At 30.4% G+C, this 253920-nt stretch overlaps 4 protein-coding genes across 6 annotated transcripts; 2 read left to right on the top strand and 2 right to left on the bottom strand.

Annotated features, from left to right (window-relative positions):
- Nucleotides 1–15161: 15161 nt before the first annotated feature.
- On the top strand, nt 15162–33144 carry LOC147812729 (uncharacterized). Of its 2 annotated transcripts, none has more exons than XM_087158687.1 (6): nt 15162–15300; nt 18045–18223; nt 21135–21201; nt 24864–24930; nt 28833–28888; nt 33037–33144. In XM_087158687.1, coding segments are annotated over exons 2-6 (363 nt in total). In that variant the 5' UTR covers nt 15162–15300; nt 18045–18052; the 3' UTR covers nt 33039–33144. The 2 variants fall into 2 exon arrangements, with proteins under 2 accessions (XP_087014813.1, XP_087014812.1); XM_087158686.1 differs by lacking the exon at nt 15162–15300 and adding an exon at nt 15609–15633.
- A 7319-nt stretch (nt 33145–40463) lies between these two features.
- LOC107443890 (glutamine amidotransferase-like class 1 domain-containing protein 1) lies at nt 40464–50749 on the bottom strand. Its single transcript, XM_016057897.5, has 7 exons — nt 50375–50749; nt 50206–50282; nt 47811–47916; nt 46129–46236; nt 45304–45395; nt 43684–43777; nt 40464–41884 (listed from the first exon to the last, which is right to left on the bottom strand). The coding sequence occupies exons 1-7, from the start codon at nt 50424–50426 to the stop codon at nt 41742–41744; spliced, it is 672 nt and encodes a 223-aa protein (XP_015913383.1). The 5' UTR covers nt 50427–50749; the 3' UTR covers nt 40464–41741.
- Nucleotides 50750–50872: 123 nt separating this feature from the next.
- LOC107443891 (uncharacterized) lies at nt 50873–91346 on the top strand. Of its 2 annotated transcripts, none has more exons than XM_043053426.3 (6): nt 50873–51129; nt 54090–54188; nt 55220–55366; nt 66440–66615; nt 67878–67959; nt 70839–71002. In XM_043053426.3, the coding sequence occupies exons 1-6, from the start codon at nt 51028–51030 to the stop codon at nt 70914–70916; spliced, it is 684 nt and encodes a 227-aa protein (XP_042909360.1). In that variant the 5' UTR covers nt 50873–51027; the 3' UTR covers nt 70917–71002. The 2 variants fall into 2 exon arrangements, 1 of the variants encoding a protein (XP_042909360.1); XR_015432384.1 differs by lacking the exon at nt 70839–71002 and adding an exon at nt 90941–91346 and having other exon boundaries at nt 50960–51129; nt 67878–68387.
- On the bottom strand, nt 78088–246888 carry LOC107457389 (uncharacterized). Its single transcript, XM_087158681.1, has 21 exons — nt 246360–246888; nt 214398–214533; nt 136233–136313; nt 130919–130984; nt 127834–127985; nt 119821–119929; nt 117617–117824; nt 112631–112682; nt 109945–110267; nt 108636–108823; nt 106009–106098; nt 101614–101820; nt 99230–99733; nt 95656–98361; nt 93225–93302; nt 91729–91845; nt 88826–88973; nt 86114–86225; nt 84435–84567; nt 81955–82067; nt 78088–80909 (listed from the first exon to the last, which is right to left on the bottom strand). The coding sequence occupies exons 2-20, from the start codon at nt 214515–214517 to the stop codon at nt 81981–81983; spliced, it is 5481 nt and encodes a 1826-aa protein (XP_087014807.1). The 5' UTR covers nt 214518–214533; nt 246360–246888; the 3' UTR covers nt 78088–80909; nt 81955–81980.
- Between the last annotated feature and the right edge of the window lie 7032 nt (nt 246889–253920).

The raw sequence follows: 253920 nt of genomic DNA, 5'->3' as shown, positions 1-253920 counted from the left end.
TTTTAATTTTTTTTCTAGCTACTTTATTTTATTTTTTAAAATTTATTTTTTGATATTTCAACGTGAATAAAGTGTTATTTATATAAAAATAATTATTTTTCTTTGGGAAAGAGGGAATAATAGCTGAAAAACGGATAAATTTCGACTCCGGAGTTACGCACACGACTCACTACGTAACTCCCTTTAATATTAACTTATAATTTTCAAACTCTGCCGGAAATTAGAGTTTTATATACCAAACAATCGTACCAAAGGGAATATTTATACATTAATTAGGGGCCACATAAAGAGCCAAAATAGATTTTGTTAATTAACCGGAAGAAAGCTCTTTTAGCTATATATTAGGGGAAGCAACGTGCGAGTCGTGGTGTGGTTGTTAACGGTAAGAGTAAAGAAGTTTGTAGACTGGGTGGTCAGGGGTTCGGTCCTGGTCACGGATTAATTTTTAATTTTTTTTTCTAGCTACTTTATTTTATTTTTTAAAATTTATTTTTTGATATTTCAACGTGAATAAAGAGTTATATATATAAAAATAATTATTTTTCTTTGGGAAAGAGGGAATAATAGCTGAAAAACGGATAAATTTCGACTCCGGAGTTACGCACACGACTCACTACGTAACTCCCTTTAATATTAACTTATAATTTTCAAACTCTGCCGGAAATTAGAGTTTTATATACCAAACAATCGTACCAAAGGGAATATTTATACACTAATTAGGGGCCACATAAAGAGCCAAAATAGATTTTGTTAATTAACCGGAAGGAAGCTCTTTTAGCTATATATTAGGGGAACCAACGTGCGAGTCGTGGTGTGATTGTTAACGCTAAGAGTAAAGATGTTTGTAGACTGGGTGGTCAGGGGTTCGGTCCTGGTCACGGATTAATTTTTAATTTTTTTTCTAGCTACTTTATTTTATTTTTTAAAATTTATTTTTTGATATTTCAACGTGAATAAAGTGTTATATATATAAAAATAATTATTTTTCTTTGGGAAAGAAGGAATAATAGCTGAAAAACAGATAAATTTCGACTCCGGAGTTACGCACACGATTTAGTACGTAACTCCCTTTAATATTAACTTATAATTTTCAAACTGTGCCGAAAATTAGAGTTTTATATACCAAACAATCGTACCAAAGGGAATATTTATACACTAATTAGGGGAAACATAAAGAGCCAAAATAGATTTTGTTAATTAACCGGAAGGAAGCTCTTTTAGCTATATATTAGGGGAAGCTACGTGCGAGTCGTGGTGTGGTTGTTAACGCTAAGAGTAAAGATGTTTGTAGACTGGGTGGTCAGGGGTTCGGTGCTGGTCACGGATTAATTTTTAATTTTTTTTTCTAGCTACTTTATTTTATTTTTCAAAATTTATTTTTTGATATTTCAACGTGAATAAAGTGTTATATATATAAAAATAATTATTTTTCTTTGGGAAAGAGGGAATAATAGCTGAAAAACGGAAAAATTTCGACTCCGGAGTTACGCACACGACTTAGTACGTAACTCCCTTTAATATTAACTTATAATTTTCAAACTCTGCCAGTAATTAGAGTTTTATATACCAAACAATCGTACCAAAGATAATTTTTATAGACTAATTAGGGAACACATAATGGACCAAAATAGATTTTGTTAATTAACCGGGAGGAAGTACTTTAAGCTATATATTCGAGGAAGCAACGTGTGAGTCGTGGAATGGTTGTTAGCGCCATGATAAAGAAGTTTGTAGACTCGGTGGAGAGGGGTTCGGTCCTGGTCACGGATTAATTTTTAATTTTTTTTTCTAGCTACTTTATTTTATTTTTTAAAATTTATTTTTTGATATTTCAACGTGAATAAAGTGTTATATATATAAAAATAATTATTTTTCTTTGGGAAAGAGGGAATAATAGCTGAAAAACGGATAAATTTTGACTCCGGAGCTACGCACACGACTCACTCCTTAACTCCCTTTAATATTATCTTATAATTTTCAAACTCTGCCGGAAATTAGAGTTTTATATACCAAACAATCGTACCAAAGGGAACATTTATACACTAATTAGGGCCCACATAAAGAGCCAAAATAGATTTTGTTAATTAACCGGAAGGAAGCTCTTTTAACTATATATTAGGGGAAGCAACGTGCGAGTCGTGGTTTGGTTGTTAACGCTAAGAGTAAAGAAGTTTGTAGACTGGGTGGTCAGGGGTTCGGTCCTTGTCACGGATTAATTTTTAATTTTTTTTTCTAGCTACTTTATTTTATTTTTTAAAATTTATTTTTTGATATTTCAACGTGAATAAAGAGTTATATATATAAAAATAATTATTTTTCTTTGGGAAAGAGGGAATAATAGCTGAAAAACGGATAAATTTCGACTCCGGAGTTACGCACACGACTCACTACGTAACTCCCTTTAATATTAATTTATAATTTTCAAACTCTGCCGGAAATTAGAGTTTTATATACCAAACAATCGTACCAAAGGGAATATTTATACACTAATTAGGGGCCACATAAAGAGCCAAAATAGATTTTGTTAATTAACCGGAAGGAAGCTCTTTTAGCTATATATTAGGGGAACCAACGTGCGAGTCGTGGTGTGATTGTTAACGCTAAGAGTAAAGATGTTTGTAGACTGGGTGGTCAGGGGTTCGGTCCTGGTCACGGATTAATTTTTAATTTTTTTTCTAGCTACTTTATTTTATTTTTTAAAATTTATTTTTTGATATTTCAACGTGAATAAAGTGTTATATATATAAAAATAATTATTTTTCTTTGGGAAAGAAGGAATAATAGCTGAAAAACAGATAAATTTCGACTCCGGAGTTACGCACACGATTTAGTACGTAACTCCCTTTAATATTAACTTATAATTTTCAAACTGTGCCGAAAATTAGAGTTTTATATACCAAACAATCGTACCAAAGGGAATATTTATACACTAATTAGGGGAAACATAAAGAGCCAAAATAGATTTTGTTAATTAACCGGAAGGAAGCTCTTTTAGCTATATATTAGGGGAAGCTACGTGCGAGTCGTGGTGTGGTTGGTAACGCTAAGAGTAAAGATGTTTGTAGACTGGGTGGTCAGGGGTTCGGTCCTGGTCACGGATTAATTTTTAATTTTTTTTTCTAGCTACTTTATTTTATTTTTCAAAATTTATTTTTTAAAATTTATTTTTTGATATTTCAACGTGAATAAAGTGTTATATATATAAAAATAATTATTTTTCTTTGGGAAAGAGGGAATAATAGCTGAAAAACTGAAAAATTTCGACTCCGGAGTTACGCACACGACTTAGTACGTAACTCCCTTTAATATTAACTTATAATTTTCAAACTCTGCCAGTAATTAGAGTTTTATATACCAAACAATCGTACCAAAGATAATTTTTATAGACTAATTAGGGAACACATAATGGACCAAAATAGATTTTGTTAATTAACCGGGAGGAAGTACTTTAAGCTATATATTCGAGGAAGCAACGTGTGAGTCGTGGAATGGTTGTTAGCGCCATGATAAAGAAGTTTGTAGACTCGGTGGAGAGGGGTTCGGTCCTGGTCACGGATTAATTTTTAATTTTTTTTTCTAGCTACTTTATTTTATTTTTTAAAATTTATTTTTTGATATTTCAACGTGAATAAAGTGTTATATATATAAAAATAATTATTTTTCTTTGGGAAAGAGGGAATAATAGCTGAAAAACGGATAAATTTTGACTCCGGAGCTACGCACACGACTCACTCCTTAACTCCCTTTAATATTATCTTATAATTTTCAAACTCTGCCGGAAATTAGAGTTTTATATACCAAACAATCGTACCAAAGGGAACATTTATACACTAACTAGGGGCCACATAAAGAGCCAAAATAGATTTTGTTAATTAACCGGAAGGAAGCTCTTTTAGCTATATATTAGGGGAAGCAACGTGCGAGTCGTGAAGTGGTTGTTAACGCTAAGAGTAAAGAAGTTTGTAGACTGGGTGGTCAGGGGTTCGGTCCTGGTCACGGAGTAATTTTTAATTTTTTTTTCTACGTACTTTATTTTATTTTTTAAAATTTATTTTTTGATATTTCAACGTGAATAAAGTGTTATATATATAAAAATAATTATTTTTCTTTGGGAAAGAGGGAATAATAGCTGAAAAACGGATAAATTTCGACTCCGGAGTTACGCACACGACTCACTACGCAACTCCCTTTAATATTAACTTATAATTTTCAAACTCTGCCAGTAATTAGAGTTTTATATACCAAACAATCGTGCCAAAGATAATTTTTATAGACTAATTAGGGAACACGTAATGGACCAAAATAGATTTTGTTAATTATCCGGGAGGAAGTACTTTAAGCTATATATTCGAGGAAGCAACGTGTGAGTCGTGGAATGGTTGTTAGCGCCATGATAAAGAAGTTTGTAGACTCAGTGGAGAGGGATTCGGTACAGGTCACGTATTAATTTTTAAATTTTTTTTCTAGCTACTTTATTTTATTTTTTAAAATTTATTTTTTGATATTTCAACGTGAATAAATTGTTATATATATAAAAATAATTATTTTTCTTTGGGAAAGAGGGAATAATAGCTGAAAAACGGATAAATTTCGACTCCGGAGTTACGCACACGACTCACTGCGTAACTCCCTTTAATATTAACTTATAATTTTCAAACTCTGATGGAAATTAGAGTTTTATATACCAAACAATCGTACCAAAGGGAATATTTATACACTAATTAGGGGCCACATAAAGAGCCAAAATAGATTTTGTTAATTAACCAGAAGGAAGCTCTTTTAGCTATATATTAGGGGAAGCAACGTGCGAGTCGTGGTGTGGTTGTTAACGCTAAGAGTAAAGATGTTTGTAGACTGGGTGCTCAGGGGTTCGGTCCTGGTCACGGAATAATTTTTAATTTTTTTTTCTAGCTACTTTATTTTATTTTTTAACATTTATTTTTTGATATTTCAACGTGAATAAAGTGTTATATATATAAAAATAATTATTTTTCTTTGGGAAAGAGGGAATAATAGCTGAAAAACGGATAAATTTCGACTCCGGAGTTACGCACACGACTCACTACGCAACTCCCTTTAATATTAACTTATAATTTTCAAACTCTGCCAGTAATTAGAGTTTTATATACCAAACAATCGTGCCAAAAATAATTTTTATAGACTAATTAGGGAACACGTAATGGACCAAAATAGATTTTGTTAATTATCCGGGAGGAAGTACTTTAAGCTATATATTCGAGGAAGCAACGTGTGAGTCGTGGAATGGTTGTTAGCGCCATGATAAAGAAGTTTGTAGACTCAGTGGAGAGGGGTTCGGTACAGGTCACGTATTGATTTTTAAATTTTTTTTCTAGCTACTTTATTTTATTTTTTAAAATTTATTTTTTGATATTTCAACGTGAATAAAGTGTTATATATATAAAAATAATTATTTTTCTTTGGGAAAGAGGGAATAATAGCTGAAAAACGGATAAATTTCGACTCCGGAGTTACGCACACGACTCACTACGTAACTCCCTTTAATATTAACTTATAATTTTCAAACTCTGCCGGAAATTAGAGTTTTATATACCAAACAATCGTACCAAAGGGAATGGTAAATATTATAGGGAGTAACGGGGTGCGATGTGTACGTTCCTCCTCATACGATTTTTTTTTTCAGCCATTAATCGCTCTTTAACAAGGAAAAATAATTCTTTTCATATATAAGACTTTTATTCATTTAAAAATATTGAGAAAGAAATTAAAAAAGTGACATTAAATAAAATAAATTTAAAAAAAAATAATCCAAATTTATCTGTTTATTAGCTATTAATCGCTATTTCATAAAGGAAAAATAGTTATTTCTATATACAGAACACTTCATTCACGCTTAATTATCGAAAAATATATTAAAAAACATAATATAAAATAAATAAATAAATTTAAAGTCGACATGTATCGAACCCAGGACTCCCGGGACTACATATCATTCTTGCCCACAGTGCTACCAACTGCACCACGCTTCACATAACTGCTCCGCGGATATTTAGCTTAAAGCACCTCCTCCCGGGTAATCAGCAAAACATATTTTGGAACATTGTGGGCCCACTAATTAGTCTATAAAAAATTCCTTTAGAAAAATTGTTTGTTACATTAGGCTCTAAATCCAGGCCGAGTTTGAAATTTATAGGTAAATATTATAGGGTGTAAAGGGGTGCGTTGTGTACGTGCCTGCTGATACAATTTTTGTCTGTTTTTCAGCCATTAATCGCTCTTTAACAAAGAAAAATATTTCTTTTCATATATAAGACTTTTATTCACTTAAAAATATTGAGAAAGAAATTAAAAAAATGACATTAAATAAAATAAATAAAAAAATAAAAAATAATCAAAATTTATCTGTTTATTAGCTATTAATCGCTATTTCATAAAGGAAAAATAGTTATTTCTATATACAGAACACTTCATTCACGCTAAATTGTCGAAAAATATATTAAAAAACATAATATTAAATAAATAAATAAATTTAAAGTCGACGGGTATCGAACCCAGGACTCCCGGGACTACATATCATTCTTGCCCACAGTGCTACCAACTGCACCACGCTTCACATTCCTGCTCCGCGTATATTTAGCTTAAAGCACCTCCTCCCGGGTAGTCAACAAAACATATTTTGGAACATTGTGGGCCCTCTAATTAGTCTATAAAAAATTCCCTTAGATAAATTGTTTGTTACATTAGGCTCTAATTCCAGGTCGAGTTTGAAATTTATAGATTAATATTATAGGGAGTAACGGGGTGCGATGTGTACGTGCCTCTTCATACGATTTTTGTCTTTTTTTCAGCCATTAATCGCTCTTTAACAAGGAAAAATAATTCTTTTCATAATTATGACTTTTATTCACTTAAAAACATTGAGAAAGAAATTAAAAAAATGACATTAAATAAAATAAATAAAAAAATAAAAAATAATCAAAATTTATCTGTTTATTAGCTATTAATCGCTATTTCATAAAGGAAAAATAGTTATTTCTATATACAGAACACTTCATTCACGCTAAATTGTCGAAAAATATATTAAAAAACATAATATAAAATAAATAAATAAATTTAAAGTCGACCGGTATCGAACCCAGGACTCCCGGGACTACATATCATTCTTGCCCACAGTGCTACCAACTGCACCACGCTTCACATACCTGCTCCGCGTATATTTAGCTTAAAGCACCTCCTCCCGGGTAGTCAGCAAAACATATTTTGGAACATTGTGGGCCCACTAATTAGTCTAAAAAAATTCCTTTAGATAAATTGTTTGTTACATTTGGCTCTAATTCCAGGCCGAGTTTGAAATTTATAGGTTAATATTATAGGGAGTAACGGGGTGCGATGTGTACGTGCCTCTTCATACGATTTTTGTCTTTTTTTCAGCCATTAATCGCTCTTTAACAAGGAAAAATAATTCTTTTCATATATGAAACACTTTATTCATTTAAAAATATTGATAAGTAGAAAAAAGAAATAATATAAATAAAAATAAATAAATAAATAAAAATGATCCGAAATTTGTCCGTTTATTAGCTATTATTCGCTATTTCCCGAAGAAAAAATAGTTTTTTTTATATACCGAACACTTGATTCACGTTAAAATATCGAAAAATATATATGAAAAAATAATATATAAAAAAAAAAAAATTTGAATGACGACCCTCGCAGGGTGTCGAACCCAGGGCCTCCGGGACAGCAAATCTAACTTGCCACACAGCTTTGCCAACTGCGCCACGCTTCACAAGCCAAACCTGCGACTATTTGCCTTAAAACAACTCCTCCCGGTTAATAATTTTGGCCCATTGTGGGCCCACTAATTGTTCGATAAAAAAATTCATCGGTACAATTGTTTGATATATTAAACTCTAATATTGGGCGGAGTTTGAAATTTATAGGTTAATATTATAAGGAGTTACAGGGTGCAATGTGTGTGTGCCTCCTGATATGTCTTCTGTCCCTTTTTCCGCCATTTTTCGGTCTTTAATATGTTTTTCAATTTTCTGGAGGGTCCTGCATGTAAGAAATAATTATTTTTTATTGGGAAAATGGGTAAAAACTGGAAAATCTAGGAAAATCGGTTTATTTGCTCTTTTTCGACTTATATTGTAACATTTTGGATATTCTAGTGTTCGGGTGTTTTCTGAGTGTGAAGTCCAGCAAAGAAAGCGTAATGGAATGATAAAAAAAAAGAATGAAAAAATAAAATGGCTCGAGAAAGGTTCAAATTTAAAGACCCACTAGCTCCCCTTAATATCAAGGTATAATTTTCAAACTCGGACCCAAAGTAGGGGTCTATGGTCCAAACAAGGCTGCTGAAGATAATTTTTATAGGCCAATTAGGGGGGTCACAGAGGGCCCCATAAAGTATATTGCGAAGATGAGAGGAGACAGCTTTTGAAGCGAAACTGTGATAGGCTTCGCGTAGCACCGTGGACTGGAAGGTAGGCCTCCAGACAAGCAAGTTCGCTGCAGGAGGGAAGGGTCCTGGGTCCTGGGAATCCCTGGGACGGTCAAATTTACAAAAAATGTTTTTTTTTTTTGTTCTTATTTTAAATTATATTACTTTTCTATGTGTTTTTCGATATTTTGGAGGTTCCTGCATGTAGGAAAAAAAACTTTATTGGGAAACTGGGACAAAAACTGGAAAAACCATTAAAATCAGTTTACTTGCTCTTTTTCGACTTCTATTGTAACATTTTGGATATTCTAGCATGCATGGGGTGTTTTCTGTGTGTGAAGTCCAGCGAAGAAAGCGTAATGGAATAATAAAAAAAAAGAATGAAAAAATAAATGGCTCGAGAAAGGTTAAATCTTCAAGACCCCCTAGATCCCTTTAATATCAAGGTATAATTTTCCAACTCGGACCCAAAGTAGGGGTCTATGGTCCAAACAAGGTTGCTGAAGATAATTTTTAAAGGCCATTTAGTGAGGTCACAGTGGGCCCCTAAAGGTATATTGCGATGATGAGAGGAGAGAGCTTTTGAAGCGAAATTGTGGTAGGCTTCGCGTATCACCGTGGACTGGAAGGTAGGCCACCAGACAAGCAAGTTCGCTGCAGCAGGGAGGGGACCTGGGTTCAAATCCCAGGGACGATCAAATTTTTAAAAAAATTTCTTTTTTTTTGTTTATTTTAAATTATATTATTTCTTTATGTGTTTTTCGATATTCTGGAGGTTCCTGCATGTAGGAAAATTTTTTCTTTATTGGGAAAATGAGAAAAAACTGGAAAATTCCAGGAAAATCAGTTTATTTGCTCTTTTACGATTTCTATTCTAACATTTTGGATATTCTAGCATGCATGGGGTGTTTTCTGTGTGTGAAGTCCAGCAATGAAAGCGTAATGGAATGATGAAAAAAAGAATAAAAAAATAAAATGGCTCGAGAAAGGTTCAAATTTCAAGACCCCCTAGCTCCCTTTAATGTCAAGGTATAATTTCCAAACTCGGACCCAAAGTAGGGGTCCATGGTCCAAACAGAGCTGCTGAAGATAATTTTTATAGGCCAATTAGGGGGGTCACAGTGGGCCCCTAAATGTAAGATGAGAGGAGAGAGCTTTTGAAGCGAAACTGTGGAAGGCTTCACGTATCACCATGGACAGGAAAGTAGGCCACCAGCCAAGCAAGTTCGCTGCATGAGGGAAGGGTCCTGGGTTCGAATCCCAGGAACTGTCAAATTTTCAAAAAAATTTCTTTTTTTTGTTTATTTTAAATTATATTATTTCTTTATGTGTTTTTCGACATTCAGGAGGTTCCTGCATGTAGGAAAATTTTTTCTTTATTGGGAAAATGAGAAAAAACTGGAAAATTCCAGGAAAATCAGTTTATTTGCTCTTTTACGATTTCTATTGTATCATTTTGGATATTCTAGCATGCATGGGGTGTTTTCTGTGTGTGAAGTCCAGCGAAGAAAGCATAATGGAATAATAAAAAAAAGAATGAAAAAATAAAATGGCTCGAGTTTGGTTCAAATTTCAAGACCCCCTAGCTCCCTTTAATATCAAGATATAATTTTCCAACTCGGACCCAAAGTAGGGGTCCGTGGTTCAAACACGGCTGCTGAAGATAATTTTTAAAGACCATTTAGTGGGGTCACAGTGGGCCCCTAAAGGTATATTGCGATGATGAGAGGCGAGAGCTTTTGAAGCGAAATTGAGGTAGGCTTCGCGTATCACCGTGGACTGGAAGGTAGTCCGCCAGACAAGCAAGTTCGCTGTAGCAGGGAGGGGTTCTGGGTTCGAATCCCAGGGACAATAAAATTTTCAAACAATATTCTTTTTTTTTGTTTATTTTAAATTGTATTTTTTTAAAGTGTTTTTCGATATTCTGGAGGTTCCTGCATGTAGGAATTTTTTTTATTAGGAAAAAGAGGAAAAATCCAGGAAAATCAGTTTATTTGCTCTTTTTCGACTTCTATTATAACATTTTGGATATTCCAGTATGCATGGGGTGTTTTCTGTGTGTGAAGTCCAGCAAAGAAAGCGTAATGGAATGATAAAAAAAAAAGAATAAAAAAATAAAATGGCTCGAGAGAGGTTCAAATTTCAAGACCCCCTAGCTCCCTTTAATGTCAAGGTATAAATTTCAAACTCGGTCCCAAAGTAGGGGTCTATGGTCCAAACAAAGCTGCTGAAGATAATTTTTATAGGCCAATTAGGGGGGTCACAGTGGGCCCCTGAAGGTATATTGCGAAGATGAGAGGTGAGAGCTTTTGAAGCGAAACTGTGGTAGGCTTCACGTAGCACCGTGGACTGGAAGGTAGGCCTCCAGACAAGCAAGTTCGCTGCAGGAGGGAGGGTCCTGGGTTCGAATCCCAGGGACAACCAAATTTTCAAAAAAAATTTTTTTTCTGTTTATTCTAAATTATATTATTTTTTTATGTGTTTTTCGATATTCTGGAGGTTCCTGCATGTAGGAAAATTTTTTTCTTTACTTGGAAAATGAGAAAAAACTGGAAAAATCCAGGAAAATCAGTTTATTTGCTCTTTTTCGACTTCTATTGTAACATTTTGGATATTCTAGCATGCATGGGGTGTTTTCTGTGTGTGAAGTCCAGCGAAGAAAGCGTAATGGAATAATAAAAAAAAGAATGAAAAAATAAAATGGCTCGAGATTGGTTCAAATTTCAAGACCCCCTAGCTTCCTTTAATATCAAGATATAATTTTCCAACTCGGACCCAAAGTAGGGGTCCGTGGTCCAAACAAGGCCGCTGAAGATAATTTTTAAAGGCCAATTAGGGGGGTCACAGTGGGCCCCTAAAAGTATATTGCGATGATGAGAGGAGAGAGCTTTTGAAGCGAAACTTTGGTAGGCTTCGCGTAACGCCGTGGACAGGAAGGTAGGCCACCAGACAAGCACGTTCGCTGCAGGAGGGAAGGGTCCTGGGTTCGAATCCCGGGGACGGTCAAATTTTCAAAAAATTTTCTTTTTTTTTGTTTATTTTAAATTATATTATTTTTTTAATCTGTTTTTTGATATTCTGCAGGTTCCTGCATGCAGGAAGAAAAAAAGTTTTTATTGGGAAAATGGGAAAAACTGGAAAAATCCAGGAAAATCAGTTTATTTGCTCTTTTTCGACTTCTATTGTAACATTTTGGATATCCTAGCATGCATGGGTTGTTTTCTGTGTGTGAAGTCCAGCAAAGAAAGCCTAATGGAATAATAAAAAAAAAAGAATGAAAAAATAAAATGGCTCGAGAAAGGTTCAAATTTCAAGACCCCCTAGCTCCCTTTAATATCAAGGTATAATTTTCCAACTCAGACCCAAAGTAGGGGTCTATGGTCCAAACAAGGCTGCTGAAGATAATTTTTTCAGGCCAATTAGGGGGGTCACAGTGGGCCCCTAAAGGTATATTGCGATGATGAGAGGAGAGAGCTTTTGAAGCGAAACTTTGGTAGGTTTCGCGTATCACCGTGGACAGGAAGGTAGGCCACCATACAAGCAAGTTCGCTGCAGGAGGGAGGGGTCCTGGGTTCGAATCCCGGGGACGGTCAAATTTTAAAAAAAATTTCTTTTTTTTTGTTTATTTTAAATTATATTACTTTTTTTTATCTGTTTTTTGATATTCTGCAGGTTCCTGCATGCAAGAAGAAAAAAAATTTTTATTGGGAAAATGGGAAAAACTGGAAAAATCCAGGAAAATCAGTTTATTTGCTCTTTTTCGACTTCTATTGTAACATTTTGGATATCCTAGCATGCATGGGTTGTTTTCTGTGTGTGAAGTCCAGCAAAGAAAGCTTAATGGAATAATAAAAAAAAAGAATGAAAAAATAAAATGGCTCGAGAAAGGTTCAAATTTCAAGACCCCCTAGCTCCCTTTAATATCAAGGTATAATTTTCCAACTCGGACCCAAAGTAGGGGTCTATGGTCCAAACAAGGCTGCTGAAGATAATTTTTAAAGGCCATTTAGTGGGGTCACAGTGGGCCCCTAAAGGTATATTGCGATGATGAGAGGAGAGAGCTTTTGAAGCGAAATTGTGGTAGGCTTCGCGTATCACCGTGGATTGGAAGGTAGGCCGCCAGACAAGCAAGTTCGCTGCAGCAGGGAGGGGACCTGGGTTCGAATCCCAGGGACGATCAAATTTTCAAACAGTTTTCTTTTTTTTTGTTTATTTTAAATTGTATTATTTTTTTATGTGTTTTTCGATGTTCTGGAGGTTCCTGAATGTAGGAAAATTTTTTTCTTTATTGGGAAAATGAGAAAAAACTGGAAAATTCCAGGAAAATCAGTTTATTTGCTCTTTTTCGACTTCTATAGTAACATTTTGGGTATTTTAGCTTGCATGGGGTGTTTTCTGCGTGTGAAGTCCAGCGAAGAAAGCGTAATGGAATAATAAAAAAAAAAGAATAAAAAAATAAAATGGCTCGAGATAGGTTCAAATTTCAAGACCCCCTAGCTCCCTTTAATGTCAAGGTATAATTTTCAAACTCGGACCCAAAGTAGGGGTCTATGGTCCAAACAAAGCTGCTGAAGATAATTTTTATAGGCCAATTAGGGGGGTCACAGTGGGCCCCTGAAGGTATATTGCGAAGATGAGAGGAGAGAGCTTTTGAAGCGAAACTGTGGTAGGCTTCGCGTAGCTCCGTCGACTGGAAGGTAGGCCTCCAGACAAGCACGTTCGCTGCAGGAGGGAAGGGTCCTGGGTTCGACTCCCAGGGACGGTCAAATTTTCAAAAAATTTTCTTTCTTTTTGTTTATTTTAAATTATATTATTTTTTTATGTGTTTTTCGATATTCTGGACCTTCCAGTCCACGGTGATACGTGAAGCCTGCTATACAAGTCGAAAAAGAGCAAATTTTCTGATTTTCCTGGATTTTTCCAGTTTTTTCCCATTTTCTCAATGAAAAAAAATTTTTTCCTACATGCAGGAACCTCCAGAATATCGAAAAACACATAAAAAAATAATATAATTTAAAATAAACAAAAATAATAATATTTTTCGAAAATCTGTCCGTCCCTGCGTGCGTTCATTCTACGTACAGAGGATTGCATGCAATCATAATTGCATGCAATCATTTATTTTGATTGCTCAATCATAATCACTCGTAATCGTTTCCTATTTTTATTACAAGTAATCACAATTTAGTCTTATTCGTGTATTTTTGTACTCATTTATCGTGCACTTTTGTATGTAATTCCAGGTTTAAAAGTTTTTAAGTAATAAACTAATCAATGCATTTACCTATATAATTTATGTATTGTTTTAAGAGTATTCTATTACCTATAATCCCTATTACATTATAAATAAACTCAATTGAAATTATGTTTACATCTACTCGTGTTCTAATCATATATATCACAATTACTAGAATTTAAGAATACCTGTAATTGTTAGATTATGATAACTTGTAGTTATGATTTCTTGTAATTTTATTTTATGATTACAAATAGTGGCTCTCAATCCAAGCTCTCAATCCAAAGCTCTCAATCTTATTATTTCTAATTCTATATTCCTGATAATCTGTAATCACTTTTTGTTGTGATTATAAATAATCATAACTGCTTGTTATGAGAAATAATTATTATTTGTTACTGTGATTACTTGTAATCATGATCATTGTACGTAGTTAATTTATCTATAATGATCAATTACAATTATCGATTAAAAATGTAATTCGAATTACATTTTTAATCGATAATTGTAATTGACGCGCAACTTGCAATTAAAATGACTCACTGCTTGCATTTTTCGCTGGGTATTCAAAATTTTATTCAGAAAAATTAGTCATGACTAATGAATTTATTCGTCAATCCTTATTCAAAAATTTGCATATTGAATGAGGAATAATGACTAAATTTGCTTATGAATAATCATTCAGAATAAATTTACTCTGAATAAATTTAGTCATGAATGAAATTTCCGTGAAAGATGCCCATCACTGATGGCATCATTCACGGCGATCGAAATGGCCTGCAGGTGGCGTAGAGCAGAACTGTCTACCCATGGCAACACTTTACATGCTTTCCCCATTAGCGCGTGGAAAGTCATAGAGGAAGGAAGTACGTTAGTTTCTCTCTTGAATTTCATATAGATTAAAATCTTTTAAGATGGAAAACTATATGGAACTGAAAACTACAATAAACATAGTTCTAAAGAAAAGTATCGCGGAAATTTTAAAAAATATTTTATTAAATAAAAAGGAAAAATATTAAGAAAAGGGAAGATATCGTAGTACATTCCTAAACAACTGAAAGGAGGAGGAGAGGGAAGGGAGAAGGGCTAAAGGCATGAAACCGGTCTCTCCCCAGATGACGTATTCCAGTGTTGCGATCGCCAATACACACAGGTCTTATTAGACAAAGCTACTGATTTAAATCTTTCTTACTAGGCGTTTACCTGAAGTATAAGTGCACAGATAGGGGAAAAGATAATTGTTTTATCTATTTTAAAATTATTTTGTTCTTAGTAATATATCCTTTTAATAGCATTATTATCCATTTAATAGTATTTTTTCTTTCTAATATTATTTAGACTTCCAAATTACAGCGCTTTGAAATATGAAGTACTATATGAAGTATAACGCTTTGAAATATGAAGTACTTTGTAGTATTTTTCCAAATAAAGTTTTCAAAGTCTGGCAACCCCGTTTTAACAAGCGAGTCATAAGCGCATATATACTAGCAAAAAGAAACTGTTTCATCATTGCGGCAATTCTTAAAATTCTTAGTATTATTTTTATTCTATTCTCTGCATTTGTGCTTTTCAAATTGAAAAATATTTTTAGATAATCATTGAACTTCATCTTTAAACATTCACTAACTTTTATTATTCAGTAATGTTCTTTTGGTTATACTTTTTTTTAGATTTGCTAATTTATTTTTCTTTAATTCAGTCAATTTCTTTTATTTTGTTCCATCAATTGAATTGTTTAAAAGTCTGAACTGTGAATAATAAACTCTATAATTTTATAAATTGATGTAGCATAAATTCGTGATAAATTGAATTACTTTTATGTTTCATATTTTATGTTCACACATTGAAGGAAAATTAATCGCGATTTTGAAATTTTTAATTTCTTGCTCATGTTCTAATAGCTTGCGTTTCTTTGTTTATTAATGAATCTATTATTCAGGGTATCCGCATTCCTAGAAAGTCATGGATTTTGGTATTGAACAAAATTTGTCTTGATTTGTAACTATTTTTTAAAAAAAATAATGGAAAGTCACTGGAAAATCTAATTTTTAATATGGAATTTACCCCCTACTCTCCCTATATCATAATGTTCTAAATATCTAAATTTGTTGCTAAATCCCCACTCACATTCATATTCTGTTAAAATTTAAAATGTTTTTTATCTTGTTCTTTAAAAATTTTGGTGTTCTCTCAAAAAAGGAAATATAGAACATCATTTCTAGAGTCAATTACCTTTAAAACTTCTGCAATTTTTATTTTATCAGTTTAAAATTCTAATTTAGGCTTTTTGTATTACACTAACTTTAAAGATGAAATAATACAGCTTAAAATAACTACATATATATCTGACAGCATTTAGTTTTGTATTTTTTTCAGCTATTTTATTGCTTCAATTCTTTCTTTACTCTTTTTTTTTAAGTTTGAAATCAATAAATATGAAAATGCAGAGTATAACAGTTTTGATTATACCTGTCATTTCTATCAGGGTTCATGATTTTTTTTTAAAAAATCAGATTTATTTTTATTTAAATACACTGTAAGAACTTTGATTTATGATTCAAAAAACTTTATAAATGAACTTATTATTCATGTTTAATCAAAATTAAATTACTATTGAAACTGTATTATAACAATACATTAGAAGCACTAACTACCTAAAACAATTTTCCATTATAATACATAGTTTTGAACACATAGCAACCATTTTGAAGCAAATGCATGATTGAAATTTAAAGACTAGATTAAATAGAGAATTTAAAGAATTCTTTAACTATTAAAACAAAAATTCAGTTAGCAAACCATAATTTTAATTTAAAATTGTGATTTCTTTTTTTTTCTCTTTATTTTTAAAATGACAAAATAAATGCAACAGATTGCGTTTATAAATGTAGTCATTCATCAAAAAATAAATAAATATTTAATCGGTACATTTTTATATTAAAGTATTCATTTTTAATAATATATCAAAATAGATAAGTTAAGCTAAAAAAAAATTTCTTTTGTTAAATCTATTTACTCATTGGAATTTTTTTCACGAAATTTCTTTATAGAAAATCTGATAATGTCAAAGATACTGTAAACATATTATGAGAAGAAAAAAACTTATTGATAAGCACAATTCTAATTCTGGGTTATTTATTTTAATAACAGACATTTTTATTCTGTGATTTGAAATTAATGTATGCATAGCTCATTCTAGGCAGGGTAAACAGGGCGCAGCACCCTGTTGCCCTTTTAGTCAAAAGAATCTACCCTGTTGCCCCTGAAGTAAATTAATGCCCTGATGTAATAGATTTCATACCCTTTTTGCCCTTTCTTTCCTCAACCCTTCTCTACTTGCAACTCTTTTTATTTAGTTTGTCATTACTGTCATTACATAAATTTATATGGGAAAGGAAAAATAGCCATCACACCCCCTTGTTGCACTTGTCTTTGAAAGTTTGCAGTTACTTCACTATCATTAAATCATAATTATTATTAATCATTTTAATTATTAAATCATAACTACGGACACTTAAGAACATACATTTATTATTTTATTAATATATGCATGCATTTTATTTTAAATAAATTACTAGGCTAATTGGCTCATTAACTTGATATATATCTATATGTTACTTTATTAATAAAAATTAGTAATTAATTTGCTTTGGTACTTTTAGTAAAGTAAAAAAAAAAAAAATTGACAATGTTTTTTAATAGAATGTGTAAAGCCCATAGAAAGAAATTATTGCCTTTTTAGAATAATAATGCCCTTTTTTTAAAACCTTTTGCACCCTGCCCTTTTTTTTTGCCTAGAATGAGCTCTGATGTATGCAATATTAAAGATAACATAAATACAATAGTTTGTTATTTGCCACTAAGTTGTTTAAAAAGAAACACAAGTTTTCCAGCTTTCTCATTTCCTGCGCGATTGGGCGGTTTAGAGTGTACTAAACCGACACAGCGTTAAATGTTTACTTTAATGTGTACTTTCAATCTCAAGAATCAAAAGATTTTTAAAAATGTAATTTCAAATGTGTTGGAATTTAACACACACCAAGAAAGTAAGTTTGTTAACCAAAATTAGTTAATGCAACAATTAATTTAAAATAATGTCAAAACTAAAAGTATCAATAATTTAAAGCACTGTTTTTTTACTTTTTAAATAAATATATATATATATATAAAAAATCAGTTGATTTAAATCAACAAACCCTGATTTCAATTATTGTTGTTATAATGCTTTTTTTAAATTTTTTGTTGTGTTTTTGTCTGTGAAAATAGTAACTTCGGTAAGTCCTGAAAAATTCTTGGAATTATTCATGGAAAATGGTGGATTTGAAAATCCAAAATGTAGCAGAATACCCTGCACATATTTATGCTTCTTATTCTATTGAAAAGGTGGAGAAATGGGACGATTGTCTAAGGTAGAAAAGAAGAAGAGAGGATGGAAGCAAGATTTAGAAACTCAAAAAACAAGGCATCGATTTGCAGATACTAAATACAGATCGAAGGTGCAATTTTTATTCGAAAAAGTAGAAGAATTAGTGAATAATAATAAATCGGTGAAAACTAAAAAGGTAAGAAGTTGAGTAATTAAATTTGTGTATCTAATCAAATTTTTAATTAATAAACTGTCTATATTAGTAAATTGCTGATCATTATTTGATTTGTATTATTTGTATTATTACAGTTTTTTCGCTAAAATGAATCATTGTTTGATTCACTTCAGCAGTGAATAAAGTGAATCAATCATAAGTGAAACTATGTCTGCTTAGAAGAAATTTAGGTCCGTTAACGAAATATCTTTTGATAAAAATGGAAGCTTCACAAAATAATTTGTCTTTTAATCGGACCCTTCGCAAATTTGTTTATCTTCATTATTGTTTTGTTAATTGAGTAAACCCTTCCCTTGGGCTTACCTTGTTCGAGACAAACTAAGTTTCCCTCGGTTTAAATTCCAAATGTGGTATTCTAAGAAAATATTTCTATTTTTACAAACATCGTGTGCGCATTTTTATTAATATTGAATCATATATTTTTTGTTTGTGAATAAATAATTGATCAATTTATATTTATTCATAAAATTAATTAATAGAATATAATGTAAATAAAAATTAATTTCTGGCAATTTTTTAAATAAAATATTATAAATTTAAGAATTTTTCAGTTTACTTAATGCGTAACACATTAAAAGTGATACATAACTAAGTTGTGTTATTTAAAATACGTCAATTGAAATTATTAAAAATGTGATTCACAATTTTACAAAAACAGGACCTTTCACAAAATCTCTGGACAGACCCCTGCATTTTGACTGTTGATTATCATTTGAGTTTTTTAATACTGTTTTTTTGTTGTTGCTGAAATTGATTATTTTGACTCTTGATAGTTGACTTCATATGCAAACTTGAATAATACTAACTAACATAAATTTAACAATTAAATATTTAAAAAAAATGTATTTAATGGTCAGATGGATTATTATTACTTTAATTAGTAAAATGTAATTTTTTTAGTTATCTAGTGAAGATAATTTTATGTTACTGATTAGTATTTTGTGTGTAAAATATATTGGTGCCTGTTTGAAAACATTTTTTTTTAATATCAACCTGATTCATAGATTATTTATTTTAGTTTTATAATTGTAAAAATATTAGAGTAGCACTTTAAATTTTCAAAAGAATTTTTTTTCTTCACAATATGTGTTTTCAAAAGTTTCCACTGCTTAATTCAATTCAATTGCTTAAAAATAAAATTTTAGAAATTCACATGAAAATTTTCTTTAACCACAAACAGGATGTCCATATTTTAGTCTTCAGATAATGAATTTGAACTAATTAATTAATAAAAAATCTGTGTAACAATTTTTCCCTTTCTCACCTTTTTGTATTTAAGTACATATAACTGCGAAAATTTTGTTTTTAGTATAGTATTTTTGCATAATTAATAAATTTAAATATAAATTGTTATCCAAAATATCTAATTTTTTTTTTTTTTTTCAATTCTGAAATATGGTTAAGTTTAGTGCTGTTATTTCTAATGCCACTTGCCAAAACCAGCAAGCCTGCTTGGTAAAACAAAACAAATTTAAGGCAGAGGGTGTGTTTCTTGTTTCCAGTAGGGCCATCTATGTCCAAGAATAGGACTTCAACCACACACACCTCACAGTCCGTTTTTAGGGCAGACCCATTCATTCATCCACAGATCATAGTTTTGACCTGAACCAGAGAGTGATTAATCCAGAGATGCCAACTGCTCCGGACACGCCAAAATAATTATAAAAACGGTAAATAACTGCAAAGTAAATTTTGCAAATATTTGACTACTTTTGCTTGCTTTTTAAAAGGTCCCCATGACTTAAGTATTATAAAGGGGTGAATTATATAAGCCTACAAATTATTCAGAAATAGTGGTGGATTAAACTCTACTAAATTGAATTTATTAAATCTCGAATCACAATTGATAAACTACCACTTCAAAATATATATTTGCTGTCCGGAGCAAGTTGGCATCTCTGTTAATCTCCAATTCAGGACCCCAAGAGGTATGATTTGTTATAGGAACACGGATGACTTTCGGACCCGATAGTTTTAACATGCACCAATCACCATTTACTACAGGGGGAGTAATGGCCTGGCAAAGATCGAATTCACAACCCCTACCAACTAGGCTATCCCAGTTACTGGTTAAGTTTTTTCCCTCTAAATGTGTTAATCGAGCCTAGTTGGTAGGGCACTGGACCCACGTCCAAGAGTTCGTGGGTTCGATCCCAGGCCAGCGGAAGACTCCCCATGTAGTAAATGGTGACTGATGCACGTTAAATCTGTCAAGTCGCAAAGTCCTCCGTGTTCCCATAACAATTCGATGCCTCTGGGCGTACTGATCCAGAAGTTTCCTTGTCTTCTGGATTGGTTCAAAATTACAAGGCTACGGAGTTGAACCTTAGTCAGGGTTGCCACTCCACCGGGGGAACAGGGAAAACCTGGAAAATACAGGGAATTAAAAAATCAACTAAAATAACAGGGAAAATTCAGGGAATTTTTAATATTTTCTTATAAACTGAAAAAATACCAGGAATATTTATTTCTTATTTTCTTCTTTTACAAAATGTTGATCTCTCAAAGTACAATCTATAGGATATTTATATATAGTTCAGCTATACTATACTATTTCATTGGCTGTATTATTCTCTTATGTATGTTGAACTGCTCCTTATTTCTCTAAATTTTTATAGCAATTAAAACTAGTATTAGTTATCCTAATAATAGCTCAGACATTTGCACAGTGATTGTGTGTTTCCTTCTAATATATTGTGTATAATATATATAGGGAAAACGCAATGAATTTTTTTTCCAGATTTGTGTGGCAACCCTGTTAATTGTCGTAAACCCAAAATTGGGTCGGCTGTTCAACAACGGGTATAAAATATAAATGTGTCAATCAACCTAAATCCTAATTTCTCCCTAAATCAATAAATTGCTTTTTCAGGACAAATTGCTACTCAATTCAATAGAATGCATTGTATCTTTGGAAAAGGACATAGTGGCAATTGCAGGTATATTTAGAATTTGAATAAAGCAAATATTTTTTTATAATTACCTGATGTTGATGTATTTTTCTGTATTTATATGCTCAAACAGGTTTTCATATACCTCAGGGAGATATTAAACCAATTATTATTTTTCTCATGTTTTCTTAACTGATGTACTTATTTGATTGTTGCATGCATTATTTTTTAGAATTATTGCTCCTTATAATCGGGGGATTTTTTTGCAGAACCAAAGTATGAGCCTTGTTGCATTTTAATCTAACCCATTAAATTAACAATAATGTTAAAACTTTATTAATTTTATTTATATCCATGTAAATTTTTATAGGAAACAGAATTTTTCAAGAAAATATAAACCCTTCGTAAGCTTTAAAATTGACAGACAGAGCCAGGGGTCTGTCCAGGATAAATTTACTGCCGTTTAGCGGTACCTTCACAAATTCAACTTTAGGAAAAATGGTAGTTTCACAAAATATTTTAAAAGAGCAAGTTCTCTTGCAAACCCCATTCTCGTTGCTATCTATGAAAAAGAGGAGCTTTTCTGCCAGCTGTCTTTTACAAAAAGATAGCACATGTTTGCTCATAATGCAATGTGGTAAACTTAGCCATATCAAAGCAAGTTTTTCTTTTCCCGCTGAGTTTAAAAAATGAAACAACGGGACTCTCCCTCTATAAACTTTACAAGAAGTCGATATTCAAACATTTTCTTAAACTCTGTTGTAAATTTATTCTAATAAACCTTTATTTTTTTATGAAACATTTTTTTTTCCACTGTAAAACTTTTTTCTGTATGACTCAGTCGAAAATAATCTCCCTATGAGGATAACTTTTGTGCTAGTACTGTTAAATGTCTGTTTTTATTAAATTCAAGTTGAAATTTAACTATGGACGATAATTTTTATGAATTTTAAAATTTGGATAAAATTTTTAGCCTAAAATTTTACAGTTTAAAATTAGAGTCAAAATTTTATAGTTTTTGAATACAAGGGGGGAAATATATAGAAATTTACATGTCATAAATGATTTTTATTTGCAGTGACAAATTTTAAAAATATTTTCTTACTTAATTATTTTTTTGTGTTGATTTTTGAATATAATTTTTAATTTTCGCAAATTATGTTTCAAATTTTCAATAAATAGATACTTCTTAAAAAAGCCTAGACAGATTCCTGAGAACTTAAAATAATGTGTTTTACTGTATCATAATAAATGCTCATTTTTTAAAAGACCATAAATTACAAAACTGATTATTCTGAAAATTGCGTAGGAAATTAAATGAATCAATTAAATCAAACTCAATAGTATGAAATTCAATAATTTTCTGATTGTTGATCATCCTGGAATAATATGCAGTCTGTGATATCATTGCTCATTCTAAAGCTCTTGTGTTTTATTAGAAAAATAAAACAATGGAATATTTTTTCGTAATATATTCTTGTGAATAGTCAGGGGTCTTCTTCTTCATAAGCGCAACAGCCTTTCACAGGCGAAGGCTGACTCGCAGATTTTCCTCTATCTGGCCCTGTCCGGTGCGACGGCCCACCATCGGTTGATTCCCAATAGCTTGAGGTCCTTTTCAGCGGCGTCTATCCATCTTATAGGTAATCGTCCCCTATGTCTCGTCCCTTCAATGGTAGAAAAAGTCACCTTTTTGGCAGGGACGGCATCAGAATTTCTGAAGAGGTGGCCCAGCCACCTAATGTGTGATGCTTTAATAGTTCTCACAATGTCTGTTCCACCGAATTTGTCATATTTTTTGTAAATTTCGTGGTTGTGAAGAATTCTCCTTACGTTATTCTCTTGAAGAGATCCAAAGATTTTCCTCAAAATTTTTCTTTCAAAAATTAGCAGTTTTTCCTCCTCTGTTTTGTTTAGGGTCCAGCACTCACTTCCATACATAACTATAGGCCTGATCAAAGTTTTGTAGAGTTTTAACTTTGTCTTCACACTGATGAACTTGGATTTGAAGTCAAAGGGGTTGTCCAGGCCAAATTTACTACTGTTCAGCGGTACCTTCACAAATTCAACTTTAGGAAAAACGGTAGTTTCACAAAATACTTTTTCTTAAAATTTTATATTTGTATCCTGTAAAAAACGCTAAATCCATATTTTTGTGTTGATTTTTTAATATAATTTTTAATTTTTCACAAATTATGTCTAAATTGTTTTACAAAATAGGTACCTCTCAGAAAAACCTAAACAGACCCCTGATAGCAGGAAGGTCTTACTCATAGATGCATAAAATATTTTATAGCTGGGAATAGTAAAACAAATCTTCTAAGAGTGACTTCACTTGAAAAGTTTAAGGAACTTCTCATTGTAATGAGGCTTATATTGAACTTCTATTTTTATTAGTGATATTATGATCGATTTATTCTAATATTTCCAATATCCAAGTTTCAATCATATTAATGTAGAAACAGTCATAGATAAGTTTCACTGTCTAAAAAAACATACCTGCCAAGTCTCCTGTTTTTTAACAACTGTGTTTTTTGATTATCTTCTGTTTACCCGTATATTCTCAAATATCTCCGTATTAGTTGAAGAAATTTGTTTAAAAGAACTCGGTGATAAAATATCTGCTGATGGCAAAAATATTTCTCTTATTCCTCAACAGATAGTTACTACAGATAGTACTGCAGATAGTACTGCAGTATGTTGAGTGTTAATAGTTTAAGTAAAAATATCCTAAGTGGTAGACAGGTCATGGGTTAAAGTCCCCTTGCCGTCAGGCTAACCGTGGAAGTTTTTCGTGGTTTTCCTCCCTGTGTAACAGAAATGCGGGTTAGTTCTATCAATAAGTCCTCCATGAGGATAAATTTCTCTCAATACTTGATCCAGGAGTTCCCTTGTCTTCTGGATTGGGTTCAAAGTTACAAGGTTACGGAGTTTAACATAAGTAGTCGTAAACCCCCCCAAAAAAATTGAGTCGGCTGTTCAGCACCGATTATGGAATAAAATAGTTTAAATAATTATAAATAATGATTTTAAAAAATCTTTTTTAGATTAAGATTTATATACATATTTTTTTACCTTGCTTAATGTAAGAGCTTTCATTATTTCCTATTTTGAATTTCTCTTTTTGACTTGCATGATGTAAAACTTAACTAGTAGCCTAAGAAATGTCACTAGTAAAATCTCCGTTTTTTTTTATTTTTGCAACATGTGAAATTTTTGACTTTTCTGTAAATCATATCTGTTGAAAAATTACACCTTACCTTTATTATCATTAACAGCTATTAATAAAAAATTTGAAACTAGTGGTTATCTAAAAAAATTATTATTTAATTATAGTTTTCAAAGAAAATATGTAGGTAATTATATAAGTTATAGTATATGCTAGTTAATCATGAACAATTTACTAATGCTATTTATTTTGATTTAGGTATTGATTTGAACATTCTACAAACATATACTAAGGTTAACAAACAGCAGTTAATTAAATTAAAAGAAAAAAAGAATTTCAGAAGTATTAAACTTTTAAGTGTTGAATTAAAGTTTGTTAATAGATTGTAATTGTGTCAAAAAAATGTTTTTCATTACATGTGTTAATACATTGTAATTATGTTAAAAATGTTTTTTTTTTACATTTATCAATCATAATTGTTGCAAATGAAAAATCTAAAATAATAATAATAAAAAGTATTCTTTATATTTTTCTTTGATAGGGGAACAAACTATGAGAAAATGGAAGCAAGAGTTTTTGGAATTTCTTATCCATGAACAAGCTTTTTGGTAAATATTTTGGTTCATTAAAATGAAGTATTGGTTTCTCTCACTTTTAAGATATATGATGTTTTAAATATGAAATTTCAAATTATTGTACAATAATATGTTTTATAATTCAATAATTATTATATAATATAAATAAGTATTAATATATTTTATAATCCAATCTAAGCAAATTAATTACATACCTATTTATGATCTTATTTGGCAAAATATTATAGCTTCCTCCCAAAAATATAATTTTGCTGTATCCTTGCCCATGTGCTGCTACAGACTGTCTCTAGAGATAAAATCAATGTTAACAGAAAGGTCCTCCTTAAGATTATATTTGGAGAGGCCAATTACCATCATGTGGCATAACGTGGTTTGGAGACTAATATCAATGATAAATTCATTCTTGGACTAGATTTCTTACAAGGAAATAACTTTAGGTTGAACTTCAAAAGCAACAACCGCTCGAGAGGAAGAACAGAAAATACAGGGAATTTAAAAATAACAGGAATGAAGCAGGGAATTTTGAGTCTTTCCTTACAAACTGGGAATTCTATTTCTTATTTTCTTCTTTTAGAAGTTGTGACAACTCAAAGCACTATCTATGGGATATTTAAAGATGATATTTCAGCTATACTAAATTATTTTATTTACTTTAGCATTATTTGTTTTTAGTATGCTAAGCTCTTCCTTATTTCTTTAAGTTTTTCCAGCAATTAAAACTAGTATAGCTAGACTAATATAGCTGACACAAAAGCACAGTAATTGTTGTTTCTTCTTAATATATTGTGTATAATATGAACAGGGAAAACTGAGGAAATTTTTTTTCTCCAGATTTGAGTGACAACCCTTTGCACTCCCTTTGCACTGAGGCACCAGACACAGTCACCACTTTAAAATTAAGAAATTTTATACCTTAATAATTAGTGACCACAATATTATAAGAATTTTAAAATTGTATAATAATACTATACAGGGTGTCCCAAAAGGTCGTTTACAAACTTAACATGCTGATCTGTCATATCATGATGAACAAGATTTACATAGGAACTTGTGTCCGAAAATTAAAACTGAGACCGCTAGAGGGCGATAAGTGCAGGTTTGGATGAGGAGAGAAAAAATGACATCGATAGCAGTGTTAATATGATTCTTATTATAAAACATCATTACATCACAGCAAATGCTCAAAATTCCTTCCATTCGCCACAATGCACGTTTCACAGCATTGGCGCATGGATTCACGAACCCGTTCAAATTGGCCAGGAGTGTCACGGACACGTGCTGCCGCTTCAGCGATCCTGGCGATAAGATCCATGTCCGATGTTACAGGTGTCTCATACACTATGGACTTCATGTGTCCTCACAGGTAGAAATCCAGTGGAGTCTGGTCGGGGGATCGCGGCGGCCATGGTACTGGTCCGTCTCTACCGATACAGCGATTAGGATAAATCCTATCGAGGTATCCTCGAACAGCGTAGCTAAAGTGGGCAGGCGCTCCATCATGCTGAAACCAGATGTTTCGGCGTGTAGCGGCTGGAACGTCACCCATCAGATCCGGCAAAACTCTTTCTAAAAAAATGTGATAGGTATTTCCGTCGAGGCGTTCATGTAGAAGGTAAGGGCCAATCAACATGTCACCGATAATACCAGCCCAAACGTTTACGCTGAAACGTTGTTTATGTGCATGGGCACATGTACATCTTGGATTTTCATGCTCCCATACGTGCATGTTGTGCAGGTTCACGACACCATCCCGTGTAAAGCAGGATTCATCAGAAAACAAAATCCATGATGGAAAATCTGGTTGTGCGACCCGCTGTTGCAAATACCAGCGTGAGAATGCAATGCGTTTGGGACAGGGTTTCCGCTACGGTAGCTTTTTTCGTAAAATGCGAAAAGACCCCTCAAAAATGCTAAAATTCAACAAAGCATTTTCGCATTTTTGCTAAAGGATTTTACTAAATTCCATTAAAAAAAAAGCTTCCGCGAAAAACCATGACGCTAACATCCATGAAAAAAACTTGATCAAACAAGAAGGATTGATCAGACAAGATTTTATATACCAATGATGTGTTTGAACAGTACCCATTAATAACTTCTGTTATAGAGTATTGTGCAACAATACCAATGCACACTGTTGACTGTGAAAGGGGCTTTAGCTGCCTTAATTTGATTAAAACTAATATTCGAAACAGGTTGTTAATCAACCATGTAAACAATTTGTTATTGATTAATATTGAGGGCCCTGAAAGTGCATTTAACTTTCAAGAAGCATTTGTAAAATGGGCAAACATGAAAGAAAGGAAGATTGTTAATTATAAACCAAAATGTTTTGATAAATAATAAATGTGTTTTTTTTTTTGTTATAGGTATTCTTTTTGATATTCTTGTACATTAAGCTATTCTTTGTCAGATAACTTACAGTACTTGTTTGATATAAAGTAATTTTATAAGCCTAATGGCATTTTAGCATTTTGCTAAAACTTTTTTTCAGATTTTAGCTTTTTTGCTAATGAATTTTTAGACTCAGCTTAAACCCTGGTTTGGGATAATCGTCAGCGCACAATGCCTGTACTTTTTGGAAGTGGTAAGGGTGTTGTATGTCATCATGCAGTATGTGCATTATGGTGGAACGAGCTACACCCAAGACACGCTCGCTGGTTGATGGCATACTCCTGTAGCACGGTTTCCTCTATGACAGGTGTGCGTGTAGCACGTTCTCGACCGATGTGGCTACGTGTTACGAAAGCACCTGAGTCACATAATCAGCGGTACAATCGTCCTAACAAAACATGACTTGGCTGACGTCTGCTTGGGAAGCGCTCAAGGTACGTCCGTGCCGCAGCTCGTCCAGTTCCATCAGCGACGCCGTATATGTAATGCATGTCTTCCATTTCTGCATTACTAAACTCATTCATCCTTCTCCTTCAACGTCCACGCCTGAAACGATTGTTTTTCCCACTCTCCCGTTTTCGTGCAATTATCGCCCTCTAGCGGTCGCAGTTTTAATTTTCGGACACAAGTCCCTATGTAAATCTTGTTCATCATGATATGACAGATCAGCATGTTAAGTTTGTAAACGACCTTTTGGGACACCCTGTATTGTGTATTTCAAATACTATAGTGCTGATATTAGATCAAACAGCATTTAAAAGTACTTGTGAGTGCAAAGGGTTATAAGTGTATGATTTTGTAACTAACCCGAAATATCCTAATATGTGTTCATAATTGTTGAATGCACTAAAGCATGGTCTGTACAAATTAAATAATATATTTAAGGTTAGGCCTCCGAACAATTAAGATCAAAAGGTATTTTGTGCACTGTATCTTTCATTTTAGTATAGTTTTCAGAGGTAAACTAAACAATCTTTGTGTACAGGCCATGTAAGTTTCTTTTTCTTTGTTCCTTCCTTTTTTTTATACCATACACCATACCGTGGAAGAAAATTTCATTGCAAATTCTCTTTCTTCTTCATTACTAATTTAAATTTTAAAGTGGAGAAAAAGTAAGTTCAGGCAAACCTAGAGCAAGTCATGAAATTTCAATTGCGGAAAAAAAATTAAAAAATGCAAGCAAATTATTAGAAGTGAACTTCTCCATTGCGTAATCCTAATTTATCATAGCATGATTTATTTTAGTTTGAATATTTTTACATTTTCTTTTCAGTATTTGAAATTTCATAGCTTACTCTAGGCTTGTTTGAACTCACTTTTTCTGCACTTTAAATTAATAATCAAGGAGAAAGAGAATGCGAGACGAAAGCTTTTCTTTCGCCATAAGGCATCCTCTTAAGTAGCTTAAAAAAAATGGGTGGTGAGCTTGCTTTAGATGTAACTCTACTCTTAATTATATTTAAGTATCATTAACTAATGATCTTATTTTAGAAATATCATTTATAATAGTATTTTTTTTGCAGGAAGAAAGAAAAGGATCTATCCAAATGGTGGTCAAGAATCCAGATTATATTTTCATGTGAGTATTTTATTTCTGTTTATGACTTAAGTTTGTAATATTGATCTAATGATTTATATCTCATTTAATTTTCACTTTAATCATAATCATAATGAATTTACTTCAATCACTTTAATCATTCTACCTAAAATTTCCCAATCCTTCAATAATGCTTAAATCACTTTAACTTGAATAAAAGCTCTAATATTATGGATGAATCAAGATTGTACAGGTTCAAACTAACGAAGTGCTTCAACCAGGTATAAATTTACTTGTTAAAAAAGTCATTAACCTATTAAAAGAAGATAAGCTTAAAAAAAGTCTAAAACTAGTGACAAAAGAAAAGGGAGGAAACTAGAAAAAAGGGGAAATGATCTTGATTTGCTGATTAGTGAAAGCAATGGAAAGATTAATGAGTTAAAAAGAATTGAGAACTAGGCCTGATTAAAATAGGGAACAGAAAGTTTGAGAAAATGTTCAGTTACTCTAAATATTGTGAAAATAACTGTTGCATATAATTTAATTTCTAAAGGAAATTATTAAAAACAAAACTTCAGAAGAAAAAAATGAAGAGGCATGGAATACTGAGTATGGTAAAATTAGATCATTCCATAAAATTTTAGTCATGTTTTTGATAAATATTAGTTCTTATTTAGGCAACTATTTTTATGCTCTAGGCTACTAAAAGCAACTATTTTGTTCCATTTTTTTTCTGTGGTTACCCTGAAATTAATGTGTGTTAGTAGGTAGCAGACAGGGGGAAGAAAGCATGTCCTTTCATTAATTTATTGGTTCTTTCATTAATATATTCTGTCCTTTCCGTAGAATGATACTCTATGAGGAGAGTGAAGCATTCTTAAAGAAAAGAATAGTGTGGACAAAAGGGATACTGCACATGGAATAGATAGTGCTTTTTTTGTGGGGGGGAGGGGGCAGTTTTATGGTACCTAAGTACAAGATCCTCACTAGCCTTCAAAATTTACAGAATTCAAGAAATTTACTTCTACTGGTAACGCATCTGCTTATAGGAATTAAGTAAAACGCTAAGAAAAGAAGTATTAGAAAGAAAATTTCAGCTAGAATCCAAAACGAAAGCTATTTCCTAAAATCTTGAAGAATTTAATAAATGTGTATAATATTTCAATGTGTAATAACAGGATGGCCACCCACCTGGAAAACCTGGAATTATCAGGGAATTTTTTTATACTGGAAAAAACCTGGAAATATCAGGGAAATTTGGATAAAAACCTGGAAAGATCAGGGAATTTTAAAGAAAAGCTGGAAATTTTTTCTTTGATAATTTTTTTTAATTTCACTAATTTAAATTATTTACTAATTTTCTTAATTTAAATTATTTTATCCATTATACCCACTTTTTTAGACGGAAATGTATCGCTAAACAGTTGAAATATCATTAACTTAACAATACTTTGTCTGCATCAAAATTTGCTCCATTACAGCTCTGTCAAACTAGAATACCACATAAAATACTCCCACGGTTTGCTAAACGAATGCAGAAATCTTTGACCGCTATGGGACTGTGCAATTTAGTAAAGATTCTGGTGGAGATGGAAAAGGGGATTAGGATATTAGCTTCTGTTTTTAAATTCTGTCCTTGGGCTGAATCCATTTATGGCTAGAGTTTGTTCCGATACTTTGGTGGTAATTTTTTTCTTTTCTATTTTGACAAAATGCTTTTGTATTTTTAACTTTATAAAATTCTCCAAAAATTGTTGGTTATAATTTAATAATAATAGATTTTATATTGCACTCTTTTTCTGAAAGCTTTTCTACTCCCATTCAAAGAAATCTGTAAATTATTTTTTCTCAGCCCAATCACACATTTTTTTACAATCGCTAACAGTAATGTTTGTCGATAAATCGTTACAATTGCATTAAGCTAATTTTTTTCTATTTCATTTTAACCTTTTATAACATATTTTAAAAAAATGTATTTTTTTATAGAACCAACTATATATTAATATTTAATTTTACTCTTTTGTTGGTCAATATATGATTTTTGATTCAAAATTTTCCACCAAAACATTTGAAAAATAAATAAAAAATCTTGCCAAATTGCCAAAATAAATTATTTTTCTCAAGATGATATGTTAAAAAAATAACATTTTGAATAAAATATTTTATAATATAGACACTTTTCTTGTACACATCCTACACTTTATAAGAAAAAAGAAACAAAAACCTGGAAATTTTAAGATTTTTATCTGGAAAACCTGGAAAAATCAGGGAAATTTGAAATCTGATTTGAGTGGCCACCCTGAATAAGTAACTTTAAATTTATAGAAAGCATAATTTGTTTTAGAATTCATGATTGTACTAAAAATTAAACTGATTTGTAAGAAACAGGGTTAGAAAAATCTCAGCCAACCTAGGTTTTTTCATCAAAAACCGGGGATTTATTAAGTTCTTGATGAAAACCAAGTTTGTTTGTTTTTTTTTTTTCAAAAATACTTACTTTTTTTCCCCCTGAGTACTAAGTAAGAAAGTTAAAATATTTGGTAACTATTTGGTATTTTGTAGAAAAATAACATTTTGCTGATAAAATATCTGATGTCAAAAATACTTCTCTTATTCCTCAACAAATAGTGCTATTGCTAGTACTGCAGTATGTTGACTGTTAATAGTTTAAGTAGGAGTCATGATGACTCAGGGGATAGAGCATTCGCCTTCGAATGAGATGCCCCGGGTTCAAATCCCCGTGATAGCTTTGCGATATAAATTCCTCACCACAGTGCTGACATGAAATATCCTCAGTGGTAGGTGGAACATGGGTTAGAGTCCCCTTGCCATCAGGCTACTATGGGAGGTTTTCATAGTTTTTATCTCCATGTAACACAAATGTGGGTTAGTTCCATCAAAAAATCTTCCACAAAGGCAAATTTATTCCAATATTTAATCCAGGGGTTCCCCTGTCTTCTGAATTAGGTTCAAAATTACAAGGTTATGAAGTTGAACATTAGTAGTCATAAACCCAAAAATTAGGCGGGCTGTTCAACGATGGTTGTGAAATATAAAAAAGTTTAAGTAATTATAAATCATATATATACCGGGTATCTGGAAAAGTCATGAATTTTGGTATTGAACAAAGTTTGTCATGATTTTAACTATTTTTTTTAAAAAAATCATGGAAAGTCATAGATTTAGATCACCAAAAAATCTCATTTTAAAAATGGAATCCCCCCCCCCCCAATTTCATGGTGTACCAAATATCTGAATTTCTAACAAAATCCCTACTAACAGTCATACTTTATTAAAATCTAAAATGTTTTTATCATGTTCTTTAAAAATTATGATGTTCTTTCAAAAAATGAAAGTAAAAACAATCATTTCTGGAACGAATTATCTTTTAAATCTCTATGATTTTAAAATTTTTATTTTATCAATTTAAAATTCTAGCTGAAGTAAGCCGTTCATTGGTGAAATTTTTTTTAATTCCAATATGAGAACTGAAAAATCAGGAGTATTTCTTTCCTTTCCGATGAACAATAAAAATGTCTTTGGAATGTAATTCTGCAGGAAAAAAAATATTATTTGCTTTTGTATTTTTTTCAGCTATTTAATTGCTTCAACTCTTTCTTTCCTCTGTTTTTCAAATTTAAAATGTATAAATATGAAGAGGCAGAGTATAACAGTTTTGGTTATACCTATCATTACAATTAATGTTATTATAATGCTTTTTTAAATTTATTGTTGTGTTTTTGTTGGAGAAAATAAGTCTTCGTTAAGTTGTTATTCATGGATTTGAAAATCTAAAATGTAGCAGATACCCTGATCATCGTTTAAAAATCTTTAGTTTAAGATTTATATGCATATTTTTTACTTCGCTAAATGTAAGTGCTTATATTATTTCCAATTTTGAATTTCTCTTTTTGACTTACATAATTATGTATGATGTATCAAAACTTGACTCGTAGCCTAAAAAAAATGTTGCTAGTAAAATCTCCGTTATTTTATTTCTCCAATGTCGTCAGGTATGCTTTTGTAAAAATTAGTACCATATTTATATATTAGGATAATACTCTATACTGACAATATACGGAAGTGTTTGTATAATAAGGTTCAGCATGACTGTATTATGCTGCCACTAACTGAACTTAAGAAGAAAATTATAAAGCACTAATTTATATAATAATATTCAATATTTGCAGGAGTACACAGCACATTCATGAATCAAAGGTACTGGACTTAGTTTGCACATTTGTATGTAATAACTGATGTAATATTGATTTTTATTAAACTTCAATGCTTTTATGTCACTTTACTCGTGTACATGTTTATACTTGAAATGTTGTAAAAAGTACACTACCCAGACGCTGGTACGTTCGTGCTTCCGTTTTTATCTCATTCTTTTTTTATTGCCTCAACTTGGTTGCTTTAAAAATATGTCGAGGCAATAAAAAGGATTGGACTTTGTCAATCATTCAGTGAGTTTATGGCTATCCTATATTACTCAACCTTGTACAGAGATATTTTTGGCATTTTTTAGAGCTCACGCCATACACATCTTGTCCCCTGATTTAAGACCCAATTTTTTCACAATTTTGTGTTGTATATGTTGATATATATGCTGAGAAAGCAAATAACCTTGTGTCGGAATTTTCTTTTTATTGTTACGAAAATTTTGTACAAAAAACTTTTCAAATAAGCAAAAATATTGCAGTTTCAAACCTATCATCCTAAAAAGAAAAAAATTATTTTTTTTAAAGCTTTTTTAAAAAGTATCGTCTGTTTGGTAAAATGGTCGCTTAGGTCCATAATGACGTTTTAGTCGCACTAGCAATAGGATCAAATTGCTTTGTCCATTAAAATATCATGAGAAGGTGGATTTTAGCTGAGCATACACGAGCGATTAATACTCACTTGGGCCGGCTCACACTATTGGTCTAAAATTACATCACTGTTTGGGGGAAGGGAAATGGTGGCTATTGGCTGTTGTTTGTATAATTTTGGCAACAAATTTCGTATTCACATGTGCTTCGGGATTTATTTCTTCTTTGTAAATGTTTACGTAATATTATGTCGTTGTTAGGGTGGGGGATATAGATGAATGTCCTCTTCCGTATTTCAGACAATATTTTTGTTTAAATAGATTGAAATTCATGAAAGCTAAAAACAAGATAAATACAGATAATGAATGTTTTTTGCAAGTATAAGATGATATGCAATATTACAAATAAGGTTTTTTTTTTTTTTTGCTTTTCCTTGAGAATTATCTTTTAGCTGTGTTATAAAGTAACAAAGTTGAAAAAATATAAGCTCAAATTTACTGATACATCGTTATTTAGTTGTGTTATGAATAATTTTAAAAAACTTCATAATCAAACATGTAAATTTAGTTTAAGGTAATGAGCAAAATTCTGTGCCTAGGCCTCCCCCCCCCCCCGACCGTATTTCTATTAGATCAGTCCCAGTTGCCCATGACGTAAAAGCAATATAGTTTAATATCACTTACTTAGATTCTAAAACAAATTACAACAAAACTGTGCAAAATGTGAATATTGTCTTTATTACTTTTTGATAAGAAATATTCCCACTAAACTGTACAAAATGAGAATACTGTCTTAATTATTTTTCACAATTTTAATTATTCAAAGTAATATTTCACCTCATTCATAATAACAAGAAACATTAATATATAAAAACAAGAAAACATTAATACATAAAAACAAGAAACATTAATACCACGTGTTAACAGAGCGCGTTTGAAAACTAGATTTAAAATCTGTCACATAAATGAAGATCTGTCGCCAATTCAGTATGCAATGCACAGCATGTCCCTTCCCCCAAACAGTGATGTCATCTTCGACCAATAGCGTGATCCGGCCGAAGTGAGGATTAATCACTCGTGACAATACAAGAGGTTGCGAAAAGAAAACTTACAATTGCCTAGATTTTCACGTTGAGACTAGCTTTAGTAAAGGATTTTTTCACGCTTAAAAACACTAAGTCAACCATGCTTTAAGGTTTTTATATGAAAGGTTGTTTTTGAGGCAATATGCGTAGAATAGAGCAGATTGTCGCAGATATCGTAGGTTAGAGGGTTGAATCGTAAACTGTATAACAAACCTTTTTAGGTTTACATTAAAAGAAACATCAATCTAGGATGTTTATTTAGAGATATTACATTTTTCTTTATAACTTATGTTTGTAACTTAATTAAGCACTAATTAATTAACAACCATATATATATTTCACTGTACATTATAGTCCAACAAAGTAATAAGCTTTATATATACATAGTTTGTCTACGGTAAGAACTCCCCCGCCATAAAGTCTGACGCCGTCTGCTGCTATGGAAACAAGAATAGCGCATTTAGGGGAGGGTACTTTCTCTTCCCTTCACGACTAACGAAACAGAATGAAGAAAAATATTCCCTTTTTTGCAGACCCTACACCCCTACTTGAAATAGTTATACCTCGATACCAGAGTCACCACCAGATGAATGGGTAGGGGAGTTCTCACTTCAGACAAACTATAACCCTTGATTAAAGAGAATAAAATGGTATTAAAGTAAAACAACTAAATATTATAGATATATTAGGAAAAAGGAAATTTTTCTTTTATTATTTTCTCTCCGAAAAATTTAATTGTAATTTTTAATATTTGTGTAGAAGTATTCTAATAAAAAAAAGTCAGAAAAATTTCATGCCTGATATCAAAAAATTATTTGTGTTTCCGGTTATATTTTTGATATCTGTGTTTGATGTCAAAACACAGTAGAACAGCATTGAGTACACAGGTATCAAAGAGAAAACATGTGACTTATGTAACCATCTTTGCGTATAAAGAGACTAAATAAAAACAAATTCAACAGCAATAAATTTTATTTGTTTTTGACAAAACAAAAATGAAAAAAGAAAATCTACTTTTCAATTGTAATAAAAATTAGTATCTGTACATACAAATAAAATTATTCAAAAAAAATCATACAAGTAAAAATATGAAATAAAGTTTTAGATACACTAAAGTGTAGCAAATACTTAGCTTTACAATAATTGAATTAAATTAAAAAAAGCACACTCACACATCATTTTTCAAGTGTAAAGTACATATGGAAGCCCATTTTCTTCCAGTTGTAAAGACAAAAAATTTAAATAAAATACAAAATCATACTAAGTAGTTATCTTGCAATATTTACAAACAGTTTAAAATTATTACATTAGTTTTGATATGTCCTCCCCCCCCCCCACACACATATTTAAAATAACAGCTGCGAAAAAAACGATATTTTAACCTGCTGAATATCAAGCATTCCACGACGAAAGGAGTTACAGTTTTACTCATTTTTTTACAGAAAATAAATAAAATTTTTGTGTATTCAAGTTTGGTGTTCAGATATTTCAAGTTTAGAAAAGCATTAAAAAAATATATACTTTAATGCCATGGACCACACGTGAAAAAAAACCCACTCATTTACATGGAATGAATACCGCCTTTTCATTGGTATTTGTCACACTAGAGCTATGGTCTGGGAAACATCCCTTAGGATGATCCAGACATGCCATCCTCTGAAGCTCCCTTGCTTTGGTGTGAATGAAGTCGAGCACTTCACGGTAGAACAGACTTTCACTGGTTTACATCGCGGGACTTTCATTGAATTATATGAGTAAAAAATAGCCTTTTTCAACCAAGGATATGTTTCCCATTTTTTTTTTACAAACATTGAGAGCAGAAATCTTGGTAGCAGGCGCTACAGATAATTTTCTTCTTTTAAAAAAGCAAACGAACAAATTACTGAGACTCTTTAACTAAACTTTCTAATTAAAAACTAAATTGAGAGAGCACCTCAAACACTCTTACTTGATTGCAGGCTTAACTGTATTGGAATTTCATTTCACTTTTTAGTATTGTTGCATAAAATTCAGTTGGAATTAAAACAATATAAAGATTTTCAGTGTTAATTTTTAAGAAAATTTTGTTCTTTACGTATGTTAAACTAAGCTGAATTCTTACAACAGTAATCTTTGTTTGACTGTGTTGAGACACTTTTGGATTTATGCAGTGGATTCAGTCTTTAAAATTCCACTGCCAGGACTAGAATGCAACAATGACCAGTGGTATAGTTTTGGGGATAAAACTCCCTCCAAAATTATACATTATTTGATCAATGAGCTATTGTACGGTAATAGGATGTAGTTTTAAAAAAAAACTTCATTATTAATTTTTTGTAAGTTTGGAAAAAAAATATTTATATATATTGTCTCTATCGCTGTTGTAAAGAAATGTGTCCTAAAGAGAAACTTTCAATTTATCTTTTAAACTTTTCCATTTTTTTTCTTCATTTTTCTAATTATATTATGTCTCTATGTGTCTATATACAGGGGTCTGTCCAGACATTTTGTGAAAGGTCCGTTTTTCGTGAAATTGTGAAAAAATTACTCACATTCTTTCAACCAGGGTCCGCTTTTATGAATTTGTGCAAATAGGGTCCGTTATTGCAAAAAAAAACTTTTTCAAGGAGTTTTTAAATTGTAAAGACATACAAGATTATGCTCAACACTAAAATTATAATTAAAAAAATTAAATTTTAAAAAATAAACAACAATTGCTGCTTCTAAATTAGAGATGCAACATACAAATATTTGGTATTTAGCCTTTACTGCTGAACACAGTATATATTAATTTCGGATGAATAATGGAAGAAGCGTCTGCCGAAGACAAAACTTAATTCATTTACATCCATCTTTCTTGTTTTCTGCCCTGGAAAGGGTTCATTCGATTAATACAATAATAATGAAGATAAACAAATTTGTGAAGGGTCCGATTAAAAGAAAAATCATTTTGTGAAGGGTCCGTTTTTAAGTTAAAATATTTTGTGAAGGGTCCGTTAACGGACCCAAATTTCTTCTAAACAGACCCCTGATATATATATATAATCTCAGAGAGGTGAACTCCTTCCAAATATAAAATACAACTACACCACTGATAATGACAAATACTCTTATTCAAAAAGTTTGATGGAGAAGCTGAATTTGAAAGAAAGAGATTTTATGGTAGTGAAATTCAAAAGGTAAAAAACTTAAAAATATTTGTGGAAAAAACATTTGTTATATTTTGAAAGCATTTTTATTTTTAATCGTTTTTTGTTCAAAAAATTAATGTTCATTTTCTGCACACTAATGTGAACACAGAATGTTGCTCTTTGTTTCTTCTCCTTCTGCAAATGTTGGCAGTAGAAATTGTTCCGTTACACTGTCTTCATCGATATCACTTTGCACTTCTTCAGTTTTTTCCACCCTTAGGTAAACTTACAACACCTCAAGTCTCAACAACTTGCTACAAATTATAAGAATGGTCATCAGAGAAACATAATTCTCTATTTTTGAAGTGAAATGTTCAACGGAAGTATTGATGCATTTGTTTGTTTTCTTTTAAATTTTATTATCTTTTTCAATTTCTGCTATTTGTTCACACTCTCCCTATATATCTTGTTCAAATTTTCAATCGTTCATAAAATACTTTTACTTCATCCACTCAAGTTCAAATACATTTTTTTAAATTTATAGTGGATCACACTTGATGTTAATACAGTTTTTTCAAATATTAATTCATTAATTTAATTAATTTCAGCTTTATATAGAAGAACAAATAGTAATTATTTAATAAAAATAATTTAAAAAATTTTTTTCTTTGTGGACCAAAGTGGGAATTGAATTTAAAAATTTTTTTTTTTATATACATTACTTGTTCATTGGCATTTTATTTAAATAATTTCGTAAAAATATTGGAAAAATTAAACAGATTATTGTTTATTGGTTAGATATAAGCATATTTATAGGTTTTAAAAATTATTGCTGGTAAAAAAAAAAATAATAATTCCAGACTTACAGAGCTACAGCTTCCACTTCTTTGGGAGCCCATGATATAAGGCACACAAATTGAGGATTTCTCTTATTTTTTATGCAAAAAAGCTTTGAAGAGCAGCTTTAACTACAGTAAGCGAAAAGCAACAAAGAGAGACACACAATTTTCTCAGGATCTCAATTCTTGATAAGCACTCACTGAAGAAAAGAAATTCAAGTTTTATTTTTTTGATTAAAATTCAGTTGCATTTTGGGACCAGAAATTATGTATGTGTGCCTTACTTAATCCGAATTATCTCGGTTAAGCTATTATCTCTCTTGTTTAAAATTCACTCAATATCCCTATGCATTAAAATTCATCTAAGATTGCTTGTAAGCCACAATATATCTTATTAGATAAAAAAATTTTTTAAAAAAACTAAAAATAATTTAAATCATAAATTCAGGTGAGACACAGTTTGACTGCTTTTTCATAACAGACAAGTATTTTAAAAAAAAGTTAATGGCTGATATCAGAGTTGCCACAAAAAAAAATGAGCAAAATAGTTGCCTAAATAAGTGCAAAATTTTTCTATAATATGACTAAAATTTTGTTAAATGACTTGTTAAATACTATGATCCATTTAGTCTAGTTAATGGCAAATATAATAATTTTTATACATACGTTTGTGTTCTAGCACTAAATAGTTATATTAAAAAAATTTGTTGCAAAAAATTAAATACTTTTAATTACTAGAATTCATTAAAAAAAAACTTTTTCTAAAAATGTTTCCCCTTTATCGATAATTGATTAAAGCAAATTAATATCGTATTAAAAAAAATTTATTCATGCAGAATTTTGTAACAAACTTTGAAAAGGTGAAACAATATAGACTTATAATGGAATCTGTGCAGTGATGACTCAATTTTGCAATTCATAATCTTTTTAAGATAAAAATTCATCCGGTCACAGCAGGTTGACAACCAAATTTATGCTTAAAAAACATTGCTAGTAGTACAGAAAAGTCTCGCAATAGTCTTCTTTTCCGGAAAATAGTTGCTTTCTTTGGCCTTTTCATGCAAAAAAAAAATAAAAATTTGCAATAGTCGCCTCAAGCCGAAAATAGTTGCATTTTAGTTACCTTTGGCAACCCTGGATTAATGAAGTTTTATCAAAGTCATCTTACACAGAATCAATCGCTTTTTGCACAAACAAGGGAGGTACAAAGTAACGTGCCTCACCCGATTAAAATATAAGGTGTGGTAATTAACGTACAGAACTCATCTAATAAACCTAAAATTTACCAATTCATTTTCAATGTTTTGAACTGTTATGCATTCAGTACTAGTCACCAAAAATTTCAGAAAAAACTTTACAAAATTTTCTTTGGGAATTCTCTTTAATTCTGACTATGAGATTTTCTTGATATCTATCATAGCAGCCAACACAGATAGGAAAAAATCCAGTAGATTTTATGAAATAATATAAATTTCATGATAATCGTTGCAAAATATGCTAAATATTTCACACACAGGGAACTTTTGGGGATTTTTATAGTCAACAAAATAGAAAAACTGCAATATTTTCCAACTATGATTTCACATTAAATGACCTTGAAATGTTTACTCATTTTGAATAATAGGCATTTAATTCATCAAAGATAGTTAACTGAATTTTATAAATGAAGCTCGCTTTATTATGCATTACTGACACTTATTTAAATATTCAAGCAAGCAATATTCTTCAGAAAAATTCTACTTCAATAAGGGATTTTTTTAATTGCTGAAGGGAAATTGCTGAAAAAGTACAAAAACCAGGAGAATTTTTATGAAACCAGTAGACTACTGGAAAATCCTGTACAGTTGGCAGCTATGTATCTATGACATCCTCAAATCTTGTTCCTTTTGAAAATTTTAGAGATAACAAAAATGAATTATCCACCATACTTTCTAGATTCAGCAATTTTTTAATGAGATAGGGTTTGAGGATGGTATAAAACTTTGAAGTCAGTATTAAAAAGCACTTCTAAACAAGAAAGTATTTTTGAAACTTTTACAGCTGAGTATAGAAGTGCATTATTTTAAGTTGGAGTTACTTCAAAGCACGTGTATGTAATTCACATAATATTCTTAGGAATCATTAGCAGAGCTGCACAAAATTCTCAGAGTCTAATATTTCCACAAAACAGTTTTTTCACCTTTAAATTATAGCATTTTTTTTTTTTTTAATTACAATAACTTTTTCAAAATATTTTTAGCAAGTAAAGTTTATACATTTAAAAATTTTTTGACAATAAATATTTCTTTAACAATTGAATCAACCATCTTTGAGTTAAAAATTATGAAAATAATAATTTACAAAACTAAATTTTAGGTCACACTTATAAACTTAATTCAGTCTAATAAGTAAACAAATTGACATACAAAGTTACAATTATTTTTATAAGGAAAAGTTTGTTAAAGTGGCCAATTTTTTTCAAATAAGACTAAAAATTTCCAATAAGAAAAAAATTTAAAGATGGAAAAATAATAATAACAGTAGTTTTAGTTTTGTAATAATTTACAAAACTAAATTTTAGACATCATTTATAAACTTAACTCAGTCTAATAAATTGGCAAATAAAGTTACTACTATTTTTTTCAGTGAAAAGTTTTTTTAAGTGGGCAATTTTTTTTTCAATAAAAATGTTTTTGTGCAAGTAATTTTTTTCAAATAAAACTATTAATAAGAAAAACATTTTAACGATGGAAAAAAATTTGCCCTCTTGGGTATTAGATCAATTCTGTAAATTAATAATTACACATTTAAAAAATATAAATTGCTAAAATCTTAGTTTTGAATTAGTTTCTACAAAGCTCACATAAACATCAAGATAATAAATGGAATGCTTTTGAAAGGAAAAATGTAACAAATCAGTACAAGCAATAAATATATTACATCAATAATCTTATAGCTACAAATGTATTTGGCGCATTCATATATAAACAGTATAAAAAAGACTAGAGAACTATTTTAAAGAAATTAAACAAGTTTACTTAAAAAATAGACGTTTTTGAATACAACATAATTTCAATGTGGAGATTTTTCTTTTTTAGTGTATTTCTGGTTGTGAAGAAGTATTAAGTTCTGGACAGCCGTGATTGTTGACTGTTCGTTTTGACCGGTAATTACATGCCTGTCGATAACGACGTGCATTTCATCAGGTTCACTACCTAAAAACATGAATAAATAAATAAAGCTTGTAAAAAAGTTTAGTACACTAAAAAAATGCTATAGTAAGTCACATATTTTACAATAAAACAGAATGGTATTGCGCTTTAACATATACCTTCATTTAGGTATAGTTGCTGTATTAAGTTAAGAGTATCAAAACTTGATTTTTAAGAATTCAAACAACAGACGAACCTCTACTTAACATAGTCATTAAGTTCCGATAAAAATTGGTGCATTATATGGAAAATTCGTTAAATAGAAAATCACCATTTGAATTACTTAAACACAAAACAGGTTTTAAATTCATAAACACTGGACAAAATTAAAATAGCAATTGTTGCACCTTTATCTTGCAAACTAGTATCTACTTGTTTCAAAAGATTTTATCAAATGAAGGTTTGATGATTTCTTCATCTTCCTCACAATTTAGTTCTGTATTGTTTTTATTTGTCACACTGTCCAAAATATACGATTCAGTTAATGTTTCTGTGGTTGCAGTTTCAGAATCAATAAAAAGAAAATCATTAATTGTCTTCAATTTCGAGGTTCTGTCTTACAAGGGAAACTAGGTAAGTGTGAGTCGCCAATTTTGAAATAAACTAGTGGGGTGTATGCCTTATGAAGAATAATTTTATGGGGCAACATTCGTTTCGGCCCATAGAAGGTCCTGTGAGAGATAAAAAATAATTCAATATATAGAAAAATCGGTATTTTATTACTTAAATGCAGACTATTAGTTATTGTGATTGTCTCATACTCCAATTAAATTGTAATTAATTGGTTTATTAATTAATTTGCTAATTAATAAATTAATTAGCAAATTAAGTAATTAATTATTAATTAATAAATTGATTTGCAATTGCATACTCCAATTAATTTGAAGAAAAAAAATTTGATGTCAATTTTTTTTTTTAAAAATTAACCTAACAGGTTTTTCTTTAAAACTGCAGATGTATAAAATTTTCGAAATCAATTTTGACAATAAATATGTATTATATAGTACGTGAAAGTACCACAAAATTAATTGGAGTATGAGATAATTACAATAACTCTGCATTGAAGTAATAAAATACCGATTTTCCTATATATTGAATTATTTTTTATCTCTCACACGACCTTCTATGGGCCGAAACAAATGTTGCCCCCTAAAATTATTCCTCATAAAGCATACATCCCACTAGTTTATTTCAAAATTGGCGAGTCACACTTCCCTAGTTTCCCTTGTTAGCTGAACCTACATTTTTTTTAGATTGTCTGAAGGAATTTCATCTTCGACCTCCGCACATTCCAAATTCTCTAAGAATCCGGCTCTAGCAAAACGGTTATGAATAATAAGAGCTGTAACATAATAGTTTCATGCTTTAAAAATTTCTGTTATATTTTGGCATGGATTCCTGTATGAAATGCAAACAAAAAGGAAAAGGGATTTTACCGCTTTCTCTATTAATGAAATTTGAAATTGTCTATTATTGCAGGTAAACACAAGTAGATCTTATTATCGAGATTTTGCACAAATAACAAAATTAAAATTTTAGATCAACTTGTTGGAAATTTAAAGTACTGAAAATGAATTACTGATTTGTGGATTTTTGAGAATCAATGCTCTTGAAATTCACAGAATTCCGCAAATTAGATGAAAAATCACATGCCTGTACTCATATATATGAATTTTAATACATATATACACACAATACATACATACATATATAAAATCTGTTATATATTTTGAGGAGTTAAAGAGCGAATAGCTAAAAAAGGCTAGGAAATAGAAATTTTTTTTTATTAAATTGCTACTTACAACTATATGTACCAAGCCTATCTTTTATCACATCTTCTGGAATGACAGATATGCTGTCAAAATCTACATTTTTAGCAAGCTCAAATACAGATAACTGAAAAACAAAAAAATATGTTAAAATTATTTATTGAGTAATATGAAACTTTTATGCCTTGGAGCCAGTAGTTGAACTCCAGATATTTTTAAGAATTGTTATTTGGAAAAAACTAAAAATATTAATATGTTTATAATTTTTTTATTACATATTTCTATTTTTGTTAACAATTATATACTAATTTTTGAATGGTTGAACAGATTTTTCTCCCGTAAAGTGCTTTGGTAGTATCTCAAAAAAATCTTTTAATCTATGTATAATGGTTAACAGTATGGCAGAATTAGCTTACTTTGGCCAAAAAACTAAATTTTTCTGAAGAACTTTTTTCGTCAAATTTGGATTTATCACCTCCAAAATAGAGGAAGAAAACAGAGTTTTGGAAATACGGCTTTTATAGATTAACACCTGTAACGGTTAAAAAATTTGTCACTTTAACCTTATTTTAATGTGTCATGCTTCTCTTAATATGTTTTGAATGATTGCATACACTACAATAATTCTTTAACAAAAACTTACAAATTCTCAGCCTGAAAACGAGTACGTAATGGGTAAATTTTGATGAATTAAATATTTTTTATTAATTTATATTATATTATTCGTCAATGATGAAAAAAATATTGAATTGTAATGCATACATTTTTTTTATACATTTAGAATTTTCAGATATTTTTAAACCTTAATTTAGAATTTCATGCCAATTAATCAATAAAAATTTGGCAAAATTACAATACTTCATGTTATACATCTTAAGAGTTAACTGTGAAAGAATAAACCTTTAATCATTTATGAAATTAAGAAACGCCCATATTTTTAAGAATTTTGTATATATAAAACTGGCAGATAGTCATGTTTTTTATTTTGATATTTTCCCTTTTCCTCGAATTATGTTTATTAGTTTTAGAATTTATTTCCAACTGTCTGCATAAGTAACCACTACTACTCTTAAATTTTATAGTATTCTATTTTAAAAACAAAGACGAGGTAAAACTGTTGAAGGTCAGAGCAATTGTAATTTAATTTTTATTATAAATTTAGCTTGAGCCAGGGTGGCTGGCCAGGTAAAGCATTCACTGTTTGATGAGGTGAACCAGGTTTGAATCCTAGCGATGGCTCGCAAAGACAATAAAAACCCGACTACCCATTATTTTATTTTATAACTGTCATTAAACAGCTGACTTAATTCTGAATTTATGACTATCAATGTTTAACTCCATAACTTTTAATTTTTTTGAACCTAATCCAAAATACAAAGGATCAAGTGATTGGGTGAAATTTTACTTTAGTGGAGGACTATTTGATGGAACTATCTTTCTATCAGGAAGATCTATTAAATATAACATTCAAAAAATATTTAAAACAATGTCAGCAATTAATTTTGAATTTTTCAAAACAATTATACAGAAATAAAAATCTCGAAATATAAATACAATTTAATTAAATGCTTACACTTGTTTCAGAAAATACAATAAACTGCAAAGGAATGAAACAAAATAAGTAAGAAGGAATTTTAAAAAAAATGAACATACAGAAGTTAGACTGTACTTTGAAAATAACCAGAATTCTTCCTCAATTGCAGGGAATAGTGCTGCAACACCCATTCCAATGGCACAAATTGGCTCTATAGAAAAAAGAATCATAATTTTATGTACTGATGATCTGGAATTATTAATAAACTATCCGGAATTACCAATAATTGGTAACATGCTATCCAGCCCCTTTTTTGTTGGGTAATAATAATAAGCTTAATAGAAAATTTTTAAAGGTGATTTTTTACTTGTTAATGTATGACATAAAAAGTGGCGACAGTATATTTTCAAAGGTAATTTTTTTTATTTAGTAGCCACATAAATGGCTACAATAAATTCTTAAATGTGATTTTTTTTTATTTAGTAGCCAGATAATAATTGGCTACAGTAAATTTTTACGGATGATCCAGTAGCAAAATTCAGTAGAGTTAGCAGCTATGTCTATATAATACAATTTAATAACCTGCCATTCTCCATAAACTGCCTTAACTTTCCAATCTTTAAAGCATTTGCTAATGTTTAGCTCGAATGCTCCTGATTTAGTTCTAATGCATTAATTTTTTTCTTTAAATAATAAATATTGAAGTGCATATTTTTGTGTTTTAAACTATATGTGTTTAAAATTAATTTTTAATCATTAATACTCACATATCATTAATCACAAAACATTATATAATGCAAAGCCTATTGTTCCAATTATAAAGATATTCTAATCTGCAATATATTTTTAAGTCATGCAAGTGCTACAATTATATGTTTTACAAATCACACTTTCAATAAATAACATTAAACTAAATAGAGGACAATAATCAAATCTTAACATACTTTTTTCTTGAATAAAGTTTTTTAGAATTTGAGCAAGATCCTCATCGTTACACAGATCAAAAGCTGCACCCGGAGAATGCGGTATTAATAAACAAGAATATCTGTGAGCTAAAAGAAACAAAAAGTAATGAAACTATCTTATTCAAATTGTGTGCATTCAATGCATAAATTTTTGATGACTTCATTTCTTTTACACAGATAAAGAAACAAATTTTTAAAAAAATTTAAATATAAAGCTAATTAGCCATATCAAGTAAATATAACAACTAGTCTTTGAACTAAGAAATAACCAATGTTCTAAGCAGCTTTTAAAATTATAAATTAAAAAGTATGCTATTTAAATTTATCCTTACTATATAATTACTATAAATAAGCAATTTAAACTACTATAAATACTTACTATAAATAAGCAATTTCCATAAAATTAAACATTATATTTAAAGAGTAATCTGAAAAACTAAATGAAAATATTAGTCAACAAGCATTTTTTGTGTATTTCTTTAGCATTTTTTTTTATTTAGTTCCATTATTTCTAGACAATTTATTAAATTATATCTAAATTTACTTTTATCCTAAGACAAAATGAATCAGTTATATTAAGTTAGATTCATTAATATTTTAGTAAGCAGTAAAAACAATTGTAAGTGTTATTACTTCTTTGTATACACAGAAAAAAAAACAACTTTCATTAGATTTTGCATTAGACTATTCTCTTTCGGCTGTAAACCTATTGGGCTATAGATTATCTCTCTAATGTTAAATTGAATCTGATTTTTTCCCTTTTACATTCTTAAATGTGAATAACTTAATTTTTTAAATTGGTAACATTTCAGCAGAACTCTAAATGTCATTTATGTTTAATCTGCATTATTAAAAAGCACATCTTATAAATAAATTTTAATTTGTATTTTTATGAATAAATAGCATGATTTATGAATCAAACTCAACTCAAAAATCCTGAAAATTTCTGGAGTAAAATCATTAGTGAGGCATTTCTAAAAATATAGCCTTAAAAATTTTAATTATTGATATTTTCTAAACATGAAATTCCAAATAAATTATATTCAGCATAATTTAAATGAATAATTAAGCATAAGTTTACTTAATCTCTAATCACATTTATTATTCTATCAGAAAAAAAGGTTTAGCTTTAATCAATAATTCTGACTTTTAATGCCGGAAACTCAGGTTTAAGCTGTAAAGCCTTGGTAATCAGTAATTTAATCTGTTAATCCAATTTTTTTGGTAGTGGAAGTGATAAAAAAAAAAGTTATATTAATCACTATTCTAATACAATTTTACATCGCATAAAATTATTTTTACAATGGCCTTTATTAAATTTGATATTCAGGATATACAACAAGCTTTTCTCTTGTTCCTGGATACGTAGGATTCTAGAAAAGCTTTTTTTTTAAATATTATTTCATAACGTTCAACAAAAAAGCTTATGTATATATAATTAGTTGCAGCATTGTAAGTTAAATATAAGAGACAAACAAGATATAAAACTCATTTATATGTACCGCATAATTGTAATACATTCAAATATTTCATTCAGTATTGAATGCAGTAATTAATGAAATACATTTTAAAAACTAAATTATAAATTCAACTTTTCAATGTATGATAATAGTAAAATTACAAGTAATTATGAATGCCTAGTATATTTCTATAAAACTCACGATCAATAGTTTGTAAACTGAGAGGTATTGCTAAAGATTTCATTCTAAATTCATTTAGCCATCTTCTACTTTGGTCATCGTGTTTAGAAAATTCTAAGGGTTTTCCCTAAAAGAAAATTATTAATGTATTAAGCGAACAAGTACACATAAAATATAATAACATGATGGAACAAAAACGTTTACTAAGTATAAGCAATTGGTTATTCAATAAAATAACAACATTTTATATTTTGAATGTGTAATATTTAAATGCATAGAATAATCATAAGATGTCATTTCTAATTATTAGAATCAGTATTATATGTTTGTTAAATTCATATAATTTTTAAAGTCAACAAAACATCACCATTTTTTATGTCTGTTTTGTATATCTATTTTAAAGAGACTATTTTTTTTCAGTGTTGTTTTTCTATAATTTCTTTTAACGATGATAATTCTGTCCAGGGTGCGTAGCCAGCCAAATCTTTCAACAAAAAATAAGCACCTTTTAAGTATTCAAAAATATTTTTAAGCACCATGTACATTAACAAAATAATTTTTAAAGACTTCACACGATCATGGTAAAAATAATCAGCTTCTGACAAAGAACTCTTTTCTTGACGATATTAGCCACCATAAAAAGATTTTTTCAGTTCGATTTCAGAGGGTAGAAAATGAAGGCTAAAGCTGAGAATATCTTGCAAAATGTAGCACATGAGAGTGCAAGAATCTCATCAAACCCAGCGCTGTATAGGCAGGCACATGTGAACCCGTAAGGGTCTCATCAAACATGTAAAATTATTGGTGCTTTAATACGCTTAGGACTCATGGTACGGTAAAATGCATTGAGTCTAAATTAATCATAAAAACGGTGAATACAGCAATGTAAAAATGGCAAAAAATGGACATAATTCAGAAAAAAATCTAGTTTTTAAAAAAGAAAAATTAAGCTCTTCTTAAAAATAACTTTAAAAAACGAATTCAAAAATAAATACTTGTAAAAATAAATACTTGATGTTGTCTTCTAAAAATAGTATTTTACAAAATGATACTAACAGTGAATCAATAGAGACAAATCAGCTTTAGCTAAAAAGTTGTAGTTAAAATAAAAAAGTTGTAAATAGTTGTGCTTCTTGTGGAATCGGGTGGGATAGTTTCCAAATTTAGGAAGATGTGTATCTTTGAATGTTTTTATTGATTTAGAATTATTATTTTGCTAACTTGAATTGCTAATTAGAACTATTATTTTGCTAACTTATTTTTTTTACTGATCATATAGAGCTGAAAACTAAATGTGTAAAATAATTCAAACATATTGGACATTTAAATAAAATACTTCATATTTAATTTAAATGAAATATTGTTTTACTTGCATTGCAATTTTGAAAAACTTATTTAGGTAATACTAGATAGGTAAAAGTGCCAAATATTTTTTTAAAAAAAGGTATTTAATTAAAAATGAGCTAAGTCACAATTAAACAACACAACATTTGTAAAACAGAAGAGATTTTTGTATCGTGATCTTTGGCTGAATAATCGAATTAAAGTAATAAATCCGGTTATTATTAATACCAACCTGTCTAAATAAATAATTACCGCTTCTTTCGATCAAAGTGAGAAATTTCACAAATTATTAACTTATTATTAATAATAACCAATCAAGATTGGTCAATGTTATGCAACGATTTATATAGCAATGGGACATGGGTGTTCCTCTTTGTATATGTGTTATATCCGGTTATGTGATAAATTCGGTTATTATTAATACCAACCTGTCTAAATAAATAATTACCGCTTCTTTCGATCAAAGTAAGAAATTTCACAAATTATTCACTTATTATTAATAATAACCAAACAAGATTGGTCAATGTTATGAAACGATTTATATAGCAATGGGACATGGGTGTTCCTCTTTGTATATGTGTTATATCCGGTTATTATTAATACCAACCTGTCTAAATAAATAATTACCGCTTCTTTCGATCAAAGTGAGAAATTTCACAAATTATTCACTTATTAATAATAACCAATCAAGATTGGTCAATGTTATGAAACGATTTATATAGCAATGGGACATGGGTGTTCCTCTTTGTATATATGTTACAGGTAAATAAACATTAGAAGTCTTATGTCTTTAGTCTCTAATTTATCACATAACCGTTATGTGATAAATTCGGTTATTATTAATACCATCCTGTCTAAATAAATAATAACCGCTTCTTTTGGTGAAAGTGAGAAATAAAAAGAGAAAATTTAGGAATGGCGAGGTCTATATAAATCGTAGCCACCCCCGGGCCAAGATCTACATGTTTTTTTTTTAAATTTTCAAGTTTAAAATGTGTTGGGCGATTGCAGTTGTCTCGCCAGATCACGATATGGAAAAATCCCTGTAAAACATAATTATAAGCTAACTTACACCTGGTGTTGCTATCTGTACAGTGAAATTAGTGTGGACCAAAGTAAACGACTGTATAAAAGATTGGGCAGAGTTACCTAAAATATAAAGAGACAGTTTTAATATGAATAAAAATGGTTTAAAAAAGATTATACATAGACAACTATCTTTGTTAAATTTTGACATATACCTTCTTTGCAACCACTTAAGACAATCAAACAGTTGTGGCGAGCACTAGCCATGATCAAGTAATAAATTTATAGAACAATAAATCATGAATACATTAGTTGTAACTGTTAAGACGAGGGTATCAAAAAATATACAAGTTAAGGTACGCCCCTCTATCACCGCATGATCACCCTGAATTATTCACAAAAAAAAAAGAGAAAAAAATTAAATATTAGTTTAAAACTGCGAATTTAGAATAAAACAAGCATGTAGCAAATCAACTATTCATATACGATTTTGACATTCTCAACTTTCATCAAAAACTACACTTAAAAGCGACAACAACCAGCCTCAGCTGCCGAAACCAATGAAAACAAAACAAATCATCACCGTAATTGCCAGATTCATAATGTTAAAACTTCTATTTACAAAAATTCCACAAAGCTCCTAGGTACTGTTTTTGCTGCGCAATTCCAACCAAAATTGGTCATCGAAATAGCGGATAATCGAACAGCAGCCTGTCTCATTTTCTCTTGATGGTCATCGGATGTGCCTGAATTATAAGCAGTGAAAATAGCCCATTACTCAGGTTGAAAACTTCTCAACTTCAATCGGATGTGGATGATAAACAAATTTGAAAATTTGTTTTTATTTGGATTTTGATGACAAATAACAATGTCCGAATTGGAGCTCTGCCGGTTTGCTTTCGAAGGTAAATTTGAAAAACTTAAAGAAAGAATTGAAAAGGATAAGTCTTGTTTACTTACTAAAGATGGGGTAAAAATATCATTTATATCTTTATTGTTAATTTGTAGCGTTATGTAACAAGCTCTGTATGTTATTTCTTGTGTCCGAATTATTAGATAATTCTAACTAAGGTTAGAGTGTAGAATAGAGAGTTTCTTGGATTAAGCTCTGTTAATTGAAGCTTTTTCAGGGTAAAAGTTTCCCATTTTGTGTCTCTCTAATTTTGGCGATGTTCTTTCAGATAATAAGAAATTGAGATCAAAATGATGGGTAAATATTAAATTTTCCCGTTTTTCCTTGGAAATGGAAAGGATATGTTAAAAGCTCCATAGTGCAATGGGGGAGATTTCCTTATCCTGCTCTATGACAGAATAATCGCCAAGTCTTGGCAACTTCTGTCCAGTAGCTCACAAGAAACTAAAAATTAAAGAAAAAAAAAAACGTCGCGGAAAAGGGCCAACTCCTCAAACTGTATAATTTGCAGCCCCAGCAAACATCTACTTGTTTTTTTTTTTTTTTTAATTGCAAGATGAAGCTCTATTTGGCGCAACATAGCATGATACAAAAAGTAGGGGGTATTACCATATTGTGATCTGTCTCGCCAATTACAATTGTCAAGGTGCCAAATAGATCCTAAACTTGCAATTTAAAAAAAACAAAAACAAGTGGATGTTCGCCCGGGGGTGGGTACGAGTTTTACCTTTCGAGTTGGTCCCTTTCTGTGATGTTTTTCTTTAGTTTCTCGCGGGCCACTGCCCAGAAGTTTCCAAGACTTGGCAATTATTCTGCCACTGATCAGGATACGGAAATCTCCCCTGAAAATATCCCTGTATAGTGTCTAATTGGGGAGATTACCTTATTGTGATCTGACGCACAGGGAGATTTCCGTATAGTGATCTGTGGCAAAATAATCACCAATTCTTAGCTACTTCCTGGCAACGCCCCGTGAGAAACATCACAGAATGGGACCAACTCGAAAGGTATAACTCTTAGCTAACCCAAGGCAAATATCTATATGTTTTTTTTTTTTTTTAAATTGCAAGTTAAGGATCCATTTGGCACCTAGACGATTTTATTTTATAACCGTTGTTGAACAGCCGACCCAATCTCATGGGTTTACGACTACTTATGTTCAACTCCGTAGCCTTGTAATTTTGAACCAATCCAGAAGACAAGGAAACTCCTGGATCAGTACCCCCAGAGGTATTGATTTATTGTGGGAACATGGAGGACTTTGAGACTCGACAGATTTAACGTGCATCAGTCACCATTTACTACACGGGGAGTCTTCGGCCGGCGAGGATCGAACCCACGACCTCTTGGATATGGGCCCAGCGCCATAGACGATTGTAGTTGGTGCAACTAGGGACCTTTTCGTATTGTGATAAGTCATGCCAACAACAATCACATAAGTGCCAAATGCAATTTAAATTTGCAATTTTTTTTTTTTTTTTGAAAATCCTGTAGATGTCTGCCCGGGGGGTGGTTATGAGAATATTGCCATCACCTTGACCCTGGAAGTCCCTCAATGGGTTATGAACTCTATTGCAAAGGTTTAGATTCTAGAGGAATTTTCAACTAATGAAACATTGAAATGGTGATCATCTCACATCAGTCGACTCAAAATGGTGTAACGGGGGACCTGGATCTGAACCATCATGCCACTGACATATTTTCACAAGCACGTCAGTAGCATGATTTTGTTTGAAGCAGTATCAACGATTTGATTGTTTTGTTGATACTGCATTTTAGTGTAAAACAATTATTTTTGATTTTTTTTTAATTATATAATTAAAAATATATGGCTCTTTTTAAGCAAGTATTTCTTTGTTGTATTTTCTTCATTATTGTATTCATTTTGATTATAACAAATAGACGGCTATTACCTGTTGGGAGAAAAGTATTGAGAAAACCAGGATTGTGGTTTTAGATGCCCTAATCTGGCTTTAGACCGGACGCATGGGTTTTACTGTCTTTAAGTGTACCAAACCCTGAACATTGGTAAAAGATAAAAATTATATATGTATAACAATTGTACACATAATTACATATATTAATAAATATTTGATATTTTTTATGCAATTTGCTTTAACTTATTAAAAGAAAATAATATAATAAGAAAAGATCTGTAACTTTTGAAGCTCTGCAATTCATTGAACAGCGAAAGTGAATACTTTTAATTATGAATAAATATGCTTTTAATACTGATAAATTATGTTTTTGAATAAGGATGAATAATGCAATATTAAAAATAATCAGGCTTGGGGTTTTTGGATGTCCAAACAGGACATGTAGGTTTTACTGTCTTAAAGTGCCTAAAACCTTAACATTGGTAAAAGGTAAAAACTTTATATCTGTAACCATTGTATGCATAATAATTACATATATTAATAAATATTTTATACAATTTAATGTAAAATATTAAAGGAAAATAATAAAATAGGAAAAGATTAATAACTTTTGAAGTGGCACAATTCATTGAATAACAAATGTTAATATATTGTCCATTAAATGCTGATAAATTAGGTTTTATGCATAAGGATAAATAATGCAATATCAAATATACTAATAAACTTTTTTAATAGTAATACAAAAACTTGTCTTCATTTTGTTTCTTGTTCAAAAATTAATCTTTTATTCTTCACCTTATTTTTTTTTAAAATTGTGATGTAATTTGAACAAAATAGTTTTGGATAGTTTAAGACTGTTTTGGACTGGACAGTTTAAACCGTGGATTAATCCATTCTGTTCTAAACCTTGCCAACTCTGGAGTTGACACACACATTGATTGTATTTATTTTTTTAAAAAAACCTAACAGATTTAATGCATAAGAGAATTGCTTAAAAATGTTTCGTCTTATAATTCTGCATGCCTCTTTTGTTCCTATACTCGAAATAACTGGATTATCTCAAGGGAGTGGTTGATATTTTATTTTGCTCAATATTTATAAGGCTGAGACTCTATGTTCTAAACAATTTTTTTTTTCCAGTCTGGAAGGATACCTCTACATTGGGCTGCATCTGGAAGTCAAAAGGATATTGTGGACTATCTTTTGAAATTAGGATCTCCAGTCGATGAACTTGATGATGTATGAAATATATTTCTTACTTTCTACTGAAAATTTATATTAATTTATTTCCCATTCAGTAAATACAATATAGCTGCAAGGAATAGTGATTTAGCTGATACTTGGCCATCATTTTAGTAAAATGTTGACCATCAAGCTGAATTCATAATTTGACCGTCAAAATTAACTTGTTTTTATAAAATATAAAATGAACTCATGGAAATGCACTTTAAAATGTTCAAGAATTTTTTCATGGTTTTAAAATTATGTAAGCTTTAAAGACGTTTATTTTAAAATTCTTATTTAATTATTCTTGATTTGAAATGAAAGTTCTGAAGCCCAGGTAATAAAGTATTTTTTGTCATAAAGTATCTGCAAATAAAATCTGTTTTGAAAATACCTTTAGTCTTCTATCTAAGAATTGTTTTGAGTATTCAGCTTTTGGTAATGAAAATTAGTATACTTTTCTTGGTTGTGAATGTGATGTATGTTTTGTAATAATAGACAATATGTAACTTAATTACAATATTTTAAATGTTCTTTACATATGAAGGTAGACCTGAGAAATTAAGTTTTGATTTCGTTTATGAAAACAAGGCTAAAATAGTTTTTTTTTTTTAAGTTATATTGTATGGTTTGTCTGTATCATGCAATATATTTTATTAGTTTAATAATTATCTGACATGGATGAAAAAAGCAATTTGATTATTTCTCTGTTTAGACTGTATATTAAACTGGAAAAGGAGTGGCACTTAAGATCAATGATATGAAGCTTGAGAGAGTCTTTAAATTTAAATACCTGGGATTTATTATGTTTATTTCATTAAAACTGAATATTCTCAATTTCAGGCTTCACTTTCTACCCTCTGATATCAAACAGAAAAATCTCTCGAGCATTTAATAATGGCTAATAGAATAAAGAAAAGAGTTCCTTGTCAGAAACTAGTTATTTTCTCATGATAGTGAAATGCCTTGGAAAATTATTTTGCAATTTTTTTAATGTATATAGTGCTTGAAAATATTCTTTGAGTGTCAGATTATTTATTTTGTAGTCTAATTGGACTCCTTTGATGATTGCGTCTTCTGTTGGCTCTGCAGAGATTGTAGCAGTACTTATAGGCAAGGGAGCTGATGTTAATTCTCCAAATCAGACAGGGCAGACGGCCTTACACTATGCCGCTTCAAAAAATAGGGAAAATGTAAGTATTCATCTCAAATTTAATATGACTGACATTTGCAAAATGAAATGAATTTAATTTTTTAATGTAAATAGATCAAAAGTATTTTCTATTAATGTTCAGCAATATTTTTATTCAATTTCTACTGTTAGTTCACACTCTCCTTATATCTTGTTCAAATTTTCAATCGTTCATAAAATACTTTTCATTCGTCCACTTAATTTCAAATACAATTTTTTAAATTTATAGTGGATCACACTTGATGTTAACAAAGTTTTTTTTTTTTTTTCAAACATTAATTCATTCATTAAATAGGGATTAAAGAAAAACAAAGTGGAATTTTCTGTTGGGTTAAGTGTTAGTAATTGTTTTAAATTTTACTATAAGTGATTAGTTTTCACATATTTTAACGATAAAATCAGTGATAATTACTAACTTATAACTCTATTTGAACCGAAAAATAGTTTACTGCGCATATTTAAATATTTTTTTATTTTATATTTGCTGTGTCAGATAAATTCAATAAAGAACATTATGTGGTAGTACATGTGGTCCACATCACCAAATTTATACTTTTATAGTTGTCTGATGCCACACGTCTTTTTTTTCTTTTTTTTTTTTTCTTTTTTTTTTAATTTTTATGATTAGTTCACATTCTCCCTATATATATTTATATCAAATTTAAAGTAACTTGCAAAACAAACTTGTTCAAATTTAAAGTAACTAAAATTTTTCTTTGTTAACCTAAGTGGGAATTGACTTTAAAAATACTTTTTTTAATGTTACTTGTTTATGAATAGATTTCTTATCTGTAGTTGATTTTTTAAACATATTCTGTTCAGATACAAGTATCTGATTCAAGATTTGTTGCAATTTTATATTTTGTTCCTAACACACATTTTTTCTGTATCAATGTTTCCTAATTAAATAATAAGAATTTTTTATATTTCATAATAGTACACACATTTTACGTGTCTACGACTTAAGTGTCTAGTTCAAGTGCCATTAATAAGAAATTTATTCAAGATTAAGCACATAAAAAGTGACGTTTATTGAGCTATGTGAAGAAAATTTAATAATTTTTGCAACCATTAGCTATAATATTCCGTTAAAACTTGATGGTTGATTGTAAAGCCTGTGAGTTATTATTATTTCATTATTTTTGAATATGTATAGTTTTGTTAATTTTTTACAAAAATCTCAAAATACAGCAATTTTGAGCATTTATCAAAAGAATCCATGTTTCAAGCTTCCACCTATATTTCATAGAATCCACTTTAGAACTTTATTTTTTATTTGTCATAGTCATTAATGAAGAACATGTTGAATGTATCATAAACTACTTTCAAACATTTGTAGTTATTTTTAAAACTTGCGTAACATTTTTTTAGCTCTGTAATTCTCACCATGCAATTATTCACAGTATTGTTATGTATGTATATTTATGAGTACTATTACCTTAGTTTCTGTAACTTCATGTGTAAACATGTATTGTACTTTGCAGCTGAATTTGTTGTTCTATAAGAGCGCTTGATTTAAATCAGTTGATTATTTTAATGAAAAACCATTGATTTAAATCGAAAGATTTTTTTGTTTTAAGAAATCAATGATTTAAAAATTTTCAAAGTGTTTTAGTCTTAGGTAATTTCAATTTCTTACTGATTTTCATAGTTTTAAAATTTATAGTAATTATATTGCTGTGTTAATATGTTTTCAATTAGCAAAATGGCCTTAGTAAATGACATTTTAAAAATCTCATAATGCCATAGCTGCCAACTCTACTGGATTTTCCAGTCGACTTATGGATTATGCCCGTTTTTCCTTTTGTACTAGTTTAATATAAAATTCCCCTGGTTTTTGTGCATTTTAAAAAATTCCTTAGTTTCTGAAAAAATCCCTATCGAAATAGAATTTTTGCACAGATTATTACTTGCTTGGATATTTAAATTAGTATTACTATGAAGCAAGCATCATTCATAGAAATCAGTTTGAACCTTTTTTTTTTTTGTTATAAGATGTTAAGTTTATTTTTATTCAGAACTCCCTTTCTAAATTGATTAAAAATTCTCAATTATTTTTATAAATGAAATGTCTATTACTATTCAAAATTAAGAGTTAAACATAATACATAATATTTCAAGCATATTTAATGTCATTCATAACTGCAACTTCTCTATTTTGATGACGATAAAAAAACCCTAAAATTCTTTATTTCTAAGATTTTTAGTACATTATTCAACAATTATCATGAAATTTATATTTCGTAAAATCTACTGGATTTTTTTCCTATGTATGTTGACAGCTATGTAATCCTATTGTATCTAGATTTTTTAAGTTTAACAAAAAAATAATGTTTTTCTTTTAGTTGTTAATAATGATTTAGTATTTAATAATGTTTAATGATACATTAATAGTCTGTATTTTAGTAGCAATAATGATATACTTTTATTAAATTTAAATCATACATATGTGTGTATAGAACGATTTTCAATACAAAACTGTAGTTTGAAATATGTTGTCAAGATTTATTTTTAAACAAGGAGGCTCCTCCCCCTGCTCGCTCGCCAACCCCCGGAACTGCTTTCGCAGTTCATTTCGGATTGCTTCGCAATCCGATGCTCGCTCATTGGATACGTTCTTAATGTCTAGCTTTTGTATACTTTTTTGAACACTGAAGTTCCGAAAACTTTTCACTGTAGAAAATTCTAAACCTGTGCATTTCAATATTAATTTGAAATTGCAAACAGTTCACATATTTTTCTTAATCACACTATTCTAAATTTCAGCTGTTGAGAAAAGTAACTGTTGTAAGTTTTGTTTTAAAGTCTTTCCCACCAGAGGGCTAAAACCATGTGTTGTGAAACAATATGAAATAGTACTGAACGCCGTATGTAAAGCATCGGCTTCGATGAAGATAATTTTGAGAATTTTTTTGATAATTCGGTGAGAAATCACCCGATTAGCCATATGATGCTCACTACGTGCCGAAGCCTATCAATTAAAAATGAAAACTGTTGCCAACTCGAGAAAAGAAATATCATCGGTTTTATTGATACATAGGTATTAGCGTTTTATATAATATAGATAGTAGGAGGCTTCTGGCTCCCTTCTCCAACCTTCATTCTTCTTTTTTCTCTTAAAAGTAGTTATTTTTCAAAAAAGATTTTATTTTTAAAATACATAATTATTAAGATTTTATGTAAGAACATTTTGTTAATCATTATAAAATTAATGATTATGATGATTAGCTAATGATAATGATGAAAACAATCAACTCTTTTCGAAGGAAAATATTTCAAATTAGGAATACAGAAACGTGTGACTCGATAAGAAATTATAAATAATTGCACTTTTTAACAATATGTAACGATAACTTTATATTATATAATGTTTCAAATTGGAAACAGTTTATTTCTCTTGAATCTTTTATGTTTTTAAAAATTTTGATACAGGTTTAGATTTATTTCTGGCAACATCTGGTCTGTTTTTTTCCAACTCTAATTAGACTAAATTAGGTAAACTAATAGTAGTATTAGTTCACACTTTCACATATTTAAAAATGAGATCAGTGATAATTACTAATTATTTAAACAAAAAAATATAGTTTATAGGGCACAGTTAATTATTTTATTTTCACTGTTTCAGATAAATTCAATAAAGAACATTACGTGATAGCACGTGTGGTACATGCCATCAAATTTATACTTTTATAGTTGTCTGATACCACACGCCTTTTTTTTTTTCTTCAATGTCTACTATTAGTTCACACTCTCCATATATATCTTGTCAAATTTTCAATTATTGATAAAATACTCTTTGTTCTTTCATTCAAGTTCAAATACATTTTTTAGGGGTGTTAATACACTTGATGTTAATACAGTTTTTTCAAATATTCATTCATTAATCTAATTTAATTAATTTTATTTTTATATGTGCGAAAAAACATAGTAATTAATTAATAAAAAGTAACTAAAATAAAAAATTTCTTTGTTGATCTAAGTAGGAATTGATTTAATTTATATATATATATATATATGTAGCGTATCTACCACTACAAAATTACAACTACAATTCACTAGTATATAAGACATGTTAACTCGACTCTATGTCGGGGTACCTTTTCATAGATGACGGTTGACATGGTCTGTAACTACTTTCCCCACATTGGTGAACTTCGGACGTGATGTGAACACGCTTACCTTGGCAGTAACGCCCACTTCGATATGAACACGCCTATCTTGACAGTAACACCCACTTCGATGGATAGTCCACATTGAATAGTTGACTTGCTACTTGTGACTGCGACTTTATCCATCTCTTCGCACTGTTGCTATTCAGTCTTTTCTCAAACACCCACAACGCCGGCTTGCATACACTCGATTGCTAAAGGCAACACAAGATGTTAGGAGCGACTACGACCGTGAAGTTAATACACCTCTCACATTCAGCACTCATAAAGTACGGTCATCTTAATACAGCTCTCCCGGTTTCGCATAAAAACAGCAATGATTCAACTAGTGGTATCCATTCATCGAATTCTATCACAGATATAATTCTGGTGGGGGAGTACTGTAGCGTATCTACCACTACAAAATTACAACTACAATTCACTAGTATATAAGACATGTTAACTTAACACTATGTCGGGGTACCTTTTCATAGATGACGGTTGACATTGTCTGTAACTATTTTCCCCACATATATATATCTATATCTATCTATATATATATATTAAGAATGCGTACTTAAGCCTGAGTTTGAGAAATCAAGATGTCGAGGGGGATAAATTTCTTACAATAATAAAATAGATGTTATTTAAAGCAAAATGAAAAACAATTGTAAAAAAACTGAAATTGCAATAACTTTCAAACTTATTGGAATTTTTTAAAAAAAAAGAGAAAAAAAATTCTTGAACAAATAAAACGTGAGTTTCAATTGTTAATTAAATGATAATTAAAATCAAGATGCATAACATTGCTTACTGCATACATTTTAACCTTTCAAATAATATAGAATATGTTAAGTTAGCTAAAGTTTAAAATTTTTCTATTTTGGTTTACTTTTCAAGGAACTGTCCCTATATATTGTGAGTGCACTTGAAAATTCATCAGATTTTATTAGTCACTCAAGTATCTTAAAAATTAGTTGTAATATTCTAAAATGTGGTTATCCCAAATTTTTAAATTAATACATTTTCTTTTATTTAAGTTTCTTATGTTTCATACATTCCTGATTAAAACTCAAATGATAAAACTTTAAAATGGCTGATTTACAAAAAAACATGAAACTGAAAATTGTTTGTGGTGTTTAATTTGTCACTAACATTGATGAAAGGATCAGAAAATATTTTTTAAAAATATAGATTAATTTTGGCAAAATGTGGCTCATCAGCATTTTGAGGATGCTTTGTAATGTATGGTGGAGTATTAAATTAAGAAATGTGTTGAGTGTTTATTAAAGGTAGGGTAGCAAGTTAAAATTTGCCACAATCTAATTTTATTTAAAATATTTAACCAACTACAGCCTATCCCAAATTACCATCGACACATTCAGCAGAATTGTGAATATAAAGTTTGTCGAAAAATAAGAAAGAAAAGAAGTTAATGTATTTTATCTAATTTTAATATTGATTCATTATCTATTATTATTAAACACTTTCACTATTGTTTGTCTGAAGTAAGAACTCCCCTAGCCATTCGCCTATGGTAATGAGGTAAAACTATTTCAACTAAGGGTGTGGGGGTCACTGTTTAGGACAGGTTTTGACTGGGGTCAGCGAGAGAAAGGGAATCTTTTTGTGGTGGGTGGGGGAGTTCTTACCATAGACAAACTATAGCTGAATGTTACCATGCAGTCAAACATTAATATCAAGTAAATAACGTAATACAAATAATAAATTCTAGAGTGATCACTGAAGGTTACAATTATAGACATTTAGCTGCATGCGTTACCTTAAAGAATATAAATATAAATCTTATCTACATTTTTGATTTCTTTCAGTCTCCTTCTCTGTCTTCTCATTGGCTAAATCTCTTAACTCAAAATAGACAGACAAGAACTTCTTACTTTTTCAGTAAAGAAGCCATCTTAAGCAGATAGCCAAGACAGGCTGAGAATCATAAAAACTGAAATTACACAAATTGGTTTTGATACTGCGGTGCAACCTGGTAAAATAAATCTAAAAATAATAGTAAAATGGCAATACAAGAACAGGCAGTAACAAGCAAGTTGTTGTAACTCTACAGCTACTAATATTTTACATGATAGTTATGCAAAAGCATCTTCAGTAAGGCCAAAATAAAATTTTAACCCATTTTTTTTTGTGCTCTTAATTCTGTAGTTATATTTACAGTAGTGCCAAACTATTATGATTTTTTGTAATTATTATGATTTGGTTAAAAAATATTGTTATACAGTTGAATAATAAAAGTGATATTTTTCACAATAATCTGTTAAAAATAAGTTTTATTTCCTAAACTACCAAGAGTAAAAAATTTTTGTCATTAGTAGTGACTATTAAGATAAAAATTACTCTCAAGTGGTTAATTTTTTATTTAATAGTAAATTCATGCATGCACATATCTATGTAGAATCAAATAATAAAAACACCTTGACATTGCTCTAATTTAAATTTTGTATGTGTTATTGTTCTTCTGATTATAGATAGCTTAAGTTTTTGTATTATTGTACTTTTCATTATAAATAGCTAAAGTTAGGAAAATTGACGCTTCTGTATTTAGTACATCAATATTATCCTATTTCGTTATTTTAAACTGTAACAAAAATGAATTGAGTTTACGCTAATTTTATATTATTAGCTAAATAACAAGTTCCATATCATGAAATTTAGTAATCTACCTTACTATTTTATTGAAGATTGGTTATCTCCACTTTGTTATTATTTTTTTCTGTGCCTACATTAGTGTCTGCCAGAGAGGTCGTAAAATTTCTCAAATTTTTGGCATGAGCCTAAAAAATTAAAAAGCTCCAATTGAAATTATGTAATTAATTCAACTTGTATTACATATTATGTTACATTTATTTTCACATATTTTGAGAGTGTTGAAAAAAACTTCCAGCTCAATACTTTATGTATAATTCCCTCAATGTAATAGTTTTTTAATTACATTGTAGATATATTTGCTTGGGATAGTTCCTGCTTTATACATTTGTTTATGAATTGTTGTAATCAATGTTCTCACTGGCTTTCTTCAGGGATGAGATTCTTCCTCTTCTAAACGAATTTTCGCTTTTGTCTTTCAAATTTCATCCTTTTTTTTTATCAAAAACTCCAATTTTTCTCTAAACGTTTCACTTTTTTTTAAATAAATAATCCGCTTTTTCTGAAATTTAAGCCATTGAAATGATGATCACATTTTTTTTCTGATTTTCAAAGATAAACAGAAAATTCAAACTACTTTAACACACATTATGTATAGTTAGCATTTATGAAATTCAAATTAGCACAATTTCAAGATGTATGGCATGAATGGCCGAAATCGACATCGAACGTCTACTTTCACCGCCGAATGTCAACAATCACATAGTCACTTTGGTGAATGTTTGAAATATTTGTTATAGCCTATTTGATATCAATGTATTTGTTGATATTATTATATTTATTTGATATTTTAATATCTGCTGACGGTAGATTAGGAGGAACATCAGTGTTTGGTGTACCGGTTAAATGCATACTGTGCGGTAGCACTTGACCTTAAATAAACGTTCATGTAGGCCTACCCGGCAGTGGCACTGTACCTTAAAAAAGCATCACTTTAGGGTATATCGGGCAGTGGCACTTAACTAGACCTGGTACGGTAAGACCCCGCTTAATGCTGTTTCGTTTAGCTCTGTTTCAGTTTAGCGCTCTTTTATTTCAACCTGTGGGTTCAACTCGCAAGGCAGAGTAGGCTGAAAATGATGAAAGCACAAGTAAACTGGAATACAACATTTATTAATACTTTAAATGTTTAACTTAAATCTAAAATTCGTAATGTTGAACAAATATATAAAGAATCATCATCATGATCTACAATCTTAATCCTATGACGGATATCAGGCCATCGGCCAAAGACTCAAAAGAAGGGCGGACTGTTCATCCATTCATGAAAAAAAAGAATTGTTCGTTCTTTTATTATAGAACACGATGTCTTATGTCACATTGATTAACTGATTATTTCTTGACTTCTCTCCACTTTCACCCTGGAGACGAATCTGCAAAAGACTAAAACACTAAAGTTTATAACTTGAAATTACTTATTTCCACACAACCCGGGGATTCCCCGAAATTGTGCTCGTAGACTCCATCAAATATGTACATAACATATCTGAAACAGTGTAGTTGTGTTTCTTGTTTGGTGTGGTGCTATACGGATGCATTTTTATCATTTGAAACATTTGTTGACATTATTCAGGGTTGCCACTCCACAGGGAAAACCTGGAAAATACAGGGAATTTAAAAATCACCTAAAATAACAGGGAAAATGCAGGGAATTTTGATTTTTTCTTTACAAACTGGGATAATACAGGGAATTTTGATTTTTTATTATTTTATGATTATTATTATTTTATGATTTATTATTATTTTATGATGCCATATGACTTAATATTTTCGTCAAAGTTTAGGACATACAATGATAATTCTACCTATGTTCAAGAATTGATTCCTAGATTGCAACAGGCATTTGCCATTGTAAAAGAAAATTTAGAGAAAGCTGCTGATAACCAGGTTGCTTCTACTGCCACAACTAGACATATCAAAGATATAAAATTAGGGGATTTGGTTTATCTTCATACACCTGAAATTAAAGTTCACACCTCGAAAAAACTCTCAAAATAAAACCATGTGTCCTCTCCTTTTCTCTCACCTCCTCTAACCAAGCCCCCAAAGCATACTCAACTCTTATTGGCTGTTACCACCATCACAAAATAAGTAGGGCTATACTTGCTATTTCTTTTTTTTATTTTATTTTTGGCTAAATCACTTAAGGGCAGAAAAGGGCAGGTGAAAACTTATGAAAGAGAAACTAAAACCTTAAAGTAATTATAGCAGTGCAGCAAAGATAAAAGTAACAAAACATCATAAAAGCAATACCACATATATATAAAAGTAACAAAACATCATAAAAGCAATACCACAGGACAATTCTTAAGAATAAAGAAAAAATACTGTCATCGGCAACTGCAACTACATCTAGCTCTGCAACTAGAATTACCCAATCTAGAAATAACATTATAGAGGAAATGGAAAAATGACTGTTTACATGGATTGATCACGAAATTGAACGCAATATGCCATTAAGCCAATCTATCATATTGGAAAAAGCTAGAAATTTTTTTAATTACATTAAGATTGAGGCGAGCAGCAAATGGTGATACGAAAACGGCGGCTGAATTCCCAGCGACATTAAAAACAATAATAGAACAAGGAACCTCCTGAATTGGTTTTTAATGTTGATGAAACAGGCCTGTTTTGGAAAAGAATGCCAAAATGAACATTTCTATCCCATGAAGAGAACCGAGCGACAGGATTTAAAGCCGCAAAAGATCGCTTAACACTTCTACTGGGTGGTAACGCAAGTGGAGATTTCAAATTAAAACCACTGCTAGTTTACCATTCCAAAAACCCAAGAGCGATGAAAGGCATATTTAAATCAACTTTACCAGTAATTTGGGAGTCTAATAAAAAATCATGGATAACTATTAAAATTTTCCAGAATTGGTTCACCGAACATTTCTGCCCGTCTGTTAAACTTTATTGCGAAATTAAAAAACTTGAACAAAGAGCACTACTATTAATTGATAATGCTCCAAGCCACCCAACAAATTTACAACATGCATTCCAGTCGAAGTGAGGTTTTTTTGCGGCCTAACACAACTGCCTTAATCCAACCAATGGACCAAGGCGTTATATCCAATTTTAAGGCTTATTACTTGCGGCGAACATTAAAGCAGATGCTTGACAAAATAGACGGAGAAGAGAAGTAATCAATAAGAGAATTTTGGAAAAACTACAATATCATGAATGCTGTAGAAAACATAAACCTTTCTTGGAATGAGATAACAGAAAGATCTTTGAAAGGAGTATGGAAGAACATTTGGCCAGATTTAAGTAAGAGCGAAGACATTAGACACTCTGTCGATATGGATGAAATAGTGGAATTAGCAAAACAAACCGGTTTAGATGAGGTAAATGTGGAAGACGTCGAAGAAATAGTACAAGAAACAGCAGCTAGTATTTCTAATGATGACCTCAAGGAATTAACTGAGCAAAAAGAAAACAAAAATATTGATAGTAGTGATTTTGAAGAAGAGCAAAAAGAACTTTCGATGGCGTTTGTAAAAAGGAGTTTGACCACTATAACCAAAATTATGGACCAATTTGTTGAAAATGATCGAAATTTTGACAGGAGTTCAAAAGCATGGCGGAGTGTTATAGATGTTTTATCCACTTATCAACAACAAATTCTAACAGAACGCAAAAGGAAAACACAAACTACATTAGATGCCTTCTTGACAAAAAGGCAGAAAATTGGAAACACAAAATAGACTGAATGATCTGACTGACTTAGAATTTTATTTGTTTTTATAAGTACGTATATTCTTTTATATTGCTTTTATTTTTGTAAGAAATAAATGTTTGGTTTCATTTTTATTAAAAAAAAAACATAATTATTAAATTTAATACCTAATTAATTTTCTATCCATCTTCCTCTAATCCCATTATTTACATGTTAAGATAACCTCGTTTAGCGCTGTTTCGCATTACGCTCTACTTTGATGGAGCGTATCCCACACGTTAAGCAGGGTCTTACTGTATATATTTTGGACATTTACCAAAGTGACTCTGTGATCGGTGACTTAGAGATATAAAGATTGGTTATTGATTTAATTGGTTCATTGGGATTTAATATTGATTGATTGGGATTGATATAAAGAAACACTTAAAGGTATAAAGATTGGATCTTAGTAGGTGAAAATCCAACCACTAAATCGAAAATCATTGGTTTTTTTTTTATTTTATTTTGTGTACAACACAATTTCAGTGAAAAGATTGTGTTCTCCTACATTGTATTTCAATTTTTATTTATCTAGATTGTGAGGATTCTATTGGATAATGACGCAAACATAAATGCTGCCGATCACATGGGAAGTACACCCCTGCACCGAGCAGCGTCAAAGGGCAATCTCAAAATAATTAAACTTTTCCTAGACGAGTACCGAAATAGACTAGATGTCAATGCTAGAGATCGTGTTTGGAATACACCTCTGTGAGTACGATTTTTATTTTTTTGTGCACAGACTTTTTATTTCTTCATAATTTATTTTAAGTTTTTTCTTTTTAATAAAACTATGAGTTAATTTTCATTTGTGATGTAACTACCACTACAAATATTAAATACCAATTCACTAGTAGACAAGACATGTTAACTTGATTCTATCTTGACGTACCTTTTGATAGATGAAGATTGACACAAATTTATAATTCCCCCATATTAAATAGGTAACAATTATTATTAATAAATAGTAAACTATTACTATTAATAAATAGTACATATTACAGTCAAACTCGTTTATAATGATCCCAGATTTAACGAGAACTCGGATTTACTGAGGGCAACGAGAATATTTGGTTGGATCAATGTTAAGTCTATGGAACAGAAGTCGCTTTTAACGAGCAAGACCCGGTTTTAGCGAGCAATATTTTTCTGTCTAGCAATCTTTTTTCTCATCTTTCTAGTCTTTCTGTCTTATCTTTTTTTCAAATTGATAAGAAATGTCCGCGAAATAAAAAAAAAAACGCGATTAAATTAATTAATGTAATTAAAGTAAGTAAGTATTAATTAAATTTTAAGTAAATTCAATCATTTGACCTCCCATGACCCCCCCCCCCTCTTCTGGTTGCACGCCTGTCTTAAGTACCCGTTTATTACGAGCACTCGGATTTAACGAGTACATGTTACGGTCCCTTTGAGCTCGTTATAAACGAGTTCGACTGTACTATTAATAAATAGTAAAAAATAATAAATATTTACTAAAATTTAATTTCAGTATAGAATTATCTTAGGATAAATGAATCTTATAATTATGTGGAAAAATATTCTATTCACTTAAAAAGTTTTTGAAATATGGCAAAATACGCAAAAACTGACATTAAGGTGTCCGGGTCGCTCTCCTGACCAAACTACAAGGGCCCAGATTGTCTGACTGCACCCTATATTTTGGAGGTCAGAAATTCTAATCCGTCGAATAAAAGACACGTTTATTCATATAGTTCTCGTGTTTGATTTCGTAACTTATTAATTAGAGCATATTTGAAGTTACCCTCTCAAACCTATAAGGTTGAATCCGAGAACATGAAAATCCGATCATTGGATCAAAAGTTATTCAGGGTGATCGGTTTTTATTTTTGCGCACAGTCACAGCATATTTTATAGTTAAAATTAAGTTCATGAGATTGATTTACTGTATGTAATTCAGTCTTGTATTGAAGTTAAAAAAATATTTTAATACTGTAAATAACCTTTTGCAGGCATTTAGCGTGTGAAGAAGAACGAATGGAAGTAGCAAAATTATTAATGGAGGCTGGGGCTGATCCAGATACGCTAAATAAGGTATTGTATGCAAGTTATTGCATTTTATGAAAGTTTGATTTTGGAAAATCTCAACAATAGTAGATGGGACAGTGGTGACTCAGGGGATAGGGTGTTCGTCTTCCAATTAGGTGAACTGGTTTCGAACCCCCGCAATGACTGATTTATACGAATTCAGCATCCGGCTTGCACCAATCACAGTGCTGACACAGAAATATCCTCCTTGGTAGACGGATACGACCAAGAATTCCACTTCTGTCACTCCCGTTAATAGGGCAGACCAATTTGTGCATCTATTCATCCATCCACAGATCGTAATTTTGACCTGAACCAGAGAACGATCATTCTCCAATTCAGTACCATCAAAGGTATAATTTGTTATGGGAACATGGAGGACTTAGTGACCTGACAGATTTAACATGCACCAGTCACCCTTTACTACACAGGGAGTCTTTGGACGGCTGCATTCGAACTCGTTCTCACGAACCAGGCTATCCTGGCCCCAAAATACTCAAATGTTAAAGGGTTCTGCAATGAGTACCAAATATAGGTATAAAGTATTATATAGATACAGGTATAGGACAAAATAATTGGAACACCTGTGCAAAAATGAAAATATTTTATTAATAAGGAGTTGGGCCACTTTTGGCCTGAATGACAGCTTGCATTTGACGTGGGATTGACAAATATAAGTCTTGAACAAAGTTCATTGGAATTTGCAGCCATTCCTCTTGCAGGGCAGTCTCGAGTTCAGAGAGTGTGCGTGGAGGAGGAAACCGAGCACGGACTTTTTTCTCCAAAAAACCCCACAAAGGCTCCATGATATTGAGATCAGGGGACTGAGGACACCACGTTAGATGGTCCACTTCGTCATTATGCTCATTTAACCATGTTTGAACACAGTGAGACGCGTGAACAGGACTGTTGTCATCTTGGAACACAGGACGTTCTCCCGGAAAGAGAGTATGAAGCATAGGGTGAAGATGATCTGCAAGAATGCTTCGGTAATGGTCCCCTTTGACCACCCCCCTCAAGACAACGAGAGGCCCCAATCCACGGGCAGATATAGCGCCCCACACCATCACAGAACCACCTCCATGTTTCACGGTAGGAACCAGGCAGTTAACATGAAATGCTTCTGCCGGCGTTCACCACACGAACACACGTCCAGTGGTCTGGAATAGTGTAAAAGAGGATTCATCAGACCAGATGACTTGTTCCCATTGCAGTTGTGTCCATTTCAGGTGGTCTTGTCACCACTGTAGTCTCTTCAAAGCATTCCGCACTGAAACTAACGGTTTTGGAATAGCTACTCTGCCATGAATGTTAGCAGCATGCAACTCCCGTTGAATAGTTTTCATGGATACAGGGTTCTGAAGGTGGGTCTTCATCTCGGATGTTATCACCGGCAGTGTAGTCTTGCGTTTTCGAGCGACTATCCTCTTCAACACCCGTCTATCACGGTCTGACAACTTCGACTTCCTGCCGCTGTTGTGCCTCGCCGAAGACACCTTACCCAACTTTGTGTATGCCGACAGAGTACTTGATACAGTGTTCCTTGAAACACCTATAAGGTTCGCTGTTCTGGACACGGACGCTCCAGCCAGGCGAGCTCCGATTAGCATGCCTCTTTTAAGGTCAGAGAGGTCGGACATAATCTCGTTTTGCTAGAAACAGATTTTTCTCATGCAATCTCACACTGCCAAATTGTAGACAGATACCTTGCCTTTCATCACCGCTAGGTGGCACTTTCTTGCGACAGGTGCCCGCCGCTTATTGGACGGTCGAGAACGACTCCATTCTTTCACAGGTGTTCCTATTATTTTGTCCTATACCTGTATATTTGGTGATTATTAAAACTGCTTCAGTACTAAGCAGGTTAAGTACCAATATTGTGGGAATGAGTGTCTTACATCCCCTTGAAAGTGATATGTAGCTGAGAGAATTACTTTACAGGGGTAAATTTTGACTATAGTGAGTTGTCCGTGATTCCCTATTCAGATGGGGTCAGGATGCATAACGTTTTTAAAAAGTGCTTAAAGGTCCTTATTTTTAATTTACATTTTTTATAGCCCTTAAAGGTGCTTTTTTTATTCAGGGTTTGTAAAAAGTGCTTAATTTTCTATCTTTTAAAATGAGATTTTTTCTTTTCTGTATCGAATGTCATTCTAAATTACAAAAAATGGCATGATTTTCACATCAATATTTATCCGAAACTAGTTATTTCATTATGATTATGTACAGTTTTTGAAAATGTTTCTGAATTTTATTGATTTCATGTTTATAAATTAAGAACTTCAAGCGATGGCAAAAAAAAATAATTCCTTTTACTTCACAGATCTTAGGATCTGTAAAGTAATAAGAATTATTTAATAATCATTAGTGATTTTTTTTTTTTTGAGAAGTGATTATAAATATTTTTTGGGTTTTAAAGAGTAATTAAAAGTTGTTTATTTTTTGTTGAAAAATCTGGCTACGCACCCTGTGGGATAAACTTCAAAACAATGCTTAATGTAGATTAATCTAGTCAGGGTTGTGGTTTTGGACATGACACGTGGGTTTTACTATCTTAAAGTGTCCAAAACCTTGATTAATTATATTTTTGCATAAATATAAATCAATGCAATATTAAAAATAATAATGAACTTTTTTAATTAAAAAAAAACCTGTCCAAAGATTAACCTTTTATTTTTCACAATATTTTTTTAACTTGTGACATAATTTGAATAAAAGGGTTTTGGACAGGGCGTTTTAAACCGTTAATGAATCCATTCTTTTCTAAACCTTGCCAACTCTGAATATAGTTTATAATTTATTTTTTGTACATGTTTGAGTGTAACTTTTATTTGTGAAACCTATGTGGTTTGTTAGAAATCATTGTTTTTTTTTTCTATTTAAAGGAGAAGAAGGATTGTATACAGATGGCCCCTCCACAAATGCACTCGACTCTTAGGCGAATGAGAGACTCTGTATCATAATGTGTTCTTGAATCACTTCTTTGCAGTTTATTGTAATTTTGTAAATCGTTTCATACAAATTAAATGTATATATATTTGGTCTGTAACTTTACTTAAATGTTTTTTTTTTTTTAATGTTCTTGAATGGTGGTGAACAGTATTTGTTAGAAATGCTTTTAGTGAGTGGAAGGTGCCAAACAATTACTTGCAGAAAGATTTTTCCTTTGAGAAGTAAAAAATTTTGGTTTTCTTTCTTGCAGCAATTTTCTTTCTATTTTTTTTATGTAGTTATTATTGATATCCACATAGTTTTTAAAATCTTATATTTTTAATACAATATTGTTTGTTATAACAACTGAATCTTGAAATGAAAACACACATTTGGTAACACTTTCTCGAAAATCCCGACAAGCATGATTTCACCGTTGATTTTTTTCCGCCGGTAGTTACTGCTGCGGTACGGACTTCATTATTTTTTTATTAATGTGATGACTATTTATGAAATCAAAAAAGGAAATAATAAGTGTATTACAAAATGCGAGAATATCGGCTGTAATATTAGAATAAAAAAAATATTACATATTCCAATAAAAAATTTATTTTATTTTAACCTAAAAGTTTTTATTTTTTTGAAATTGACGCTTCTGTTACTTTAAATGCAGGAAAATATTAATATTAGAGAGGCATGTCGCAGAAAGATATTAAATTGATTAAAAACTGCATGGAACAAAAGCAATTTACGTTTTCTGGATCATTGGATCGCGGAACATAAAACGGATTGAAAGCGAGGGAGAAAAATGGTTTATATCTATGAAAGCTGATTCTGAGAAGGAAAAAAAAAACAAATTTGATGTTTGGAGATTGTTCAGCAATTACAATTAAAATCATAAAATTAAAAATATACATTCGTAGCTACCAAGTCTACCAGATTTTGCAGGTTTCTCCTGGTCTACTTGTTTAATTAAAATTCTCCTGGTTTTTGTACATTTTAGGAAATTCCCTGAAATTGAGTAAGTTTCCTAAAAAAATCCCTATTAAAATAAAATTTTTGTAGACATTATTGCTTGAATATTCAAATAAAAACTAATTACTAATACTCAGTGAAACGAACCTCATTTATAGAAATTAGTTTAGTTCTTTTTGTTCTGAAACATTCAGTTTATTCAGAACTCTCTTTTTAAATTAATTAACAAAAATCATTTAACTATCTTTGATGAATTAAATGCCTATTAATATTCGAAATTACGAGGGAACATAATACATAACATTTCAAATATGTTTAGTCAAATATAGAAAAACTGCACTATTTTCCTGTTATGATTGACATTAAACATACTTGAAATGTTATGTATTATGTTTACTCATAATTTCGAATAGTAATAGGCATTTAATTCATCAAAGATAGTTAAAAGATTTTTGTTAATTAATTTAAAACTTCTGAATAAAAATAATTTGAACATTTTAGAATAAAAAATTTTGAACTGATTTCTGTAAATGAGGTTCGCTTCATTATGTATTAGTAAAATTTATTTAAATATTCAAGCAAGCAATAATCTGTACAAAAAATTCTATTTCAATCGGGACTTTTGTAGGAAATTCTAGATAATTTCTAAAATGTACAAAAACTAGGAAAATTTTAATTAAACCAGTAAAAACTGGCAAAATCCAGTTGTTTACAGGGAAATTCAGTAGAGTTGGCAGCTATGACTTGGTCTACAATTTATTGTTAATACTAAATATATAATTAAATCTAAAGTCAGATTTATCCGATTCAAAATCTGTAATAAGTATTTGTACTCCATGGTGCGTAGCGTTTTTAAAAAGTGCTTAAAGGTGCTTATTTTCGATATTTAAAAGCCCTTAAAGGTGCTTTTTTCATTGGGTGTTTTTACAAAGGGCTTAATTTTTCCCTTTTCGAAAATGAGATTTTTCCCCCCTTACCATGTCGATTTTCGTCACGTATATGCAAAAGCGCGCTTTTCATATTACTTTTCGCTTTGTTCTATTCGACGTTTTTGCGATTCATTCAACCACAAATTTCGGAGTATCGTTAGTCCATAGCGTATGAAAGCGTCAATCATTTTACAGATTTCGTGAAATACTTGCGAGTCCGCATGTGCGTCTATTGAGATGGGTTCGGTGAGATTCTAGCACTCTCACTTGCAACTCTGCTGCATTTTACAAGATATTCTCAATTTCAAGCTTCATTTTCCACCCTCTGATATCAAATCAAAAAATGAGTTCTTTGTCAGAAACTAGATATTTTGTCATGCTCAAGTAAAGTCTTTGAAAATTATTTTGCATTTTGTTAATCTATATAGTGCTTAAAAATATTTTTGAGAGATTTGACTACCTACACTGTGCTAGAACTTAATATATTATTGTAGACTTTGCCTCAAACAACAATAGATAGTATGCCTTTCCCTTAAAGTCATTTAATATTTAGACGATTTAAGTGTTTAATTCTTATTTAGGTATTCTTTGTCGAGTGGAGATATTTTAATAAAATTACGTTACGCGCATACCAGGAGCTGTCAAGTTTCGCGTAAGAAATGCGTTATTGAAACTCAGATAAGGTAAAAGTAATTTTAATTTGGCATGATTTTGTATAAATACTTGATAGAGGAAAGCTGTGGTGTTTTAGGTTGTTGCATACCTGCCACGTCTCCTGTTTTTTAATGAAAACTCCTGTATTACCCGTATATTTTCAAATTTCTCCGTATTTGTTGAAGTATTTTTAAAAAAAATTTTGATAACATGTCTGCAAATGGCAAAAATACTCAACAGATGGTACTATTGCCAGTATGTTGAGTGTTTATAATTTAAGTAATTATAAGTAATGGTTTAAAAATCTTCTTTTGATTACCATACATATTTCTTAATTCGCTGAATGTATGTGCTTTCATTATTTACAATTTTGACTTACATGATTACGCATGATGAATCAAAACTAGTAAAATTTGAACTAGTGATGAATCAAAACTAGTAAAATCTCCATTGTTGGCAGGTATGTTGTTGAAGCTATTGTTTAAAAATTTACTTATTCTCTTTTAAAGTTCAATTCAGTTGGTTAACAATAACTTGGAACTGATGGTTTACTATTGTTACGTGTGTTTCAAACTTTTTAGTTCAAATAATAACAATTGTCTTTTTGGCAGTGATTCCTTAAAATCATGCAGACTTTTTCTTTATATTGTCAAAATAACTTTATGGAGGATTCTTGCTTTTGTGAATGGATTTCCTATTCACATTGTGATTAATTAAGATAAATTTTATCTTTCTGGAGTTTTAATTTAATTGTAGAGAGCATTGATTACCTAGCTCTCTTCTGTGTAGCAATGAATTTTTAATACATTTGAGAAGTTGAATTAGTATGTATTCAACTTAATTTAATATTTTCTGTTTCAACTATCGTATATCCGTCAGAATGTCACCTCACCTTTGTAGCTTTTACAGCACGATAAGTATCTTATTACCCAAGTCAAATTTCTTGATGGTCCCATCAAAAAATTTTGATGGTTTAGGCCAACAAATATGCCAACAAACTTCCATCATTCCATGATGGAAAATGCTACTTTAACACTATGATGGTTAACCATCAAGAGAAGTTTGACTCTCAAGAACCAACAATCCATGATGGTTCCAGCTATACATATCAATGATAGTTTAATAGGAATTCTTATTGGTTCTCAGGAATATACCATCAAAACAATTTGGGTTTTTTTATGTTGGACCATCATAAATCAGTCCGAATTCCTACATTGAGATGATGGTTGTTCATGATTGTTCCAACATTTGACTTCTAAGATATTATGATGGAAATTCGTGATGGTCCAAGAATGCATTTATATGATGGCTTAATGTTGTTTCAACAGGAATATACCATCAAAACAATTCCGGTTCGTCCCCTTTTTATGTTAGTCTATCATAAATCAGTCTAAATTCCTACTTTGAGTTGATGGTTATTCATGATCAATCCAACATTTGATTTCTAAGAAACTATGATGGAAATTTCTGATGGTTCCACATGAACAAACCATCGAAACAAGTTGCTATTCTTATGTTGGACCATCATAAATCAGTTCCAATTCCTAAATTGGGATGATGGTTGCTTATGTTGATTACCATCAAAAAATATAATGGTTCATGATGGAATTATTGATGATTATCATTAAGATTATGTTGGTCCCTCGATGGAAAACTATAAAAAATTTTGACTTTGGTAAGCCAGGAAAGTTTGAACCTGAGAAGACAGTTCCACGAAAAAAAATCCTACATAAGTGAATCCTCGTCTTATGTTGAAGGATCAGCCTAACCATTTTACAATGATTCTTGAACAAAAAATTTTGGTATATGTGTTTCACTAAAATCCATTAAAATGTGTAATTTTTCTCAAATCTAACAGTCGAAAAATGGCCTGCATAGGAAAATAATGCCTGGAAATTTTTTTCTAGCTTGGCAGCAAGCGAAGATTTTGTGCAGGTATTTTACTTCTCTGTAAAATCTTTTTAAGAAGCGATACAGTAAAATATGACATTCTTTTTAGGTTCCTTAACCGTTTTGAGTCCCAGGGGGTATTGAAAATTTATTTTATGTCTCGAAATTCCAAGTGGCGAGATAGCACTTTGTTTATTTTACATCAATGAATTCCAAACGGAGCAATAGCACTTCTTGTATTTGTTAGGTAACGCGTCTTTTTCTCATCACTCTGTCACATTTATTTAGTTTTTATATCCGTCGTTGAACAGCCAACCCAATTTGTGGGTTTACATCTACTAATGTTCAACTCCGTAGCCTTGTCATTTTGAACCCAATCCAGAAGACAAGGAAACTCCTGGATCAGTACCCCCAGAGGTATTGATTTGTTCTGGGAACATGGAGGATTTTGAGACTCGACAGATTTAGCGTGCACCAGTCACCATTTACTACACGGGGAGTCTTCGGTCGGCTGGGATGTTGCAACGCGATCTGATGTATTCTTGCGTGTTTCTCATTGTTAATAATTGGGTGTTTCAAAATAATTCGACGAAGCAATGCAAAAAGTAAGTAAAAAATTAATCTAGATTTACTGTTTAACTTTTTTTAAATTTGGAGCATCCCCAAAAAGGTAGAATGAATCGAAAAGAAAAATCTATGAGCATAATCACACATCCACGTGATCACTACATTGTTCCTGTAAATTGCATAAGACACTTATTTTGAGTCTTTCAGAAGATAACAATGAAATAAAAAGTTTTGTAATGCATTATAGTATTATTTTACCTATTGTAAAATGTACCATTTACATTAAATGGAGCCGTGTGAAATGTATTTGTTTCAGTAAATCTGAGCGGTGTGACTTCAACAATCGGTAACGCACTGTCAGTTGTCCACATTGTACTGGGTTTTCTTGACATTAAGTCCCAATAATAATGACCAGATTTTTAAATGCGGTTAATGACCAGATTTTTAAAGATGATTTAGTCTACCTACCGACTAAATATTCATATTTTAGTAACTTTTAAAGTGTCATTTTCCCTACAGTCAAATCTGTTTTAGCGAAAATTTCTATGTATAAACCAAAAATTTCCTAACCTCCATAGGAACAGTGAATTAAAAATACCGATTATTACGAAATTCGTAATCCGATTTGTCGAAGGTGAAAATAAGCAACAGTTCTCTTGATCAAAGCATTTTTCCATTCTTCAAATGTACACATCCATCTCAGAATTCAAATATTTTTGTATCTTAAAAATAAAAAGAAGTTTCAGATAAGAAAAGGACATTTTAAGAAAGACGAATCACTCGGAAGGGACCACCTTGAAAAGACAAAACATCAATCCATTTATGTTTGAAGAAGTAAACATTCATGTGGATTTCCAAAATGAGTGGTTTCGAAAAAAAATTCCCGATTACATCATTTCTGATAGGTAAGTGATAATAAATCCATTGTTCCTTTTAATTTAACTGTTTTTGTGAGCTTTTAAAACATTGATTTGATATTTTCTAAATGTAGAGTACAAATGGATGGCAATTGTTATTAAATGTAATATTTGTTATTTTTTTTATGTGAAATATTCCAATGCAACAAAATAATTTTGTTAATGTTGAAATTCGTAATATCGGTGCAATGAATTTTCATTATTATGTAGTACTTCAATCCCTAGGAATTTGCTAAAACGAGATTCTAGTGTAATTATTTAAGTAGAATCGTTTTTTTAAGGAGATTGCAGTTTTGCATCATTAGGTCAAAAGTTATTAATTTCACTAAATTTTAAAGTTGGTTATGGTCCCCAATAAAAAAAATTTTTTTATCTTTGTATGATCAAAACCTTACATTTTCTGCTATGCAGATTTTAAAAATCAGGGTTGCCACGGGCACCTATTTTCAGGAAAAGTTGCAAATAGGTGCCCGTGATTATTGGGAGACTTTTCCGTACTCCTAGCAATGTTTTTTAGCATAAGTTGGGTTGACAACCTGCAGCCCCCGACACAATGATTTTTTTTTTATAAAAATAAAAAATTTTGAATTGCAAATTTGAGTCATAACTTTTTAATTTGTTCCATTTGCACAGATTCCGTTGTAAGTCTATTTTGTTTCTCGATCACATTTTATTGCTACGAAGTTGTGCACGATTTTAAAAAAAACAAATTTTTAATAAGATATTATGATGTGTAAACTTCGAATTTCAGTAATCACTTTTCACAATATATATTTGCTAAATCAATTATTGATACAAGGGAAAAACTTTTGGATAAAGTATGTTTTTTTTAATGAATTCTAGTCATTAAAAGTATTTAATTTTCTGCAAATATACTAATTTTTTTAATATAAAAATGTAGTGCTAAAACAATAACGTTTATATAAAAACTATCATATTTGCTAGCCACTTGACTAAATGGATCATTGTATATAACAATTACGTCATTTAATAATATTTTAGTCATATTATTGAAAACATTTTGTTCTTTTTCCGTGATAACCCTGAAAATTGAAAAACTTCGATCCAATACCTTTTTGTTTGGTTAATTACGATAGTAAGAATTTCAAAATTTTATAGTTCCTTACACACGAGTCATTCTATGAATACAATTATTGATTTGATTTTGTCATCTGATTTTTAAAATTTATCGCTTTCATCATCCTTTCCCCCATGCATGAGAATGAGTCAGTCCAGGCGAAATTGAATAACTTTAAAAAACCGGTGTTAACTTAGATTGAATAAAGTCTTTTATTATAGCTTTGTACTTAACATCTATATACAACCAACAAAACATTTTGTAACAACTGCTACACTTAAAAATAAACTTTCATTATTGCTAGAGTAAAAATTTGAACTGTACATATTTTACAAATATTCTACAGTTTAAAAAATATAATAAAAAATGCATACTGACTTTACAAACAGAATAAGTTTGCAACACTATTTGGTTACTATAGATACAACTAACAAAATTATGACAAACAATAGAATCTATAATTAATACATTTATAAATGAATTTCCAGGCATAAAAATAATGAAAGTATGTAATTACTAAATTTGAGCATACATGTCAATTTGGCATTTGTTTTTTGTTATGCAACTCCGCAAAAGAATACATATTATCCGTTGAATTAAAGTGTAAACAAACTATATCTACTAAGATTTCAGGTTTAAATTCTAAATAAATAAAAAAAAAATTTGAAAAATCATTTAATAAAACAGTAGACAGGCAGTCATCTTACTTTTGGTTGTGAATTCAAGTCCCGAATTAGTATCCAAGAATTAGCTCGATTGGAAGTTTTTTTATTAAAAAAATGTTTTGTTTTAAATAAAATTGCAGAACATTATTTAATTTTTGATTTAACGTGCGTATGTTAAATATATTAAGTTCATTTAATCGACACATTAATTTCCATATTTCAGTTTACAATTTTTCCAAGAATTTTCGGTGCGGTTAAGAATACGGTACAGTGTGCAAAAACATAATTGTACCACCCTTAATAACGTTTTATCTAATGATCACATTGTAGGACTCAATCTTAATGTCGCGAGGAGGTGACTTCAAATATGCAGGAAATATTTGAATTTAAGAAATCAGACACAAAAATATACTTTCATTGTATAAACATACCTTTTTTTCTAACGAATTAGGATTTCCGACCCACGAAATATGGTACCAATAGTTAGATCAGGAGAGGGGTCCAAAGTGTGAATCTCTTGGTTTTTACTTTTGCGCATTTCCCCAAATCTTGAGAACTTTTTAGAGAATTTTGCATACAATAATAAAATTAGTTTATTCAAAAAAAAAAAAAATAATAACTGTTAGTAAATATGTATTTTTTATTATATCATTTAATAATAATCCAAAATTTAGAATTGTAAGGTATAAAAATTTTTACATTTATAAAAAAAATTTGAAATTTTAGCAAAAAGGATCAAATACTAGCCTGAGAAATTGAATTTTTTTTTTTTTAAATTCTATATGTCTGGAACTATTCAACGGATTTTGCTCCTTGCATTCTTTAAAATGATGTAAAAGTTCACCTGCCTTACAATTCCCAAAATAAAAGACAAATTAATATTTACTAAAAGTTATATTTTTTATGAAATTATCTTCGGATTAACAAATGTTACAACTACATGCAAGCATTTTTCAATACGCTTAAAGTTCTCGAAATATGGTGAAATTAAGGGGTTCTAAATTTTGAACTCTTCTGTCTTAACTATTGGGACTATATTTCCCACATTGTAGCTACTCTATATTTTGAGAATCAGAAATTATAATCCATCAAGGAAAGAAAAAGTGTCTGATTACGTAACTTAAAATATTGTCTGTACTAATTAATTAGCATATTTTACGTCACCCCCCTCGAATCATTAAAATTAAGTCCTTTAATGTGAAGAGAGATCAAAAGTTATTTAGTGTGGGCCCTTTATATTTTTTGCGCACCCTACAATTCTGAGTAACACAACAAATTTAGGGAACTAATTATTAAGTCCAGCAGCTAAGCAAGGCATGCATATATTTATACAGTCTTAGTATAAAAATTTAGTTTCTATAGGTTAAGGGGAGAGGCAGACAAAAAAAAGGTTGAGATAAATAGATGGAAAGTTTAAAACCAGCAACTGGCTGTAGTGCTGGTAAAAGGAGAAGTATAATGATTATGCCTAATTGTATTATTTCCCTTCAGTCATTTGAAAATATTAAAAAAAAATTTAGAGTTTGCTTCAAATTTATAAGGGAGAAAAAAAAAACATTTTAATGTTTATTAAGAAATAGAATTTTGATGTTGCATGGAAGACTAGGGTAATAGTAAAAATTTTAAAACTTTTACTGTGATTACTATTTCATGAAAGCCTTAACCAAATACATTGTAGGAAAATTCATATAAATATTGAGAACATAAAATAATTGCATTCATGTTTTTAAATTTTTACACAACTTGCAAATTATTGCTAAAGAATATTTTATTTGAGCAAATAGCAAAATATATACTCTAATTTTTTTGAAAATTGCATCTGTTTTATTTCTTCTTGAAATGTTTTAATAAAATAAGACATCAATGAGAGATATGAACTACAGAGATATTTTACAATAGTATGCAAGCTGTGAAAAATAAAAGATAATACATATTTTCTTATACTTTAAATATTTGGAAACTTAAACTTGCATTTCATTAAAACAAATGATAAAAATAATGAAAACAAATAAGTAGCTTTTTAGAGAGAGAAAAAAATGTTAATAGCTTGATAAAAAATGAGAATTTTTTTTCTTTTTTCATAGACAGAAGAAGTGAAAATTATGGAAAACCCTGAGATAAACAAGCTTAAAAGCTGACAAATCCTCTGTCTTTTATCGTAATTATCCTAATTAATCACAAACAATCTTAAAATTCTAAATTAAAAATAAGTGAGAAATTAAGTCACTAGGGAAAATGAATAAAGTACAATGAGATAAAATTTGTTGTGACAATTTTCTGTTTTTAGAGATATAACACACCAAGCCAGGCACTTGGTGGACTATCTGCAAAAATCTTGGCATTGTAGGTCCTGTAAAAAATGATACATTTCATAATATGTCAATATTATTTCATAATATATCAATATTAAACAGAAATTTTGAAGAAAAAAAAAGATTTAATACTACTAAGTACTCATTTTATCAACCTCCATACCAGCCAAGTCTCCTGTTTACTTCTTTATTCCCAAATTTCTCCGTATTTGTTGCAGAAATTTAAATTAAAAAAAAGATAATGAATTTTGGCGATAAAATATCTGCTAATGGCAAAAATACTTCTCTTATTCCTCAACAGATGGTGCTATTGCCAGTACAACAGCATGTTGAGTGTTTATATTTTAAGTAATTATAAATAATGATTTAGAAAAGTTTTCTTTAGTTTCTCCAATGTTGGCAGGTGAAAGCCGAGATGGCCAGTGGATACGAATTCCGCACCCCGCTTGCACCGACCATAGTGCTGACGTTAAATATCCTCAATGGTAGACTGATCACAGGCTAATCGTGGGCGGTTCTCGTGGTCTTCCTCTCAATGTAACGCAAATGCGTGTTAGTCCCATCAAAAAGTCCACAAAGAAGGCTACTTGATCGAGGAATTCTCTTGTCTTCTGTTTTGGATTCAAAATGACAAGGCTGAACATTAGCAGTCATAAACCCAAAAATTGGATCAACTGTTAAACGACGGTTGTAAAATAAAATGTTGGCAGGTATGAGTTTGGTTTTGAGAGAACTCCTCCGGGCTGAAACCATATTCAAATGATGGTGTAATGCTTGGTTTACTCACGCTGACCTTATTCACCCCACACTCCTATTCAAAGTGACTTTTCCTCATAGATACTGATGCCTGGAGGAGTTCTCCTGAAAGCCGCACTATACTTACACTAATGATTCATAAAACTTATAAACATTCTTTTTCATTTAATAGTATACATGATAATTGAAGAGATTAATGAAAGTGTATGAAAATTTGTAAAATATGACTCATTTTGTTGATAGAAAAATATATTCTGAAGTAAATTTGTCTGTAAAATGTTTTTTTCATTAAATTCTTCAATTATGTAAAACAGAAGAAGTAATTACCTTAATTTATAAGATGGGCAATTTAATTATAATATAGCCTCCTCTTGTTTCTGATAACCAACAGAAGTCAAGCGAGCTTGTAATTCTTGATTTTTAGCTAATAATTCAACAACCTAAAATAATACATTTGAGTAATCAAAATTTAGCCAATCATAATCCATCTATACAGTCACACCTCTATTTAGCAAAGTCACTAAACCTCGATAATAAGTTCGTAATATGGAAAATTCTTTAAATAGAAAATCATCTTTTGAAATACATAAAGAACACAAAACTGGTTTTAAATTTATAAACACTAGACATAATTAAAATTGCAATGGATACACTTTTATCTTGTAAACTAGCATCTACTATTTATTTTATAAATCTTAACCATAAAAAAAATCTGAATGGAAACTAAGAATAGAGCAAAATTTTATATAACACTTTATATTATTATTTATTTACAGTAATTTTTATATAAACAATATTATTTTAGATACTAAATTCTTTTTATAAGACAGATTAGTTACATATTTGCAATTAAATGCATATTAAAAATCATTAAAGAGTACCAAACTGATACCTTTTTTAAAAAAACAAATCATTTTTTCTTCAAATAAAAAAGTAAATTTCTCAACAAAAAAAAGATGGGGGGAAATGTTTTATTTTTTTTATCACACCACGTGGTACAAAAGTTCATTTAAATGAACCATAATGCTTATAGAATAAAAAGTAAAATAAATATTTTATTGAGCAATGCAAAACTACTTATTTTAATTTAAAAAAATTTATGAATTAAAATTTTTTGGTCTAAAATGAAACAAACATTCAATAGCTCAAAATAAGTTGTAGTAAATTAATACCTTGAGGAAAAATAAATTTAAGACGTTTTATATTTTGAGATATATAGAGATTTTATAAATATTAAATCTTAAATGTTTTTTTTTTAAAATTACAAAGAATTAGAAATGAAGTTTTAAAAAAATGATTGAAGAATACATTGGTAATGAAATTGTAATATACTATTGCTTAAAAATAAAGGTATTTTTACAACCCTGTAGAAAAATTTAGCAATACAAAAAAAAAAATTGCATGTTAAGCGTAGTTGTAAAGCAATATAAAAGCATATTTAACAAACAAACGTGAATAGTTTTAAATCCCAGAATGGAAACATTATGAATTATAGCCGAAATGAATAGTTATATACTACAAAATACTTTGTGATAGTTTAGTTAATTTGACATATTTTTTTTAGAAAACCACAATAATAAATAAATAATAAAATTAAGAAAAAAGTTTTTTTCAACTTTACGCTAACTGCAAACACAATTCAAATGTAAAATTATCAGGAAATATTAGAATAGAAAAACAGACACATTTTAAACAACAAACTGATACATTAAAAAATAAAATTTTGTAAATATTAAAAGAAAATAATGATTTAGTAATGTATTGAATATTGTCTTAATTTGTCAACTGCATATTAAGTGATGAACTCATTGGTTAATGAAATCAGTTACTTAGTTTCAAGCCAAGAATTTTAAATTGAAATAAAAGACATGTCGATTCAAAAAAATTTTTTAATTTCTCAAACAAAAAAGAAATTTTTTTTTTATCATGGGTTGCATGATGTATTAAAAGTTGTGAAAAATACTCCAAAATGTTGATTATTTGCAGGTTAGATTAAAATCTCTAGTGTGAAGAATATTATGGTAAAAACAAATTTTTAACCCTATTCTATTTGGTCATCACAAACTGCTATTCTGCAATCTTTCCTTGATTGCTAACATACACTTTTTCCAATGACAAAGTCCCCCCCCCACCAGAGAAAGCAGTTTCTAGTTATTATGTAGTGCTACCTATATAAAACTTATCTCGTCCTCTCAGAAAAGGCTATATGAAATTCCCATAGGCAATTAAAAAATATACAACTATAAAAAATATTTTTAGATTTAGTGTTATACATATTTTTATGCTCTATTCATTCTGCTTCTACAAAATATTTACATTGAAAACTGAAAGGGTCTAAAGTAGCATTTTAACAGGGTTGCCACTCCACAGGGAGAATAGAGAAAACCTGGAAAAATACAGGGAATTTAAAAATCACCTAAAATAACAGGAATGATGCAGGAAATTTTGAGTTTTTCCTTACAAACTGGGAATTCTATTTTTTATACTCATTTTTTAAAAGTGGTGAACACTCAAAGCACTATCTATGGGATATTTACAGATGATATTTCAGCTATACTAAACTATTTCATTTACTATAGCATTATTTGTTTTTAGTATGTTAAGCTCTTTCTTATTTCTTTAAGTTTTTTCAGAAAAGTAAAGAACTTACTCTCCAGAGAGAAAAAGTAAAACTAGTATAGCTAGACTAATATAGCTGACACAACAGCAATTAAAACTAGTACAGCTAGAGCAAAGTGTGTATCCTCTTAATATAGTGTGTATAATATATGAACAGAGGCAAGCCCTGTTTAAGAGGTTTGACTCACTTGAGTTGTAGTAGATTTTAAATGGTGATTCATTATTTCAAGTTTTTCGTGCAATGTTGCATTTTCCAGACACTTCACAGAGTATTTCTCAGTCATTGACAGAATTTCATGCTTAACACTCGACAGGTCAGACCTTAAAAAACACACATGAAAAACTCTTATTATTATTTTGAAAAGCGCAGCCAGGCTTTTCAACAACAAAAATAACCACCTTTTAATCACTCAAAAAATATTTTTAATTATTTTCCAAAATAAAAAAATTCATAATTAGGATCTGTGCAGTAATAAAATAAAAAAAAATTCTAAGTTCAAAAAGTAAGTAAAAATTTTTAAAGTTCTTAGTTTATAAACATAAAATTCAAAAACATTTTCATTCAAAAACTTTACATAATCATGATAAAATAACTAGTTTCTGATAAATATTGCAGAGAAAATAGTGAAAATCATGCATTTTTTTATATTTTAGAAACAACAATTGACACAGCAAAGAAAAAATATTTTTTTAAAGGCTAGAAAATTAACGCTACGCACCTTGGAGTAATTATGAATGAATATAACCAAACAAGGTAAAATAATTAATCTGATATAATTAATTAGAAGTGCTAGTATGTTGATACAAAAAATTGTTAGACAAGATAGGTTGCATGTGAATTATGAGCATTTAAAATGCATCAATCATAAAATTTAAAAAGTAGAATTGTAAAATTTAAACACATTCATAATACAACAAATTTAAACATATAACATTTGAGTGAATCTTGGACATTTATTCTATATACAGTATACTTCGAAAAATACAGTATTCTTCTTGCTACGTATACGGTATTCTTCTTGCTACGTCAAAAAAAATTATCCCCTTAGCATTAACATAGCTGCCAACATAGATAGGACTAAATACACTAGATTTATGAAATAATATAAATGCTATGCTAACTGGTGAATAATATACTTAATATTTTACATGTAGGGAATTTAAACTATTTTTATAGTCATCAGAGAACTTTATCACTCTTAATAACAATATAAATGGTCTGCAATGCTTTTCATTTATTCCTTAAATGAATTAGAAATGTTTTTGTTATCATGTTAGCTTATTTTTAATAGTAATAAACAAGTAATTGAAAAAAAAGTTAGCTAAATTTTTTTAATTAATTTTTAAAAATAAAGAGTTCTAAATAAAAATGAACAGAAAATTTTACATAAAAAAAAAGCTTCACACTTATTACTATCAATCAGGCTCGGTTCATTAAGTCTTAGCAATACTTATTTAAATATTCAAGTAAGCCATAATTTTTTTTTAACAGGGATTTTTTTTTCTTAGGTAACTTACTCAATTTAGGGATTTTTCAAAACCAGCAAAATCCAGTAGTCTACTGGTAAATCCAGTGGAGTTGGCAGCTGTGAAATAATTTATGTGTAGTGGCAGACAAAATTCTTTTAAATCTAATTTATTAATATGCTTTGCAACCATGAGAAAAAAATATTTTCTGAAACAATGAAAATTCCATAGCTGTTGGAGCGTATGCATATAACCCAATAATAAATTTTCTTTTATACTTTAGAAAAAATAGCATTTCTGATTTGCATTCAACATATGTAATCTGGTGGTTAAATGCTGGGTATATTTCAAATAAATACTTAACAAACATATTGGAAATAAAATATAAACTAATGCTTACTCATAGCATTTTTTGACAGCTTCTGTTTCAAACCTTTTGTTCATTTTTATCACAAATTCTTCTTTGAAGGATTGTAATTCATCTGAATGAGCTTTTCTAACAGCTTCCAAAGCTAGCAAAATAAATGTGAGAAAAATAAAATACAAATAAAGAGCATCACAAAATTTAGTTATGCTATTTCAAAGTTAAGGTTTCAAAACTAGCTTTAAATCAGATGTTCTTAATAATGTTCAGATAAAATTAATTGTATTTTAGAAAAGTTAAGTTGTTTTGTTATTTTCAGTCAGTGGAACAAAAGCACTATAACATGGATTTTACGAATTTTAAAGTGTAATAAAATGATTCACGGAAGTACATTGTTCAGAGTATTGAAATAATTCGACAAGCAGCCTTTTTTAATTCAGGATACTTCAATTCTTGTACAAATTTCTAATATTCAGGAATCGACGTTGACTTCTATTTTAATTGTAGAGCTTGATGTTCTTGCATCTCTATTACTTGGATGGAAATGAAATTTGTTACAATGTTGCACTTACTTTCATATTTGTTGTCAGAAATTTAAAAAACATTTTGAAACACATACAGAACGATAATAATTTTCAAAAATAGTAGGACAAAAATGAAAAGGGAACTCTGGTACATCTATCCAGAGCCACTGATAATCCTTCAAAGAGACGCAGGTTGGCTCCCACCTGCACTACAAGTAATGAAGTAGTAGTAACTACTTTGCTTCATAGTTTGTAGTACTATTTTTTGAAAAGAGGAGTGAAATTCCTTGTAACCTCTGTGGCATTTCTCTCTTATACTAATAATATCTTTCTGTAAGATACTTTTAATAATAACAAACATATATGTTACAAATTTAAAATAACAAAAGAGCTTTTACAAAAAAAAAAAAAAAAAAACTGCTTTTTTTTCCCAATTGAACATGTAATAGTTTTTTATTCTAATATTATGGGTGATATTCTCGCATTTTCTTGGGGCAGGAGGGGGGGGGACACGAATTATTTCTTTCTTCGCATTTTTTAAATAATCATTACAATAAAAAAACATAATTTAAAATCATGAAATCCGTAGTAGTAATTGTTAGAAAATGTAAACAAATAGATGGGCAGTGTTTTCCTCCTTGCTGTGTCTCAGCTAGAAGGAAGTGGGTGTTTTTGTATTTAGTTAGTTAGGTTTTACTTTGTATAGAGCATGTTCTTCTCTTGAAGAACTTTAGTTTTGTTGAGTGTAGTTTTCTTTCTTTATATTTAAAGTTATTCTTTGAGGTGAATTCTTTATTTATAATAGATGTCTGCCATATCTGAAACTTAAAAAGCTGGCTCCTATTTTCAACAGTAATTGCCGGAAAAAAAAGATTGACAATGAAATCACGCGAATCGGGCTCCTCAAATGCGCGCTTTGTTTCAAGATTAGGTTGTTGCAATAAATAATATTGCATAAAGAATATAGGATTTAAAAACTATGAAGAAATCAATATCAATAACTGCCAAAAAGTTGATAGAATTATTGCCTTAAAAAGTAAATACTCAAATGCACGATTCCAATTTTCCATATTGTTTCAAATATATTGGGATATTTAAAAACCACATGAATATAAACAATTGCTAAAAATACAATCAAAAGATTACATTATAACCAAAGGTCTGTCAAAACATTTTGTGAAAGGTCCTGTTTTGTATTAAACTATTCATAAATTGTGAATATAAAATAAGCATTATGTCACATTCTTTCAACCCGAGCCCTGCTTTTGTGAATTTGTGCAAATAGGGTCCTGTTATTACAAAAATTGCTAAAAATCTTTTCAAGAAGTTTTTAAATTGTGAATAGATACAAGATTCTACTCAACAATTGATACTATTAAATTAGAGATGCAATATAACAATATTTGGTATTTAGCCTATACTGCTCAACACAGAATATTAATTTCAGACGAATAATGGAAACAAAATCACTCACATTTTTAATAATTTTAATTGACACATTTTAAATAACACAACTTAGTAACATATCACTTTTAATGTATTATGCATTAAGTAAACTTAAACAATTCGTAAATTTATAGTATTTTATTTAAAAAATTGCCAGAAATAAATTTTTATTTACATAATATTCTATTAATTAACTTTATTATTTATTTACAAAAAAATTTATGATTTAACATTACTAAGAATGTGCAGACGATGTTTGTAAAAGTAGAAATATTTTCTTAGAATACTACATTTGCAATTTAAACTTACAGAAACTTAGTTTGTCTAGAACTGTCTTAACCCCCTCTCCCAGGGATGGTTTATTCAATTAACAAAACAATAATGAAGATAAACAAATATCAGAAGGGTCCAATTAAAAAATAAATTTTTCTGTGAATTGTCTGTTTTTATGAAAATATATTATGCGAAGGGTCCCTTAACGGACCCCGGATAACATTACTATCGACGCAAATTGAACGCATGAAAAGTGATTATCTAAATGCATGATTCAAATATTATGTAAATTTTACATTGAAAATTTCTGTAGAAATTTTTTTTTTAGTTTTCAAAAGAAAAATCATTCTGCATTAACTCTGTAATGTTCTGCGACAATGTCGCCAGGATTCTGCCCCACGGGGTTTATACCTCGGTACCATAGTCACCGCCACGGATGAATGGTTAGGGGAGTTCTTACTTAAGACAAACTACAGAGTCGACACAATAAACAGAAGAGACTGACCGACTGCCGTAGCTTGTGCTTCTTGGGCCAAAGCTTTCTCTCTGTCAGCCATCAATTCATCCAATTCCCTCTCATGCCTTTCTTCCAGTTCAGCAATTATTTTCTTATGAGAGACATCCATTGCACTAAGACCTTTCTCACACAGCATCTACAAATTAGTTTTTTGAAACAATCACTAAACTTTGAAGAAAGATCAGGACATATTCATGACTATACTTTAAAAACAAGTAGTAATATATATATAAAAAAATATTTTTAAAGTCAATTTCTACCTAGATCAACAAAGAAAATTTTTATTTAAGTTACTTTTTATTGAATAATTTAAATTTTTTTCTTCCATATAAAGCTAAAATTAATTAAATTTAATGAATAAATTAATATTTGAAAAAACTGCATTAACACTGTCCAGGGTTGGCAAGATTTTGCCGCAGGTAGAAAAAACCATGGTAAAAACCGTCCTGGAAAAAACAGGTTTTTGCCAAGCAAAGTGGCAAAAACCTATATTGTCCAAGATGAGAGGACAAAAACACATTTTTGATACAAAATTATTCCTAAAATTGAAATATATACTATGAATATAAATAATTACAAAAAAATTAACAAAACTATTATTCCATAATTAAATGATAATGTAATAATATATCATTTTAGTAGTTTAAAACATTATTGATAGGAAAATTTGTGATTATTCTCCTTTTTCCAGTGAAATGAACTTATTTTAAATTAATACAAATATAATTTAAGGCATAAAATATCTATCAACATGTGTAATTAATTATTGTACAAATAATAATTTTTTATAATAAATAATAGTATTATACAAATAATAATATTTATTTGTAAAAAAACATTTATTTTAGGGATTCTAAAATGAAAAGAGATCAAAAACTTTCAATCTTTTAAAAATTATTACCCTTAGGTACATTAATTATTAATATGTTAAAAATAATTTTTTCATGTAATGTATCAAAATTATTATTCCTTATGATTGATTTAAATTTGTTTCAAGTATTTTGTAATAATATTTAATCAGCAATTTAGATAATTTGGTTTTTGCCACTGTCCTGGCAAAAAACCCTTTTTGCCGGCAAAAACTCCAACCCTGACACTGTCACTACAAGTTTAAAACACTACAAGTTAAAAGTATAAATTTGGTGACGTGGACCGCATGTGCTACCACGCAAAGTTCTTTAATGAATTTATCGGAAACAGTGAATATAAAATAATTAAATACTTAAATGTGCGCAATATACTATTATTTTGTGCAAATAGAGCTATAAGTTAGAAATGATCACTGATGTTATCTTTAAAATGAGTGAAAAACTGAATAATTAATAGTAAAATTTAAAATAATGACTAACTCTTAACCCATCAGAAAATTCCATTTCGTTTTTCACTCATCCCTATATAATGAATGAATTAATATTTGAAAAAACTGCATTAACATCATCCACTACAAGTTGTAAAAAAATGATTTGAAGTTGAGTGGATGAATAAAAAGTATTTTATTGAACAAGATGTATAAGGAGAGTGTGAACTAATAGTAGGAATTGAAAAAAGACCAAAGACAAGCTAATTTGCCTTTATAAGTATAATAAAGGCAAATTTTATCGCAAATAGTAAAATTTACAATTTTTTACTTTCAGGATTGCTTTGTTTAGAACAGATAGTTTTAACAGTACATTTTATTTAATGGAGAATAATTTATAATAATTTGAAATTAATATTGAAATAGAAAATATTTACAGTACAGTAGGGAACCGATTATCCGGAACGATCGGGACCATCACTATTCCGGATAACTGATTTTTCCGGTTTTCTGAATCGCTACAAAAAGCCGTTTTTTCATTGTTAAACCCAACTTAAAAAAGAATTTTTTGGAGAAATAATCTTAAAAAGAAGAAAAAACGATGAAGTAATACACTAATGATTATTTCCAAAATGATGGTAAGGTGAACATCTTTCAAAAAAGAAAGAAAAATCCTAAAATCTTATGAGGAAAAAAAATTTTTGTTTAAAAAATGGCGGGAAAATTTATCGAAGTTCGTTCCTGTTTCTTTGTTTTCCGATTTCCGGATAACGGGTTCTGTACTGTATTAATATTGAAATGTACAGTGTTTTCACTACAGCGCGAGAACGCGAGAATCTCGCATATTTTTTTCTTTTCTCGCATTAAAAAATTATTACTGCGAGAAATTCGCGCACTCTATAAATCAATTTCAAAATTCGCGAATTTCTCGCAATTTGGAAGAAGCTTCGAATTACGCTATTTAGAATAAAATCCGTTTCACTTTTCTTCCTGGATCTTCATTATTTTCAACATTTGCTCCGTTATCTAGCTTCCCTATTTACCAGTATTGTTCAAAACCTTTTCGAACAACCGAACCACGGAACCCCTTTCAGAACACATTTCTCTGCAACCACGTGTTTACCGTAGGTAAGGTTTTTTCATGTAAGACGTTCAAAATTTTTATGCACTAATGTAAGATGGACAAATACCTAGTAAAGGCAAAATCTTCTATGATGATGCAGCAAGAATATTCAATGCTTTAAAAAATAGAAGACGTTAAAGGATGAAAAATTTTAATTGAATATTTGCTTAAATAATTTTAAAGAAGGATTTCAATAAACAATGAATATGCTGCTTAACTTTTTTTGTAGAAAAGTAACTTAGATCCTAAAATAAAAAATATCTATGATATTATTGAAGTAATCAAATCCTCCGCAAAATTCATCTTCTAAAAAATACTTAAGCAGTGACTGCATTTCAAAAGTGCTAAGTAATTGCTACATTTAAAACAACAAAAAAAAAGTAAATAAGTTATAAAGTAGTTGTAGTTAAAGTACAACAAAGATACTACCCTGAAATTAACATTCAACAAAGAAAAACTTATTCAATTCACCTTTAGTTGTTCTATTTCTTCACTATATCTAAGACGTATTGTTTCATCTCTTACTATTTCATTCTTCTGCTGCTCATACATGTTATGAAGATTGTGAATTTCCCCACTATAATGATTCTGAAGAATAAGAGAGAAATATATCTTAGTGTTCAGCAAAGCAACATTAAATTAAAATAACACATTTTAGAGCATTTAAAAAAAAGTTTGTAACAGAATCATTAACCATTGGAGTCCCAGGGGGGGGGGGCGCATTGAAAAAAAGACTATCGAAGAATCCGAAACAGCGCAACCACGCTTTCTCTTAATGAGTACAAAAAGACCCAAGCTGGAGCTTGTTTTATTTTACTTCAATGAATCCCAATCGGAGCAATAGAACTTCTTGTATTTGTTAGGTAACACGCCTTTTTTCTCATTGCTATGTCACATTTATTGCAGTTTGCAAAGCGATCGAACGTATTCTTGCGTAAGTGTGTCTCATTGTTAATAAATGTGTGTTTTAAAATGATTAGATGAACCAATGCAAAAAATTAATCTATATTTACTGTTTTAAATTTGGTGTATCCCCAAAAAGGTAGAATGAATCGAAAATGAAAATTTATGAGCAAAATCACAAATCTATGTGATCATATTATTGACGACTACATTGCTCTTGTAAAGTGCAAAAGCCAATCCATTTTTGAGTACCTTCGGAGGATAGTCATAACAGTGAAATAAAAAAAAAATTATTCTGTAAATGTATTATAGTATTATTTTATCTTTTGTAAAATGCACTATTTACATTAAAAGGAGCTGTGTGATATAGTTGTTTATTATATATGCATTTACTTATAAAAGCAGCTGTGTGACGTATTTTGAACCATATCCAGAAGACTTAAGAACTCTTGGATCAAAAATTGGGAGAAATTTATCTTCTTGGAGAACATTTTGATGGAACTAACCAGCATGAGTTACATAGAGAGAAAAACCACAAAAAACTCCCATGGTTAGCCTGACAGCAAAGGGGACTCTAACTCATGATCCGTCTACTATTGAGGATGTTTTTACTTATACTATTAACACTCAACATACTGCAGTACAGGGAATAGTGCAATCTGTTGAGGAATAAGAGAAATATTTTTGCCATTATCGGATATTTCATTGGCGAAAAAATAAATTTTTTAAAAAATTTCTTCAGCAAATATGGAGTAATTTAAGAATGCATTGATAAACAGGAGATAGTCATAAAATACAGGAGTCTTCCTTAAAAAACAGGAGACTTGGCAGGTATGATATTTTCTCTTTTAAATCCTTAATGTAAAAGACGATGCACATTGTTTTCAGTACGACTCTCACTCTCTATGAATACTAAATGAAGCTTTTCACCAGCCTATGCCTAATTCAATTACTAGCTTCGGCCAGACTGAATATATAATATATAATTACTTGAAATGATTCATTGATGAAATTTTAAACAAATATATATATATTTTTACAGGATAAAATTTTTTGTTAATTACCTCCATTTTCTTTAGATTTTGTTGAACAATTTGCAAGTCTGCTTCTAATTTTTGTTTTTCTTCACTGTATTGCTTTTCCTACAGACAAAAAGAAAGATTATTCGAAAAGAAAAAAGGCATATACAACAACAATCTTAGATGCGGAGATGACAACCTGCTACAATGCCTTTTCATAATCATAGACACATTTTCTTTATTCAAAGGTAAAATCAAATGCAGTAAAACCTCGCTACAACAATATTTTGCGGACCTTTGCATTATATAGGTATTAACTATAAATCTATTTATATATTATCTAAAAATTTAGTTTGCAGAGTGGTAATTATGGTTAAATATGAAATCAGATAGGAATGTTACATTTGTGACATAAACGCAATCAAACATTATGAAATTAATAAATGTATGGAGCTTAAAAAGCTGAAAACTTTCATGCCTGGATAAGGGAGGCAATTCTGACAATAGAAGGTCTTGGGGTGGTCTATGTACAGTCCGCAAAAAAAAAAAAAATATATATATATATCACCCTGAATAACTTTCGTTCTAATGGTCGGATTTTCACGAACTAAAAGTCAATTTTAATGGTTCCTGGGGGTGACCACAAATGTGCTAATTAATTAGTGCTAACTATTAATTATGTTACGAAATCAGACACAAAAACGTACTTTCTCTGATAAAACATATATTTTTTTTACATAGTTGGAATCTAGACACTTGAATTAGGGGGGGGGGGAGGTAGACAAACTTTAAAAAAAATTGGGCAGCAATAAAGGATATATATATGGCAATAGTCCAGAAAACCGCCAAAAAAAGTTGCCAGCGCAAATTAATATTTTAAAATAACCCATTGACTAATTCAAAAGCTTAATGCTTAATTTTACTAGGTTGCTAGGCAACCTAGTAAAAGAACTCTGAATGCAAAAAGAAATGAAATAATGTTCTGTGATTGCTGGGAGAGGTTTAATTAATTGTTAATAGAAATTATCTCGATGTTTCTAGGCAATAGACAATTTTTAAGCTGATTTCTGTCCAAAAAGCAAAATAAAAATTTTTTTTCATCTCCTTTGAAAAGAAAATTTGAATTGATTTATAAATTATATATGATTTTCTATGTTTTTAGAATTTAAATACATGAACTTTTTATCTAATATTTATAAATGAGGCTCGCTTCATTATGTATTAGTAACACTTATTTAAATATTCAAGCAAGCAATAATCTGCACAAAATTTCTATTTCAACATGGATTTTTTAAGAAAATTTACCCAATTTTAGGGAATTTTCTAAAATATAGAAAAACCAGGAAAAATTTCATGAAATCAGTAGACCAAGAGAAACAGGCAAAATCCAGTAGTCTACTGGAAAAACCAGTTGAGCTGGCAGCTATGGCAACACATTTCTCATTACCATTTAAATAATCTTTACAAGTTAAGATAGACTGATTTGGTCTTCAATAAAAGAAAAATATGAATGAACGTGGAATACTGTAAGGATAGATTTTATTATAGTAGATGGAAAGAATTTCAAGTTAAAACCAATAACAATAATGAGGTTATCCTTCGACTGATGAATACCACTAACAAGGTATGCAGTGCCAATAAAGCCCAGAAAAAATATGTAATTTAAGAGATGGAAAGGATGTTCTATTCAAATATTTATTGCATTCTGTTAAAGAATGTTCAGTGCACAAAAGTATTTACAAAAACATTTCTTTTTATAATCAGGAGAAAACAGTTGGCAAGGTTTAGATTAATCTACAGTTTAAACTGTCCTGTTCAAAACCCTTTAATTCAAATTATGTCACAATTTTAAAAGAATATTGTGAAAAATAAAAGGTTAACTTTTGAACAAGAAACAAAATGAATACAAGTTTTTGTTTTAATAAAAAAGTTTATCATTATTTTTAATATTGGATTATTTATCCTTATGCAAAAACATAATATATCAGTATTAAAATTATTTATTCATATTTAAATTAAATGTATTCACTTTCGTTGTTCAATGAATTGAGGCACTTCAAAAGTTATAAATATTTTGGTATTATATTATATTTCTTTAATAAGTTAAAGCTAATTGTATAAAAGTATCAAATATTTATTAATATATGTAATTATTATGTGTACAATTGTTGCCCATATAGAATTTTTATCTTTTACCAATGTTTAAAGGTTTTGGACACTTTAAGACAGTAAAACCCACGTGTCCTGTCCGAAACCAGTTTAGGGCATCCAAACGCCCAACCTTGGAGGAGGATAAGACTGAAATAATTTTATCAAAATGTTTAAAACATAAAAAATAAATATGATAAAGCAACTCTAAGCATTTTCATACATACCTGACAAATGTACCAGCAAGGGATTAATAAAAAGCAATAATTAAAGTTGAAAATATTTAAATTAAAACCTTAAAATTTTTAATATTTAGTAACATGATTACCTTTTCTCGCAATATTTCTTCCAAATGGGTTTTCCAAACCATTTCATTTTCTTCCAGTTTCTCTAAAGCAGTAAGGTCTTTTTCATGCTGCTCCATCAGATGTTGAATTTCAACCCTTAGATTTCTACACTTTTCGCACAGGCTACCCGTCCGAGCCAAAACACGACTCTCGTCCAACTCCGCCTGCAAATAGCTTACTTCCTGTCGCAGCTCTATACACGATTTACACCCCTCCTCCAGACGCTTTTTCTGCTCCTCCTGCAGAGCGCCCAACTTTGCCGTCAGTAAATCCAGCTGAGAACGATATTCCTGTCTGTCGGCATCGACACTCGCTTTCCATTTCCTTTTGAAACATAAGAGACTAGATACACTACGATGAGCGACGTTGAGTTCGTTTGGATTACAAAGATTGAAAAACGAGTTCGGGAACCTGTACAGGGGTAGATTAGACATCGTATTCATCGCCCTAACTTGTAGGTTTTCATGGAATGTTGTCAGCGCTTGCTTGTCCGCACTGCTGAGCGCATTGTTTTGGGTAGATTGTTTCGACCTATCACAGTCACTGTATATCGCATCTTTAATCAATATGACAGTACCATCTACGACGGTTATTATAGACACGATCTGAGCGAGTTCGGAGATCGAGCAATGCATATACTCTACGAGGACGCCACATTTGCTGCTGCTGAAAAAATTGTTTTCTAAGTGTTTCACACATATGCTTTTTATTTCGGACGATAAGAGACTCAACTCCTGTTGCAGTAGTTTACAAATATAGTCCGTCCACCTTTCACAGTTTTGAATACTAGAACACAGGAAGTAAACTTCATTTAATGATTTTGATATGTGAGCGATAAAAGAATGAGACACTTGGGAAATAATATGACTAATGTGGGAGAGAAATTGCTTTTGTCCCAGGGGCTTTTGGTCGGGGGATTTTTGATTGCTAGCCTTGTCGCAGACGGAATCCTCCGACAACTCAAGAACTGTAGTGCAAAACCGCTCTATGAACTTCTCTTTGAATTCCGCTAAAATACCGCACACTTTCCTACGCTGCTGATCTACGTCGTCGAAAAAGTCTCTCACGTCGGTCACCGCGTCGATTTCCTCTGAATTACTTTGATAAAACAACAGGCAAGCCACAATATTGCATAGGCTTACCTTCTGTAAACTAGGTTGAATCAAACTGGATTTTTGGTGAATGTATGTTTCAATACCTATAATAGCTTGTTTCACTCTAATTAAATGCTGAACTAGTATGGAGGTCTTGTATTTTTCAAAGTCACTCATTTTAAATACAACGTTCGTTACTTCTTGAAGCAAAATTATATTGTACAGTAGTTTCTTGACGACCAGATTCACGTCCTGCGGTGGAGGCTCGTCGAGTTTGTTGGTCACATGATCCAAAGTTCTCACCAACTTACTCAACTCTTCACTCTCCTCGCTGCTGATGAAATTTACTTTCGAAGGTTGAAACGGATTTATGTGTCCTTGAGCATAGAGCAACTGCAACGAGGTCTTCAGCCATAAAACGAGTGACGAAACTTTATGACCCAAACTTTCCAAACATCCGGCGAACGATAACGACAACTCTTCGTCGGCAGCACTCTCGGCACTGGTCAAATCCGTCATGCTTGCCGACAAGGACAGGGAATTCCAATTTTCGTTCATATCCGGGCAAGGTGTATTCTCATTCATATTCACCTGCAGGCAAATCTTAGGCTTGGGCATATCTTCTTGCTTCACCTCTTCGGCGGTGGAAACGGTTTCCGTGACGTCCTTCACTTTCTTATCGAGATTGTGCAGTCGCATGAGCAAGCTTTGGGTGTCCTTACTAGATTCCTCCTTGCCGTTCTCACCATTGGAAGTTTTAAGTACACCTTCAACAGCTCCGATTTTTTGTTCAAGCTCAGTCAGCTTAGCCTCGTACTCCTTGGACAAACTAAGGCCCTCCTTACCTTTCAGGGAACTCCTCCTCCTTTCCTGCCTCTGTTCCAGTTTCATGACGCGTTGCCTGAGCTGTCGCACGTTCTTCTCTGAATTCAGCAATTTGTCCGTCAAATCATCTACTCTAGCTATCATGAGTTCCATATGAGCTTTGTGCAATTTCTCAGCTTGCTCACACGCTTGCTTTAGAGATATACACCTAAGCTCAAAGTCATCGGAAGATGTTTGCGCGATCTTGACTTCAGATTTCAATCTCCGATTTTCCTCCCTCACTTTATTGAGCTGTTGAGCTAGCAAAACATTTTGCGACGATATCCCACTCAACCTGGTAACTTCCTGTTTTAAGGAATGGCAGCCAAAGCCTTTGCTCGAGCTCAGACTAATGTCACCGTCCTTAGTGTTCAAAAGAAGATTCACTTTAGCTTTTTCCAATTCCGACTGCACTCTATGCAATCGGTCTTCGACCCGGCCGAGACTAGATACGAGAACACCGATTTCCTTCTTTTGGTCACCAGATAAGTGTGGTCCATTCTTTGGAGTCTTCACCTCGATGTCGTCAAGCTTGGATTCGACTTCCTTGCAGAATTTGGATATGTCTAACCAAATAGTCCAAGATGAATCTTCTAACTTATCTTTGATGTCAGTTACTTTCTTCCTGCCTTCTGGGAAAGTGAGAGAGTCTAAACTGGACAATTTGAAGCTTCTCCGCCTCTCTGGTCGATTCGTTTTCTCTTCGGGCGATTTTATGGAACTTTCCACCTGAAAATATAAATTTTATTAATGAGCATACAGAAAAAAGTATGCAAAGTGAAAAGAAATTTTTTTAGCTTCCCCTTAACTTTGAAGTATCGAGAGTATACTGTACTAATCTATAAGCTATGGTAGAATATACAACCTGAATGTTTAGTCCTTTATTCTTATCTCCTCTACGCTCAATCATTGTTTTGTCTTAATGCAAATAGATGCAAAAGAATACATCAAGTAAATATATCATGTAAAAAACAGAAAATAAAATGTAAAGAAAAACAGAACAAATCACAAAATCAAATCTGTAAAGCAAGCAGCAAATTCAAATGAACTTACATGTACGGAAAACTTAAGAATGATTCAAAATATTTTCGTAATAAATTATTTTTTTAATATTTTATTTAAAACATTTTTTTTCTTCTTCGCTTTTCATTAACCTTTAATTTTCTTAGATGTTTTTAATTTATTTTATGATTCAGCTTACAAGCAGTAAATAAAACTTAATGTTCTCAATTTTCTTTGTTTTTTTTTCTTTTTGTCTCTCTCTCTCTCTATATATATATATCACAATAAAGACTATAAAAAATATATATATATATTCTTTATTTAAAAATTATTCTTATGTTTAAAAACAACCAATGAAAAAAACACCTTTAAGAGCTTTTAAAAAACGAAAACAAGCACCTTTAAGCACTTTTTAAAAACGCTATGCACCATGTCTGGATTTTTTTAGTGTCCCTTCAACTTCAAGAGTATAATATACTAATGTATAATCCATGATATAATATACAACCTGAATGTTTAGTCCTACATTCTTATCTTTACTACACTCAATTATTGTTTTGTCTTAATACAAATAGATTCATAACAAAAAACATACCTTTGATTGCTTCTTCTCTTTATGTGACACCGGTGTAGATGTTGGCGGCAAACTAGAACTCGAATGATCAGTTGTACCATCATCACTGTCTCCCAAATAATGTGGATCCGATTCATGAACATCCGAACGTATTTTGGAGCACCTCGTTCTCGAATTAGAGCGGGTTCTCGCTTTCTCCTTGACCCTAGATATGACAGTTCGAGCCAGCGGAGGTGAGGGAGGTAGTGGAAGCGACTGATGTTTCTCTGGGTCTTCTTCCTCTACGACTAATTTTGAGGCGGACGTTGGGGAGCCTTTCTCTGATTCGATGCTCGATGAACAGATGTCAGGGCAAGGAGTAGATGATTTAGATCTATTTGAGACAGTTTTTAAATCATCATTATGCTTGGTGAATTTTTCTTCAGAGTGCAATTTTAAATTTGCAGCTTGAAATATAGCCTGAATCCAGTTATTGCGAATTTTAGCAGTGACAGCAGATAAATACAAATTAGAAAAGTCTTTCATCTGAAAAAAAAAAGTTTGATTATTTCTACATACATAAACATTGGAGAAATACAATTCTTTATAATTACTTAAACTATAAGTCCTCAACATACTGCGGTACTGTCAATAGCACCATCTCTGGAGGAATCAGATAAGTATTCTTGACATTAACTTATATTTTATAGCCAAAAATATTTTTTTTTATTCTTTCAAAAATATGGAGAAATTTGAGAATATACAGCATAACAGGAGATGGTCGTTAAATACAAGAGTCTTTGTCAAAAAACAGGAGAATTGGCAGGTATGTTTCTTATGTTTGGTATGATTTTGAGATAAAAACAAATACACACAAGATTAAAATTAATGGTATCTGCACAAATCATGAAATTTAAGAGGACACCATACTGAGGAAGAAAATTTTCCTTGCAAATTCTTTCTCCTTCATTACTAATGAGAAGATAATTTAGGATTCCGCAGTGGAGATGTTCTCTTTTAATAATTTGTTTTCATTTTAATATTTTGAAGTATTTTTTTCAGCAACTTGAACTTCATGACTTACTATAGGTTTGCCTGAACTTACTTTTTCTTTCTTTTAAATTAGTAATGAAGGAAAAAGAGAATTTGCGACATTTCCCCCCCTTTTTTTTGTGGTAAAGCGTCTTCTTAAGGAAAATGGGAGGCAATAAAAAAAATAAATTTTTTTTTTAAAGATTTCATACAAATTTCAGAATTTTCTAAATGACTAAAATATGTTGTTAAATATTATGTGGATGATAATTTTGAGTAGGTTACATTTAAAATTACATTTATTATAGTTTAAAATCTTGAAAACAGAACTTGGAGAATGATTTCGTTTTAAAAATTATCTTAACATAATTTACACACAAAGATCATTAGTAAAAATCTAAAAACATATATTATGATACTAAATTAACTTTTTTTAAAAAAAATAATAATAAATAAATGCTTAGTGCAAAATTTTATTTGCATAATTTTGTCAGAAAAAATCCATTAAAATTCCAAAATAACGCCTGGTATTCATTCATCATTTTACTTTAGTTACTACCTAGCACATTACATATTTTGCAAGATACTGTTAGTAGTAGAGTAAATTAAAGTATAAATTTATTTATAAAAATTTAATGCGAAAAGATTGAAGCACATTTGGAATTTTCTATTTTGTTTATCTCACTCATTGATTTTGGTAGAGAAAAAAACCTCTTCAGGAATAAAAAATATTAAATGGCTATCACAGAACAGAAAAATATAAAATGAGTTAAATAATTTACCATTAAAAAAAAAAAAAAATCGCAAATTTCTAAAAGAGTTAAAAATTATCAACTACTGTAGTGTATCTACAAATACAAAAATACAATTCCAATTTACTAGTATATAAGGCATGTTAACTCGATTCTATCTTGAGGTACATTTAGGTAGATGAAGATTGACATTGTTGATAACTCCTCTCTCCACATTGGTGACCCGGACGTGATGTGAACACGCCTATCTTGAGTTGCGACTCAGTCAAGATCACACACAATGTTGGCATGTATGTACTCGACTGCTAATGGCAACACAGAAGTGTCCACGACCGTGAACTTGATACAACTCTCACGATCAGCATTTCAAAAAAAGTCAGGTGATCTTAATACAGCTCTCCAGACTTCTCACAAAACAGCAATGAATCAACTGGTGGTATCTGTTCATCGAATTCTATCACAGATATAGTTCTCCTCTGGGAGTACTGTAGTGTGTTTACCACTACAAAAAATACAATTCCAATTCACTAGTATATAAGATACTCTATTCTATGTCAGGGTATCTTTACATAGATGAAAATTGCTACCATCCCCACAATTATATTTCTTATAAGTTGAAAATAATCCCTCCAAAAAACTTACAATTATGCAGAATGTATAACCACTGCTACTTTCAGCTTCAACAACACTTTTTGCTTTTCGTAGATCTATGAATCCATCTAAGATCCCAGCATCTTCAGCAATAGGGTCGCTGAAATAAGTGAGGGCGGAATTTCGAAGGACAAACCAGTATTTATTCCATTTGCATTCATCTTGCTTCACAAGCCAGCCTTTCTTAAGAAAAGTATTCTAAAAACAATAAAATTGTGTATGGATAAGGATAAAAGATAATGCAAAGAAAAATTATACAATTTTATGAATAAGGATAAAATAAAAGGATAATGCTAAGATAAGATAGATAGAAGGAAGTAATTACATTTAAAAGAATAGTTTGTATGGAGTGTTAGATTATTTTTGTAATTTGAACTGTAAAAATTTCATGATCAGTGATTTTAATTACGCAAGCACATTTTTTTTCCAAAATAAAGCTTAACATATCATTAAATTTCTCATTAAAAGTAATAAAAAACAAGTACAACAATTAAGCACTAAAAGCTTTCTGTTTGAAATTTAATTAATACACCTTTGTTAAAACTTTCATCCAATTTGCATACATATATTTCCTTAGTCAAGTCAGAAATATTACCCTTTAAAACATCTTGAAATCTAGATTACTTGTTTTAAAAATAGAGAAGGAGATATTTTTCGTTTAGAATATAATACAATCCTGAGTACAAAACCTGTTTGAAAAGAGTCTAAATTATTGTAGTTAAGGCCTAATATTTTAGTAAAATTCAACATAAAAGCAAAAAACATAATCAGGGTCTGAGAAAAACATAATCAACATAATCAGGGTTTCCACTCAATTTGAATAAGAAAAATAAAAAATCTCTGACTTCCCCCAGGTACAGTAGATGAATTTCAATGAAAAATGAGACACTATTTTCATCAGAAAGCTTCAATTCTTTTATTTGTAATGTGAAATATTAGACTTTCCGTGTAAAAAATATTATTAAACGAGGATGGGAACATTTTAGTTAAACTAAAATGCGAAAATTTTATTACAAATAATTGTAATATATGTTAGAATTATTTAACTTGAATCTCAATAACTGATTACTGTTACTGATAATCTTAAGACTGGTTATTTTCCAGGTATGATAAAGGAATTTTCCAGGTTTTTGTAAGAAAATTACAACTTCCCCTGACTATTCCCCAATTTTAGGAGTTAAAATAAAATTTCCTGACAATTCAAGGTTTCACCTGTTCTTCCTGAACTGTGGCAACCATGTTAATGCTACTTTTCTAAATGTCCTGACTCATAGAAATTGTGTATAGTTTGTCTACAGTTAGAACTACCCCCATCACAAAATCTGAGGCTGTCTGCTGTGAAATCAAGAATAGCCCTTTTCAGGGAGGGTAGCTGCTCTTCATTCCAGGGCTAACACCGGACCGGATAATAAGTAGACCAGCTAATAAATAGAGTGGACAATAAATATTCCCTTTGTCTGGCCTATCCATGCCAAAACAGTGACCCCACGCTCCTACTTGAAATAGTTATATCTCGTTACCATAGTTACCTCTACAAGTCCAGATGAATGGCTGGTGGAGTCCTTACTTTAGACAAACTATACTGTAACAGGGTTCCCACCTTTTTAACAAACCAAAAATTAAGCACTTTTAAAGACCTTTTCTTGAAAAAATTAAGGACTTTAAAAATAGAATGATTGTTAATCATCGAATATATATATAATATATATACATACATACTAAAAGTGCCAATTATTTACATTTCTTTAAAAAAATCAATCAATAAAAAAAATAATAAACAATTTTATTAAAATATTAAGCACTGATATAATTGCATTCATTAACAGGGCTCGCCAAAGAAGTAACAGGCAATTTTTGCAAACCCAGCTTGGGTGTTTTTTAAAAAACATTTTCAGGTTCATACAGGTCAACATCATCTATGAAACTAATCCATATTCAATTTTTAATGATTTCATTGAAATTGAATTGTAAAATTATGTCCAGAAATTAAGATTTGCAATTTTTTTCATGAATATTAAAAAAAAGAGTAAATAAAGAAATTAGGCAAAAACATTGAAAAATTTATACAAGTTTCTATATTTCGATACTAGACCTGCATCACAGGCTTAACTCAATATATTTTTTAAATTCATTCAAATAAATATTTTTATGAAAATTTATGTAGAGTAAAAATACAATTACATTTGAGAAGATTTATAATTTTCAAACCAATTTGTTTTTATTAGTTATTTTTTATTAGTTTGTTTTTATTAGTTCTTATTATTAGGTTTTTATCAGTTAGTAAACATGTAAACAAAAGGTCTAAAACGATTTTTCAAAGGAATCAACATATTCCTATGGCCAGAAAATTGATAAGGTTCCTTAATTAACAAATACTGATAAATTATTTATATTTTAATCATTTATAGATTTTTACTAGTAATATTTCCTTATCATCTTTTATCATTCATAATATACTCTAACTATTATTATGATTTGATATTTTACTTTTATCAAAAATTAACAGATGATTATTTTATAATAATAAAATACCACTTTCAGTAATCTGCAATATCACCTTATCAGGTAACATTTTGTAAAAGAATATTGAAATATTTTATAAAAAACATATTGAAAACGGTATATAATTTAACAATTTTGAAGCTATTACTAAACAACAAATGTGTTATATTTACTTTTATAATGAGCTTTACACAAAATTATTTCCAGCCAAGCCTGTTATTAGGAATTAACTTTACCTGATGTTACTAAACAATCTGGTGAAAAACATGAACTATTTTTAAAGCAACCAAAAATGGAATAAAAATTTAACAAAAGAAAAAAAAAACAGTATACTAAGTTGCAATATTAACTGAATAAAAATTTTATTAAAATCTGAGGATCTTTTAATTGAGTAGATTTAATATTATGTAACAATCTGCTTATCCTTAAGAAGAAAAAATAATAGTCTAACAAACTAAAACTTTAAAAAAAGATTTACATTGCAACTAAACAAATTACAAATAGTTAACAAATATTTAATGTTCTTGTTAGAAGCAAATCATGCATTCTTATATACTACTCAGGAAAATATTGAAGTATTTTTGAAAAAATTTGAGGTTTTCATCAAAAACCCGGGTTTTTGATGAAAAACATAGGTGGGCTGAGATTTTTCAAACACTGTTTATTACAGATCTGTTTAATTTTTAGTATAATCATAAATTTTGTAAAAATGTCACTGCTTTAAATATATTTATTTACTTATGACACATAGAAATATTATACAAATTCTTCAAAATTTTAGGAAATAGTTTTCGATGTGGATTCTAGTTCAAATAATATTTCTCATACGCCTTTTCTTAGGGTTCAACTCAATTCCTATAAGCAGATGACCAGTAGAACTGAATTTCTTGAATTCTGTTAATTTTGAAAGTTAGTGTGGGTCTTCTACTTAGGTACCTTAAAATTGCCCCCCCCCCACCTAAAAAAGCATTACGAAAGAACCAATATATTAATAAAAGGACATGCTTTCTTTTCGTTGCTTGTAACCCCCGCCCCCCAAACACATTCATTTTTGTCTCTCTAAAATGATGCATGCCCTCTATGCATGTTCTAATTTCAGGTGATAAAAGAAAGGTATTTTGTTTTAAAAACTTGAACAGAAAATTTTTTCCGATCAACTTCAGTGATGCTGAAAAATTGAGGACTTTTAAAAACCCTGTATCAAAATTAAGTACTTTTAAGGGTCCTTATATTCCAAAATAAAAATTAAGCAGTTTTTAAGTACCGTGGGAACCCTGTGTAAGTAACCAAGAACTTTTCATTTAAGTACACAGACGAACCTCAATGAATTGTTTCTCATAGAATCATTCATTGTGAATGATAGAAAAAGGAAAACGAGAGGTCAACATAAACTATCAAATATAGTCACTGGAGAATATATGCAAAGTAAAAAGTAGAAATGAATAAATTTACAATATTGCAATTACATATAAATTTAAAATTGCAAAAGTATTTATAAAGCAAAACAAAGATGAACATTTATTTGTTTGAAAATTTTAAAATGTAAAATCCTTCCAATGCAAAAAATAAGCACCTTGAAATTTTTCAACAAAAAATAAGCACCTTTTAAGCACTCAAAAAATATTTTTAAGCACTTTAAAAAAATATCATAACATACATACAATTCAGGAAAACTAAAAATTGTGGGAATGATAGATCAATGTTCGACTGTACTTCAAAGAAGTTTAAAAATTGTTTCATAGTTATATATCTATGGATAAAATTTAAAGAATTCCAGTTTTCAATAGCTCCTCGTTTCGTCTACCTCGAATAGATTGAGATTGGGTTACACAGAGAATATCATTTTAAATCAAAGAGATTGTTTAAAAAAGAATAGTCCTTTACCTCATTGCTCTGATCTCCATTAAACTCAACAGAGGATGTACAGTGGGATGGTACAGAGTCAGGATTACAACCATCAGGTACTCCTCGAATCTAAGAATATGATTATGAAAAAAAGCAATACTATTAAAACCTTATGTAATACAAATTAACCCATTTTATAACAAGTTACTGTTCTTAAATCTGACTCCAAATAGCGAAAACGAAAAAATCAAGGCAAATGCATTTTGTAAATTACAAACATTTACTATAGGTTGAGCAGAATTTTTTTTTTGTTAACAAAATTATGAAAAAAAGCAATACTATTAAAACCTTATGTAATACAAATTAACCCATTTTATAACAAGTTACTGTTCTTAAATCTGACTCCAAATAGCGAAAACGAAAAAATCAAGGCAAATGCATTTTGTAAATTACAAACATTTACTATAGGTTGAGCAGAATTTTTTTTTTTTTTTTGTTAACAAAATTTTCATTAAGTGTTAATATATAAATTATGATTTAAATATTTCAAAGAGTGTAGCTATAAATTTATACCATAACAAGAGAACAAAACCAAAAATTATTTTGAAGAGTGGCGCATTAGATTTTGAGAAAAAAAGATATTAAATTATTATTTTGTCCTTGATGCACAAAACTTTCTCAGGTAACCTAATAAAAAAAATAATAAATAAAAGAATTTAGTAAATGTAATTTTAAAACACATGAGCATAATAAATATACATACATACCCTCCAACTGCTACGGAATTTCCGTAGTTTCAGAAATCTTCTTTTCAGACGGTAGCAAAATTAATGTCTTAATATTAAAAAAAAAATTTATTTTAGCGCAACTTGTCCACTATTACTTATAAAAGTGCAGGCCATATGGCTAGATTCTTAAGTTCTGATAGAAGTTTTATGAGAGATCCATTTGCTTTAAAAATTTCTACTTTGGTTCGCTACCACTAGAAAGAATTATTTTCAAAATCTTCATAAGTTGGAGGGTATGTACATATATAACCTAATTTTAGTCTAAACAACAGCAAAACTAAAAAAATCTGCAGAGAATCTTAAAAGCCCTTGCCATCTTGGATTATAGAATAAATTTTTGAATAAAAATTTATTCAAATAAAATATTTTTAAAAAAATTATTACAAAAATATTTTAAATCGTTCTTGAAAGTTTCCCGTTCATGTAAGTTCATTTGAATTCGCTACTCTCTTAATAGATTTCAATTTGTGATTTGTTGTTTTTCCTTACATTTTATTTTCTGTCTTTTATGAGATACATTTTATACTTAAATTTTTTTTTTGTTTCCAAAAATTTTTATTTTGAGTGCTCACACTATTGTATTGATATATTTTGCTTCAGCTATAGTGATACAATATTAGAAAGCACTCCTTTGTGCAGATGTAATCGTGTGAGCTGATGAAGAGATTATATCGTTTTTTTTATTTCTGGCTATTTAAAATAATTTCTTTTAAGTATTTTTTTTTTCGTCTTATTTTTTCATTTAAATATCATATCTGAAATAATCTCAGGCATAGAACTGGCGTTCCAAAATGTTGTGCTCAAGTATTACACAGGTTAATTTTTCTATTTCGGGATAAGCTCATTTTGATGCAATTTAGAACAATAGCTGGCAACACTTTACAGACGATTTCAAAGGATAGAGGTTTATGTTCAAAGTGTGCGCCTTTTTTCTTATTTTGAAAAAATGGTGTCATTTGAACCATTACATAGATCAGGGATGGCGAACCAATGGCACGCGACACAATATTTTGGGCACTCCATCGATCACAATTGTTATTACACTATGAATTATTACACAAATGTTATTATGCTTTGAAGCATATGTAACAATTAAATTAAAATTCACAAAAAACAAACAAAATAATAAACAATTATTAATAAAAAAATTAAAAATTAACGCTAAAAAGACAATTAATAACCATAAAAAACAAGCTAACAATAAATAACTAGCAAAAAAAAATCAACAGTCCTGCTCAAACTAACACCTTACAACCTAATATAAGTTATTGGTCATTTAATCTGCAACAACAGAAGTCACACTGATGTTACTTTAAGTTGAATTACGTGTATAACTGAGACATTGCAAAATGTTTTTTTTTTCAATGTAAATAAAGAGTTTTGAGTTGATAGTATTTAGTATTATTATTTTCCCAATAATCACGAAGTCAACATTATTTGACACTACGTCTATGACCTCATTAAGCAATTTTTTAGAGAAAATGGCACATTGGTGTATAAAGGTTCGCCACTCCTGACATAGATTATTTTTTTAGAAAATTATTAAATATTTTTTTCTTTAAATTTTTCGAAAGTAATGCTTCCCAGAAGCAAACTTTACCTCTGCCACGCTGAGTGGTACAAAACCTTTAAATTTTTATGGATGTAATTCAAAGTATGAATTTTTTTAACCACTATGTATTACTATACTATGTACTACTTATTTTGTACAAAACATTTGACTTTTGGAATTAAAAAATTGACAATTTATGTAACCGAATCTTCAAAATAAATTGACAGTTAAAAGGTTAATAAGGATTAAATGCAAACTTCGCCTCCACCTTCATCGAACTGAACAGTTTAGTTTCGACGGAGAGTACCTGAGTAATAGTTTGTTACCTGACTGAAACTTGGTTTTCTCTCCAGAGAATCAGAAGAGAGTTTATTGGAGAGGCAATTGATGAGAATTTTATCTTCTCTTAGGATAGCAGCTGCATTTGGCACTGAAGCTGACTTATGAAGTGACCGTGTTTTGATATCTCCATTCTGATCATCAGACCAGGACATTATCTGCTTCTGTATATCACCTACAGAAACAGTTTATTTACAGTTAGAATTTTTTCACTTACGTACAGGGTGAGTAGCCAGATTTTTTAACAAAAAATAAGCACCTTTTAAATACTTTTTAACCACTCAAAAAATATTTTTAATCACTTTCCAAAAAAAAAATCATAATTAGGATCTGTGCAGTAATAAAAAAAAAATTTCTACTGTTTAAAGTTCCGCATTCATAAAAATAAATTCAATAAAATTCAAAAACACTAAATAATCACGATAAAATAATTAGCTTCTGATAAATATTGCAAAGAAAATTGTGAAAATCGTGATTTTTTTTTTTTTTAATTTCGAACGACAATCGATACGGCGCAGATATTTTTTCTTTTTTAAAAGATAGAAAATTAACCCATTTTATATCAATCATAGAAATTTTATAAAACGTGGTATTATTTCCATTAAAATATGCTTACATTACATTCATTAAGACACAAAAAGCATTTCGTGTATGAAAAGTTATATTTTATAAAAGAAACAAAATGCTGCATATAGGCACCGATCACCAAATTAATGAACAAACCATTTAATTGAATTATTGTTTCTTTTATGAAATTTGCTTTATTATTTTTTTAATTTACTGACTTTCAATCTTAATCCATCATAAAAACATATGATAAATCTCAAAAGCAATAATTATATATTTTCAAAAAATTTTGCTTAACAATACAAAAAATTTGAATAGTTTAAAAATTTCTCAACAGAAAGTGTTTATTCCAATTATAGTTGTACTTATAATTTATGGATGTCTTCAGAACCCTTGACAACAGCAGAAAAATAAAATTAGCAAAAAATATACGTAACAGTGTCTGTGAAAAATTTATTTATTGAAATGGTGCGTCTGCGCACCTTTGAATGAAAGTGGGTTAATCACTTTTTACAAACAACAAATAAAAGAAGCAACTTTTAGGGCTTTTAAAAAACGCAAATCAAAAATGAACACCTTTTTTTAAAAACGCTAAGCACCCTGATGTAAATTAGCCAAATTTTTACAAAGCTACTCTCTAAGTATTGAGAGAGAAAAAGCATCACAGTTTTGTGTTGCATCGCAAACATTGTCTACAATTACTTAAAATAAATACGTTTGAAAGATTACTTTTCTTTCCAAAACTGGATTGTCTTCGCAATTCTTTTGATTTTCCCCTTCCAATGTAATTCTCATAGCTTTCAAATTTTTTCCCAGATGGTACGTCGGACATCAGAAGGTAGACTGGATTGTGGAACGATTTGCCCAAACATTCAAGATCTAGAGACACTTTCTTCCAATCGGACTTTCCGTTTAATTTGTCGTCGATGAGGGAGGGAATCATTTTGGTGACGTCTGAATGACTGTGCATCTTCCTCATTTCCCTGCTTTCTGATTTCAATACCTTCTTTATGCTCTCTGCATCTTTAATGATGTTTTCTTTTGGTGGATTTCTGAGAAGAAAATTGATTATTGTAAAATTCATCACAACATAATGTGCATTGCTTTTGAAATTTTTCTATATTAAAATAAATACAGGGTATCTGCTACATTTCAGATTTTCAAATCCATTACTTTCCATGACAAATTCCAAGAATTTTTCATGACTTAAACGAGTTACTATTTTCTCTGACAAAAACACAACAATAAATTTAAAAAAGCATTATAATAACATGAATTGAAATGACAGGTATAACCAAAACTGTTATACTCTGTATCTTCATATTTATAGACTTTAAATTAAAAAAAAACAGAGTAAAGAAAGAGTTGAAGCAATAAAATAACTGAAAAAAAATACAAAAGCAAATTTTTTTTCTTTCTGTAGAATTATATTCTAGAGATACTTTTCTTGTTCATGGGAAAGGAGAAAAATACTCCAGATTTTTTCTGTTTTCATTTCCGAATAAAAAAATTTGCCAATGAATGGCTTGCTTCAGCTAGAATTTGAAATTGATAAAATAAAAAATAAAAATTTAAAAATTCTGAAACCACAGAATTTATAAGATATTCGTTCTTTGTTTTTTTCTTTCCTTTTTTGAAAGAACACCATACATTTTTAATGATAAAAGATTTTATATTTTAATAAAATACGACTGAGTGGGGATTTTGTTACAAATTCAGACATTCGGAACACCATGAAATTGGGGGGGGGGAGGTAAACTCCATTTCAAAAATTAGATTTTTCGACAACCTAAATCCATGACTTTCCATGATTTTTTTTTTTTTTAAATAGTTAAAATCATGACATTTCATAACAAATTTTGTTCAACACTGAAATTCATGACTTTTCAGGTGAGCAGATACCCTGTAAATAATTGTAAAAGGATAACTTATTGTTCTAAAACTTTTTGTTTGAAATAAGTAGTAGTATTAGCAAAGGTAAAGTTGTAAAAAAACTTTCTAAAAAGAATTATAATATATGTAGCTTTTATTGTGACGCTATTCTAGGTTTCTTACTGGAAAAACCAAGTTCTTAATTTAACAAATTCTTGTCAGAACAGTCTTAACATATGCTTCTGAAGCTCGGACAATGACAAAATGGAGAAAAATTGTATCACGATATTTGAGAGAAAATTTTTGTGGAGTATACTTGGGGGTGTAATGAAAACAATAACTGGAGAAGGAGATATAACTTTAAACTGTACAAGATTTATAATGTCCCGATATTATTAAACACATGAAAATAAATAGAATGAACTGGATAGCCTGCGTGATTCAAATGAGTGATGACAATACGATAAAAAAAATTGCTTTTTAGACCCACTGGAAGAAGAAAGCGGGAAAGGCCACGGTTGAAATGGGCTGACTCGGCGGCGTCAGATTTTCTTGAAATTAACAAAATAATTGGAAATCAAACATAAATCAGAAGTCATTATGGTGAAATCTTTAAAGGATGGTATTGGCCCACATTGGGCTTTCTGGCCAACTATGATTAGGAGGATTGTGAAGCCATAAACTAGCTTTATCAAAGTGTGTAGTCAAATCTTTCAACAAAAAATAAGCACCTTTTAAGTACTTTTAAAGCCCTAAAAATATTTCTATGCACTATATACATAAACAAAATGCAAAATAATTTTCAAAGACTTTACATGATCATGATACAATAACTAGTTTTGACAAAGAACTTTTTTCTTAATTATATTAGCCACCATAAAAAGAGCGATAGATTTTTCAGTTTGATTTCAGAGGGTGGAAAATGAAACCTGAAATTGAGAATATTTTGCAAAATGCAGCAGAGTTGCACATGAAAGTGCAATAATCTAACGGAATCTAGCACAGCGATTACTCCCAAGTATTTAGTTAAACATGTAAAATGATTGGCGCTTTCATACGCTACGGATCGGCTGCCGAAATGGATTGTGCTTAAATGAACTGTGAAAACTTTGAATAGAACAGTGTGAAAACTATGATTTTGCCTATGTAGGCAAAAATCGACAAGGTAAAGAAAAAATTTCATTTTCAAAAAGGGAAAATTAAGCACTTTTTAAAAACTTCCAATAAACTTCCTTCAAGGGGTTTTAAAAAACCAAAATAAGCACCTTTAAAAACGTTACGTACCATGTTTATCAAAAGAATATTGAAAATAGTATAATTTATTTAGTCACTAAACGAAAAGTTAACTTTTACATCTAACCAGACTCTTTTAGGAAAAATATTTTTAATATGATTGATGTATTATTAAGATAAAGAATGAAATCCAATTAACCCTTTAAGATTCAGCTACATTGATAAGTAATTAATCACCAGGCATAATAATAATAATTGAGCATATTAATGCAAGAAATAATAATAGATCAATATGAAGATATGAATTTACCTTAAACAATTCATTTCATTTCTAACAACAGCATTCTCAGAGTTTTTCTTATCTGAAATAAAATAATACAAACATAATTTAGCAACTTTCATTCATGAAAAGAAACAAAAAACTCTTCTTTTCAATTTTGCAATGCATATGAGTTTTCTAACACAACAAAAAAAATTTAAAGATATAATGATTCCTAACAAAAACAAATTGAATAAATAAAAATATTATACTAATTAACAAAATAAAAAGTTTCCAAATGAAAAATATTCCATTTAATAAAATTATTGAAGAGCTTTTATTGGGTTTTACCCTTTACATTCTGTATAATTATGAGAACAAAACATTTATACACATCATAAACCCTATCTTATTCCGAATATTTTGAAGCTGGGGTTCATTCCAGTTTTATTTTATTGAAGCATTTCTTCTGAAAAATAAAAATATTTTTGGGAAAATTTTCTTATCATGCATAACAGTTATTTTCTACTTTTGCTTTTACTTTGCATTTTTTGCTTAATAAGTTCTATTTTCTTTTCAATTTTTAGTGCTCCTCACACTATTGTATTTATATTTTTTGCTTTGGCTATATCAATACAATATTAGAAAACAATATTTTTTCAGATATAATCATGTGAACTGATGGCAAGATTAAAATTTTTTTTAATTATTTTTTCTTCTTCTTTACTTTACAAAGTTATGATTTTGATTTTATAAATCAAACTATAGCTGGGGTACAAAACAGATTGTATTTATAACTTAAACACTTGTCAGATTATTTTAACTTTTTCACAAAAAAAATTAACCCTTACGTGAATTAAATTTAAAGTTCTTATGTTTACAAACAATATTCTTATTGTCAAATAATAATTTTCTTTTACTATTGTTTGAATTCTGACAAAAATAAAAGTCTACGTATGTAACAACAAAAACAAATGAATCAAACACATAAAAAGTTTTTCGCATAGTAAATTAATTATATACCCTTTGGTAATTACCGTCCCCTTATAGAGCATTTCAGGAAGGGACAGTAATTACAAAACGATAATTCTCACAAAATCTATGAAAAGTCTAAAGTTTATTAAAATAGCTATAATTTATAAAAATTGTTACACTCAGTAAAAATCAAATCATTTTTATTAGCTTGCAATTCCTTAAAAGGAAAGCAAGGGGTAATAACTACATTCAATAAAGTCACCCACAGTCTTTTAAAAGGAGGAATTATGCTTATTGATCCCAGAAGAAACGCAACTACAATTAAATTTTATTATCAAGTGAGTTCTTTGAAACCTGGAAGTTATATCTTATTCAACTAAAACCTTCATAGTGTTTTATTGGTACCTTTTGGATTCTGGAAAGTAATTACACAAAAGTGGGTGACACATACAATATAATATGGGGAACAAAATATACAAATTATTCTAAGAATATTGAATGTAAATATTGAAGTCAAATATACCAGAATATGTAAGAATTTATACCTGTAACACTTTTGGAATAAGTGTGTAAGGTTCACAGTACAGTAATGACATATTACCCAGGGGTCTGTCCAGACATTTTGTAAAAGGTCCATTTTTCGTGAAATTGTGAAAAAATTGCTCACATTCTTTCAAACAGGGTCCGTTATTGCAAAAAAAAAACTTTTTCAAGGAGTTCTTAAATTGTAAAGATATACAACATTATGCTCAACACTGTAAAATTATAATTAAAATAATTAAATTTTAAAAAATAAACAACAATTGTTGCTTCTAAATTAGAGATGCAACATACAAATATTTGGTATTTAGCCTATACTGCTAAACGCAGAATATTAATTTCGGACGAATAATGGAAGAATCGTCTGCCGAAGACAAAACTTAATTCGTTTACATCCATCTTTCTTGTTTTCTGCCCTGGAAAGGGTTTATTCGATTAACAAAATAATAACGAAGATAAACAAATTTGTGAAGGGTCCGATTAAAAGAAAAATCATTTTGTGAAGGGTCCGTTTTTTAGTTAAAATATTTTGTGAAGGGTCCGTTTTTAAGTTAAAATATTTTGTGAAGGGTCCGTTTTTATGAAAAGATATTTTGTGAAGGGTCCGTTAACGGACCCAAATTTCTTCTAAACAGACCCCTGTTACCCATCTTTTATTTAATTTATAAAAATATAATTTAAATATAAAATGCGTCTCATGCATATTTTTGTTCTTTGAGAATATCTTAAGTAAAACATACGAGTAAATAATAAAAATAAATATTGTATTGATAAATATTGCTTAAGGGCACACAAAAATACGAATAGAGAAAATAACTCTAAAATACTAAAAATGCAAACACTTTAATAAACTTAAACTTAGTGAAAGGGGTCCTATTTATGAGTTTTGGGAAAAGGCAGGGCCATTTTAATAGCAAGCAGGGCCCCCGGGGCACAGAAATGTTTTGGGCCCCTATAACATGTTTAAAATCGAACTAAAAAACTTCACATACACAAATGAAAACATTTTTAAGATATGGAATAATTTTAACAAACTTTTTATCACCCCAAAAACTCAATCATATAAAATAAAGCATTTTTAAACTATGCATAATTTTTTTTTTAAAAAAAATGAGAAGATGCAATCTTGCAATTGCAATCTTTAATAAAATAATTGTCAAAACCAAGAAGCTAAATAAAATAATTAAATTTAAAAAATCATAAGGGTTTCACAAATGAAAAAATTCAAAAAGGTATGAATTATTTCGTCACACTATTAAAGTCAGTTATTAAAATATCTTTAAATACACATCCGACATAACCAGTTTAAAAAATGCTGTCCCATAGTGATCCGTCATTCTAAACTCTTTCAATTATTACTTTATTTAACTAATTATAAATACTAAACGGAGTCGGTGGTGGACAAGCATAGAGAAATTACTTGAGTGCCTAAAAACTTCCTTTTAGCGTAAAAAAATAGATTTCGGTTGACTTTTTAAGTTTTCCTGGTGATTCAAATTATTGGCGTATGCATGATTATCAATCTCTATTTATAGAGAAAAAAAATGCACACATTTTGCACAAGAATATATTTATTTTAAAAAATTTATAAGCAATGTTTTGGCTCTTTGTTTTTTTTTAATACAATACATAAAATGTAAGATTCTCAGGATACCCATGCAAAGGCACTACTGTGAAAAGGGTCTTTTTAAAAAATTTGAATTTCGTGAATATCCCTAACTTTACCCTACAGGGGTCTGTCTAGGTTTTTTTAAGAGGTACCTATTTGTGAAAATTTAAAGAAAATTTGTGAAAATTAAAAATTAAATTCAAAAATCAACACAAAAATAGGGTCATGTAATAAAATATTTTAAAAATTGTCACTACAAATAAAAATCATTCATGACTGGTGAATTTCTATATATTTTTCCCAATATATTCAAAAATAATTTTGCTATTGTAAAATTTTGGCTAAAAATTGTATCAAAATTTCAAAATGCATAAAAATCGTTGTCCATAGTTAAATTTCCTTTTAAATTTAATAAAGGCATGCATTTAATAGTACTAATATTAAAAGTTATTTTAATTATGAGAACATTTTCAACTGGGCCATACAAACAAAAGTTTCACAGAGAAAAAAATGGTTCATAAAACAATAAATGTTTGTTAGAATAAATGTAGAATAGTGTTTAAGATAATGTTAAAATTTTGACTTCCTGTAAAGTTTATAGAGGGTGAGCATCATCGTTTCATTTTACAAAACTCAGCGTTAAAAAAAACTATGGTGCAAGTGATGGGCTAGGATTACCACATTGCACTATCTGACCATACACATGCTACCTTTTCGTAGAAGACACCTGGCATAAAAGCTCCTCTTTTCCATAGATTGCAATGAGAACTTTCTTTTTCATTTGTGAAACTACCATTTTTCCTAAAGTTGAATTTGTGATGGTACAGCTAAACAGTGTTCATAATTTTTTTACTCTTTAAAAAAAAAAAAAAAAAAAAAAAAAAATCAGATTTTTTGATTTAAATCAGATTTTTTTTATTTAAATAAGATTTTTTTCATTTTTATTCAAATACACTGTAAGAACTTTGATTTATGACTAAGAAAACTTTATAAATGTTTAATAAAAATTAAATTAATATTAAAACTATATTATAAGAATATTTCAGAAGCTCTAACTACCTAAAACAATTTTTTATTATAATACATAGCTTTGAATGCATAGCAACCATTTTTAAGCAAATGAATGATTGAAATTTAAAGATTAGATGAAATAGAGAATTTAAAGAATTCCTTAACTATTAAAACAAAGTTTCAATTACCAAACCATAATTTTAATTTAAAATAGTGATTTCTTTTTTTTCTCTTGAGTTTTAAAATGACAAAATAAATGTAACAGTTTGTATTTATAAATGTAGTCATTCATCAAAAAATAAATAAATATTTAATCTATACATTTTTATATTAAAATATTCATTTTTAATCCTATATCAAAATAAATAAGTTTAATAAAATTTTAAAAATCTATAAACTCATTAAAAAAAATTTCACAAAATTCCTTTATTGAAAACCTGATTACGTCAAAGATACTGTAAGCATATTAAGAGAAAAAAATACTTAAATGTTTACTTTAATCTGTACTTTCAATCTCAAGAATCAAAAGATTCTTAAAAATGTTATTTGAAATGTGTTGGAATTTATCACAAACCAAGAAAGAAAGTAATTTCTTTAACTAAAATTGATTAGCAATAATAAATTTAAAAACTTATGCAGCAATTTATTTAAAATAAATTTTAAAACTAAGAAAAAATAATAATAAAAGTATCAACAATTTAAAACACTGTTTCTTAACTTTTTAAATCAATATATATATGTATTAAAAAAATTATTTGATTTAAATAAATGGTTTTTTATTTGATTATTTAAATCAACCAACCCTGGATGGTGCCGCTAAAAGGAAGTAAATTTACCCTGGACATACCCCTGCCCTAAATAGACAGCAGAAAAATGATTATAATAATATAAAATGGTGTTACCTTCTGCAATGAGAAGTTTTTCTTGAGTTTTGGTGATGAGTGTTGAGTTGGTGTCTTTAGTCGGGTAGACATCTTCCTCTGGATCAAAGACTATGCTTGAATTTTGCTTCAAATTACTCCTATTTAAGCTATTTACATATCCGTTGTGCTTAGTATAATTATTGCTGGAATCAACTGAATCTTTTCTGCTGTGGACACTATTTACACTCTAAAAACAAAGGAATAAAAATTAAAAAAACAGATCAATATGTATGGTCAAAGATATAGTCTGATGATCAGTTTTTATTAGATTACTAAGTAAATTAAATAATTAAGACTAATTAAGACTTCGACTCAATGTAATATGTAAGAATAAATCGGAAGCCATACTGCAGGCTATAGCAAAACAATTATTAACATAGATTTCAAAACTATCATATGAGTATTTTATTCACAGCCTGGCACTGATGCAACTAAGAATTTTTTGTTCAATTCCAACGGTATACAAATAAGATCACATGACATGGCATATTTATATTTTATAGAGATAAATATTTTCATCAAGATTTATGATATTATTCATATACATTAAAAACAAAATATTCTACAACAGACAGGATCTTGACCCAGGGAGGCATTGAAGGTTTAGACGTTATATTTTTATGTTTAATAAAGACACGCGAGATGCCCATCACTGTAAATTTTCACAAAACCTAGATTCCATCTGCCTGGAGAAAAAAATCTAAATATATACAGTTTTGAAAATATTAGAATATGCGGTATTTTTTACACAGTTGCCACTCTAATCTTGAAGAAAAAAATTCCCTGTGTTTCCCTGCATATATTATACACAATATATTAAGAGGAGACACGCAATCACTGTGCTCTGGAGTGAGCTATATTGGATACACTATACTAGTTTTAAATGCTGGTAACGATACAGCTATTATACTATACATATTTTTAAGAAGGGTTAAAATCTCCCCCAAGAAATAAAACAATAACATTTCGCCAATCAGTTACGAAACTAGAAATTAATTTGACAGCAAGACATAACCATTTTGCTTAACTATTACTATATACAGTAAAAATACCATTGAAAAAAAAAGATTGAAACATGAATTTAAAATTTTTATAATTTCTCCAGTAACTTATTCATAGATTTATAACTTTGGAATTTTAAAAAGGGCAAGAGATAGTAAAATAGTTTGATTACGTCCATGAAAAATTAAATAAATAATTAATTTTTAACTTTTAAAGTAAGGTAAGATCATTCACAATTTTATACTAACAATAAAATTGTGAATGTACAAAAAATACTTCCATTTAATGAAAACATTTAGAATAAAATTGCAAATGTATAGCTGTCAACATAGATAGGAAAAAATCAAGTAGAGTTTCAAAATAATATAATAAAATAATAAAATTTCAAAATAATAAAATTTCATGATAATTGTTGCATAATGTACTAAATATTTTACACATAGGGAATTTTAGGGATTTTTATAGTCATTAAAATAGAAAAACTACAATATTTTCCTGTTAGGATAGACATTAAATATAATTAAAATCTTATGCATTACATTTCCTCATAATTTTGAATATTAATAGGCATTTAATTCATCAAAGACAGTTAAAAGATTTTTTTAATTAATTTAAAAAGAGAGTTCTGAATAAAAATAAACTGAACATTTTAGAACAAAAAAAAAGTTTGAACTGATTTCTTGAGGTCTGCTTCATTAGGTATTAGTAATAATTATTTAAATATTCAAGCAAACAATAATCTAGACAAAAATAGGGATTTAAATAGGGATTTTTTAGAAAACTTACTCAATTTTAGGGAATTTTCTAAAATGTACAAAAATTAGGAGAATCTTCATTAAATCAGTAGACCAGGAGAAACTGGCAAAATCCAGTAGTCTACTGGAAAATCCAGTTGAGTTGGCAACTATGTAAATATATTCATTAAGCAGCAGCATTGAAAAATAATAAGTTAACAGTTTGTTTGCAATATGCCAAAAGTCTATCATAATTATCCAGATACCATATATTCAAACAGCTTGTGAGCTGTCAGACAAAACTTAAATCTTTTTCTCAAAAATCCAGATCCCCATTATGACTTTTTTTTAATTTAATGATAAAATTGAAATCTGCTATAAAAAAAAAGAGAAAAATGAACAAGAAAAGCAACGATAATGATTATATAGAGTAAAAAGTGAACTTACATTTTCAATTTTAGGGACGGCAGTAGGTTTAATACAAGGAAAAGTTGAGTTTCTTTTGTACTTTCCACAAACGGTAGTTCTAGGAAATTTGGACAAGACTTCAAACCACCTATCGATACAAAATTTTGGAATTTAGTATTGTGCTGGTATAAATTTGTAAACAACATAAATGCAGACCAACCATCGAGTGAAAATATTACATTCTGAAGTTCTACATGGTTCAGTCTGAAGTTTATTATATTCTATAATTAATAATAACTACTTAAAGTATAGATAATTAACCTCAAATATTAGATTTTTGTTACAGATTTTCTTGTGGTCCTGCAGTTTCAGATTAAGAGGATAAGCAACAACAAAAACAAAAATTAGATAGGATGTTAATCATATCTGTAGTGTGTCTACAACTACAAAAATACAATTCCAACTCACTAGTATATGGGACATGTTAACTAGATTCTATACCGGGTACCTTTTCATAGAAGAAGGGTGACTTTTTTTATAACACCTTTCCCCACATTGGCGACCTTTGGACATGGTGGTAACACGCCTACCTCAACAGAAAAGCACACTTTGATTTGAACACCCCTACCTCGATGCATGGTCCACATTGAAAAGTTGACTTGCTACTTGTGACTGCGATATTATCCCCCTCTTAGAGCTGCTGCTACTCAGTCTCGATCACACACAACATCGGCCTGTATACACTCGACTGCTGAAAGCATCACGGGAGCGATCATGAACTTAATACAGCTCTCATAATCAGCATTTAAAAGTACGGTGATTTAAGTACAGCTTTCCCAGCCTCTCACAAAACAACAATGAACGAACTATTGGTATCCGTTCATCGAATTCTATCACAGATATAATTCTGGGAGGAATAACTGTAGTGTATCTACCACTACAAAAGTACAATTCCAATTCACTAGTATATAAGACATGTTAATTCGATTCTATGTCAAGGTACCTTTTCATAGAAGAAGATTGAATTTGTCGACAACTCCTATCCCCACAATATCTAAATAATAACACTCTGAGGGGGGAGTAGACTCACTGTATTGTGGACATCTCCATTGAAACAAAATTTCCCTCCTTTTAGGAAATTTTAGGTTAAAACTTCTAAAGCATTTTAAAAATTAAGTTTTTGATTTTAGAAAATTTTCTAATTACTGGTACGAAGCTTTTTTTGTTGTTAATGCATATAAAAAATAACAATAACTATGAAAATTATCAGAAGCTTAAAAAGGCTTCTAATTGCTCTGAATAACAGGCAATAAACAAAATCAAAAGAAGTTTCTTAGCAAAAAAGAATTACCATTATCTTCATGGTTAAAAATTAAGAGTAGAAAAGGTATAAGATATTTTTTTAGTTTTTAATTTGTACAGTATTATCATTTAATTAACTGTAATATTTTTAGTAAACTCAGTCCATAGAGAGCCAAAGCCTACTGAGCCCATCTCAGTTTTCTTGACCTTGGGGTTTGGAGTGCAAAAGCAGATGTTCCAGTTGGGTGGTCAGCCTAACACGGAACCCCCAGTGTTTAGTGCTTAGTACTCATTTCATCGATCCATTAAAGGGATGAACGACTGAGAGAGCTTGCCCAGTGGGGGGGGGGGTAATAGTTATTAACAATGTCAACCTGCAATGCAAAGGTACCCTGACACAGAATTGAGTTAACATGTCTTATATACTAGAGATTCGGAATTGTATCTTTGTAGTGGTAGACACACTACAGTACTTCCCCACCAGAATTTTTATCTGTGATAGAATTGGATGAATGGATACCACTAGTTGATACACTGTTTTGTGAGAAGCTGGGAGAGCTGTATTAAGATCACAGTCGTGTTCGCTCTTGCATTGTTATTAGCAGTCGAGTGCATACAGGCGAAACTGAGTAGCAACAAGGTGAATAATGTTGCAGTCACAAGTAGCAAGTCAACTTTTCATTGCGGATCACCCATCGAAGTAGGCGTGTTCAAATCAAAATGGGAGTTTCTATGTAAAGGTACCCTGACATAGAATCTAGTTAACATGTCTTATATACTAAAGATTTGGAATTGTAGTTTTGAAGTGGTATACACACTACATCCGGCTAGAGGATCAAACCAATGACCTGAGGCACAAGAGCATGAAGCACTACCACTCAGAGTCAGAGAGATGGGAAAGAGATTCAAAATAATCAAAATGCTTAAAGCAATGTGAATAAAAGCACAATAAAAGTGCTTTTATTAAAAAAAAAAAACATTTTTAATAACAATACTGTTGTCATTCCCTGGGAAGGATAGCTACGAAGTCTTTTTCTTTTTATACCGCCAGATGGCGTTCTTTTAAATTTGTATGTGTTTGTTTGCTTTTTGTTAATAAACTTTTACTTTCTGTCTGAATCTCGATCCACAGACTACAGTTGGCAGCACGGCTGTGGTTTTGAAAATTATGACGCAGTAAAAAGTTTCACTTAGTTTCGCCGTGATTTACATCGTTTAGATTCCAAAATCAAAATGAACAGGGATCTGCCGAGTATCCCACTGCTGAACAGTGAGAACTTTTACCAGTGGAGTATTAAAGTCAAGGCTTTGCTGACACTTAAGAAAATTGCTAATGTGCTAACTGAAGAAGCCCCCGTTGATCCAAAGTTGCGGGAACAATGGACATTAAACAATGATGACGCAGTTGCATACATACAACTATCGCTTTCTGATGACCAAAGTCTTCAGTTCGCAAACGAAACTAACGCTAAAATTCTATGGGAAAAAATTCAAAGCACATTTACTGGTAAAACAGAAGATCGAAAAATCGATGCAAGTAACGAAATAAAAAATCTTGAAATGAAAGAAAATGAAAATGTGTCAGACTATATTGCAAGATCACGAGGACTTAAAACGAAATGTTCATCACTTGGACTGCAAATTACAGAAAGAGAACTTGTCTATTATACTGTTAGAGGATTAAGAGGAAAATTTGCAAAAATAAGAGAGATCTTGAAAACCCAACGCGAAAAACAAATGGAGGAAATTTTAGAAATACTGCGGGAAGAAGAAAACAGCTTATCAAAATTAAGAAATGAAATTCCTAGACGAACAGAAGCATTCGGAGTAAAATATAAATATGAAAATAGAAGCAGGAAGAAATGTTTCATCTGCCATAAAACGAATCACCTAGCTAAAGACTGCTACTTCCGAAACAAGAACGAGGGAAATCAAAACCAAACATATCAAGAAAAAAGAACATTTTCGAACTATAAATCGGGCATGAACAAAATCAAAAACAATAACGCTCATTGTGCATTTGAAAATCGAGATAAACATTCTAGTGAAAATTTTGCACTTACCGCAGAACAAGAACAACACCAAATAAATTCAAGTGCTACCGGTAAAAACAAAACTGTTTTCATTTTGGATTCTGGTGCTACTTCGCACATGGTAAAAGATTTAAACTTTTTTGAAAACTTAAATCATGTTAATGGAATAATACAATTAGCAGGTAAGAAAGCAAATTTAATTTCGAAAGGAATTGGTATAGTAAAAGCTACAACAACAGTTGATAATTGCAGTAAAAATCTAACAATATATGATGTAATATATGTACCAGATTTACGAAACAATTTAATTTCAGTATCTAAATTAATTGATAAAGGTTATAAAATTGAATCTAATGGTAATGATATTTTGATTTTAACTAATGATAATCGCAGTGTTTTAAAAGCCGTAAAAGTAAACAATCGTTTTGAAATTTTAATGGAACCGTGTAATAACATTTCACCTAAATTTTTTGATTATAACGATGTAAACAATTCTGAGTTAGAATGTAATGAAGTAAGTAATTTGGATACTTATAATATTTGGCATAAAAGACTATGTCATTTAAATCCACAATACATGGTTAAAATGCAAAATGTTATTGGCATAAATTTTAAAGATTTTGAAAATTATCATTGTGAATCTTGTGATATAAGTAAAGTAACTCATAAGAGTCATCCATCAGTTAATATTGCACAAAGTAATTCTGTATTAGAGTTAATTCATGCGGACCTTGCAGGCCCTATAAATTGTGATTCATTAGGAAATTCAAGATATTTTTTAGTACTAGTGGATGATTTTTCTGGGATGTACTTTTCTTATTTTTTGAAACATAAAAATGAAGTATTTGAAATGTTTTGTATGTTTAAAGAAAGGTATGAAAATTTAATGAGTAAGAAAATCAAAAGATTCAGAACAGATAATGGTCTAGAATTTGTGAATAACGAGATAGATAGTTTTCTAGAAAAATACGGGATCATACATGAAAAAACAGTACCGTATAATCCTTCGTCAAATGGATGTGCTGAGCGAGCCATAAGAGTATTAGTAGAAAGGGCTAGGATATTATTATATGAAAGTGAATTACCATTAAAATTTTGGGCTGAAGCAATAAATTTTAGCACACACATTTCTAATCTTACACCGCGTAAAAATAAACAGAATCTTCCGATTGAAATATGGTCAGGAAAAGAACCTAAACTTAACTACTTAAAAATATTTGGATGCGTCGTTTATTTTCATATACCTAAACAATTCCGTAATAAATTTGATGTTCCGGGAAAACGTGGGATTTTCGTCGGTTATTCTAGAGAAAGGCGCGCTTATAGAATATATGATGTCGATAAAAATATTGTAATTGAAGAGCGATCTGTTAAATTTAACGAATCATTAAGGGGAAGTAAATTTCTGACAAACAAAAATGAATGTAGCATATGGAACATTGAGGATTTGACCCACTTTAATATATCTCTACCACAGATCGAAACTGAAACCCAAAACTCCCCTCGAACTGAATCAAGCAGTGAACATTCTTTTTCTCATAAATCGTCCCAAGAAAGTGCCGATTCGCAAAACGAAAATAATCAAAATACTCCGGCATTAAGACGTTCTGAAAGAATTAAAAATAAAATATCAGCTAACGCGAACTTAGCCTTGAAAGGATCATCTATTCCTCAAAATTATGACCAGGCGATAAATAGTAATAAATATTCCGAGTGGAAAACCGCAATGGAAAACGAACTTCTTTCGATGGAGAAACATAAGGTTTTTGAATTAATTGAGAGGCCTAAGAAGGATAAAATAATAAAAAGTAAATGGGTGTATACAATTAAAAATGACGATAATAACAAAATTTACAAAGCGCGACTGGTTGCAGCAGGGTTTAATCAAATTAAAAATGTTGATTATTCTGAATCATATTCACCTGTGGTAAATATTGAATCATTCAGGTTATTAATTGCTTTATCAGCAAAATTGGATTTATTTGTTAAATTTTTTGATATTAAAACTGCTTATTTATATGGTGATATTGATGAAACTCTGTATATGGAAATACCTCCAGGCTTTGAAGATAAATATGGTAAAAATAAAGTGTGCAAATTAAATAAAAGTATTTATGGTCTACCTCAATCTGGTAGAAATTGGCATATAAAGTTAAAAAATGAACTTAAAAAGATTGGTCTCACTCAACTTGCATCTGACAATTGCGTATTTACTAAAATTAATGATAATGACTTTTTCGCAATTTGTGTATACGTAGATGATTTGGCAATATTTTCTAATAATTCGAAATTATGCAAGGAAATTATTTCAAAACTTAATCAAACATTTGAATTAAAAGAAACAACTAATGATTCAAAATTTTTAGGCATTGAGATTTCACAAAAAGAAAACGGAATTGGTCTATCTCAAACTCATTACATTGAAACTTTAATGAAAAAATATGGTTTGGAAAATTGTAAGAAAACAAATACTCCCATAACTAAAGGTGAAGATAGATGTTTTAATCCTACTAATGATTTAGTAGATCAGACTGATTATCAGGAAATCGTCGGTGAACTTTTATATTTAGCAAATAGAACCCGACCAGATATTGCATTTGTAACTAGTTATTTATCACAATTTAATAAACGTCCAGAAAAAAGGCATTATGTTTTGGCCAAGAGAGTTTTGAAATATTTGAACGGTTCAAAAGATAGAGTCTTGTTTTATAGTAAAGAATTCGGTTTTTTAAACTGTAGTGCGGATGCAAGTTGGGGCAATGCAGAAGGAGGAAAATCTTTTTCAGGTTGTGTAATTATGATAAGTAATTCTCTTATAACATGGAAAAGTAGAAAACAAAGATGTGTAGGACTTTCAACATGTGAAGCTGAATTATTTGCTGCAGCTGACACAGCTCGAGAACTTACTTGGATAATAAATATGTTAAATGAACTGAACTGTAAAAAATTTATTGATGCTCCTGTTACTATGTTTTCTGATAGCCAAGCAGCTATTGACTGGTTGAATAATGGTAAATCTTCTAACAAAACCAGGCATGTAAACCTTAAATTTCATTTTGTGCGAGATATGATAGAAGATAAAATATTGAAAACTGTTTATAAGAATACTAATGATAATATTTCTGATTTTTTAACTAAAGCTGTAACTTTTGAGAAGTTAATTTTTTCTTTGGAAAAAATAAGTTTAATTTGAAATTTATGTTAAGAGAATTAATATTTTTTGTGTGTATATTGTTATATGTGTTAAAAAGTAAAATCCTTCTCGCAGGGGGAGATTGTTGTCATTCCCTGGGAAGGATAGCTACGAAGTCTTTTTCTTTTTATACCGCCAGATGGCGTTCTTTTAAATTTGTATGTGTTTGTTTGCTTTTTGTTAATAAACTTTTACTTTCTGTCTGAATCTCGATCCACAGACTACAAATACAATATGTTAGTAAGATTTATAAAAATATAGAAAACAAGAAATGTAAAAAAAATTAAGTCAATTTCTACTTAGGTCAACATAGAAACATTTTATTTTAGTTACTTTTTATAAAAATAATTAGAATTTTTTTCTCCCATATAAAACTAAAATTAATTATTAATTAAATTTAATGAATGAATTAATATTTGAAAAAAACCGTACTAACATCAAGTGTCATATATCCACTACAAGTTTATAAAACGTGTATTTGAACATGAATGGATGAATAAATATTATTTTAAATAAATATTAAAATTGAAAATTTGAACAAAATATATAACTAATGGTAAGAATTGAAAAAAAAAGGAGCACAGTACCAGACAACTATAAAAGTATAAATTTAGTGACGTAGACCACACGTGCTACCACGTCATGTTCTTTATTGAATTTATCTGACACAGCGAATATAAAATAATTAAATATTTAAATGAGAGCAATAAACTATTTTTTTGTTCAAATAGAGTCTTAAGTTAGAAATTATCACTGATGTTATTTTTAAAATATGTGAAAAACTGTTCCGCTTATAGTAAAATTTAAAACAATGACTAACGTTTAACCCATCAGAAAATTCCATTTCGTTTTTCGCTCATCCCTATTTAATGAATGAATTAATATTTGAAAAAAAAAACTGAACATCATCCACTAAAAAAAACGATTAACATCATCCACTAAAAAAAACGATTAACATCATCCACTAAAAATTTAACAAAATTTATTTGAAGTTGAGTGTATGAATAAAAAGTATTTTATGAACGATTGAAAATTTAAACAAGATGTATAAGGAGAGTGTGAACTAATACAGTAGGGAACCGATTATCCGGAATGGTCGGGACCATCGTTATTCCGGATAACTGATTTTTCCGGTTTTCTGAATCGCTACAAAAAGCCGTTTTTTTATTGTTAAACCTAACTAAAAAAAAAAAAAAAATTTGGAAATAATCTTAGAAATAAGAAAAAACGATGAAGTAATACACCAATGATTATTTCCAAAATGATGGTAAGGTAAACATCTTTAATTTTTTTTTAAAAAATGGCGAGAAAATATATCGAATTTTGTTCCGGTTTGTTGGTTTTCCGGTTTTCTGATTTCCGGATAACGGGTTCCGTACTGTAGTAGGCATTGAAAAAACATAAATAAGATGCTAAAGTGAAGAATAAATTACTTTCATGAGCACAAACATTACATTAAAAGTAAGCATTAGTCAGCATTAATAAATGAAGTTAAATGTATTTTTCAGATAAAAACGATTTTACTTTTTGGATTCGTCTTTACTCATGCCCTTGATAAAATGGACTTTATCGGGGCAGGTGACTGACAGAGCAAATGGATTCCCCGTGACGGCTTCGGCATCGGACACCTCCAGGACGCAGTTCATGTCGATGATAGCTTGAGGAACTGTCTCTGGCTGCAATCATTTAAACACTTGTTATTAACAGTATCAATAAGTTTTGAAGCATTTTATTAAATTTCTAAAATGAAGAAAAAAAATTTAAGAAACAAGCGTGAAATCAAGTAATTTTCAGAATGTTATAAAATATCCATGATAATTCCATCTTTATTTAAAAAAAAAAAAAAAAAAAAACGCGCATGAAGTGCATTTTCGACTAAAAGAATGTGACAACTCGTAGACAACTTTAAAACCACCATTTGATTAATTTAGTCATCCTGCGACTGATGAGAACTGTTAATTTTGCCCTTATACCTGGTCAATTTCACCCAATACCTGGTCAATTTTGCCCTATACTTGGTCAATTTCAGCCAATATTATACAATATTTGGAGTTATGCACACGCACATTCATAATTGTAATATTGGACCAGACCTGTTCCATAAAACTATCCTAATTTTTAACATTACAAAGTTCATGTTCTGTTTAAAAAAATTCCTACCTTTTTATTCCTACAACATTCAATTATGTAAATATAACATCAACAGTCTTTAATGTTGGTGTGTACTCAATAACTTATTGGTTTTTTGATAAACCCATTATAAACATGATAACATGTAATAAATTGTACAGGACATTCTGTAGCCACAATCTTTTATATACATTTTTTCGATACTTTTAGTTGAAAAAGCATACTGAGGGCAGTTTTTAAGCTAGGAAGAAATATAAAGATTTTGTACAGTTTTATACCTTGGAAGAGATTCTATACTTTCTATTTCCTCTGGCAATCAAACAGGTTTTCCAATATGGATAAGAAATTCATTAGATTTGAAACACATTTTCCATATTTTATTCTCTCATCCACATATTAATTTAAAAACTCAAATTTGAATTTTTAACTTTACAAAGAAAGATATTAAGGGTGATGAACAACTCTTTAAACGAAATATCAAAATTTAACAGGGTGCATAGCCAGATTTTTCAACAAAAAAGAAGCACCTTTTAAGTACTTTTTAGACATCCAAAAATATTTTAAATCACTTTCCAAAAAAAAAAAAAAAGTAATCATAATTAGGAAGGATCTGTGCAATAATAAAAATTATTTTTCTTGAAGTTTTTTTTTTGATTTATGAACATAAAATCTCTAAAATTGAAAAACATTTTCAAAAACTTGACATAAGAATGATAAAATAACTAGTTTCTGATAAATATTGCAGAAAGAATTATGAAAATCGTGCATTTTTCGTAATTTCGAACGACAATCGATACGTCAAAAAAGAATAAATCTCTTTTTAAAATATAAAAAATTAAGCACTTTTTACTAGCCCCGGATAAAAAAAAAGAAACTTTAAGGGCTTTTAAAAAACGTAAATTAAAAATAAGCACCTTTAAGAACTTTTCAAAAATTTTACACTGCCTGAGAATTATTCACTTAATTATATTAAAATTAGAACACTAAGTATTCCTTAAAGTTTGAAGAGTACCAATTGAATTTTAGGGTATGTTAATAATAATAAGATAAAAATATTAGAAATTTTTTTAAATAAAAACTAACCAACAAATCTGAAATTTTAATCTACAGAAAATTGACCTATAATGAAAGAAGAAAAAAATCTTCAAAAACTCAAAAAATGCCCTTAAAAAGCAAGAGACATCTCTGTCTTTTTAAGAGCATTAAAAATTTCATCAAAATCAGGAAATAAATATTCTATGTTTAGTCAGTTATTAAAGAGTTAATTCAGATCGCCCTCCAACGTCACCAATACCGCTAAATGGGATAAAATTTTACCAGGGTACGTAGTCGAATCCTTCAACAAAAAATAAGCTAAATAATTTTAAAATATATTTTTAAACACTATACGTATACATTTACAAAATAATTGTCAATGACTTCACACGATCATGATAAAATAACTAGTTTCTGACAAGAAAACTTTATTTTGGTTATATTAGCCACCATAAAAAGATCCAGAGATTTTTTGGTTCAATATCAGAGGGTGGAAAATGAAATAGAGAATATCTTGCAAAATGCAGCAGAGCTGCACATGAGAATGCAATAATCTCACCAAACCTAGCTCAGTAGTCACTCCCAAGCATTTCATCAAACATGTAAAATGATTGGAGTCTTTCATAAGCTACGAAATGGATTGTGGTTGAATGAATTGTGAAAATGTTGAATAGAACAATTTGAAATGTGCTTTTTTATAATACGTGGACATGTTAAACAAAAGAAATCACATTTTCGAAGAGGGAAAATTAAGCACTTTTTAAAAACACCCAATGAGAAAAGCACCTTTAAGGGCTTTTAAAAAACGAAAATCGAAATTGAGCACTGTAAGCACTTTTTAAAAATGCTGCGCACCCGGAAAATAATCTAAATATTTAAAGCGCAAAAATTTTTTTTTAATAAAAGCACAATACAGTGCCAAGCATTCCATCCAAGCATTTCATCAAACATGTAAAATGATTGGAGTCTTTCATAAGCTACGAAATGGATTGTGGTTGAATGAATTGTGAAAATGTTGAATAGAACAATTTGAAATGTGCTTTTTTATAATACGTGGACATGTTAAACAAAAGAAATCACATTTTCGAAGAGGGAAAATTAAGCACTTTTTAAAAACACCCGATGAGAAAAGCACCTTTAAGGGCTTTTAAAAAACGAAAATTAAAAATAAGCACTGTAAGCACTTTTTAAAAATGCTGCGCACCCTGAAAATAATCTAAATACTTAAAGCGCAAAAAAAAATTGAATAAAAGCACAATAAAGTGATTTTATTCACATTGTTTTTTGCTTTAGACAGAGTAGCACAAAGTATATTCATTCCTTCTTTTTGGATAGTCTTGCTTTGTAGCAGTCTTATTTAAATTTCATAAGTAGGGGGGAGACCCACTTGGGAGCAGTCAGGATAATAATTATTCCCACAACCTACTTGACTTTATTTACTTACATGTTCATCAACAGAATAAGCCAATTCTCCATCATCATACAAGACAAACCACCTCCTTTGCCACCGCTGGAAGAAAAAAAAAATGAATGTTTATCACATGTACAAAAAAGAACAACACATTTAAAGCTATATTAAACAGCTAGATAGTTTTATATTTATCGTTCGATTTAAAAGAATATCCCTAGCAGCAAAACAAATCGGGCTCTCATTGAGCCAATAATTATGAATCTTGGCTCAGTAAGTGTTCATAGGGCATTTATTTTTCTTTTATTAGCCCTGTATGGAATTCTTCGATTTACCCGATATTTTGTATCCATTACTTAGCCAATGCAGGTTCTATATAGAATTGTCAGAGTCACCCGATATTTTGTATCCATTACTTAGCCAATGTAGGTTCTATATAGAATTGTCAGAGTCACCCGATATTTTGTATCCATTACTTAGCCAATGTAGGTTCTATATAGAATTGTCAGAGTCACCCGATATTTTGTATCCATTACTTAGCCAATGTAGGTTCTATAGTGTCCCCTAAAGTTTGATATTGTCCCCACATAGGACCAATATTGAAAAATCCTCGATGCATGTTCATAAAGAACATATGTTGAGTCAATTTTCAGCCCAACTGGGTCCGAGGTAAAATTGTTGCCAGGGATGTTTTTATCAAACGACATACATTCTTACGAAAGCAAAACCCTCTTATAAGGCGTAAATACTTTTTGATTGTCATCATATCTTGTAACGTAAACGCACATAAACTTCTATCAGAAAAAAACTACAAGGTTTCATTTAATAAACTGTTGTGCATGTATATATATATATATATACACCAAGTCTTAAAACTGTTATGCACTGTAAATAAATTGCAATAAGCATCATATTAGTGTCCTTGTTTTGATGGTTAACAAATATTTCAAATCAGAAATAATATTTTTACTCAATAATCTTTTCGTTGAGAAAGAACGGTGTTTATATAAGGAAGGGAAAACAAAAAATTTCCTTTGTTTGCATTTTCCCAATCATCGCTCAAAAAATCAATAGAAACGAAACCACACAAAAAAAAAGCTCCCAGTAAGTAAACAAGATTATCTGAATTGTTTTGTTTAAAGCTCTTCCCTATTTGTTCTTTTCGATAATTCCGCAATCTCTTGAAGAGGCAGAAGGAAGGGAAGGAGAAAATGTTATCTAAGAAAATACCACCCAAGATCGAGTTCACGGAATAGACAATAATGATAACCGACGTACTCGGAACAACCATTTCCATTTCGAATAAAATCCATCCTTGTTTTTAGCGTTAACTCCGAGTTGAGGTTTGCATCTTAATTTCACGCGCCTTATTTCCAAATTTGGAAAACAAATTGAGAAAATTAGAAGTAATCACTTCATTCAGGAAGTTCGAAATGAGGAGGGGAAGGGGGTTTCGAGTTAACTATCTAACATGAGGGTGTACAACCTTTTTGAGTGAAGGGCCATTAGCGCGACAGGTAGATTAGGGAAGGGACGAGCGCATATTTAGTCCTATTAGCGGCAAATATGATAATTTTCATATAAACATTAGTGTTCTAAGCACTAAATATTTTTAACAGTAAACTTAACAACATACTTGCAGAAAATTAAATACTTTTAATTATTTGAATTTATTTTAAAAAAAAATGATACTTTAAAAATAATAATAATAAAAGCCGTAGAACACCCGACCCAATTTTGGGTTTACGACTACTAATGTTCAACTCTGTAGCCTTGTCATTTTGAACCCAATCCAGAAGACAAGGAAACTTCTGGATCAGTACCCCCAGAGGTATTGATTTGTTAGTGGAACATGGAGGACTTTGCGACTCGACAGATTTAACGTGTATCAGTCACCATTTACTACACGGGGAGTCTTCGGCCAGAGGGAATCGAATCCAAGACCTCTTGGACTTGGGCCCAGTGCTCTAGCAACCAGACTATCCCGGCCCCTCCAGGTACAGTTTACGAGCCATTACACGAACCGCAGAAAAGGGCAAAATTAGGACTGGCCGTTTGCTTAATCTGAACAGGGACGCTTTTGAAAAGGTCATGAGGCCACTTTTAAAGAAAGCCATTTAAAGTTATTGAAAAAACTGTTGAGATGATTTTATGTAATGTTTCATTTCTTTTGAATGGTAAACATTGAAAAGTTCGTCTCGAAAATGAAGAAACATTTTAAGAAACAAATGTGTCATAAAGTAATTTTTAGAATAAAATATTCATAATAAGTCCATTTAAAAAAAAAAAAAATGATACTACGATACAGGTGGGGTGCCCTTTTGATAAAAAAAATGGCGATGGAGCGGCGACTGGCAGACAATTATTTAATCACCATTTGTTTTTAGTCCTCCCGCAGCGACTTATAATTTTGTATAATTCCGCCATGCTCTTACAATTTTATAACCGTCGTTGAACAGCCGAACCAATTTTTCTAGTTTACGACTTATAATGTTCAACTCCGTAGCCTTGTCATTTTGTATTGGGGGAAATTTGCCATCGTCGAGGACTTTTAGGATGGAACTAATCCGGATTTGCGTTACATGGAGAGGAAGACCACGAGAACCTCCCACGGTTAGCCTGATGGCAAAGGGACTCTAACCCATGATCCGTCTACCACTGAGGATATTTTACGTCAGCAAGTTGGCTGGTGCAAGCGGGATGCGGAATTAAAAGCTTTAAATAACCGTCAATGATGATAACTTCTTTTTAAAAAAAACTAATACAATTTCTCGTACTAAAAACTTCTCTAAATAAAAGACTTTCATTAAATCAGGGGTCTGTCCAGACATTTTGTGAAAGGTTCGTTTTCGTGAAATTGTGAAAAAATTACTCACATTCTTTCAACCAGGGTCCGCTTTTGTGAATTTGAACAAATAGGGTCCGTTATTGCAAAAAAACTTTTTCAAGGAGTTTTTAAATTGTAAAGACATACAAGATTATGCTCAGCACTGTAAAATTATAATTTAAAAAATTAAAATTTAAAAAATAAACAGCAATTGCAGCAACTAAATTAGCGATGCAACATGTAAATATTTGGTATTTAGCCTATACTGCTGCACGCAGAATATTCATTTCGGACGAATAAAGGAAGAAGCGTCAGCCGAAGACAAAATTTAGTTCGTTTACATCTGTCTTTCTTTCCACCCCTTCCTGGGAAGGGTTTATTCGATTAACAAAACAATAATGAAGATAAACAAATTTGTGAAAGGTTCGATTAAAAGATAAATTATTTTGTGAAGGGTCCGTTTTTAAATTAAAATATTTTGTGAAGGGTCCGTTAACGGACCCAAATTTCTTCTAAACAGACTCCTGATTAAATCAATTAAAATAAATAAACCATTAACTATGCGTAAATGTGTAAACACAAGATGAAAAAGAAGAGACAATGGAAGATGAAGTTACACAGCTAGGGTGGTTTCGATAGGTGGAATTGTTGCCATTCTGAAAAAAATAAATAATGTTTACAAAAGTAGGAAATCCCAATTACCGCCAACTAACCCTACCCTTTAGGTACGTGAAAGGCACCCTAAAATCTCCTTAAAGGGTCAAAAAACGGAAAAAAAAGGCTCACCTATAATTAAGTGTCATTATAGTGTCGTTAGAAGGAGATATCCTTTTCTTTTAAACCTGATTCGATCATAATGCTCTCTTTTTGCCGCAGGGGCCTTTCACACACCCGAAGTCGGCATTTAGTGCAATTGAAACAAAACATTTCTCGTTGTTGGGTGTCCATTCATTCCAATGGTCACACAATCGAAAGAAAAAACTTGATTTATCGAACAAAATAGTAATCTATACAAATAAAACCCAGAAAGCATACGGCAACCTTGTTTCGGTGTACTGAAAATCTTTTTTTATCAATAAAGCAAAAATATTGCAGCTTCAAACCTTTCATCATTAAAAATTATTTTTGAAGCTTTTTTTTTTTAAGAAGGATTTGTCACTTAGGTAAAATGGTCACTTAGGACCGTCATGACGTTATAGCTGACGTCACACTAGCGATAGGATCAAATTGAAATTTCGACAGTTCATTAAAATTTCGTGACAGGGTGGAATTTAGTTGAGCATACAAGACGTTGCGAAAATAAACCTTATAATTACTTAGATTATAAGACTATTTTCACCTTGAGACTAGCTTTATTAAAGGATGTTTTTTTTTTTTTTTTTTACGTTTGAAAACCCTAAGACAACATTGATTTAAGGTTTTTATATGGAAGGTTGTTTTCCAAGGTTTTGAATTAGGGAAATGTGTGTGGAATAGAGCGGATTGTCACAAATCTTATTTTAAGGTTAAAAGGTTTACACGTAGCATTACAAAAAAATTTAATTGTACTTGAAAGATTTTGAAATTGTTTATTCTAAAAGCCTAACTACAATTGGTATAGCCGGGACAGTCTTGTTGTCAGGACGCTGGACTCACGTTCGTGAGAACGGTAGTTTAAATCCAGTCAGCCGAAGGCTCCCCGTGCAGTAAATGATGAATTGTGCACGCTAAATGCGTCGGATCGCAAAGTCCTCCATGTTTCCATAACAAATTATACCTCTAGGGGTACTGAATTGGGGATGGATCGTTCTCTGGTTCAGGTCAAAAGTACGATCTGTGGACGAATGAATAGATGCATGAATGGGTTCGCCCTATAAACGAACAATTTTACCTTCGCCCCAGTTGGACTCAAAATTGACTCAATATGGGATGGATCCTACATGAACATCCAACGAGGGACCCATATTGGGATGTCTAGAGTTTTTAATATTGGTCCTATATAGGACTAATATAGGCCTACATACAGCCTATATTGCTATATTGGCTGAATAATGAATCTAAAAGCTATATATGAGTTGTAAAGTGGCTATAAAATATAGGGTGAATCGGATAATTTTATATAGGGGCAATATCGGCTCTTTGGAACACTTATTGAGCCAATATTCGTGAATATTGTTCCAATGAGGGCCCAAGTTTTTTTTGCTGCTAGGGGAGTGTAACGTATAGAAGTGGCAGAAATCGAATTCTTGACCATAGATGGCGCCACCGGAAAACAAGAATAATCACACCCCTTGTCTTAATGGCCTACAACAACAATTTGTATTGATTAAGAACACGAATGAGAACCCGATTGGAGAAATTACATTGACGGGCGAAACATTTTCGCTGGCATGCAAATTTTTCACATCCAGTGGGTGCCTATTCCATACCCCAACTTGAAATAATAATCCTGCCTACCATAAGAGTTCTTCGGTTAGACAGACAGTACTGTGTTAAAAAAAAAAGTAATTAGTGAAGGAAGTAATTTACAAAGAAAAAACTTACCTTGTTCCGATTAATAGGCAAGGAAAAGTCCCAATCTGGTGCAACAAATAAGTAGCCACAGCATGACACTTTACGGGTAGCCTAAAAAGTAAGAATGAAAGCACATATAGTTTCGGCTTATTATTTTTTCTAACAAAAGTATTCTTTTCTATCGTTATTTAAAAAACAAACAAAGATTTGAAACATTGAAAGAAATGCTTAATAATGATAAAGCTTTCTTTTTTTCAATAGTTTTTTTAAAATAATTTATTACGTACATTCAATTATTTTATATTGGCTGCGTCAAATAAATTCAATAAAGAACATGACGTGTGGACCACGTCACCCAATTTATACTTTTATAGTTGAGCCTCCAATTCCTACTCTTAGTTCTCCCTACATCTTGTTCAAATTTTCAATCATTAAATAAAATACTTTTCATTCATTCACTCAAGATCAAATACATTTTTTTTTAAAACTTCTAGTGGATGATGTCAATAGTTTTTTCAAAATATTAATTCATTCATTCAATTTAATTAATCTCAGTTTCATATGAGAAAAAAAAATTTAATTATTTAATAAAAAGAAACTACAAATAAATTTTTTCTACGTTGACCTAAGTAGTAAATGATTTTAATTTTTTTTATATATATTTCTTGTTTTTCTGGACGCAAATCAGTTTACTTTGTAGGATTTGATCAAGATACTCATCAAATAACATGCAAACTAAAACGTGGCAAAGATGTCACACAAGAATTCTCAAAAATATTTTTCCATAGTTGCTTATCATGTTTATTTATTTATCAGTAATAGGAGAAATGGCGATACAATACAAGGATGGGGAGAGAGATACATTAAGAGGGTAAACAAAACAAACCTGTTATGGCAAATAGTTGTTACAGGTCTGATTCTTTTTAAAGTTTCAGTTTTTAATCTCTAGTTTTATGACTGATACAACAAAAAATGTTATTTATTTATTTCTATTTATATTATTGTTGTTGTTCATTTACGTCAGACTAGAGCTGCACAATGGGCAATTGGCGACGGTCTGGGAAACATCCCTGAGGATGATCCGAAGACATGCCATCACAATTTTGATCCTCTGCAGAGGGGATGGCACCCCCGCTTCGGTAGCCCGACGACCTGCACGCGAAGTCGAGCACTTTACGGTAGTCGAGCACAGTTTAACGAGGACCAATACCGCACACCCTCGGTCCCTACGCAGGCTGATTCAAGTGGTCACCCACCCGCACACTGACCGTAGCCAGTGATGCTTGACTTCGGTGATCTGCTGGGAACCGTGTCTTAACGATCAGTCCACTGCGGGACTATTTATATTATTATCTATTCGGTTATTTTATTTCATTTTTTATTTATTTTTTAAACTGGAGTTTTGTGTTGTTCTTATTTTTGCTGACAAGAGGGGTGTGAGCATTCCTTACGTACCACAATAAAATCTCCCATTTTCAAAAAAATTTTAAATGCAAAATTTGTTTTTAAATATAACATAATTCATTGCAAATTTTGCAATACATTATGAAACATAAAAGAGAATAAGTTTTTTAGGGTGCGTAGCCAAATCTTTCAACAAAAAGCACCTCTTAAGTACTTTTTAAGCACACATAAAATATTTTCAAGCACCATACACATGAAACTGAAAAATAATTTTCATAGACTTTACATGATCATGATAAATAACCAGTTTTTGACAAGGAACTCCTTTCTTGATTATATATAGCCATTATAAAATGATCGAGAGATTTTTCGGTTCTATATCAGAGGGTGGAAAATGAAGCCCGAAATGGAGAATATCTTGCAAAATGCAGCAGAGTTGCACATGAGAGTAATAATCTCACCGAACCTAGCTCACATGCGGACTCGCAAGTATTTAATCATACCTACAAAATAATTGGCACTTTCATACGCTATGAACAGACGGTACGCTGAAATAGATTGTGGTTGAATTAATTGTGGAAACGTTGAATGGAACAAAGTGAAAAGCAAGCTTTTGCATAATACGTGGCGAAAATCAAAATGGTAAAGAAAAAATATAATTTTCGAAAAGGGAAAATTAAGCACTTTTTAAAAACACCCCATGAAAAAAGTATCTTTAAGGGCTTTTAAAACACGAAAATAAGCACTTATCAAAAACGCTACGCACCATGGTCTTTATAACCTCTTGATACAATATATAGGTACAATTTTATCACTTTAAAAATAATATTCGTCTTGATGGTTGATGTTTTAAAAGTTGTTATTTTTAATTGCAGATTGCAATGAAATAGTTTGAAATGCACAAAGCTAAATCTAGCATTTAAAAATAATAGTTCTAAAAATATAAAGTATTCATTGTAAACTATTTCGAAAAACAACTTTAAAATCAAATTTAATAATGATTCTAATTCGGGTTATGCTTTTAGCCATTTCCAATCAGAATGGGGTAGCTGGAAAGTTAAATTATTCAATCCATACAGTATCCATACAGTACTTAAAATATACAATCCATACAGTATTCATACAGTACTAAGTGCCCGTGGCAGAATATCAGCGACACGGCGACATTGTCGCAAAACGTTACTGAGTTCTTACAGAAAGATTTTCTTATGAAAAGTTTAAAAAAAATCTTTTCTTTTTTACAGAAATTTACACATAATATTTGAATCATGCGCAGATAATAACTTTTTGACGCTCTCAATTTACGCCGATAGTATCGTAAATCGATGTCATGTTTCGTTTGTGTTTTCGGCAGTTATTGATATTGATTTTCACGTGGTTTTTAAACATCCCGATATATTTCAAGCAATATGGAAAATTCGAATCGTGCATTTGAGTATTCATTTTTTAAGGTAATAAGTCTATCGAAATTTTTGGCACTTATTGTTATTGATCTCTCCATACTTTTTAAATCCGATATTTTTTCTAATACGATATCATTTATTACAACAACCTGATCTCGAAACGAAACACGCGTTTAAAGCGTCCGATTCGCGTGATTTCGACGTTTTTTTTTTCCGGCAATTACTGCTACGCGAAATGTATAATTTTTAATTATTTATTGATTGTGATAATTATTTACAAAATGCGAAGAAGTAAATAATTTGTGCTTCTCCCCCAAACAAAATGCGTGAATATCACCCATAATATTAGAATAAAAAATTGTTAAGTGTTCAATTAAGAAAAATTATAGTTCTTTTTTTCTTTGTAAACACAGCGTATTTGTTATTTTAAATTAATAACATACATATTTTTTATTCAGGGTGCGTAGCAAGATTTTTCAACAAAAAGTAAGTACAAAAAATAAGTACTTAAGCACTCAAAAAATATTTTTAATCACGTTCCAAAAAAAATCATAATTAGGATCTGTGGAGTTATAAAAATTATTTTTTTCTACCGTTTGAAATTCTTAATTTATAAACACAAAATCAATAAAATTCACAAACATTTTTCAAAAGTTTACATAATCATAATAAAATAACTAGTTTCTTATAAATATTGCAGGGAAAATTAAGAAAAATAAAGCATTTTTTTGTAATTTAGAACGACAACCGACGCAACAAAGAAAAAATATCTTTTTAAAAGATAAAAAAATTAAGCACTTTTTACAAACCTCGAATAAAAAAGGCCCTTTAAGGGCTTTTAAAAAACGTAAATCAAAAATAAGCACTTTTAAAAAACGCTACGCACCCTGTTATTATTAAAAGTATCTTGCAGAAAGATACTAGTGCTAGAGAGTTTAGTCGCAGGTAAGCTCAAAAAAATTCCGCCACAGGGCCTTAGTTCTTGCAAAGCAGTAGAAAATTAATATAAACAAAACTAACAGATGTAACTAATTAAGAAAAAGTCAAGGAAGCAACTCCTTTTTTTTCTAAAAGAGTCGTCTTATCAGAAGAAGTCATCGGAATTTTGTGTCATTTAATATTCCGAACAATCCGAATGCAAAAAAAAAAACATTCCGCAAATAGTGGCATAATAATTTTTTTTTTTTAAATAAAACGTGACCATCAGAACACAGACTCATAAAAGTCGGGATTGAAAAAGATCTTAATAATAAAGGAGGGGACCCCAAGATGGAAGTTTTTTAATAGAACGATCACGTTTTCACCTGTAGTTATTTTTATAAATGCATTTATTTATCTGTGCAGAGTAAGGTTAAAGCGGTCATCGAGGTTACGTTATCACTATCTTCAGAGGTAATCGAGTTTATTAAAATGGGCAGCCAACTCATTTCGAATAAATTTGTTGAGGAAGGAGTCGGTACCAAAATAAATTTTAATGTATGCCTAATAAATAATCAGTCGCGGACTAGGTCAGAAGTATGATTATTGGCCCCGACCAAATTTTATCTCCCATAAGAGGTTGCAAAATAATAACTATACAAAGGGTTAACCTTTCACTGTTGCTAAAATTAAGTTTGAATTGGATTTTCTCTCTTGTCCTGCATTTCTATAATTTAACAGGGTGCGTAGACAGATTTTTCAACAAAAGATAAGCACTTTTTAAGAACTCAAAAAATATTTTTAATCACTTTCCAAAAAATAATAATAATAATAATTAGGATCCATAAAGTAAAAAAAAAAATTAAAAAAAAACATTCTATCGAATGAAGTTCTTAATTTATAAACATAAAATCAATAAAATTCAAAAACATTTTCAAAAACTTTACAAAATCATGATAAAATAACTAGTTTCTGAAAAACATTACAGAGAAAACTGGGAAAATTATACATTTTTTTGTAATTTAGAACAACAATCGCCATGGCAAAGAAAAAAATCTCTTTTTAAAAGATAAAAAATTAAGCACTTTTTAGAAAATCCGAATAAAAAAAAAAGCACCTTTAAGGGCTTTTAAAAAACGTAAATCAAAAATAAGCACCTTGAAGCACTTAAATAAAAATGCTACGCACCTTGTTTAAAATTGAAAACTGCTTTGCAGATGGATGCCATTCCAGTAAAATTTCAAAACTAACGTTTTGACCCATTATCACGGTGTAGCGCTATTTTAAAGAATTTTTCGAAATTGAATTTTTTAAATTTTCAAAAATTCATAGCTCATTTTCCATGAGAATGGTCCATGCAGTGAAAGTAGTTTCGACAATTTTAACCTTCATCTATCAAAAGTTACATCAAGATTGAATCGAGTGTATAAACTTTTGAATTTATGTTTAATAATCGCTATTACGACACACACACAGCCCACATATTAAAGCAAAGATAAAATTATTTTTTCTAAAAATAATCTTGGCGATTTTTCAAAACGTTTAAATTTTTTATTTCGCTTAGCGAAAGAGCTTCGTAGAATACAGTCAACAAAGTTTATTTCATAACAGTCGTTGAACAGCCGACCCAATTTAGGGTTTACGAGTACTGATGTTCAACTCCGTAGCTTTGTTAATTTGAACCCAATCCAGAAGAAAAGGGAACTCCTGGATCAAGTAGTGGGAGAAATTTGCCTCCGTGGAGGACTTATTGACTAACCCTCATTTGCGTTACTTAGAGAGGAAATCCACGAAAACCTCCCACGTTTATCCGGGTGACAAGAGGACCCTAACACATGACCTGCCTACCATTGAGGATATTTTAAGTCAGCACAGAGCCAGGTGCGGAATTCGAATAGACTAGCTATTGCTGGGATCGAACCAAAGTCACTTTATTGGGAGACGAGCGGTTTATCCCCTGAACCATCACGGCTCACTGTCAACAAATTATTAAAAATTAAGCATGGAAAGAAATTATCTGTTACTTAGGTCTGCCACTCATTTTGCATTAGTTGCCAGAAAGATTTTAAGGAACAGCTCAACATAAAAGAAATAAAACGCTATAATAAATTAAATAATTTGACATAGCTGAACTACCATCTTTATATATCCCGTAAATTGTGCTTTGAGAGGTCTGCATCTTTTAAAAAGACAAAAATTCTCTTCTTTTTTTTTCCCCACCTTGTAAGGAAAAATTCAAAATTCCCTCATTTTTCCCTGTTATTTTAGATGAGTTTTAAATTCCTTGTATTTTCCCTGCACATTCCCTGTTAACAAATTACCCTGTTAACAACCATTAATTCCCTGTATTTTCGAGGTTTTCCGTATTCTCCCTGTGGAGTAAAAGTAAAGTAAAGCAAAATTAAATTAAAGTGAGGTCTACATCTTTAAAAAGATAAAAACTTCCAGCTTTTTCAGTTATTTTAGATGAGTTTTAAATTCCCTGCATTTTCTAGGTTTTCACTGGAGTGGCAATCCAGTTATTTAATCATAATACAAAAATTTTTAATTAAACTTCACCAAATCACTTAACGTGACTCAATACAGGAACTAATAAGGTTAATGTACATTGAATGAAGTCAACATTCTATCGATAAATTTTATTGAAAAACGATCCGTTGTAATTGTTTTTAAAAAAACGAAGATAAAAATTTCCTGTTTTTTCCCAGTTTTTAAGGAAAAAAATTCGAAATTCTCTGTATTTTCCAGGTTTTTCCCTATAGAGTGGCAATCCTGTTATTTAATAATAATACAAAACTTTTTAAATTCAACAGCACCATTCGTCGTTATTAAACGCACTTGACGCAACTAAATACAGGAACTAATAGAGGTTAATGCACATTAAAGGAAGTCAACATTCTATAGAATAAAATTCTATTGAATAGCGATCCGTTCTACATTCCATGCGGAAATAAACGCGCGCCCAGAGAAGCGTGCAATCTTGAATACTGGCTGTAAAAGTTCATCAATAAACGAATAACATCTAAACGGTCGATTGTAACGTGACCATTCGACGAACGATCACCCACTTTATGAAGCAGTGAATGCTCAAGTGGTCATCCGCATCTATGACCAATTAAAAGAACACGATGGATTAGTGAGTTCTAGTTTTGATCGAGGAAGTCACGTGATTTATTTGCAAAAGGTGGGGGGTGATTGAATTTTCGAGGATACATAAATAACATGGATATTTTACAAGTTGAAACGCCCGTCAATTCTCAAGGGCTCATTTTATAGTACTCATAATTCACGGAGGAAAGGTAAGGTAAAAAATGTCCTTGATATGACACATCAAATTTCATTAAAATCGGCCCAGTAGTTCTAGAGATAATCGACCTAGTGTGCAAATTCTCTTAAATTCTTACACCAGTGTATTCAGTTTTGCTTGTACCAAAATTCAACCTAAATAAACGGAGCTTGAAGAAAAGAGGATTACAAATTTAATATTGGAAAATATAAGAGGGTTTTTTTTTTTTTAAGGGCCGTTTTGTTGTGTGCATTAATAGGTGGAGCGTGCTTGCGTCTTGTCTCGGCATTCCTTTTTTATATATATATACACTCTATAACAAAAAAATCGACGCACCAAGAAGGAGTTGTCCGATTGAAACGAAAATTGGTGGATAGGAAGACAATGTACAGAATAGTAAATGATTAAAATTTCAGAACAATTTATTGCAGAGTTACTGTAACAAGTTCAATGAGGTGTTCACCCGCTTCTAGCCTGGATACAAGCTGCCACACGGCGTGGCATAGACCGGTAAAGCTCCCGGATGGTCTCTTGCGGTATTTCCTATCAAAGTCGATCCAATGGTCGAACGAGGTCATCAACATTCCGTGCCAGATGCAATCGCCTTCCCGTCATATCCCAGACATGCTCGATGGGAGAGAGATCTGGTGATCTGCAGGCCAAGGAAGAGTTTGACAAGCTTGCAGACAGTTCATAGCAACACGTGCCGTATGTGGTCTGGCATTGTCCTGCTGAAAAACCAGCTCAGGGCGCTGCAAAAGGAACGGTAGCAAAACAGGTCTTAGGATGTCGTCGACGTACCGCTGTGCAGTAAGTGTACCTCTAATGACGACCAAAGGGGTCCGGCTGTCATAGGAAATGGCACCACAGACCATAATGCCTTGTTGATGGCCGGTGTGGCGTGCAATAGTGAAGGCAGGATACCCCCTCTGCCCTGTGCGTCTCCAAACACGTCTTCGATGATCGTCAGGACACAGTTGGAAGCGGGATTAGTCGCTAAAGACTATACGTCCCCAGTCGGCATCATTTCAGCCTGATCGAGCGTCGATTTTGCGCGTCTTAGTGCGTCGATTTTTTTGTTATAGAGTGTATATAACCATTGTTGAACAGCCGATCCAATTTTGGGTTTTCGACAACTAATGTTCAACTCCGCAGCCTTGTAATTTTGATCCAATCCAGAATACAAGGAAATTCCTCGATCAATACCTTAAGAAGTAAGATTTCTTATGTGAACATGGAGGACTTTGTGACTCGGTAGATTTAACGTAACCCATTACTTCTTACTACGAAGGAAATAATTTGCACCCCCCCCCCAACAAATGCGAGAATATCACCCAAAATATTAGAATAAAATTATTACATGTTCATTACATTAGAATAAAATTATTACATGTTCAATAATAAATTAAAAAAAAATTTTTATCACAGCGCGTTTATTATTTCAAATTAGTAACATATTGTATATTTTTATTTTTAAAAGTATCACGCAGAAAGATATTAGTGATAGAGAGTTTTGTCACAGGTAGCTCGAAAAAACTCTGCCACAGGGGTTCTATCGGTTTCTAACTATATACGTACGTTTTAGTGTTTTATATAACTGAGTATTTTACAGGGTTGCCACTCAAATCTGAAAATTAAATTCCCTGTGCATATTATACACAATATATTTAGAGCAACACAACAATTACTGTGCTCTTGCGTGAGCTATATTGGGCAAACTATATTTATTAGTTTTAATTGTTGGAAAAACAGCTGAACATACTAAAATAATGCTATAGTAAATGAAATAGTTTAGTATAGCTGAAATATCATGGTTAAATATCCCATAAATTACGCTTTGAGTGGTCACTATTTTTTAAAAGACAAAAATAAGAAACAAAATTTCCTATATTTTCCCAGTTAGTAGAAAAAAAAATCAAAATTCCCTGCATTTAGCCTGATATTTTAAGTGATTTTTAAACTCCCAGGTTTTCCCTGTTCTCCCTGTAGAGTGGCTGTTTTAGAATGTTTTTCTTTTTATTTTAGTTTTTTACTATTTCACCGGATTTTATTTATTTAAAAACGGTACAATTGAGCTTTCAATGATTCTAATGAAGCATTGTAAAATGTCTGTCACGTTTCCTTATTTGGAAGTTGGTGCAATAACCTTCAACAGAAGGGGGGGGGAATTATCAAAGCACTTATCGTCACTCATTTTTTACAACTCGAAGGGAATAATGCTCTATTCAACAGAATAAATGAGTTATAATGTTTCTAAGCTCAAAAAGATTACCTCGTCAACAAGGCGATCACCTTCGCTCTACATAAAAAGATCGCTTTTTTTTTTATTATTATTATCTCTCTCTCAATTTGGGCAAGTCAGCTACCACGATTACGCGATGACTTGTCGATTATTATGTGCGCGTTGTTTTTATTAACCTCACGATTCGCCCTGGATGTGTGTGTGTGTGTGCGCGCTCTAACACATTCCGACATGGAAATAAGTGATGTAACGCCGTATTCCCCTTTTTTTCTTTATTTGTTTAGTTGAGTTCCGCTTAATATGTATTTAGAATAGCGCTTTTTTGTAAAGAATTCCGAGTTGGCGAGAGGGTTATTACTAAGGCCCGGATTTTGATGACATTTGCATTTTTGGACATTTTTTGTCTTTTAAAGCAATTTTTTAGATTTATAGGGCATTTTTCTTTAAATTTTGGGGTGTATTTTGCATTTTAATGCATTTTTTAAAGTTTTTTTTTTAATTTTTTCCAATTTTTATTATTTTTTTTAATCAATTTTCATTATTACACTGGCTTCCAAACAATGAAGAAAATCTATAGGATATTAACAGGTGAATCAAAATCTTTTCAAATTGAAGAAGAATTGTCAGTAAGTGAGTTCGTCTTTTTCAAGTAGGCACCAATAACATCAGTAGACGTTGAAAGAAGCTTCTGCAGGAATGAAAATTTACTTTCAGACAAGAGACGCTCGTTTACATTTCAAATTATCAAAAAAACATTTAATAATCCAAAGTAATTCTGATATTTAGTAATATTATGAGATGGAAGTTGTTATATCCATTAAAGTTTCGATACAAAATAAAAATATTTTGGTGTCAATATATTTTCCTTTTTTTGTTATTTTAGGATATAAAACATATTTTTCAAACTTTAATGAACGTAGAACAAGTATTGCATTGCTTTATAGTATTTGAAATGACTCATAATAATTTTAAAGAGCAAAACATTTTTTTAATTCAATATTTTTACTTTATTTAAGGCATGTTTTGCGCAATTTTTGCATTTTTAAGGGCATTAGTTGAGAATTTTTAGGTCATCAAAATCCGGGCTCTAGTTATTACAATTTTAAACTACCGGAATAGATTTTTTTTACATTAGAATTTAATCTTTTTTGAAGTTACATTATTGCTTTTACGTATAATGTGCTGTTTTCAAAATCCAGGAGCTCTCTTTCTAAATTTTGTGCTTAATATTTATGCGTCAATAATTTGCAGCGTTTTTTCTTCTTAAACATAGTTTTATTAAATTTCTACTATTAGTTCACGCTCTCCCTACATCTTGTTCAAATTTCAATCATTCATAAACAACTTTTTATTCATCCACTCAAATTCATTTGTAGTGGAATGACACTTGATGTTAATACAGTTTTTTTCAAATATTAATTCATTAATCAAATTTGATTAATTAATTTTAGTTTTATATGGGAGAAAAAGCTTTAATTTTTTAATAAAAATTTCGATTTTAATTTTTTTTTCCTTTTTTTTATATTATTTGTTAATCTACAATACGTAAATACGCACTGCCAGGCTTTTGAATTAAACTTCAGTTTAATTATAATTTTCATAATGCCATCTAAAAAAAATAATGCGTGGAGTCCCTCCGCGCGGAAGAAGTTAAACTTCGAAACCTGCGACGTTAATTGTAGAAGAATCAGCAGTCGTAGAAGGATCACTAGTTCTATTCAACGACTCTTTTTCCTGCTCCGCTCGCTTCCGTGCTCTGTAATCACGGTAATAGTGTGCATTTTTTACCTCTTGAACCAGTGGAAGTGCTTGTGGTTGTCTCATCGTCTCGCCCCGGAAAATGTATTTGTATTAATAATGCATGCGTCATTTTTTCAATGTATGTTAATAATATATGCGTCACAATTTCAGAAGAGAAAATCTAACAATCAATTGATATTCACAAGAGACGTACCTTGACATAACCTTAAATCCGTCGCATTGTCCATGGGATTGTTTTCACTCATTTTTTACAATTGTTATCCACTAAGTTTGAAAATAAAAAATACTACCCTATTAAATTATATGTGTATCAAAACAAACTAAAAAAATATTTATCGAAAAACAATACTTTTATTATTTTTATGATAGTGAGAACCAAAACAATATGGAAATGAATGAGGGAAAACTGGATCCTACCACGTGATTTCCCGGCCAATAAAAATGTAGCGTTAAACGTTTAACGCAACCTTGTTGAAAGTCGCATAAGAAGTGTAACTTAAAAAAAAAAATTCTTAAAAACTGACTGAGTTGCTGCCTGAACTTCAAAAATTGTGTCCCCCAATTTTAAATAATCTCTCTATTTTTATCCTAAGTTTGAAAAATCCCTCAAAAGGGAATTCGAATTAGGTAACAAACATCTCATAATATGAAGACAAAAGTTCATCATGATAATTTTAAACAAATAAAAATCTCTTATTTTTCATAACGATTGTGGTGTGAATTAAGAAAACATATTAGTATTCTACCCATTATTATCTCTTGAGTTTTCGTGACTTTATTTTTTATGATTCTCTCTCTATTTTATCTTATGAGTCGTTTGCGTGTCGCTATCTAAGATGTTCCCTTTCGTCTTTAGCGCTCTTCTCTTTTATGAATTCATAGAAAAGTTATTTATGATTTGTTCGAAGAGGATAATTTTAATTGACTCGGCAATTTAATGATGTTCTACTTTTATAAAGTGATAAGTTTTTTATTTTTAATTATGTGTGTTTTTGTCTTCGCATAATTTACCTCAAAAAACTAAGTGTGTGTGAAAAGTAATGCGTTGATTTTGTCTTGAGATTTTTTTTTTCTCGTAACCCCCCGATGGCTCAGGAGATAAACGTTCGTCTTTCAATGAGGTGCACCGGGTTCGAATCCCAGCGATGGATGGCTCATACGAATTCCGCATCCACCGCAGTACTGACGTAAAATATGTTCAGTGGTAGACAGATCCTGTGTTAGAATCCCCATACCGTTAGCTAACCTTGGGAGATTTTTGTGGTTTTACTCTCCGTGTAACGCAAATTACGGGTTAGTTCCACCAAAAAAGTCATCCACGAAGGCAAATTTCTCCCAATCCTTAATCCAGGCGTTCCCTTGTCTTCTGGATTGAGTTCAAAATGACAAGGCTACAGAGATGAACATTTGTAGTCGTAAACCCAAAATCGTAATTTGGGTCGGCTGTTCAACGACGGTTATAAAATAAAATAAATCTACAAATATAGAGCAGTGGTGGCTCAGGAGTTAGAGCTCTCGCCTTCCAATGAGGCAAACCGGGTTCAAATCCCAGCGATAGCTGGGTCAATACGAACTCCTCATCCGGCTGTCATTGCCCCCTGCACGGACGTAAAATATTCTCACTGGTACACGGATTATGGGTTTGAGTCCCCTTGCCGTCAGACTAACCGAGGAAGGTTCTCGTGGTTTTCCTCTCCGTGTAACGCAAATTACGGGTTAGTTCCACCAAAACTCATCCACGAAGGCAAATTTCTCCCAATCCTTAATCCAGGAGTTTCCTTGTCTTCTGGATTGAGTTCAAAATGACAAGGATACGGAATTGAACATGAATAGTCGTAAGCCCAATAAATTGGGTCGGCTGTTCAACGACGGTTATGAATTGCTCCTCATTCATCGTTGTAAAAAACATTCGTTTAACCCTTTAGTGGGCCATTTTTTTCTAGTAAAGGAAAATTAACGAATTTTTGGAACTGAAATTCATATAATAGCATATTGATATAAGAAAAGATCATTCAGCTCATAAAAAATTTATTCAAATTTTAATGCCGTTTTTTTTTTGGTGGTGGTGGTAAGTATATTTACCACGACCTATTAAGAATTCATTGACTTTTATTTCTCTTTATTTATTAAAAAAATTTTATAAATGCTACCAACTTCAAAAGAAATTATGCATTTTATATAACTTTTATACGTTTTCTGATATTAAAAACATTTCTTATATTTAAACGCAGTTCAAGACAGCTGAAGTTATTAACAAAGGGAAACCAAAAATTTAAAGTGGTAGAAAAGTTAAGATGGACTTTTAAAGTGGGTGGTAGGTACTAGCCAAATTATTAGACTAAAGATTCGATGTAAAATGTTAACTATGCAGCGTCATTGTTTCTACGGGGCTGAAACCGATTCACATTTGTTTATGTTCGTTTATCAGTTGGTTAACATGTAGTAATGCAATACGTTAAAAATAAACACAAATGGGAAGTATGTAACAAATCACTCGAATAAAAACCCATTACATGTATGTTTAAACATAAAAGTATTGCCTATAAACTCGTACAAAATGTGCCATTATTAAAACACTAAAGTGCGTCTATTAATTAGGTCTAATTAATACAATATACTAATATAATAACCTGATATAATAAATGTTCTATATTTATATAATCAGAGCTCATTCTAGGCAGAAAAATGGGCAGGGTGCAAAAGTTTTAAAAAAAAGGGCATTATTATTCTAAAAAGGCAATAATTTCTTTCTATGGGCTTTACACGTTCGATTAAAAAACATTGTCAATTAGTAAAAGAATTTTTTTTTTTTACATAAAATAATTAATAGCAATAATTTATATATAGCAATAATATAGCAATAATAATAATAATTTAAAAGTAGGAAAGCAATCATATTAATGACTAATTTTTATTAATAAATTAACGTATATCAATTTAATGAGCTAATTAGCTTAGTAATTTATTTAAATGCATGCGCATATTAAAATGATAAATGTATGTTTTTAAGTGTCTGTTGTTATGATTTAATAATTAAAATGATTAATAATAATTATGATTTAATGATAGTGGAAGTAACTGCAAACTTTCAAAGACAAGTACAACAAGAGGGTATGATGGCTATTTTTCCTTTTCCATATAAATCTATGTATTGAAAGCAATGACAAACTAAATAAAAAGAGTGGAAAATAACAAAAGTTTAAGAAAAAAAGGTTTGAGGAAAGAAAGGGTATGGAGTCTATTCCATCAGGGCACTAATTTACTTCAGGGGCAACAGGGTGGATTCTTTTGACTAAAAGGGCAGCAGGGTGCTGCGCCTTGTTTACCCTGCCTAGAATGAGCTTTGATATAATACATCATCTAATTTATTCCATTGTCAAATTTACATTATATATCCTCTAATCCAGGGGTCGCCAAACTTTTTTGATCGTCGACCCCTACATAATTTTTCGAAATCTCCATCGACCCCCATAAAAGTAATTTTCTGTTAATTAAAATAAAACTCTATCAGATACTGTGTTTGTACATTTATTTTATGATTTTAAACATTTATTAAAGTAATAGTACATAGTGTAACAATAGTTTTATGAAAAATATATTAATGTTGAAATTTAATACCTTAATATTTATGAAATAATAAGTAATTAGGAGTAAGTAGAAATAATAAGTAACTACGGATTTATTGCTTCTTAATCAATGATATGGGTGTGTCTGGTGGTTTTTTTTTTTTTTTTTTTTTTTTTTTGCAAGGTTCGTTATATTGGGTTCAAAATTGGCAATTTTAATCTTAAATCCCCTCGAAACTCCACATTTAATTTATTTCTGTTCTTAGTTAAGATTGAATTTACGTGACTGAAACCGGCTTCAACCATATAGGAACTTGGAAATGCTATCATAAATGGCTGAGCTATTTCGTAAAGTTGTACATATTTGCATTATATTTATATTAGTCCAAAATTTGCTTATTGTTAAATTTTTAAAAAGCGTCTTTGCTTCAAATCCCCATAATAATTTAGCAAGCTTGCAGGTTGATGCCCACGTTTTCAATTTGAGCAGAAAATGGCACAATAATCCAATCAGGGATGTTAATGTTTTCCAAATCAACAAAACGCAGTTTAAAATCGTTGCCCAATTTTTGAAGATTACCTGTATATATTTCCAAGTCTTCTTCTTTTATTTCTAATTGTCACATATCTGAAAAATACTGATAATCCTTCGACCAATCGACCCTTCCGGTTCGGATCGACCCCTCATTCGACACCCTGGCTCAGATCGACCCCCGCTTATGTTAAATAGACCCCTGGGGGTCTATGTAGACCACTTTGGCGACCTCTGCTCTAATCTAACCCAATGGAACACGAAAGCAAACAAGTGCAAACCGCGTCAAAACAATAAAGCTGTATAGTATCACCTCATAATTAAGATTTCGCATAGAATCTTATATATAGTGAATTCTTATAATAGAATATTATAAATAGTGAATCTTATATATAGTCTCATAATTTCGCTTGGGACTGTATACTTACCACGTCTTTAGAAAGGGTTAAGTATCGGCAAAACAAACGGGAGGAAAGATTTCTTAAATCAAATGGCAACACCTCTTGAGGCAAAATGAACACTTCGAGAAACGTTCAATTACTTCCTAGTTTGACATTCAATTGTTGAACGCCAGTAGTTAACAAAACAGTGTCCTTTTACGACCAGTAAACATATCAAACTTGAGAAATTATCCCTATCATAAAAACAAATGGAGGAAGGGGGGGGGGATAAAATCGTGGTTTTCAAGATTCCGTCAAGCTACTTCCGCGATCGTAAAGTGGGCAGAAGACAAAACAATCGAATCTTTTTAATAATTGCTGCTCGAACATTTGGTATTATCTGTTGGCATCACCTTGGGAGTTCAATCTATCGTCACTTGTTCTATAGCGTCGTAAATTAATACTTACGTGACTGAAGTAAAATGCTCCTTCAAAAGATTCTTTTAGGTAGATTCTTTTTTTAATACCGTCAGATTGACTATAAACATAATAGGTCTAAAATGAATGAGCATGCAATCGTTTATTTGAAAGATCGTTCAACTTCAGAAAGAATTCCTATTTAATAAAAAAAAATATTCCTAACTTCAAACGTTTGATCACTATCGCAATTTTTGTGATTTTCAATTACGATAATATTGAAACACCGATGAGAAAATAATGTATAGTGCATATTCATAAAAAAATATGAATAACATCTAACCATAACATATAATACAGACCCATAAGTAGATGGTATATATTGAATAATATATACCACAAAAGGAAATATAGGGTAAACTAACCAGTGAAGGAACACTTAAGCTTCGCTTGCCTTTTAAAAAATCATATTAATTTCAAAATTCGTAATTTTAGTTAAATGACAGTGTCAACATATTTGTTACTAATTGCAAATTATGTAAAAAAAATTGTAGAGAAGTTACATAATACTGTTTTAAAGTTTTGGAGGTTCAAATAACAAGTAGTAAGAAGACCCAGTGAAGGAACAGCTCTTACCAGTGAATGAACACCCAGTAAAGGGACACTTAATTTTGGTTATTTTTTAATGCTCTTTATGAATTTATAAGAAATACAAATATTTAAAAACAAGCCTATTCTTGAAATTATAACATATAAATATTCGGAAAATGTAAACTTTTTTTTGTAATCATGAATTGAAAATTAAAGTGTCAACATATTAACGCATACTGTTTATTCACTGGGAAATCTATGCCCAGTAAAGGAACATGCCTGTTCCCTTACTGGTTAGAAGTTGTTTTTCGTATTTTTAACATACTTTTGATGTGGAACATCACTAAGGAACAAGAAAATTAAAATTAATCTTTTATTTTCATTAACTTTGAAGAAAACCCAGAAAAGGAACACTTGTTCCTTCACTGGCTTTTCATCGTTTGGTGATCCAGTGAATAAACATCCCCTTATCTCAGTACTTTATTATGCTATGATGCTTAAAAAAATAAAACGTAACTTCAATAACTATATTTTGAATTCTCTTTTTCACAGTGAGAAAAATAAAACTATTACATGCAATTAATTCCACTTCAAACATATAAATACAAACACTAACCTTATAATTTTTTCAAAGAAACAAGGTGTTGCAGAGATAATTACAAATTCAAACATTTTTCCAGAGAGGTCTATTTGACCAGGCAATCCAAAACATTGCTAGATGACTTCCTATTGTTTGGCAGTAAGCTATTGTTACCAATCAATCTAAAGAAAAACTTTCAAATTCTTATTTTTAATCAATATATATGAAATGTTCCTTCACTGGGTAGTGTTCCTTCACTGGTTGGTTTACCCTATATATACTTTAAATTTATTCCTCAGTTACGATAATATTGAAAAACCGACACGAAAATAATGTATAGTGAATATTCATAAGAAAATAATATATTCTGAATAAAATATATTTAAAAGAAAATAATATTTGTGTATATATAATACGTAAGAAAAAATATGAATAACATCTATCCACAACATATAACTAATAACAAACCATAACATATAACAAAGCTAATATTGATTAAATAACTTCCCCAAAAAACTTTCTCAGCCTACAAATGAACATTTCCATATAAACTTGAGTGCACAAAGAGATTAACAAATTTAATATTGATTAAATAATTTCTCCAAAAAACTATCTCGGCCTACAAATGAAGCTTTTCGCATAAACTTGAGTGCACAAATATTAACAAAGCTAATATTGACTAAATATTATCCCAGGACAGTTAAATAAATATAAATCAGAGTTTTTTTTTTTTTTTTTAGAAACTATGAACTAAACACTTTTACATTATTTTTCTTCACTCATGACTAACAAATTAGAGCAAAAATTACGGAAATACTCTACAATTGTTACTAAAATATAACTAAGGGAAAATTTAAAGTATGCAAAAAAACTTCATAAAACCAACTGGTTAAAGCTCAATGCTAAAAAAATCTCTCAAAATTCTTACCATGTTGTAAATAGTGAAATTCCCACTAACAAGATTTAGACATGTTTTTTTGTTTGAGTTACACGAAAACAGTTACGTATGAAAGAAAAATGACGATTAAACTCTTTAAGTTGTAAAATTCTGGACTTCTACAGTAGCGTTAAACTTGATATTCAAGCATGCGTGTTATATTTCGAATCCTAGTGACACAAAAGAAAAAATTTTCTTCTCTTTTGATATGATAATTTTCTAAGACGTGAAATAAAAGTCCCACAAGATTTCTGTAACTAGATCGAAACGATGTTTGAACTTTAAAACTCAACTGAATGCAATTTGGCACGATAGCCCAAAATTAGATTTGCTGCGCCAAACGACACTGTGGCATTGAGACTAAAACATATTTTAGCCGCTACGAAGAAATACATGCTTGTGTTTTTAAATGACATGTTTTTATGCAGGGTGAGTAACCAAATCTTTCAATAAAAAATAAGTACCTTTTAAGTACTTTTTAAGCGCACTATACAATAACAAAATGCAAAATAATTTACACGATCATGATAAAATAACTAGTTTCTGACAGAGAACTCTTTTCTTGATTACATTAGCCACCATAAAAAGATGAGAGATTTTTGGGTTCGATTTCAGAGAGGGGAAAATGAAGCCTGAAATGGAGAATATCGTGCAAAATACAGCACAGTTGCAATAATCTCACCTCAGTAGACGCACATGCGGAAATATTTCATCAAACATGTAAACTGATTGGCGCTTTCATGCGCTATGCACCGACGGTACGCCGAAATATATAGTGGTTAAATGAATTGTGAAAGCGTTGAATAGAACAATGTGAAAACCATGCTTTTGCACAATACGTGGCGAATCTCAATTTAGAATATCAATTTCGAAAAGGAAAAATTAAGCACTTTTTAAAAACACCCAGTAAAAAAAGCCCCATAAAGGGCTTTTAAAAAACTAAAATCTAAAATAAGCACCTTTAAGCTACGCACCATGTATATATAGTAAAAAAGCTTAAACAAAGACCAAAAAAAAATTTTTTTTTAAAAAATAAAACATATTTCTTGGATTTAACAATTAGTTTTACTCATACCGGTTTACATACTCTATAGTTTGTATACTAAAAGAACTCTCCCCGCCGCAAACTCTGAGGCCGTCTGCTGCTATCTAAACAAGAATAACGCATTTCAGGGACGGCAGCTTCTCTTCACTCTAGGGCTAACACAATAAGACCGGAGAAAAAGATAACATTTCTCTTACCGACCAGAGCCAAAACCTGCCCTAAACAGTGACCCCACGCCCCTACTTGAAATAGTTAAACCTCGTTACCATATTCACAGACACGGGACCAGACGAATGACTAGGGGAGTTCTTACTTTAGACAAACTATACTAATGTTTTTACAGTTTTCCACAATTTCTTGATCGAATCAACGAAAAAAAATGAAGCAATTTTACGTTCTGCCGGCCAGGTGACCGAGAGGTCAGTGTGCCAGACTGTGAAGCCAGTGGCTGCGGGTTCGAATCCCGCTCGGGGCATTGATGTTTCCCTCTCTGAGGGTCGTTCTCTGTTGTGTGTGATGTGTGAATGTGCCCCACCCTATAAACGGGTATCTGTGGGCAGTGTGGCGTGGGTAATGTTGCTCGCCGTCGTGACTTAGGTTCACGAATTCCATGCCTGTCGTTAAAAAAAAATTCTGAAAGTTAAAAAAAAAATTATTTTAACATGAGTGGATATATAAAGAGTACTTAATTACCAATTGCAAATTTGAACTGGGTATAGGGAGAGTTTGAACTAATAGTAGGAATTGAATAATAAAATAGTAATGAAATGTAATTTTTAAAAATATACTAATAATTTGAAGATTTTTGCAGAATATACACTATCTTTGTTTTTCTGGACCCTCATTTGGTCGTAAAAAAAAAAAAAAAATTACTATTACCAAAAAAAAAAAAAAAAAAAAAAAAAAAAAATTATTCAAAAAAAAATTATAATAATTAAATTGCTTTGAGATAGACACAGAAAACTGAAAGAAAAAAAAAACATTTATAAATATTCTAAAGAATTATTAGTAATGAATTTAAACAGACGATAATATCACAAACTTAATATTATAAACTTATATTATATTAAAATATTATATACTTAATATAAACTTAATATTATAAAATTACAAAAAAAGATTGAATTTAAAAAAACTAATGATTAAATTGCTTCGAGATAGGCACAGAAAACTGGAAAAAACATTTATAAATATTCTAAATAATCGTTAGTAATAAATTTAAACAGACGATAATATCACAAACTTAATATTATAAACTTATATTACATTAAAATATTATATACTAAATATAAACTTATTATAAAATTACAAAAAAAGATTAAATTTAAAAAAACTAATTATTAAATTGCTTCGAGATAGGCACAGAAAACTGGAAAAAACATTTATAAATATTCTAAATAATCGTTAGTAATAAATTTAAACAGACGATAATATCACAAACTTAATATCATAAACTTATATTATATTAAAATATTATATGCTTAATATAAACTTATTATAAAATTGCAAAAAAAGATTGAATTTAAAAAAAACTAATAATTAAATTGCTTCGAGATAGGCACAGAAAACTGGAAAAAGCATTTATAAATATTCTAAATAATCGTTAGTAATAAATTTAAACAGACGATAATATAACAAACTTAATATTATAAACTTATATTATATTAAAATATTATATACTAAATATAAACTTATTATAAAATTACAAAAAAAGATTGAATTTAAAAAAAAACTAATAATTAAATTGCTTCGAGATAGGCACAGAAAACTGGAAAAAACATTTATAAATATTCTAAATAATCGTTAGTAATAAATTTAAACAGACGATAATATCACAAACTTAATATAAACTTAATGTCATAAAATTACAACAAAAAAAAAAGTTTGAATTTAAAAAACATAATAACTAAACTGCTTCGAGATAGGCACAGAAAACTGGAAAAAACATTTATAAATATTCTAAATAATCGTTAGTAATAAATTTAAACAGACGATAATATCACAAACTTAATATTATAAACTTATATTAAAATATTATATACTATATATAAACTTATTATAAAATTACAAAAGAAAGATTGAATTTAAAAAAACTAATAATTAAATAGCTTCGAGATAGGCACAGAAAACTGGAAAAAACATTTATAAATATTCTAAATAATCGTTAGTAATAAATTTCAACAGACGATAATATAACAAACTTAATGTCATAAAATTACAAAAAAAAAAAAAGTTTGAATTTAAAAAATAATAATAACTAAACTGCTTTGAGATAGCCACAGAAAACTGGAAAAAACATTTATAAATATTCTAAATAATCGTTAGTAATAAATTTAAACAGACGATAATATCACAAACTTAATATTATAAACTTATATTATATTAAAATATTATATACTAAATATAAACTTATTATAAAATTACAAAAAAATGATTGAATTTAAAAAAACTAATGATTAAATTGCTTCGAGATAGGCACAGAAAACTGGAAAAAACATTTATAAATATTCTAAATAATCGTTAGTAATAAATTTAAACAGACGATAATATAACAAACTTAATATAAACTTTAATGTCATAAAATTACAAAAAAAAAAGTTTGAATTTAAAAAATAATAATAACTAAACTGCTTTGAGATAGGCACAGAAAACTGGAAAAAGAAAAAAAAAAAAACACTTATAAATATTCTAAAGAATCCTTGGTAATAAATTTAAACAGACGCCCGGATTGTGTCGTTTTAAAATTTCGAAAAATTCTTTTGAGAAGTTGGAAGAAAGAAGCAAAAAAAACCCATTTACTCGCTTCGCTACAGTCCTGCCAAGAAACGTATAATTTACACGAGTCATATTTTTCCTTCCTTTTTTAAAAAAAAAAAAAAAAAAAGCAAAGCATTTTTCTTTTCGAAACTCAATATGAGAATGCGAATAACTGGAGGAGAATTGCGGTCAATCACCGGATGAAACGCAAATAAACAAAGCCAAACGAAGAAAGGGTTTCTTCATATGGCGATTAAAAATCAGTAGTATAATATATTAAGGTTCATTGTCAACATGGAAGCATTTTAAACATACGGATTGGCGAAATAGCAAGTCATACAAACTATGCATTTTCAAATAAACGGATCTTTCTTGTTACCTAAGGTACTTCGGTGCGATTGCTGTTTTTAAAAATGAATATCTTAGATGGGTTATTACAACATGGTATAAGAAAAAAATTCCCCGAACATATTATACACAGCATACAGTCGGACCTCTATTTAACGAAGTCGCTAAACCCCGATAAAAAAGTTCGTTATATGGAAAATTCGTTAAACAGAAAATCCCCATTGGAAATATTTAAACAACACAAAACAGGTTTCAAATTCATAAACACATTAGACATAATTAAAATAGCAATAGATACACCTTTACCCTGTAAATTATTGACTATCGAATTGCTTCAAATAATTTTAACATTTTATCATATGAAAGTTTGGTGATATGTCTTCATGTCTTTGGTGATTTGTCTTCATTCACTTCTGTCTTCATCGTCTTCCTCGAAATTTATGGATGTATTGTTTCTATTTTACACGCTGTGCAAAATATCCGATTCGGTTGATGTTTCTGCTGTTGCAATTTCAGAATCGATGAAAAGAAAATAATTAATCAATACATCATCGCTCATTACATGGTTCTCTCTTAGCTGTACCTACATTATTTTTCAGTTCTTCTAAAGGAATATCATCCTCGTCCTCCGAGCTGACTACGAATCTAGCTTTAGCAAAATTGTTACGAATAGTGCGATCCGTAACATCATAGTTCTATGCTTTAGAAATTTCTGTTATGCTTTCTCGTCAATTAATTTTTGGCATGGATTCCTGTCTGAAATGCAAACAATAAGGAGAAAAGGATTTTACCACATTCTCTAAAAGTGGTTTCGAACATCAATTCAAGGTCATTTCCCCCATAAAATGAGTTAACAAGTATGAAATATTCCGAAACATTTTGGGAAAGTGGATCTCAAAGAAAAGTTCGTGAAATCGAAAATTTACCTCGGAAGTTATTTCATGAAGAAATTTCCAAAATATTCTTGGTTCCTCGAAAAAAATCGCAAAATAGAAGTTCGTTGAATAGAAGTCAGACTGTACTAAGAGGAAAAACACAATCACTATGCTCTTTTAAGAGTTGGGCTAGCTATACTAGTTATAATTGCGGATAAACAGCCGAACGTACTTTTAAAAAAAAATAATGCTACATTAAATGTACTAGTTCAGTATAGTTGGAATATCACCCTTAAATATTCCATTGATTATAAACAAAATTCCCTGTATTTTCCCAGTTTCTAAAGAAAAACCCCAAAATTCCCTGCATTTCAGATAATGGGATTTTTAAATTCCCTGCATTTTTCCAGGTTTTCCCTTTTTTCCCTGTGATATGGCAACCCTTGTCTAATAGGAATTAAGTTGAGAACGTTTTTTTAACCATCAACAGAAAAAAAAACTTTAAATTTCCTCATCCTTTATTGTTTTTCGTAAAATAGATCGGACTATTCATGGATGGAAAAACCGATAATCATTCGAAGGATCGAATCACCAAGACCAAGCAATTCGACGTGTACCTGTTCCGTGAATAGCCGAAATCAAGAGAATGTCGCCGTTGAATGTCAACAATCACAGAGTCACTTTGGTGAATGTCCGAAACATGCGTCATATCCGATTTGATATTTATTTATTCTTTGATATTATTATATTCATTCAATATTTTAATATCTGCTGAGGATAGATTGGAAGAAACATCAGTGTCCGTAGCACCGGTCAAATGCATACTGGACAATGGCAAACATGTCCCTTTAAAAGGCTCGAAATGTAACTTTGCTGGATGCATGTACACAAACATTTGAGGAAGTGCGGAACAACAAACGGATGTGCAAGGCGTCAAGTGACAAAAGAAGAGACCTTGGGTGAAAACAAACATTGAGGTCGGGTCAGAAAACACAGGTTTGTCTTTCTTCATTTCGCCCATGCAGATAATCTCTCTGAGTCACTACAACTATATAAACGCCCTTCGGCACCTGCTGCTTAAAACGATAAAAGCTTTTGACATGGACTCCCTCTTCACATCAATAATCCTGATACGATTTTTACATTCGATTAGCTCATAGCTGAAAGTACTTGCCTAATTTTAACAAAGCTCTACCAGAATGCTACTTTCAACAAAAAATAAGCACCTTTTAATGAAGTACTGGGAAAATATTTTTACCTACTATATAGATTAACAAAATGCAAAATAATTTTGAAAGACTTCACATGATCATGATAAAATAACTAGTTTCTGACAAAGAACTCTTGACACCCATGTTGCCTAGATATAAAAACTTCCAAATACAAGCCATTTTTAATGTCGGAGTAAGACAGGCAATTGAGGAACATCGCTTATTTTACTTTCTTAAGACAAATTTAATAATTATTAAAATGTTTAAATTCAATTATACTTAAGTATTTTTTTTATATTTTATTTCATAACAGTCGTTGAACATTCGACCCAATTTTCGGGTTTACGATTACTTAATGTTCAACTCCGTAACCTTGTCATTTTTAACCCAATCCAGAAGACAAGGGATCAAGTATTGGGAGAAATTTGCCTTCGTGGAGGACTTTCTGATGGAACTAACCCGCATTTGCGTTACATAGAGAGGAAGACCACGAGAGCCTCCCACGGTTAGCCCAACGGCAATGGGAATCTAACCCATGATCCGTCTACCACTGAGAATATTTCACGTCTGCACTGTGGTCAGTGCAAGTCGGATGCGGATTCGTATCGACCAGCCATCGCAGGGATTCGAACCCGGTTCACCTCATATCCCCTGAGCCATCGCGGCTCATACTTAAGTCATTTTATTTTATTTCATAATCGTCGTTGAACAGTTGACCCAATTTCGGGTTTACGACTACTAATCTTCAACTCCGTAGCCTTGTTATCAGTCACCATTTACTACACGAGTAGTCTTCGGCCTGCGTAAATCGAGCCCATGAACTCTTGGTCATGGGCCAACCAAGCTATCCCGACTTAAATACTTGAGTTAATTTCCACATTTTGTGAAATTTACTCTTATTCCAAGTTTCAAAATGTTACCAAAACAAACTAAGGATTCCAGATACCAAGTTTATCAGGACAGATGTCACACGGGCCCTAGAAGGGAGATGTTAGTGGGTCAATTTTGACCCATGAACCGCAGTTTAGAGATGGTTTAAAATACTAAACATCAATGGTGCTCAGGAATGGTTCTAGGAAACTTTTTTGAATGAAAGAATGGTTCTCAAGTCCTCAAGCTACACATAGATGGGTACCAACTTGTCTGAAAATTAAAGGTGGTTTGTCTTATGTTGATCCCAACTTGTAGTTGTTCACGAAATTGTAAACTCTTTAAGTCACCCCTGGCCCTCAAAGACTGTTGTTATATTTTACAAATGGGCCCATGTAAAAGAGGTCGTGGGTTCGATCCCCGCCGGCCGAAGACTCCTCGTGCAGTAAATGGTACCTGATGCACGCTAAATCTGTCGAGTCGTAAAGTTCTCCATGTTCCCATAACAAATCATACCTCTGGGGGTACTGATCCAGAAGTTCCCTTGTCTTCTGGATTGGGTTCAAAATTACAAGGTTACGGAATTGAACATTAGTAGTCGTAATCCCAAAATTAGGTTGGCTGTTCAACGATGGATATAAAATAAAATATCCTACAAAATAAGTGATGAATTATTTTCAGAAAGGTTTTTAACTATAGTTCTCACATAATCTAAGGAAAACAATTCAAATATTTTTATAATTCATGTTTCCCTCTTTAGGAATAAAAAAAAAAGTAAAAGGTCACCGCTAACCCCATCATCAATAATTTTAAAACTATGTTTTAGTAACTATATTATTTTTTTTCCAATAATAATAATAACGACAACAACAATAAAATAATTCAGGGCGCGTAGCTAAATCTTTCAACAAAAACTAAGCACCCCTCAAGCACTTTTTAAGGACTAAAAATATTTTTAAGCGCTATATACATTAAGAAAAAAAAATAATTTTCAGTCTTTACATGATCATGGTAAAACAACTAGTTTCTGACAAAGAACTCTTTCCATAATTATAAAATGATCGAGAGATTTTTCGGTTCGAATTCAGAGGGTGGAAATTGAAGCCTGACATTGAGAACATCTTGCAAAATGCAGCAGAGTTGCTCATGAGAGCGCTGTAATCTCACCGAACACAGCTCAGTATAGATGCGCATACGGACTCGCAAGTATTTCATCAAACATGTAACATGATTAGTGCTTTCATACGCTACGGACCGATGGTACGCTGAAATTGATTGTGGTTGAATGAATTGTGAAAACATTGAATAGAACAATGTGAAAAGTACTCATTTTCGAAAAGGGAAATTGTAGCACTTTTTAAAAACACCCAATAAAAAAAGCACCTTCAAGGGCTTTTAAAAAACGAAAATAAGCACCTTAAAACACTTTTTTTAAAAACGCTTTACACCATGTAATTAGGGATGACCAGTATTAAAAATTTCGCTGTTTTATCTCCTCCAACTCAAATTATTAACGAGCATCAAAATCAAATCTTGACAAATCACTTGGAAGATTGCCAAAAGGTGGCAAAAGAAAACTATCATCAAAAATGTTACTATTACAATGGATCAACAAAAAAATAAAAATTCCACAGATAAAAGCCAAAACAATGGCTCTTTCAAACGTACCCTCGACAATGAATGTGTGAGTTAAACACGTTTTTTTTTTAATGCCACACCCGAATGATGATACAGAAAAGAATGAAATAAAAATCACAATAAAAGCTTATAAGTTGCTCGCCGGTCAAAAGGAGGATTTCTTAGAGTACAAACAAAACGGGAGATAAGTGAATACTCAACTCATAAAAAAAAAAAGTTTAGGAATGAATGGAATAAACTAAATAAATAAAACTTTCTCAATGAATTGCACTTCATACACAGTCAATGACCTCTTTTTTTTTAAAGAAAGGGTTAACGGGGAAAGCCCTTCAGAAGGAGGAAAATCGGCAATTATACAAATGCATGCTTTTTCGCAAGGGCGACCATACGCATCCTGCAATCACGTGAGAAATACAGTCTCTTAAAGGCAGGTCTTCAGAAATTACAAGTATAATCCCTTAAATAAAGTAAGCAGAACTAAGTTGGAAGTTTAGGGGCCCAAATTAAACAGAGGGTGATCACGAAGCTTTCTAAATTTATTATCACATAGAGGATGTACGATTCTTAATGAAGAACGCTGCCATTTCGAAACTAATTCGGAAGTTTTAAATGGTTTGGTGATTTTATCGGTTTATTCAGTTCCTACTATTAGTTTCACACTTTCACTTATATAGTCAATTCGCTATAACTCGAAGTACGATAACTCGAATATTACTATAACTCGATTTTTTTACGAGGTCCCGACCCTTTTATCTTCAATTTCATGTTAATTATTCTCGATTACTCGAATTTTACTCCCTTTAACTCGATTTTTTTTTATCTTTTAAAGCAAGAAAAAAAAACCTAGGAGCTGATATCTTGCCCCTTCCTTTGCAACACACACACGTCTTTCGCACTCTTCATGGAGAAGCTAAAGCTGTCCCTCTTAAAGTATGTGAACAGTGGTTAAATGAAACGTTACCAAATTTACTTTAAGGATACAGTTAAAATGATGTTTTTCAATATTGATGAAATGGGTTTATTTTTTAAACGTCTTCCAAATAATATTACGATGTTTAAGGATGAAAACTGCTCAGAGGGGGTAAAATGAGCAAGGAACGTTTGACAGTCCTAGTTGGAGGAAATGCGTCTGGGACAGAGAAATTGCCCTTACATGTTATCGGAAAATACCGAAATCCCCGATATTTCAAGAATGTAAAAACGTATCCTTTATCCAACAAAAAGTTTTGGATGACATCAGTTTTATTTGAAGACTTTGTAAGAAAATTGGATCGGAAATTCTTCGCTAAGAAAAGAAAACTGATACTCTTTATGGATAAATGCACAGCGCATAGTGATCTACCTAATTTGAAAGCAGTAAACTTGCAGTTTCTCCCGCCAAACACAACAGCAAAGTTGCAGCCGATGGACCAGGGTATCATAAAGTCCTTCAAACAGTCTTATCGTAAATGGCTTGTCAGAAAAATGATCTTAAATATTGTAAGCATTTAGAAGATTTGTAATTAATAAGCATTAATTAAATAATCCGACAATATTTTGAAAGTCCAAAACCGAAACTAACGGTAAGTCGAACTTCCGATATGTCGAAGTTTTTCGTCAGTCCTATCAGATTCGAGTTATCGCGAATTCACTGTATCTTGTTCAAATTTTCAATCATTAATAAAAAACTTTTTATTCATTCACTCAAATTCAAATACATTTTTTTAAACTTGTAGTGGAATGACACTTGATGTTTATACAGTTTTTTTTTTCAAATATTAATTCATTCATTAAATTTAGTGAATGAATTTTAGTTTTATAGGGGAGAAAATATTCTAATTGTTTAATAAAAAGTAACTAAAATAAAATTTTTCTTTAACTTTAACAAAAAAAAAATAATTATATTACTTGTTCATTATGACGTTGACGATTTACCCATAAAAAGCAGATCTCTCATTTTACTAAGTTGCATCACGAAGGCTTCAGACAAAGTATTTGCCTCGTTAAAACCTATTTAAATCTGCGTCAAGTAAGCTAGCGGCTCCCAAAAAGGTGTTCCGCGGGTCAGTTCCATCGAAAAGTCCTCCACGTAGGCAAATTTCTCCCAATACTTGATTCAACAGTTCCCTTGTCTTCTGGATTGGGCTCAAAATTACAAGGTTACGGCGTTGCACAGTATTAGTCATAAACCCAGAAAATTGGGTCGGCTGTTCAACGACGGTTGTTAAGTAAAAATAAACAGTTCACTTTAAAAAATATGTACCGACCAGTATTTCGTGGTGTTGAGTGTTTTTAAAAAAATGCATACCTGCCAACTTTTACGCATTTGGTGTAAAATTTTATTTCTATATTTAAAGTAGTAGCAAAGTATATAATTTCTATGTATTCCTTGCATTCATAAACTTAATTTATAATCTTGTTGACCACCACCATTTTTAAAATAATTAAGCATATATATTATAATGTATATATTATAATAATTAAGCATGTAGTACTGTTGTGGTAGTCCCCATAAGCTTTTTTCAAGATACAGCGCGTGTTTCTGCCTAAAATTGCAATTTAAATTTCATTCTACTACCACTGGGGAAAATCCTCCTCGAAAGGATTAAAAGTTAGCAGGTATGTGAAGGGGCTATTTTAAAAACGAAAAATATCGTTGTATTTTTAAGAAAACGAAGCACGCGTTTTAACAATGGAAATTTTTTGTGAAATGTCCGTAAAAAATTTTATGAAGTATCGATAAAAATTTTGTGTCTGGTCTGTTAATGGATCTTAATTTCTTCTAAAAGAACAAGAGAACTGCATAGGAGAGGGGGTAGCTGCCGGAAGACTTACTGAATCCTTATTTCGCAAGTCAAAATTTTTGATAGTTTTCCATTGATGGAATCTTGATGATAATCATTCATAAATCCATCATGAACCATTAAATTTTTTGATTGTCACATAAGTAACCATCACCTCATTGTAGGCTTTCGGACTGATTTACGATGGTCCAACATAAGAATAGCAACTTATTTTGATGGTTTGAATCATCCGACATTTTCATCACAGTGTCTAAGAAATCAAATGTTGGAGCGATCATACACAAAGATCATCCCAATGTAGGAATTTGGACTGATTTACGATGGTCCAACATAAAAAAAAAATCCCATAAAACCATCATCAAAATGTATATTTGGAACCATCACGGATCATCGTGGATTGTTATTCAAACTTCTTTTGATGGTTAACCACCATGGTATTAAAGAAGCATTTTCAATCATGGTATAATGGAAATTTGTTGGCATATCAAAACCCATGAATGCATTATGGAAAATGTAGGATGACGGTCAATGTGGTTGGACCATCACCGAAACCAACATACACCATCAAAATTTATTGATGGGACCATCTAGACTTTTGACTTGGGATGTCAAGATCTAATCCCAAACTAATCAATGAAAAAGGGTGTATGCAAGGTATTCAAAAATATCTCATTAATAACGCTCGTTTGTTAAAGAGGGTCAGAAAGGGTCGAGCAAGCGAATGAATGGTAAATAATTAATGGGTGAAAGTAAAGTTTAGTTGTGCTCCACTTTCTCCTTATCTCAGCATACCTTCATTAAAAGGAAGAGAGAAAAAAAATCGATATTTAAAACAAAAGTGCCGTTGTGTCTGGGATCACTCAAGTGTGAAATTAGATTCATTGGTTCGGCGTTAAATGAGGCAAACACGCGGGTTGCAGACAGTTGTTAATTGGAATCTATTCCCATCAAAAAACCTGTCTTAAAATAAGGTGATTTAATCAAATAAAAAACAAGTAATATAAAAAAAAAATTTGAAAGTGAATTTCTACTACGGAACAAAGAGATATCTTATTTTAGTTCTTATTAAATAATTGCAATATTTCCTCCCATATAAAAGTAAAATTTATTAATTAAGTTTAATTAATAAATTAAAGTTTGAAAAAACTGTATTAACATCAAGCGTCATTCACTATAAGTTTAAAAAAAATGTATTTGAACTTGAGTGAATGAACAAAAAGTATTTTATTAACGATTGAAAATTTGAACAAGATATAGAGAGCTAATATTGAACTAATAGAGAGCAATATTGAACTAATTAAAACAAATAGCTTTAAAAAAAATTACATTCATTTGACATAAAATTTCTAAACTTTCCTTATTCACCAATGGTAACAAATGGAAATAAAATATATCTTTAAACTAAACGTTCCTCACTCCAGTTTGGTTCAAGTCGTGATAAATACTAGTTAATTAACCTAGAGATCAAAAGGGGTCGAGGGATCGAAAAGGATCGTCTGCGGATTAAAAGGAGTCGAGGGATCGAAGAGGATCGTCTGGAGATCAAAAAGAGTCGAGGGATCGAAGAGGATCGTCTGGAGATCAAAAGGAGTCGAGGGATCGAAGAGGATCGTCTGGAGATCAAAAGGAGTCGAGGGATCGAAGAGGATCGTCTGGAGATCAAAAGGAGTCGAGGGATCGAAGAGGATCGTCTGGAGATCAAAAGGAGTCGAGGGATCGAAGAGGATCGTCTGGAGATCAAAAGGAGTTGAGGGATCGAAGAGGATCGTCTGCGGATTAAAAGGAGTTGAGTGATCGAAGAGGATCGTCTGCGGATTAAAAGGAGTCGAGGGATCGAAGAGGATCGTCTGCGGATTAAAAGGAGTCGAGGGATCGAAGAGGATCGTCTGCGGATTAAAAGGAGTCGAGGGATCGAAAAGGGTCGTTTGGAGATCAAAAGGAGTCGAGACAATAATTATTAGAACTTCGCGATGCTTCATAAAATTTCGATATTTCTTTTTAAAAAAAGGTTGTTAAAACTAGCTCGCAAGACTAGTTTGGTTTCCCACTCAATTTCAGGAAAAAAAATTTCTAGTTTTTTCCAGATATTAGCCAAATTTCAATGCAAATCCATGCTATATTTTATCATACCATGCAATTTTTCATAAGGAAACTTCGATTTTTTACTTTTTTTATTGAATAGCCGAACATTAAACTTTGTGAGCAAAAACATACAATAAAATGAGAAAGGAAACATGGAAAAGTTTCTCTAAAAAGTGGAATTTTATAAAATAATTTAAATAGATCTTAGAATTATTTAACTTGAATCTGAATCTTAGTAACTAATTACTGACAATTCTAAGACTGGTTATTTTCCAGGTGTAACATAGGAATGTTCCGGGTTTATTTATTTCCCCTGATTATTCCCTGCTTCTTAGAATTAAATTAAAATTCACAGACAATTCTAGATTTTCCCTGATCAGTAGAAAACCCGTTTTGTACCTTCGATAATCATTAACAATGATAATTATTGAGCAGCAATTACTCAGGGAGTAGTGCGTTCGAATCCCAGCACACAGTGCTGACGTAAATTATCTTGTCTAGTAGACGTATCAGAATACTATTTTTTCTTCTCCATGTAACGCAAATGTGGTTTAGCCCCGTCAAAAATCCTTCAGGAAGCCTAGTTTGATCCAGGAATTCCCTTGACTGCTGGGTTGGGTTCAAAATCACAAGGTTATGGAGTATAAAATTGATGGTCGTAAACTCAAAATAGGGTCGGCTATATTCAACGCCGGTTATGAAATAAAATAAAGTGATAATTATTGAATGCAATTCGAAATCATTTTCGACAACTACTTATAAATATCGAATACGATAATATGGAAGAACTATCGATAACGAAAATTGTGCCATACGAAATTTTACATGGGGAATGAAAATGTTGAAAAATGTAAAAATAATATATCTAGCAAGATCCATACATTTCTCATTCGCGTGAAGCGATATGAAAACTCTTTATCTTACTACTGCCAGAGTTGGGCAAAAATATAATCAATTACATTTTTTAATTACAGTTAATCAATTCTACAGTGAAGAATTTTATTTTAATTACAGTAGGGAACTGATTATCCGGAACGATCGGGACCATCGCTATTCCGGATAACTGATTTTTCCGGTTTTCTGAATCGCTACAAAAAGCTGTTTTTTTTATTGTAAAACCCAACTTAAAAAAAAAAATATTTGGAAATAATCTTAAAAAGAAGAAAAAACGATGAAGTAATACACTAATGATTATTTCCAAAATGATGGTAAGGTAAAGCATCTTTCAAAAAAGAAAGAAAAATCCTAAAATCTTATGAGGGAAAAAACATTTTTTTAAAAGAAATGGCGGGAAAATTTATCAAATTTCGTTCCGGTTTTTTGGTTTTCCGGTTTTCTGATTTCCGGATAACGGGTTCTGTACTGTACTTCTTATTAAATAATTACAACTTTTAAATTTAATGAATTAATATTTGAAAAAATTGTATTAACATCAAGTGTCATCCACAACAAGTTTTAAAAAAAAGATATTTGAACTTGAGTGGATAAATAAAAAGTATTTTATTGACGATTCAAAATTTGAACACGATATGTAAATATATATAGGGAGAGTGTGAACTAATATTAGAAATTGAATAATATGCAAAGAAGAATAAAGAATCATTATAAATTCAAGGACAAACACACTCACAAACCAAAACTACATTAACCACATTTTAAATATAAGGAAAGTGAAATCACACAAAACGGTTTAAAAAGATTGATTAGGGTTAAAGACACTTTGTAGCCATTGCATTTCGATCGTTCAACCATAATTAATTCCGTTCATATTAAAAAAAAAAACACCTTTTTTTAAAAATGAAGAAAAAAACTCACAAACTCAATGCTCTCAAACTAAAACTCAAATTCAAACTGCATCAAAGGCAATTTAAATAAGGAAAGCGAAATCACACAAAACGGTTTAAAAAGATTGATTAGGGTTAAAGACACTTTGTATCCATTGCATTTCGATCGTTCCACCATAATTAATTCCGTTCGTATTAAAAAAAAAAACATCTTTTTTTAAAAAAGAAGAAAAAAAACTCAAACTCAATGCTCTCAAACTAAAACTCAAATTCAAACTACATCAAGGGCAATTTAAATAAGGAAAGCGAAATCACACGAAACGGTTTAAAAAGATTGGTTAGGGTTAAAGACACTTTGTATCCATTGCATTTCGATCGTTCCACCATAATTAATTCCGTTCGTATTAAAAAAAAAACATCTTTTTTTAAAAAAGAAGAAAAAAAACTCAAACTCAATGCTCTCAAACTAAAACTCAAATTCAAACTACATCAAGGGCAATTTAAATAAGGAAAGCGAAATCACACGAAACGGTTTAAAAAGATTGGTTAGGGTTAAAGACACTTTGTATCCATTGCATTTCGATCGTTCCACCATAATTAATTCCGTTCGTATTAAAAAAAAAAACATCTTTTTTTAAAAAAGAAGAAAAAAAACTCAAACTCAATGCTCTCAAACTAAAACTCAAATTCAAACTACATCAAGGGCAATTTAAATAAGGAAAGCGAAATCACACGAAACGGTTTAAAAAGATTGGTTAGGGTTAAAGACACTTTGTATCCATTGCATTTCGATCGTTCCACCATAATTAATTCCGTTCGTATTAAAAAAAAAAACATCTTTTTTTAAAAAAGAAGAAAAAAAACTCAAACTCAATGCTCTCAAACTAAAACTCAAATTCAAACTACATCAAGGGCAATTTAAATAAGGAAAGCGAAATCACACGAAACGGTTTAAAAAGATTGGTTAGGGTTAAAGACACTTTGTATCCATTGCATTTCGATATTTCCACCATAATTAATTCCGTTCGTATTAAAAAAAAAAACATCTTTTTTTAAAAAAGAAGAAAAAAAACTCAAACTCAATGCTCTCAAACTAAAACTCAAATTCAAACTACATCAAGGGCAATTTAAATAAGGAAAGCGAAATCACACGAAACGGTTTAAAAAGATTGGTTAGGGTTAAAGACACTTTGTATCCATTGCATTTCGATCGTTCCACCATAATTAATTCCGTTCGTATTAAAAAAAAAACATCTTTTTTTAAAAAAGAAGAAAAAAAACTCAAACTCAATGCTCTCAAACTAAAACTCAAATTCAAACTACATTAAGGGCAATTTAAATAAGGAAAGCGAAATCACACGAAACGGTTTAAAAAGATTGATTAGGGTTAAAGACACTTTGTATCCATTGCATTTCGATCGTTCCACCATAATTAATTCCGTTCGTATTAAAAAAAAAAACACCTTTTTTTAAAAAAGAAGAAAAAAAACTCAAACTCAATGCTCTCAAACTAAAACTCAAATTCAAACTGCATCAAGGGCAATTTAAATAAGGAAAGCGAAATCACACAAAACGGTTTAAAAAGATTGATTAGGGTTAAAGACACTTTGTATCCATTGCATTTCGATCGTTCCACCATAATATATTCCGTTCGTATTAAAAAAAAATAATAATAATATTAATTTTTAAAATGAAAAAAACTGACCACCCAGATGAAGAAGAAGAGATGCAGATCAGTGTCCCAATGACATCAATGCACGAAAATAACTCTCCATCTAATTATGCAAACACAAAAAGAAAGAAAAGGTGATGGGACTTTAATATAGTGTAACCAAATAATTCAACACCATTTGTTGTGAGATGGAGGGAGGGATGGGGAAGAATCACCTGCAGATATAGGTCAGGATTCTCATTTGAGAAAGAAGCAGTACGTAAACCGTGTCATATCAGAAATATTAATAATGCTTTATATAACCGCGGGGGCTTCGAGTAGAGAACTCGATATAGCCCTTTCGGGGACATCATATTAAAACTTCAACCTAAATTTTCTTTTTATTATTATTATTATTCTTTTGTTCGAGCAGGCTTTCGTTTAGATCTCGATTTATTAAAAACAGGTGTTCTGATGGAACCTTTTCTAAAAAATCTGATACTAACAGACTTTTTTCAAGACAAAATTAAATGCTAGAATGAGGCACTCAGACTCAATTTTTCAGAATGAGCTCTTATTACAATACATTCTTTAACCCATTTTAGGGCCAAGCATAGAAATTTTATAAAACGTGGTGTTCTTTTCACTGAAATATGCTTACATTACATTCATTAAGACCAAAAAAAAAAAAAAAAAAAACATGCATGGAAAATTTTATTTTATATAAGAAATAAAATGCCGCGTATAGGCACCATTCACCAAAACAATGAATAAACCATTTATTTCAACGCTTTTTTTTTCTTTTATATTTTAACAGGGTGCGTAGCCAAATCTTTAAGAAAAAATAAGCACCTTTTAAGTACTTTTTAAGAAAAAATAAAATGTAAGCACTTTATACATTAGCAAAATGCAAAATAATTTTTAAAGATTTTACATGATCATGATAAAATAACTAGTTTCGGACAAAGAACTCTTTTCTTGATTATATTAACCTACATAAAAATATCGAAAGATTTTTCGGTTCGATATCAGAGGGTGGAAAATGAAGTCTGAAATGGAGAATATCTTGCAAAATGCAGCACATGAGAGTGTAATACAGTAGGGAACCGATTATCCAGAACGATCGGGACCATCGCTATTCCGGATAACTGATTTTTCCGGTTTTCTGAATCGTTACAAAAAGCCGTTTTTTTATTGTTAAACCCAACTAAAAAAATAATATTTGGAAATAATCTTAAAAAGAAGAAAAAACAAAGTAATACACTAATGGTTATTTCCAAAATGATAGTAAGGTAAACATCTTACCAAAAAGAAAAAAAAAAATTTTTTTAAATGGCGGGAAAATTTACGAATTTCGTTCCGGTTTTTTGGTTTTCCGGTTTTCTGATTTCCGGATAACGGGTTCTGTACTGTAATATCACGGAGCCCAGCTCAATAGACGCACATGACGGGCAAGTATTTCATCAAAAATTTAAAATGATTGGTGTTTCTATACCAGTGGTTACCAACTGGCGGCCAGCGGGCCATATCCAACCCGCGAAGCATTTTCTTGTGGCCTACGAACTAAAATATATTAGTTGTTATTTTTTTTGTGATTAATTTTCGTAAATAAATCTATATGGGGTTGAAATACTTCTAAGTTTTATATCTTAACAATTTGATTTATGTTGCGCATTAATTGTTTAATACATAGGTTCACAATTAAAGTTATTGTAGTCAGAATTTTTCAATATGTAATTAAATATTTTAAAAAATCTACTTCTTATTTTAATTTGTAATTCAAATACGTTCGTTTTGTACAATTTGATAAAAATGTGACAGGAATACTTAATGTTCCTTCACACATAAAAGAGTCCTTGATAAAATTTTGATAAAGTTACGGCCCGGCATTTGACTGGTGTTTTTAATCGCGGTCCCCGGCCTCATGTAAGTTGGAAACCCCTGTTCTATACGCTATGCACAAACGGTATGCAGAAATAGATTGTGGTTGAATGAATTGTGAATAACGTTGAATTGAACGATGTGAAAAGTACGCTTTTGCATAATATGTGGCGAAAATCGACATGGTAAAGAAAAAAATATTTTCGAAAAGGAAAATTAAGCACTTTGCAGTTTTAAACAACCGATGAAAAATCACCTTCCAGAGCATTTAAATATCGAAAATAAGCACCTTTAAGCAGTTTTTTAAAAATGCTAAGCACCCGGTTTTTTTTTTTTTTTTTTTTTTTTTTTTTAAATATTAGAACATAACAGCCATCGGCAGAATTTATAAAAGAAAAAGAAAAAAAAAGGTAGAAAGAAGGAAATAGAAGCAAGAGCAAATGTCACAATTCTCCCTCTTAAGATAACATGCCACGGTAAAGATAAAGGCCAATTTTTTTTTTTCGATTCTTCCAATATTAATATCTTATCATATAAGAGGTAAACAATCCTGAAGCGAAGATAATACCATATTACTTAAAACAATTCTTGCAGGATTTCGAATTTGCAATCATTGCTAACAAACAAACCCAAATCGAGATAAAAACACGAAAAAAAATTTTTATTTATCTAAAAATAACAAAAAAAAAAGATGATACACTATCGACTCATTTGACACAAAATCCGGACAGCCGGACAGATAACTGAAGTGAGGCGACAGTTATAGAGATGTTTGACATTTCGAAGGAGACAGTGCCTATCGAAAAATAGTGACAGTTCGAAAACATGCGCCAAATTATTATTTCGTGCATTCCGTAACTCAGCAGAAATCAAATCAATCATATACACAGGATAACATTCTGAAAACACAACCCAAATAAAATTTACAAAAACTAATTTTCTTTAAATTAGACAACAAAAAAAACTGAAAAGTAAGAGAATATTGGGTATTGCTTCTTCCTTTTTCAGAAAAAAAAGGACAAATCATTAGTGCCCCTTTCACTTCTAGTGTTTACATTGTAAACACTTAACTTATATCTGGTAAACTTTACAAGATATTCTAAGAAAAGTAGTGCAAAATTTTGATTGAAAAACTAAATATTTTCAAAATATTACGGAAATTAAAAGGTAAAGAACCATGCCAAAAAAATAAGTAATGAAATAAATAAATAATACATTTCAAGAACGAGATCTGCATAGCATTAGAAAAACCAACGTAAGTGACAAAAAAGTCAAAATAGAGATTTTTAATGATTGGCATTTTGGTATAATGAGTTACTTATTGCAAAAAATAAATACATTTTGTTTTACTCTGTTTTTTGACAATATAATAAGGGTGCATAAAACTATCTTTAAACAAATAAGCAATTTTAAGTAGTTTTCAAGCACTCAAAAAATATTTTTAAGCACTATATACATTAACAAAATGCAAAATAATTTTCAAAACACTTTACATTATCAGGATAAAATAAATAAAATAACTAGGTTCTGACAGAAAAAAACTCTTTTCATGATTATATAAACCATTATAAAAAGATCGAGAGACTTTTCGATTCGATATCAGAGGGTGGAAAATGAAGCCTGAAATTGAGAATATCTTGCAAAATGCAACAGAGTTGCAATGAAAGTACTAGAATAATTCTCACTTAATACCCGCTCGGTATACTCACATGCGGACCCGCAAGTATTTCATCAAACATGCAAAATGGTTGGCGCTTTCATACGCTACGGAACGACAGTACACCGAAATGATTAGCGAAAAAGTTGAATAGAACAATGTGAAAACCACGCTTTTGCATAATACGTGACGAAAATCGACAGGGTAAAGAAAAAAAATTCTCATTTTCGAAAAGGGAAAAATTAAGCATATTTTAAAAAACACCCAATAAAAAAAAAGCACCTTTAAGCACTTTTTAAAAACGCCACGCACCAAGCATATTTTAGCGTTCATACAAAAATATCGCATTGGCAATACAAAAATAATAGTCAAGATATTCTTCTCAAATCAAAATCTATCAAAAACAATTTTTTTTTAAATTTCCAATTACCCGACAGTTATCCCGTTTTGTAAATGATAGGCCGGAAAATATCGTTAAAGAAAAAAAATAATAAAAAATGACGATTCCCAAAACTCAAGCCATTAGTTCACCCAACTACAGTATTATTAATTTCACCAACGAATCCCGTTGATTTCAGGCAAAATTTTTGAGTTCCAACACCAATTACAGAAAAACTGAAGGTTAGTTCGATACAATAATAAATTACAGAATAATCCTAATCATTATTGTTACTAATTATTTCAATGTAATGAAAATGCATTAAAAAATTGGACGAACTACAGATATTTTACTCCATACCTGGAACTCTGAGAACAGAAGGAAAGAAAATCTGGAATTCATGGATATCATGGATAACTTACCTATAAAAAAAAAGAAAAATTATAATATGTCTTAGAAGTTTATATATAGCACAATAAATACAAAAAGAATAAAAAGAAAAAATAAATAAATAAAATTTAAAAAATCTATTATCTGCAGAGCATAAGCAGCGAGTTTTTTATATATTTTTTGCGACCCGCTTTATAGATTTCGTTTCATGTTTTGTAATTTTTTTTCTCTACATTTTATTTTCTATTTTTTAAGTCATATTCATTACTTAATGTGTTTTGTTCTTTTTTGCTTAAAATTTTTTTTTGAGTGCTTCTCACACTATTGTATCGATATATTTTGCTTTGGCTACATTGATGCAATATTAGTAAGCACACCTTTTAATATTTAAGGGAGTTAGACGGCTTCGAATTTCGAACCCCACCCCGTCATTTTATTCTTTCTTATTTTTTTTATTATTATTCCGTTATGCGTTCTTTAACAAAGAAAGATGCACGATTCTACTCATAGAACAACTTACGCATGATAAACTGTCGAATATATTGTAAAAACAATTTGAAACAATGGAAATAAACCAATTTTCCAGGATTTATTTTTGCAGATATAATCGTGTGAGTTGATGAAGAGATATAATTTTTATTCTCCAGATTTTTATTAATTTTTTTTAATTATTCTTTTTTTTCATTATTCTGTAATATTTTCCATTTTTTCTTTACATTTTGAATATAGATAGATAGATAGAGATAGAGAGAGAGAGATATATAGAGATATAGATATAGAGATATAGTTGTTGCTGTAGTTCATTTACGTCGCACTAGAGCTGCACAATGGGCTATTGGCGACGGTCTGGGAAACATCCCTGAGGATGATCCGAAGACATGCCATCACAATTTTGATCCTCTGCAGAGGGAATAGATAGAGATATAGAGTTATAGAGATATAGAGTTATAGAGATATAGAGTTATAGAGATATAGAGTTATAGAGATATAGAGTTATAGAGATATAGAGTTATAGAGATATAGAGTTATAGAGATAGAGATATAGATAGAGAGATAGAGAGACTTGCAATTTATTTCATTTATCAATATTACTACAATTATCATAAATTATGGTTGCCTGTGATCAGACTTGTAGTTCATCACGATTACAATTACCTACCAATTTTTTTATTCAATTACATTTTTCTCATGGTATATACGTACTATTCATACTGCGCTTCCAGAACTAATATACTACTATTTCATATATTTCTTCAACAAAAAAAAAAAAAAAAAAAAAAAAAATTGAAAAGAAATATGCAATTATACATTTTCTGTAAGAAAGAAAAAAATCGTCCATTAGGATTTTGCAAACGATCCTCCTAAGAGGTGATAGGGCTAATTAGCAAAGAATAATAACACAAACATCGTTTTTTGCTTCAATGCACCGTCACTGCTAATGTTTACCTGAAGTTATAATTATATTCATTATGCAGCCACAACCAGAAAGAAAAAAAGATTCAAGGTGACATTCAGGAAGAATAACCTAAATCAATAATCCTTGAAAAGTTCTTCGTCAATAATGAAAAACTCATTACCGTCTGCGATTTCTAACGGATGCTCATTATTGTTGAATATCATTACGCCTCAGCAATAAGACTTTTTGTTTTGTTTCTTAATTATTTATTTTTTGAAATTATGCGTCCCACAACTTTCATTCATGTATATGAGCTTTAACAAATATTCGCCACCAACGCGGAAGGAGCCAATTAAGAAGATTTTCGTTTTTCCGCCTTGTTGGGCAACCGAAAAAGCCTTGATGTTTCGAATGAGGTATAAAAAAAAAGCACATCATGAACAGGTGTGTTCGAATACCGTATTATGCAAACGATAATCGAAGTGAAGTTTTTATAAAAAAAATAAAAGAGAGCACATGTTGTGGAGATACAGTCCCTTGGCCAAATTATTAAGACGCACTCTAAGATTCTATGTATAACCTTAATTACTCAGGTGATACTCTATACAGCTTTATTGTATTTACGCTACTGAAACCGGTTTGTACTTGTTTACGTTTGTGTATCAATGGGTTAAATTAGGCGATATGTAATATAAATTCGACGATTGGATATATTAGATGATACGTTATATAAATATAAAATATTTATTATTCTATATTTATATAATAATAATTAGACCAATATTTATAATTTATATAAATTATAATTTATATAATAATAAATATTAGTATATTATAATAATTGGACCAAATTATTAAACTCATTGTAGTGTTTCAATAATAACATGTTTTGCACTAACTTGTATGCAGTACTTTAATATTTAAACATAAATGGGTTTTTGTTCAGGAGATTTTTTATATACTTCCTATTTGTATTTATTTTCAAAGTATTGCATAACAATGCTAACCAATTCATACACGAACAAAAACAATAAAGCTGTATAGAGTATTATCTGATAATTAAGATTTTACATAGAATCTTATAGTGCGTCTGATAATTTGGTCACGGACTGTAGACAAAAAAGGCGTTATAACCAGGGTGCGAAGCCAGATTTTTCAACATAAAATAAGCCCCTTTTAAATACTTTTTCAGCACTGAAAAAAATAATGTTAATCACTTTCGAAAATAAAAAATCATAATTAAGATCAGTGCAGTAATTACAAAAAAAAAAAAAAAAAAATTCTATCGTTTGAAGTTGTTGTTGTGCCCAATCCTTCAGGATCTAGCTTCAGCTAGATCAGATCCATGAGATCATTTACCCCAGCAAAGTCCAGCACCAGAAGTGGACTTGCATGTACATCTTCTTGAGCTAACCCCAAACAATCGATGCTATGTCTAGGGGAACAGATAACAATTCGTGCAAATCTGGTAGACCTTTTGGCCGGATACAAAAGTCATGTATTTCAGGTGCCCACTTATAAGTCTCGAGACAGGCGTTTGATGTTTTCTGTCTCCCTTGAACTCCAGAGCGCCCCCCTGGGCATTACCTACTAATCCCGGGATGGGAGGGAGGGGCCAGCCAGACTTGCTTATCTTTAAATTTTGTCAAAGAGAAAATCTCTTGATGGGTAAGAGCATAATCAGTGGTCGCCAACACAGAGCAGCCTCTTTTTGCTAAGTTATCTGCAACTTCATTTCCAGGGACGTTAACACGGGAGGGGATAAATTGAAAGTGGACATCCCTGTATTTTGCTATAATTTTAAGGCTTATTGATAATTTGAATGCTCACAAGGTCATCCACATATCGCTAGAGTCTGTACTATGGAGAATGGCCCTTCGTCTCTCGTTTATAGCAATTAATTCACTTCTGAGGACTGAACAGTTATCTGGGTTGCGTCTTGAAAGCCGGACAGACATATTCTCGATAAAGATCGTCTGAATTTCTTAATTTATAAACATAAAATCAATAAATTTTAATAACTTTACATAATCATGATAAAATAACTAGTTTTTGATAAATATCGCAGAGAAAATTGTGAAAAATCATGCATTTTTTGTAATTTAGAACGACAGTCGACACGGCAAAGAAAAAATATCTTTTTTTATAAGATAGAATATTAAGCACTTTTAACAAACCCCGAATAAAAAAAGCACCTTTAAGGGCTTTAAAAAAACGTACATCAAAAATAAGTACCTTTCGGCAAAAACGCTACTCACCCCGTTAACGTAATCAATCAATAATTTGTTAATCACTAGGACTGCTGCCAACACGGATAGGAAAAAAATCCAGCAGATTTTACGAAACGATATAAATTTCATGATAATTGTTTCAAAATATACTAAATATTTTACACGAAGGGAATTTTAGGAATTTTTTATAGTCAGTAAAAATAGAAAAACTGCAATATTTTCCAGTTACGATTTCATATATAAGAGATCTTGAAATTTTATGCATTATGCTTATTCATAATTTTGAATAGTAATAGGCATTTAATTCAACAAAGATAGTTAACTGAATTTTATAAGTGAGACTAGCTTTATTATGTATTGCTGACACTTAGTAAATATTCGAGCAAGCAATAATCTGGACAAAACAATTTCATTTACAAAATGAATATCATCTATCTATAGTCGTTGAACAGCCGACCCATTTTAGGGTTTACGACTACAAATGTTCAACTCCATACCCTTGTCATTTTGAATCCAATCCAGAAGACAAGGAAACTCCTGCATGCAAGTAGTTGGAGAAATGTGCCTTCATGGAGGACTTTTTGATGGAAGTAACTCGCATTTGCGTTACATGGAGAGAGAGAGAGATCACGAAAACATCGCACGGTTAGCCTAACGGCAGGGGGATTCTAACCTATGACCCCTCTACCACTGAGGATATTTCACGTCAGCAATGCGATCGGCGTGAGCGGGTGCGGAATTCGAATTGGGATTTGAACCCCGCTCACCTCATTAGAAGGCGAACGCTTTATCTTCTGAGACATCGCGGCTCTTACTTCATTTTTTAAGAAAATCAGATTGAGGCTTTTTTTTTACATTTCTAATGGTAAAATGACGTTAAAAAAAAAACAACCTTATGAACTAAAATAAATAAATGCCAAAGAACAGAACAAATTAAAGAGAGAAAAAAAGCACCTGTCACCCCACACTACAATTAAAACCTACATACATTGTAAGAACAACACTTTTAACATAAGTGTTTCGCACATCCAATAATCCATCACCATCAGCATCGAAATCATAATAATAAAACTCCCTCTTCATCGGAAACAACGACTGCATTTTCCTAAATTAAGATGTTTTTATTTCTTCTTTTTTTTGGGGGGGGGGGGGGTACGTGAGCCGTATAAGGAATTTAATTTCACCGTAATCACTCCGGGAGTCATGAGTGAAACAATAACCACCATCGTTTTTGTGAAGTAAAAGCAGATAGATGAGTGGGCCGGGCTGCCCTAACCATTTTTTTTCGGGGCCCGGCTTTCGTGCTGGCACTGGCTGAGGTCAGCATGGAAAGAAAACCCATTGGTATAATTACAACGAATCATGGCTTTAGGCAATACGTGGCATCTATGTCACACAAGCATCTAAGATGAGTTTCTTAATTGGGCGGGGTTACTGGCGCCTTGCAAATGTGCCGCCCCGTGGAATTCGTTAAGGCTGTTTTTTTACAGGCTCTTTCATCACAATTTCATACAACCTTTCATTTGTTTCACCCTATAAACTATCTAGCTGGGGGGAAAATCAACTATACACAAAAAAATAAATAAATAAAAATGAACTGGCTGTTCTTCGAGTGCTCATCATTTCATGAAATAACGTTTTTAGTGAAAATTATGCTATTTTAATATCGCGTTGTATGTACAGTGTTGTTGCATATTTTTACATCTGTAACAATACATTAAAAATAGATGGCATATCTCACATCGATTCGATATTTTATTTCAATAATTACACCAATGTATAACAGGGTGTGTAGACACATTTTTCAATAAAAAAATAAGCATCTTTTAAATACTTTTTAAGCACTCAAAATATTTTTTAACACTTTAAAAGAAATATTATAATTAGAATATGAGGACAAATAATTTTTTTTCCTTCTTAATGTAGAAAGTTCCTCATATATATATTAACAAAAGGCAAAACAATTTTCTAAGTTACATGATTATGACAAAATAACTAGTTTCTGACAAAGAATTCTTTTTGTGATTATATTAGCCACCATAAAAACAATTTATGCATAATTTTAAATATATTCAATATTGAGTGAATCATTTTTTTAAATTAATACAGTAGGGAACCGATTATCCGGAACGATTGGGACCATCGCTATTCCGGATAACTGATTTTTCCGGTTTTCGGAATCGCTACAAAAAGCCGTTTTTTTATTGTTAAACCCAACTAAAAAAAAAAAAAAATTTGGAAATAATCTTAAAAAGAAGAAAAAACGATGAAGTAATACACTAATGATTATTTCCAAAATGATGGTAAGGTGAACATCTTTCAAAAAAGAAAGAAAAATCCTAAAATCTTATGAAGAAAAAAAAAAAATTTTTTTTTTTAAATGGCGGGAAAATTTATCGAATTTCGTTCCGGTTTCTCAGTTTTCCGGTTTTCTGATTTCCGGATAACGGGTTCTGTACTGTAATTACTTTGCACAATGATGTAAAAAAAATTTTCAAAATCATAAATAATTAATTAGAAGATTATCTCTCTTGCAAAATGCAGCAGAGTTGCTCATGAGAATGCATGAATCCTTCCCACAGAATCCAGCTCAGTATTCGAATCCGCAAGTATTTCATAAAATGATTGGAGCTTTCATACGCTACGGATTGATGTATGAAAACGTTGAATAGAACAATGTGAAAACCAAGCTTTTTGGGTAATTCAAGGCAAAAATTGATACGGTAAAGAAAAAAATATCTCATTTTGGAAAATGGAAAACTAAGCACTTCTTAAAAACAACCAATGAAAAAAGCACCTTTAAGGGCTTTTAAAAATCGAAAATAAGCACCTTTAAGCACTTTTTTAAAAACGCTAGGCACCCTGATCACGTTGTATTTTAACATGTTGTACATTGTTGCATATTGCTACATCTGTAACAATACATTAAAAATAGATGGCATATCTCACCTTGTTTCGATATTTTAGTTCGATAATTAAACCAAGGTATAACAATAACTTAATAAATTATTAATAAATTGCACAAAACAAATAAACCATATTTATTTTAAAAGCGCCATTTTTTTAAAGAAAAAAAAAACTTGTTTTAGTCTTAGCTTTAAATTTGAGTGTTCATTGAAAGGTTGTGTCCATTATAAAAAATAGACGATCCAAAAAAAAAAAAACTCGTGCACTTAGGGTCAAAAAGCCATTTTAAAACAGTGAAGATCTTAATCTCGGAAACTATTCGCAAATATCTATAGTGTGGGTTTGATTTACCACACACGAGAAATTTATTGGGCAACACTCGCTTTTCATGTTTCATTGCTGAAAAAAAGGGAGGGAAAATATTAATAATAAAAGATGATGGAACGAGAAAGTCGCATATCATGAAATCAGCGATGACACAACATAAGTAGTATTTTGCAAGGACGGATGTGGTAGGTGAAATTTCGCAAGCACCTTTTCTTTTGCTGTTGATACAAGTGTATCAGGTGTTTAACTCTTAATAAAGAGTGGGATAACAGACATAATCAACGCCATTATACTTGAGGCCCGCAAAAGACTGTCCCAAAAATCCAAACTTATATCTATAAAGAAATTAAATATCATTTCTACAATTACAGCGTTGCCATCTGTGATTTGAAAAAAAATCCATGTCTTTTCCCTGCACATATTGTACACAATATATTAAGAGGAAATCCATATATCTAAACGTTAAATGACACACATTTTAGATACTTGAAAAAGAAATAACCTCAAGAATAAAAAATGATTATTTAATTCTCGAGATTGCTTTTTTCTTTTAATTTCTTAAACTTCCCCCCCCCCTAAAAAGATTTATACACACTTGATTTTAGTGTGGCTATTGTTAATAAAATTGTATTTACGATAGCTACCAAATAACTGAAATTTTAAAAATTTTCACGCAGTCACTAATCAATGGATCTCACATATTAAAAATATTTTATTAAACTTATTAAAGACGCGTATATTTGTAGCTTGCAAATAAACAAAAAAAAAATAGTTTTAAATTAAAGATATAGTATAGTTTGTCTACGATAGGAACTCCCCGCGCCACACAGTTTGAGGCGTGCCGTCTGCTGCGATGGAAACAAAATACAGCGATTTCAGGGAGGGTAGCTTTTCTTGACTCTAGGGCTAACACAATAGACCGCAAAAAGATATTCCCTTTTTCTCGCCGAACCAACACCTGCCCTAAAAAGTGACCCCACACCCCTACTTTAAATAGTTATACCTCGTTAGCATAGTCACCGCACGGGTCCAGACGAATGGCTAAGGGAATTCTTACTTTAGACAAACTATACCAAGCATGCTTGGGGACTAAAGACTGGGGGTTCCGCGTTCGGTTGACCACCCGACCCAAACATCTGATGTTGCACCCCACAGCACAAAGTCAAGATAACTGAGATGGGCACAGTAGGCCTTGGCCCTCTATGGCCTGTCGCGCCATTGAGTTTAGATTCATTACCCTGTTTCGTACTGATCCTTTCAATTAACGGATATATTTTCGTGAGGATATATTTCATTTTTATAAAAATTTTAACCAATGTAAAAATAAATAGTTAAATTGAAGAAAAAAACATGATATTTAGAGATAATAAAAATTCCATGACACAGCACTGCAAAAAGCTAATAAATTTCAAGTATTAAAAAAAATTAATTATTCACTAACTAAGACACATTTCTTCGGGACACAAAACAATGTCACTGCCTCCACAACCAGGGCCCGACTTAGCCTAATTGGGGTCCGGGGGAAAAACTTCTTTGGCGGCCCCCTCTGTTTCACTACTTCAGTAATGAAGAATTGAACTTTAGGGAGGTATTTAAATTTTTCACCTCGTTATAGAAAACAAAATTACCTAGAACCTAAAACAGCTATAAAGTGCCCCCCCCCCCACCAATGGTCATACAAAATATCGTTCTGTCCATTTTATTAATTTTCTAAGAATTCTATGTCCATGCCGAATGCAGTTTTCTGATTGTTAACTTTGTCATCTAGCTGCGAAAAATTCATATCCTTACTGAAATTAGGGCGGAATTTCCCTCTGATGCGGGGCCCGGGGGTGAACTGCCCCGTATGCCTCTGCTTTTATCAGACTCTGTTCACAACAGTTGAGGATTTGAAACTGAAAATCGGAATATCGAACTTCACATAACTAAACTATTTGTTCTCATAATCGACATCTTCATTCAATATTTCTGAGAAGATAAAAACACGCGAACCAAATCTATACTAAAACTCGAAAGTTGCACAACACTTTTAAAATATTTCTCCAGCGAATCTTGTCTCAGCCTTAGCAAATAAGCTGCCTCGGAATCAGTACAAAGGAAAAATTAATCAAATTCTATTGACTAACCGCTAATTTGGAAGGAAACAAAAAGACAAACGAAAATATGAACTGGTTTTGTTTACAACTTAGGAAACATAGATTTATCGCTCATTTTTTTTCTTTTTCTCTCTCTCTAATGGAAATATAGACGTAATAATTATTAATGAATGTTTTGCAAGAGTAAATATACTTGCGCAATATTTCCACCAGGTATCATTCGGTCAATAATCATAAAACAAATAGCTGTTAGGGGAGCTTTCGCGTGCTAAAGCACAATTTAGGTATGGTTAAGTAATATAAAAACAGGGTTCTCACAAATCGTTTAAGGGACTGCATGCCTGTTGCGATCTTAACAATACAGACATCATTTCGAAAACACGGCACATACGTTGATTGTCACTGACTGCACTCACAGGTGAATTGAAATAACACGATCTAAAGAAGGGGGGGGGGAGGTATGGAAGAACTTACGACGAAGCAGTGGTAAAGTAAAGGATTGTACCACAAACTTATACGACGTCAATTCTCAAAAATAAGCGACGAAATAAATGCATAATAATTACATACAGTATATGACCAAATTTAATATTCATTGTTTTTAATTTTAATTTAACTATATGCGATGCAGTTTTTCCCATATTTTATAAATAACGTCAGTGATAATTTCTAACTTGTAGCTCTATTTGAACAAAAAAATATAGTTTATTACCCACATTTAATTATTATATATTCTCTGTGTCAGATACATTCAATAAAGAACATGACGTGGTAGCACGTGTGGTCCCACCCAATTTATACTTTTATGGTTGTACAACGCGTCTTTTTTTTCAATTCCTACTACAGTACGAAACCAGTTATCCGGAATTCAGAAAACCGGAAAACCTAAAAACCGATACGAAATTCAATAAATTTTCCCGCCATTTTCAAAAAATAATTTTTTTTTCCTCATAAGATTTTAGGATTTTTCTTTCTTTTTTGAAAGATGTTTACCTTACCATCATTTTGGAAATAATCGTTAGTGTATTACTTCATCTTTTTTTCTTCTTTTTAAGATTATTTCCAAATTTTTTTTTTCAGTTGGGTTTAACAATAAAAAAACGGCTTTTTGAAACGGCTGAATAAAAATATTCTTTGTAGACCTAAGTAGAAATTGACTTTAAATTTTTTTTTAATATTACTTGTTCTTAGAAGTAAAATAAATAAATTTTAAATGAATTTACGTTTTGTTTCAATTTTAATGCAGCGGGCAAACTTTTAGCGCAGAGGAGTGGGGGGGGGGGGGGAATAAAGGCGGGTCATTGCCGCGATGAAAGTGTCAAAAAAAATTTATAAAAACAACAGTAACAAATAAAATAGATTCTACATTGTTCGAAAGAGAAACAGTGATTATTTATTCTTAAGAAAGGAACAAAAAAAAGGTAAACCATTAATCGAGGCGTTATTTTAGAGAAAATTACGAAAAGTTCAATTTAATTAAATTAATTCTCTACATAAACTCATTTGTTTAATAATAAAATTGTTTCTTGTTAATCGAGATGCTTTTTTTAAAAAAAATATCTGCAGCACTTAATAATGAAGGGGATCGAGAGATCACGGATAGGTATAATAAAATAAATTTGCCTAGAAGATCGCTGCGCATATAATTATTAGGCAAAATAACACGTTCATCAAGATCTGCCCGTAATAAATGGTTAGATATGCCAATTAAATCTTCGAAAACAGATCATTGATCAACATGTGTTGACACGAAACTTGTTAAGTTGTTCTTAGAGAAAAGTTGGTTTAACTGTCAATTTTAATTACAGATGGCGCCAATAACAAATTATTCAGGAATTTAACAACACTGACGGTAATATTTAATATTTTTATTTATCTTTTTTTGAAATGCTTGTATCGATTCATAATTATTTATTCATAAATGTCATGCCAATTAAGAAATCCAGAATATTGAAAGGGACTGTCCATATAACTTTTAATTCCTTTAAATTTCAGACATCCCTGAAAGTATGCCGTTTCAAACAATAAATACATATAAAAGCTTTGGAACATTGATAAACCATATTTTCATAATGTTAAGAGAGTATTTTGCAATTATATGTTTTGGTGCATACCAGGGTTGGAGTTTTTGCCGGCAAAAAGGGTTTTTTGCCAGGACAGTGGCAAAAACTGGTAAAAATTATCTAAATTGCTGATTAAATATTATTACAAAATACTTGAAACAAATTTAAAATCATAAGGAATAATAATTTTGATACATTACATGAAAAAATTATTTTTAACATATTAATAATTAATATAAGGGTAATAATTTTTAAACGATTGAAAGTTTTTGATCTCTTTTCATTTTAGAATCCTAAAATAAATGTTTTTTTACAAATAAATAAATATTATTTGTATAATATTATTTATTATAAAAAATTATTATTTGTACAATAATTAACTACACATGTTGATAAATATTTTATGCTCTAAATTATAGTTATATTAATTTAAAATAAGTTCATTTCACTGGAAAAAAGAGAATAATCACAAATTTTCCAATCAATAATGTTTTAAACTACTAAAATGATATATTATTACATTATCATTTAATTATGGAATAATAATTTTGTTAATTTTTTTGTAATTACTTATATTCATAGTATATATTTCAATTTTAGGAATAATTTTGTATCAAAAATGTGTTTTTGTCCTCTCATCTTGGAAAATATAGGTTTTTGCCACTTTTTGCCAATTTGCTTGGCAAAAACCTATTTTTGCCAGGACGGTTTTTACCGGTATTTACCATGGTTTTTTCCACCTGCGGCAAAATCATGCCAACCCTGGTGCATACTGATGTTATCTAGCAAAAACTGCGGTAACTTGTAAAAATTTTATTTGGAAACTTAATTTGGAACACGGTGCATAGCCAGGGAAAATACCCCGAGGATATTTTCACGTCAGCCGGTGTGAGACGGGTGCAGAATTCGTAACAACCAGGTATCGCTGGGATTTGAACCCGGTTCACCTCAAATTTCTCCCAATGCTCATAATCCAGGAGTTCCCTTGTCTTTTGAATTGGGTTCAAAATTACAAGGCTACGAAGTTGAACATTAGTAGTCGTAAATTCAAAAAAATTGGATCGGCTGTTCAACGCTTTTTGCGAATTTCTCTATTTTGCTTTTTTTTTTTTTTTTTTTTTTTCGAGGACTTTTTCATTTTGGAAATTACTTCGTAAAATAACTTCCAAATAGCGAAGTGAATTTTCTATTTAACGAACTTTTCTTTGAGATTCGCTTTTCCTATTTCACAAAATATTTCAGAACATTTCAAACTTGTTTACACATTTTATGGGGGAAATTGGTTTTGGAAGCCACTTAACTTTTAGAGAAAGCAGTTAAAATTCCTTTTTGTTTGCATTTCAAACCAAAAACTCAGACAAAATTAACGGATTTTATCAGTAGCAACTAAACATGTGGTAATGTACGTTTAAAATTACTTTTTGTGATAAAAGCAGCTATAATTTTATGCGTAAACTTACCTTTTTTTTGTTGTTGAAAATGTATGTAGCACGATAGTGTAACACTGGATAATGTTTTGCTCTATTCTTGCCTTCCATGCAGATTTCTTTCAGGGTTAAGATTTATAAAATAAATAGTAGATACTAGATTACAAGATAAAAGTGTATCCCTTGCTATTTTAATTATGTCTAGTGCTTATGAATTTAAAACCTGTTTCGTGCTGTTTTAGTATTTCAAAGCGTGATTTTCTATTGATCGAATTTTCCATATAACGAACTTATTATCGGGATTTAGAGACTTCGTTAAATAAAGGTACAACTGTATATATAAAAAAAAATTTTTTTTAAAACAATGCCATGCAGGTACGAAGAATGAAGCAGCATATATGATCATAATTATACATGCATACAAATAACGACATCATCGAAGACAAACTGAAGAACCGAAACGTGTTAAGAAGGCGGTCAGTGGATAAGAAGAACTTCATAACCCATTGCACCATTTTTCCTCCACACAAAGAAACAATTCCAAAGAAAGAGTCAAATGTTAAACAGTAGTCTTTTAAAAATCCTTTTTTCAAAATGAGATAAGCTGGCCATATCGTGACTACAAGGAATTACAATCATTCCTTCCTCCCTTACTTTTTTAACAGTAATCTATCGTCACGGGGTCTCTTAACTCACGAGATAATACTAAATTTCAACTAGTCATCAAGAGCAAAGGCTGATGAAGGCCACCCACGAATCTTTATCTTTTTCTTCTTCCACTTTGGAAGTTTGTTCCAAGTTTGGAAGTTTGTTTGGAAACAAGTCAGAAAATACCTTTTCAAATAAATTTTTTTTAGGGCGAAAACTTTGGATTTGTTTTCATTGCCTTTGAAAACTACCGGATTAAATACCCTTTTCTTTCCAACAACACTTTACTCCAAGAGCTGCACTCTGGGAAATTACCTTTAACACTAGAAAGACTGAAACTTAGTATATACCTATATTGCCCAAAAGCAGTCAAAATGACAGCATTGTGAGAGAATAACTTAATTTTTAATAATTTTTTTAATATCATTTACAGTTACATAACTAATTTACTAATAAGTTATTAGTAAATATTAACAAAGAAAAAAAATTATATGTTGTACAAGAAGTTGCAAAATTCTAAGAAATTGTGCCATTATTATACATCATTGTTTTTCTAGTTGAAATTAAAAAGCAGTCAAAATGGCTTCCTCGGGCAATCTAGCGTTAAAGCCACTTATTTAGCTTTTATTTTCATGTTAGGAATTTTAAAAAAAATTACACAAAATGATGAAGAGCGTTTGTGACAAATTAAGGTCATAATTATTCAGGATCATAATTTAGGTCTTAATGACGTCTAATTTAGGTTAGGTCCTCTTAGATTTTATGTCCGTCATTTGATCTTATTTAGGGTCATAAAAATTAACGAAAATTGAATTTTCATTTAGGTGAAAAAAATATCACATAGTCGATTTTATTTATTTATTTTGATATGTCTGTTTTAATAGAGTACTTCAGGAAGACCCCCTATACCCACACATGACGTCAACGCCAGCTAATCTTAATCAGCAAAATGGTATTAAAGTCTCTACATAAGTTAGAATGTTAACTAACGATAAGTTAATTAAATAGAGAGCCGTATCGCACATCAAATCAGTTGCAATATAATTCTTTTCAAAAATTCTCTTTTTCCTTCATTACTAATTTAAAGTGTAGAAAAATTGAGTTCAGACAAAGTATGAAGAATATTTTAGCCATGAAGATACTGAAAAGAAAATTTTAAAATATACAAATGAAAATAAATTATGAGACTTAGGATTACGCAACTGTGAAGTTCTCTTTTAATAATAGGCTTGCATGTTAATATGTTGAAGTATTTTTTTTTCAGCCACTGAACAGGGTGCGTAGTCAGCAAAAAATAAGCACCTTTTAAGTACTTAAGCACTCAAAAAATAGTTTTAATCACTGTTCAAAAAATATATATATATATAATTAGGATCTGTGCAATAATGAAAAAAATTCTAACCTTTAAAGTTCTAAATTTATGAACATAAAATCAATTAAATTCAAAAACATTTTCAAAAACTTTACATAATCATGATATAATAACTAGTTTCTGATAACTATTGTAGAGAAAATTGTGAAAATCATGCATTTTTTTGTAATTTAGACGTAAATAAAAAATAAGCACTATTTACAAACACTACGCACCCTGTCCTGAGACCCCTACATAGCTGCCAACATGGATAGGGAAAGATCCAGTAGATTTAACGAAATAATATAAATCTCATGATAACTGTTGCACTAAATATTTTACATATAGGGGGGAATTTTAGGGATTTTTATTGTCATCAGAATACAAAAATGTTATCACTCTTAATAACTAGAGAAATGGTCTGCAATATTTTTCGCTTATGATCGACATCAAATGAACTAAAAATGTCCATTTTATTTATTTATTTTTTTATGTTTACTCATTTTTCATGATTTACATAGTTAGTTTGTTTATGTTAAACTTCATAACTTACTCTAGGTTTGCCTGAACTTACTTTTACTATCTTTTTAATTAGTAATGAAGGAGAAAGAGAATTTGCGGAGAAGATTTCTTCCGCGGTATGGCGTCCTATTAAAAATCAGAAGCATTTTTAAATTTTATCCTAACATTGTCCTCTTAAAAAAAAGAAAAAAAATTGAATGGACGGAAATGATATAAAATGCCAACATGGATAGGGAAAAATTCAGTAGATTTTACGAAAAATAATAAATTTCATGATAATTGTTGCATAATGTACTAAATATTTAACACATACGGAATTTTAGGGCTTTATTTTGGTCATCAGAATAGGAAAGCTAATATTTTCCAGTTATGATTTCACATTAAACATACTTGAAATGTTATGTAATAAGTATACTTATATTTTCGAATATTAAAAGGCATTCAATTCATCAAAGATAGCAAAAATATTTCTTTCATTAATTTAAAAAGAGAGTTTCAGAATTAAAAATTAACTGAACATTTTTAACAAAAAAAAAAAAATTTGAACTGATTTCTATAAATAAGGTTCGCACCATTATGTATTAGTAATACTTATTTAAACATTCAAACAAACAAGAAATAATCTTAACGAAAATTCTACTTCAACAGCGATTTTTTTTTCCAGGAAACTTACTCAATTTTATGGATTTTTTTCATGAAAGTTATTCAATTTTAGGGAATTTTCTAAAATGTACAAAAACCAGGAGAAACTGGCACAAAATCCAGTAGAGTTGGCAGCTATGAGTAATGAAGAAAAAAGAAAATTTGTGAGGAAAAGTTTCATCCGCGGTATGGCGTCCTATTAAAAATCAGAAGCATTATTTAAATTTTATCCTAAATATAAAACATTGTCCTCTTCACAAAAAAATCGTTGCTAAAATCGCGTTTTTCTTGATGTAGCATCGTTCCATTAACTCGGCCAACTTTCTACTTTAATTATACAGCAATAAACATTCAGTCCAGTTTGAAGTATACGAGAAAGTATGCGAGAGAGAGGGGCATATAGAAGAATTGATTAATTTTTGGGAGTGGCCAAAGAATTGATATATCTGGTAGAACTTCTTGTTGACCGCGAAACAGAATCCATTTTTCATTCAAGGAGGTTTTCACACTTCTTTTTTTTTTTTTTAGAAGGTTGTGTAGTTTATGATTAGCTTCATACTGTCAGAAGTCTGATTGAATAGAGCTACAGTGATATAAAATGCGAACATAAATAGGAAAATAATCCAGTAGGTTTTACGAAATAATATAAATCTCATGATAACTACTGCACTAAATATTTTACACGGAGGGAATTTTAGGGATATTCATTGCCATCGGAATACAAAAACGTTATCATTCTTAATAACTACATAAATGGTCTGCAATATTTTTCGTTTAGGATCGACATCAAATGAACTGAAAATGTTTTTGTTTATTATTATGTTAACTCTTTTTTAATTGTAATAAACAAGTAATTTTTCTTTTTTAAAAAGTTAATTTTTTTAAAAATTACTTTTTTTTAAAAAAAGGAGTTCTGAATAAAAATGAACGGAAAATAATAGATTAAAAAAAAAAAGCTTAAAACTGATTACTAACAAAGAGGCTCGCTTCATTATGCATTAGCAATATTTATTTAAATACTCAAGCAAGCAATTTAATTCTATTTCAACAGGGATTTTTTTTTAGGAAACTTACTCAATTTAGGGAATTTTCGAAAATTTACAAAAACTAGGAGAATTTTTATTAAACCAGTAGAAACTGGCAAAATTCAGAAGTCTTCTAGTAAATCCAGGAGAGTTGGCAGCTATGACATAGCTGCCCTAGCATCAAAATAACTTGGGCCCCCTCATTGGACAATTATTCAAGAATCTTGGCTCAATAAAGGGTTCAAAGAGCCGATATTTTTACGATATCGGCCCTATATCGAATTGTGTCAGATTCACCCGATATTTTAAAATCATTATCCAGCCAATATGAGCCCTATATAAGCCAATATTGACACTGCATAGGATCAATATTAAAAAATCTTGACATCCCAATATTGGTCCCTCGGAGCACGTTCCTATAGGACTCATATTGAGCCAATTTTGAGCCCAACTGGGGCCAAAATTGTTGATAGGGTGGCAACCTGGATAGGAAAATATCCAGTAGATTTTATGAAATATAAATTTCAAGACAATTGTATAAATAATGTACTAAATATTTTACACGTAGGGAATTTTTGTGATTTTTATAGTCATCCCAGTAGAAAAACTACACTATTTTCCAGTTATAATTGACATTAAACACAGTTAAAAGATTTTTAAATTCATATTAAACCAGAGTTCTGAATAAAAATAAACTGAACATTTTAGAACAAAATAAATTTTGAACTGATTTCTATAAATGAGGTTCGTTTCATTAGGTATAAGCAATACTTATTTAAATATTCAAGCAATAGTTTGTACAAACATTTTATTTCAATAGGGATTTTTTTAAGAAACTTGATTAATTTTAGGGAATTTTTTAAAATGTACAAAAACTAGGAGAATTTTAATTAAACCAGTAGAAACTAGCAAAATCCAGTCATCTACTGGAAAATCCAGTAGAATTGGCTATAAAATATAATTGTAAAATCAGTTTTAAGATCAAGGACAGCAGTAGTCTACTGAACCCATTCCCTGCATCATGCAAAATATGAGAAGACGGAAATGTTACAGCAGCTTAATTTGGATTCACTCTTTTGGAAAACGGGCGAGTCCCCGTTCTAAATGAGAGAAGGGCCTGCGAAACCTATCGATTTTTTTTCAACCTTTTCAAGTTTCAACTAAAATTAGGAGCCCGAGCATAATAATCTGTGTGTAAAATTTTTTTATGCTTCTATTCAGTAAAAGGTTAAAGAGCTACACATAAAATATAGCATTGTGTGCAAATACGTGCCAGTAACAACAACACATTTATTCATCACTCAATGTGTCTTGTTTTGTTTGTTATTTTTGGTGTCCGACTACTGACCTAGTCAAATAATGGTATTCGTTGCCTTTCACTCCTCGTGTCACGCACCAAGGACATAAAAAAAATGACCATTTCTCACAGGAAGAGATTTAATACCCAAATAAAATACACTTTTTGTTAAATGTCGCCATTTTTCTTTTTTTAAATGTGTAGCTGCTGGTTATCCAATTTCTCACCCCCCATTTCCGGAAATTCTTTTTATAAACACACCTTTTATCGGATGACCCTTTGTCACGCCCCTTCCCTCTGTTCGATGGAAACAATCGGGATGGAAGGACGCTTTCTTTTAAGTAACTTTCTATTGCAGTGGCAGGAAAAACTACATTTTCTTCAAAAACTACAAACTACTTTTTTTCTACTCTACTTTTAAATGTAGCGACTACGAAGTACTTTCGAAATGTAGTTACAGTTTGTCTACGGCAAGGGTTTCCAACTTACATGAGGCCGGGGGCCGCCAATAAAAACACAAATCAAGTGGTGGGCCGCAACTTTATCAAAAGCTTATATAGGACTCTTTTATGTTTGAAGGAACATTAAATATTACTGTCAGATTTTTACCAAGTTGTACGAAACAAAAGTATTGAATTACAAATTAAAATAAGAAGTAGATTTTTAAAAATATTCAATTGTTATAATATTTTTAAAAATATAAAATAAATAATAAAAATTCGGGATACAATAACTTTAATGTGCACCGATGTATTAAACAATTAATGTGCAACAGATATCTAATTGTTAAGATATAAAACTTAAAAAAAGGTTTGTAATAAAACTTATATAGTAGCACAGAAAATATTCAATGTGAAAATTGAGGTTTTTCAGCTGCAACCACCAGAGAATAGATATTTTCATTTTAAATTTACAAATGTGTGAGCAAATATTTTCGTCTAAAATGAGTGGTTTCAAAAAGTTAAATCGGAGAATTTCTTCGAGAAAATTTCTGATACGCACATGTTAAATTATATTCACAAAATACAAAAAAATGAAATAAAAAAGAGCAATATACACGATTATTTGAATAAATATTTTCTTGGATGCAAAACCTGAGAAATAAATTTTTTTGCACCGTTGGTATGTTAAATTTCTCAGAAACGAAGAAATTAGGTTTTTATTAACGAGAAAAATATTTTAAACCCATATAGATTTTTTACGAAAATTGTCCGCAAAAAAATAACTAATATATTTCAGTTCGCGGGCCACAAAAAAAAGGCTTCGCGGACCAGATGCGGGCCCCGGGCAGCCAGTTGTAAACCCCTTATCTACGGCAAGAACTACCGCAGTCATAAAGGCTGAGGCCGTCTGCTGCTATGGAAACAAAAATAGCGGATTTGAGCGAGGGTAGCTTCTCTCCCCTCTAGGTCAAACACAGACCGAAGAAAAAGATTCCCTTTTTTTCGCCGACCCTACTTACTATTTGAAATAGTTATACTACTTCGTTACCATAGTCACCGCCACGGGTGCAGACGAATAGCAAGAGTAGTTCTCACTTTAGACAAACCATACCAGGGTGCGTATCCAAATCTTTCAACAAAAAATAACCATCTTTTAAGTACTTTTTAAGCACTCAAAAAATATTTTTAAGTACTATATACATTAACAAAATGCAAAATAATTTTCTAAGACTTTACATAATAAAGATAAAATAACAAGTTTCTGACAAAGAACTTTTTTCTTGATTATAGTAGATACCATAAAAAAGATCGAAAGATTTTTCTGTTCCATTTCAAAGGGTGAAAAATAAAGCCTGAAATGGAGAATATCTTTCAAAATGCAGAAGTGTTTACGTTAGCAAGTGTTCTTTCCATACTATTTCGAGTAAATTAAGCCCGTAATTCTCTTAAGTAATAAATTGTATGTTGTTGTTTTTTCACAAAGATTCTTTCATATAGATTTAAATTATTTCACTATATATTTACATAGAGACACGAAGCCACGTGGTACATAAACTAATTATGCATCGAAGTTGTCAGGTACGAAAAACAAAAATATATCACGGTTACAATAAAATACATAAGTGTGTATAAATCTTTTAGGGGTGAAAGTTTAAGAAAGAAAAAACAATCTTAAGAACTAAATAATCATTTTTTATTCTTGAAGTTATTTCTTTTTGAAGTTTTTGTGTATCGAAAATTTATGTAATTTAACATTTAGAAATATGGATATCCTCTTAGTTATAAATATACACATTTCCCTCAAAATAAAAAATAAAGTAAATAAATAAAATGTAAAGGGAGGAAATTAAGAGTGTAGGTTAAACTCTCCAAGAGGGTTCGAAAAGTATGTCTTGCGTCTTATTTTGTGTTTAGTTTTTATATGTAAACAGAACTAATTGAACGTTTCCTGTTAAACCAGAAGTGACGATAGATGACTGAAAGAAAATATACACCACCCTAAAATAATGGAAGAAATATTCTAAGCTTTGAACTCTTTTTCAAAATTTCTCAAGAAATACTTATAAATACTTCTCATAATTATCAATAAAGTTAAAAGCTTTCAGAGGTTTTAGAGACCGGCAAATTACGAACAAAAAGAAGTATTCTTGAATACCCTATGCCTGAAATTATAGCAATAAGCTTGTAATTTGTATTAATTACTTTAATTGCGAATTGCAATAATTGTATAAAATTTCGTAAACGCAGCTAAAATATTTATGAAGATATGAGCATTTTTATTAAAAAAAACTTGTCCAACGCTTTTTTGCTATAACTTTAAAAATATTTCATAAAATTGAACAAAATTTTCAGAGTAATTTTCAATTAATTACGATATTTTTATGACCTTAAAAGTTGAAAAAGATTCGTTAAAAATTGCACAAAATATGAGCATTTAAAGTAACTTTCCCATACTGCGCATGCGCGGAAAAAAATATTCTTTTTTTTAGAATTCTTTTTTTAAAATTTGTAGTGAATCGTATTTGGCAACGAATGTAAAAAGTCCAATATCAATATCTTGAAAATTTAAAAAAATTATAGAAATTTTCTAAGTCGTTTTTGTTACTTAGGAAGATCTAAAATTTTTTCACCATTTGAAAAAAATTTTTTCCCATTTTGTAATAAAACGATTTATCACAAAATTATAAAATAAATGTTTTGCAGTACACATAGGTAGTACGCAAGAATTACTTTAAAGGTTCATCTCTTGTGCAATTTTCAACGAACTATCATCTTAAAGATGATAATTTTATTGATTTTAAAGTTGCTCAAAAAATTTCGTTTTATTTTATTGTATATTTTTAAACTTATAACAAAAACATAAAACACTAAAATACTAAAACACTAAATTAGTTTTTCAATAAAATAAAAAATAATAATTTTTTTTAAAAAAACACCCATACCTCTACAAATAAAGCTAAGTTTACGAAATTTAATGCAATTTTTGCAAATAAAAACCAGATGCAAGTTACAAGTTTATTGCTATATTTACTGACGCAGGGTATTACAAAATTCTTGTTTTCGTTTGTAATTTATTGACAGTCTCTCATATCTCTTTAAGTTTACTGATAAGTATGAGAAATCGTATGGCCTAACCATGTCTAAAGTTGCAAAATAATCAACTAAGTATTTTTCGAGAAATTATAAAAAATGTCAAAAAATCAAAGTGTCTATCAATTTTTATTGAGTATAACAGTAATTGGATGGTAGGTAAGGTTAAAAGGAAGTCCCTTTATTTAGTAAAATCGTCTTACTGTTTTTCCCTTCAAATTATTTTCCGCCCATGCAAAGGCAGCGAGAAGACATAGGGGTGATGAAAGGCAATAAACAAGTTCTACTCATTAAAAGCTAAGTCTGAACTAAAAAAACAAATGTATATCTCTGTCAAAACTTTCAGATATATTCAATCAATTTAAATAAGGAACAGTTGAACATACTTAAAACAAATAATATGCTATAGTAAATCAAATACTAGTTTAGTATAGCTGAAATATCACCCTTCAATATTCCATAGATAATTGCTTAGCTACCATTTTTAAAAAGACAAAAACAAGAAACAAAATTCCCTGTATTTTCTCAGTTTCGAAAGAAAAATTCAAAATTCCCTGCATTTTCCCTGCATTACTTGTGTCACGATATTATCGAAATTTTTCGATATTTATCTTAGTTACGATCTGTCATGAAATTTTCTTTTAAAAATATTGTTTCAGGGAGAAATAAAGAACGTCGGCGATATTATCGATAGTTATCGTGCGTCAATATCCTTTGGTACTTACCGTAAGCAGATTTCTTTCGATATTTATCATTTGTCAATATTTTTCGATATTTATCGTATTTACGATATATCGGGAGAGATCGGTGGTGGCTCAGGGGATAGAGCATTCGCCTTCCAATGAGATGAACCGTGTTCGAATCCCAGCGATGGCTGGTCGATACGAATTTCGCACCTAGCTCGCACCGACCACAGTGCTGACGTAAAATATCCTCAGTAGTAGATGCAAAATGGGTTAGAGTCTCATTCTAACGGTCAAGCTAACCGTGGGAGGTTTTCGTGGTTTTACCTCGCCATGTAAAGCAAATGCAAGTTAGGTCCATCGAAAAGTCCACCAAGAAGGCAAATTTGTCCAAATACTTGATCCAAAAGTTCCCTTGTCTTCTGGATTGACAAAGCTACTGAGTTGCACATTAGTAGTCGAAAACACAAAAAATTGAGACGGTTGTTCAACGACGGTTATAAAATAATATAATATAAAATAAGATATGTCGGGAGAGTGCATTTTGATCATTGGATTGAGAACGAATTTGAGTTAAACAATCATGCAAATGCGTCGTTTGGTCCTATGCAAGATTCTATGAGTTTCGAAACAAGAAGTCGAAACTGATAGATTAGTAATAGAATTACTTTTAAAATAAATAAATAATTAAGAGGAAGCTAGGTAACCTATGGAGGAACGGCCTTCATGATATCTTTTTTAATTTCATAAAAATAAATTCGTTAATAACATTTATGAATAAGGATTTAAAAACAAAAAATGAAGAAAATGTCATATATGAATCGTCACTGGGAAAATAATTCAACCTGTTTTCCAGAAGAAGGCAAACTTTTCAAACCATTTTAATTACACAACACAGGTGTTACCTAACACTCAATGATTCTTTCAGATGTAGGTCATTGCCGCCGCATCTTCTCTACCCCCCTCCCTCTTTTATTTCAACTCAACAACCCGACAAGTTCAGAAATTTTACGATGCGTCGTTCGATTTGTTTCTTTTCTAACTGAGCCTGCGCAGTTTATAATATGAAGAGAATATTAATTTTTTTTCCCTACAGAAAGTTATCTAATTAAAATTTAGCCACGTAATTATTTATTTAAACAAAAATGTAGTAAGTACTTTGCAAGAATTATTAAATTGTAATACAGTCAAACCCCGCTATAGTGAATATTCAAGGGACCGAAATTTCGGTTCGCTATAACCGGGAGTTCATTATATCCGTACTGCAAACAATTTTAACTCATTTTTCCGAACTGCTCCCTCTTATTACATATTATTTAAATAAATGACCCATAAAAAGAAATAGAAAATTATTAAAAAAACAATATGTAGTATCATAAACTCTTATATTTCATTACTCTTCGTCTTGCATACAAAAAGGGATGGGAAACTGAGGTAGAAGAAGCAAACAAGAAAAAATACTTATGGCTACATACTCCTCAATAGATGGTTTTAAAAATCGGTAGGGGAGAGTGGGGTCAATTGTAACATTTTTACTTAACTATTTTTAACTAACAAAAAATCCAATATATTATTAGTATTAATTGACAAACGAGTAAAGTAGACTATCCTCTACTAGAAAAAAAAAACAAATACCTTATTTTAAATGTTAATATATTAGTTATTAACAATTTTTGACAGTCGTGCACTTGTTACAACTGTCCCCACTTACGGAGTCAATTGTAACAGTTCAAAAATTCAACTAAAACATAGTTAATTATACATATTGGGCGATTCTTTCGTTACGTGTGTTACTTTTACACGACATATTTCAACTTTAACACTTATTATAATAAACTTGTAAGATATTTTTTACGTTTTTCTTAATTTGTTGTTAAATCTATATGTGTTGTAAGTTTACAAAACGAAGATTGAAGGCGCAAATTAATTTGATGTTGAAAAAAAAAATTTCTGAAATTTTGTTACGTGTGTTACCCTTTATAATGCTAGATATTTGAAACTTTGAATATATTCATTTAATTCTGTGAAGTATAAAGGCAAAAAATTAAGATATTTTCTTTTATAGAGAGATACAATATCGAAGCTGTGTTTAGTGATTTTTAAAAATTTCTTGCAACAGTAAAAACTTCTTTATTTTGGTGAAATTGGTGCGTTACGTGTGTTAACTGAACGTTACGTGTGTTACCCTCTGTGAATATTTCAACTTAGAAGTCATAAATGTTGCACTAAAACATTTATTTATTTTAATTTAGCGGAAGAAAAACAATTTATTTTAGCAAATAAAATAGTTAATGGTCTGGAAAGATGGTTGTAGCCCTTCTTTATACTGGTTTAGAGAGTAAAACATAGCAAATCTTAAGGTCTGGTTTCTTAGGACAAGCGCCTTATCTGGGCGTCAGCGTGACGTCAACGTCCCGCTGACGCCAACAAAATACTGGTTTGTTAGCTCAAGGCCTGGTTTCTTAGAACTAGCGCCTTATCTGGGCGTCAGCGGAAAGTTGACGTAGAGCTGACGCCATAAAAATACTTTTTTGTTAGCTCAGCGTGAGCAGTCGGCCCAACGCAGACATTTTCTCTCATTGCGCATGCGTTAATAACGTAAACAAATATTTATTTTGAATTTGTATTGATTTTGTTATTGTCGACCAGTGTTTTAGAGAACAAATAATGACTTTGTCCAAGAAAAAACACATTGCAGCTGAGCTAAATGAAGAGTGCTATGTTTAATGAAGAAGCTATGTTTAATGTCAAAATCAAAATCTTGGCTGATTTCAATGCGCTGTTGGATGTTGTCCGCCATTGCTTCTGTGGTTAACGTCACGTTGTAATCCAACTGCAGTTGAGTTGGACGGCAATTGTAGTTCAAGATGAGCGTTCGATGACGTATACTATCAAACTCACAAATGGACCAATCAGAGGTTAACGCTGATTTCCAGCTGACGGCGTCCTGTCCTAAGAAACCAAGCCTTTAGGCACATCTATTCCTTCAAATTCATTTCTGTTTGGAAACAAAAATATGCATATTTTCCAATTATTTTATGCAAATATTGCATTTTAAGTTTACAAGCATGTGCATTTGTGTCAATAATGTTCCCGAGATAGAGCATATGTCGTTTTAATTTCAATTATAGGCGCACTTCTGATCAGGAGGGAACAGAAATTGACTTACTGACTATTTGTGTGCCACAATGTGCATCTATGCATCTTATTCAAGTATCTAACGATACTTATGCATAGATTTTATGCTTTGTATTACCGTTGCCATGTATTGATCTTTTCAATTAATATCTTTATTTCCTTTTGGCTAATATATAATACTGTTGTATTAGGCATGAGTTGATTGGTTAGCTTTGCAAACATCACTGGATAGCAAATAAATTTTTTTGTATAACAACACAATGATAGAAATAACTTAGCTTTTTGCTTCGCTTTCAAGATTTTGTACTACACACCTATCCCATAGAAGGAACTTCTGCATGTGATATCGTAAAATATTTCCAAATTAATTTCTTTTTTTTATATTTTGATTGACAAAATATGAAATAATTCAACCATATATTTATTTTTAAATTCTTAACTTGACTTAATACTATAGAAGGTTTCTGTTAGCTCATCTTCTGAAGTAGAATCGTTTTTAAACAGTCTTAAAATAAAAGTGTAGACATTGTTTCACCTTTGTGTTTGCCTTAGGAAAATATTGTAAAGGACTCTATTTTAAACTCTTTAGGAGAGTATCGTCTAAGACAACAGCTGCTGTGAATAACGGAACTGTGGCTGGATAGCATAATGCTGATTGAAATTCGTTTTGATATTCAAAAGAATATGTCTCTGCAAAGTCAACTTGAATTTCCCTGGTTTTAATGCTAGATATGTTTGTTTGGAAAGTATCACCTCGGATTCTTTTAACTCTTACGTATTATTGAAAGTTAGTCCAATTTTCAAGAGTTATTTCAAAACATTCTTCTTGCACATTTGCCATTATATATTTTTTATTGTGAGCTATTATCATCTTTTTCTCATCGTTACCAAACTACAATAAATGATGGTTAGAAACCTATAACAAGCAATGAGAAATTTTTGTAAGTATCAGAAGCCCCCTTCCAACAATTAGATCCAAAATTTCTTTTACTTTATATACATAAATACTTCTACCATCACCATGTATTGTCATAAACTTAATTTTAGCCTTCCAATTAAAGAATAAAAATTTCATGATATTTGTTTTTAGTCATAAAGCACTAAATATGGAAAATTAAGCAATGTTTAGGATGCAACAGACAAAAATCAGTATAAGCCTCTCTTAGAAACATTGTTGGATAGTTCTTTCATTTTATTGGCTGTTTTTCCCCGTAATAATCCAGAGAAGCAGCTCTTGTTTCAATTCAAGCATAGTATAAACAATCTAACTTTTGAAGAAAATCCATTTATTAATAATTAAGTTCATCTGAAATACTTAGTGGTGAATCTTTTACATCATTATCAATCTGTTTTGAAAGTTCAAGTCTAACTTTCATTATTTCCTTATTTTCTTTCCTTTGAAGTGCAGAATCTTATGCTCTTTTCTTTTTTTCTTTATCTTCTCATTCTTTTAAATCCAGATAAGGACACTATTTTAAGCTTATCCATTTCATAATAATCTAGCAAATGCAGTCGAAATATTCTACTTAAACATAAACGTATAGCAAATAGAAGTTTGGGAAAACAATTTCCAAAAGATTCAAAATTATCGTCTTATTATGCTGTTTTTTTATTAATGCTTATACCAACCTGATTTTACAAAAAACCACAATCTTACAATTCCGTATTTGTGGCATTGAAGTTGTGCGGCGGTTATAAAAAATGTCCGAACATTATTTAAATCTTTTATTGAAAATAAATAAATAAATAAAGTGTATAAGTACCTCTAACACACATAACAGTAACGCCCGTAACTTTTCGTTACGTGTGTTACCTTGAATAAAATTAATTATAAAATTTTAACTATTAGCAGTTTTAATTCAAGAATTTTTTCCGTTGCATATCTTGCCTTCTTAATTTATAAAACAAAAAATTTTTAAATTTTCTTTTTTACTAAAGTTTTTACAGAAAAAAATGCAAAATTATGTTACGTGTGTTACTGGGAAATTAGACTATCTTGATTAATCGACTTTCAATCAAGCAAAAAAATTTAGGTCAAATTAAAAAAATACATTAAACAATGATAAAAGAGTAAAATAGTTATATTTATTACTAAAAACTATTTTATTGCTCTTTAATATTTTAAGAACTCCATTGGAATATAACATAACAAAGAACAGAACTCCTGTTAAAATTCATAGTGTTCCACCTTTTGTTAGAATTCACATAAATATTTTTTGTAATTCAAAAAACTATCTTAACTATTAAAAAATGTACATCTTCTAGATTCCAAAATTGTGTCATTTTTGGTTTTACGATAATTTTGAAAATTTAGTCACCCAGGACCACTTTTCGTGGAATCGCCCTATTATCATAGTTGTGATATATTTTTTTATTGATCAAAATAGTAGTGATATTTTAGGAGTAAAAATAATAATGAGCAGAGACCTAAAGGGTTAAACTTTTAACTTTAAGGGGTTAAAAATTTTAATTTATGCTGTGAAAGGTGACAAATAAAATAATGCACATGCAACATAACATAAATGATATAGGAAACTATTGGTTGGTCTTAAAGAGTTAAGTAATGGTTTGTAAACATAAGAGTATTTATTTTCAGCTGTTACAATCGTCCCTTTACTTATTGTTACAATTGTCCCCAAGACGCCATTTCAGCTTCATTTGTTAAAAACAATGCTAGTTAATTAACAAAACTAATCTTTTTTTTCTTAAATGTTAATTAAAGTGTCCACTTACATATTCGGTTATAATTTTTATTTGTTTAAACAAAGTTACTTTGTTACAATATAATATTCTAATACCAAAAAAAGTACTTACGTAGCGTGAAAATATCTTTTGTGATGTAACTCTTTCAAAAGTACATAATGGTTGCCAGCAGGGGTATACATGTAGATTTATTAAATACACCTTGTGCGCCACCTAGGAACCAAATTTAGAACCCGAGATTCGAAATTTTTGCTCTGTTACAATCGTACCCTGTTACAATTGACCCCACTCTCCCCTATACGTATTTTATATAGAACTTTCAAAGTTACTAAAAAAATAAAGAGAAAAAAAATGAGTCGAAGACAGAATTAAGTTCATAATATCCAACTTACTCTTTTCTTTCGGTTCACTATCTCCACAAAAAATAATATTATATGTGTATAGCAACGAACATTTAGTTCACTATATCCGGAGTTCACTCTAAACCATATTCCCTATTGAGGGATTTGACTGCATTTCTTTTAAATTTTGGAAATTTACCACACATAGAAATGAAATCTATACAAAATAATTTTATGTCAGAAATTGATAATAATACCGATAATTAGAAATAAAACTTCTCCAAAATTTTGAATTGCGTAAAAAATAAATTCTTTTGTTAAAATTACGGTTGGCAGAGAAAACAGATCCGTAATTTTCATAGTTCAAAAATGAATATATTTACTAAATTTTGAAAGAAAGAAAATAATTTCTCTTGGGAAAATTAGGATCATCAAAAACATGTCTATATTACAAATTCTTTCCCATTTCTTATTCATATCGAAAGAGGTTCATGTAGTAAAAAAATCTATGCGAATTAATAAAAATTTCGTTCATTCAAAATAAATAAATAATAACAATTGGTAAAATAAAAAATGAGAGAAAAACGAAGAAAATTAATAAGTTTTATTGTAACAGCGCATAAGCTGCAAGTATAAAGAACTCATAAAATAAGTTTGAATATTGAGAAAACATGGGAAATGAAAAAGATTAATGAAAAGAAAAGAAGAAAAATCTATCTTTCAAAAAAGAATTATTGATTGATTAAATTTAATTAATAAATAAATATTTGAATTTTTTTTTTTTTTTTTTTTTTTTTTTTTTTAAAGGAAGAAGAAAATTTTAAAAAAAGAAAAGAAACGTATTACGTTCATATTTCACTTCGTCTACAAAAAGTCTGTGAAATATATTATAACACACTATAATTAATATCAAGCATGTCGATAATTCAATGTTCAGAAAGTAAATTAAATAAATAATTTTAATAACTAATAATATCTATTCAACCTTGATATTATTTCCGCCTAAACTCTATAAAAAAAAATTATTTTAATATTATAAATAAATAAAAATGCAGAGGAATATGTTCGATAATTAAACTCTAGCTCTTTTTAATATCAATCATAGTCAATCTTTTTAATATCAAAACAGCTTTAATGTGAAAGTTTTTCTTAATTTGGACGAAATCTTTATTTATTCTCACGAGTTTGACACGCAGCGTGAAAGGTTCAAGTAAACATTTCAATAAGAAATTGAAATTCTGGTATTTTATCCTTCTAGAACCTGCAGGGAACAAACCACGCACAGAGCATGCGCCACAGTGAAAGTGAAAAAAAATTTTAATGAATGATTTCTATTTTTATATTTTGTGTGTTATATTTTATTATAATTATACTTTATTATAATCATATTTTCATGATATATTTTATTTAATAACCGTCGTTGAACAGCCGATTCAGTTTTTTGGGTTTACGACTACTTATGCTCAACGCCGTAGCCTTGTCATTTTGAACCCATTCAGAAGACAAGGTAACTCCTGGATCGAGTGTTGGGAGAAATTTTGCCTTCGTGGAGGATTTTTTGATGGAACAAACCCGCATTTGCGTTACATGGAGAGGAAGACCACGAGAACCACTCACAGTTAGCTCATGATCCGTCTACCACAGAGAATATTTTACGTCAACACTGTGGTCGGTGCAAGCCAGATGCGCAATTCGTATTAACCATCCATAGCTGGTATTCGAACCCAGTTCATTGGAAGGCGGATGCTCTAAAAAGAATAAGAATATCGGGATCTACGATAATGTGAGTCCTGAAGGCTCAGGGGATAGAGCGTTCGCCTTCCAATGAGGCGAACCTGGTTCTTCCGCATCCGGCTTGCACCGACCACAGTGCTGACGTGAGATATCCTCAGTGGTAGACGGATCATGGGTTAGACTCTCCTTGCCGTCAGGCTGACCGTGGAGGATTCTCGTGGTCCTCCATGTCACGCTAATGCGGGTTTGTTCCATCAAAAAATCCTCCACGAATTCAAAATTTCTCCCAATACTCGATCCAGGAGTTACCTTGTCTTCTGGATGGGGTTCAAAATGACAAGATTACGGAGTTTAACATTGGTACTCGTAAACTCAAATATTGGGTTAGTTGTTCAATCAGTGTTGGTGCACGGGGGTGATGGGATGAAAATACAGATTCTTTTAAAAATATCCAATTAAAATATCGAATCAATTTTCGTAAAAATGTATAAGTTACAGCAAAAGATGACGAAAGCTGCACGTGAACAGTATGAGCTAGCTATGCCATGTGACAACTGCCCCCTTATTTGATTGGATTTGAGCACTCATCAAACACGTAAGTAAAATATTATCCTTAAAAATACTATTTTAAAACAAATAGTTTAAATAAGGTAAGAAAAATAATTAACGATACTTTCAAGATACATATCATTCTATGTAAAAATCTTAATTATCATGTGATTCTTTGCAGCATTATTGTTTCTACGCGACTGAATCCGGTTTGCTCTTTTATACGTTCGTGTATTAATTGGTTAAATTCGACGATATATAATATAAATTCCACGATTGGATAAATTAGACGATATGTTACATAAATGTAGAATATTTATTATATTAGTATATTATAATAATTAGACCTAATTACTTGACGCCCTGTAGTGTTTTAATAATGACATGTTTTGCACGAGTATATGGGCAATACTTTTATATTTAAACATACGTGTAATGGGTTTTTATTCGGGTGACTTTTCATATACATCCTGTTTATATTTATTTTTAACGTATTGCATTACAATGTTAACCAATTAGTACATGAACGTAAAACGTGCAAACCGGTTTCAGTCATGTCAAAACAATAGAGCTGTATAGTATCACCTGATAATTAAGATATTCCATAATATATATATATATATCAGGGTTGGCAAGTTTTTGACACATGACGGTTTTTACCGGTTTATACCATGGTTTTTACCGTCATGTCAAAAAGCCCTCTGTCAAAAACCCATAGTTTTGGTAAAACTGTATTTTTATTTGAGTTTAACTGTTCATAATTTAAAATTACTTCATTTTTAGGCAATAAAATTAGAAAAAAAGTTGTTAAAAGATATTTAAGAACAGATTCTTGCATTTTCCCAACAAGATTATATCAAAACATACTATTTGAAGTAAAATATTAGGATACTAAACAAAATTTTCAACATTTCCAAACATCATTTTGTTTGGCATATTACATTACTGAAGAATGTCAAGTCAATCTTGACTAAGAGTTTGTTCGTAATTACAAGTTTTAAAAGTTTTGTTTAGCTTATTTCTAATATTTAAGAAATGCCAAATTTTAAATCCTTCTTTTTAGTTCTTGAATTTATTAATAGTTCCAAGCTTTTTTGTTTGTTTGTTTGTTTATTTCTAACAATTAAGAAGTGCATAATTTTGAATCCTTTGCAAATCAAGCATAATGACAAAAGTAAGTATCACTATTTTCAATAAGTATATTACAATATTTCTATATGAATGTATAGTATAGAATAATTCTATAAGAATACATGTATATAGTTGCAAAATCAATAGCAATCATTTACAACGTTCATTTATAAAGGCAATTATGTGAAAATAATATATTGTTCGCTATATGCCATAAATTAAAGAAAACAGTAGATTGTTTGACGGTTTTTACCGCTGTCATGTCAAAAACTAGTTTTTGACGGCAAAAACAAAACCCTGATATATATATAGCAAGCACTTTTTATACATTATAAAAAATAATTTTTATCTTAGGATAATTATTGTTCATTGAGAAATATCACATTTAATTATAGTAAAGGATGTGTCTCCTTTACTTTTCCCCATTAATAGTCGTTCTATTTTAATTTTACATATATAAAATATTATACTATAATACATATATATATATATATATATATATATATATATATATATATATATATATATATATATATATATATATATATATATATATATATATATATTCTACCAGGTCTTGCTTGAAGCGTCTGTTTACTTAAGTAAGAATTATGCTACAAGCATAGACGTTTCCAAACAATTCCAAGTCAAGCAATTAAAAAAAAAAAAAAAAGAAGAAGAAGAGCAAACAATGTGAATGACAAACACAGTTGACAGTCTCTTCCGCAGTTCGCAAAAACAAATCCTTTCAAATGAGATATTCAGGAAGTTTATTTGAACAACGGTACCACCACCACTTGGGATCTATATCCTCAGCCGATATAAAGCGAAACCCAAATATTGGTGTGTGTATACATATATTAAAGCGGAAACATTCCATGCATGCTTCTTTTAAAACACATTAAAAAGCAAAGTGAAAGGGTTCAACGACCCATTTCTTTCCCGAAGAACAACACACACACACTGGGATAAAACAGAAGGGAAAGAGACTTAATAATTGAGATACTATATGGGTCGATGACTTAGAAGGAAGTCGTTTGAATGGTTTGCACTGAAGAAACAATGAATGACATAAAATGGGAGGTTTTTAACGGCAAAGGATGACATTAGCTGCATACCAGGGCCCATTCAGTGCAGGATTACAAAGAATGGGATAACGGTAGTGTGCGCTGGCAATTAGGAAACGTTTGTGGCTATGGAGGAAGTTAGCTGTTCAATTTACACAGGAAACTGTGTTTTACAACTTAATTTGTGATTTTAATCTTTTATTGCTTTGTAAACTATTCGTAGAACGACTTCCTCCGATTCCGCCGGCGATTAAAAAGTCACATTTTAAAAGCAATATTGCTTATCGGTATGAATTGAATAATAAATTTTTTTAAGGATTCAAATACAGGATTCTTACTCAAATCTGGAGAAAAAAATTCCTCGTGTTTTCCCTATACATATTATATAGGTTACGGAGAAAGTAATAATCTGGTGATTATATATAATCACCACTAGATTTAGCAAATATAAATTTTTGAATATTTACAGGGGTAATTGTGAGACCAACTCAAAAATCCTGAAAATTTTTTGAGTAAAATCATTAATGACGCGTTTCAAAAAGTTTATGTCTTTATAAATTTAAATCATTGATATTTTCAAAACATAAAATTCTAAATAAATTACGCGCAGCATACTTTAAATGAATAATTATTTATAAGTTTACTTTTATCTCTAATCACATTTATTATTCTACCAGAAAAAATATTTACAAATGAAAGAGATGCCAAGTATAAATTCTAGTTCTACTATTTTTAAATAAAATATACAAGAATTTAAAAACATAAATGTGATGAATAATTTCTTGAAACTTTTGAATCCGGAATTTTTCCGGAGCACAATCATCTCTGATATTTATCAAATTAACCGGTTTCTTCGCATAATTCACAAATCTTTACGGCAAATGTGATAAATTGTAGTTGTTGTTGTTGTTCATTGACGTCGCACTAGGGTTGCACAACGCACTGCGTTTTGTAACAATGGTCTATTGGCGACGGGTCTGGGAAACATCCCTAAGGATGATTCGAAGACATGTCATCACAATTTTGATCCTCCGTAGAGAGGATGGCACCCCCGCTTCGGTAGCCCGACGACCTGCAAGCGAAGTTGAGCACTTAGCGGTAGAACAGTTTAACGAGGACCCATACCGTACACTCTCGTTCCCTACGCAGACTAATCCAAGTGTTCACCCACCCGCACACTGACCGCAGCCAGTGATGCGTGACTTTGGTGATCTGCTGGGAACCGTGTCTTAACGATTAGTCCACTTCGGAACAAAATATCAAGACTGATTGGTCCAGTAAAATAGAGTGCAGTTATTTTAGTAGTTACTACTCAGAAAGATATTTTTTCGTTGGACATTATGGCGTAAGAGATCACGAATTACAATATTTTACAATTAAAAAGTCAATAAATGGTTATTTTAAGTCTCATACATTTATTTAGCCTGAGCGAAATTTGAATAAAAGACTGACAGGTGTTGTGAAACGAAAAAAATACAATTTACACGAACTTGTAAGAAATAGTTGCACATAAAAGAACAAACTGCCGTTACATATAAAAGAACAAACTTAAGCCCATATTCTAGAGAGAGAGAAAGAAACTTTTTTTCAAATAATTTTAAATGCTATTACTACAAATTGCTAAATATTTTTAAGTTCACTTATTTAAGAATATTAGATTGTTGTGACACTTAGATTAACAAAGTTTGCCAGATATTTTACATTTGCACTTATCAGGCTCGCGTTGTCCCTTACAAACACATCGCCCTGACCTCCAGAAAGAGATGTCTTTCTAGCGTATTCTCGAAGATTGCTAGATCTGGAACATCGTCAAGTAAAATAAATTTTTCTTCACTAATTATCTTACATTTAATTCAAATACATTTTCTTCACAAGCCAAGCAGTTGCGCAAACTGAACGAATTTTCGTAAAGTTAAGGGACATTACCATTACGAGTCTGGACTTATGCAAAGAAACCGGTTAATTTGATAAATTTTCAAGAATTTATCATATTTACCATCTTTAGTAATGATAATACATAATTACGGGTTATTATAAATAATCACAGAATTAATCACATTCACAGCAACGTAAAATGCAATCACTTTGCTCTTATATGAGCTGCTATACTTGTTGAAAAAACTGAAGAGAAAAGAGAAACAGCTGAACATATTTAAAACAAATAATGCTATAATAAATGAACTAGTTTAATATAGCTGAAATATCCCATAATAACGCTTAAATATAACTCTTTAAATATACCATAGATTGTGCTTAAGAGTGGTTATCGTGTTTTAAATGACGAAAATGAAAAGCAAAATTCCCTGAATTTTCTCAGTTTCTGAAGATAAATGACCAGTGGCCGGAAAAACTACATTTTCTTTGTAGTTAACTACAATTACTTTATTACAATTGTAGTTAGCTGAATTACTTAGCTACAATTACTTTATTACAATTGTAGTTAGACACAACTATTTTTTTTTTAAACGTAGCGACTGCAAATTACTTTCGAAATGTAGTACTACTTCGCTACTTTTTGAAGAGAAACGTAACTGGAGAACTTAATTTTTAGAAATATTCAAAAAGATTTTGAATTTAAAAAAAAAATCGGCTTGGAAAAATATGAGGAGATATTAAGAAGTTTTAATTCATGTTTAGATTTTTTTTTAAAAAAATTTCTAAAAGCACTTTTTACGAATTTGTTCATTAAACTTTCGAACTCTATGCTTTTCTCGACAGTGATTTTGAAGTATTCGAAGAAATTAGCAAATATTTGTGATTTAAGTGATCAATGCTTTTTTGTAACCTTCAAAAAATGAAAAACTGTGCGAAAAACAAACAGACGGACCACCTTGAATTACCTTCGATCTAGTTATCGGATCTTCACGTTCTAGTACTCAATCTTAATGGCAGGGGTCTGTCCAGACATTTTGTGAAAGGTCCGTTTTTCGTGAAATTGTGAAAAAATTACTCACATTCTTTCAACCAGGGTCCGCTTTTATGAATTTGTGCAAATAGGGTCCGTTATTGCAAAAAAAAAACTTTTTCAAGGAGTTTTTAAATTGTAAAGATATACAAGATTATGCTCAACACTGTAAAATTATAATTAAAAAATTAAATTTTAAAAAATAAACAACAATTGCTGCTTCTAAATTAGAGATGCAACATAGAAATATTTGGTATTTAGCCTATACTGCTGAACGCAGAATATTAATCTCGGACGAATAATGGAAGAATCGTCTGCCGAAGACAAAATTAAATTAGTTTACATCCATCTTTCTTGTTTTCTGCCCTGGAAAGGGTTTATTCGATTAACAAAATAATAATAAAGATAAACAAATTTGTGAAGGGTCCGTTTCAAAGTTAAAATATTTTGAGAAGGGTCCGTTTTTAAGTTAAAATATTTTGTGAAGGGTCCGTTTTTATGAAAAGATATTTTGTGAAGGGTCTGTTAACGAACCCAAATTTCTTCTAAACAGACCCCTGAATGGTGTGAGGGGGTGACCGCAAATATGCTAATTAATTAATGCAGATGATATTTTAAGTTACGAAATCAGACAAATACGTACTTAATAGCTCCTGCGAAATCGAATTTAAAAAAGTCAGATATTTAAAATTCGATTTCTCAGGGACAACTCGACCGATTTCGCACCGATTTTTTCGATCATAAGACATAGATCTTATTAACGCTCGGCCACAGAGGCATTCTCATTGCGTACGTTGACGGGGCCGCGAAGGACTTGCACCAATCAAATCCAAAAAAAATTTTACGTTTGAACTTAGTTTCTTTATTTAACTAACGTTTAAATAGTTGTCAGGAATAGTTACAAAATACTTTTTTTCTTTTTATATCGCACAGACGGACCCTTCACAAAATAATTCATGAAAACGGATCCTTTCATGAAAACGGATCCTTCACAAAATATTTTAAGATAAAAACGGACCCTTCACAAAATAATTTACCTTTTAATCGAACCCTTCACAAATTTGTTTATCTTCATTATTGTTTTCTCAATCGAATAAACCCTTCCCTAAAAAGGGGGGGGGGAGAAAGACAAATGTAAACGAACTAAATTTTGTCTTCGGCAGACGCTTCTTCCTTTATTCGTCCGAAATGAATATTCTGCATTCAGCAGTATAGGCCAAATACCAAATATTTATATGTTGCATCGCTAATTTAATAGATGCAATTGCTGCTTATTTTTTAAAATTTAATTTAATTATAATTTTACAATGTTGAGCATAATCTTGCATGTCTTCACAATTTAAAAACTCCTTGAAAAAGCTTTTTTGCAATAACGGATCCTATTTGCAGAAATTCACGAAAGCGGACCCTGGTTGAAAGAATGTTACTTAACGTTTATTTTATATCCACAAATTACGAGTCATTTTTCACAATTTACAAAAACGGACCTTTCACAAAATGTCTGGACAGACTCCTGACTATAGATCGGGATATTTAAAAATCATGAGAAAATCAATATCAATAACTGCCGAAAATACAATCGAAACACGATACTATCGGTGTAAATTGAGCGCGTCAAAAAGTAATTACCTAAATGCATCATTCAAACATTACGTGTTAATTTCTGAAGAAAAGTAATTATTTTCACTTTTCAAAAGAAAAATCATTCTGCGAGAACTCTGTAACGTTCTGCCACGGGGCTGAGTGAGAAAACATTGGGTGCTGCTAATATTAAATACGATGATCTCGCTGTTTTAAATCATTACAAACGCCTTTAACATAATATGTTTAATAACAAGAACAAGGAAGATGTTCATGCTACAGTGCCATAGAGGAAACTAATAACAAAATTTTACATTACTGCACCGAGCGCCATCTTTTGGGTTATAGAAATTATTATTATTAACATTGAGAAATATTATTAACAAACATATTTTTCAGAGAAAACTTTCTCCGAATAAAGAGGATGAGGGAAAAAAAAAAAGTTTTGATTCGATCTGAAAAGAAAGAAAGGAATACTATCTCCATTGTCCCTTTGTTCACCAATACGGTAGTAGTGAAATATGAAGACAGTCAAGGTCACGACATGTATTTATGTTCCATTGCCCGTTTTTTTTTTTTTTTTTTTTTTTTTGTACATCTCACATATTTCATTTTTATAAGAATACAAGCTACTTCCACAATTTGATTCTCATATAGGGTTGCCACAGAAAAACTAAACAGTTGCTTTTAGTAACCTAAAGCATGAAAATTGTTGCCTAAATAAGAACAAAAAAGTTTTCAATAATATGTCTAAAATTTTATTAAATGACCTAATTGTCATATACCATGATCCATTTAGATAAGTGGTTAGCAAATATGATAATTTTTGTATAAAAGTTAGTGTTCAAGCACTTAATTTTTACATCAAAACAATATAGTATATTTGCAGAAAAATAACTTCTATTAATGACTAGAATTCATACAAAAAATACTTTTTCATTAAAAAAAACACACTAATTTCAACAAAATTTACCCTTTTATCAATAATTGATTTAACAAATATATACATATATGTATACATTGTGAAAAGTGATTATACTCAAATTCGAAATTCACGCATCGTGATTATTAAAAATTAGGTTTTTTAAAACCATGCTAAATTTCGTAGCAATAACCGTTCAAAAGGCAATCCAGAAACAAAATAGACTTACCATGGAAATTGAGCAAATTGAGAACATTTAAAAGTGATGACTCAAATTTGCAATTCAAAATTTTCAACATATTTTACTTTTTTTTTTTCTTTTTTTTTTCTTGAAAAAAAATTCGTTGCGTTTAGAATTTTCGCAGATCGCAGGTTTTCAACACAATTTATGCTTAAAAAAAAAAAAAAAAACATTGCTAGGAGTACAGAAAAGTCTCCGAATAGTCTCCTATTCCTGAAAATAGATACTTTTTTAGCTTTTTCAGACAAAAAAGTTGCCATAGTCGCCTCAGGCCGAAAATAGTTGCAAATAGTCTTATTTTAGTCGCCTGTGGCAACCCCACATCCCATATATTTCATTTTTATAAGAAAGAATAAAATCTACTTACCCTATTGCTTTCGAGCGCTTCTGTGGAATGCGCATCTTTACCCCTGAAACAATTCTGGCACTTGCTTTTGTTAAATATGTTAGGACTGAATTTGCGACACTCCGTTTTCAATGATGTCATTTTCTACTATTGCATCCTGGGAAAAAAAGAATCATTTCAATTTAATAACAATTCACTTAACAATCGAAATAATAATAACAATAAAAAATAAACACCTCTGAATTACTTTTTAAGCACTCAAAAAATATTTTTAATCACTTTCCAAAAGAAAATCAAAATTAGGTTCTGCGCATTGATAAAAGCTATTTTTCCTATCATTTAAAGTTCTTAATTTATAAACATAAAGTCAATACAATTTAGAAACATTTTCAGAAACTTTACATAATCATGATAAATAATAACTAGTTTCTGATAAATATTGCAGAAAAAATTGTGAAAAATCAAGCACTTTTTTTTTTGTAATTTAGAACGACAATTGACACGGCAAAGAAAAAAATCTCCTTTTAAAACGAAGAAAATTAAGTACTTTTAACAAACTCCGAATAAAAAAAAGCACCTTTAAGAGGTTTTAAAATTAAATAAAAAATAATCACATTTAAGCACTTTTTAAAAACACTACCATACCAAATGACCGTTTAAGAACTTCTGCATCGAAAATGGGCTTATTATCTTATCGATTTTGTACATTTGACTTCATGAGTTTTTCTAACAATTACATACAGTTAATATTCTATTCTATTATTATTTTGTATTTTTCTTGTTCGAATAATACTTGTCGTATACCCATTTCTAACACAACCGAGAGAACAATTTATTGCTTTATAAGCCACGGGGGTCTTGCACTAGATATTAGCAACAAAAAAAAAAGTAAAAAAATAGAAATTTTGCACTCAAAATTATTGGATAAAGGAAAGGAAAAGTGTCATGGCGAAAACATTGGAACTACTTGTATTGTATCCAATTTTATATCTAATAAAAGCTTATTAATTGCTTAATAGATCATTTTATGATTATGAACTTAAACAAGTGGAAAACATAATACCTGACTTCCGCCAATTGATACCAACAGGGTGCGTAGCCAAATCTTTCAAGAAAAAATAACCACCTTTAAAGTACTTTTTAAGCACTCGAAAAATATTGTTAAGCACTATATAAATTAACAAAATGCAAAATAATTTTCAAAGACTTTACATGATCATGATAAAATAACTAGTTTCTGACAAAAAACTCTTTTCATAATTATAAAATGATCAAGAGATTTTTCGGTTCGAATTCAGACGGCGGAAAATGAAGCCTGACATTGAGAATATCTTGCAAAATGCAGCAGAGTTGCACATGAGAGTGTAATTATCTCACCGAACCCAGCTCAGTAGACGCACACGCGGACTCGCAAGTATTTCATCAAATATGCAAAATCATTGAAGCTTTGATACGCTATTAACCTATTGGATAGGTTGATAGCTTAATAGGGGTAAATTTAAGATAAGTGTTTTAAGAGAAAGTTTTTAAAACTGGAACCAGCGCAAAGTTTTTGAATTGAAAAACAATAACGTAGAGCAATATTATTAACACTAATTAAGAGACATGGTTGAACAGTTTCCATTCTATTTTTACAAATTTAAAAAAATAGAGTCTCGGGAAAAAGAATTTTATTCTACGCTAATTTCTGATTAAGAAAATTATGAATTCTCACAACCATACTGGATACTCGAGCTCGGTCTCGTGTGAGTACAATATTAAAATTTTATGATAAAAGAAAAAAAAAACAATATAAGCATTAACGAACGTTAAAATAATTTGAAATAAAGAAAATTAAATATGAATTGAAATATTATTAAGATACTTAAATAATTTAATATTTACGAATATTGATGTACTACTTCATATGAACATAGGTTTTTTGAATGCTTATACACTATTGATAAAAACTGCCTCTTTTATAAGCAATAATCAATTTAAAATTTTTACAGAAAATGTGAATATTAACGTTTTCTATGCAAAACACTATTGAATATTTTTAATCACTTTCAAAAAAAATAAATTATAATCATAATTAGCATCTGTGCAGCAATAAAAAAATTAAAAAAATTCTATTGTTTAAAGTTCTTAATTTATCAAGATGAAATCAATAAAATTCAAAATCTTTTTCAAAAACGTTACATTATCCTTTCAGACATGCAAAGTAGGGGAAAAACATTGTAACAAATATTGTATATTCTGTTGTTTGCAAAAGTTAAACTAGTAATTATAAAATATTGCATAACACTTATTTTTCAATTAATATTACACAATAATTATAATCAATTTTTAAACAAAGTTTACAAAGACATGCGACGGGGATTTGAAGAAAATTTTTCGATCACTTTTTTAGGACAAACCAGAATATCCCGAAATATGCTTAGTAAAGTTAATTAATAAAAGGTCTGATACGACAGTTTTTGTTTTGCTTTTTACTGAGAGGCTCAAAGAAAGACTAAAAAGTTTGAATCCCAGAATTTCGGGGGGGAATTTGTTCCCCCCCCCCCTCCCCAGGCTACGGGCCTGCCCAATTCGCGGCTCTTACATAATCATTGTATGTCGCGGCTCTTACATAATCATTGTATGTCGCGGCTCTTACATAATCATTATAGAATAACTAGTGTCTGATAAATATAGCAGAGAAAATTGTGAAAATCAAGCATTTTTTGTAATTTAGAACGACAATCAACAAGGGAAAGAAAAAAAACTTTTTAAATTATAGAAAATTACGCACTTCTTACAAATCCCGAATAATAGAAGCATCTTGAAGGGCTTTTAAAAAAAGTAAATAAAAAATAAGCACCTTTACGCACTTTTAACAAACACTACGCACCCTGTCCTGAGAGCTGCCAACATGGATAGGAAAAAATTCAGTGGCTTTTACGAAAGATAACTCATGATAACTGTTGCACTAAATATTTTACATATAGGGAATTTTAGGGATTTTTATTGTCATCAGAATACAAAAACGTTATCGCTTTAATATCTATAAAATCGTCTGCAATATTTTTAGTTTATGATCGACATCAAATGAACTAAAAATGTTTTTTTTTAAATTATGTTTACTCATTTTTAATAGTAATAAACAAGTAATTTAAAAAAAAGTCAGTTAAAAATTTGCTTTAAAAATTATTTTTAATAATTATTCATTATTACTTCAGAAAATGCTAAGGTTTAACGCAAAAGAAAAAACTTATTTTTTCTTTTCCTGCATAAAACAATCTTTTTTTTAAAAAAAAAAAAAAAAAAAAAAAACAGCTACTCGATTTTTACATCGATAAAGACTAATTAATCGGTAGGATTGAAAGAAAAGTAATGACTGTCTTAACATGATAAAATCTTATATTGCCCTAATTATCGTTTTGAAATGAAAATTTAATTTGTTTTTTGGTAATGGCATCACACATCACCTACTTTTAAAAACGTGTTTTGAATAAATGTTAGTATGAAAGAAGAAGAATTTCATTTTACAGGTTATAACAACATCCATCACGAATTGAGTGATTTGAAATTGCTCCGGGGTGAAGATGATTAACCGCTAAATAACATCTGATGTAACAAGATCAAATCACCTACGATTCTCCAGTCTAACTAACTTTTTTGTTTCTTTCCTTTTCTTAAAGTTAACTTTGTAGACACTCAAAACCACCATTTAACAACCTTTTTTTTTTCTATGCATCACGTAAGCTTTGCTAAATTTCTATAACCAGGGTGCGTAGCCAAATCGTTCAACAAAAAAAAGTGCTTAAGTACTTTTTAAGCACTAAGAAATATTTTTAAACACTATATATACATTAACAAAATAATTTCCAAAGACTTTACATGATCATGATAAAATAACTAGTTTCTGACAAAGAACTCTCTTCTTGATTATATTGGCGACCATAAAAAGAGGAAGAGATCTTTCGGTTCGATTTCAGAGGGTGGAAAAAGTAGCCTGAAATGGAGAATATCTTGCAAAATGCCGCAGAGTTGCACATGAGAGTATAAAACTTTTACCAAACCCAGCTCAATATACGCACATGCAAGTATTTCATTAATTATACTTTTTTTTAAAGTCAGAATAAAATACAAATTAAATTGAAAAAAAAATTTCAAATCCTTAGTAGAAAAAAAATAGTTTAAAAATTTTTTAAACCAAAACCAGCATAGCAAAAATTTTACTGTTTTAAAATTTTTCACGTTCACATACTAATATAATAAATTGTTTATGTAATAAATCGTGATAAATATGTTTCTTAAACCACGTGACTACGATTTAAAATGTATGATTTTAAAATCGCAATGCGATGTGCGACTTTTTAAATAGCGAGAATACAAATCGCCATGTGTTATATTTAATTCATGCAGTCACGTCGCGCGATTTTTTAAGCGGCACTTTTTCGGATCACGTTGCGAGACTGTTTAAATCGTACGAATGCACTTCACGATGATTTTCAAATCATGTAAATATAAATCACGATGTGAGATTCCTAAATCGCACGAATACAGATCACGATGTGTGATTTTTTTTAATTCCCTCGAATGTGGTTCGCGATATGCGCTTTTTAAATCATGTGAATATAAATCACGATGTGTGATTTTTTAATCATGTAAATATGAATCGCGATGTGTGATTTTTTTTTAATTCGCTCGAATGTGGATCGCGATGTGCGCTTTTTAAATCATGTGAATATAAATCACGATGAGTGATTTTTTAATCATGTAAATATGAATCGCGATGTGTGATTTTTTTAATTCCCTCGAATGTGGATCGCGATGTGCGCTTTTTAAATCATGTGAATATAAAAGCTATGCGAAGATAGCCCCCGAAAATGAGGAAAATCAAAAATTCAAACTGCATTCGTTTGACCATTTTTTGACCACAAATGACCACCCTTTAAATTTTTTTGACCACCCTTATTTTGGACATAATCCTGAAAATTAAATTCGGGCGCTAACTTCGCATTTTCACGACAAATGAATAAAAATCAAATTTTTATATTGTATTCGTTTGACCAATTTTTGACCACAAATGACCACCCTTTAATTTTTTTTGACCACCCTTATTTTGGACACAATCCCAAAAATTAAATTCGGAGGCTAACTTCGCATTTTTTCGAAAAATATATAAAAATCCAATTTTTATATTGTATTCGTTTGACCACTTTTTGACCACAAATGACCACCCTTTAATTTTTTTTGACCACCCTTATTTTGGACATAATCCTGAAAATTAAATTCGGGGGCTAACTTCGCATTTTCACGCCAAATGAATAAAAATCAAATTTTTATATTGTATTCGTTTGACCACTTTTTGACCACAAATGACCACCCTTTAATTTTTTTTGACCACCCTTATTTTGGACACAATCCCAAAAATTAAATTCGGAGGCTAACTTCGCATTTTTTCAAAAAATAAATAAGAATCCAATTTTTATATTGTATTCGTTTGACCACTTTTTGACCACAAATGACGACCCTTTAAATTTTTTTTGACCACCCTTATTTTGGACATAATCTTAAAAATTAAATTCGGGGGCTAACTTCGCATTTTTTCGAAAAATAGATAAAAATCCAATTTTTATATTGTTTTTGTTTGACCACAAATGACCACCCTTTAATTTTTTCTGACCACTCTTATTTTGGACACAATCCCAAAAATTAAATTCGGGGGCTAACTTCGCATTTTTTCGAAAAATATATAAAAATCCAATTTTTATATTGTACTCGTTTGACCACAAATGACCACCCTTTAATTTTTTTTGACCACCCTTATTTTGGACATATTCCTAAAGATAAAACTGGCGTGAAGTTAGTCCCCAAAATTCAGGAAAATAACAAATTTCAACTGCACTCGTTCAACTGCACAACATTTTTGACTACAAATGACGACCTTGAAGTTTTTCCGACAATTCTTATTTCAGTCTTTCTTTTAGCGATATCAATATAATATATTTTAATTATAGCTGACATCTAAACGTAGTAATGATCAAAAACTTTTTCTTGCAATATAAAAATTTTAAAAATAAATTCCAAAACGACTATGTACTTCAAATGCAATGATTATAATCCATAAAAACGAGGAATGCTAAAAACTATATGTATAAGTTTTGTTCACATTAATCGTATCTTTATTTTCTGCAATGTTATTTTAAAATTGTTTTACAAGTAGAAAAATAAAAGTTTAATAAGATGTAGTAAATCTAAAACATTTCTAAAACAATTATTAAGTAGTTATACTGTTTAAAAACATTTTTCTCAATAATGATATATAAAATTTAACATATTTCCTCTATAAAAGAGTAGAAATAGTTTCATAGCAATAAAGTTATTTTAGAAACCAACCATAACACCTTTTTCTCCAGTAGTGTATTAGCTCTCATCAATATTATATATATATAGATAGTAAATAGTTATTCTTCTTTAGCCATGGTACATAAAATTAGTTATATATTAAATTAGCATACAATAACAAGTATTATTTAGCTTTACTATCTAAGAATTCTTCATAACAATATAAAAATTTACAATATAAAAATTTTATTTTTATTCATATGGCGTGAAAATGCGAAGTTAGCCCCCGAATTTAATTTTCAGGATTATGTCCAAAATAAGGGTGGTCAAAAAAAATTAAAGGGTGGTCATTTGTGGTCAAACGAATACAATATAAAAATTGGAATTTTATTTGTTTTTCGAAAAAATGCGAAGTTAGCTCCCTAATTTAATTTTTAGGATTATGTCCAAAATAAGGGTGGTCAAAAAAAATTAAAGGGTGGTCATTTGTGGTCAAACGAATACAATATAAAAATTGGAATTTTATTTATTTTTCGAAAAAATGCGAAGTTAGCTCCCTAATTTAATATTTAGGATTATGTCCAAAATAAGGGTGGTCAAAAAAAAATTAAAGGGTGGTCATTTGTGGTCAAAAAGTGGTCAAACGAATACAATATAAAAATTTGATTTTTATTCATTTGGCGTGAAAATGCGAAGTTAGCCCCCTAATTTAATTTTTAGGATTATGTCCAAAATAAGGGTGGTCAAAAAAAATTAAAGAGTGGTCATTTGTGGTCAAAAAGTGGTCAAACGAATACAATATAAAAATTTGATTTTTATTCATTTGGCGTGAAAATGCGAAGTTAGCCCCCGAATTTAATTTTCAGGATTATGTCCAAAATAAGGGTGGTCAAAAAAAAATTAAAGGGTGGTCATTTGTGGTCAAAAAGTGGTCAAACGAATACAATATAAAAATTTGATTTTTATTCATTTGGCGTGAAAATGCGAAGTTAGCCCCCGAATTTAATTTTCAGGATTATGTCCAAAATAAGGGTGGTCAAAAAAAATTAAAGGGTGGTCATTTGTGGTCAAAAAGTGGTCAAAAAGTGGTCAAACGAATACAATATAAAAATTAGATTTTTATATATTTTTCGAAAAAATGCGAAGTTAGCCTCCAAATTTAATTTTTGGTATTGTGTCCAAAATAAGGGTGGTCAAAAAAAATTAAAGGGTGGTCATTTGTGGTCAAAAATTGGTCAAACGAATACAATATAAAAATTTGATTTTTATTCATTTGGCGTGAAAATGCGAAGTTAGCCCCCGAATTTAATTTTCAGGATTATGTCCAAAATAAGGGTGGTCAAAAAAATTTAAAAGGTGGTCATTTGTGGTCAAAAAATGGTCAAACGAATGCAGTTTGAATTTTTGAATTTCCTCATTTTCGGGGGCTATCTTCGCATAGCTGAATATAAATCACAATTTTTAAATCACTTGAAAACAAATCGCGATTTTTTAATTGCACGACAAGATTAAGACCTAAATCCTTGACGAACAGGGAGTTTCCACGATTTTTTAGTATTTATCAATGAAAATCGTGACTCTTCATGGCAAATTTCAATCAAGGTCGATATCGATGACTTTCCGTGACAAATTTCGATCAAGGTTGAAATCCAGGTGCGCTACAGCTTAATATGACAGCACTTCAGTAATTTATTTATATCTTATTTAACAACATTTTTAATCGGTCGCACTTTGATTACAGGGATAAAAATTAGTTTTCTTCAACTAGTTTTTAACTATTAAAGTGTTAATATGTGCCGTTATCTTTTTGAAAGTTTTAGTGTTTGTATAAATTTCAAAATTTTGGAAAGGGTTAGTCAGTAGTGATATTTTAAATAACATGATTTGATGAAAAATTACAATGCAACAATAATTAAATTAAAAACGTGAAAAAAGTAATATAAAAATAAATATACTACTTTTTTGCTCCAAATGGATTTATTCCACTTTAAAAAATAACAGCTTATGTATCACATTTTTGTTACAATTTTATAAAAATGGAAAATAAATCAAAATACTTCGTATAATATCAAAGAAATTGTTTATAATCGAAGTTGAACAGCCGACCCAATTTTAGGTTTGCGACTACTAATGTTCAACTCCGTAGTTTTTTAATTTTGAACTCAATCCAGAAGACAAGGGAATTCCTGGATTCGCCTTCGAGGAGGACTTTCTTGATGGAACTAATCCGTATATAGATTACATGGAGAGGAGAACCACGGGAACCTCCCAAGGTTAGCCTCACGGCAAGGGGACTCTAATCCATGATCCGTCTACCACTGAGGATATTTCATGTCAGCACTGTGGTCGGACAGGACCAATGGTTTACAGGAGGAAGAGGTTAGATTCAATAGTTAATAAATCTATATGCATATATATATATGTAACAAGCCTTTTAAAACCTTTTAAAAACGAAAGCGCCGTTTTACTGTAAAACGAAGCATTCACAGGATAAATATGAATAATAGTTATAAAAGTAGTAATTTGTGGTACTTAATTTGCTTAATTATTTAGACTTTTTTTTTCTGAAAGCACAAAAATTCCAAAAGCGCTGAAATTATGGTCATCGTCAAAAATATGGGAAATAAAAAAGGAAAATACAAGAAAAAATATGGGAAATACAATGGGGGAAATTAAAGAGAATTTTTTACACTAAAACATTTTTTAATAATTTTTTTGCAATAAGTGGACCGAAAATTTCCGAATTCCGCACCCGGCACGGACGGACCCCAGTGCTGAAAATATCCTCAGTGGGTCATGGGTTTGAGTCCCCTTGCCGTCAGGTTAAGAGTGGGAGGTTTTCGTGGTTTCCCTCTAAATGTAATGGAAATGCGGGTTAGTTCCATCAAAAAGTCCTCCGCGAAGGCAAATTTCTCCCCAATACTTAATCCAGGAGTTCCCTTGCATTCTGGTTTGGGTTCAAAATTAAAAGGCTACGGAGTTGAACATTAGAAGTCGTAAAAGCTAAATTTAGATGGCTGTTCAACAACGGTTATAAAATAAAATAATAAAAAGAACTCGATCAGGCATATTCTTCATCCCTGCGTGATACTACGTTATGTTTCGAGCTAACAACTTGAAACACAAAAAGTCACATAAAACATATGACAAACGAATTTTTCTACTAATATCAAAACAAATAAATTATTTACAGCAAATAAAATGTTACAAGTACCAAATCGGACAAAAAAAGAAGAGAAGAGAAAAACTTTCAACGAAAAAAAAAATATTATTTTTTCTTGAAATATTTTAGCATCTTAATGACCATCATAAAATGAGAGTATTCGATATTTTTTATTACTATTATTTGGCATCTTTAAAGGAAAAAGTAAACTAAAGATGTTGGAAGCACCCATTGACCTTTGAAGAACAGTAGAAAAAGTCTCAAACTAGAGCAGCAAGGTCAACAGTGTAAAATAAAACAAGAAGAATTATGAAGGGGAAAAGAAAAAATTTAAATCAATTCCTGCTTACATCAACAAAGAAAAATTTCATTTTAGTTAATTTTCATAAAATATTTACAATTTTTTATCCCATATGAAACTAAAATTAACTAATTAAATTTAATAAATAAATTAATATTTGAAAAAAACTGTATTAACATCAAATGTCATCCACTATCAGTTTAAAAAAAATTTATTTAAACTTGCAAGGATGAATGAAAAGGATTTTATAAATGATTGAAAATTTGAACAAATATAGGGAGAGTTTGAACTAATAGTACGAATTGAATAAACAAAAATTTTTTAAAAAATTAAAAATTTTTATTGAAATATTTTTGTAGCTAATGACTAGAGCCCGGATTTTGATGACCTAAAAAATATCAATTAATGCCCTTAAAAAGTGCAAAAAATGCCCTTATGAACTGTAAAAAATGCCCTTAAAAGTGCAAAAAATGCCCTTAAAATGCGAAAATTGCGCTAAAAATGCCTTATGACATGACTTAAATAGAAGTAAAAATATTGAACTAAAACAATGTTTTACTCTTTAAAATTATTCTGAGTCGTTTCAAAAAATATAAAGCAATGCAATACTTGTTCTACGTTCATTAAAGTTTGACAAATATGTTATATCCTAAAATAACAAAAAAAAAGGAAAATATATTGACTCCAACACATTTTCATTTTGTATAGAAACTTAAATGAATATAACAACTTCCATCTCATAATATTACTAAATATCAGAATTACATTGGATTATTAAATGTTTTTTGATAATTTGAAATGTAAACGAGCGTCTCTTGTCTGAAAGTGAATTTTCATTCCTGCAAAAGCTTCTTTCAACGTCTACTGATGTTATAGGCGCGTACTTGAAAAAGACGGTCTTACTTACTGACAATTCTTCTTCAATTTGAAAAGATGTTGCTTCACCTGTTAATATCCTATAGATTTTCTTTATTGTTTGGAAGCCAGTGTAATAATGAAAATTGATAAAAAATAATAAAAATTGTAAAAAATTAACAGAAAACTTTAAAAAATGCATTAAAATGCAAAATACGCCCCAAAATTTCAAGAAAAATGCCCTATAAATCTAAAAAAAATGCTCTAAAAGACAAAAAATGTCCAAAAATGCAAAAAATGCAAAAAAATGCAAATGTCATCAAAATCCGGGCCTTACTAATGACCATCATAAAATGAAAGAATTTGATTTTTTTTTATTACTTTTTTTTTCATCTATAAGAAGAAAAAGTAAACTAAAGATGTTGGAAGCACCCATTGAACTTTGAAGAACAGTTGAAAAAGCCTCAAACTGGAGCAGCAAGGTCAACTATGTAAAATAAAATTAAAAAAATTATTTCGCATAGTCAGGGATCAATAGCAAAAATCAATTTAGTGAAAAGTAGATAAAAAGAAATTTATTGAGATGTCCGAATATTTCTTTTTTCTTTGGATGAGATGTTTTGTTACGGCGGGTTCTATTAATATGGACAATTTTATTTCATTTTACGTACCCTCCACGGAATTTCCGTAGTATCAGAAAAAAAATTTTTTTCTGGTGGTAGCAATATTTTAATTAATTAAAATTCAAAGAATTTCTTTCCACCCATAGGATATAAATAATTTAAGCAGATATACCAAAATACCTGGCCAAATTATTAGACGCATTATAAGATTCTATGTAAAATCTTAATTATCTGGTGATGCTCTATACAGCTTTGTTTTTAAGCGACTGTTAGTACTTGTTTACGTTCGTGTATCATTGCGTTAAATTAGACGATATAGAATATAAATTCGAAGATTAAATAAATTAGACGATATATGATATAAATAGAGAATATCTATTATATCAGGTACTATATTAGTATCAGGGTTGGAGTTTTTGCCGGCAAAAAGGGGTTTTTGCCAGGACATTGGCAAAAACCTGGTAAAAACCGGCAAAAACTGGTAAAAACCGGCAAAAACCAAATTATCTAAATTGCTGATTAAATATTATTACAAAATACTTTAAACAAATTTAAATCAATCATAAGGAATAATAATTTTGATACATTACATGAAAAAATTATTTTTAACATATTAATAATTAATATAATGGTAATAATTTTTAAAAGATTGAAAGTTTGTGATCTCTTTTCATTTTAGAATCCTAAAATAAATGTTTTTTTACAAATAAATAAATATTATTTTTTGTATAATATTATTATTTATTATAAAAAATTATTATTTGTACAATAATTAACTACACATATTGATAGATATTTTATGCTTTAAATTATAGTTATATTAATTTAAAATAAGTTGATTTCACTGGAAAAAAAAGAATAATCACAAATTTTCCAATCAATAATGTTTTAAACTACTAAAATGATATATTACAATTATCATTTAATTATGGAATAATAATTTTGTTAATTTTTTTGTAATTATTTATATTCATAGTATATATTTCAATTTTGTATCAAAAATGTGTTTTTGTCCTCTCATCTTGGAAAATATAGGTTTTTGCCACTTCTTGCCAATTTGCTTGGCAAAAACCTGTTTTTGCCAGGACGGTTTTTACCGGTATTTACCATGGTTTTTTCCACCTGCGGCAAAATCTTGCCAACCCTGATTAGTATATTATAATAATTAGATCAAATTATTAGACGCACTGTAGTGTTTTAATAATGACATGATTTGCACGATTTTATTGGCAATACTTTTATATGTAAACATACATGTAACGGGTTTTCATTCAGAATATTTTTTATACACTTCCTATTTGTGTTTATTTTTAACGTATTGCATTACATTGTTAATCAATTGATAGACGAACATAAACAAGTGTAAACCGCGTCAAAACAATAAAGCTGTATAGTATCACCTCATAATGAAGATTTTACATAGAATCTTAGAGTGAATCTAATAATTTGGCCAAGGACTGTATAACAGGCCAGATGGAACGATGATAATGCTTTTACGCTCTTCTAAATTCTTTTATGAAAATTATACCTGCTTTAAAAGTTTTCTACTTCGGTTTACTTCCAATGAAAAATATTTTTGGCAGAAGTCTCAATTCTTGAAGGGTATGTTCACAGGCTTTTTTTGAGTTGCAACTTAACTCCGTAGCCTTGGAATTTCGAACCAAACTCAGAAGACAAGAAAATTCCTGGTTTAAGAGATGAAACAAACATGCCTTTATGAAGGAATTTTTAAAGGAACAATATTGCATTTGTGTACACGAAGAGCCCAACGGACTGGGAAATCAAACCCATCACCCGTCTAGCAATGAGAATATTTTATGCTATTACTGTGGTCCGATGAGAGCAGATTTCATATCAGGGGTCTGTCCAGACATTTTGTGAAAGGTCCGTTTTTCGTGAAATTGTGAAAAAATTACTCACATTCTTTCAACCAGGGTTCGCTTTTATGAATTTGTGCAAATAGGGTCCGTTATTGCAAAAAAAACACTTTTTCAAGGAGTTTTTAAATTGTAAAGACATACAAGATTATGCTCAACACTGTAAAATTATAATTAAAAAAATTAAATTTTAAAAAATAAACAACAATTGCTGCTTCTAAATTAGAGATGCAACATACAAATATTTGGTATTTAGCCTTTACTGCTGAACGCAGTATATATTAATTTCGGACGAATAATGGAAGAATCGTACAAAATTTAATTCGTTTACAACCATCTTTCTTGTTTTCTGCCCTGGAAAGGGTTTATTCGATTAATACAATAATAATGAAGATAAACAAATTTGTGAAGGGTCTTATTAAAAGAAAAATCATTTTGTGAAGGGTCCGTTTTTATGTTAAAATATTTTGTGAAAGGTCCGTTTTTAAGTTAAAATATTTTGTGAAGGGTCCGTTTTTATGATAAGATATTTTGTGAAGGGTCCGTTAACGGACCCAAATTTCTTCTAAACAGACCCCTGCATATTGACCGATCATGTTTGGGATTCGAACCTAGGTCATCGCATTGAAAGGAAAACTGCTTTATCCCCTGAACATGGAAAGTGAGAAATGGTTATGGGAGATTTTCTTGAAGTGCAAGCACTCAATTGCAAAACGAAAGTTTTTGTCACATAGATGAAAAACTATTTCATTTTTTTTAAAACTAAACTAAATATAATTTTAAAAAGCAAATTATTACATTATGTCCAAATCTAATTTTCTTTTTACTTGCTTCCAATAATTACTTCCACAGTAATTACTTTCAATAAAGTCACCCACAGATTTTTTAAGATAGATTTAAGTTTATTAACCTTAAAAGAAATGGTATGGGAATGTACAGCTATCGTAATGGTTTGTAGGGGTGACCTCAAATATGCTAATTAGTTAGTGCAGACACTATTTTAAGTTACAAATCCGACACAAAAACGTACTTCATCTAAATAAACAAAGCATTGATCCAGTTTTCATATCCTCAAAATATAGGGGGTAGCCGCAATCTGAAAAATATGAAAGTTTTGGCCCCTTAATGTTCATTTTAGTTATTTCACCATATCGAGAACTTTTTAAGCAAATTGAAATATGTTATCCCACAATTTTAAAATTTATTTATTGAAAGATAACTTTATGAAAAAATGATTTTTAATACTCATTTTTTTTTTGTTTAATTATTTATTTATTAATTGCCGAAAGATTTTGACTTGTAAATGTATAGTCCAATTCAGAAGGCAAGGGAACTCCTGGATCAAGTATTGGTAGGAATTCGCCTTCATGGGACTAACCCGCATTTGCGTTACATGGAGAGGAGAACCTCGAAAACCTCTAACCACGGTTAGCCTGACGGCAAGGGGACTAACCCACGATCCGTCTCCCACTGAGGATATTTCACGTCAGCACTGTGGTCGGTGCAAGCCGGATTCGGAATTCGTATCGAACAGCCATTGCTTGGAATCGAACTAGGTTCACGTCATTGGAAGGCGAACGCTCTATCCCCTGAGCCATCACGGTTCTATATCAATATTCAATTAAAATCCTCGAGCTCAAGATTTCACTTTACATTTCTATACGAAAATAATTGAGTGGATTGAGTAATTAAATGGTCCAATTGGTCATTTAAATATTCTATGACATGATTGTTAATTGGAATTGATCACTTCAAAATGTATGACTCGTGAAATATTCACCATTAAATATTTATACCGTAAATATGTTAACTTGGTTTAATTTTAATAAAATTTCCGAATAGTTTGGAACGTGCGAGTAAGGCTATAACGTCTGAACTATGTATAGAATTTATGGACAGTACTAGATCTGTGTCTAATTCAATAATCAGTATAATCAATCATTGGCGAAATCCAAGTGTAACATAACAATTATTTAATAACAAAAGAAGAAAACAACTTGATACGTTTAGTTTATCCACGATTAGAACTCCCCCCGCCACAAATTTTAGGCCGTCTGCTGTTATGGAAACAAGAATAGCGCATTTCACGGAGGTTAACTTCTCTTCACTCTAGGGCTAGCACAAAAGACCGAAGATTACTCCCTTTCTCACGCCGACTCGAGCCAAAACCTGACCTAAATAATAGCCCGTACTTGAAATACCTCGTTACCATAGTTACTGCCATGGGCTCAGACGAATGGCTAGGGGAGTTCTTACTTTAGACAAACTATACGCATCTTATTCCTCTCATAGCGCCTTCAGAGAAAGGTACCTTAAATTTGAACCAAGGAATTTTACTACAATTAGATATAAAAAAAATTAAAGATTGAAAATCCAAATCTTTCTATTCTTGAAACTGATTATATTAATACTCCGCATTTGCTTTCTTCGAAAATAAGACGCTCTGAACGTACAAGAAAAATCAGGAATATCATGGACGTGTAAGGACAAAATATTTTTTAATCAGCATGGAAAATCAGGGATATCAGCACGACTATACGAAACAAACCCTGTAATTGCTAATGCTCCAGAAATTTTCGCAAAAAATTACAGGTTTTCTTATGGTATTTTTAAATTCCAAGAGAACTTCAGGTTTTCCTTTGTTTCCAGAGAAAGTGGTCAGTAATCAGGAGACTTTTTCATCTACATAAACTAATTCATCAAAAATTCATCGACATAAAGTAAGTAATTACTCCTCCATAGTTACCGCCACGGGTCCCGACGAACTGCTAGGGGAGTTCTTACTTTAGACAAACTGTAGTTTATGGATCGGCATATGTAGCAAAATATCGGCATATGTAGCAATAGCAAAATAAAAGCTTCAACTTTTTTTTTCTCCCGAATTAACTGATTCAAGATCTGAATTTCATGTAAAATAAAATAAATTGTAAAATAATAAAAAATTCAGTTAAAACACAAGTAATATAAAAGTCAATTCCTACTTAGGTCAACAAGGAAAAAATTTCTTTTAGTTACTTTTTACTAAATAGTTACAATTTTTTCTTCCACATAAAACTAAAATTAATGAATTACATTTAATGAATCAATTAATATTTGAAAAAACTGTATTAACATCATCCACTAGAAGTTTAAAAAAATGTATTTGAACTTGAATCAATGAATAAAAAGTATTTTATTAACGATTGAAAATTTGAACTAGATATAGGGAGAGTGTGAACTAATAGTAGGATTTGAAAAGAAGCTTAAATCATTTTTTACTTTAGCAACCTACTTCAAAAGTCTTCTTTATTAAATTTAAATAAGCAATTAACTCTTTGTTCATTCCGCATTAACACATACATTAGCGAAATAAAGTAGATTGATTCGGCATTAAGGATACAAAGAGGCATGTGAAACAATGCTGCGGTAGATTCAAAAGAAGCAACTTATGGTAATAAAAGTAAACGGTGTACGGAGCAAAGTCTGATGCAAAGAAAGATGAAAAGGAATTTTAAAAAAAGGAAAAGAGACCACTAGAGTAAGTGCATTTATCCAAAGATAACGAAAAAGGAAGGGAGGAAAAATTTATAACATTTTCAAACTCCTTCGGGAAAATTTTTTGTTCCCCAAATATAACTTTTTCTCCGAATTTTGTTTTTTATATATTTTATTGTTACACTTATTATACATTTTGAGAAAAAAAATCAAAAATAAGAGAAATTCAACGTCTTGTATAAACATAGCAGCAGTACATACCACAACATTTACTTGCAAGAATGAGCAAATCACCCTTTAAACGGTTTCTCATATCAAATATTTTTAAGTTTGAGTGCCTACAGCAATTCAGAGCCATAATTAGTTATACATTTACTAAAGCACAGTGCGTAGCCAAATTTTTCAACAAAACATAAGCGCCTTTTAAGCACTTTTCAAGCACTCAAAAAATATATTTAAGCACTTTTAAAAAATATCATAATCAGGTAGGTTTGGCAAATTTTGACAATTGACGATTTTATCCGGTTTCAACCGTCATGTCAAAAAAAAAAAAAAAAAAAAAAAAAAAAAAAAAAAAAAACATTTGACATAGTTTTTGAAAATTGTCAAAACCCCAAAATTTTGTCCTAATGATAATTATTTGCTATTATAAATAAGAAGGAATTTTAAATTAACATATATGTAAAATTACAAGTGTTTTATCAATTATGTTCTTGAATTATTTTTACATAAAACTCTTTTTTTTTTTTTTTTGAAAATTACTGTTAAAAACCCAAATTTGGGTCAAGAAAATATTAAATAATTATAAATAAAAATGCTTCAAATTGCAATTTATCTAATCCCTAAATTTGTTTAACCCCTTAACGATCGGTTAATTTTCAAGAAAACGGTCATAAAAGTGTATTTTGTCAAATACACGTATTTGATTAGTGCTAGTATCTAGTTTAAAATAAACTAACTACAATTACCTTAAAAATATCCTGGTACGGCTTTATGGTGTGTAAAATGAGAAATAAAATGTTTTTCGAGCAAAGGAAATGAATTAGTTTTATTCTTATAGGCGCATTACTACTGAACACTCCAGCCCGTCAATATCACGGGAGCGAGAAATAGCGAGCGAAAACTCACCCCGTCATTTTCACGGGAGGGAGAAAGAAGGGTTTTATTATAGAAAATAAAAATACACAAACAATATACGTAAATACAGTTTTAATTTACTTCCATTTTAACTTTAACTCCTCTTTTTCCTAAAGAAAGCGAGCACTAAAAAATAGTTCTGAAGTCCTCTGTACTCCAAGTTCATTTTTCAGTTTCGTATGAATAAAACCGAAATTTGAAACTGTTTTTACGATGTAAACGATGTCTTTTTGCATAATTGGTGTCGGAAATCAACATGGAAAAGAAAAGAAAAATACCTTATTTTGAAAAAGGGAAAGTTAAGCACTACTTAAAAATACCTAATGAAAATAGCACCTTCAAGGGCTTTTTAAAAACGCTACGTACCCCGTAAAGTTTTTTGCATTTCCTTTGAAATTCTAATTTCAGTTGCAATCCTGAGTCTCAAAAGATAAACGCAAACAATAACAAATCCAAGTACCACTCGAGATTTAAAAATTAACAATGATCAGGTATAGCTTCCTCTGTTGACGACTAAGGAGAAAAAATTATCTTGTACCTTGTTATCTACTATTACTTTCTTGACAATGGATAATAATAAGATAATTTTTCAAAAAAGTTATCAAAATAATAAATATGCTGTCCTTTTAAAAGTAAGATAATTTCATGAGGGTATTTTTAAAGTTCAGAGTGAGATAATTTGCATAATAAACTATTCAAACGAAACTTCAATTAATTCCCGTGGCAGAATTGCGGCGACACGACGACATTGTCGCAGAACGTTACAGAATTTTTGCAGAAAGATTTTTTCTTTTGGGAGGGAAAAGATTTTGGTTTTCCTTTCTGCATAATTTCTGGAAAAAAAAAATTTTTTTTTTTTTTTTTTTCAAAGTTGTTTTTCTTTCGCATCAGAGAGGAAATAAATAATCGTGATTTTTCTATTTTGAGATATTTTTTTTTTTTTTTTTAAATCTGTAATAACTGGCTTCAGCTAGAATTTCAAAATAATAATCTAAAATAGAAAATTCAGAAATAGCGAAAGTTTAAAATATAGTTCGTCCTAGAAATGATGTTCTTTCTTCTTTTTTTTTCTTTAAAAAACACCATAATTTACATGCACTTATTTGAGTATCTTTTTTTTTTAAAGAGTCCTATTCGCGTGATTCGTGATCTTTATTTTGGGAGTTACAGCACGGATTTGACGATTTTTAATTTATGTACGAATTTTAATTTACTATTGTTTAATTCATCTACGAATTTTAATTTGTGTAATCATTTACAAAATTCGAAAGAGAAAATAATTGGTTCATTTTTCCGCCTACAAAATGAGAGAATATCACATATAGTATCAGGATAAAATAAATATTACTTTTACAATTAAAAAATTTATACATTTATCATTCTATACTTGCCTTTTATACCATACTTTCTTCAACAAAATTTACGTTGAAATAAAATAATTTGGCTGTTATGTTTGACTGGTAAGTGTACAAATATAAAGAGTCAATTTAGGCTAATTGCGATTGGCAAAAACTGAAACAAAGAATCATCTCCTCAAATATAGGGGAAACATGGGAGGTTTGACCCGCTTTTTACAAAGGTATTTTTATTATTTTTTTGGTACGCAATAAAATTGCAAAGTTGATTTTATTTGTTAGCTTATAATGTTTTCCATCTTTTCCCATCATTTTTTTTCTCTTAAATTATTTACATTTTCTTTAATTTTTCATTTTTTAAGAGTATCCAAACTGGATCAAACCTCCCCACTTGAGGGAGGTTTGACCATACCTAAGGGAGGTTTAACCCACATAAATAAAGGGTATTTAAAGTCATGATGCAATAATTAAATGTCTTTAAAAAAGTTATTACAAGCTATAGACAATAATAACTAAAAGAATACAATAACTTTTTAATTAAAATAACAAATAATCAGAAATATTCATTAAAATAAATTTTATTTTTAATGCAACTCTTTCGGTGCCTCCACTGATATTTGGATAAGTGAGCTTAATAATATATCCTTGGGACACTGTATCAACATCTTCTATCTGGGGATAAATAAAACTAAAGCTGCATGGATCAGATCTTCTAGGAAAATTTAATGTGAGATCATCTCCATTTTCTTTTGTGACACGACCAATATAATGCACAAAACTGGATTTGGTTGTGAATTTTGCTAGAACAAAATCTCCAACTTCAATACTAGTTGTGGAGTCTGAAATCATCTCCATCTTCATTACTTGAGACGTGAAAATTTTGGGATTCATTTTCACTATCTGAAGACAGAGCAATCTTTCATTTTTTTCTTCTTGTTTCTTGGCATTTATCTTAATATTTTGTGTAGTTAACTTAATATTTTTTCTATTGTGCCGCTCTTCAATTTCAGTTTTGACCGGGGTGTCTGTGAAAATTCTTGACTTGATACGTTTTCTTCCACCCCTGCCTTTTCTAGGTCCTGTTTTGGGAAACCAACGTAGCTGCTCCGGTGTTACTAGAATTGGAGTAGATTCTGATGAATCAGGTAAATTGGTAAAACTCGCAGATGTTGAGGGATATGGAGATGCTGGTGGCAGATTGTTCATGCTAGTTGATGGTTTGATCTTTACACAGTTGCAAACCCTCAACATATACATGTGATTCATGATTGTCAAGTATAATCAATACCTCGTTATCTTTTCTGCATTTACTAAATTTTATGAAATGATGAAGGTATAATTGAAAGTTCTCTGCTGTCATCCATCCACTCGGATGAGCTGCAGCTTGCATTCCTAGAGGCCCACCCCTTGTCATTATTTCTTTTACATGAACTCGTGGAAATACTAAAAATGGTGGAATCGATGTTCCAATTGAAGAGATACCACAGCACATTGTGACTAAAGTTCCACGTTCTGCAGAGGTGACTTGAGACACTTGCTTCTCCCCTTTCATTGCAATAATTTTTCGTGGTTTGTGTACTGTCGTGATTCCAGTCACATCAACATTGAAAATTGCTTCTGGGCCAAATTTCTTTTTTTCTAAGATGCAGTGCAAATTATTGAAAAACTCTCTGACGGTTGTTTTATTGAAAGCAGTGGCTCTGGACAAACTAGTTGATTCAGGCTGACGTAATGATAAATTTGCATGCCTGTGAAAAAAAACCTTCAACCGATCATAACTTTCAGTTTTGTTTAAAGTCCAATTTTCAGGAATTACTTTATTATTAGCAACAGCATGTTGGTAAGCTAAGTTTCGCGTTGCTTTTGAAGTTAAACCATAATTTAACTTTGAAGCATGCAGTAAATAAGCTTTAAGCACATGCTCTTCTTCATTGGAAAACACCTGGCAAGAAACATGGTTTGCCTTAAATTCTATTTTGCCATCTTCTGATTTTTTATATTTATCTACATATCTGCCTAAAGTTTTTCGGTCGATTCCATACTCAGTAGCTACAGCTCTTATTCTTTTACTCTTTTCAGTTACTAACAAAACAGCAGATTTCATTTTGGTTGGCGATACCTTGCATCTTTTATTATTTGACTTCCACAAAAAACACATCTTAAAAAGTTAACTCATATTTTAACAACCATAAAAAAAGTATTATAGTTAGAAATAGAGTATCTCCAACTTTGCTAATTCTATTAATATACCATAGTAGACTCTTTCTTATTCTATAATTCCATAATCTAATCTCACTCACAATGTGTAATAAAATATTTATGTGTAGTGTGTAAAAGTAAAACATTTGATATAATTCAAGGATTGATTAAAAGTAATAATGGATTAGACAATATTAATTTTATAAACTAATTTTGGGGGGAAATCATTATTTCTAACTTAATTTGTTAATTTTCATATCATAAAATATTAAATACTTAAGTTATATTGAAATCAACAGTAAGTGATGAATTTGAAAAATGGGTTAAAATTTGTTAGTTTGCCAACAAAACATGAAAGCAAATTTTAGTTGTGTTTAGTTTTAGCAGAAACACAGTGTTCCAAATGAATATTATTTTCATTGCTTTAAGTGACTTTGATTGCAAGTTAAAGAAATCTTTAATCTGAATTGAAAGCAACATTTATATTTAAAACTAATTAAATATTGCACATTTAAAAAATAAAACACTATCACATGAAACTAAATAGGGAGGTTTGACCTGGGCCAAACCTCCCAGAATTGATGTGGGTCAAACCTCCCTTAACAACCATTTTGGAAAAAGAGTTAAAAAACACATTACAATCACAAGTTAAAGTAAAAAGTAACTACACTGTCTTTTAGCATGTTAATTTAAGTATACAAACAATTAAACTTTTTTCTATATATGTTACTGACAAATGGCACGGGACAGATGAACTTGCAACAACAGAAAAAACTTTTTGGGCTGAAAAAAATATCACTGGTGATTACTCCTAGATTCTAGTTGCAAATGGCTAACAGACAGAAATAACAGGTTATTCTACTTGATGTTGTGTTGCCATCTAGTGCTCATCAGTCAAATACATGTTTAAATATGAAAAAGGTAGGGTGGGCCAAACCTCCCCTATGGTCAAACCTCCCTTGTTTCCCAGTGTGCGATTGCGATTCAAACGTTTAATTACAAAAGTTTATATACATCAACCTTATTTAACAAAATAATGGGAAAATTATGAAGTATTGCCTAGCGATAATACTTCATTGCTTTCTAAACTAATTAAATTGATAGATCATAACTATATTAAAATTGAAGAAATAATGTTTGGCAGGTATTAAATAGTTCGCGAGTTTTACTTGTAAAATAAAACGCTAGAATATAATAATCCATTGAACGAAAGCAAAATAGTTGAAAAAAATTATAATTTTTGAATATATCGAAACAATTATTATTAAAAAAAATTTTAAAAATAAGTATTTTTTTAAATTTCATAATTCAAAATGACCGCTTCCGTTGAAATTTTGTATTTGCTATTTAAATGCAGTTAAAAATGATGCACAAAAAAAAAACAATGTTTGCCTTACAATTCAATTTTTTTACGACGATTATTGAGTAATAAAATTAATTTTAAAGAAAAATATCAAATAATAATTAATATTTTATATAGGATAATAATCGGATGAAATTTGTAAATCCGATGCGTGCACTGTTTTCTTTCTTTCTATTTCTTAATTTTTTTTTATTGCTTAAAAAGTTTCTGATATACACAAACAGTAAAATGGAGCCGTAAAGGCTAAGGGGATGGAGCGTTCGATTTCCAATGAGGTGAACAGGGTTCGAATCCCAGCGATGGCTGGTCGATACGAATTCCGTATCTGGCTTGCACCGACCACAGTGCTGACCTGAAATATGCTCAGTGGTAGACGGATCATGGGTTAAAGTCTCCTTGCCGTCTGGCTAACCGTGGGAAGTTTACGAAGTTTTCCTCTCCATGTAACGCGAATGTGGGTGAGTTCCATCAAGAAGTCCTCCACGAAGGCAAATTTGATCCAGAAGTTCCCTTGTCTTCTGGTTTGGGTCCAAAATTGCAAGACTACGGAGTTGAACATTAGTAGTCGTATACCCAAAAATTGGGTCGGCTGTTCAACGACGGTTGTAAAAAATTAAATATAAAACAGTTAAAATAAGCTTAAGAGATCAGAACTTGTGATCGCTTTCTTGACTAAACTATTCGAACCCAATTTTGCAAAATGTGACTACCTCGCACCAAGTAAGTCCAAGTAAGAAAGGTATTCCGTGTTCATTCAGTGTGGATTTTGTGACATTAATTTTTGAGGTCAACCCTTCAAACAAAGGTACATAATATCACATCATTAAAACAAAAGTTAGCTTTTTTTGTTTACTTTTTTAGATTACTATACGATACTCCCTTTTCCAACAAGGATCTAGCAATTTTACTCTTTTCAAAGTACAGGGGTGGGGTTGTGGATGTCCTAAACTTGTTTTGTACAGGGCATTTAGGTTTTACTGTCTAAAACTGTCCTAAACTGTCTTAAGTGTCCAAAACCTAGAGCATTGGTAAAAGGAAAAAATTCCATACGTGTAACCATTGTACACATAATAATTAGATATATTAATAAATATTTTATATTTTTGATACAATTTGTTTTTAGGAAAATAATAGAATAGGAAAAGATTTATAACTTTTGAAGCTCCGCAATTCATTGAACAACAAAAATAATATCCCTTAAATATGAATAAATATGCTTTTAATACTGATAAGTTATGTTCTTGCATAAGGTTAAATAACGCAATATTAAAAATAATAATAAAACGATTCCTGTTTCTTGTTTAAAAATTAACATTTTATTTCTCACAATATATTTTATAAATTGCGTCATAATTTGAATAAAAGAGATTCAAACAGTTTAAGACAAAGGGGTTTTGGACAAGACGGTTTAAACCAGTGTTTCCCAACCTTTTTTGTGCCGTGCCCCACTTAAGCCTTTCTAAAATTCTTATGCCCCCCTGTGTGACATACACATAATTTTTAATATTAAAAAATTGAATTGTTCACATAAGAAACTTAAATGATAGGTTTCAGTGAGAAATCTCTTGAAAATTGTTGACGAAACACAGTAAGTAAAATTTCGACTTATAATGAAAAATTCAAATTCGAAATAATTTTCATAAAGATTTTTCTATAATAATTTAATATTTTAATTTAGAGAGATGCGCTTGCTGCACAGAGATTTTATGTTAGTTTCCAATTTGGTTAGCTTCAGCCTCAAGTCTCCCCACTGTGTTATATCCAGGCGATTTCCTTTTTTTTTTTACCAGTAAATCATTTACAGCACTAAATCCACATTCAGTTAAATATGAAGATGGAAACGATAACAATAGTTGTTTTGCATATTTGGTTGAATTTGGGTATTTGATTTCTGTTTCCTCACAAAGCCATGCCATCACTCCTTTTATATAAAATAAAGTTCTAACTGACTTATCATTTTGCATTTCTGAGAGTTCTTCTTGATACTGCATATTTCATATAACAGGCAAATGCACTAACATTGGCTGCATCATCCGTGTTGAAAAATCTATTTGTTTTAAATCAGAAAATCTTTCTTCTAAATCAGCCGATAGAATTTTCAGATGATCGACAATAACAAGTAAAAGCGGCATCATTTACTTTTAATTTTTGGGGACAGTTAAACTGATCCAAGTTTTTGTTTTCAGACTTAATTCAATAAGGGTAATGAAACCAAATATCTTCGTTTTTGTATCAACAAGAGTTTTATTTGTTCCTTGAAGTTGCTTTTTAATATATATTAGACGATATTAGATATCGTCTAAATAACTTACAAATGCTTTACCTTCGACTGTTAACAAATACTTCATATCAGGTTTGTCGCTTAAAAAATCACTAAGAGTATCAAGCAGTTCCATGAATTTTTTCAAGCAGTTCCCTTTAGAGAGCCATCTTACTTCAGAGTGAAGTAAAAGTCTCACATGGTCAGCATTTTGTTCTTTACAAAACAGCTTGAAGAGGAGCTCACATTTGGCATTAGATTTAATAGCATCGATACACTTTATTACTGAATGTAAGTACTTCATTTAGAGCAGGCGAGATGTTTTTAACTACCAAGTTTCTCCCTATGCATAACTTTATTCCCAATGCAATAACACAATGCACAAGAATCATTTCTGGATTCTCATCTTTCATCAATTTTAAGTAGCAATTTTTCTTGCCCATCATATTAGGAGCACCATATGCAGCACAAGATGTTATATTTTTCATTAGTATATTATTGACATCTAAGTAGTTTTTTTTAGCTTATTATATAATATCTTTGGAGGTAGTGATGCTTTCTAATCTTTTACACATCAACATTTCTTCAGCAAAATGCCCTTTATCAATATATTTTACATAAGTTATCAATACTGCCACACTGTCTATCAAAGTTGATTCATCCATTTTCACTGAGAATTTTCTTGTTTTTAGCTTGTCAACAAGTTGTTTTTCAATATCTTCACTCACTTCGTCTATTCTTCTGCTCACAGTATTGTTATTGAGTGGCATAGCTTTTACATCTTTTTCAAGAACCGTTTTAAGAAATGCTGATATTGACGGTTTTATTTAATTATTTCCTATAGTATGATTTCTTCCAAATTTAGCGATGAATAAAGAAATTTCATAACTAGCCTCAAGAATACAATTATGGGTTGAAGTGTGAGCAGTAAATAAAGACTGTTGCATTGCAAGCATAAAAGACATACTATGGTATCTATCACTGAATGTTGCGACGGGCCATTCAGATGCGGGCATTGTTTAGCGAAATTTTAAAGCGTCAAGGGGTCTACGCTGCAGCAGGGAGGTTAGTTAATTTGACGACGCCAAAAACCCAGTTGATGTTTTGGTCTCATCAAACGAATTTATAATATTCATTGACCGCAATTAGTTAAAAATTTGCTTTTTTTCTTACAATGTTGGCACCGAAATCTAGCATTGTATTTAAATGGCCCGGAGCAAATAGGTAAAACTCTTGTCGAGTCCATTTTCGAATTGCCCCCCAGTGGGGCGTGGGCCCCACGTTGGGAAACACTGGTTTAAACAGTGGACCAGGGTTGTCATACGTAATATTTTCAATACTACAGTAGTATTTTTCACCAAAAAATAGGGATGGTGGCATTTTTCGTAGTATTTTTTTAAAAAGTGGTATGTTGCGTTTTTTCTTTCTCTTATCAATTTTTAAATCAAAGAGAAGAAGTTTTTTAAAAAAGAAAAAAGTGAATTTTGAAATAGCCAACTGGATACATCTTGATTTCCATACTGACCGCGATAAACTGCCAGATATGGAAGTCACACACAAAAAACGAATTATTTTAGCTTCGCTTTATTCTTAGCGTCACTTTAAATAGCGATATGGGATTTTTTATTTATTTTCCTCATTTAAGTTTGATTTTCTACAAATTGATACACAAGAGACATTTATGGATACACACTATTCTCACAAGACGATTTAAATCTTTATTACTACGCTTCTACCTGAAGTAAAAGTGTACAAAAGGGAAAAGATTCAATTTTAATATTATTTTATTCTTAATAATATATCCTTTTATTTTATCCTTTCAATAGTATTATTATCCATTTAATAGTATTTTATCCTTTTAATAATATTTAAACTTTCAAAATACTACTGTAGATGGTGCTTAAAAATGTGTAGTATTTTTTCAGCTAAAGTTGCAGAGTTGTTTTATTTAAAAGTCTGGCAACCCTGCCCTGGATTAATCCATTCTGTCCTAAACCTCGACAACTCTGGATATTCCCTGATAAGTAAACTAATTATAATCTACAAAAAATAAATAACACTAATTAATAAATGTTAAAAGAAATTAGTTTCTTTAATTAATAAATTCAAAGAATTAATTACGCTGTAATCAATATTTTGTACAATATTAGAATATATTTATTGGTACATCTAGTCCATGTAGGTCAGCGACATTCAGAAGAATATTTAAGAATTTCAGTCTCATTCATTTGAAAGCTGTAAAATAAAAATAATAAAAAATAAAAACTTTGATATGAATACGGCTTTGAAACTAGAGTTTCGTCACGCTTCGGGCAAAGAACGAGTTAAAATAGAAAAAAGGAAAATTGATTTTACACATAATGAAAAAGATTATCGCTAAGCGATCTACAAAAAGCTGTCTTCTTTTATAAGATGATTGTTCTTGCATTTTTATTTTAGATAATTAAAGAAATTAACAGATTGGATAAATTGCAATTTTACTTCTTTTTTTTTCAGGGTTTCTGACCCACTCACAAACCCCCCCCCCCCCAAAAAAAACCCAAGCTGGTTTTTTTTAAAAACCACCTAAAAAAAACAGTATAACCCGGACTCAAATGGGTTTTTTTTTTAAATAGTTTTAAAGGATTTCATATTTATAGTGATTCTGGAATTTTCAAATCAAAACTAACTATAAATACATTGTTTAAAGAGTAATTCCTGAAACTACTAAGAAAATTGTTAAATAAACAGTAATTCTGTACAAGGTTTGTTGATTTAAATCAGATTGATTTAAATCAAATGATTTTTTCTATATATGCATGATTTAAAAAGTTAAAAAAACAGTGTTTTAAATTATTGATTGATACTTTTATTGTTATTTTTTCTTAGTTTTAAAATTTATTTTAAATAAATTGTTGCATTAATTAATTTTAGTTAACGAAATTACTTTATTTCTTGGTGTGTGTTTAATTCCGAAACATTTGAAATTACATATTTAAAAATCTTTTGATTTTTGAGATTGAAAGTACAGATTAATTAAAGATTAAAGTAAATATTTAATGCTGTCCTAATATAGACTTGCATAGCTGTAGAAAGTAATTAATAAACAAGAAATTTTAATTAAAATTTTACCATTTGATTGAAAAAGCATGGAATTAAAATCTACATTATATTTTAGTGGTGGAAAATGGTATATTTTTAAAAGGCTTGAGGTTATCTTAAAAAGAAATTACCCTAATATGCCGAAAATAGGGTTTAAAGTCTCTATTTCATTAGTCTTTAAATTTCAATCATGCATTTGTTTCAAAATGGTTGCTATGCATTCAAAGCTATGTATTACAATGGAAAATTGTTTTAAGTATTTAGCTAAAATATTGTTATAATATATAGTTTTTAAAGTTTTTATATTAATTTAATTTTGATTAGACATTTATAAAGTTTTTTTAAACATGAATCAAAGTTCTTACAGTGTATTAGAATAAAAACCAAAAAATCCGATTTAAATAAATAAAAACTGATTTTCTTTATTTATTTTTTTAAAAAAATCACAAACCCTGGTTCTGTAGTTAGATGGCCTTTCTTTATGACTAAAAGATGAAGCTAAAACTTATGAATGTTTAATAATAAATAAATAAAACAGAAAACAGCATATTTCTCTGTTCCCAATATTATGATTTTATATATACTCAAAAAAAGAATTAATTTCAGAATCTTTTTTTAATACATAGCATGAAAAGATGGTACTACATTAAAATTAAAAAAATTTTCAGTTTCATTCATAACTTAATTATTATTTTCGTATAAAAGTTATTTTTTTAAATAAAATTGTTCTCTTATGAATTAAAAATTAAATCTAAAACGTGTTAACTAGGTATAATATCATAAAATACCCAAAAAAGCCCAATAAAACCAACCAGGGTTGTTTTTTTTTAAAGCCTGGTTTTTTTTTTATACCCTGTTTTTAAAATTATTACCTAAATATTTATAATCATTAAATATTTATAATTATTAAATGTTTAGTGTAAATTAGAAAAATTAGGTATTTGATTTTGACAGCAATTGTCAAAAAGAGGATTTGACATCAAAATGATTAAGGAATATTATCAATTAATTAATCATTTGTAAATTCACATGCACTTTTATTTATATTTACTTCATATTTACAATAACTTATAGCTATTTTTTATGCCAGAATTTAGGGTTTTGATATTTGTCAAAAAAGGGTTTTTGACATGGTTAAAACTGTATAAAACTCGCAATTGTCAAAAACTTGCAACTGTGAAATATTCATAGATTCATCATTGTTAAGTAAGCTTCATTAAATCCAGTAATTAACATTAAAAATAAAATTAATTAATATTAAAACATATTTCGGTACTACAGTGTTCTCCTTAGGAATGAAAAAGGTACTTCCTCTCAGGAAAGAGCACTCTGAATTTTGAAAGGGGAATCACTTAGCACCTTAAAATTTATCAATTGTGTAATTCCATGCAATAACTTAATTTGATCCTCAACAATTTTTAAGTTACCTTCTTAAACTATTTTTGTGTATACTTCAAAAAATAATTCTCTCTCATTTAAAGTAAGAGAAAATTAAAGACATGCTAAAAGACAGTCTCTGTGTAAGAAAAAAATTTCAAGAAAAGTACACTAAAGGATTAATTAACTCTCAACTTAAAAACTTTTTTCTCCAGTTTAAACTGAAAATTATGAGAATAAACATTTAAAACTGCAGTTTATAAAAAAATAAAAGATATTTACATAAAAAAATTAATTTTAGAATCTAAAATCACTTGAAAAAAATTATTAATACATCAAGCTCTAAAAAAAAGAGATACTCATAAAAGAGATAAAAATTTAACTTGTTCAGAACACTCTTAACAAAGTAAATATTTGTAAAAGTAAGCAGAATTAAATCCATAAGCACAAATAATTTTACCTGTGTGTAATTAATGTTTAAACAGTGAATTAATTATTTTCAAAATGGGTAATGACTAAAAAGGCAGTGTTTTTAAGGGACGGCTGCTTATTTTTACAAAAAGGGCAACGAGGGCATATTTATAGGGATCAAGGCCAGGCCACCCTTCTAAAAATACTTAGGGAGAATACTGGTTACTATACAAAGACCTTCACAACAAAGAGCATAAAAAACTGCTGTTTTGTAAATTCAAATTATAACAAACTGTTAAGTTATTTATTTTATTTTATAACCTTTATTGAACAGCCAACCCAATTTTTTTTTATTTACATTTACTGATATTCAACTCCGTAGTCTTGTAATTTTGAACCCAATCCAGAAGACAAGGGAAATCCTGAATTAAGTATAGGAAGAAATATTGCTTTCGTGGAGGACTTTTTGACGAAACTAACCCGCATTTGCATTACATGGAGAGGAAAACCTTCCACAGTTAGCGTGACGGCAAAGGGACTCTAACCCATGATCCCTCTACCACTGAGGATATTTTGCGTCAGTACTGTGGTTGGTGCAAGCCAGATACGGAATTCGTATCGACCAGCCCTCACTGGCATTCGAACCGGTTCATTAAAATAATTTTAGACTACATAATTGAAAATTAAAATAAATTATATACATAAAATATAAAACTTTTTCTGATTAATTGATCAGGTCGAGACTCGATTTGGCGCCTGGATATTTAAATTTTAAAATAAATTTTGGTAAGTCAAGCGCAAACAAAAAGTCGCCAAAAAATGTAGACCTCTACAAGTTTTTCATTTTTAAATGCTGAACAACATGAATGTTCAAAAAAATATTAAATAAAAATAAACAAAATTATAAAATAAAAATAAAAAATTTAAATTGAATTTCTAAATTTCTTTATGTCTGGCTAACTGAATAAAATAACAAAATTCATTTTAAAATAAAACTAATTGTTACAAACATATAACAGTTAATTCAATGAGAATTAATTCAATCAAGTCTTATAAAACTATTTTTAAAGATTATTTTTTATATTTAAATACCCAAACTTTTAATATAGCATAAGTAAATATTAATTAAGTTGAATGTATAAGCACAAATTTTCAATTCAATACTCTAACAGTTTTTTTTTTTTTTTTATATAAATTACACTGAAATTGGTCCTTAAGTAGCATGTCCAAAAATAAATGCAAGCTGAAAAAATTTCACAATTTTTACATTTATAATTACATTTATAATTTGTACATATTGACACCTCTATATTCAAATTTAATTTTAAATATTTATCTAATATATTAAAAAAGTTACTTTCAACTTCAATTAAGTCAAAACTTCAAAAATTTAATCAGATAGGCTTGTTTAAAATTAAATAAGTAGAAAAGAAACTTTTAATTTACACTTAAAAGAAAGCATTATTCAATAATTGAAATTGTGAATATTTAATGCAAACTAGCGCAATTTCAAAATTATAATACGTCACTTTATTGACATCTTCGAAATTGATTTAAAATTTTTCCAAAAAAGTTATTTCATATTTCAATATGCCAAAATTTAATCAACAGGTAAGGGACAGGTTTGTTTACAATTAAATAAAATATGCAAACAAGACAAGTCGCTTTTACATTCAAGAATTGCATTACAGAAAAGTTATTATTCATGTAACTTATGAAAATTTATAATTCTGGAACAGTTTTAATAAGTTATTTTAAGGACATTATCTTTGAATAAGATTGAAAAAAAGTTTTAAAGAATTCACACAAGGTTATTCGGAACTTCAATAATGATAACACTATTAATGATTTGATGCTTACAAACAAGAATCCTCTAATTTATATCTATACGATTGTAAAAACGTATCTAAAAGTAGAAATCATGAATACCAAATGATCATTGAAACAAATTTTAATAAGTTACTTTATGAACATTTTCATCTTCGCATTTGGTTTTAAAAATAAAAAAGGTTAAAACCTCAATAATGTCAACACCGTCGAGACAGTTTTGTTTACAAATAATAAGTATACACATATCAAGTATATTTTAACTAATTTCAAAAATAAGAATATTTACTTTACGAACAAATAATGTATGAATTGAACAGCACGATTCTTCCCTTAATAAGAAAAATAACAAATATCCAATTTACCTGTAAAGGTAGAATATCCCAATGTTGAAATCATGAGTAAAAATTCGAAGAACACACATACACTACATTAATCCACAAGGTAAGGCGTTTTGAAAATTCACATTAAGAAGAATAATTCCTGATAGAGCACACGGGGACAAAAAATTAAATAAATCCATGGATCACAACATATCACTTAATATTTGAAGTCATATTTATAACACGTACGAAATTCACCACGACTCAAAATATTTGTGGCGTGCGCTGCGATTAGTTACGAGAATTGGTAAGTAGGGAAAAATATAGCCTCGTTCACCTGTTTCTGAACTTTTCTGCATCACTTAACAAGAAAATGTCTGTTTCGATTAAAAAAGCATTTAACTTATACAAAAAGGCACATTTTAAGTGATCTGATGAACTTTAAAAATTATTGTCGTGTTTATAAACTTGAAAAGATAATGCTTTTGAATTTTTATAAATATATCAAAACTTAGTTCTAAAAAGTTTCAAGCTTATACTGCCATCTAGTGAGGGGAGACCTAAACTCATTGAAAACAACAAAAATTTCTAAGGTCAGAAGAATTTGTAAGAAACAGCTACTTGATTAAATACTAAATTGATATTATAAATCTATATATTGAATTTATATTAATAAATAGATAGAATTGGTTGTTTCAAAAAAAATGTTTTTTTCTTCATTTGTTTCTTTCCAATCGTGCTTTTTGTTTGTTTGTTTTTTAAACTCAATTTTTATTATTTATTTTTTTTAAATCGTGTGATATTATTGCAATTGGATACCTGCGACTGATTTCCTAGTTGATAAATTGTCAATTTAAAATTAGCTACTACACACACACGACTGACGTTGCTTACAGGAATTTAAACCAGATAAATTGTGATTTAAATCAATTAAATTTGATTTAAATCAGAAGGTTTAGCAGAATCACTTTCACATCGTCTCCAGTTGCAATTACCTAATTTGAAATTCTTTTTATCATTTATTTATAATAATGAATTAAAATCCCAAATCCAATTACTTTTTACACATCTGTGTAGTTATTTATTAATTTATTTTATTTATTTATTTATTATTGTTTGTTCTTTGAACTTATTATTATCAGTTTTTAACTCCTTTTTTACATCTAAGTACAATTTTCCAGTTTTCCTGCCTAAGGGTTTTCAGTGGAAGTTCATAGCCCGGATCCGAGACATTTTTTTAGTAGTAATAGAGTAATAATAATAATCACAGTATCAGTTGTAAATATACCTAATTTATAAATCGTACTGTCGAATTAATAACTCTTATTTACTCTAAAGCTTATAAAATTCTTTTCTGTGTAAAATTATTTGAATTATTTTTAAATTTCCAATTTCAAAAATATGACAAAATTTAATAATCTCTTACCGATTCAAAATTTTAACAATTTAAAGTTATGATTCCTTAGTCAATAATGTAGTGGTAGATTTTTCAAAGGGGAATTGCTGGAAATTCCCCCATTCTCGGTGCAAGCTGAAAAAATTTCTCAAATTAAAGTCTGCAAATAAAAAGTAGAAATGTGATAGGAACTTTTCTTTTCTAGCTGGCACGTGATTTAAAATTCTCTAATGAATAAAAAAAGAATGTTTTTCGTATTAATTTAAATTAATAATTTGCTAAAGAAAAATATTATAAAATCCGAACACCCTACATTTGCATAAATTTTTATTCCACTTAAAAAAATTTTCAAATTATTCAAAAAAATTAAAAAAAAAAAAAATTAAAAAAAAAAACTGCAAATTGGCCAGAAATAAAATAGGATTTTATTAAAAATCATCGAAGAGAGTATTCCTGGTAATCAAACCCTCTGCTAGTCACATTTTTTCTGATGCTTACAAGCTAAAGTATATTTTGGTATTTTTTCAAACTATAAAAAACAATCTAATAGTTACTTGTCCCGCTGTGGACTGATCATAAAGACACTGTTCCCAGTAGAACACCAAAATCAAGCATCACTGGCTGTTGTCAGTAAGCGGGATCAGACTGCGTAGGGACCGAAGGTGAGCTGTATCTGTTCTCGTTAAACTATTCTACTGTAAAGTGCTTTATTTCTCGCGCAGGTCGTCGCACTACCAAAACAAGGGAGTCATCCCCTCTGTATGGGATCGAAATTGCGATGGCATGTTCTCATGGATGTCTCCCAAACCGTCGTTAATAACCCATTAAGCAGCTCTAGTGCGACGTAAATAAAGTATCTACCTAAATTCCTAGTTGCTAAAAACATTTGTTAAGATAATCAGAACTAGATTTGTATTGAATATAAAATCAAAAAAAAAAAAGGCTTGAAAAAAAAAATTTGCATTTATATTCAAAAATTTATCAGATTTTATAAATTAATCTCAATGATGAACAACTGTTTCTCTTAGATCTAAATAACTGCAAATAATTGCGAAATTGAAAAATTATTGTTTGTAAATGAGCCGGTCTTAGGAGACTTTTCCGAAAAAAACACCGTTGTTTCCTGATGTATTTCATCTCCGTAAATTATTAAAATAATAAGCATAATATTTTTTACTTATTTTGATCTAAATTAATGAGGAAAAAAAACACGAAAAATATGTTTAATGAAAATTCTGCGTCAAAGGGTTAATAATTTTAAATGCCACTGAAGTTGAAATTCCTTTTTTGAAAGCATATTTTTGTTTAAAATTATCACTGACTGCTAAATATCATAGTTCTTCAATTTTCATAAACTTATTAGTATCCTACATATTTTTTTTCAAGCACGCTTTACTTCCGTACTAAATGTATGATGAGTTTAGTGAACTTTAAGAACATATAATCTTTTCTTGTGTTTTTGTCTGCTTCTGTTTTTTTAAATATTTTGTAAAAAAGTGTTTCCATGAGAGCGAACGTTTTAATCTGTAACAATCGATAACATCAATGAAATTTCGTATTTTCAATACTGTACCCGAACATCGGGGTGAATTAATTGTTTACAAACCAACGCTGAAAAATTTGCTAACTGCTGAAAAACAAGTAATATAAAATAAAATAAAATAAAATAAAATAAAATAAAATAAAATAAAATAAAATAAAATAAAATAAAATAAAATAAAATAAAATGAAATAAAATAAAATTTTTAAGTCAATTCACTGTATTCTTCATATAATGCCCATTCAAAACAAAAAGAGTAGTGAGAAAATTTAATAATGTCTTTGAAGATATTTTATAAAAATTTGTTTCATTCTTAGCACTGAGAATCAAGTATTTTTAATAGAATTTTACCTAACGAATCAGACTGACACCAGAAAAATTCAGCCAACTATAAAAAACAACATCTCAACCCTCAAACAATTTAACACCGGTTGGACCCTTTCAAAAAAATGGAAGAAAAAGAAGAGAAAATTACTTTTATTTGCGAATTATGGAATAAATTAAAATCCTACTGGACGAGATACCTTTTGAGAAACAAAATAACAATTCTATACACAATAATATTATTTGAGTATTCTGTCTGTCTGTGCACTTACAAATATACAGGGTGCTAAGTCACAGAATTGTATGGGAACCCATACACGGAAATGTCATCTAAGAGTGCTCTCCTATTATGAACATCATCATGAGTTATGGGACGGATCATGGGTTAGAGTCCCCTTGCCGTCAGGCTAACCGTGGGAAAGTTTCGTGGTTTTCCTCTCCATTTAACATAAATGCTGGTTAGTTTCATTTAAAAGTCCACTATGAAGTCAAATTTCACTCAATACTCGATCCAGGATCCTTAGTCTTCTGTATTGGGTTCAAAATGACAAGGCTACGGAGTTGAACGTTGGTAGTCGCAAACTCACATTTGGATCGATTGTTCAACGACGTTTGTAAATAATTATGGAGGAAATGTGTAGTCAAATAGGCTTAGAAATAGTTTTCATCGTTCTTTTGCATCGTGTTTTCGGTCTAAATGATTATTTATCAAAAATGCGAAAAGTTGCTTCGTTATTGTGCATTAGAATTTTAAGTACTAATTAATTGTATAATAATAAAAATAATTAATAGCATAATATACTATTAATATATTTATCAGATGGAAAAATATAACATCGAATAGAATTAGATGGAGTAAATTGACTGAGATGGCCTTGGTTGGTAGCCGGCTGTAGTGACTAAGAAGAAGAAGAAATAATTATATTAAAATTATTTTAATAGTACATTTCGACTGGACATAGTTTTAAATAATTAATATACAGATAAAAAAAAATTAAAGTCATTCCTACTTAGGTCAACTAGTAAAAAGTTTTATTTTAGTAACTTTTTATTCAATAATGATAATATTTTCTCCCATGTAAAACTAAAATTAATGAATAAAATTCAGTTAATGAATTAATATTTGAAAAAAACTGTATTAACATCAAGTGTCATTCCACTACAAGTGAACTTGAGTGGATGAATTAAGAAAGTGGATGAATTGAGTGGATGAATTTGAAAAAAACTGTATTAACATCAAGTGTCATTCCACTACAAGTGAACTTGAGTGGATGAATTAAGAAAGTGGATGAATTGAGTGGATGGATTTGAAAAAAACTGTATTAACATCAAGTGTCATTCCACTACAAGTGAACTTGAGTGGATGAATTAAGAAAGTGGATGAATTGAGTGGATGGATTTGAAAAAAACTGTATTAACATCAAGTGTCATTCCACTACAAGTGAACTTGAGTGGATGAATTAAGAAAGTGGATTAATTGAGTGGATGGATTTGAAAAAAACTGTATTAACATCAAGTGTCATTCCACTACAAGTGAACTTGAGTGGATGAATTAAGAAAGTGGATGAATTGAGTGGATGGATTTGAAAAAAACTGTATTAACATCAAGTGTCATTCCACTACAAGTGAACTTGAGTGGATGAATTAAGAAAGTGGATGAATTGAGTGGATGGATTTGAAAAAAACTGTATTAACATCAAGTGTCATTCCACTACAAGTGAACTTGAGTGGATGAATTAAGAAAGTGGATGAATTGAGTGGATGGATTTGAAAAAAACTGTATTAACATCAAGTGTCATTCCACTACAAGTGAACTTGAGTGGATGAATTAAGAAAGTGGATGAATTGAGTGGATGGATTTGAAAAAAACTGTATTAACATCAAGTGTCATTCCACTACAAGTGAACTTGAGTGGATGAATTAAGAAAGTGGATGAATTGAGTGGATGGATTTGAAAAAAACTGTATTAACATCAAGTGTCATTCCACTACAAGTGAACTTGAGTGGATGAATTAAGAAAGTGGATTAATTGAGTGGATGGATTTGAAAAAAACTGTATTAACATCAAGTGTCATTCCACTACAAGTGAACTTGAGTGGATGAATTAAGAAAGTGGATGAATTGAGTGGATGGATTTGAAAAAAACTGTATTAACATCAAGTGTCATTCCACTACAAGTGAACTTGAGTGGATGAATTAAGAAAGTGGATTAATTGAGTGGATGGATTTGAAAAAAACTGTATTAACATCAAGTGTCATTCCACTACAAGTGAACTTGAGTGGATGAATTAAGAAATTGGATGAATTGAGTGGATGAATTTGAAAAAAACTGTATTAACATCAAGTGTCATTCCACTACAAGTGAACTTGAGTGGATGAATTAAAAAGTATTTAATTCGCGATTGAAAATTTGAAAAGTTACAGGGAGAGTGTGAACTAATAGTAGGGTTTGAATTAAATTTATACTAAAAAATTACTGGAAATTACGGAGATTTTATGACAGATAAGGATATCCAGATTTTTTCTTTATTGTTGATTATATCACGTGATTTTTCTATCCAATGAGAGTGCGCGAAACAGATAAATGACGATTATGATAAGAACAGATTAAATTCGAGGCTTAATAGTAACAGTTAAGTAACAAATCAAAACTTTTTGATTAATATAATGCAAAATTAAATGTCTAAAGGCTTCTATAATCTCATAATTTCACTTTTCAAAACTTCTAAAGTATTTGTTCCAAAAATTTTACACAATTAAGGAAAATTATGTTATTTAATTCCATTTAAGCTTATATTAATATATTCCTGCGGCAATATCAATTTATTATATACGAATGACACAGGATTTCCGGGTGTTTTTTTAAAAAAAGAAAAAGAAAAAAAAACCGGAAGAAGGTATTCGTTAAAAGAAACTATTCAACAACTGTTTATTCATGTTTGAGAGGATTAGCGACCGGTGAAAACCTGAATACATTTAAAATAATATCGTGAACTTTAAAAAATTTCCGGATATGACAAATTTGCATCTTCTCTGTGCATATAATAGCGAAAGTTTGTGTGGATGTATGTTCGCTAACAATTCGTGAATTTGAATCGTTTTTTTTTTTAACAGTTTGTAAATTTTCAAGGGCTGGTTTGTATTCAATCACCTCTTTTCTGAGTCATGAGGTTCAGGCACAGTATTCGAAAATACGAAATTTCATTGATGAAAACTATTGTTATAGATTAAAACGTGCGAACAGCTCATGGAAACAGCTTTTTTACGAAATACAGTCCGACCTCTATTTAACAAACTTCCATGTTGGGAATTTCTCTATTGTGCGATTTTTTTTTTCGAGGAACCAAGAACGTTTTGGAATTTCTTTGTAAAATAACTTCAGAATAGCGAAGTGAATTTAATTAGCGAATTTTTCTTTGAGATCCAATTTCCTTATTTCCCAAAATATTTTATGTATAACATTTCAAACTTGTTAACGCATTTTATGTATTGATTCCTTGTATTGATTTTCGCAGTCACTTAATTTTTAGAGAATGTGGTAAAATCCTTTTCTCCTTTTTGTTTGCATTTCATACAGGAATCCATGCCAAAAATCAATTTGCGAGAAAGCATAGCAGAAATTTCTAAAGCATGGAACTATGATGTTACAGATCGTACTATTCGTAACAGTTTAGCTAAAGTTGAAGTTTGGAAAGTGCGGAGGACGAGGATGATATTCCTTCAGAAGAACTTTAAAAAATAATGTGGGTACAGCTAAGAGAGAACCACGAAATGAACGATGATGCAATGATTAATGATTTTCTTTTTATTGGTTCTGAAGCTGCAACCATAAAAGCATTAGCTGAATCGGATATTTTGGGACAGTGGGAAAAATAAATACAATACAGGAATAAATTGTGAGGAAGGAATCACCAAACTTTTATATCATAAAATATTACAATCACTTGAAACAATTCGATAGTGTATAATAATTTACAAGATAACGGTGTATCAATTGCTAATTTAACCATGTCTAGTGTTTATGAATTTAAAACCTGTTTTGTGTTGTTTAAGTATTTCAAATGAGGATTTTCTATATAACGAGCTTTTTTTTAATCGGGATTTAGCTACTTCGTTAAATAGAAGTCCGACTGCATTTAAAAAAAAAATAGAAGCTGACAAAAAAATGTTCTTACAGCTCAATAAACTAATAATTTTAGAACAGATGTAAAGGGTTCTGGAAAAAAATATGTAGGCTACTGAAAGTTTATGAAAATTGACGAAATATTACATTTCACTGTGCAGTGGTAATTTTAAACATTAATGTGCTTATTCGATCAAACAGCATTTTAATTTTAATACTT

The sequence above is a fragment of the Parasteatoda tepidariorum genome, chromosome 3 (genome assembly GCF_982258835.1).
Source record: "Parasteatoda tepidariorum strain Cologne lab strain chromosome 3, Ptep-v5.0, whole genome shotgun sequence".
Classification (NCBI taxonomy): Eukaryota; Metazoa; Arthropoda; class Arachnida; order Araneae; family Theridiidae; genus Parasteatoda; species Parasteatoda tepidariorum.
Note: the sequence above shows the minus strand (reverse complement) of the source record. Positions and strands in the feature narration are given on the sequence as shown.

Excerpts from the sequence above, each read along its gene's own strand:
- LOC107457389 (XM_087158681.1), bottom strand. The coding sequence starts at position 214,517 with ATGACATCATTGAAAACGGAGTGTCGCAAATTCAGTCCTAACATATTT. Across the intron at positions 130,985-136,232 it reads TGCCTATTAATCGGAACAAG|CGGTGGCAAAGGAGGTGGTT; the intron begins GTAAGTTTTTTC and ends TTTTTCTTCCAG. Across the intron at positions 119,930-127,833 it reads AGTAAAGACGAATCCAAAAA|GTGGTTTGAAGTCTTGTCCA; the intron begins GTAAAATCGTTT and ends TTGTATCGATAG.
- LOC147812729 (XM_087158686.1), top strand. Across the intron at positions 21,202-24,863 it reads GGACATAGTGGCAATTGCAG|GGGAACAAACTATGAGAAAA; the intron begins GTATATTTAGAA and ends TTTCTTTGATAG. Across the intron at positions 24,931-28,832 it reads ATCCATGAACAAGCTTTTTG|GAAGAAAGAAAAGGATCTAT; the intron begins GTAAATATTTTG and ends TTTTTTTTGCAG.
- LOC107443891 (XM_043053426.3), top strand. The coding sequence starts at position 51,028 with ATGTCCGAATTGGAGCTCTGCCGGTTTGCTTTCGAAGGTAAATTTGAA. Across the intron at positions 54,189-55,219 it reads CAGTCGATGAACTTGATGAT|TCTAATTGGACTCCTTTGAT; the intron begins GTATGAAATATA and ends TTTATTTTGTAG. Across the intron at positions 66,616-67,877 it reads CGTGTTTGGAATACACCTCT|GCATTTAGCGTGTGAAGAAG; the intron begins GTGAGTACGATT and ends AACCTTTTGCAG.
- LOC107443890 (XM_016057897.5), bottom strand. The coding sequence starts at position 50,426 with ATGGCTAGTGCTCGCCACAACTGTTTGATTGTCTTAAGTGGTTGCAAA. Across the intron at positions 45,396-46,128 it reads AAACTTTATTCAAGAAAAAA|AGCCAATTTGTGCCATTGGA; the intron begins GTATGTTAAGAT and ends TTTTTTCTATAG. Across the intron at positions 43,778-45,303 it reads CAAAGTACAGTCTAACTTCT|TTATCTGTATTTGAGCTTGC; the intron begins GTATGTTCATTT and ends TTTGTTTTTCAG.